This window comes from Balaenoptera acutorostrata, chromosome 16 (genome assembly GCF_949987535.1).
Source record: "Balaenoptera acutorostrata chromosome 16, mBalAcu1.1, whole genome shotgun sequence".
Lineage (NCBI taxonomy): Eukaryota > Metazoa > Chordata > Mammalia > Artiodactyla > Balaenopteridae > Balaenoptera > Balaenoptera acutorostrata.
The window spans coordinates 37,842,210-38,130,567 of NC_080079.1; the positions used below are offsets into that span (position 1 = coordinate 37,842,210).

A 288,358-nucleotide genomic window follows, 5' to 3' on the forward strand; every position below is an offset into this window, starting at 1 on the left:
CTAGGTCCATCTAACAATAAGAAAGAGCGTTTTAAACACTTTGGGGGCCTCAGTTCCCTGTGCTGTGAAATGGGACGGGTTGTATGGCAGAGTCCAGATCCCTGCCAGATACACCTAAGGGAGTCCTTGGATTCCTCTTGCAGAGCTTTGTGCTCTTTGAGCCTGCAGGGGAAAGTTCTTTTTGAGAACACCCGGCCCCCTCTGCTTGCCTAGGTCAGGGGCACGCACTGCAGTTGCCGGGGAGGGTCGGGCCGTCCCAGAGCGAGCTGGCTCGGGTCACGGCGGGCCGATCCATTACATAACCGCGAGGCGGCCCTCCTCCCGCGCGCCCCTCACCCCTCTCCAAGCCGCGGCACGTAGAGCGGATCTCGGGGATAAATCCCATTCACCCGCCGGCCAGAGAGTCCACGGCAGAGCTCGGGACGCTGAACTTGCTGGTGCCTTTCGGAGGCCGAGCGCTGGGATTTTCCCCGCCACGCTCTCCGCCTCCCGCGCTGCCCGCGGGGCACCCGCCGCAGCACCGCCGGCGCCTCCGCCCCGTCCGCTCCCCGCGCCTCAGACGCGCGGACCGCGGCGCCTGGGGCCCCGGAAGGGGCCACCGCGCGGGGACGCGGCACCGTGGGCGCGCCCCGGGGGTATGTCCGCGCGCGCGGCCGTCCGGGCTGCAGAGGTCCACGCGAGGTGAGCACGCAGCGGGGCCCGGCGGGGGCAGGCGGAGAGCGGGGTCTGGGCGGGCTGCGGAGGGCTGGAGGCTGGCCCGCCGGGCTGCCGGGGCGCAGTCTCCCGCCGGTCGCTCTGGCGCCGGGATCCCCAGCGCTCGGGCCCGGGAACCACCTGGCTCACCTTCTGTCCTATCTCCCGCTCGGCCGTGCTGAGGACGCGGCGGCTCAGGTGACCCGGGCATCCTTCGCGGCGGGGCGGCGGGCTCTAGGGCTGGGCTGGGCGGAGGTGGCGGAGGGCTCTCCCTTGGCTCCCCGCCGCCCCAGCGCCTGGTGAGACGCGCGGGGAGCCCGCCGCCGTAACCCGGTCCCTCGGAGCGCCCGTTGGTTTAGAGGAGAGACACGTGCCCACTTGCCCCGACGGTGCTGGGCCGGCGCTCGGGCAGTTTCTGGGCAGGTGGCTGGAGAGGGAGCGGCTTTGATCCCCACCTCCTGTGTTTTCCAAATGCAGACTTCTCGTGCAAGAGAGACCGCCTTTCTTCTGGATTCTGTTTCCAGTGTATCTTATTTATTTCTTTATTTTGAATCTCCCCTCACCCTCAGGTAATAATACTCACAGCCTTCAATTGACTTAATTTCTTAGTTGCCTCTTGTCCTCACAGAAAATCAGTGATACCTGTAGTGCAGATTCAGGGGAAAGTGTTTGAAGCAAAATTTAAAAGCACGATTCCAGTAAGTCCTGGGGCTCTTTGGTTAGCCTTCGGCTTTCACAACTCAGCATTCGGAATCTCTTGTAACTATTGTTTTTCTTTTTTTTCTTTTTTTTTTTTTAGTGTTGAGTTGGATGGGACCTGCTAGGGCACTGGTTCAACCGTTATATTCTTTTTCTTTTTTTTTTTTTTAACATCTTTATTGGAGTATAATTGCTTCACAATGGTGTGTTAGTTCCTGCTGTATAACAAAGTGAATCACAGCTAGGACCACTGCCCTGGGGTCAGGCTCACCACTGGTGTCCCTTGATCACTAGGCCACCTTCTTTGGCTCAAACCTCAGGTGCTAGGCTTGCCCACCTGATCTCACGGGCCTGGCTTGTCTCGTCACTTCCTACCTAACATATTTCCAGGCCTGACATCCATGACCCCCACTTCCAGAAAACACACACACACACATACACACAGTCTTCTATTTATGTCTTTTATGCTCTTGTACGAAATAAATCTTCTCTGCATTTGGAAAAAAAAAAAAAGTGAATCAGCTATACATATACATACATCCCCATATCTCCTCCCTCTTGTCTCCCTACCCAACGCCTCTAGGTGGACACAAAGCACGGAGCTGATCTCCCTGTGCTATGCGGCTGCTTCCCACTAGCTATCTGTTTTACCCTTGGTAGTGTATATATGTCCATGCCACTCTCTCATACTTCGTCCCAGCTTACCCTTCCCACTCCCTGTGTCCTCAAGTCCATTCTCTACATCTGCGTCATTATTCCTGTCCTGCCCCTATGTTCTTCAGAACCTTTTTTTTTTTTTAGATTCCATATATATGTGTTAGCATATGGTATTTGTTTTTCTCTTTCTGACTTACTTCACTCTGTATGATAGACTCTAGGTCCATCCACCTCACTACAAATAACTCAATTTCGTTCCTTTTTATGGCTGAGTAATATTCCGTTGTATATATGTGCCACATCTTCTTTATCCATTCATCTGTCGATGGACACTTAGGTTGCTTCCATGTCCTGGCTATTGTAAATAGAGCTACAATGAACACTGTGGTACATGACTCTTTTTGAATTATGGTTTTCTCAGGGTATATGCCCAGGAGTGCAACTCTTCCATTCTTGAAGGGACTCTAATTAGTTTATCTTACCTTTTCTTTGCCGAGAGCTGGGCACTCTGGTGGCCCAGTCAGCTTAACCCTGGAGGAAAGTCTTCAGATCCTCCAAATTTAGAAACACATTATGTCCAAGGGTATCGGAGATCACTAGCTTTTTTTTTTTGGCCGTGTTGGGTCTTCATTGCTGGCTGGCGTGAGCGGGGCCTACTCTTTGCGGTGCGTGGGCTTCTTGCGGTGGCTTCTCTTGTTGCGGAGCACGGGCTCTAGGCACACTCGGGCTTCAGTAGTTGTGGCACACGGGCTCAGTAGTTGTGGTGCACAGACTTTGTTGCTCCGCAGCATGTGGGATCTTACCGGACCAGGGCTTGAACCCGTGTCCCCTGCATTGGCAGGTGGATTCTTAACCACTGCGCCACCAGGGAAGTCCCCCGAGATCACTAGCTTTTAAAATCAACTGCCCCTGCATAGTTTGCTCCCCTCTCCCCCTATAAATGTCATGTCAAACTAAGCCAATGGTGTCTGACCCTCCCAAGGAATAGTAATTAAGTGACTGGATTTGGTCACTTATAATCACAGGATCTTGGAAACTGTACAGTTTTTTAGAGGTCATCTTGTCAAACTCTTCACCTTACAGCCTGGGAAGCTCAGTTTCCTGTTAGCAAGGATTGGTTAAGCTCTTTGGTGATGGAACCAGCACCGGAATCCAGGCCCTCTCCTTCCAACTCCGTTCAATTTTCAAAGCATATTGCTTCCAGGCATTTTGAGCAAAAATGATGACTAGAATCACCTAATCATGTCATTTTCCTGTTCTTATTTTTTATTTATTTATTTATTTATTTTAACTGGTGGGATTCTGAAATAGGTGAGAGGCTGATTTAGTCAAACCACCTTTGTAGTATAATTTTAAAAAATACAAACCCTTAATTTTAAATAACACATTTTTTTTTTCCACACACACACACTGTATTTTATTTTTACAAGAGATAAATAGACTGACACCAAGCATTGTACATGGATGACCACAACAAAAGCAACAATGATTGCAATTACCAAACATGAAACACACTCATACTATGTCATAATATTGACATTCAGTCCAGTAATCCTCCACTGTAACAGCTCCTTTACTTTGCAGTAAATAACACATTCTTAAATACATGTCTTCAAATAATAATACAAAGATGAATATGCAGATACATCCCAGATGAACTTCCAGGAGAAGAAAAGTAATAAATCAAAACATATGGATGAAATTTACCCTCATCTCTCTTTGGAGTCTTTTCCGATTCTTACCTCCCTGTGGTGGTGATTGGTTAGAGTTAAAGTGTGATTTGTGACTTTGGAGCCAGCTTGAGAAAAGTGGCTTATATGAGGACAATTTGTGTGTTATGATTAACACCATAACCTATAACAGAGCTGAGAAAGGAATTTTAAACAGACTTATTTAGCATTTTAGCATTACATTGCACATTTTTTATGTCTTTCAATTTACTTTCATTTAATAGGTATTTATTGAGTGCCTACTATGTGCCCGGTGCTGTTCTGGGCACTTGAGGTATGTCAGTGAACAAAACAGAGAACTTTGATCCTGTGGACCTCAAGTTACAATTAATTCATTAGAATTTTTCCAGGATTTTGTTTGGCAGATAGAAGAGAATTTCAATTTTGCCTAAAGTTGGGAAATGAATGTAAATATTCCAAATTATCTTCCTTCTAATACTGTGATTCTGCTGATTTTATAATCAGTGAAAAACAAACACAGAAATAAATTCAGTTAAAGTTACTTTAACTTTTATGAACTGACATACGTGAACTCTATGTGAATAGAAATTCCCGCACTTGGTTATTTTATGTATGTTCATTCGGAGTCCCTGAAATTACACTTCCTTTAATGCAAGGACATCATTGTGGTGACGTTGAACTTAATGAAGCAGGGGAGGATTAGTTTTCTCAATCGTGTTGGTGCCCCTGTGTCAGTGTTGCGGACTGTAATTGTATTAGTTTTAAAATGTAGCTTCTTATTTATTTATGAAGATGGTGTTCTGCTTTTATTTTGTCTCACTTTACATTTTGTCCCCTGCTCCATATTAATAGGAGACACAGTGTTGTGACTTATTGGTAAATCCGTTACCACAGAGGTTTTTCTTTTTAATCAGACATAGCAGTTTTAAGCATTTTCTAATTTCCTCAATTGCTTTTTCTTCAAAACGGCATGGTTTGCAAGCTCAGGCATGTTTATTGTTTTTAACAAAGGCTTATCAAAATGAACTTGGCAGTTTTTCAGTCGTATACGGCCAAAAAAAAGTATTCAGTGCCGCTTCGGGGGTTGTTTATGCATTCCTTACCTAACCCATGGCTTTGCTTTTAAAAATCGCCAATTTGGAAGCTATGTTCTTATGAGTACGTTTCTAGGATATCTAAAAACCCATTCACGTGGTATAATAATTTAATTGAGAAAAACCAAATCCACACTTGAAGACAATGGGATGTTTTGAGTACACAGAGTTTTCTCTGTTTTTAATTTGTTCTACATCAAAGGACATCAGGAAGTGTCATTATCTAACAGTGTCCTATTTACAAGTGATTTCTGTTAAACACTTGGAGGAGAGTCATGATTTCTGATAGCTGCTAGGCACCCAGAGGAGTTGATTTTCTTCCTTTGCCTACCACTCTGCCCCATCAGATTCTCATCCCCCTTCCTTACTGCACATTGAAGAAAGAGGTGCATTGCTCTATAGCCAGGTAGGAAGCTACACACCTTTACTTAATTATTTAATCAATGTGCTCATTCATTATTTACTTAATAAATATTTCTTGAACTTCTTATTACAGATTTGTGCAAAGATTGTGTCCCGAGCCCCTCTTTTCCTGTGCTGGTGGCTGTAGGAGATATAAAAACACAAGCAGCCTACGGCCTCATATGGAAGAAAATACATTGTGTAACTAGCTATATAATACCAGTTATAACCACTGTAAGAGATAGATAAGTATGTTGGAAATTGAAGGAGAGAGAGCATGTAGGCACTCTGAGGAGTCAAGGCTTAGGGAAGAATTTATAGAGCAGGACACATTTGAGCTGATTCTCAAAAGATGAGTAGGACGATAAAGCTTTTATAAAGGCAGGAGGGTATACCTATCTTTATGGGAACACATCCTTGCCTCTTTTGAAGTAGACATATAGAAGACTTCTTTTTGGGGACAGTTGAGGTTGTGTTGGGTTGTCTAATAGACACTTATCACCTCTACACCCTCTGCATGCATACCACTCCGTCCTAGGTAATGGAGTATCTACCAACACTAAAACGGCTCATGGGCTTAACCGGTGCTCTCCTTTCCCTCTGAAACACGAACCTGTTGTTGCTCAGAGCTCAGAGACCACTGTGGTAAATAACTGTCATCATAATAAATGGGTGTACTTTGCTTTTATCAACTCAGGTGCACGCTTACTGTGGTGTTTGGTCACAGTCTTGTTTATTTTATTAATACTTGCTCTTGTAATTTCGCAATTTAATTAAATATTACATAAACTGATATAATGGGAGTGCCAAAAAGGAATGCTATTTCTATGAAAACAAAGTTGATTGCCATATAGACTCATAAAAATAAGCCATATTAAAAAACAATATCAACAGCTACAACCTGGATGAACCATGAACACATGTTAAGTGAAAGAAACCAGACACAAAAGACCACACATTGTGATTCCATTTATATGAAATATCCACAATAGGCAAACACATAGAGACAAAATGTAGATTTGTGGTTGCCAGGGTATGGGGTAGGGGGAATTGAGAGTGAATGGCAGTAGGTACAGGGTTTTTTTTGAGGTGATGGCTGGGTTCTGGAATTAGACAGTAGTCTTGGTTTTACAACATTGTGACGGTACTAAAAACCACTGAATTATATATTTTAAAAGGCTAAATTTTAAAAAAATCAACAAACTACTGCTTCCCAGGTATGGAATACAGAGCTATAAAAGATTGGAAACTATAGTAAAAAAAAACTAGGGAGATTTTGCCCTTAGGTTTTTACACAAGTGCCTTTAAGGTACAAGTGCATTTAAGAAATGGAAGGAGGAAATCTGGGCGAGGTTTAACCAATAAAGGCAACACAGAACTGCAGTCATGACCTGGCACCCAAAGATTAGTGAATGATTTTACTTTTATTTATGTGACTAAAATTGAAATAAAATGTTTGAAACATGATGTATCAACTTTTTGATTCTCTGCTTTTACTGACTTCTGATTGCTTCAGTTAAGAGAGCTTTTAATGTTTCAACTTCTTTGGGTACCCAGCATATCTTGAAAATAGCTCATTTCTCTGGCTCTGGAGAGAAATTCCATGTTTATGAGCCTCTCTTATGGATTTAATATTAGTCCCTTATGATTATAGAGGAGGCCGGAACCTAGTTTTCAGTCTTCTAAATTGCCATTAAAAATCACAACCCATTTTTCCCCAAACTGTCCTTTGGCTCCCTGGTTCATATATGTAAACAAAGTAGCAACATAAAATCTTAACTCTACCAATACGTAAACACTTGTAGACTTTATAAATTTCAAAATATTTCTGAGCACTATTCACCATTTTCTGGTTTACTTAACATATTACAGATTTAAGGCCACAATTACTTATTTTGTAATTCTACTTTTTTTTGATGAAATACTTTCCATGGAAGTAAGCTCATATTTATCTACCAAAACCAGTTGTATTTCTTGAAATAGCAATTTCAGTTCTCTAAACCTGTATCAAAACAGTGACATTCACAGCCCATGAAGGAACGACCAAAAAAAGAAAAAAACCCCAAACACACACTCACAACAAAGTTAGATCTGCTTTAAAGGAGAAGAGAGTGCAGCCTCTTCGGTCAGATATGGGTCAACCAGACAACTAGCAGAAAGCAGCCTCACCCATCATTATTAACTAGTCACGAGCCAGGGGAGCCCAATTCACAGGCATCACTGCCATCAAAAAGGAATGGTGGGCTTCCCTGGTGGCGCAGTGGTTGAGAGTCTGCCTGCCAATGCAGGGGACACGGGTTCGAGCCCTGATCTGGGAAGATCCCACATGCCACGGAGCAACTGGGCCCGTGAGCCACAATTGCTGAGCCTGCGCGTCTGGAGCCTGTGCTCCGCTGCAGGAGGGGCCGCGATAATGAGAGGCCCGCGCATCGCGGTGAAGAGTGGCCCCCACTTGCCACAGCTAGAGAAAGCCCTAGCACAGAGACGAAGACCCAACACAGCCATAAGTAAATAAATAAACCCAAAAAAAGTTAAAAAACAAAAAACAAAAAACTGCAGTCATGCCAGACTGTTTCTTCAAGTGATATATATATATATATATAAAAAAAAAGAATGGTTTGTTCGTGTTGATGTTTGACAACTGAGTTGATCAGTTGATGCAAGACTATATCAATGGCTCTCAAGCCTGGTGACACATTAGAATAACCTGGGGAAGGAAAAGAAACTATTGGTGCCAAAAGCCACCCTCAGAAATTCTGATTCAGTAGCTCTGGGACGGATCCAGGGCATCAGGAATTTTGAAAGCTCCCCTGGTGAATCTCATGTGCAGCCAGGGTTGAGGGCCACCAATCTATACAATACTTAATCATTTTATGCTTTTTCAGAATAAATGTTATTGAAACAAATCGCTGTTATAGTGTCTTTTTATGATGGAAAAATTAAACATGATATTGGATTTTTGTAATTTCTCTATACAGTGTCCACTAAGTAAATGGGAAGCTTTTCTAATGGTTAAGTGAATTTCCACTGATTTTTCCCCCCTGTGAGATTCACTGAGCTTATGTGTGTACAGTGTCAAAGTAACCAAAGCAACCAAATTTGGTATCATGACAGTCAACCAACCAATCAGTTGCCCACCTTGTTTCATGGTTTTGGTGATTGTGGTGTCATATAGGTCTGTTTCTTGAGGACAGTAAGTTGGGGTTTTCCTGTACAACAATGTGTTTCCTCTATAATAACTTACAGATATGTCCTTATTTATTATGTGTTTCCTTAAGTTGACTGAGTTGTTAATCCTAATGCTCAACTTTGCCTCTTAAATAAAATAAATCCTTAAATAAAAGGATACTTTTCCTTTAAATTGTACCAAATTGATTTTGAAAATATAGGACTTTATATAAGAAAGATATTATAAGAAAGATAGCAGTTTAAACTTGGCCTTGTGTGACTTAAACAAAATATGACTAATTTTAGGTTTTTCCTTGTCATTGGGATTTACTGTCTCTGAGAAAATGTGGTGAGGTGGTTGACATAGGACCTGAAAAAGACCGAGCTAGGTCTCACTACTTAGAACCAACTTTATTTTTAGTGACATTTGTTCTTTTATTTATTTATTCATTCATTTATTTATTATTGAAGTATAGTTAATTTACAATGTTGTGTTGTTGAATCAGCAAAGTGATTCAGTTATATATATATATACATACACACACACACGCACACACACACACACACACACACACACACACACACACACACATTCTTTTTCAGATTCTTTTCCCTTATAGGTTATTACAAAATAGTGAGTATAGTTCCCTGTGCTGTACTGTAGGTCCTTGTTGGTTATCTATTTTATATGTAGTGTGCATCTGTTAATACTCATGGAAATTCTCATGCATGGTTACCAGTTAGCTTTCCCAAACTGTGCTTAAGCTGTTAATTTTTGTATTAAAAATAGCACCTTCACGGATCTTGACCAGTAGTTTTTGAACTATGTTTTGCAGATTTCTGAGAGTTTAAGGAGCCTCGGGGGCTGTTCTGGGGTATGGGGACAATGTGGGCGGGAAGAGTCCAGCGTCCAGCGTCCAGCTTAGGGTTCCTTTTGGTGGTTTTTTTCTGCAACCCGAGCAGGTGGGCTATTCTTGATTTCACATTTTGGGTTTCCAAATAAGATTTTATTTGAACAAAGGATTTCTTGGCAAAAACAAGTTTGTAAATGCCTAGGCCACATGTTTCTAAGTTTCTGCTTTTCTTTCCCTGCCAAATTTGGTTTATGTGGTTCTGGTAGCTCCTAATTATTTCTAGCTGCTACTGTGCATCTGTGTTGAAAAAAGCATGGGAAGACTTGGGTCTTACTAACTTTATATCCTTCATGCTTGTGGGGAGAGAGAACCAAATGAGCAGGTAGATATTCTGGGCAAGAAGTATAGACTGGGAGTCATCAGCATAGAGACTCAGTTTAAGTTGTGCGTGTGTGTGTGTGTGTGTGTGTGTGTGTGTGTGTGTGTGTGTGTGTGTGTAAGTGTAATTACCCATGGGGAGTGTTTATACAGAGTGTAATGGGTCAAAGATAAAATGCCGAGGAGTAGCTGTGCTAGGTCAGGTACCCTTTTCTGTACTCACATTAACCCAATACACATTGGTTAGTGATGTTTCCTTTTTATATTTTAATTTGCTGTTTCCCCTCATATGCTCGTGCATAACTGTTGGAAGAGTTGGAACACGAGTGTATATGTGGGTGGGTGAGGTAGCCTGGTAGGGTCAGAGCACAGGCTGTGGGAACCAGCCAAGGAAGTTCTCCCACTCTTCAAAAATCCTATATCCTGCACAAAACTATAGGGCTTCTTCCATACGCGTATTGAGGTGCAGAATGAGAAGATAAACTTGAGTGGTTAGCTAGTGGATTTGGCAGTGTAGACAGCCATTGTGGTATTTCTGGCATAAAATGATTTAAGAAGTAGTGTGGTTTCTTGACTTTTAAAAGCCAGGTATCTCCCCCATGTCTTTGTTCTCTCTTTTGTAATCAGAGCAGTGACTGCCAGGTTCTAGTTGTAATCCCAATGAACCCAAGGGTAAGGTCCATTCCACCTGGGTCCAAGCTTCCTTTCGTTTCATTGACACAGACCCTTCCCTCCATGCTGGCTAGCTGTTTGGCAACTTTAGTTACAAGGCTCACCAGGCAACAGTGATAACTTAATTAAAAAACTCATAAACATTCTTAGAAAAAGTCAAAGTACGTGGGTAAAGAATAAATAAATGATTATAAATAAGATACTGTCAAAAATATTTTACTTAATAGTAAGGGTGTTCCAATGATAAAGGGACTGGTCATTGTATCAAAAATTAAGCCCCACACATTTTCCTCTTCTCTTTACTTCTTTTTAAAAATTTTTTCTTGAAATATAGTTGATTTACAATGTTGTATTAGTTTCAGATGTACAGCAAAGTGATTCAGTTATACATATTCATATAAATGTATATATTCTTTTTACATTATCTTCTACTATGGGTTATTCCTTTTTACTTCTTTAGCTTGACTTCTTTGATTATCTTCCACATTCAAATAAAATAAAATATAGCCAACCATATATTCTAATTTTTAAAAAAATATTTATTTGGCTGCACCAGGTCTTGTTGTGGCACGAGGGATCTTTAGTTGCGGCATGTGGGATCTAGTTCCCTGACCAGGGATCAAACCCAGGCCCCATTGGGAGTGCAGAGTCTTAACCACTAGACCACCAGGGAAGTCCCATATATTCTAATTTTATTAGAAATGAAGGTCTAACTAAAATTTCAAATGACATTGAGTCATTTGATCCCCCAAATTGTCATCTCAGAAGTGTCCTGAAGTGTCCTGGCCCATTCTGCTTTCTTTATAAATTCTTGCATAATAGTATACCTATTTGGTTCCAAAGACAGGTTACTGTATATTAAGGTAAAATTTCAGTTTAGCCTTTTATAGATGTAATAATCTTAAGTAGTCTCTTCTGGGGAAGAGACATTTGATGAAACAGAATTAATTACCTTTAAAGTCCCTAATTAAAAAATACTGTGATTAAACAATGTTAAAATAACTCAGTGAGTTTACCTCTTCACCAGGCTGAGTACCCAGCACATGCTAGTTGCTGCCCCCGATGCTGAAGGCCCACAGAGAATAGGCAGGGTCCTTACTCAAAGGCTTACACTATCCTAGGGGAGACAGGTGTATCAATAAAGAATCACTGCACTGTGATAAGTCCCAGTAGTGACTGCTTTCTATGGGAGTTTAGAGCCAGAGGCACTTAACTCTGCCTAGGTTGGTCAAACAATTAAATGTAGAAATTCATGAGGTGAGCAACCAGAGGAAGGGCATTCTAGGCAGCAGGAACAATAGGTACAAAGGCAATGAGGTGCGAAAGGACACTGTGGATTGAAAGAACCACGTGGTTTTCCAGGGTGGTTTGGGGTGTCTGACGTGCAGGGTACGTATGTGGCTGTGTAGGTGCCAGAAGAGGAGGCAGGAACTAGATCATTTAGCGTCTTGTGTATCACACTAAGGTAGAAGGAGTTTCAATTTTGCTTTGGCTGCTAAGAGTAATCCTTGAAAGCTTTTACACAGGGGATTTGGGTAGGACTGGGGGTTTGGTGATAAAATTAACTTGTGTTTCAAACAGATAACTCTTAATGGGGCTTGAAGAAAAGTCCAAGAGGGTGATTAACCAGGAGGTTTGCTGAAGTGGTACAGATGGGAAATGATTAATGCCTCATGGTAAGACTTTTGCTTTATTTATATTTTTGGTGCTTGGTGCCCTCTAGGGCATGTGGTAGAGATGTTTGGTAGGCAATATGATATTCTGTGCAAATAATACAAAACTTGGGCATCATCGGCTACTAGGTTCAGTTAAAATCACATGATGGGATGTAATTACCTGGGGAGTGTGTGAAGAGTGAAGTGTGAAATGGATCAAAAAATTGTGGAGAGTAACTAGGGTGTGTTCACATTCTACCGTGGTCACTGGACCTTTCTTTTTGTCCTCTGATTGTCTAGTTACATGTTCTTTTTCACCATACCAAGTGTGAGGGCAGGGCCCGAGCCGTGTCACTGCCACACACGACTTCAGAAAGGACCACTCAGATGTCTGAGTCGTCGTGTCTCACCATGAGTAGTGCCCTCTGGAGTTGTGTTTCAGCTGCCCATGCTTAGCTGGTTCCAGCAGCTGTCATGGTACCTGCCCTTCGGTAAGTGTTCAGTACATGTGTTGAATGAAGGAATAAATGACACAGTATCTAATGAGTGGTCCGAGGAAGAAGGATCTAGCCAGAGAAGTAAGAAGCACAGGTCTCAGGGGAGGAAAGCTCAACAGGAGAGCCTCCTGTCATGGAAATTCAGGGGAGAATAGTTCAGTAATGAGAGAGAAGTCAGCAGTGCCAGATGCTACGGAGAGGTCAGTTAATTAAGGATGACAGAGCTACCACTGGCAATTAGGAGCCATTGGTGATAATGTCAAAAATAGCTTGCGTGGTGTGTATGGAGGGCAGGTGGCAAATTCCATTCCATGGTGGTGGGAATGAGGACAGGGGTGAGGAGACAGGTTCTTAAGAGGCTGGGAGTGCGAAGGGAAGAAAGTAATTGGTGGTAGTTGGAAAGGGTGGCAAGGCTGAAGGGTAGTTTTCGCCCCTTCTCTCTCCTTATGTCCCCTTCTTTCTTTTCTCCCATTCTTCCTTTCTGCTTTCAGGATGAGAGACACTTGAGTAGATTTATAGGCTAAAGAAGACCCAGTGTAAAGGTCTAGGTTCAAAATATAGAAAAGAGGAGGGGGATATTAACTAGAAAAATTAAATATAAGTGGACACATCTTTCTTTGAGAAAGGCAGAAAGAAATAAGGATGCACATGGATGTGAATAAACTGGAAGAATAACTGAAGGAAAGGAAATAAAGGGAAATCCTATCCAGCGGCCCCAATTCTCTCTAAAATAGTAACTGGCACCAATAGTTTTGGACACTTTTATGTTCTAAGCATTGTTAAAATCACATATATTAACTCACTAATTTCTTGCAACAACTCTGTAAAGATGGAATTATTATCCTAACTTTACAAATGAGACAACTAAAGCACAGAGGGTTAAGCAACTTGCCTGAGGTTGTACAGCTACTAAGAGGCAGAACCAGGAACCAATGTGTGGGTGGAATTGGTGCAACAAATTGGTGCTGAGTCACTCCACGCATTTAGCCTGTGTTAGAAATCATGATTGCGTCGCACCATTAATCTGCAAGGTTGAAAGATTTGCTCTAACAAAACTTGCCTTACCATTTATAGGAGTGGAAATGTTTGGATATTTGGATTGATGTGGAATTGGGGACTGGTGGCTTGGAAGGATTGGGGATGCCAGAAAGAGAGCAATTGATGTGATGGATCATGAGCTCTAGCCTCTAAGGAGAAAGATACGAGAGCAGGACAGGCTGATGGAATGGGAGAAAAGGGAGGAACCAGGGGCCTGAGGGTTCAAGGAGGTTGAAAACCAGGTGCAATAGAAGTTGAGGAGCTGGAGACTTGGGGAGGTTGGAAAGTTGGGGTTAGAGAGGGATACTTAATTCTCACAACAACCCTGCATTTCAGAAGTGAGGGTAGGCACAGGTGGTGATAGGTTTGATGGTGTGGCTTTGGGAGGACATGACTTAAGTGGATTGGAGGTAAATCGCACAAGGTCAAGGTCAAGGCTGAGATCTGCAGAGATGTTGGGTAGATGTTGACTAGACCCTGCTTCTCCTGGGAGGATGGTGCCGAGAAGCCCCAAGGACTGGTCTAGACTTAAGAAAGCTGCAACTCAAGTGTGTTATGGTTTTAGGGAAAGATACAGAAGGTTAGCTGATACCTAGCATGCAATAAACATCACTCAATGGTCTCAGTAGAACATTGTCAAAGAACAGTTGAATAGCTTCTATTTTGCACTGTAATTTTTGAAAAAAGAATTTGAGGTGTTAATTGACAAGATGGTACATTTCACAAGCAATTTTGGGTGTTTTAGCCAAATTGCCATTATCACCCTGGAAAGAAAAGACTACGTGCTCTGATGAAATCTCCTCTTCCCCTTCCTTCTCCCTCCTCTTTTTTTCTCCTGGTCGTGTGCAGTACAACACTCTCTGGGCAGAGAGAGGCAGCTGAAGATCATCAGGCTTCCAGATGTCGAGCTTTGTTGTGATATATGGGGGTGGGGGTCATGGGAGAGGGGCCAGAAGCTTCAGTGAGACTCTTCAGTGGGACTCACTGTGGTGTCCTCTGCTTCTATAGTTAGCCAAGTGATGGGAACCAGCAGTATGTGTTCCCTTTGTACAGCTGTGCATACCGCTGTCTCCCTTTTTCTTCTGCCCATTTAGGATTTCAGGAAATCAAAATTACATCTGATGGAAGCTTAGAAATCCCCACATGTGGGGCTTCCCTGGTGGCGCAGTGGTTGAGAATCTGCCTGCTAATGCAGGGGACACGGGTTCGGGCCCTGGTCTGGGAGGATCCCACATGCCGCGGAGCGGCTGGGCCCGTGAGCCACAATTACTGAGCCTGCGCGTCTGGAGCCTGTGCTCCGCAACAAGAGAGGCCGTGACAGTGAGAGGCCCGCGCACCGTGATGAAGAGTGGCCCCCGCTTGCCGCAACTAGAGAAAGCCCTAGCACAGAAACGAAGACCTAACATAGCAATCAATCAATCAATCAATCAATAAAAAAATAAATCTTTAAAAAAAAAAAAAAAAAAAAAGAAATCCCCACATGTGAAGTTATGGAGCTACCGCATAGGGAAAACAAATATGTGAGCTGGGTCTGATACATAAGTGGCACATGTAGATAATGTATCAGGTAGGATGTTTTGGGGTGTAAGGAACAGAAACCCTAACCTGGACTGACTTTACTAGTAAGGAAAAGAATTCCTTTGTGTAGTAGAAAGTCCAGGAGCAGAATGTCTGGCTCTGAGTTTGTTTCTTTGTGATTCTTTTGGTTTTGTTCCTGCCCTGTGTTGGTTTCGTTCTCAGCCTGACTCCCCTCATGGTCCCGAGATGGGTAATAGTTTGAAGGGTCATATCGAGATAGGAGACATCCAGTGGAAGGGGAGAAGCCGTGTCTTCATATCTCCTTGGTAATGAGGAAACCTTTCCCAGAATCTCCCTAAAGACTTTTCCTCAAGTCATTGGCAAGGGTTGGGTCACTGCCCTTTCCTCGGGCTTTGTGACTGAGTAGTGGCAGCTGGCGGTGAGGCCCCTGACAATTTCTCTGTTATCTGCCACTGATTGTCTTAAGCTCACTAGTTCAGGGCTCACTGCTCTGGAGATTTGCAAAACACTTGTGTGTGTGTGTGTGTACTTTTAGAACACGTGATGCTTTTCTTTCCACCGTTCCTTTCTTTCCCCAGGTATAAGCTTTTTGCATATTTATGCTTTGGAAATAGTAAAGGGATTTACAAATGTTTCTCAGGTTCTTGTATGTTTTGTGTCATCTGAGCCTCATGAAGAGGTCAAGACTGAATTTGTATTGTATTGAGGCTTTGCGGTCCAGAGACCTATCAGGTAATGAAGTCAGTTAAGTGTGGGGCATCATTTTATTGATGTTGCACGTTGCCCTGCTTTGAACATCATTGTGGAGTGAACTTTTTCTGTATTTTGGTTTATATCCTTATGGTAGTTTCTTTGAAGGAGAATAGCTGGGTGAGAGTTTGAAATTTTTACATGAGTTGCCTGATCAGTTCATGGAAGGCTTTTGAGTGGTGAAAATGCCACACGTGTAATGTTTTTGGGGATTATGTGTTTTTTCATTCTGCTGTTTTATATGCCTGGGATCATAAAATATTTCCAGAAAATCTGAACTGTTCTGTCTGATACCACATAACTTACTTTTTCCCAGGCCCCCTTTGCAATTATAATAAAAATAGTGTTTGAATTGCTTAGCCTACACTGGATTTTGAGGAGATCCAGCCTACGTCAATTCTTCCCCATTAGTTGTCAAGTTCAGGGGAGAAACTCAACTTGTGCATCTTGGTTTATCCTCCCTTAGTGTGAGTTACTGCTCATGAGGCCTCTTGATCTGCTTGCAGATCGACTCCCTGAAGGCCTGTTTTTCAGACACATCTGCTTTTTATTCATGGTTCTGGCCCTCATGCTGGGACCTCTGCTATACTCTTAGACATTCTGTGAGTAAATTGATGGGAAAGATGAAGTGAGAGATACTGTTTTTTTTGTTGATGCAGTATGAACGTGGAGTATTTGTTATCGGTTTTGAGGAGGAAGTAGAAAGACTCCTTCGTATGACCCAGTGTAATTCTCTCAACAGTTCCTAAAATACTTCTCCCCAGGTCTTGCCACCGCCCACAAGATACATTGATGAATGAAGCTATGTAGCAACAGAAAGTCAGAGGAAGGAACTGCCACTATTCTTAAACAGATTTTTAAAAGTCATAGTTGCGAGTAGAGCGTATATGATATAAATCGTGTTCTCTGCCTATATGTTTCCCCAGGTAATTTGAAACACTAATGTGTCATGTATGATATTAGGAAAAAGGAAAGAGTGGGACCCCCCCACCGCGCCCTGGAAGAACCCATTAACAGACTGACCACACAGTGTGACCAGGACTGTGGAGGTGGGGATGGGGAGAGAGTCCAGCGGCAGCAACTAAATCGTTTGGAACAACGCTGTGAAGTGGGGAGACAGTGGAGACATGGTTACACAGCAAGTCAATGGGAGAGCCTGGATTTCAACCCAAACCTTTCTATGTCCAAATTGTACATTTTAGATTTGCTTTTCTTGGTTTCTTTTTCCAGATTTGCATTTTCAAAATCACCTCTGAAATAATTTAGACTTTACAGAAGGGAATAAAGGGCATACTGCTTCCCCACCGCACCCCCTCTTCTCCCATGCTCCAGGTTTACACTGCTAACAGCTTGGTGGGTGTGCTCCCTGGCCACCTCCTCTGCGTGTACAGATCACCTAAAGGAGCCAGGCATGCCTGTCTCCAGCCAGACAGAACTGCTGAGAGGGCAGAGGTGGGGCTCAGGAACGCATTGTCCTCTCCGGGACCTACCTGGGTGAGGCTGCTGGAGGGCTGGGCTCTGGGAACCAAGATACTCCCAGGTTTAGCAGCAACGGAGTGTCCTGGCAGCCAACTCTTTTGAGAAAGGAGGGCTCTCTGTGCTGCTCTGGCTTTCTGCCTTGCTCTGTCCTGCCTTGCCCAAGCAGAGAGCAGAGCCCCTGACAGTAAGAGGTGGGGAGGACGGCCCGAGCTGCCTCTGCTCATCTCTGTTTTTCCAGCGCCTGCATGTATTGGTGCTCAGCTACTGTTGCATGAAAGAAAGGAAGATGCCCTAGCCCTGGTCCTGTAGGCAAATCATCGAGTGACTTTGGGCAAGTCACTTGAAGATCAGAAGATTCTAGTCTCAGTTACCCCGAGTCTAAGGTACACTACTTTTCCTTCTCATTTTAATGTTTCTGAAATAAGATGTGATCGGCAGTAGATGCATATATTTAATATCCTGGAGTTTCTTAATTTTTCCTTTTTCCTGAAAAGTTGTTTCTAAGTCCATGAGGTAACTTACAATCTCTGTTATTTTAGGGTTGTGGGAATGTGGTAATCAATCCCTTGAGGAGTGGTTTGGAGAATGGCTAATGCCTAATAACTCACTTTGTGAATGGTAGAGTTCTGTATAAATATGAAAGATCAGAAAACTGCCCAACTACCTCTGCAGGGTTATTTCTTAGAGATGCTCAGACAGGGAAGTGCGAGTCTTCTGTTCAATAAAGTTGGTGTTCTAGGTTATGAGAATGTACATTTCTAATCTCCCCATTCTCCCAATAGAACTCAATAAGCTATTTTCATTTTGAATTAAAAAACAAAGAACATGGCTCTTACACATTTGAATTTTTCTTGAATTAGGCCTCGGCAAGAACTGTTGGCCTGTCATGGATTTAGTGGATTCCTGGCCATTATTGGAAATATCACATTGGCCACAGAACTGTTGTAACTTGAACAGAATGTTAATCCAAAAAAGTGCTGTTTCAAATGGGAAATTACAATGCCACTTAGTTCCTATGATATGTCGGGTAATGAGGGGATTAAAAACAATTACTCACACTGTTGACCTAAAACAAATAGACTGCCAGATATTTCTCTAGCAAAGATGGGTTTATTCAGGATCAGCAGAGAATTGCAGTTTGGGGTCTGCAACCATGGTGAGCCACGTGCAAGTCCCCTCACAGCCAGGGAAGGAGAACTCTTTTATAGAGAGGAAAAGGAAGTTGGCAGGGCTCTAGTAAACAGAGTCCATGGCCTTTCACTGGCTGAGCTGTTGCCAGGAAAGGAGTCTTCCTTCTTCGTGTTGAGCTCTGTTACCATCACAGGGCATAAGTGCTCCCCTTTCTGGTCTCCTGAATCTTTAATTGAGGTTTCTGTTTATCAGTTTTTTACAAGACTCTATTCTTCTCCAGGTGGAGTTCAGTTTGGAGAGCCTTCAAATGGTTAAGGTTAGGCACTGAGCTAAAATTTCCCTTTCCAGCTCAATTCAGCCAATTTGCCCCAATAACTAGTGTGAAGGAGTTTACGATCTAGTAGGAAACAAGGTGGACATTTGTTTTGGTAAAAACAAGGTGCTAAGCAAATAACCAGTGGAAACAAGATCACAGAGGGAATATTTTTATTCATACAAGAAATTGTATCAGTTGCTTAGAATATCCATTTACAAGCCAATGGTCTGTCATAGCACTTAAACCAGGGGTTGCAAAATCAAAGGTCTTGGGGGCTCAAGTGTGAAGTAGCTGAGTTGTGACATAATAAGATGGGTCTGGGCTATAAAATTGAGGAGAACATGTAAAGGTTCATTCTCTCACCATCCATCAGATACTTGAGTTCTGTTCTCCGTGTCAGGGATATATCAGTGAACAAAACAAACAAAAATCCCTGCCCTGGAGTTTACATTCTAATTTGTTGCTGCCTTGAAAAACAAATAATTAGGCCAGTTAGAATTATCTCTAGAGTATAAGTAAATGAATCAGATTCATTGATGTGTTCCTGTGAATAAATTGCACAGATTTCAGTTTTGTTAGCTTTTAGCCCTTTGTCACATAGCTAGCTAATATGTCTGGATAAGCGAGATTGTTGTAATTATAAGTCAAGGTAGCTTCTTTCTGGCATTCTGCTTGGGCTTTTGCCTTAATTTGCCAGATAATCACAATTATAAAATATTATTGGCTCTACAAGGCAGCACCTGGTTTATTTAATTTTAATTTTAATTGAAAGTAAAGCATTGTGGAAAATCCCATCTCTCATTGTATTGATTGTGATGACTTTCCGAGGTTAACTAATGATGGCTGAGTGCAGTTTATGACCGCCCTAGTCAGTGGATCCCATGGCCAGGGCCAGAGAGCTGTGAGCTGAGCTGGGAACTCCCCCAGGAAGCCATTCTATGGGGAGCAGGGCTCTTGCAGGCCTGGTTTTCTGCAGGGCTTTCTGCAGAGTGACTGATGAGGTCACTAGAATAACAAGCCTGGGAGCTTGGAGCTGGGAAACCATGTGCCTTTTCTTTGAGCTTCTTGTGGGAATATGGGGATAAGAAGCATTTGTGACTGCGCTTATTTTCAATTTCCACAAATAGAACTTCTGCTGGGCCTGTAAAGTGAAGCAAAATTGATAGCTTCAGAGAGAGAGAATGCAGGCTGCCGGCAGGGATTCGAGCCCTCTGACTCTGACTGTTCTGTGAAGTCTGTAGTGCCCGGGGGGACTGTTTTTAGCAAATTAATAGGTGTTAGAAATGTGAATGTTTGTGGCCTAGACTCCTGTTTCAGGAGCTTCCTGGCATGTGCACCCAGGAGCTCCTGCCTTCTCCTCTATGTCGAGGGTGCTGCACTGAGCCGGGACACAGCAATTCTGCCGAGCCGGGGGCTCAGCATTCTCAACCTGGGGGAGCCTGAGAGCGCTGACAGGTCATGAGTATTACAGAAGTGGTCTTGGGTTGTCATAATGAATCAGTGTACCCTCAAGTAGTCACATCATCCAATGAACTTGCTGCCAAACACCTACTGGGTATCTTTACATTTACACAAAGTCCAGTGGGCACTTTTAGGGATGCAATGTTTGTGTGCCCCCCCCAATTCATATGTTGAAGCCCTAACCCCCAGTGTGATAGTATTAGAAGGTAGGGCCGGGACTTCCCTGGTGGCACAGTGGTTAAGAATCCGCCTGCCAATGCAGGGGACACAGGTTCGAGCCCTGGTCCGGGAAGATCCCACACGCCGTGGAGCAACTAAGCCCACGCTCCGCAGCTGCTGAACCTGCGCTCTAGAGCCCACGAGCCACAACTACTGAGCCCGCGAGCCACAACTACTGAGCCCACGTGCCACAACTACTGAAGTCCGCGAGCCTAGAGCTCGTGCTCTGCAACAAGAGAAGCCACAACAATGAGAAGCCCGCGCACCACAACGAAGAGTTGCCCCCGCTCGTCGCGACTAGAGAAAGCCCGCGCGCAGCAACAAAGACCCAACGCAGCCAAAAATAAATAAATTAATAAATTAATTTAAAAAAAAAAAAGAAGGTAGGGCCTTTGGGAGGTATTAAGTTTAGATGAGGTCATGAGGGTGGAGCCCCGTGACAGGATTAGTTTCCCTAGAAGAAGAGAGAGAAATACCTCTCTCTCCATATACACACCAAGGAGAGGCCATGTGAGCACATAGCAAGAAGGCAGCTCTCTGCAAGCCAGGCAGAGAGCTCTCACCAGAAACCGACCAGGCTGGCACCCTGATCTGGGACTTCCAGACTCCAGAACTGTGGGAGAATAAATGTTTGCTGTTTCAGCCCTCCAGTCTGTGATATTTTGTTGTGACAACCCGAGTGGACTGAGACAGGCTCAGTACCTCTTCAGCAGGGTTGCAGTATTGTTCCTTTCTTCTTTGACTTCAGTGACCCCAGGCTCTCTTGGACTTCTTTTTACCTTTCTCAATTTTGTTGCAGCCTCCTCTTCTTATCCTCTCCTAAAGATCAGGGTTCTTCAAAGTCCCCCTCTCTCTCCTTTTCTACCCACCCTCAGGACACCTTGTTTCTCATTTCGTAGTCTGGGGACCAGCATAGGCCTCACTCACCAACTTATCAGAAATGCAAATCTCAGTCTCCCTCCAGACCTGCTGAATTGACTCTGCCATTAACAGGGACACCCACAGAAGTCTGAAAGTCCTGCTTTTAAAGATCTCTGTGACCAACTGTGTGCTCTGACCTCCAAGTGTATATTTGATCTGCACACCAGATCTCTCTCCTAGGCTCTAGACCAGTTTATCCGACAGAACCTCTGGACTGTGCACTTCGAGGTCCCATAGGGGTATTGAACTTTACCAGTCCAGAGTCTGGCTCCTCTTTTCCCAATTATGCTTTCTCCTTTGGGCAACCAACAAAAGATAGGGTCTGTTCAGAAACTTTTGCTTTAGAACTCCCGTATTACTCCATACACCTGGTTAAATGGTTTCTTTGGGGTTAGTCAGGGCTAACTGGTCTGGCTGACCCATTGTTCAGCTGGCCTCTCCTCTGAGCGATTGGCGCCTTTATCCACCTCTTGTTAAGTATTTTGAATCTTGCCCATGGTGTCATGTTCAGTTAGTAACACTTCTAACTTTTTTCCTCCATAGTAAGTTTGAAAGTGTACAAGTACTGGGACTTCCCTGGCAGTCCAGTGGTTAGGACTCCGCACTTCCACTGCAGGGGCCATGGGTTCAATCCCTGGTCGGGGAACTAAGATCCCGTGTGCCGTGCGATGCGGCCAAAAAAAAAAAAAAAACGTGTACAAGTACTGAATAAATATTTAAAATTAAGTATTAATCATTATCTTTGTTATTAATTATTAATATATTACAGGGACAAGTAGTTAATAAATATTTTTTAATGGTGTGGAAATTTTGCTGACTGAAGTGCAAGATTTTCAGAATATTTGTGAATGACCTTAATGAGTCCAAAAGAAAGATCATCAGGAATGTAGTGTGACCTGGTATGTCACATGATTGAATCATACAGCGTCTTTTGTGGAGAGAAAAATCAGAGGCGGCCTAACTGTCCAACAATAGAGGATTGGTGAACTCAATTATGATACATTCATACAGTCAAATACTTTGCAATCATGTCTAAATGATCAGACAGAGTACCTTTATTAACAGCCATGGTATCAAATGAAGTAAAAACAGCAAATTAACAGATAGGATCATCATGGTGTTTTTTTTTTTAATTTTGGCAAAAAATACAAAATGTAAAATTTACCATTTTAGCCATTTTTAAGAGTATAGTCCTAAAGACTCTGAAAAAGAATATATATATATATGTGTGTGCGTGTGTGTGTGTGTATAACTGAATCACTTTGCTGTACACCCAAAACTAACACAACTTTGTAAATTAACTATACTTCAATAAACAAAGAAGAGTATAGTTCTGTGATTAAAGTACATTCACACTGTTATGCAACTATCATCACCATCTATCTCCAGGACATTTTTAAAAATTAATTAATTTATTTATTTTTGGCTCCATTGGGTCTTCGTTGCAGTGCGTGGGCTTCTCACTGCCATGGCTTCTCTTATTGCGGAGCACGGGCTCTAGGCATGTGGGCTTCAGCAGTTGTGGCATGCGGGCTCAGTAGTTGTGGCACACAGGCTTAGTTGCTCCATGGCATGTGGGATCTTCCGGGACCAGGGCTTGAACCCATGTGCCCTGCATTGACAGGTGGACTCTTAACCACTGCGCCACCAGGAAAGTCCCTCCAGAACATTTTTTATCATCTCAAACTGAAACTCCATACCCATTAAACAATAACTCTCCATTCTCCCTCCCCCAGCCCTTGGCAACCACCATTCTCATTTTGTCTCTATGAGTTTGACCACTCTAGGTGCCTCACATAAGTGGAATCACACAGTATTTATACCTCTGTGACTGGCTTATTTCACTTCATATAATGTCTTCAAGGTTCATCTGAGATGTACCATGGGTCAGAATTTCCTCTTTAAGGCTGAATAGTATTTCACTGTGTACATATGCCACATTTTGTTTATCCATTCATCTGGACACTTGGGTTGCTTCTATCTTTTGGCTATTGTGAATAATACTGCTATGAAGGTGGTTGTACAAATATCTGTTCAAGTCCCTGTTTTCATTTATTTGGGGTATATACCCAGAAGTGGAATTGCTGGATCATATGGTAATTCTATATATTTTTAATTTTTTGAGGAACCATCATCCTGTTTTCCATAGTTGCTGCGCTCTTGTACATTCCCACCAGCAATACACAAGGGTTCCAATTTCCCCACATCCTTACTAACACTTGCTAACTTTTTTGTTTTTGTTTTTAATAATAGCCATGGTAATGAGTGTGAATTCTCAGTTTTGTTTTTTAAAAATGTATTTACATACATATATAATATAAAAAAACTCAAAGGATTTATTCCAAATAAAAACAGTGCCTATTAGTTGGCAGGATGTAGCTGATTTTTATTATTGTCTTCTTGCTCTATTCTCTCCTTTATCTGCATTAAGCGTGTGTAATATGTGTGATTAAAAATGCTTGAAACTCAGAATCAAGCTGTATGAATTCAGAGGTTGACAGTACCTCGCGTTTGCCCTTGACTGTGAAGCCTTCACGTGAGTCCTCCTACTTGCTGACTTTGGACTTGATGCTGCCCCTGTCGCATTGCCACTGTCCATGGGTGGAGGCCGTCCACAGATGCTCCAGTGCTGGAGGCCCGGCTGCCACACATTCCTCTGCCCAGTGAAGCAGAAACAGGGCTTCTTGGCAGTGGATTAGACTACAGATATTGTTATAACCAGGCCTCAGCATGTGGCTTTCTGGTGCCCAAGTGCATCTTCTTCCCTCATTTTGATTTTTAGCACAAAGAAATCTCCTTTTTAGGTATGTTGACTCAGCAAGGTTTTGACTGGTCATCTTGGTTGATTACAAATGAAAGGGGAGGCTGCTTTCTTCCTATTCTGTGAAATTATATATTTTGTAATTTTCCAAAGAGTTTTATGGCTTATAGCAAGTGCCTATGTCAGCTTAAACAGCAGTAAAGATTGCATATGTACCAATTCAGAAAGAATTGAAAGGAATCCTTTCATGGAGCAAATTACTACTACCTTTATGAAAATCAGGCTTATCCAGTTTACAATAATATAATTTATTTCTTTTTTTTTCCAGTTACTATATTTGATCACCTACAGGGCAAAAGGGTGGGTTACAAAGTATGTTTTTGTTTTTTTGGTTTTGGGGGGGTTTTTTTTAGGGATAGAGAGAGTGATGAACCAGGGGACAGGTGATAAGGAAAGGCACTAGTTAAGGGCCTCTTTACACGTGAATGACTGTTTTAATCAATTATCAGTGACCTCTTCTGGGAGATTTTTTTATTTTTGGTTTGTTTTCTCTTGACAAGATGATTTCTGGCTGCCTAGTCTGAGGGCCAAGAATTTGCAGCAAAGTCAGAGAGACTGTTGGAATGGTCCCAACTTGAGCTGTTAGGACTTGTGCTGGTTTTGTGTGGGTATAAGAAACAGTGGTAAGTTGTGATGACTAAATTCGGTGCCTCATAGAGCTGGAAGCAGGTGATGCGGAGGACAGATTGTGTATCTGGGAGGCCCAAGAGTGATTCCACTTCTTAATCACACTACATCTGGATAAGACATCGCTGTTCATTTCATCTCAACATTTCTTGTGCTCAGTTTTCTCCCAAACTTCTCAAAAGAGAAGCAGTCAATGACTTTGGAGTTTGGCTTTCTGTCGCCTTCCTGCCTCCTTTCCATCCTTTTGGCACGTGGCCTCGTCTTCCTCCAAAGCCTCTTCCAAGGGCTGCCGTTCGCTTCCATCACTGAAGCCCCGGCCCAGCACAGGCCTTAGTGGTCCAAATCATATGAGGACAATTGCAAACTCCCCTGCAAGCCCCTTTCCATCTGACCCGGGGCTTGTCTTCTCCAGTGACTCTGCAGTGACACCTCCTCCAGCCCACATGGCCCCGTGGCCTTTACGGGTCACTGCCCATGACTCATCTATTCGTGTCTCTACTTTCTTTACACACATTTAGAAATCCATGTGCTCCAAGCACTTCCGGACGCGCCCTTCTCTGTCTACCCTCTGGGTGTGAAATCACTTCATGTTTCATCTACTTAATCACTCTGTGCTTCCACTTGGAGAAGGCACAGAGCCATGAAGAGAGGTCCTTCTCAGGTTAATGGGATTTTACAGGGACCTTTTATAATTCTAAGTAGGAATGGCATAACAACCATGGATTAGATGGCACTACATTAATTGTTTGTGAGTTTTCTTTTATGCTGAAGCACATTTTGACCACCTTATTTTAAAATCTTTCTCAAATAAAACAAGGTTATGTTTATGTAATGAGGTTAGTCAAGGACCTACCACTTTAGTGAGGTATATTTAATGTCAAGGGAAAATAATGTAAAAAAAAAAAAAAAAAAAAGGTAGAAGTCAGTTATGTGAGAAACAAATCATTTGATAGGTTATCATTTATTAAGATTTGTTATAGAAAGAGAGTGTTGCTTCATCCTTCTTCATGCCTGCTGTTTTGAATGACATGGGGCTGCTTTTGAGAACGTTCATCAGAGAGAAATGAACTAAGCACGTGTCTGGTTTGACAGGGTCCTTAGTACCAAATAGGAACCCCCTGACCTGACCTCCGCTTGTGGTTTTGACCTTGGGTAGAGCACATGTTTCCTGCAAGTTTTGCCCGTCACTGTCGCTCCTCATCTTTTCAATCATTGATGAAGGGATAAGAGAAAGCTGACTGCTGGCTTCTTTGGACAGATGGAGGCCTAAGTGATACAAAGTCAGGGACTTCTTTGTCCTCTGCCAAATTAATACTTACAAGCGTTGTGTTGGTCTCCGTCTGTGGCAGCCAGTGTGATTTGACAGCTGGAAACTTAAATGCATACTCCTTATGGAAGTGATATCAACTATATCGATGCCCGGCGGATGTATGGCCAAGATGACTGATGTTTATTTGCTTCTCTAATCCCAAGGGCTCCAGGCACTTGGCACATTTTGGATAGCTCTCCAGTGTGAGGTTCTGCAATGCTGCAGACTCCTGGGCAAGCGGCTTAATTCTGCTCAGGAGTGTTGCCCACCAGCTGGTGAATGCCAGTGGCCTCTAGTTCGCAGCTGGACCAGGAATATTTCTGGGGGCGTCACTCTGGCCCGAATTCCAGCCTCAAATGGTGGTTGTGCAGGCTGTGTACTCCCTACACCGCCCTAACTGAAGCAGGGCTTTCAAGCAGTTGAGGGTCTGGGCCGTGTGAGTAGCCAGCCTAAGTAACTGAAATGCAAAGCAACACGGTAAGGATCACGTTGTCTTCAATTAATTTTTCAATTTCAATAAATGTTTGTTTACTCAGGACCTGTTATATGTTAGGTATGTTCTAGGTGCTGGGAATCCAGCAGTAAATAAGATAGGCAAGATTGCCTCCCTCCGGTGCTTTGTGACCACCTAGAGGGGTGGGATAGGGAGGGTGGGAGGAAGAAGCAAGAGGGAAGAGATATGGGGACATATGTATATGTATAGCTGATTCACTTTGTTATACAGCAGAAACTAACACACCATTGTAAAACAATTATACTCCAATAGAGATGTTAAAAAAAAAAAGATTCCCTCCCTCATAGAGCTTATGGTTTTGTAGTGAAGACAAACAGTAAACAAATTAATGAATGAGACAGCTTCAAATAGTGATAACTGTGCTACGAAGAAAATGAAACAGTCTAATTTAGAGGTTGTGGGGACAGGGGGTATCATGCATTGTTATGGTGGGGAAGGGTTCTCTTAGAAAGAGACATTTGACCTCAGGTCTGAATGACAAGAAAGAGCCATTTTTGTAAAGACCATGGGGGTAGAGGGGTATTCCAGGGAAGCAAGAGCAAGTGCAAAGGCCCTGAGGCAGAAATGAGTTTAGCATGTTCAGAGAACAGACAGAAGACGTGGGAAGCTGCTTCAGCATGACTGAGGGGAAGAGTGGTAAGAGGTGACATTTGAAGGTACGAAGATGGTCCTTCAAGGCCTTGTATGTTATAAGGAGGATAGGTGGTATTCTCAGGGCAATGGAGAAACCACTGGAGTGTTTTAAGGAGGGGAGTGAGGTGGTCCGATAAATAGTGCCACCTTCCATCCAACTGGACATTTATGGTCCAATCTAAAAAGCCCTCCAAACTGTGGCACTGTGCCTGCTGTAAGAATGCTCTTGAGGGTGTTAGTCTTACATCACACTGTTTTCCCTATGAGGGATTGAGGAGAGATACTGTAGCGGCTAAAAGTCACTCTGTCTGAATTCCAGCCTCAAATGGAATTTGTGGGGACTCTGGAGCCAGCACTCGAGGCAGGGTTTAAACACCTGTGTGACCTTTGGTGAGTCACTCATTAATTTCTGTGTACCTCCATTTCCCCGTCTTTACAATGGCACTAGCAGTTTTAGCACTCACTTGGGTCATCGTAGAAAAGATTAAATGAATGGTGCCCCGGCATAGGGTAGGCACTATGTAAGCACACTATTATTACTGTTAGGAAAAATTGTCTGGCTTTAGTCCAGCTGGTTTGTCATTACCTTATAGACATTACAAATCATGTGTCTGGCTGGGTTTTCCTTTATTGGCTATATCTAGAAATTTTAAGGCCAACTTTTGTGGCCTCCCCATAGGAAGTGGATTGATTTTACCTGAATTAACATTCTCCTTTGTTCCATTTTATACAATGTTCCAGATGTTTTGTAGATATTTTACGTATTATGTGTATTTGATAAAAATGTGGTAGATCATACATAGTTTTACAAATTATTTTGTTCACATAACTGTAACTATATATCTGGAACAACTCCCCTTGTCAGGAATTACACTTCAGCCAGTCGTATGTAAATGAGAGCTCATAGCTAATGTCATTAATCTCAGTCAGTTGAACTAGAAATATCACTATATTTTTACTGGGTGTAACAGTAGTACTTGTTTCTTATTAAATTTTCAAATAGTACAGAAGTAGATAAAATAAAAATTGTACTTACTTTTAGCTTTATCTTATGTAGCCTGTGTGCCCGTATAATTTACAATTTGGGGGGAATAAATATGTAGTTCACATGCATACATAAAATATAATTCTGACCTCAATAGGAAAATGTTAGTTTATATCTTACTAGAAAGGGTCTTCTTTTTTATTTTAATAAATTTATTTTATTTATTTATTTATTTATTTTGGCTGCGTTGGGTCTTCATTGCTGCGCACAGGCTTTCTCTAGTTGCAGCAAGCGGGGGCTACTCCTTGTTGCAGTGTGCAGGCTTCTCATTGCGGTGGCTTCTCTTTGTTGCAGAGCACGGGCTCTAGGCACACGGGCTTCAGTAGCTGTGGCACGTGGGCTCAGTAGTTGTGGCTCGTGGGCTCTAGAGCGCAGGCTCAGTAGTTGTGGCGCACAGGCTTTGTTGCTCCACGGCATGTGGGATCTTCCCGGACCAGGGCTCGTACCCGTGTCCCCTGCATTGGCAGGTGGATTCTTAACCACTGTGACACCAGGGAAGTCCCGAAAGGGTCTTCAGAGAAACATGCTCTTAATGAAATCATTTTGGGTTTTCTTTCTCTTTCTCTCTCTGTTCTTTTTTTTTTTTTAAAATTGGGGTACAGTTGTTTTACAGTGCTGTGTTAGTTTCTACTGTGCAGTGAAGTGGAGTTCCCTGTGCTATACAGCAGGTTCTCATCAGTTATCTATTTTATACATATTAGTTAGTGTATATACGTCAACCCCAATCTCCCAATTCATCCCATCCCTCCTTCCCCCCTTGGTGTCCATACGTTTGTTCTCTACGTCTACGTCTCTATTTCTGCCTTGCAAACGGGTTCATCTGTACCATTTTTCTAGATTCCACATATATGCATTAATATACGATATTGGTTTTTCTCTTTCTGACTTACTTCACTCTGTATGACAGTCTCTAGGTCCATCCACGTCTCTACAAATGACCCAGTTTCATTCCGTTTTATGGCTGAGTAATAATCCATTGTATATATGTACCACATCTTTATCCATGCGTCTGTCAATGGGTCTTTCTCTTTCCGATGCCTACACACTTCTAATCCTTCAATCAGTAGCTGTACACAGGGTAGCAATAGCATGTAATAGGATGTGTGCTAGATGAGGAGTCAGGAGATCCAAATTTAACTCCATTCTGCCTCTAACCAGCTGTGTGCATGTAGGGAAACTTTGGTTCCTGAGACCCTAATTCAGCGCTCTTTTCCCTGCACCATGTGGAATTTTCCCCCTGTGCTTTCCAGTTACCCCTATTCACCATTATACTTTTCTACCTCCGCTGAAAAGACCTGGTCTTTGAGTTTTCAGAAAAAATTTTTTAAATATTTATTTATTTATTTTCCTTATTTTTTTTGGCTGCGTCAGGTCTTAGTTGTGGCACACGGGATCTTTGTTGAGGCATGCAGGATCTTTTCGTTACAGCACGCGGTCTGCTCGGGTTTCTCTGTAGTTGCAGCATGCGGGCGTCTCTCTAGTTGTGGCTTGTGGGTTTTCTTTCTCTAGTCGTGGCACATGGGCTCCAGAGTGTGTGGGCTCTGTAGTTTGTGGCACGCGGGCCCTCTCGTCGAGGCACGCAAGCTCAGTAGTTGTGGTGCGTGGGCTTAGTTGCCCTGTGGCATGTGGGATCTTAGTTCCCCGACCAGGGGTCCAGCCTGCGTCCCCTGCGTTGGAAGGCAGATTCTTTACCACTGGACCACCAAGGAAGCCCCAGAGTTTTCAGAAATTTGATACAAAAAAATGCAATATACTGTAGTTCGATTTAAGAACAATATACATTTCTTATTGCTATGAATACTATATGTTAACTTCTGAATTTCCTGTTTCTACCTGTATTCTTTAAGAATAAATAAATAAAACCAAAGAAGCTTGATATTTTCCTTGACCCATGGGGAAAGTGTTTATCAACAGGGCGCATGACCAAACACATTAATTCTGAGCAGACACAGCGCGTGGATGTTCTTTAACTAAAGTGCAGATTGGAGGTAGAGGCACGCAAGCCTCCTCTCCCTTAGTTTCGCTCCCTCCCCAGCTCACAAAGTGTCAGAACTTCCTGAGGATTCAGTGCTCAACCTCCCTGACATGCAGCTGCAACCATAAAAGGAGTTTACTTCCTGTCCAGCAGGTAGAAGGGAGTTGTAAGCTTTAGAACCATGCTTTTCTCAGCTCTTTCTGAATCCCTGGGCTCCATGCAGGTGGGTCAGGCTGTAATTTATACTTTTTTTTTTGTTTCAGAACACTTTTTTCATTGTAATGGATTGATCATAACCCCTAGTTTCCAGTTCAGTATCAAAGTGGACCTATGCACAGTCCCTGTTCTCTTGTATTTTATGTTATTTACTTATTTATATTATTTATTTATAATATTTTATTCCTTTTGCCCATTTATCCATGCTCAATCCCACTCTTTTTTTCTGTATATACATTTTTTTCTTTCAGATAGCTTAATGCCACCAATCAGGTTAAAGACAGTTCCTAAATTTCTTGCCACTCGCATAATAAATCCTGAAATCACTAAGAAAACTTTTGCTTAGAGTTGATCATATCCTTTTGCTTTTAACTGTCAGAGTCTTGTTGGTGTCAGAGTGCTGTTGGTGCCCTCATCATTGCCAGCTACCCTCACTTTACAAAGTTGGTTCAACCAGAGAGCTCTCTGAAGGACCCTTCATGAAGGCGGAGGGAGAATAGAACAGTTCACAGAGTTCTGTGAAAGTATTTGAGAGAGCTAGTCCCTTCTGGCCCTAGAACGTTGCTTACTGATGTTCTGACTTGGCTGCTGTAAGAATGACTGATCTGGAGACCACAAGTTAAAAAACCAGAGGGGCTAGTTACCTTTTCAAAGTGTTTTGCTCTTTTTTTTCTTCTATGTAACTCCACCTAGATTAAGAAATAGAACATTGCCAATATCTTAGAAGACACTCCGCCTCCAACCCCACTTCTTGTGCGCTGGATCTCTTTGAGTACGTTTCCTTCCCCCAACCTGGTAACCACTGTCCTGTTTTGTGGACTTCGCTTTTGTATGTCTCTAAATAATACAATTTAGTTTTATAAAATTTTATAAAATTTTTGACGATGGAATACCACTGTTCATATTACTTTGGGACTTGTTCCTTTCACTTATTATTAGGTTTCTGAGATTCACCTTTATAGGTGCATGTAGCTGTGGTTCTTTCATTTTAATCGCAACATGGTATTCCTTTGTTCGAATTACTAATATTGATAGACATTTGGGCTTTTCCAGTTTGGGGTTTTTATCAGAGATGCCTGCATAAACACTCTCATACATGTGCTCTCATACATTTGTATATGCATTTCTGTTGGTATACACTTAGGAGCGGTCATGTGGAAATCCTGTCTTTAACTTTATTAGATAATGCCAAGTGGTTTTCCACAATATTTGTACCAATTTACACTTCCGCCAATAGTGTACGAGAGTTCTCATTGCTCTGCATCCTTGCCAACGCTTGGTATCGCCAAACTTTTAACATTTTTTGTTAGTGTGATGCATGTATGGTGATATCTCATTGTGTGTGTGTGTGTGTCTGTGTTTAATTAATAGACTTTTATTTCTTAGAGCAGTTTTAGGTTTACAGAAAAATTGAAGAGAAAGTATAGAGTTTCCATATATTCTTTCTCTGCCCCTCCATGATTTCCCCTATTATTAACATCTTGCATTGGTGTGGAATATTTGATACAATTGATGAACCAGTACTGATACATTATTATTATGATTATGATTAACTAAAGTTCATAGCTTACGTTAGGGCTCACACCTACCTTGTGTGATAGGTATATCTGATTGCAAATAAAGTTGAGCATCTTTTCATGTACTCATTGGCCATTGGATTTCCATTTGTGTGGATTGCCTGTCCAGGTCCTTTTTCTATTGGATTGTCCTATTAATCATATTGATTAATAGGGGTGTCTTTTATATTCTTGATAGGAACCCTTTGTCGGTTATATATGTTGTAGATACATTCTTCCACTTTCTGTCTTGTCTTTTTACTCTTTTAATCATATCTTTTGATGAACACAAGTTATTAATTTTAATGCAGTCAAATATATCAGGGTTCTTCCCATCATGATTAAGGGCTTTTTGAGCTCTGTTTTAGAATTCTTTCCCTACGTCCAGCTCATGAAGACATTATATTCTTAAAGCTTAATCATTTTGTTTTTCATATTTTGTTGTATAATACACCTGAAATTGATTTTTGTAAATGGTGTGAGATTGGGAGCTATGGGGTTTTTCATTAATTTTGTTGGACACTCAAATGTGAAACATGTTTCTGTAGTGTTTCTTTCATCATGTATTTTTTCCTGTTTCCTCTGTTTTGGGGATACCTATTACTTGAATGTTTGATATTCTGAACCAATGCAGTAACTTTCTTATTCTTTCTCTCTAATATTCTATATTTTTGTGGTTTTGTCTCCTTTCTGGGGTATTTCTTAAACATTGTCTTCCAATCCTTCCATTAAATTTTAAATTTCCACTATCATGTTTTTAATTCCAAGAGTTCTTTTTTGGTTCCTGAATGTTTCTTTTTTATAGCCTCCATTTCTTGTTTCATTTGTGCACTGTCTTTTCTCTATCTTTTTGAAGATATCAACTAAAGTTTAAAAAAAATTTTTTTTCTTTCCTGACCTTGTCCTTCTCTTTCATGCCCTGAATTGTCATTGTCCTTGTTTCCTCTGAGTTCATTTCCCCCGCCGTTCCCCTCCTGATTCCCTCTATCCGAGCTTTTATATTAGAGGCTTTTAATTATCTGGTGGTCTGTGGTTGTCTATTCATTTAAGAGCGAGATGCTAAAACGCTGATTGGATGGAAGAATTGGTGAATTGGCAAGCTGCATTATGAATGAGGAGCTCTGGATCCAGCAGTTTTGTTGGATGTAGTTCCTGCATCTCCCAAGGGTTAGCACCTTTTGCTCTCAGTTTGGTCGGTTTCTCCAAAGATACATCTCAGTCGTTTGCCCTGAGGTCAGAAGCTTGGCTGCTAGTGTTCTGGGAGTCCAATGAGACCTGGGTGTGGGGACAGGGTATCTCACCTTTCAGTATGGTTTTCATTTAATCCCCTGTTTTCATATGGCGCCTCACCTTCCCCCTGCACCCCAACTGTATCTGCTGTTCCCAATAACATAGTGTGTAGCATTTCCACAGAGTAAACACCATTCTCCCCCCAGTGGAGATGGGGAGGCTAATTGTCTCAGGGTGTGGGGGGCGAATTTTTAAAAAAATTTTATTGACGTATGGTTGATTTACGTTGTGTTAATTTCTGCTATACTGCAAAGTGATTCAGTTACATATGTGTGTGTGTGTATACATATATATTCTTTTTCATATTCTTTTCCATTATGGTTTATCACAGGATATTGAATATAGTTCCCTGTGCTCTACAGTAGGACCTTGTTGTTTATCCATTCTATATATAAAATAGTTGGCATCTGCTCATCCCAAACTCCCAATCCACCCCCCACCTCCCCCTTGGCAACCACAAGTCTGTCCTCTATGTCTGTGGGTCTGTTTCTGTTTCGTAGATAAGTTCGTTTGTGTCATATTTTAGATTCCACATGTAAGTGATATCATATGGTGTTTGTCTTTCTCTTTCTGACCTACTTCACTTAGTATGATCATCTCTAGGTCCATCCATGTTGCTACAAATGGCATTATTTGATTCTGGGGCAGGCGCAGTGGGGAGGAGAACTTTTAAAGACTTTCCATCAATACTATTTTTAACCACATTCGCCGCCTCTAGAAGTCCTCTGTTCCTCCATCCCTGAGTCTTTCTGTGATTCTACAGTCAGCTTACTCCTTATTGTATTCCTTCCCTGTTGGCTTAGGTTTCAGCGTTCTCTGTTTGGCTAAGTCCTATACCATCTGTTCATTTACTTCCCAGCTTCCAATATTTGGTTCACATTTCTTACCTGCTATCATCATCTTTCCTGCTCTCTTTATCTTTGTGGCTTATTTCTTTTTTAATTTTTATTTATTTATTTATTTATGGCTGTTTTGGGTCTTCGTTTCTGTGCGAGGGCTTTTCTCTAGTTGTGGCAAGTGGGGGCCACTCTTCATCGCGCTGCGCGTGCCTCTCATTATCGCAGCCTCTCTTGTTGCGGAGCACAGGCTCCAGACGTGCAGGCTCAGTAATTGTGGCTCACGGGCCTAGTTGCTCCACGGCATGTGGGATCTTCCCAGACCAGGGCTCGAACCCGTGTCCCCTGCATTGGCAGGCAGATTCTCAACCACTGCGCCACCAGGGAAGCCCCTTATTTCTTTTTTATTCCTTTACCATCAGTGGCATTTTAGGAGACAGCAGAGATAAACGTGTGTGTTCAATCTATAATAAATCGGAGTCTGAATGTACCACAATTTATCCAGCTGATTCCCTGCAAATAGGAACTTATTTCAATGTGTTTGCAGTTATAAATAATGCTAATGCACCCTTATCCAAACATATCTGAGCATATATGACAGATTCCTAAATAAATGTAGAAGTATTGGGTCAGAAGTTAAGTTCATTTAAACTTTTGATAGATGTTGCAAAATATCACTCCAGAAAATTGAACCAATTAATACTCCTATCAACAGTGTGAGATAGAACATATGTCTTTGTTAATGAACTAGCTATATATCCTCTTTGATCCTTGGCTGATTGATTTCTTTGTTGGATTTAAAACATTTGCTTTATTTAATAATCCTGGCAGACTTTCATATAAGATAACTGAAAAACTTGATCCTAAATATCGCTGTATCACAGTTCTTCAAGAAAAGAAAAAATAGTGTGTGGGTGATTGAATTAGTCTACCAACAGGAATGGAGCCAGGATGGTTACTTGGATTTTCTTTATTTCTACTGTGTTCCTGTGGCTCACAATACTTCAATTTCCTAGGCTTCCAGAACTTTTAGCATTAGAGGAACTGAAGATTGATTTGGTACTAGTCTGCTTTGACAAAATTACTTTAGTGAGAACCCTTCATTTATCTGCTGTGTGTTATAAACTCATTCTCCCGACCCTCCTGCTTCTGATTACTGCTGGCTCATCTGATTATTTGAGCGTCTGGGCAAAAAGAGATAAAAATGTGTTTGTTTAGGCCTATAAAACACTGGTAGGATAACTTTGAGGGATGGGGAGCCAAGCTGAGGAGCTGAAAAGAGCTACGGATGGAGGATTTGACAGCTTTGAGTTTGCATCCTGGTTTAGCCACATATTACTGCATGATCTGGGACAATAACATAAGCTCTGAGCCATATGTATAAGACCAGAATAACAATGCTTCAAAAAATTAGTCAGCAGCTTGGGTGCAAGTGACAGAAATCAAATTCAGCTTGACTAAAAGCAAAAAGCTAATTCATTTATTCACTGAACAGAGAGTTCCAAGGGTAGGATTTAGTTATAGCTGATTCAGATGTTGATACAATTTCAGAACTATGTATTTCTCTCACTCCTTCTCTTTCCTGGGTTGACTTCATTTTAGGTGGGGTCTCTCCCAGTGGAGACAAAAATGGCCACCAGCAGCTCTATGTATCCATTCTATGACTTGGAATCCCATGCAAAGAAGGCACTTCTTCTCAGTTGTTCCAGCAAATGCTGCAAGGCTGACTCTTACTGGTCTAGTTTGGTTCATAAGTCTCTGAATGAATCACTGTGCCTCTAACTGGCCAGGCCTTTCCAGGAGCACGTAGGTTTCCAAAGCACATGATCTGAGAATGGGTAAGATGCCCAATGGAAAACTGACATGCTGCTGCCTCAACGATATGGCCTGGATGCTGGGCAGAAAAAAAAAAAAAAAAAAAGCAAGAGATGACCATTACTTTCTCTGTTTTGCTCCCTAGATCATCTGTGGCTTAAATACGGTAATATTTGTGGATAGAAAGTCCATTGCACTATACAACAAATGTAAGTTATTCTTTTTCTTTTATTTTATGGATACTCAACCATTACTAAGTAGTGCAGACTTACTAAAATAAATTATTTATAGATAATTTTTGCAAATTCTTTTAGGCATGCCTGGGTTGTTCCCATTCTTGTGCCTAAACTGCTCTTGTCTCAGGCCATGGAAGATAAAGGATAACTTCAAGGGTAGATCAATAATAACCTTTAGTGGATAATCTATATACATTTATCATCATCTTTATAGAGTCTTATTTAAAGTGCCTTGGTCAATGAAGTAATAATCATGATGGATGATTCTATCTTAGTATATGATGGTTATGGTCAATTAAGATATGTGTAGCTTTAAAACATTAAAATTGACCTTTTGTTTGTTTGTAAGTGTGACACCATGAACAGATGAAGCCAGTAGGAGGACATGGATATCATGTTAGCTCCAAACTGTGATGGCATCTTCCAAATATTTCCTCTTTCTCTGGGTAACCTATTTTGATATTATCCATGAATTGGTCTAAACTTCTCTTGACTCCATTCATACTTCAATTGGTATTGCCTCTGGAGATGAGTTCCATAAAATGTTTATAGGTCACAGTGATATACTTCCTCTTGTGTGTATGATGTTGAACAGGCATCCCCTGTGGGATGTAATAAAACTGCAACTTTTTTTTTTTCCATCTCTCATTTCCTCTTTAAGACTTGTTCAGTGGAGAATAGCCCACCGCTATCTCTGGGTGAAAACGTGTTCAGGTCCTATGGCTTTCTAGTCATTCTTGGTCACTTCAAGTCACACAGTCTCAATTCAGAAATTAGAATATCTAACCCATGCACATAATAAAAATGTAGAATGTAACCTAATGTCAAGTCTTACCTTCTCCCCAGGTAGCACCGCTATGAAGTTGGCTGTTTCTAGAGGGAGAGGCAGGCATCATCCTTCCTTCTTTTCCAGCCTCAAGTTTCCTTTCTCCCAACTTGTTGTAAAAAAAATTTTTAACTCCTCTAGGGCTTGGCTCAGTAGGAGAGGAGATTAGGAAACTAGGGTACAATCTTACTTGGAATGTACACTCTTTATCTAGGGGATGATTTCATCTTTATTCTATTCTATTCTATTCTATTCTATTCTATTCTATTCTATTCTGTTCTGTTCTATTCTATTCTATTACTTTATTTTTTCATTCATACTTTCTAGGCCCAGCCCCTGTGAGGCATATAACACTTCTCCTCTGGCTGGTTCCGTCCCCCTCAGCTCTTGGTCCTCTGGTGGTTATGGACCCTTGCCGTTCCTTAGAGAACCATTTCCCCTGCCCGGAGGCCCTCTTGGGTGGGACTATAATGGCTCCAGGCAACTTTTTCCATGGCAAAGTCTGTAACTGGCCTGTGGGAAATTTTCCTGCATCCCTGGAGTCTCCATGGGGGAGGGGGCGTGCAGTTACTATTCCCGGGAGGGTGCAATTCTCCTTTGTGCCAGGGTCAACGCCATTTGCCAGCCTTTCTTCTGATCCCCTGGGCCTGGAGTCCCCTCCACTGAGTTTTCAAACAGAGTCCCAACTAGGCCCTGATTTCCTCCTTTTTCTAAGCTTGAGGTGGGGTGGGGGCATCCCCCATCTCTAAAGAAATTGTCTTAAAATAATCCTCTTTTTAACTCCATTCTCCCAGCCCTTTTCTATTTTCAAAGCTAGGCGAGGAGCCCAAGAGCTGTGAAATGAGATTTTTTGGTGTAAATTCTGAAGATGGTCATCTGGCCTATCACAATAGAATTTCATATTCATTTTATCTCATTATTTCAGTTGAAAGTTGAACTGAACATTCTTGAGTTATAGTAAAAATATATATATATTTGATCTTTGTCTATGGCTACTGGCAAGGCACCCTGAAAACCCTTGGGATTTCCTCAGTGACTGGAGTGTCTTTTGTTATTCATAAGCAGCACCTTTGGAGCACACCTGAGTTTATGCTAATGAAGTACTGGGGGGCGGGGCTTGATAGCCTCAGGGCAGGGCTGGTCTCCAGAAGGACTAAGTGATTAGAGGGGTGGAGCTTTCAGCCCTACTCCCTGATCTCCTGGGAGAGGAAAGAAGTGGGGCTGGAGATTTAGCTCTATAAAGGGGCTGCCACAACTAAGACCCGGTGCAACCAGATAAATAAATATTAATAAAAATAAAAACATAAAAGACAAACATTTAAAAAAAAAACGGTCTTGAACAAGAGCTTCAGAAACCTTCTAGGTTGGTGAACTTGACATCCACTTGCTGGGAGGGTGGCACACACTAACTCCACTGGCAGAAGCTCCCAACTCAGGACCCTTCCGGACCTCACCCCACGTACCTTTCTATCTGGCTGTTCCTTTGTATCTTTTATAATAAACCAGTAAATGTAACTAAAATGTTTTCTGGAGTTCTGTGAGCCATTCTAGCAAATTTTATAACCTGAGGAGGGGCTGGTGGAAACCCCAGTTTCTAATTGGTCAGCCAGAGGTACAGGTGCCCTAGGACCTGAGACTGGCGGGGGCAGTCTTGTGGGCTGAGCCCTGTAACTTGTGGGATTCGATGCCAACTCCAGGATGATAGTGTCAGAAATGAACTGAATTGTTGGACATGCAGGTGGTAGAGGATTGTTGGAATATTTGAGAATCAGAGAATACTGTTTTACATGTAAGTCAACCCCATCTTTTCCAGACTTCAGGTGTTGCCAGCAAGTTCTGAGATTTGTTGCTAGTCTAGGTTCACCAGATTTACTCATCAGGATTTTGTAATCTTCAAGCCCATCGCCCTTTGATCTACTTCTCTGCCTATTGAAGAAACACCCTACTTTTTAATTCCTTTTCATATGAAGACACTTCATATCTTGAGACACATTAGTCATCTATCTCTGACTCTTCTGAGATTGTTATATATGTATTTTTTATTTGCAAGTGAACAGAATTATATGTAGCATTATGGATACTGATGTTTGGTACAAGGGGAATTATATTTTTCAGTTTATTCCACTTTCTCTTTGATGACGACCAGCAATTATATTGAGTTTTATGATTATAGAAGGACATTGGACTGATATCTTTAGGGATGAGTCAACAATAACTTTTACACCTTTTTTTTCATCATATCTGAAATAACAGACCTTATTATATATTCACAGGTGTAAATACATGTAGTAGAATATTGTTTCAAAAGTATAGTGTGAAATAGATATCCAAATGATATTATCCTCTTAAAAGTATCCTTAGGAATTTTTAAGGTCAAGCTATCATTCTTTATGATATTTTAGAGTCTCATTTTCTGAAACTACTTTAAACTTTTAGCTTATTCTTTTGAATATCCTCAATAATGGCTGATCTCCAGGAAGGTGAATATAATTTTTGGAAACATCAAAGGTCATTGGGAACCAAGTCTGGTGTGCATTATTGATTATCAAATTAAGCAGTACTGTTAGGGTCAAACTACTACATCTACAAAATGGTGAGCATGGATTCCTTATTTAAATAACCTGGCTTTGAAAGCAATACCAGGAGTAATTTCAAAGGCTTTTTCACTATATAATGCCATTATAATATACCCACATTTTCTAGAGATTATTATTTAAAAGTAAAGAGTTCAATCACCCTTTCTTTCTTCTCAAAAGACACCTTTCAAGAGGCCATACGATAGCTTGTGCTAACAGGGATGTAAGCCACTCCCTAGTCACTTTCCTGACACGTCAGTTCCCATTTTGACTCTTGTTGTATCAAAGCGTCTACTTATCCTAATATTGTGCAGAGTAAGCTCAACCAGCTCTTGATATCTCTGGGTATAGTTTGTATCTTAGTTCACTGTGAGCTTTCTGCATCCTGGTCATCATTCCTCCCAACTTCTTTTACAGAGGGAGGTGGTCCTTTGAAAATCCCCCAAACTGCTGAGGGAAAAAGCATCTTCAGATGTCTAAAGCATCCTTTGGTGGGGAACTGTCCCTGTTGTTGGTTTGTTGCTACTGCTGCTATCCCAGGCACAGGCATTGCAATGACCCAACTAATGAAAGCCAGCTTATTTTCAAAGCCTAACTGAACCCATCCCATAGCCTGCCAATTTGGGGGTGAAGGTTTGGTTCCCAAGCCCTTATAAGCACTTTTATAGACATAGCATTAATTCAGAAAGGAAAGTGAAATTCTGCTGTGCAAAATTGTGGTACCATGGTGCCGAGCTGCACCGATGCTGAAGAACAGGTACCCAGATCCCTTTCTGAATGACTGTAATTAACGTATGTAACTCCCTGAGCACAAGGCCTGGCCCACAGGTAAATGCTGGAAAAGTGACTGCTGTTGTGATGATGATATTCATCTATGGAATTAAAATGTTGAGTAGTCATTTTGCCACACCATCCTGGGCATTGCCTTTAAACACCCAATTGGTTAGTCAGATGTTATTTCCCATTAGAGGAGCCTTGTTGCCTTTCCCCAGGATGGCTGTGCTCGCTCAGAGGAATCTGACCCTTTGTACAGATCCCACAGAGCCCAGGCCTCCTTCCCAGCCAGCTGTGAAAAGGTTCCTGGTGGCCATCCACCAGTGTCTGAAGCACTTCCCGTTGGCAGTGAAAGGGTATGCGTTTCATCCCATAGATCCAAATTTCATCTCTGAGTGTCTCTTGACCTGCAGGGGTCGATTCAGTACCAGGAAGCCACACACACCTCTTCTGGAACATTGTGTATCCACTGTTTTCAGATCTAAGACCTTTGACCTGCTGACTACAAAAGCAGCTTTTCCTCAGGGAATCACATTATCCATGTTAGAAAGCAAGGGAGAAAAAAGAGAAACAAGGCATTGAGGAGGCCTCAGTTTTAATAACATTCATTTCCTTTTCTCTTTTTGTTTCTAGACTTATTTCTCTTACATGTCACCGTTGCATAATTGACATGTGTGTTCGACTCTCTTGTTTATTTTTTCTTCCCCAGAAAGATTTAGTGGTGCTTTTTATGAATCCTAAATCTCCTTCCTTGACTGAGGTGAAGGGGAAGGCCATTTCTCAGTCTTTGTGGACTTCAAAAAAAAATTTTTTTTTGAAATAAGTAAGCCATATGAGGCTTTTACATACAACCTCAGACCCTTCTCAGTGCCAAGCAGTGAGATCGCTGCCCACCCACCCTGCATCTTCCCTGGAGTACAGAATGGGGAACCAAGGAGCTTATTGATTAAAAACTCTTTTGGCTGATTGCCATGAATGCTAGAGATTTCTGTCTCTGCTTTAGTTTATTTCACATATTGGGAAAATGCTGTTTGTTGCTTTTTTTTTTTTTTCTTTTTCTTTACTGAGAAGGCAATGTTTTTACCAAGGAGAGATGGCTTGCTAAGGGAGTATACATTCCCAAACGTCCTTTTCTTCTTTTATCCATTCAAAGGATGAATTAGGCCTAGAACAGTCACCGATATGCAGGCGTGTATTACAGTTGTATAGTCTGATGCCTCTTTCAAAGCTGTTTCCACTGAGATTAATTTCTTTCATTTCCCCCGCACACACCTGCTGATCTAGTCAGACCACTCTCCTTTCTGCACGGAAACACACCATGCTTATGGCTGCTTCTGTGCCCTGACTCATGTTTTTTCCTCTCACCTGCATTGTTCTTCATTTTTCCCTCTGTGTTTCTCCACCTGCCTTCTCAATCTCTGTGCCTTTACATACACTGTTCCTTCTGCCTGAAACACTGTTCCCACTGTCCTGAGTTGCTCTCCCCCAAACCTGTCTCTGGTATCTTTGGTTGCAGGTAACATCAACTCATTACACTGTTGTAAGGTAGAGGGGAACTTTTATGGAATGTTACACGGACAGGAAGAACACGGGCCATAAAGCAGTTCAGAGGAACTTGGGGCAGGAAGAGCCGTTAGGTTTTCTGAGCAGCTGCAGTCAGGGCCTGGGGAGCCACTGGACCTAAAGCAATTAACTCCTCTACCTCACCCTCTCCGTGTGCCACATGGTTGCTTGCTCTGAGTCTGTACCAGGGTTTTGCAGCCTTGTCATGATCGACGCTTTGGGCCAGATAGTACTCTTTTTTTTTTTTTTTTTTGTAGAGCTGTCCTTTGCACTGTAGGGTGAAGCAGCATCCTTGACCTTTGTCCACCAGATGCTTAAAAAAGCACTCTGGCTGCGACAGCAAAATATGTGTCTAGACATTGCCGAATGTCCCCTGGGGGACCAAACTGTCCCTGGTTGAGAACCAGTGGTCTGCGCGGAACTGCTACCTTCCTCTGCTGGTCCTCAGATCCTGTGGGTATGTACGTGGCAGAGAATGGCTCCCCAGCTTGCCTCCTAGCACCTCCCAGCTCCAGCCTGACTCAAGTCACTTCATTTTCCCATTCCCAGTTCCGAAGACGTAGAATCTCAGAGTTTGGTTCAGCCTGTGGTTGGCTCCTTGGGATCAGGTGTGGACTCCTGTTCGGTGAGCTGGGCCAGGGAGGTGCAGATCTTACAGAACTGACATGGCTGCAGGCCCCCTCCCCCAGGGTCTGCTCTTGGATCATTCTGAATGATGGAGCTGAATTCCCTTGAAGCTGAGCTGGATAAAATTTCTAAAAATATTTTATTAAAACATTGACTTTTAAAAAATTTTATTTCATATTGGAGTATAGTTGATTTACAATGTCGTGTTAGTTTCAGGCATACAGCACAGTGATTCAGTTATACATATACATATATCTATCTTTTTTCAGATTCTTTTCCCATTTAATATTGGGTATACTTCCCTGTGCTATGAAGTAGGTCCTTGCTGATTATCTATTTTATATATAGTAGTGTGTATCTGTTAATCCCAAACTCCTAATTTATCCCTCCCTCCCACCTTCCCCCTTTGGTAACCCTAAGTTTGTTTTCTAAGTCTGTGGGTCTGTTTCTGTTTTATACGTAAGTTTATTTATATCACTTTTTTAGATTCCACATATGTGATATCATATGATATTTGTCTTTCTCTGTCTGACTTACTTCACTTGGTATGATAATCTCTAGGTCCATCCATGTTGCTGCAAATGGCATTATTTCATTCTTTTTTATGGCTGAGTGATACTTCTTAAACATGGAACATTGAACATGACTGAACAGAAATGAAACGTATGTAATTTGTAGAGAGGGTATAGTGCAGTGGTTAAGACCACAGTCTTTGGAGCCAGATTGTCTGGGTTCACTTTCAGCTGTGCCACATGCTGGCTGTGGCTTGGACAGACTGCTTGATCTCTCTCTGCCCCAGTTTCTTCATCTAGAGAATGGCAGTAATAATAATAACACGAACAACAGCAATAATAATTAATACTAGTATATCACTTACCACATGTGCCAGGCACTGTTCTAAGTATGTTAGTTAACTAAATTCTCACAGCTGTGAGTTGAAACCTTTTCAGAAATCCTTAGGACCAAGTGTTTTGTTGTGGTATGTAGAACATATATATGTAACCCCCCAACACGGCCCTGGGGAACACCCTGTGATCAACCAACCACAAATGATTCTGCACTAAAACATAAGAATAGCCCACTCGGAAAGATAGATAAAAACTATGAGTGTTTGGGTCTAGCCACAAAATGAGTACGCTGCCAACCTATGGAAAAATTTTGGAAAAAATTTTCAGAACTTTTTGGAATTGTACACTTGTATATTCATCCCCATTTTATAGAAGAGGAAACAGGTTCAGAGAGAGTTAGTAACCTGACCAAGGTTACAGAGCTAAAAGTGCAGAAGCTGAGATGTGGACTCAGGCAGTCTGATGACAAAGGACTTTCTCTCGAGCCTGGTGTTATAATACTTCATATATCAGAGGGTTGTTGTGTTAAATGAGTTAATATGTGTAAAGAAACACTGAGAGCAGGTGTGGCACATAGTGAATGTTATTTAAGCATTAATTATTATTGTAATTTTTCTTCATTCTAAGGGGTCACTGAGATTTATTGTCATAGTGGTCGACAGTGCAGTGATGCATTCAGGGTCCATTAAAAGCAGTGCTTCCCAACCTCTCTCATGGAGCCAGACCTCAAAAATCATGATCTTTCTCAGCCAAATTGGGGTAAACTACGAGACTGTTCCTGGCCTGGGCTCTGGCCAACTCAAGGTTCTGCCCAGCTGAGGGATCCTGTTATGGGCTGAATGCTTGTGTCCCCCCTCAAATTCATATATGGAAGCCCTGACCACCAGTGTGGCTGTTACCCATTTGAAGATGGGGCTTCTAAGGAAGTGATTAAGGTTAAATGAAGTCATAAAGGTGGGGCCCTTTCTGATAGGATTAGTGTCCTTATGAGAAGAGATACCAGAGAGCTCCCCCCACCTCTCTCTATTTCTGGCCAAACACACCCCCCAGCCCCAATACACACACGTGGCAAGGAAAGGCCGTGTGAGGACACAGCAAGAAGGTAGCCATTTACAAGCCAGGAAGAAAGCTCTTACCAGAAACCAAATTTGTCAGAACCTTGATCATGGGCTTCTAGCCACCAGAACTATGAGAAATAAATGTCTGTTGTTTAAGCCACCCAGTCAGTGGTATTTTGTTATGCAGCCCAAGCTGACTAATACAGACCCATATCACACCTGTAGCACAGTTCAGCAGTTGGGAAGCTCTGAATTAAGACATGTTGATGTATTTCCTTGTATACAAAATGACTCCAAGCCATTGAATTTTCTGGGTCTTTTCTTTTTCTCTTTTCTTATTTTTCTTGGTCAATTCTATTGCCATTAGACTCTTAACAATGATCTCCTCACACTTGGTTACAGATTTGTCTGTGATACCTTTTTGCACTGCACTGTGATTATAGCTTATCATTGGTGGGCTTGAAACCCATAAAAACAACCTTGTTAGCATAGAATACACAGTAAAAATACACTGGCCTTTGGAATGTAGACTTCAGCCATTCATCAGCCTTTTTTGCGTGTTCTTAATCGATTGCATTCTTGAGAAACAAGAAATCAAATAAATTAAATTTGTATTATTTGACATTCTCTTTTAAGTGAGGAGTATGGATTTAAGACTTGAACGGTTAATTACAGATGAAACTGTACTTTTCAATCTTATAGGCAATTAATCATTTTGTAGAAATCAAAATGTTTATTTTCTATTCTCATTCTAAGATCCTAAAATTATTTCAATATAAATCAAGCATTTATTTATTTTTACCCTGAAAATATTAAGGAACTCATTCTTCTACTAGCCCCCAGCCAAGACAGTTTTGTCATTGTCAGCATTCTCTCAAGAAGTTTATCAAAGAAAAGGGAATGATATCCTTACGTGGGCCTAAAATGCCACGAGAAAGAACATCACATTCTCATTCTGTCTAGTACAGTTGCCCTAAAGTGGACTTTTTCATTCCCTATTAGTTACTCATCAAATATTTCATCACTTTTTAAGAGAAAAACAATTTTGAAAATTATAGTGAAAGAGCATGCTGGAATAAATTTCTTTATTTTACACACACACAACACACACATTCACTTTTTTGGGAAAATAACCCAGAACTAAACTCTGCTAATTGGATTGTTTCCTTAGACAGCCTTAAAAAATGATTGTAAATTTTCTCTTTCCACAGATAGATTCTTGTTTTCAGCCTGTTAGGAAGAAAAGAAGTGAGGGGTGACCTTTAATGCAAGTATAAGAGAGTGGTCCCAAAGTAAAGCCCGCCTAAGTATTCCAAGAGGATAAAATCTTGACAAGTTTAAAAGAAGAGGGCAAACCCAACCATGGTACAGATATAAAATGTCAAATGTCAACTCTGTCAAATATGCAAAAAAGCATATATGAATCGATGTTGAATGGGAAAGAAAGCAGTAAGAATACACTTAGATACAACTATGTAAAAGTGGTTTTATTACTTTTTATAAGAAGGGTATAAGATTATTCCAAGAAGTTCGGAAAATACAGGAGACCATTCATAATCTTACTTTCCTCACACAACTATTTTCTTTCTCTCTGCATTCCCTTCTCATTTTGTCCTTGTGCACATGTATTTTCTGTAGTTGTACTCATAGCTTGTACATTTTGTGTTCTGACTATGAGTCAGCCCAACACAGGCATTTTTTGGGTGCTGCTACAGTCCTCATAACCATCATTCGTAAAGGCTTTATAATGATCCATGGTTGGAACATGCACTACTTAGGAAAAGTCACTAAAAAGGGAAGAGAACATGGACACAAATATTCGATATACAGATATTTGCCTGCAAAGAATTTCAGTGTGCAATTCAAAAGAAAGAACCAACTAAATACTGCAAAGAAGTAAAAATTAGTTTAAATGTTCAAAGAGCATAGTATTTCTTGGATTTATTGTTTTCCCCATCATTTTCTCTTTGCCACTCTCCCTCATTCAATTATTTAGCTCTTTTGCCTTGTCCCAATATCATAAGGGAAAATTGACATAGAAAAAGTCTCTGGGTCTCTCCCTTTTTTCCTTTGGATACTCTAAGACAAGAAATATGGGTGCTTTCAGCTATGATAAAAATACTTATTTACTAATAATTTGCTAACCATGTCACTATTTGAACTAGTAACTGGTATATGTTTAAATTAGATAAGTATTTTTTGAGTGCCTACTGTATGCTACTATATAGGTTGTATAATTGCTTTTTTTTTTGCTTCACTTTTTAATTTGGAAAATTATTGAAAGATACAAAAGAAGATGAAAAATGTATCAGCTGGTATAATAGGGAAGGGAATTAGTGTATGTTATTATGTGAATATTTTAATAGGTGTTAGGAGCTTTTACACATATTTGCCCTTTAATCCTCATTAAAGCCCTAATAAAGAGGAACGATTAACTTCAATATACAGAGCAGGAGACAGACTCAGGAAACTAAGTCCCATGTCAGGTTCATACAGCTATTAGTTGTCAGCACTGGGTTTCAAAGCCAGGCATGGCTGACCCCAGGCCAGGTACACTGGTTTATGTGCTTCAAAATGCAATGCAGCATCCATATTTGTAGCAATCTTAAAGGCCTCAAAGAGCAGTAGTATAACTGAAGGTAGGGGAAACCTCTGGAACTCTTTAGAGAGGAGTATCCTGTCAGAGGAATGTGGGTTTCTTTTTTCTTCTTAAAACTTTTTTTTTCTGAGCTGTGTTATGTTACTATTTACAGCTGCATCGTGGCCTAAGGGCCTCTTGTAAGCCTCATCAGAGAAATGTGCTTTCAGAACAGCTTTCACACCCAGCCTCAGAACACATGTGAATGCCTCCATGTGAAGTCTTTGGAGAGGAAATGGTGATAGATTTTTCTTCTGCCCTTTAGAAGGTTCTGCTTTATAACTTTTATTTTACAAATTAAAGTTATATAACAGCTTTATAGCTGTTATTCTCCACACTATCTTGATATAAAGTATTATGATAATCATAGGATATTGAAATTTTAAATTCCTGTCCCTTTCCTAAGACTCATGGAAGCAGTCTATAACAACAATAGCCACGACAGTGAGAAGAGCTAACATTTATTTGAATGCGTACTACGGGCAGATCCTATGCTTTGTGATATAATATGGATTACCTCATTTCATTTTCTTAAGAACTCCATGAGGTAGGAATTGGGATCAAAAGGATCAATAAAAACCACCTGTCTTCTCACAAGTTCAAAACCAATTTAGAGGTAGAAACAGGAATCAAAGATTAAAATGCTGCCTTATGTGCTAATAATGCTGATAAGAGGGGGATGAGGCTTAGGACTACCAGCCAGGAAGGACTGCAGTACTCTGGGTACATCAAAGATGGACTTACCCAGTCACCACCCTTGGAAGGCCTCAAACAACCACAGGCCTCCTTTGAAGGGTGCGTACCCCTGTTTCATGTACAGGGTGGAAGAGCTGAGAAGGTTGAGTGCCCTCTACTCACAGGCAGATCCCAAGTGGAAAAAAAAAAAAAGAAAAACAAAAAGCTGAGCACATGCATCTGTTTCTCCCAAACCCATGAATTAGATAACCAACTTCTCCTCCTGCAGAGAAAAGTAGGTGAGTAGGTAAACACCAGGGGTGCGAGCTCCACTGGAGTTTCTGCCCCATGGAATCAATGGAAAGGAGGGCTTTGTCCCTAGTTGTAGGTACTGTGCATGGCTCTACCCTACAGATGAGGAAACTGAGTCCCTGAGACACTATATACGAGTCATAATTAGTAAGCGCAGGAAAATCTAAACAGACTCACTCTCTAAGTGGTGGAGTCAGGATTAGCGAGGCCAGCCGGGACAGGCTCTGACTTCGTTCAGGTACAAGGTCATGGGAAACTAAAAAGGGAGGGCAGGTGTGAGAGGGATACCAGCGGAAGTGGTACGAGTTGGACTCACTTATTCTGAGGGTTGGGGAGGAGAGTCAAAAGACTCAGAGTGTTCTAGCATACCTAGTTGGAAAATGGTGAAAGCATGAAAATAAAATGTGTCTCCAGGAGAGACCAGCCAGTGCTTTGAAGGCATGTGACTTTGAGGTAACTTATAGGCTGTTGGAAATCGGAGTTTTCAACTCAGGAGGAAGATCGGCAGCAGAGATGCAGATTTTTGAGTTGTCCTTTTAAAGGTGATCGCTGGCTGAAACTAAGGGAGCGTTTTAGTATGAGCAGCAAAAGAGGAGGTTGGTTCCACAATTGAGTTTTGTGTTTGAAATACACGAAAAGATTTGAATCGGTAACCTTGAGGGGCTTGATCTAATTTAAAGGCAAAGCCCAGCAATGATTGGCTCAGGAGTTGATCTCGTTTTTCACCATAGCCCTAGTGCACTACAGGGCAAGCTTACAGGTTACCCTGGTGTGCAGGACAGTTTCCATTTGCACCTCCAAGTTCACTGTTCATCCCATTTCCACCCACTTCTCTGCCCTGGAAGGCTGACACTTATAGGCTACATCAACTGGGTTCCTGTTCGGTTCAGCCACTGATGGGACTTGGAAGGCAGGAAGAGGGTGAGGTTGGTGTATTTTTTTCCTTGGTTCTTTTACTGTCAGATCCTTATGGACTGGCTGCTTTCCTTTACCCAGTGACTCTGCAGAAGGTTCCAGTAACTACTCCCTCCCTTTGTCTCTCAGGCCTAGAAGTGCTAGTGTTACTGGCCCCAGAGGACTCTACTGACCTTTGTTAGATTTTATGAACACTTGTTCACACCTTTATAAATAATATCTTTGTTGAAGTCTCCCCAGTTTCCCAGTTCCTACTGGGACCTTGAATAAATAATATGCCTCGTAAACCAGAAGGAATTGATGTTCTTCAAGGCACTAGGCTTACCCTTAATAAACAGAGAGGGGCTTCTAATCTGGGGGTCTCAGACCTGGGAGGAGACGACAGACTTAGTACAAGGTGTGCAAATCCACACGTACATGACGGCATCCTGTCAGTGGACAGAAAAATATCTTACACAGTTACCACAATTTCTCAAATGTTTGTAAATGTCTGAGTGATTCATCAAATAAAACAAAATGTATTTGAAAATGCCATGAAATTCATTTTAACTGTTGCCTTTACATATTTTATTGATCAACAGATAACTTATTCTAAAAACATAACTATGGCCTTGCTTGGCTAAGGAAATACTTTACGATGTATAGAGGGACCTCACACGCAAAAGGGTTGGGAACTACTTCCAAGGCCTTTGTTCATCAGACTTTTCTGTGGGTCCAAATCTAGAAGGAAGTGGGATGAACTGGTTCATTCCTAACTGTTTCAATAAAGACAGAGACAAAGACAACCACCTACCTGTTGAAGGAACTTTTGTAGAAAGCGCTCCTAACTCTTTCATTTCCGGGAAGAAGTTCAGGTCCTGGGTCTTGCACTAAGGAGCTCCCGCATTCTCAGCTTGGCAACACCTTGTCCTTCGTGTGACCTGCCGTGGTTCCAGCGGCGAGCAGAGTCTACAGAGTGCAAAAATAAACATCTCTAAGGGCCTGTGGAATTTGATGGCCTGTGCAGTATGGGGCAGACATGGGCCGAGGGCCAGGCCCTGTAGGTGAGCCTCTCAGCAGCCCACGTTCGTTTTTAGCCACTCGGCCAAAGCCAGAAGAGACAGCCAGCCTGGCAGTGAAGTTCTGTTTCCAGGTTTGGCCCTGTCTGGTGTCAGGACCTGGCCCTGCCCCCGTGTTCTCAGTGTATCTCATTGAGATATATTCACTTAGGCCTCTGTTACCCAGATAATGGGAAGGCTAGTAAATCTGGTTTGACAGTGGCTAAAAAGAACAAAGAAAGAATGGGTAATTTCTTGCCCCCATTCCTCAAGCTCCCTGGGCCTCCTCCCCACGTGACTTGAGAAAACATCCAGAACTCAAGAATTGGGGGTGTTCGTTTACTAAATATTTACTGAGTGCTGTTTTCTTCCAGGAACCATCCTAGGCACTGAAGCATTAAGGGTCCCTGCTCTCAGGGAGCTCACACTCTGAGTACAGACCTGAGTTCTTCTGCTTGCACTCTCTTTTTTATATCTTTATTTATTATTTATTTATTTATTTATTATCTTTGGCCGCCCCATGCAGCTTGTGGGATCTTAGTTCCCAGAGCAGGGATTGAGCCCATGCCCCCAGCAGTGGAAGCACAGTCCTAACCATTGGACTGCCAGGGAATTCCCTGCCTGCACTCTTTTTGAAACACAAGTTCTCCACAACACTCCGTGAGACTTGAGGGGTTAACTTCCAGCCAACTGAGATATTTCACTCGGCTCCCCTTCCATGTCAACAACATGGCGAGAGCAGTGATTACAGAGTAAGGAAAATGCTGTAGAGACAGGCAGCACTGTTCTTCAATAAAAGGTTCTCTGTCAACTAACAAAACGACTCTGTGAAATGCATCTCAAGCTCCAAGTTTCTCCTCTGTAGCCAACAAGCCTCTGACATAACGTAATCTGATTTAATGATTCTATATGCTGTTGAGTGTAAAATTAGAATTTAAGAGTTCTGCAAGGTCACTGAGTTAGACACAAAAATTTCTTCCTTGAACCCCACAAATATTATTTTTTATAAATAATATTTATATATTATAAATATATAAATATTTTATATTGGATTGGTTTTATACCAGACGTTGTGCTAAGTGCTGGAATCTTCAACTACGTGTTGTATTTTTTATCAAAGAGGGCTAGCTGCAGCTCAGGCCTATCACTGCTTTTACTTGTATTTCCAGATAGGAGAGAAAAGAACTGTATTTTTGCAGAAAATCGTTACTGGGGGCAAGCTCCTTGTTTTGAATTGCACTGTCAACAAACTATTGGACTCAGGAGTAAGCATTTTTCTGATGTTGCCTAGAATCAGCGACTCTGGATTAGGAACTGACAGGGTGGGAAAGAAGCTTGCTTTCTACTCTCTGCCTCTTGTGAATCACCAATTGTACCTTTTTCACCTTTTCTGTAGACCAAATACCATATAAATCACCCTGCTGCTTATTCTATGTCTTATGTAAAGTATTCCTATCCTCAGAGTCTCATGGACAATGTAGAAACATTGGCAGCTTTATTAGCAAAGGTTAGTGTTTCAGTTTAGTGCCAAAAGGTCCTGACAGACATCCAGAAATTTCTGGTTGAAGTCAGTAATTATTTACTCCCCCATTACCAGAATCTGAGGACTAAGCAGAGAGAAGCAGAAAGGAAAAGAAAAGCACACACACACAAAAAAAGCAGTCTTTCTGCGTTTAAGAACAATATATTTTTAAATTAAAAAAAAATTTTTTTTTTTTAAATTTTGGCTGCATTGGGTCTTCGTTGCTGCGCGTGGGCTTTCTCTAGTTGCAGCGAGCGGGGACTACTCTTCGTTGCGGTGCGCGGGCTTCTCATTGCGGTGGCTCCTCTTGTGGAGCACCAGCTTTAGGCACACAGGCTCAGTAGTTGTGGCGCACGAGCTTAGTTGCTCCGCAGCATGTGGGATCTTCCCAGACCAGGGATTGAACCCATGTCCCCGGCATTGGCAGGCGGATTCTTAACCACTGCGCCACCAGGGAAGTCCCAAGAACAACATATTTTTTTCACAACCTATGTGTAATATCATTGGGCAACAAAAATAAATAAATCCATATGCATTAGAAGGCGTCCCTAATACCCAGAGACTTCAAGTGGGAAAAAAAGTTGGGTCCCTGAGCCAGAGACTTATCTAAACCCAAGCAGAGAGAGAAGGGGTTTCTTTAACTTCTCCCCGACTTTCAGTTGTTTTGGGGGCTTGAGTTTGCCCCTGGATAGAAGTCTGTAAGGCTCAACTGGAATACTTTTCTACACTGTTAAAAAGGCCGTGCAGAAAATGTTGGAATTCCCTTACGGCAGACCTGGAAGATGGCCCTTCAATGCACATCCCCTAGGCCAGGGTGTTCAGTGGGCCCTTGAGTCCCGGGGTGGGTAGAACCAGACATCTAATCATTGGTAAGAGGGTATAATAGAATATCCAGGGGCTGGGAGGCAAGATATCTTTCTCTTTCCGAAGAGGTTTGTATTTCACCATAGCATTTAGCAAATATATGCCAGGCACTGTTCTCGGTGCTGGAGACACAAGATCGAACATAATCGTGCTGGCTTCCACCAGGAGGGAGCTTGGAGGCCAGTGGAGAGCAACAGGATGCAGAGATTAAGACCACAAGCTTTGAACTCAGGCCGAGGCTAAATCTTGGATAGTTAGAGCATTCTTTATCTGTAAAACGGAAATTATAATACCTCCTTCACAGGGCTGGGATAAAGATAACATGAGAAGAGGAAGCGGAAGAAGATGGTGCTCACCAGCTTTTTACCTGCACCTACTCAGCTATCCCAGGACCAGCTTGAGGCTGAAGAAAAGGCAAGATCCCAGAGATCACGACAGACCTCACTGGTCTCCTCCCAAAGAGAACATCCCCCATGCGGGTACCGGAAGGGCTGGATACCTCAGTTATTACAGGATTTTGGAGATGGAGGTGCTTTTCCAGCAATCCACGTGGCCCAGTATCCCCTGAATCTGGGACAAGAGAAAAAAATGTCAAATGCACTGGCCATTCGGGTGGATGCTAAAGGAAAAATTAAGTATGATGCAATTGTTCGACAGGGACAGTCAAAAGACAAGGTCATTTATAGCAAGTACACTGACATGGTTCCCGAAGAAGTCATGAATGCAGATGACCCAGACCTGCAAAGACCTGATGAAGAAGCCATTAAAGAGAGAACAGAAAAGACAAGGGTAACTTTAGAAAAATCCGTTATCACAGAAGGTTGCTGCGGCCATGCCAGTCCAAGCAGCAGCTGATAAACTGGCTCCTGCCCAGTATATGCGATACACATCATCCCAACAAGGAGTGGCTTTCAACTCTAGAGCTAAACAGAGAGTTATTCGAATGGTGGAAATGCAGAAAGATCCAATGGAGCCTCCAAGGTTCAAGATTAATAAGAAAATTCCCCGGGGACCACCTTCTCCTCCTGCACCTGTCATGCATTCTCCTAGCCGAAAGATGACTGTGAAGGAACAAGAGTGGAAGATTCCTCCCTGTATTTCAAACAGGAAAAATGCAAAGCGTTATACAGTTCCATTAGATAAACGTCTGGCGGCTGATGGAAGAGGACTGCAGACAGTTCACATCAATGAAAATTTTGCAAAACTGGCCGAAACCCTCTATATTGCTGATCGGAAGGCTCGTGAAGCTGTGGAAACGCATGCTCAAGAGAGAAAGAGAGAGAAAGATGGCTCAAAAAGAAAAGGAGAAACATGAAGAGAAACTTAGAGAAATGGCCCAGAAAGCCAGGGGGAGAGAAGAGCTGGGATCAAAACCCATGTGGAAAAAGAGGATGGGGATGCACGTGAGAGGGATGAAATCCGGCATGACAGGCGAAAAGAGAGACGGCATGACCGGAATCTTTCCAGGGCAGCTCCAGATAAGAGGTTGAAACTGCAGAGAAATGAAAATCGAGATATCAGTGAAGTCATTGTTCTTGGTGTGCCCAATCCTTGGACTTCCAGTGAAGTTCAGTATGACCAAAGGCTCTTCAACCAATCCAAGGGTATGGACAGTGGTTTTGCAGGTGGAGAAGATGAAATTTACAATGTTTATGATCAAGCCTGGAGAGGTGGTAAAGATATGGCCCAGAATATTTACAGGCCCAGTAAAAATCTGGACAAGGACATGTATAATGTTGACCTAGAAACCAGAATGAAGACTAACAGATTTGTTCCCAATAAGGAGTTTTCTGGTTCAAACCATAGACAAAGAGCCTGAGAAGGACCAGTTCAGTTTGAGGAGGATCCTTTTGGTTTGGACAAATTTTTGGAAGAAGCCAAACAGCACAGTGGCTCTAAAAGGCCCTCAGATAGCAGCCGCCCCAAGGAACACGAGCATGAAGGCAAGAAGAGGAGAAAGGAGTAGATACTTTCTTCAGAGTGAATGAACTATTATTCATAGCCCTAATGATGCAAGTCATATGGGGGAACACTTTGTAAATGGCCAGGATAAAAACCAAATCTGGGTGTCAGAGCCCAGCACTACTTTTTATTACAGGAGAAAGGGGGGGATGGAAAAATTCTACTTTGAATTATTTAGTTTTTTTAAAGGGTGTATTGTGTTTGTGCTTCTCCCACCTTTTGGCATCTATAGAACATACTGCCCCACACATGAAATTAAGGCCACTTCCTTTCGAGTGACATTAGCACTTTGGGGTTACTATTTTGTCTAAGAGTGACTGCTTACGAATAAAGTTACCCCAACCACAGTGAGTAGAAAGAAGGATGTCCACATATCGGAACTGTCCTGCCAAATGATGTTTGCCCCTATTGTGCTCTGTTTTAATTTGGAGTGGGCAAAGTAAGCTCTTGCTTGGTGCAACTATTTGTTTCCAATAAAAACATTTAGACAAAAAAAAAAAAAAGATAAAATGAGATAACATATGTATAATAGTGAATTCAGAGCCTGGTGGATTAAGTGCCCCCAAATAGTAACTGTTGTTACTGTTATGGCTGTGTGGCTTACTCACTGGCCCAGGAGTCAGAGACTTGAGCTCCAAGTACTGGCTGGTTCCTCTGTGACAAGACTGCTTTGCTCCTGGGTGAGCGTCCTTTAGAGAGAAGCCAGTTGTGCTGAATATTCTTCATTTTCTAGTTAGAGTGGTTGATTTTCTTGCCTGATGTCTGAAGATTAGACCTTTCTGGCGAAGATGAAGTGCGTTTCCCGTTTCTTTCAATTGAATTACCACGTTAAAACTCTTGACTGTTATTTATGCTTTTAATTTATTTTTTATGACTTGCTGGGGTCCTCTCTGGTGAAGGCAGAACTTATTTCATTCATTTATTAGACACTGATAGAGCTCTTACTCTGCATCAGACATTGTGTGTGTGTGTGTGTTGGGGTTTGGAGGTGGTGGAGAGAATTGGGGGAAGAGACAAGGATGACTTAAGATTGTTTCTGTTCCGTGGAGTTAAACAGGCCAGTGGTAGAGAGAGACGTTAAATAGATAACAACAGTGCATCTGATAAGGGCCAGGAGGGGTATGTACAGAGAGCTCCAAGAGTCTGTAAAAGCGAGATAACTACTTTGAGGATGGGGATGGGGTGGAAGCAGTTGAAGCAGAAATGATAAGTCAGGGGGGGAAGTGGCGAAGGAAGGAATTTGAAGGTAAAGAAAACAGCATGTAAGAAGATACTAAAGCTTGATTTTTTTCAGTGGGTTGCAAGAAACATATAGTATCATGGGATAGGTGGGAGTGGGATGATGGGCTGGGAATGAGGCTGATATTTGGCAACGGATATGGACATATATATGGGCTGAATACGGGACCAGATGGTCCTCAGCCAACAGGTCGTGGCTGAGGACACTGAGTTTCCATTATCAGAAATAGTATCTCTCAGTTTCCCTCTTGTTTCTACAGAGACAGGGCTGAGTATCTCAATAAAGAGCTTCAAATGGGACACCCTAAGGGGTACAAACGATGTATCATTAAAGAGTACTTTCCCACTGTAGAGGCAATAGTAGAGTCCATTTGGAAATCTTCTCTAGTAAGTTGTGGTAGGGTTGAGATTTGCTCATATGATGACACAGATGTGAAAAAAATAACAGCTTCTTTGTTGCTATAATAAATCTAAACCTCTTCAAAACCTCTATGAAGGCAAGAGTGGGGAGTTCATTTTGCTTTTTATGTCCTGTCTAAAAAACCTTTACCTATCCCCCAATTATGAAGATTTTCTCCTATGTTTTCTTCTAGAAGTTTTTTTTTTTTTTTTATAGTTTTTGCGTTTATGTTTAGATATGCTATTTCAAGTTAGGTTTTGTGTATGGTGTGAGGTAACACTAGAGAGTCATTTTTTCCCCATATGAATAAATGTGTGGGTCTATTTCTAAACTCTCTATTCTGTTCCACCAATCTAATATACCTATATCACTCTTGATTACTTTGGTTTTAGAACAAGTCTTTGAAATCAGTTAGTTTAAGCCTTCAACTTTTGTTCTATGTTTTGAAAATTATTTTGGATTTTCTAGGTTCTTTGCATTTCCATATGAGTTTTAGAATCAGCTTGTCAGTTTCTATTTTTAAAAAAAGGCTGCTGGACTTTTGTTTGGGGTTTCATTGAAACAATCAACTTGCGTAGATATGACATCTCAGTCTTCCATGGAATGAACATGCTCACTCGCTCTCTCTCCCTCTCTCTCAAGCCTTTATAAATTTCTCTCAGCACTGTTTGGTAGTTTTGAATGTACAAATAATGCACATATTATATTAAAATTATTCCTAAGCATCTCATGGCTTTTGATGAAATGCCTAATGTAAAGTAGTATTTTTAAATTCCAATTTCTATTTGTTCACTATGAAATTGTGTACAAGCCCCTGTGTCCTTGTCTTTTGAAGTAAAAGTCTGACTCAGGAGTTAATGATTGGGAAATGTGAAGATGTAGAAACAAAGAATAGCTGTTGGGCTGGGGAACTGGTAACAATTTAGACTATAAATCTGCCACATAGCAGAATCACCGAACTCCCAGTTCCCTGAAAGCTACAGATAAAGGCCTGACACACATTGCTAAGGTGTTTTTATAGGAAGCAGACCCCCACCATATGAAAACTGCTGACCGCAAGAACATAGACCCTAGACTGGTTGAAACCAAAAGGTTGATGATGCTTGAAACTTCATCTTGACGCCAACCAATCCAAGAATTATCCACGAGCTGATCACGCCCTGCTCCTTGAACACTATAAGACTCCTCACTACCTCCTCTAGGGCGGGACACCCAGTTTTGAGGGCACTAGCGCACTGTGGCCCCCTTTGCCTGGCAAAGCAATAAAAGCTATTCTTTTCTGCTTCACCCAAAACTCTGTCTCCGCATTTCTATTCGGCACCGGTGAACAGAGGCTGAGTTTCAGCAACAACTACTAATATATAGAAATACAATTGACTAAAAAGAAAAAGTAATAAATTTCAGTTCACCAAAATTAATAGTTTCTGCTTTTCAAGATGCACCATTGGGAAATGAATGGGCAAACCACAGAATAGGAGAAAATATTTGCAATACATATATCTACAAAAGACTTGTATCGAGAATATACAAAGAATTCTTGTATCTCAATAATAAGATAAACAACCGAATTAAAAATGGGCATGATATTTGAACAGAGGCTTCACAAAAGAAGATATATTAATAGCTAATAAAACATGAAAAAATGGTTAACATCATTAGTAGTAAGGAAAGTACAAATTAAAATTACAGTGAGACTCCATTACACACTGGAGCTCTAATATGTTACGGTAATATCATACAGCCATGTTGAAAAACAGTTTGGCAGTTTCTTCTAAAGTTAAATATACACTTACAATATGACTCAGTAATTTCATTCCTAGGTATTTACTCAAGAAAATGAAAACATATGTCCATAAAAGACTTGTATACAGATGTTCACAGAAGCTTTATTCATAATGGTCAAAAATCGGAAACAATCCTAATGTCCATCAACCGATAAATAAATTGTAATATATCCATAAAACAGATTACTATTTAGCAGTAAAAAGGAATCAAGTACAGGTATGCACAGCAACCTGGATGAATCTCAAAACATTATCATAGGGACTTCCCTGGTGGCGCAGTGGTTGAGAATCTGCCTGCTAATGCAGGGGACACGGGTTCGAGCCCTGGTCTGGGAAGATCCCACATGCCATGGAGCAGCTGGGCCCGTGAGCCACAATTGCTGAGCCTGCGCGTCTGGAGCCTGTGCCCCGCGACGGGAGGGGCCGAGATAGAGAAAGGCCCGCGCACCGCGATGAAGGGCGGTCCCCGCACCGCGATGAAGAGTGGCCCCCGCTTGCCGCAACTGGAGAAAGCCCTCGCACGAACCGAAGACCCAACACAGCCAAAAATAAATAAATAAATAAATAAAATAAATAAGAAAATCCTTTAAAAAAAAAAAAAAAAAAAAAAAAAAAAAAGAATCTGCCTGCCAATGCAGGGGACACGGGTTCAAGCCCTGGTCCGGGAAGATCCCATGTGCTGCGGAACAACTAAGCCTGTGTGCTACAACTACTGAGCCTGCGTGCCACAACTACTGAGCCTGCACACCTAGAGCCCGTGCCACAACTAGTGAGTCCGTGTGCCACAACTACTGAAGCCACCGCAGTGAGAAGCCCGAGCACTGCAACGAAGAGTAGCCCCTGCTCGCTGCAACTAGAGAAAGCCCGCGCACAGCAGCGAAGACCCAGTGCAGCCAAAAATAAATAAATAAATTTATTTTAAAAAAATTATCATAAGTGAAAGAAGCCAGAAGCAAAATAGTCCATATTGTGTGATTCTATATTTATGAAATCCTTGACCGGCAAAACTCATCTACATCAACAGAAAGCAAACCAGTGGTAACGTTATGCTGAGGTTGGTGGAGATTAACTGCAAAGGAGCGTGAGGGAATGTTTGGGGTGATGAAAATGTTCTATATCTTGATTGTGGTGGTTTTACATGAGTGTGTACATTTGTCAAAAGTCATCAGAATGTAGACTTAAAATGGGTGTGTTTTATTGTATGTAAATTATACCTCAATGTAAAAACGTTTCTAGCAGGTTTTGCAAGTTTAAAGTAATGTCTTTCATTTAGCTCAGTCTTTTTTGAGTCAATAAGCAGCCAAATTGAAGGTTGATTTCTGTATAAAGGTCATTTCTCCCCTGTATCGTGTTCATCCCTCCCTCTCCTGTACGAGTGGTTGGTTTAGGGGAGAATTCATGTGACCTCATGGTAACGGTGGTTGGCATGCAGATCCGTGAATTCTCATTGGCCTAAGCAGAACTGTCCCTAGTATTGGTCACTGGGCATCCTGCTGATGAAACTCATCTTGGTGGTCTCTAGGTAGTGGCTTCTCTCCTCATTGTGTACTGTGATGACATATCTGCTGCTGGTGGAACTTGTAGTTTGTACTCTCTGACTGTCCAGCACGTGGGGAAATTCCTCCCCTTTTTTGCTGTAGTTCTTGAGGATCAGCCACGATTTCCATTTGGCTCAGGTTATTGGTCACGGAGTCACTTTCCCCTTGGCCCCAGCCCTGCCTCTCCTCTCTTAGCTGTCTTCTACTGAGAACATGAGAGAGCCTCAGATCACTCCTGCACCGGATTGGCGGTGAGGGACAGTCGGTGGACACTGTCTCTGGCTTTCTCTCTGCCCAGACACATCACAGGCCAAAGGCACCCAGTGAAGCAGTGTCTTCCCATTGTTACCCATGGGACACACAGCACAGGCCTTCTTACTGCAGCTTCCCCCTCAACTGCTCAGGTTCCTATGTCTTCTCTCTATCACATACCTACCCCTGGTCAAGGCTCTAGTGGGTGGGAGACATGGTCCCTGAGATATCTGGGCAGCTTGTCATTCTTCCTTTAAAAAAAAAATGTCCCCTTCCTCTCTTGGTGTAGGCTTCTGCTCTCCCTTTCTGTGTGATGAGAACTTCCTCTACAACACAATACTGTGACTTCTTACTTATAAATGGATTTATTCTGGATGGGACCCATTTCCTTGTTCCACACAGCAATAAACAATGAGCATCGTCTACCAGGTATCTTAGATATTGGGGAAGAGATACTTAGCAATCAGCCAACTGGGTTAAAGTTTAGGCATCAGTAATTTGACGCCCTGTTTTTACAGATTAGGAAATAGTGGCAGAGAGGAAGTGATTCACTCAGGATCATACGACTAAATAGTGTCACTTGGACCCAGCAGTCTTGAATCCCACTCTTGGTATCTTTCTGCCACACACCTCTACCTCTCTTATGTCTGCAAACCAATTTAAAAAGTAAGGATACTGCTAAAGGTTAAGGCACTGGAAAGAAGCAGAAAGGATCGAGGAAGGAAAGAACAATGGAAAGACAGTGTTGGGAGCCTACCCAAAAAGTGCCTTTTCTCCAACTGCATACTAACTGTAAGAAATGTGTAGATTTTCTACTGATAGAAGGGATCACTTCAGAAAACTATACTGAGGGCAATGTGAAAGATTTGCCCTACAAATGGAGTGCTTCACTGGAAGGTGATCGACTGTTAGCAAGAATTCTTTGCACATGATTAGATTTTTGAAAGCAAAGAGGACAAAGTGAAATTGAAAATATATCCCAACCTGCACTGTTTAAGGAGTAACCTTAGAGGAACATCATAATATAGAGCCTCTTTTGTTTCAAAAATTATTTTTCTGAAGCCAAAATGAGAAGCAGAATGCAATTATAGTTTAGTGGTTGGATGTCAAAATAAAATAAACAGAAGGCTGCTTAGTAAAATGAAGAATTGCACGATGGAAATGTACTTTCTTTGCTTATAGTTGTAGGTATTCTCTTAGTGAAGACTTTTCCATTATATTTGTGTCATATCGGGTGGGTTAATTATTTACAAGAGGCTCAGGCTGATATTCTAAGGGAACCACAGGCTGCTCCAAAGTCTCCAGGAAACTAGGTTAGCCTTGTTTAACCTGTGCATCTCTTCTGAATACATATAAATCTATTACATGACCTGTTTTGAAAGAAACTCACATGTTGTTTTGTGAGCAGCAGTATACCCCTGAGTTAACCTCGGGGTTAACCTCCCCTCCTACACCCCCACCCGCTGCTTCCTTTGGTCATGGTCACTCACATGAATGAGTGCTTAAGCTTTACCATGGCTTGTTGACAGAAATGCCCAATAACAATTTTGAAATCTGGAGGGCAGATGGGCAAATGCACTGTCCAAAATCCACCAGAGCTACTCATCCCTGTTTTGACTCAGATACAGTGTTGTCAGGCAAGTCCCTTTACTTCTGAGAGCTTCAGCTTCATCATCGTGGAAGGGGGGAAATCGTGCCCATCTCTGAGGCTTGTGAGGCTCAAGGGCGACTATTCATGAGGAATTATTAGTAACAGTCTCGCATGCTTATGCTTTCAGAAAAGTCCTTTCTCCCCACCCTGGAACCGTGTGAGGATGTTCCCTGTTCTGTGGTTTACCCAGCTTGACTCTCACTTACAACATACCTTTGCTCACTATGCTGTTACTTACATTTTTTATTTGGATTTATGCAATTATCTTTTTATGAGAGACCCTCACCAACATTCTTAACTTATAAGTTGTGGGAATGCCAACGGAGGTTGTCTAACTGAAACAAATAAAAATGGAATCATCTGGGGATAGCAGAGGCAAGGTAAAAATTAATGATGTTAAATATCTTTTAAAGAAACAGAACATTTTATTTTGCCAAGGGCTTGTTACCTTCCCTGTGTCTTCTATGGGATAATCACCTAATTTTCAATGTGCAGCATCAATAAATAATATGGTTATTTTTAGTCCTGGAGAAACCATACAAAAGAGATTTTTGTGCTCATATTTACACTGCAGGAGTAACCTGAAATATTTATTTCAGAAAATTATATATAAAATGGTATTGAATGCAATTTTATTTTATTTTATCTTATTTTATTTTAATTAATGGACTTTATTTTTTAAAGAAATTTTAGGTTTACAGAAAAATTGAGCAGAAAGTACAAAGAGTTCCTGTGTACCCTTTCTCCTTCCCCCACCAATTTCCTCTGTCATTAACATCTTAGCTTAGTGTGGTACATTTGTTACAATTGATGAACAAATATTGATACATTATTAACTAAAGTCCATAGTTTGCATTTGGGTTCACTCTTTGTGTTCTACAGTTCTGAGCTTTGACAAATGTGTAATGTCATGTATCCACCATTATAGTATTCCACAGAATAGAATGCAATTTTGAAAATAAATCTTAATTATACCATCCCACCTAAATTTCTTTTTTCATATTCTTCCCATTCTCTGTGAGTTACAAGTATACAACTTTTACAGAAGTTTTACATAGCTTCCCTCACATTGTACACACAATTTTAGAGTCCTCTTTTTGCTTTAGCATTGCATCATAAATGTTTTCCCATATTTACAGTATTTTCTTCTTCTTTATAATTTTAAAGGATTGTCTATTATCCCATTTGTTTGACGTATCATAATTCTCTAGACATTTCCCAGTTGTTGAGCATTTAGGTTGTTTCGGTTTTACGTTATTCATAGCACAGCTATTATTTTTTGCTGGAAGTGTTCAGCTTCTCTTAAATTATTTTCTTAGGATAACTTCCCAGAACTGAGATTACTCTTCAAAGAATATGAATAACTTTCTAATCCTTGATCCGTTGCCCTATGTTGCTTTCCAAAGGGCTGTTGCATAGCACTGCCTGTCTCAGAATTTTTCAACAGCACTGGGCAGCACAGACCGAGGATGGTCTCACACTGGCCATTTATGGGTAGATGGCTTTATAATCTTACATTAAAGACAGTTTAACCTTGGGGACTATTTTAACAGAAAAACCTCTGAAGAGGCTAGGACTATAGTAAGCTTTCTAAGCTTTGGCTTTTTCACTTGTACAACCGATCCTATCATTTCGTGACACATATTTGTGTCCAATCGGTGAGTTATTACATTGTGTGTGTTTGTCCGCGGGTGCTGGTAGAATCGCCGGTGCTAGTCCTACTGAAATTGCCAGAGTGCTAGACGTCAAGCATGCCATACACATGACTCACATATGGCTGTTCAAGAAACTTTGATTTATGGCAACACAGTATAGGCAGAAGTGGAAGATCTTATTGCCTAAAGGAGTCAGGCAGGTGTTGTACATGAGTGAAATAGCACAGGGATTGGACAATACAGGAGGTCAGGGGCAGGCTGAAGGGGCTGTACAGGCGTTATCCAAAGGAAGGGTGCGTCATACTTGACTCCAGCTGATGGCTGCCAGGAAGGAATGCCAGACCAGTATCTTTAGCGCTGTTAGTTTTTCAAGACGACTTGGAAATCTGGATTTTTAGATATCTTAGCTGGTACAGGCTGCTATAACAAAAATCTTACAGCCTGGGTGGCTTAAACAACAGACCTTTAGTTCTCATAGTTCTAGAGGCTGGGAAGTCCAAGATCAAGGAGCTGGCACTTTCAGTGTCTGGTGAGAACCCACAGCCTGGTTCATAGATGCCATGCTTTTACTGTGACATCATATGGCAGAAGGGGCAAAGTAGCTCTCTGGGGTCTCTTTTATTTTTTTTATTTTTTAAACTTTGCATCCCTTGTTGGATTTCTAATATTTATTTATTTATTCATTCATTCATTCATGTTGCGCCGGGTCTTAGTTGCAGCACACAGGATCTTAGTTGCGGCATGCGGACTTCTTATTTGTGGCGTGCGTGCGGGATCTAGTTCCCCCACCAGGGATCGAACCTGGGCCCCCTGCATTGGGAGCACAGAGCCTTACCCACTGGACCACCAGGGAAATCCCCTGGGATCTCTTTTAAACGGGCATTAATCCCATTCTTTATGCGCAGGGCCCTCATGACCTAATCACTTTCCAAAGGCCCCCACCGCCAAATACCATCACATTGGAGATTAGGTTTCAACATATGCATTTTAGGGGAACAAATTCAGTCTATAGCATTAGGAAAATCTCATATTTACATGTGGCAACCAAAGTAAACATTTTAAAAACACTATAGGCCTAACAAAAATGTCCTGAAGTTTGATTTGCTCATTGCTGCCAGTTTGTGACTGTTCTCATCTGAATCTAACTACGGTCCCACAAAGTACGTAGAGGGGATTTTTTTTTTTTTTTTGTACAAACAAAGAAGCTAAGGCTCAGAAATTATTGTTCAACAGATTATTGACTGCTTGTCCCGCTAGGATGTAAGCTCCCTGAAGGCAGGGCCATTGTTTATTTTCTTCACTGCTCTAAGCCCTGTTCCTAGAATAGTACCGGATGCATACTGGACACACAATAAATATTTACTGAATTAATAAGTGATGAATAAATGAAAACAGGTTAAGTCACATGGCAAATAATATCTATGTTTTTGTACCAGATACTCCTCATGATTGATTGATTGATTGATTGATTTATACTGAAGTATAGCTGATTTACAATATTATATTAGTTTTAGGTGTACAACATAGCGATTCGATGTTTTTTATAGATTATGCTCCATTTAAAGTTATCATAAAATATTTGCTATATTCCCTGTGCTGTACGTTACATGCTTGTATCTTATTTATTTTACACCTGGTACTTTGTACCTCTTAATCCCCTTCCCCTAATTGCCGCTTCCCCCATCCCTCTCCCTGCTGGTAACCATTAGTTTATTCTCTGTGAGTCTGTTTCTGTTTTTTTATATTCATTCCTTTGTTTTATTTTTTAGAGTCCACATATAAGTGAAAACATACAGTATTTGTCTTTCTCTGTCTGACTTGCTTACTAAGCATAATACCCTCCAGGTCTATCCTTGTTTTTGCAAATGGCAAAATTTCATTCTTTTTTATGGCTCAGTGTATTCCAGTGTATATATATTATATACCACATCTTCTTTATCCATTCATCGGGGTTTTTTTCAATTACTTTTTTTTAATTGAAGTATAGTTGATTTACAATGTTGTGTTAGTTTCAGGTGTACAGCAAAGTGATTCAGTTATACATACATATATATATATATATTCTTTTTCAGATTCTTTTCCATTATAGGTTATTACAAGATATTGAATATAGTCTCCTGTGCTATACAATAGGTCCTTATTGTCTATCTTTTTTATATATAGTAGTGTGCAGGTACTCCTCATATTTTATCTCATTTTAATCCATACAACATTCTGTGAGGATAATATTAGCCCCATTTTATGGATGAGAAAACTGAGGCTCAGAGAGTTAAAGTAGGTTGCCTGAGTTCATATAACTCATAAGATAGAGAATCAGGACCAGGAAGGACCCGGATCTTCCTCTGACTGCTAGTTCTTTTTGTTCTTCTACCCTGCACTCTGCCACCATAGCCATAAATATCGATTCTCTCCCACCCCATCCTCCCAGATATTGGCATTTTATTCTGCAGATCAATGCATCACATCTCCCTAGAACAGGGGTCTGCCCACTTTCTCTGTAAAAGGCCAGATAGTAATTATTGTAAGTTTTGCTAGACTAAATACTTTTACTTAGTTGCAACTACTCCATTGCCATTGTAGCATGAAAGCAAAGACAAAATGCAAATAAATGGGTATGGTTGTGTTCCAGTAAAATTTTATTTACTAAAAGAGGCAGCAGGCCAAATTTTGCTTGAGGGCTGTAGTTGGCTGATTTCTGCCCAATGAGACAGAAAAATTATCTTATTTAAAAGGTGACAAGCTAGCTAAGTGGCTAGCTCACTGTATAGATATTTAAATTCTTTTCTGGTTCTTTGGCTTGACTTCATAGTTCATAGAAAATATTTACTGTATACACCTTAAATTACCCCAACATTGCAGTGGTGTGCTAGTTAAGTGTTTAACAACTGGTTGTCTCAGAGGATACAAAAAGTTTGGATGTGTAGTTTACCAATGTATGGTTTCTGTGGTAGAGGCACGCCTCACATGGCCAGTTTCAAGCCACCAGTATGACATCACTGAACGTGGCATGGGGATGAGAGGCAGCAGATGCTGACTTCGACATACCACTGTCTGCAGGCATGTATCCATTTGTATCCTCTTGGCCGAAGTAACAGAAATCTCAACTAGTTCCCACGATAAGTCAAATGGGGTTTCCCTGGTGGCGCAGTGGTTGAGAATCCGCCTGCCAGTGCGGGGGACACGGGTTCATGCCCTGGTCCGGGAAGATCCCACATGCCGCGGAGCAACTAAGCCCGTGAGCCACAACTACTGAGCCCGCGCTCTGCAGTAAGAGAAGCCACCGCAATGAGAAGCCCGCGCACCACAACAAAGAGTAGCCCCGGCTCGCTGCAGCTAGAGAAAGCCCGTGCACAGCAACAAAGACCCAACACAGCCAAAAATAATAAATAAGTAAAAATAAGTAAATTTATTAAAATAAATAAATAAATAAAATAAGTTAAATGTGTTATGTTACCTAACAAGCTAGATAGGATGGCTCCAGAATTGGTTAGTTTAGTGGCTCAGTGACATCATTAAGGTTCCAGGTTCTTTTCATCTTTCTGCTGTGCCTGCAAGATGGCTTACTGACTTTGTCTTCAGGCCAGCTTCCTTCATGGTGAAGAAGTGACGGCTGTAGTTCCAGGCGTCATATCCAGATTCAAAATGTCTATAGGAAGAAGCAGGGCTTGTTTCTTTCCTGCGTCTCTTCTTAAGAGCAAGAAAATCTTTTCCAGAGGACTTTCCCTCATACTTCATTGGCTGGAATTGCTTCACCTCCTAGTCCCTAAGCACTTACTGCGAAGGGAAAGGGAGACCAATCAAAAGCCATTCCCTGAAACAATGGATTGGGCCACCCTTCCCTGAAGCAAATGGCTGCTGGAGAGAGAGCAGATAGAGTAGATCCCTGAACCAAGCCAGGGCTATGATAGAATGGAGGAGAGGTGGGCTGTGGATTGGGCGTAGGCAACCAGCTCTGTCTGCTGCAGTAGGCTGTGTATATTAAAGTGAAAATACAAGTATGGTAGATCTTTTAAATGAGTTTTTCTTTGAGTGTTTAATATTGGGGAGGAAAGTAGTTGACTATTAAAAGTAACCTACCCATGACTGCCCTCGCAGTCCAGTGGCTAAGACTCCACGCTTCTACTGCAGGGGGCGCAGGTTGGATCCCTGGTCAAGGAACAAAGATCCCGCATGCTGCATGGTGCAGCCAAAAAAAAAAAAAAGTAACTTACCCGTGACACAAAGTTATGTTTTGTAGGGACTGACCCTGAAGCTCCAGAGTGCTGGAGACTCCTCTGGTTGTTTTGAAATCAGGGAGAGTTCCCTAGCTGATCAAGTCAGTGACCTTAGGCATGTTTCAGGGAAATGCCAATGGTACCATTTAAAGAACTGTATTTCTAGCTGCATCAGGCTGCAATTAATGTCCTACATTAATTGTAGGACATTAAGGCACACACACATTAAGGTGTGCCTTCAACGAGAATTATATGCGTATGATTAGGTTAAAATGTATATGAACTTACATCAAGGAATAAGGAAAAGTAGTGGAAGTAGTGTAGGGCATTGGTTAGGAAAAGTAAGACTAGGGTTCATATCCCATTTCTGCTCCTTGGTAATGATAATAATAATTAGGAAAATTACTGCATCTCTCTAGTCTGAGTTACAGTATCTGTAAAATAGGGATAATAATACCTACCGTCTATGGTTGTTGTAAGGATTAAATGAGATACTGTCTATATAACGCTGCTTCATAGCAATGTGGCCTATGGATGGTCTGAAAAGCTACCTCCATATTGTTGTTTTCACTTAGCCCAGTGTTTTGGCTATGACTCTGTCCCTAGGCCAGTGATTAGCAATATTACCATTTCAAATAATAATTTTGACTTTCTGTCAATCAGTAGGCTTAATATTTGTGTCAGTACTGCTCTTCTAATACTTCTGATGGATTTATACTCTCCAGCCATTCACTCCATCTCCTTTGTCAGTCTCCTCACATTCACAGGATGGCCAATTAAGATGAAGAGGGATGCACTTCCAGGTCTTGAAAGTGAGCAAACCTAAGTGGTCTACGTGGACTCACTCTTGTTGCCTTTGGCTCACTATCTTTGCTCCGCATTTGTTCTCTGAACTCACAGGCTGCCAATTTGTTCCTGTGGCTTCAAAGATGAACGCTTGCAAGATTTTACTGTGAGCCATTTTCTTGAGAAAGTCATGGTTTTAAAGTAAATTTTTCTTCATTAGACAGTTTGGTTTGTCCATAATTTACCAGGTGGTGTGTGGTCTATGGTCACCAAACAATGCATGCTTAGTCATATTTGAAATGATGTTTTATTTATTTATTTATAAAGAGCAGTTTTTTTAAAAATATTCATTTAATTTATTTATTTATTTGGCTGTGCTGGGTCTTAGTTGCAGCACTTGGGTTCTTTTAGTTGCGGCATGCAGGATCTTTAGTTGCAGCATGCAAACTCTTAGTTGCAGCATGCGGGATCTAGTTCCCTGACCAGGGATCAAACCTGGGCCCCCTGCATTGGGAGTGCAGAGTCTTAGCCACTGGACCACCAGGGAAGTCCCTGATGTTTCATTTAATTAATATTATTTAAAATTTGTTCTGGTGATCATTATAAAATTGTACCCCAAACTGGGTGATTGGCTCAATCCAGTGGAAAAATCATCTGTTAAAACTCTGATTTAGTCTCTTAAAAAATTCATCCCTAACTGTAATTAAGAAGCTTGATTGACATGCCAAAGTATACCATAAGAAACACTTGATCTCACAGTTCTTGTGGGACCACATTCAGGCCTCGCTTAGTTGGGCCTGGCTGGCTTGGCTCAGGGTCTCACAAAGCTGCAATCAAAGTGTCAGCCAGAGTGTGTTCTCAACTGGAGGCTCAACTAGGGAAAAAATCTGCTTCCAAGCTCACTTGGCATGTTGGCAGAATTCATTTCCTTTTGTTGTAGGACTGAGAGCTTTAGCTTTTTGCTGTCACTTTAGCTTTTTGAGGCTGTCCTCGGCTCCTACTGGCTACCCACAGTTCCCTGCCACGTGGCCTTCCCCATGGCAGTGTGCACCACGGCAGCCTGCTTCTTCAGGGCCAGCAGGAGAGTGAGAGTGAGTCGGCTGGCAAGGCTGAGTCTTATTCAGCATGACCTAGTCATGGGAGCCATGTGCCGTCACCAGTGCCATATTCTGGTTAGAAGCAAGTCACAGGCCCCACCCATGCTCAATGGAAGGGATTCACAAAGACAAGAACAGCAGGATGTGAGACCGTAGGGGCAGCTTAGACTCTGTCTACAAGGAGCTGTGTGTGTCTTGCTTATCGCTGAATCCTCAGTGTCTGGCATAATGCCTAACACATATTAGATACTCCATAAGTGTTGGTAGTTGAATGAATTAATGTTGCAGATATTACTTCTTTGAATCACGTGTTGCTTTTTTTTCCCCCCAAGTCTGTGGTTTACCTTTTGGTCTTATTTATGACATGTTTTGGTGTATAGAAATGTTAAATTTTAATTTAGACAAATCAACAAAATTTCCCCTTGGTTTGTTAACATTACTTTACATCTCAGGGAGTCCTTTTCCCGTCTAGAGGTTAGATAATTATTTGCATATGTTTTCTCCTAGATTTTAAATGACTTCTTTTTTACATTTAACTCTGATCTATCTAGAAGGTTAAGAACTAAATGGAGGGACTTCCCTGGTGGCACAGTGGTTGAGAGTCCGCCTGCCAATGCAGGGGACACGGGTTCGAGCCCTGGTCCGGGAAGATCCCGCATGCCATGGAGCAACTAAGCCCATGCGCCACAACTACTGAGCCTGCGCTCTAGAGCCCGCGAGCCACAACTACTGAGCCCGTGCACCACAACTACTGAAGCTCACGTGCCCTGGAGCCCGTGCTCCGCAACAAGAGAAGCCACTGCAATGAGAAGCACACGCACCGCAATGAAGAGTAGCCCCTGCTCGCCGCAACTAGAGAAAGCCCGCGCACAGCCACGAAGACCCAGTGCAACCAAAAATAAATAAAATAAATAAATTTATTTTTAAAAAAAGGAATTAAATGGAGAGTTGTAACGGGAGGTAGCAAATAATCCTTTTTTTCCCCATCCCTCTTTGCTACCTTAAATAAGGTTGTACTGAATTATTATGTGCTAGCTTCTGGGCTTTCTATTCTTTCACTTATTTTTCATTCTCTTCTTGCTTCCATTTTTTCCATCTAAGAATTATAGCATTCTTGGTCAGAAAGGCCAATGCAGTTACCATCAGAATCATTCAGTATAGTAATTAAGACATAGCCTAAGCTGTTGTAACAGAAAGACTCCAGAATAGAGAGCCTCAAATAAAGCTGAGGCTTATTTACCTTTGGTGTAACAGTGAGGGGTGTGTGAAGTCGGGAGCTGGAGAGGCACCTCTTCCCCACAGAGTCATTTGAGGGCCCAGGCTCCTTCCATCCTGTAGCTCTGCCAGCCCCTAGGGCGATGTCTGGCCCTGTGTGGTTGGAACTGTTTCATCCCCACATCCACATTCCAGTCTATGGGAAAGGAGGTGGTGGAAGTCTTAAGAAAGTGCCTTTGCCTTTGAGCTGAGGAACACGAAGTGGCATGTATTATTTTGCTCATATCCCTTTAGTCTAGACTAAACCACGTTGCCACATCTACCTTCAAGGCATGGTATCCAAACTGTCGTCATGGATTTGGCTAAAAGTTGAAAAGATCTGTTATTTAAAAAAAAGAAGAAGGGGGAGAGGTTGCAAGGACAACTAATGGTCTTTGCACCAGGCCAGTATTCATAGTTAATGAAGAATCATATTTAAGAGGAAAGTAATGATCATTTTCACCAAGTGAAAAACTATCTTTGGATATGGCAATAAAATACAACTATGTCCTGATTTTTGGTTTTAGATGGCCAGTAACCCATGTGCCAGGTAGCACTCTATGCCAGTCTTGAATGCCAACAGGAAATCACTGGACAGCAGACCTTTCCAAGATCATAACTGTGCTGTTGGAGTAACTTGGAAAAGAAGAAAAAAGAACTGAAGCCATGGCAAAAGTAAATAGAGCTCGGTCCACCTCCCCACCGGATGGAGGATGGGGCTGGATGGTTGTGGCTGGCTGTTTCCTTGTTACCATCTGCACCCGGGCAGTAACCAGGTAGGTGGGACTTCCTTCTCGATTTATTATCAGATGACCTGGCTTGTCTTTTTTTCTAAGTCGGCTTCATTCTAGTTCTGAACCTGTCATTGTGAAAATATATGTTTTGTGCGCGTGTGTGTATTTCCTTTGACTGCTCGGATATCTTTTTCTTTGCAAGGAGTGTGATTTTCTGACACTTAAAAGTCCTGGATAGTGGTCTCTTATAATCTCTGGCACATAAACCTGGAGTGTTAGGACATTTTTCAGCTAAATATTATGGCTGTGCCAGACATTTATTTTCATAAGCAGTTCATCCCACAAAGGACAAATATATAAGCTCAAAATAGTCCTTGAAAACCTCTCAGCTCACCAGGAGACTGAGCCGCTGGAAGCTTAAAGCCTAGAATTTAAATTCTTTTGCTTCATTTTGCACTTGGCTGTGGTAGCGGAGGCTGGTTTCTAGGTTGAAGGAGAGAAAGAGCATAAATACAGGGATTCTCTCATCTCATTTGGTCATGTTTCCTCTTTTCCTTTTGCCCAAGGGCATAGCCTTGACTATACTTAAATTAAACGTGCGTACACTGAGATGCGTTCATCTCATTTACATTTGGAATAAAGCCACACTTGAAATCTGCATGTGCTAGCTCTCTCCTCTAGAGGTGCCTTCATTCAAATTGAACTGTGTTGCTCTTCTCTGGCAACACTCCCTTGGCAGCCAAAGAAACTGATTTGCACTACATAACTTCACTTGATGGCATCATCAATAAAAGCATCGATGTTCCCCCCATAACAAATAGATAACGCAGGAAAGAAGCAGGATGTTTGTGTTTGCTACAATAAGGATTCGTTGATTATGTGTCAAAATAAACTGTAGATCTTTTTAAAATAATATGATGGTTGAGTCTGATTTTTCTCCTGTCTAGATTATGGATCTTGTGTTCTGGGAGTGAGGAGGTCATAGAGTTAAAAGGAATCTCTTTCATCTTGGTTCTTACATGTGGAAGCTTTCATCATTCCCATGAGAGGAAAGTTCTGGAAGTGAGCTTAGTGCTTCTATAAGAAGGGCAGCTGGAAACCAGAAAAGAGGATTGTGGCTGGCAGCAAAGGCCTGTTTTCAGAGGTTCCTGGGAGAGGCTGAGAGGAGGATACCTGAGCACAATAGGCTCAGAGGAGGAAAGGGTGACACACCAGGAAGCAGCCAAGAGAACTGGAGACAGAGACTAGGAAAGCAGCCTGCACGGTGATTTGTCAATTCAGAGGATCAGTGCCTATTGGGCAGTTAATTCTTTTTCCAGTTTTATTGAGAACTAATTGACATTCATCGCTATATAATTTTAAGGCATGAAGCATGATTTTTTTAATTGAAGTATAGTTGATTTACAATGTTGTGTTAGTTTCTGGTGTACAGCAAAGTGATTCAATTTTTTATATGTGTGTGTGTGTATATATATATATATAACTGAATATATATATTCTTTTCCATTATGGTTTATTACAGAATATTGAATTTAGTTCCATGTGCTATACATTAGGACCTTGTTGTCTATCTATTTTATATATAATAGTTTGTAAGCATGATGATTTGATTTACATTTACTTTAGGTTCAGCTAACATCCGTCTTCTCGTATAACTACAATAAAAAGGAAAGAAAAGAAAAAAGAAAAAGACTTTTCTCTTCATGATGAGAACTCTTAGGATTTATTCTCTTAACAACTTTCCTATCTATCATACAACAGTGTTAGCTGTAGTCATCATATTGTTCATGACATCCCTAGTACTTATTTATCTTATAACTGGAAGTTTGTATTTTTTGACCACCTTCCTCCAATTCCCTTCCCCTCCCCCCCACCCCCACCCCCACCCCCCGCCTTGGTAACCATAAGTCTGATCTCTTTTTATATGCACTTGGTTGTTGCTTTAGATTCCACATATATTTAAGATTATACAGTATTTGTCTTTCTCGCTCTAACTTATTTCACTTAGCAGAATGCCTTCAAAGTCCATTCATATTGTTGCAAATGGTAGGATTTTCTCATTTTTTTCTGGCTGAATAATATTCCATTGTATATATATACCACACCTTCTTTATCCATTCATCCATCCATGTCTTGGCTATTAAAAATCATGCTGCTATGGGCATGGGGGTGCAGATATCTTTTCTAGTTAGTGCTTTCATTTTCTTTGGATCTATTCCCAACAGTGGAATTTCTGGATCACATGGTAGTTCTATTTTTATCCCTACTGTTTTCTATGGTGGCTGTACCAATTTACAATCCCATCAACAGTGCACAAGGGTTCCCTTTTCTCTGCATCCACACCAGCATTTGTTATCTCTTATCTTTTTGATGATGACTATTTTAACAGGTGTGAGGTAATAGCTCATTGTGGTTTTAACTTGCATTTCCCTAATGACTAGTGATGTTGAGCATCTTTTCATGTACCTGTTGGTCTTTAGTATATCTTCTTTGAAGAAATGTCTATTTAGGTCCTTTGCTCATTTTCTAAATTGGGTTATTTGCTTTTTTACTCTTGAGTGGTGTGCATTCTTTGTATGTTTTGGATATTAACCCTTTATCAGATATGTGGTTTGCAAATATTTTTTCCCATTCTTTTCACTTTGTTGATGGTTTCTTTTGCTGTGCAGAAGCTTTTTAGTTTGATATAGTCCTGCTTGTTTATTTTTTATTTTGTCGCTTGTGTTTTAGGTGACATATCCAAAAAATCATTACCAAGATCCATGTTGAGGAACTTTATTCATATGTTTTCTTCTAGTAGTTTCATAGTTTCATGTCTTATATTTAATCCTTAAATCCATTTCAAGGTAATTTTTGTGAGTGGTCTAAAATGTGGGTCTAGTTTTATTCTTTTACATGTGAATATCCAATTATCTCAGCACTATTTACTGAAGAGACTGTCTTTTCTCCATTGAATATTCTTGGCTCCCTTTTCAAACATTAGTTGATGCTTAGGTTTATTTCTGGGTTCTCAGTTCTGTTCCACTGGTTTATTTGTCTGTTTTTAGGCCAGTACCAAACTGTTTTGATGACTACAGCTTTATATTATAGTTAGAAATCAGGAAGTGTGATACCTCTTTCTTAGGATTTCTTTGGCTATTTAGGGTCATTTGTGGTTCCATATAAATTTTAAGAGTGTTTTATCTACGTCTGTAAAATATGCCATTGGGTTCTTGATAGGAATTGCATTGAATATATAGATGGCTTTTGATAGTGTTGACATTTTAATAATGTTAATTCTTCCAGTCCACAAACATGGGATATCTTTCCATTTATTTGTGTCTTCTTCAGTTTCTTTCACTGATGTCTTGTAGTTTTCAGCATAGAGATCTTTCATGCTCTTAGTTAAATTTACTGTATTTGAGCTATTGTAAATGGGATCAATTTCTTTATTTCTTTTTTGGAAATTTTATTGTTAGTGTATACAAACACTACTGATTTTTGTATGTTAATTTTATATCCAGCAACTTACTGAGTTCATTGATTAGATCTAAGAGCCTTTTGGTTGCGTCTTTAGGATTTTCTATATATAAAATCATATCATCTGCAAATAGAGACAATTTTACTTCTTCCTTTCCAATTCTAATACCTTTTATTAATTTTTCTTGCCTGATTGCCAAGGCTAGGACTTCTAGGACTATGTTGAATAGGAGTGATGAGAGTGGACACCCTTGTCTTGTTCCTCATTTTAGAAGAAAAGCTTTCAGCCTTTTACCGTTGAGCATGATATTAGCTGTGGGCTGGTGACTTATGGCTTTATTATGCTGAGATATGTTCCTTCTATGCCTAATTTGTTAAGAGTTTTTATCATAAATGGATGTTGAATTTTGTCAAATGCTTTTTCTGTGTCTATTGAGAGGATCATACAATTCATTTCTTTCATTCTATTAATATGATGTGTCACATTGATTGATTTGTGTATGTTGAACCATCCTTGCATCCCAGGAATAAATTCCACTTGAACCTGGTGAATGATCCTCTTAATATGCTGCCGATTCAGTTTGCTAGTATTTTATTGAGAATTTTTGCCTCTATACTCATCAGGAATATTTGGCCTGTAGTTTTCTTTTCTAGTAGTGTCCTTTTCTGGTTTGGTATTAGGATAATGCTGGTCTTATAAAATGAGTTTGGTAGTGTTCCCTCCTCTTTGATTTAAATAATATGCTTAAAAGTTAAACCATACATCTGGAAGGTAAAAATTCAAACAATACAGAAACATAAGGTAAAGCCTTTTTCTCCTCACTTCCTGAATCCCTGTTTCACTGCCTAAAGTTAATCTCATAAATAGTTTCTTGAGATCTGTCCAGAAATTTTTTTAAAAACCTTATGTCCATATATAAAGCATGTTCTTTTCATTTACACCAATGGGATCATATTATACACACTGTTTTGAACTTTTTTTTTTTTGCTTAATAATATCTTTTGGAAATATTTCCATATCAGCACATATGGCTCTACCTCACTGAAAGATAGGTGCTTAAAATTTCACCATATGGATGTTTCCATAATTTATTTAAGACATTTTTATTGATGGACATTTATATCGCTTGCTGGTTTTTGCTTTACAGACAATGCTACCATTTATAATCCAGGGCATTTAAAAATCATATTTCACTCTTACCTTGTAACTGATGATGCTTCCTTACACATAAAATTTATATAAGCTTAAAGTTATGCAGGCTATTAAAGTTGTCATTCTCATTTATTTACTCCCTCTGTTTGTTAATGTGCATTGATTACATACTTTTTCTTCGAGACATCTTGTTACCAAACACATTATCTATGTTAAGAGTCATATTTCAGGACTTCCCTGGTGGCACTGTGGTTAAGAATCGGCCTGCCAATGCAGGAGACACGGGTTCGAGCCCTGAGCCCTGGTCCGGGACGATCCGACATGCCGCGGAGCAACTAAGCACATGAGCCACAACTACTGAGCCCATGTGCCACAACTACTGCAGCCCGTGTGCCTAGAGCCTGTGCTCTGCAACAAGAGAAGCCACCTCAATGAGAAGCCCTCGCACCTCAACGAAGAGTAGCCCCTGCTCACCACAGCTAGAGAAAGCCCGCGCACAGCAGCGAAGACCCAATGCAGCCAAAAATAAATAAATAAATTTATATAAAAGAATCATATTTCATAGTGTAATTACATGGCATTCTATTAATAAATTGACAAATTGAATTGAAGTTGATACTTGCAAAACAACACTTGTTTTAAATGTTTAAAGAAAACCCCCAGCTCTGAGACCTACTTTTTTCTCAGTCTTCTGGGTCTAAATTAACTTAATTACAATAGATGTCTAGAGTCCTGTGGAACTGTGGAGCTCTTTTAACAACAGCTGAATTCCTGTAAATAATTGCTAATGTTAGCTGAGCACTTACTCTGTGCTTGTTGGCATTATTCCAAGCACTTTTCATTGATTAAGTCATTTAATCCTTATAATAACACACAGAGGTTGAATAATATGTCCAAAGTCACATGGTGAGTAACTGGCAGTGCTTTTACCCACTGGGCTACACTGCCCAGTGGGATACTTACTGCATTGACTTAGTGGATAACTTCATCAACCAGAAAAAAGTCTTTACCAAATATCAGATGTTGTCAGCCTCCAACTCTACCAGAGAAGAATTTTATAGCAGAGTGACAAGATAGAGACAGCAAGTATGTTGACTCTTGAGAGAAAGCATCTTTGAGAACATTGTAACAAACAACACTTGGGTGATATTATGAACAAAACCTGTCAACCCCTGAAGGATGTTCAGAGTTGTTCGCTATTGCAGCATGATCTAATCCACTCTGACTGATGCAGTCATGCTTCCCCAAATGCTTAATTTATAGATGAGGAAACCAAGACCGTGAGGGATTAAGAAGCTTCATCAAAACTCTCAGTTATTCAGCACGGGAATCAGAGATCAGAACCGAGTCCTCCTGACATCTGTCAGATGCACAAATATTCCAAGGGACACAAAAATAATTTGTAAAGTGAGAAGATCATGTGCTCCCAATAAGATTTGTTTTCTTTAAGGTCATGCCTGTGTTTAGAAGGCATAACTCATGAAACTTTACCATTTGAAAACTTCCACGGTCCTTTCCTTTTGGAGAACAAATTAAAATACAATAATTCTTCCCATATTTCATAAAAGTCACAGTCATTCAGAAGCATGTGGGACTTCCCTGGTGGCACAGTGGTTAAGAATCCGCCTGCCAGTGCAAGGGATACGGGTTCAAGCCCTGGTCCGGGACGATCCCACATGCCGTGGAGCAACTAAGCCCATGCGCCACAACTAGTGAGCCTTTGCTCTACAGCCCATGAGCCACAACTACTGAGCCCGCATGCCACAACTACTGAAGCCCGCGCGCCTAGCTCCACAACAAGAGAAGCCACTGCAATGAGAAGCCCGCGCACCGCAACGAAGAGTAGCCCCTGCTCACCGCAACTAGAGAAAGCATACACGCAGCAACGAAGACCCAACATGGCCAAAAATAAATAAATAAATAAATTTATATATTAAAAAAAGAAGCATATGTATGTGGTTATTAAATTTTACCTCTGACAAGCCTACTCACATGTTTGGACAAGAATCTCAGGTGTTACTTCTGAATTTTACATAACTACAGTTTGATATGACTTGTCAAATCAGTTGGAAAAAACCCATCAAACAGAAAACAAAACAACAGAACAAGATAAAAAAAGTCACAAGAAATAAACATAGTCCCACAAATATTAAATCCCCCAAAACAATTTAGTGGAGAGAAGAGATTATGATTTACAACACCAAAATATCTTATTATCGTTTGGGGTGCTTTCCTCTTAGTTGTCCTATGTTCTTCCACATTTCCAGCTTCTGCATCTCTCTTTTACTAATTCTTTCTCTCAGCTTATAAGCTCAGATTCTCCACACCTCTACTGTACCGTATCTAGCCACGTGTTCCTACATAGCTGCCATCCGTTCTTCCTCTTCCTTTCTCATTCACGTTCTTGAAGTTGCTACTCAACCATTTCACTTCTTTATCTTCCAGTCACTTCTCTACCAGCTCTCAGCCTGCCTTCCCTCCTAATTTCCTTCCTTTCGTACCTTGAACCTTGAACAATGTTTAATGAGCACCCCATACATGGAAGCTATGGTACTAGATATTTGGGATTCAATGCAAGATAAGACAGACATGGTCTTTGCTGTCACAGAGCAAGAGTCTAGTGGAGAATACAAACAAATGCAAAGAACATCGCCACACAGTGTGGTAAGGGTCCAGCATGTAGTGGAAATACTTAAGAATGGTATCAAGCCCAGACTCAGGTAGTCAAGGAAGCCTTCCTGGAGAAGTTGACTATTATCTTGAGACTAAAAGAATGAGGGAGGCTGGGAGAGCATCCTAGAAAAAAAAAATGCTCAGAGGTGTGAAAAAGCATGTGTGGTACGTCAAAAGTTGTAGAAAGAAGTTCAGTCTCTCTGAAGTGAGGAATGCACCAGATGGGAAGAAAGGAGAGATGCTAAGAAGGACCAACTTACGCAGGGTCTCTTAAGTCATGTTAAAAAGTTTGAAGCATCAGGATCTGATTTGTGTTCTAGTGAGGACACTTGGACAATGGAGTGTAGAATATACTGAAGGTAGCCAAGTGTGAATTCAGGAAAATCAGTTAGGAGGGTTTTGGCTGCAGTCCAGGAGAGAGGTGTTGTCATGAATGATAAATGATAAAGGCAATGGAGCTCCATGGCAGCATTTGAAAGATATGTATAAGGTAGAATAAGCAGGATTTGATAGTTGATTAGATCAGTGGTCCTGAACAGGCTGATTTTGATCTCCGGGGGGACCTTTGGCAGTGTCTGGGGACATTCTGAGCAGAGGCCAGTGACGCTGTTAAACATCCTGCAACGCACAGGACAACCCCCAGGACAAAGAATTCTCACGTCCGAAATGTCAATAGTGCTTAGATTGAGAAACCCTGGGCTGAGGATAACTTAACTATTTTGATACTGAGCTATAGCCAAGAAATCATTATTCACTTAAATCGAAGGCCTAAGTGGTTAGGAGAAAATAATAGACTTTTTGTACTAGCCTAGCAATCTTTAGGATGTTAAGAAACATCGTAGAGTTTCCTGTTATTATTGTACCGAATTAAAACTAGTATAAGGCTCTTGCAGTTAGCTCATGCTTTAGAAAAAGTTCTGCAATATTTTAATTAAATTTAAATTTATATACTCAGCCAGGTAGTTTACGTTATCATTCTCTGCGTTTTCGTTGTGACTATGTTTCAGTCCTCCAAACTCTGATATAATTATTAACCTAGCATCGGATCTACTATAGCACGTTGTCTGGTTTCTTAAATCAGTGGAAGGGGAAGGACACCTTTCGATGTCCCTTTGATAGATATCATCACATACTGTGCTCAGTGCGGAGGACAAGAGCGGGACTCTGGTGAATACGGAGGTCTGCCATCCAGAGGGCCTCAGCTGCAGGCTGAACGTCAGCAGGCAGCTTGCAGCTGTCAGTGTCCGCAGGGTCCCCCTCACCTGCGCAGAGCTGCCTCTCCCGAGAGCTCGCCCTTCCAGCGGTGCCCACGTCCAGTGATTGACGGAGGGAGGTGCGTAAAGGCCCGCCCATTTCCCTGGGGATTGGCTGAGGCCCGTCAGGCCTGCGTCTGTTTGCCCAGCTCTCTCTACCCAATCCTGCTCCCGTCCTCTTCCTTCCACAAGTGTCGATCCCTATCTGTACTCTGCACATCAAACTCCATCCCAGTACCTTCTGGGACTTAGCATTTAGCACCCTATACCAGGGGTCTCCAAGCCCCGGGCTGCGGACAGATACCAGCCCGCGGCCTGTTAGGACCAGGGCCGCACAGCAGGAGGTGAGCAGGGCGAGAGTGAGCGAAGCTTCCTCTGCCTCTCCCCATCGCCCGCATTACCTCCTGAACCATCCCCACCCCACCGCACCACGCCCCGCTTCGTGGAAAAATTGTCTTCACGAAACCGGTCCCTTGGTCCCTGGTGCCGAGAAGGTTGGGGATCGCTGCCCTATACCGTCCCTTTTCTCTTTCCTATCACCAGGACTGACAACATAATTACAGGGCCTGGTGCAAGATGAAAATGCAGGACCCCTTGTTCAAAAGGCAGGGAAAAAAAGGGCCGGTAAACGTACTAAAATGGGAAGCTTTTCCTTTTTTTCAGTGGTCTCGGTTTTTCACGGTGTTTTAAATTTACTATTTACTGTTGTTCTGAGTAAAGAAAATGGAAATGTTAAATTAGTAGCACAAATCTGCCATTCGTCTTTATATTACCGGTAGCCCTACCTTTTACTTTCCTTCTGTGTCATCATTTTCAGCATAAGCGATCCAGAGAAGCAACACGAGTAAGAAAGGATCTGATAGGAATCCTCGGCCCTTTGCCTTTCTTTAAACACCATTGCCTTCTTCTGCATTTGAAGCAAGTTTTGGTTTGAAAGGAAAGCATGGTCTCTCTCACTCCCCTGTACACAGGCTCACTCAGTTGTAGGTGTAACACACTTACCTGGTACTCAGTCTGAGTCTTACTGGACTCCCACACAAGAGTCTACTGGAATTCTGCGCCCTGGGGCATCTCTAAGACTATGTGCAAATGGAAAAGCACAGAATTGCAGACTGAAGAATCCGTGGCTCTCTGCTCACATGCATGCTTCGTTGTCCCATTGGACTTCACTTACAAAATGCAAATTCAAAGATAAAATTATTAGGAATTTTAAGGCAGTGACAGCTGAGTTAAGCCAAGTTTAATGCTTCTGAGTGCCAGATTCTGTGCGACTGTATAGGTTGTATGCCCATGAAGCTGGACCTTCATAACAGCAGTCCTGATTCACCCTGATTCTCTTCCCCCTTCTTTAACTTTTCCATCACTCACTTTTACATCCAGCAGCAACTGGAGAGGAAAGAGAGAGTAAAATAACAGGTTATTAGGGGCTGCTGAAGCATAATGAGTTGGAATGTGGTCCTATCCAAGGAGACAGATAACCTCCTATCTCATCCCCAAGCTGCAAGGCCTGATTTCTTTCCCTGCTATCACGGAGCTCTAAAAGCTTCCTGTCCTGAATTATCTGTGTGTGGTTCATTCCAAACTATTGCTTCTGGATCACTTATGTCTTGTTTTTCCTAAGTAATTAGCTATTTTTCAGCATAAAAATTTCTCTGTCTCTGTCTCTGTTTCTGTCTCTGTCTCTGTATATACACCCCCATACATATGTATACACACACACACACATAAATTTCTGATTGTATAAGAAATCAGGTTCACTGTAAAATAATTCAAAATGCAGAATAAAGACAAAAAAATCATTTATAACCTCACCAAGCACATATAATGACCGGATACATTTTCGTTTATATGCTTTCAGGCTTTTTCTAGTTACATGAACTACATTTTTATAAAAATAAGCCCTTACTATATGAGCTATTTTGTAACTTACTTTTTTACTTAACATTATATTGTGAATTTATTTCCAAGTCAATAAATACAAGTCAAATCATTTTTAATACCTAATAATATTTCATTTTATTGATATGCTATAAGTTACTTAACCAGTCCCTTACTGACGGACATATATGCTGTTTACAATATTTGGCTATTATAAATAGTTCTCCAGAATATATCCTTTTATGTGTATCTATTATTATTATCATCACCATCTGTTTATTAACTTTGCTTAAAACCTAGAAGTGAAATTGCTGGGTGATGTATAACACTTTATTGTCAAGTCTTAACTTGTATAACAACCTCTTAGAAGTTTCAGATGTTAGTGAAACAGTATGATGCATAACAATCTATGTGTCTGACCTGTCATCTATTCCATAAGACCTTCCCTGCAGCAGTGATCTTCACATCCACTTGGTTTCAGCAGCTGCTCTAGTGGGTGAACACTTGTTTCTTTTTTTTCTTTAATTAATTAATTAATTTATTTATTTTTGGCTGCGCTGGGTCTTCGTTGCTGTGCACGGGCTTTCTCTAGTTGCGGCAAGCAGGGGCTACTCTTGGTTGCAGTGCGTGGGCTTCTCACTGCAGTGACTTCTCTTGTTGCAGAGCACAGGCTCTAGGCGCGTGGGCTTCAGTAGTTGTGGCACACAGGCTCAGTAGTTGTGGCTCAAGGGCTCTAGAGCACAGGCTCAGTAGTTGTGGCTCACGCGCTTAGTTGCTCCTCGGCATGGTGGATCTTCCTGGACCAGGGCTCGAACCCGTGCCCCCTGCATTGGCAGGTGGATTCTTAACCACTGTGCCACCAGGGAAGTCCTAAACACTTGTTCTTATCCCTTAGAACATCCCAGTGGTTGGCTTCTGATTTCCCACTTATTACAGGCCAGCAACGTACCATTGAAAATCAATTAAAACCCCTGGAGACTGGAACAGATGATTGAACCAAAACTTGAAACTCTCAATCAAATACATGTTCATTCTTTTTTTTTTTTTTTTGGTATAAAATGCTTACACTTTTTATTTTTCAGATGTATTTCAATTTTTTTTGTGGACTTCCAGACATACTTCTCTCAGGATTATGCACAGACAGCCTGGATCCATTCCATTGTAGACTGTGTGACCATGCTCTGTGGTGAGTATCTCCAGGGATAGATAATTACTGGCTACCCTTGAACTATACATGACAGTGACCTTCCACTGCCTTTGATGACCAGTTTTTCTGAGTAGAAGGGCTATGATTAAAAATTGGCTAAAACCATATAAAAAGAAAAGTATGATCCTGCCTTTAGCCAAACCCACCCAGATGTGCTTTTGCAGTTAACATTCTTGGCTGATGTCAGATGGACCAGGTAGTGAACACAGTCAATTGGACACATACCTATAGAGATAGGGAACTGGGCAATCACAGGACTTGTCCTGATTTTGGACGCAGTTAACCGTACAGTATATGCCCTTGCTTTCTTCTGAATGCTGTGGTCCCCTCATTCTCCAGCCACATAAACAGCCATTGGAAAGCACCATGAGCCATTTCAATGTGATCTCCTTAAATGAGTGCCAACAATATGTGCGTCACATCTCAAGTCTTGTTTTCATTCTCGTCCCTTCCCAGAGGGCTCAAAGTTTGGCTCGTTTTTCATGCATCAATCTTCATTCTTAGAGAAGTATTGTAGAAGGATAGAATGGTGCAATCATGAGATAAGCACATTCACTACGGCTGTAGTTTTCATCAAGAGCCACACAGGTGCTATGTACAGTGTACAGAGTGTTCTCAAGACTCATGGAATCTCTCATCGATCTGTATAGTAAGGAAAAACTAACCTTGAGATTTTTCTTTTTAAAAATTTCCAACCAAAGTTATTAAATGAGTGCCATAGAAATTTTCTGTAATTGGGTCAAATCAAAATGATCTATTTGCAGACTAGACCCATTTAATCCTTTCATTTAGATGACTCCTGAGTATTTTAGAAAACTGTTATATCTTCAGGCCATGTCTTTTTTTTTTTTTTTTTTTTTATCTTTGCCCTTTTATTTAGAGGGTAGAAGAGGGAAGAAATTTGAAAAACATACTTATACTACCGTCTCTTTTCTCATACCCTTTTCCTTACCATAAATTAAATCACCATGCACTGAATTTCAAGACCAATGCCCTATCACTAAAGCTGTCAAGTTTTGCAAATTTACACGATGACAGTTCAGTGCTCCTTGACTGGCAAACTTCTCTCTGGGTGTGGGTGTCCTGAAGCCTCCCAGATCCCTGCAGTCATACTGCTTCTCAACCACACAGTAGCTAGGTTCAGGCCATGTCTTAATGGCAAAAGAGAAATACTATATTATTTGGTATCATAAATCATGTCATCTATTCCATTCTAGGTACTGATTCATATTTATTTTTAGAAAAATGTACATAATCAGGAATTGGTTGATTTGTGCTGAAATGTATTTCCTTGGTTGGGAGGAATTTGAGTGCAATTCTAGGTTTCACGAGACGGCTAAGTTGACACTACTGATAACGCTGGAAGGTCATAAGGGATCAAAAAATCATATTTTCAGGTTTTCTTTCTAGCCTTTTTTTTTTTTAACCAGTAAGATGATCACTTGGGTTTCAGGGTCAGATGATTAGTCACAGCCTTTGTGTGGGCATGCCAAGACAGCCATGTTTATCTTTCATGGAGGATACAGGTGACTCATATCTCTCACTATTATCCTTTGGAGAATATTTATAATCCCTCAAAGAGGAATAAATGACCTTCAGTGACCACAATGGTCACAATGACCATGTGAGGCATTGAGCTAAAAGCAGCGTCATGTTAGGTGCAGAATATTTAAATTCTGCAGAATCACATCTGGGACACCCATTGGGGTCATATCTGCCCTATGATGAACAGAGAAGTGAACATTTTTCATTGAGTTTAGTATACATTTTGTCACTTTCCAATAGCCATAGCAGCATCAGTCTGGAGAATTAGATATATTTTCAGGAGATTTGCTCATTCCTATTCCCCAGAGGTTATATATGCAGCCAGCCACTATTCTAACTAGATGGGATATTAAGCTGATGACTGATTCTATCATGTACATTTGTGTCACACCCAATTTTAACCTGATTGATATAAAAATTATACTCCACAGATATCTAGAGAATTGGCTCTTCTGATCTTGTTACTAGGAGTACTGGTGTCAGCATGAATTATTCTTCAGAAAGAAATTCACATACATTCCTCACCCATCGTCTCTGCCATCAGTCTGAGAGACCCAAGGAGCCAGAATAACAGGGTGAAATAACCCTGCACTCGGTGTCAGGTTCCCTGAACTGTATAGTTCTTGGTGATCTTGGGTATGTCATATTCCCCTGAACTTCAATTTCTTTTTGGCCTCTTCCAGCTTTAGTTATTAGTCTATAAGCCTGGAAGTTGGCACAATTCTGACACATTGTTAAACCACAAATAGAGTGAGGCCAACCAAAATGTCATCATCTCATTTCCTAGATTTTCTGGGCTTTGATTTCTCATCCACAGGGTTTCCAAAAGCCCGGACACAGTGCCAGATTGTGAAATTTGTCTATGATCTCTCTCCCTGGCCTTTTCCTGCATAACACTGCTGGCCATGCCGTGTTGCCCACTTTCCTTCTCTACCATTGACCTGTCATAATTATTGTTAATTGTGTATGATCACTACTACATGAAACATACAAGGCACATCGCTGTGCAAGTGACATGTAGTTTAAAGGAGCTGCTTCGCTGTTTAAGAAACACCACATAATCCTGGGATTATGGCTGTCATAGAATGGAGATGTGCAATGAGCCGTCAAATGCCAGTCAGGAGATGTGATCCTAATTCCAGCTTTGCTACTTATTCTCTGTGGGACTATGGACAAGCCACTTCCTCTCTCCTTGGTTTCCAAATCTGTAGAATGAGTGGGGCGGGCTCGAGGCTTTGAAGATGGATCGTTCTCTGCTCTGCCAATGCAGCACCCACAGCCTTTCCACAGTGCCCTCAAGGCCTTTGTGTTGAACCTATTTATTATTGTTTTTGAAGCTCCACTTGGGAGTGTTGTCAGTAACCATTTTTCCTGTCAAGTGGGAATCATGCTGGGTGGCTTGCTTGCATCTACTGGTCTCATCCTGGGCTCATTTGCCACCAGTCTGAAGCATCTCTACCTCACTCTGGGAGTTCTTACAGGTAAGGGCACTTTGTACCACCCTTCTCACCCCACCCTATCTGGGGGTTGCCAAGCCCACCAACAGAGCAGTAATTCATAAAATATTCATTTTGTAAAATGCATAATTTATCTTAATGTCTGCCTACCTAGCAGTTAACCAAAAGGGCTAGAAATGCAATGGACTGTCGTACTGTAGTGAAAATGTATCACCACTTTAATTCAGCCACTTGACAACAGTGACTGCTGGCTTTCCCTTGGGCAGCCGTGTATGGCTGAGATTCTCCACTCAGAAGCAATATGACATTAGCCAGAGCAACATAAATTTTCGGCAATGATCATTCTCCCAACATCTTTGCCAAGACATTGAAATACTGTCTGTGGTTGACCTGAGTTGCCCCTACTTTATAGTGAATACCATTGTCCAATAAATGGGGGTGTACCATTTTAAAAAGAAAGCCCCTTGTGAATATTCTTACGTTGCACATTTTCTTTCGATGTTATGGAAGTATCTTTAGAGAATGAAGCCCATAGAAAGAGAAGCAACTGATGTGCATTCCATAAATCACACTTACAGGGACTGCATAGGATCAAGGTGGGCTTGGTTGGTGGGACTAGAGCAGCAGTTTTCTGCCCCATCACTCAGAGTGGAGGGTAACACTAAACTCTTGTCTGGGCCACAGGGGTAGCATGATCAGGCCAATAAAGGATATAATCTCATAGTAAGGTTATAAATCTAGCTCTGTCAGCTAAAAAAGGTATCTGTCCCCTGTCATCCAAAGGGCCTGACTGCTAGGGTGTCCCATCATCCCAGTTTACCAGGAACTATCCTGGTCTTGGTGCTGAAAGCCTCACATCTGGGAAACCCCTCAGTCCAGGCAAATTGGGATCATTGCTCACCCTGCTCTGCAGATGGGAACAGGAGCTGAAGGTAGTTCTCCTTTTCCTTCCTTGACATTTAAATTCCGAGTTTAAAGCCCTTCAGATTTTCTTGACTTAAAAGGAATAGAAGTGGAAAATCTTGAAGAGGCTTTCTGCTGACTTTAAGGGATATTTTCAGGTGGCTATGTGTACATGATATGTTCATGTATCAAATTGGCACAGTGTTTCCTAATATGTGAGATTACTCTGGAGCTTTCACAGGGTCACAAATGCTATTTAAACCCAAATTCTAGTGTGGTCCAGACTATCAGAGTTGTGTCTTCAGGGGCAGTGAAGAGTTGAAGTAATTCTCTGGACAATTTAAAAATACTTAAATTTTCCAGAGATAATTTAAAAATACTTAAATTATCCAGAGATAATTTAATTTATTAAAATTAATTTTAATTTATTAAAAAAGAAGTGTTGGTGGGGAGAATAAATTTCTTAGGTCAGTGTTATCCTGATTTTCTAGTTAATTCAAATTGAGCTTGTGTAATAGTTTTTAAGTTCTTCATTTTATTTTGCTTAAGTCATATTCCCTTAAGGCTTTTCTTCCCAAGAAGAAAGTCATATATATGCTATACTTTCCAAATTGTGGATGACTGGTGAGGGGAGACCCATTTTCAGCTTGGTGTAGAAAGCAGTTTTAAAGGGGTTTATTTGAAGGTCAGATTCTCTTTATTCCAAATAGTATGATTCTGAGAAATGTTCTTTCCGTAGCTGTTCATGCCGTGCCACCAGCACTCACAGAGTTCTCTTTATCCCCAGGTCTTGGATTTGCACTTTGTTACTCTCCAGCTATTGCCATGGTTGGAAAGTATTTCAGCAGACGGAAAGCCCTTGCTTATGGGATCTCCATGTCGGGAAGTGGCATTGGCATCTTCATCCTGGCTCCTGTGGTTCAGCTCCTTATTGAACAATTTTCCTGGAGGGGAGCATTACTTATCCTTGGGGGTTTCGTTTTGAATCTCTGTGTTTGCGGTGCCTTGATGCGGCCAATTACTCTTAAAGATGACCAAACAACTTCAGAGCAGAACCATGTCTGTAGAACTGAGACACAAGGCTTTCAGCGGGCGTCTCCCTCTTCGACTTGGACTAAAGAATGGGTGCAGACCTGCCTCTGTGGCTCTTTGCAGCAGGAATACAATTTTTTACTGATGTCAGACTTTGTTGTGTTGGCCATCTCTGTTCTATTTATGGCTTACGGCTGCAGCCCTCTCTTTGTGTACTTGGTGCCTTATGCTTTGAGTATCGGAGTGAGTCACCAGCAAGCTGCTTTTCTTATGTCCATACTTGGGGTGATTGACATTATTGGCAATATCACGTTCGGATGGCTAACCGACAGAAGGTAAAATCCATGAAACCGCCATTGGCTCCCCACTAGGGACTTTAAACTTTGAGTTTCCCCTCATCACCTTACCCTCTAGAATACCTAGGTCTGAATAATGTTAACAGGTTTTCGATATCTGAAGGCAACTCCCTTGTTGGTTCTTCTAGTCAGAGGTCAGCAAACTTTTCTGTAAAGGGACAGACATTAAACAGACAAAGTCACATTGGCTTTGTGGGTCGTATGATCCCAACTATCCAACTCTGCTGTTGTAACACAAAAGCAGCCATAGACAATATGTGACCAAGAGAGAGTGGCCATTTCCAATAAGACTTTATTTAATTTTAAATTAAAATTTTAATTTCTTATACAATTTTTCCCTTACAACATTTTATTGTTCTTTTGATTTTTTCCAATCATTCAAAATTGGAAAAACCATTCTCAGTTCACAGTCCAAAAAACAAGTGGTGGGCTGGATTTGGCCATAGTTTGCTGACACCTGTTCTAGATTGTTTCGGATGGTGGGTATGTATAAATGGCAGAAGCGAAGTTCTGGTGACAGATTTAATTCCATTCTAAGTCAAGTCATTCCTCCAGTGAGACAACTTTTGTTTTAGTTTCTTTTGAAACACCCCAGAGAGTGGCTGGCAATAGAGAGAAGAGCCGACTCCAGTCCAGGCAGGAGAATCAGGTCAATAATAACATGTTATCTGTAGCCACGTATTTATATTTGACAGTGCAAATAGCAAATAGTTTCATTAGGCTTCTAGGCTTAGAAACCAAAGTTATAAGAAATCTACTGAGTAGTTTCTTCAGCTAATGCTAATCTGTTTGGATTGAAGAGAGCAAACTACTCATATTCTCCTAAATGATGGACTCTTCACACTTGAGCTATGACCTGGAAGAGCTATCATCCTATGGCTTCTCACACGTTATGTCTTTGGGAACTAATCAGGATCCAACTGCCATTATCCAGCATCATGAATATAATATTTAGGATTAAATCCACATTTTTAATGGTTAAGGAGTTGGTGGGAGAGCAAAGGGTAACCATCTTTACAATCAAATCACTCAACAAGAAGCAGCCTGGTATAAGTCTGAGAGAGGGATCTCTAGTCTGAGATATACAAGACCTAAGTTCTTGTGCTGGCTCTGCCCCATATTATCCCTGTGACCTAGAGAAAATCACCTAACCCTCAGATCCTCAATGGTCTTCATCTGTAAAATGGATCAGTTCAATATTTGCCTATGGACATTATAGCATTTTGTGAGGCTTAAATGAGATTGTGGGCAGAAAAACATTTGTAAAGCATAAATTGCTGGTGCTGATGTTATACAGAGTCTTTAAAATAATAGGTATCATAGATGGGTTTGGATCTACAAAGGGAAGTGTTCATGGAAGTACCACTGGGGAGGTCTTGAAATAAGACTTAGTCCTAATACGAGACCTTCATAATCTCTGGCAAATCACCTTCATTTCTTCATATTATGGCTTCCTCTTTGTATAACCACTTGGGTTATTGAGCATATATGATGTGCTGGAGACTAACGGATGACACATCTGAAAGCATCTAACATGGTAGACTTCTAGACAATATTAGTCTCCTGACACTCTATGTGTTATTTCACAACTATCCTTGAATAACACTATGAGATAGACAGCCTCCCCATTTTATAGCTAAAGGAATTGAGGTTAGAGTTAGGCAGTTAGTAGGTGGTAGAATTGGATTCAAACTTCTATCTTTCTAATTTTAGAGCACAGGTTATTTTCTACCATACCATGCTTCCTGGGAAGATACATTCTTGCATTTGCATATACCAAAAGAAAGACAGGAAGACAACATAGAAAACACACAATGGGGAGGCCATCTCTATAAATAATTGTAGTGCTTACTGCTACCTGGGCATGGTTCTAGAGCTCTTTGATAGAACCTGTGCATACTGCACTCATTCTTGGTCTTCACATCCACAGGTGTCTGAAGAATTACCAGTATATTTGCTACCTCTTTGCCATCGGAATGGATGGGCTCTGCTACCTCTGCCTCCCAATGCTTCAAAGTCTCCCACTGCTCGTGCCTTTCGCTTGTACTTTTGGCTACTTTGATGGTGCCTATGTGACTCTGATCCCAGTAGTGACTGCAGAAATCGTGGGGACCACCTCTTTGTCATCAGCGCTTGGCGTGGTGTACTTCCTCCATGCAGTGCCGTATTTGGTGAGCCCACCCATTGCAGGTAAGTTTGCAGAGAGAACCCCCAATCACCTCTTCTCTGTCATATTGATGTAAAAACAGTGAACTCTCACACACCCATGAGGATTGGAAGTAAGTTGGGAAGGGTGAAAGAGAAAGGGATGCCAGAGCCACCAAAACATCATGGTCTAACCTACATCCTTGTTTTATAATCTTCTTCCAACTAACTGGGGGACCTTAGCATACTTGGAAAGAAAAAGTCCCAAATTAGGATCTTGATTCCATTCCACACTAATGATAGAAGCAATGGAATGAAGCAGCTGTTCAGACTTATAAATAAGTTGGGCACATTCAGAGGGAAGGCTGGCAGGAGAACAGGATTCCAGTAGGGGGGGGCGGTAGGCAGTGAGGCTGAAATGATAAAGTGCGGGTGTCATAGTGGAATGTCTTGAGTGCCAGCCGAAGGAGTGGGGCCCTATATGCTTCAGAGAATACGGCTAGTATTACAGCTTTTGGGCAAAGGGGTAGTAAAGTAAAGAGTATATTTTAGAAAACATGATCTAGCAATTGATCTGGTAACTTAGGGGAGAAACAGGATTTCATCCTAATAGTTCAAGAGCCATCTGATAAAGGCCTGAACTAGGGCTGCTGCGGCAGAAATGAGAATGAGCTCTGGGACAAGGGGGAAATTTGGGGGGAAAAAATCAACTGAATTTAGCATGTGGGGATGAAGGAGGGAAAGAAGTCCAAGATAACTTAGGAGATAATGGCATGGCTGAAAGAAATAAGGAAGTTGGAGAGAGTAGCTTTGCCAGAAAAATACTAAAAATTTAATGTTTAGACATATTCAGATATCTGAAATACCCAATAAAATGCTCAATAGCGCTGTTTAAGGATGAAATCTGAGCATTTGAGGAAGGCCAGATTTGGATATACAGATTTGGGATTCAAGATAAAGCTTCTAGAATGTTTTATAAACTGTAAAATGATATAAAAATTAAAAACATAATTAAATAAGTAATTCAACAAATATTCATTGCATGCATTAAATAATTCAACAAATATTTATTGCATGCATTAAACAAGTAATTCAACAAATCTTTATTGCCTGTGTACACCAGCACTGTGTTTGGCGCTGTCAGTTTAGCAGCAAACAGGTCAGAACCCATGCCTTCTTGCTGGGGTGTGTGGTCTAGACCAGTGTCTCTCAGAATGAGGTCTTGGGACCACCTGCATCAGAATCCCCTGGGGCCCTTGTTAGAATGCAGACTCCTTGACCCTCCCTCTGTGATCTGGACCTTTGGGGGTGAGTTCCAGGAATCTACACTCTCAGCCAGTTTTCTTGTGATGCTCCTGTACACTAAAGATTGAGAATAATTGGTCCAGATTATTACCTGCCTAAATTAAAAACGAGAGTGAAGAAATTCTCTGAAGATAGGCAGAAGAGAAATGAGCCAAACATTTGCTTAGAAGGAAGGGAGGGAATTTTTTGAAGAAGGCAGGATTTCTGCTTTAGCTGCTATTATGAATAGACAGTTTGGGTTATTTCTAAACTCCAGCAATTGCTAAAGCATCAAACCAAGGGAAACTGACTGCTTGATAGCTGCTGATGAAAATTCCTCGTCAGTTTAAACTCCATGACAAAGGACTACATGTTTACTGCTTCATTTTTGGAAAATGCCCCCAAAATGTTCCCACATCCTCCCTCCATAGCCACTTTTTTGTGTTTACCAACCTTTAGGGACAGTATAGCTCTGTTAAAAAGTCATAGGACATAAATTGGGATTCCTGGATCCTTTTTTCAAACCCTGGCCTTCATTTGGCAAATCAGACATTATACTCATTGCCAGGTACTAGAGGATTAGCGTGTGAGTTCCTTTTTAATACTTCTCTTATTTAATTACTTTTAAGATAACTCTCTACTCAATCTCTTCTGTTTTCTGCTACAAAAATGTACAAGCAAATCACATGATAACTAAAATATTGGAGAGTAGTTTGGATTGCAGGAAACTTTTTGGGGGCTTCTAACAATTTTTGCATGCCATTTTTGACTAATGGTTTTGAAGTAGGTGAGAGGAGAAATCATACACTTCTCTGGTGGATTTTCTTGGCATATAAGTAAAGTTTGGAGGAATTTTAAAAAAACCTTTTTAGAATTTGAAAAAGAACAGATACATGTATATGTATAACTGAATCACTTTGCTGTACACCTGAAATTAACACAACATTGTTAATCAACCATACTCCAATATAAAATAAAAATTTAAAAAACCTTTTTAATCACAAAATAATTTCCTGCCAAGGTCTAATTTTACCCCACTGAGTCTCTGATTATTGTGACCTATATTTTGCATATCATATACTCTGGTGCTCCTCAAAATTTAGAGCTGGAATAGATATTGTGGCTGATTTGTTGCAATAAGAGATAAAGAAAAAAAGCTGTGATTACAGAATTCTGCTTTCTGAAGTTTGCATTTTAAACTGTAAGATGGTCCAACGATCTGATTTTCAAACTGGATGGGGTACGATGACTGGATCCAACAGAAAATTTGGATTCTGCTTTATCTAGAAGCATGTTCTATTACTCAGGATAGTCAGTATATGGCTGCTGGGAATACTACTACTAGCATTCTGTACAATTACATTCTCTTAACACCCTAGATAAAGAAAGAATCCCATCATCAGTAATTTGAATGATGCTATTTTTATCTTTTCTACCGTATTTCATGGGATTAATAATAAGAATAACTAATATTTATTGTGTGAATACTAAGAGTGTGACACTTCCAAGCACTTTACATAATAACAACAATCCATTTTAGAAGTTTCCCTAGAAAATAGAATGCATTTTTCAGTTGCTGCACAATACTCTTAGGACATCTGCTTTTTGTGTCAAAATTAGAGCAGCGGTGCTAGCAATCTACTGTTATTATCCTCACAAGCTATTAGATTTGAGAGTGGGTAAATAATTGAATTTTCAACTCAACAGTATCATTTTGCTGTTGCTTGTTACAGGATGGCTTGTAGACACGACTGGCAGCTACACTGCAGCGTTTCTTCTCTGTGGATTCTCAATGATATTTAGTTCTGTGTTGCTTGGCTTTGCTAGACTTGTAAAGAAGATGAGAAAAACCCAGCTGCAGTTCCTTGCCAAAGAATCAGATCCCAAGCTGCAGCTATGGACCAATGGATCGGTGGCTTATTCTGTAGCAAGAGAATTAGATCAGAAAGATGGGGAGTCTGTGGCTATAGCAATGCTTGGTTCCAACCCCACATGATCAATGGCCTTGAGCCTGAATCTTCAGGGCTGAAAGAGGTGGGACCACTGTATTGTACATGTTTCTGAAGGATTTTATTTTGGCAGAAGTATTGCCTTCCAAGGAAATGTATCGTTTTATTAATATGTTGGTAGTGGAAAAATGGCAAATAACAAAGCAAGCTGGACTGGCTCAGAGTTTCCCCATGTGGGATTTGTACTCACAATTGAACTCACATCTTTTGGGCAATGAGCATCAGACCATGGAGAATGTTAGGACATAGCTGATATAATTCGCTGTAAATAGAGGTAATTTCAAGGCATGACCAAAGCAGATGACACTGGGCGCAGCTTTGTTTCAAATTCTCTGCCCCTCCATCTTCCCTCCTCAGTTAGAAGGTAAACAGAAACGTTGACATGTAGGTTTCTTTATGCTGTTTAGAGAAGGGGCTTCTGTATTAATCATTGCCTTTTGAAGAATCTAAAGTACTCTTCAACAACCTGTTTCAAATGCTAATGAGAAACTCCACTAGGAAGAAGGTTTGGCATCCTCACCTTCCACCACCACTGAAAGCTCTTTTCCTAAGACGAGGCACTTAACCTCCAACCAGACGCTCACCTCTGTTGCTATCACATATAATACTTACTCTAAATTGAGTAGAACACACCAAGACACATGGGCGATTTCTAAATCCTACCAGAAATGTTAACACTAATGCTTCCCTTTTTTTTTTCCTTTAGAAATAAAGCATTTATTTAAACTGTAGACAATTCCTGTTAGGAACGGAAAAATGTTGGCAGCATTCCAACTGGGCAGGAATTGAATTCTTGAATCAGCAGGTCTCTGGTGAAAGTTTTCTTTTCAGAGCAGATATTTAGGTTCGTTACCCAAAACAGGACTTGGGAGTTTTGCCTGAAAAATATTATTCTAGAGATACTCTGAAGCTGAGATTCCTTTCTCCCTGTGTTAATTTTTGTTCCAGTGTCCACTGCTATTCATCTCTTTATAGATAATCATTAGTGGACCTTTTCAGCTGAATGAGAAGACGTCAGGGGTTAACCTCAGCACCATAGCCCTCCCACAAATTGTAGCTTTGGTCAGGGGAGAGGGAGGACAAAGTTAAGAAGGCTAGTGGTGTGTTGTTTTTACAGTTGATAATCACATACCTTAACTCATTGGATTATAGCTTGCTCATTCCCAAGTACCCTACTTTCCTGTGGTGTGGGATAAAGTCTTCAGATTGAAGAGGGAGGGCATGGGGAGAGAAGAGAAAGGCCAGATCCCCCAGCCTGTCTCCGACCATTTTAAGTCCTCTGAATTATAATCCTGAATCCCAAATCATGTTGCACCTGTAACATAGGGGCAAGTTATACAATTGAAAGCGGATTTTAATTATTCAAAAATTAAAATCTGAACCTCAGGGAACTATTTTGACCCTGAAGGCCATTCAATCCACTATCCCCCAACAGATCTCACAAATGCCTTGCCAGGGATGCTGAGAGAAAAAACACAGCCATGAGGAAGATCCAGGGTTGACTAAGCACATTCAGCAAGAGTCTTTGCCTATAACTGGATTATAAATATATATATAAAATTATATATTAATACATTGCTTTCCGAATGAAATGCTGACTTGGTTTGATGGCAGAAAACTTAATATCTCATAGGTGTTTTCCAAAGAGAAAACAGGAATGTTTCCTGTTATCTTTATACTTAGTTTGAGAATTTAGTTGTGAAACCACTTCCTTTGTCATTTGCAATTTAAAAACAATATTTGGAAAATATCTGTAAACAGTCAAAGTTAAAATGAAGTTTTATGTGTTTGGAATAGCACTTTACACTAAATGTCATTTCTTGAATCTTCAAGCCTAAAGATTTTTTGAAATATAAAGAGTTATAAATATTCTTATACATATTTTTTCCTAGTGATGATCAGAGTAAAATTTTGTTTATCTGGTTCTGTGATGTAATTTCTCTAAAGTATGATAAGTATTCATGAAAAATGAGCATAGAGATCAGAGCTTTTTAAAATTTGTATAAAATATTTGTGATATTCTGCCTTTATACATGCATACATTTGTATTTTACTTTTCTTTTTGGAGTGGCATTTTTAGGAAGCCAGTAAGGAAAATGTAGATCTTAGAGGTTACCATTGTCATCGACACAAAATTTTACTGTTACGTTCCATTTGTCTATACTGTTTATTTCAGAATGGAGCAATTCATGGGAATGATGTGTTTGTTTTGTAGAATCAAGAACAAAATTGTGGTGGGATGATTTTACATCTTAAATATTTCTTTATATCACTGCAAGTTCTACTTTGAAATTGACTGAGTAGAAAAGCAAACAAAATGTGTAACTTCTGTAGATACCATTTGGCCTTTTGTTCAGATTGTGATTTCACTAATAGATTGGATATTTATGATAATATTTTCTTATTTCAAAAGCATAATAAAATGAGTTTATAGTCATGTTTGGAAAAACATTTTTCCCCTGCACAAAGGGTTTGGATTGTATTGTGAGTGGCTCTGTCTGGATTATGCCAAGATGTAACTGGCATATAAAGATGTGGTAAGTAATCAAATAATTTACGAAAAGCATAACCATTTATTGAGAACTTCCAATGTGTTAGCTACCGTGTTAAGCGCTTCCTGTGCATTGTCTTATTTAATCCCCATAATAGTCTATATTATCACCGTTTAATAGACATGGAAACTGAGGCATTAGGTCCCACGGCTTCTGACTCTGTAGTCACTGCACTCTAGTGCCTGTAGTGAATTCCTGTAAAACTAGGAAGCTGTCTGATGCTGGAGTCTGCCTCCCTCCCTTTGTACCTGCTCAGATCATCTTCTCATGTGGGTTCAAGAAACCATTTGGAAATAAGCCCTTCCTTGGGGAGATGAAACCCTTTGGGTTATGCTTCAGTCTTCCAATCAGTATAGATGGGAAGATCCTGGATTGGAAATTTCCAAGAATCTTCCCAAGAGTCTGGTTCTATCAAGACCACTACTTCCAGGCTAAGTGGCTTAATATGCTGTCTGTTGATCCAGGCTCTTCTTTGGGAGCATTTGTCAAGGGCGGGGGTGGGAGGGGCGGAATGTGGAGAACGTTGGGCAGCACGCTTTGTCCCACCTTCCGCATTACCAAAGTCACGCTTTCTCAGTCAAGAGGTGAGTTCTTTCTGAAGTGCCTATACCATTGCCCAGTGATGATGAAGATGGTAATATCTATTTGGCACTCACCTTCCTGGTCCTAATAGGTCTAATTTGGAAATTGTTTATTGAAATGAAATAGTGTGAATCCAAGGTAGATATCTGAGTTTTTCTTCTCATACTTCAAAGTTTGTCTTTTTTTTTTTTTTTAACTCCGCTGAACAATACATTTTTATACATGTTGCCAGAGCAGCTACCAGTAAGAGATGACTGAGATTTTGTCCCATTAGCACAGAGCAATATTTGGTGGGAGGAGTGGGGAAAATATTAAATAATGATAAAAAGATTGATGTTTAAAACATTTTATTATGAAACTTTCCAAACATATACAAAACCAGAAAGAAAAGTACAATGAACTTGACGTACCCATCCCCCAGCATTTATCTACCCCTTTCCCTACACCCCTGATGAAGCCAGTTGAAATATGTTGACAACACATGTCTTCCATCAGTTGTCAAGGAATAACTAAACTTGGCAAGAACATGCTAGCGGAGGTTATGGGTGGTCAGTATCACCTATCAAAGAGCCACATCATTACCTACAAAGCTGATGGGGACCCCTTGCTTGCCGCGGTCTTCCTTTGGGTGTCTGAATTGCAGGCTAAATCTCTTTCTCCTTCTTTCCCAGCCCCGATGTGGTCTATCTACCTGAAGCTTAAGGAGGTGTCAAATAAGTGAAAAGTGCTTCTGAATTCTGGGAGAGAGTGATCACTGTTACTTTCATTATTACTCTTAATTATTTAAGTGTCAGAGCCCTCTTTGAGGGGTCCAGGACCTAGGATTGGGCTAAAATTAAATACAAAGCACTTTATTGTTGAGCAGTTAATGTATGTTCCACTTAAGATTTGCACTGGCATTAAAATTAGCATTTAAAATGCAGCCCTTTTAAAGTTTTCCCATAAAACTGCTTCCATTGTGATGGCAAGTTAGGTCTTTTCCCACTGACACGGGTAAAGATGGAAGAGTTAGTGGTCCCAGTCCTAGGAAAAGTGAAGACATATCTCAGTCCCTGTTTTTTCAACGGGGCCCTGAGCAGAGTCTGAGTATGTTTCCGTGGGGAAGAAGGTCTTCATGGGGGAAAGGGATGTGGGGCTACCTGAGGTTCCCGTGGACACTGAAGGCCTCTGGATCTCTAAGTGTGTCATTCCCTGCCCAAGCAGAGGTGGAAGAATTTGGACATCAGACTCTAGTTTCTAAAGTTCAAACAGAAAGGGGAAAGCCTTTTTTAGAATCGCTGAAGTTACACACTGGAATATGGCCCATGATGTCCTGCAGGGTGTGCTCTTGCCTAACTTCCAAACCTCCTATTGGGCTACATTCTTCCCACTCACCACACTGCAGTGCCCTGTTCTATCTGTTTCCCAGGTCATTTTGCATATATGGATCCCTCGGGATACTCACTTCTCATCTTTTGGGCCACAGTTTAAATGTCACTTCCCTAGAGAGTCTGTCCTTAACCATTGCCTCCTTCTAAATCACCTATCCCACCATCACCATCCACATGACTCGTTCTCATAGCACCCTGCTCTTTCCCATCAAAGAATGTATTTTAATTACAATTGCATGTTCATGTGTGTGTTTATTTTTAAATGTCACCTCCTCCACAAAACCACAGCTTTCTGAGGATAGCGATCGTACTGACTGACTTACCACTGAGTCCAGTGCCTAATCCACAGTCACTCAATAAATACTTGGTGAATGAATGAATGAGTGAAAACAATAAGTGAGCAAATGAGAAAAAGAACGAAGGAAGTAACTGCTAAACAGAATTATAATGCAGCAAGGGTAGGGCTGACTGAAGGTCAGGTTTGCTTGAAGTCGCTCTTGCACCCGGAACGCATAGGAAATGTTAGATGTTCCCAATTCAGTGGGCCTAAATAGGACACCTGGTAAGAAGTGTCACGTAAATAGCAGGTGCTCCAGAGCACTGAGTATCATGGGGCAGGTGTGGGAAAGGGAATAAAGGTGGCAAAGAGAAGAGTTGGTAGAAATATATTAATTAAAACTCTAGATTGAGGCCTGAATGTAAAAATGATACAACTGGGTTGAACCCAGACAGACGTAATTAAATAGCTCTGTTGTGCTCAAATGGAGTGGGAGGCCTGGGCAGGAAGCACTGCCCATGCAAGGGAGCCCTGGAATATTGGGAAAAGGTGGACACAGGAGCCTTATCGTGAAAAGATGGGGTTTCAGTTACAGGGACCACACAAGCTGCTCTTACTTTACGTGAAAACCCTGCTCCAGGGTTTGGCCAGGAGCAGTAGCCCCTGGCTGGAGTCTTGCCCGGGCCTGTGGCTGGCCTCTAACTCACAGGGCATGACTGAAAATCAGACGGCATACGGGCAAACTTGTTTAAGAGTTGGTGAGAGGAGTTCATCAACCACAACTAGTTATTAAGCACCTCCCTGGAACCTGGCATCATGTTATATATGGTGGGGAATTTAAAATACACCTACCACCGCTTCCGTGATCTCAGGTGTACTTCCTAATTGGTAAATTGAAACTAGCTCAGGTGAGAACAATCCCAAGAGGTTCTTAAATGCTGACTGCTGACTGAGGCTAAGGGCGTTGCGTACTCTGGGCGTTAAGAGAGGAAGAATTCGTGATGGGCCAGAGAAATCTGAGATGATGCCAAGGAACTCAGGTATGGAATTGAGTGGGTTGGAAACAGCCTCTCCTCTTTTCAGGGGAAGAAGCTGGGGAGTAAGGGAAAAGGATGTGGGGAAGCCGCTTTATGTGGCTACCTGAAGCTCTAGTAGATTCCTAAGGCCAATGCAAAATCAAACACAAGCTGACACTAATAAATGTTCTGGTGAGGGGATCCACAAAGGTGTCTGGGACTTTTGGGACTGCTGGGATTTGGGGCTGCATTTCGCTTCTCTAAATTAAAAACAGGGATTTTTCAGGGCCTGGGGTCATACTTTAATAATTACCTCTCAACTCTAAAAAGGAATCATTTGTAAGTTTTTTCTTCTTAAATAGTCCAGAGATTCAAGAAAGTTTTTTGTTTTGGTTTGTTTTGTTGTTTTTCAAATAACTACATGTTATGCAGCACTGCCATCTGCTGGAATTAGGGAGACCACTTCCCAAAGTTGGTGATGCCTCCAATTACAGTTTAATTGGACAAGGCCAGCCTTAGAACAAAGTTTGTTGTTTCCTTCTCTTCCCTCCCCTAGTCTCTACTCACTACCCATCCCACATTTATCCTCTTCCTCTTGCAAGTACAAATATAGGGATAAAGATGCTGTGTTGTATTTTTCAGTATATATTTTGATTGCCTAGTTCACGTCTCTATGTAGAATATCAAAGTTAATATGAGTGATGATTTTAATTGACTTAACTAGGGCTAACCATGGGTAAAATTTAATGCGAAAAAAAAAATACTTTGAGCCCTCTGTGGCCTTCTTTGGGAATTCAGATTGCCATCCTGGGTCCCATTCTTTGTCCCGTACTATTGTGTTAATTGATTTGATATGAGTTGATAAAGGATTAAGTTAAAGTGTAAGATGAAATCTCAAACACATACCAGAAGTCAAATTTTGAGAAATGTTGAAACCAAATGATATAGGGGAGTGTATTCTGTATAATTTGGAAACATAAAATGTCATGCTTGTTATACTGTATACCAATTATGACAGATTTAGTGATTGAATTTACTTCTAAATGTGTAGTTCCCATGAAATTGTGAAGGGATGCTATTTATTTATAGCAACAATTGCCTTCAAAGAGAGTGTATCATGTTAAAATGAAAGACTCTTTTGTTGAACTAAGCAGCTTAATGAACTTGGTTATGCATAAGTGGGTCTGTGGCTGTATATGAGGATAAGAGAAAACTGAATTACTCTGTTTCAGGAAAACAGTGGAATTGGTATTTTTTTCAGGGGAAGAGTAGAGATAGGGAAGGAGATAAGGCCCGGAATCATGGCAAGAGGCAGGAATATCAAGAAATGGTTAAGGGTGTTTCCTTCTTTCTTTCTCTTTTCCCCTCAATCCATCTCTCTCTTTTCTTTCTTTCCTTCTTTCTTTCTCCCCATCTCCTCTCCCTCCTTCCTTCTATGCTTTCTCCTGCTCTCTTCCTTAAAAAAGTGATTATATAATATTAAATTATTAAGTTGTGGATTCCTCTCTCCTAAACTTTATCAATAAAGGGTTTTTATATACAAATGGCCTGTAAATGGCTTTCATTTTTGGTGTTTGTTTGGTTTTTATGTTTGTTGTTTGTTTTGGTGAGATTGAGGTGTAAGGTTACTGGAGTTAAGGTGGTATGGAAAAGGGAAAGCATGTGAAGAGGTGAAGTGCCTCTTAAACTAAATTAGTATTCAGTGGAATTAGGGGCTCAGAGCTACTTTCTAAAGTCCATGGCTTGGAGGCTCAAGGCAAACTCAGGGGATATTAAGGGGCAGGTGATCCCAGCCTACTTCTTGTCGTTACATGAGTTATAGCACCCTCCTTCCTTGCCTACTTGTGTTGTTCTCCACACTGGGTAAAGTTCTGATTCTGGTTGGTATGTGCATGGGAGATGTATCCTTCTTCCCAAGGGCAAAGGACAGGATATTCTGGCTTCTAATTGTTTACTGGTTTTCCAGCCTTCCAAAGTAGGTTTGCTCCCTTTTTCGAGGAATTTATTCCAAATCTCTGATTTCTAACATCCAACTCTTAAGCCCCTCCCTTAGACTGAGTCCCTTGATTTCTCAGGCCATTCTCTCCAGGGGTTTCAGAGCAGCTTTTAATCCCTTTCACAATTCCTTCCAGGGAGTTCTGGGACTCTATGTGGAAGTGTTGGGTGACCTATGATTGTAGAATGTCTGTGCTTTGTGTGATTCTCTGTAGCATTCTCCTACAGTTTCTGTAAAGATTGGTCCTATCTTCCTATATCCTTCATTCCAAATTTTAAAACTATTTAGAAAATATTTATTAGTGGTTAAATGCTAGATTCTAGAACCAGATACCCAGGGTTTGAATCTTTTTCTACCTCTTATTAGCTACGTGACCTTGGGCTTACTTAATCTCTCTCAATTTCAGTGTACTCATATGCAAAAGGAAATAACAAAAATGCTTATCTATAGAGATTTTGTGAGGATTTTATAAGTTTAATACATGTAATGCACTTAAAACAGCACCTAGTACATATTATATTCTATGTAGCTATGAGTTAGCTATGGCTATTCACGTGACACTATAGTCTATATATGTTGCTGAACTAGCATTCCCTCCTTCCTAGGGCTTTGCTCCAATCTGGTGGTGAGTTAGGGACATGTTTGGAGGAAGTTGACCTATAGGCTCACTTTTGAACTCTTGGGTATTCATCTCTTCCTTTCTTCCTCACCCCATTCTACCCTTTGATATTGGAATGGAAGAAGTTTCAACAGGAATGGCTTTTCCTGAAGGATAGGAAAGGCCAGTGTGTTCAGTGTCTTTGGTGTTCAATCCAAGTGACATCAATCCATGCTTGTCCTTCAGAGTTTATCCACGAGGCATCTGTGTGCTCCCATGAGATTTGGCTGTCCCAAAGCTTACACATCTCACCTTCATTATTTTGTTTTCTCTTCCTAGAGCCCATCATGAAAGGAGATATTGAGAATTCTAGTTCATCACTTACAGAGGGCCCCTAGGTTCCGAGCAGATAGGAGAATATATACATGGCATTTCTGTGCATGTTTCTAGTAATTAGATCTGTTTTTTAATTCACTTAAAGTGAAGTACAACAAAACGCTTAATGAACAAATTTATCTTAGTAAATAAGACACTGCCAGAGAAGGTGGGAGTTTTGTTTGGGGTGGGATAGGTACGTGTGGCTTGATACAGGAAAAGAGGAAGCTAAGGCAGAAAAGAAACCACATCTCAGTGATCCAGAGAACTTTGACTAAGAAGAGAATTGCAGAGGAATGGGAGGCTGTGGTCCTGGGAGAGAAGTGGGAGAGAGGAGTGGAAAGGTAAGATCCTCCCCAAACCTCTGATTCTACATTATTCTTGCTTATTCTTTCTTTTATTTCCCCTAACCTTTTTATTCAGAGAGCTTCCACATAACAGGGTAAAAGTTGTATCTAAACTTGGGCTGTTGTTAACTTTAACCTAACATATATAGTTTCCCTTAGGATTTCTACTTACAAATGGAATGCATAGGATGTAGAACAGACAAGGCCATCCCCCCAAAGTTATTATAGTTGTTTCCTTACCTAGATGATCCTCAGAATCACTTTGGGTGCTTTACAAATATATAGGTCCCACCCCTGGAGGTTCTGGTTTAGTAGGTCTTTCACGGGACCTGGGAATTTGATTTTTAAAAAACTTCACCAGTGGTTCTGATTCAGGGTTAGGTTTATGAACCACTGACGCAATGGAGAGAGAGTGGACTGTAAATGAGGTCAGATCTGGTTTTAAATCCTAGTCCTACCACTTAGTAACTAAGTAGCTTGTGTGATTCTGATAATGTTACTTAACTAACTTCTGAGCGTTGCTCTATTTATTTGCAGTGTTGAAATAGTTAAATAAGGTATAATATTAAAGTACCTTATAATTAATGCAAAGCAGATATTTTTATATGGGCCTTTACCATTACAGATATATATATATATATATATATATATATATATATATATATACATATATATATATATATATATATATATCTACACACACACAGATATAGCTGTACATATATATGTACAAGCTGACCACATGGGTAATCTGGTTGTCCTTTGATGTCTAGGTCATCCCATACTCACTTTTATCATCTACCTTTGTCACTTTGAATTTGGACAAGTCCAGTTCAAGGCCTGTAGACCTCACAGCAGCTGTGAATAAGCTGGTGATGGCTTCTGCAGGGTCTGCTCAGCTTTATTGGATATAAGTCATTATTTCAGTCAACACAGCCATCTTTGGTACTTCAGATACATTCCCAGCCATAATTCTACCTATTTTTTTAAATTTATTTATTTATTTATTTATAGCTGCGTTGGGTCTTCGTTGCTGTGCGCAGGCTTTCTCTAGTTGCGGCGAGCGGGGGCTACACTTCGTTGCGGTGCGTGGACTTCTCATTGCGGTGGCTTCTCTTGTTGCGGAGTACGGGCTCTAGGCACATGGGCTTCAGTAGTTGTGGCATGCAGGCTTCAGCAGTTTTGGCTCGTGGGCTCTAGAGCGCAGGCTCAGTAGTTGTGGCGCACAGGCTTAGTTGCTCTGCGGCATGTAGGATCTTCCTGGACCAGGGCTCAAACCCGTGTCCCCTGCATTGGCAGGTGGGTTCTTAACCACTGCGCCACCAGGGAAGCCCATAATTCTACCTATTTTTTGAAGTTGTCTGAATTACAGTTGGTAGCAGTTGCTACAATGTGAGTATAACTTCTTCCCTTGCTCCACCTTCCATACACCACTCCCCCTACCCATGATGCTGAGAACAGATCTGTAGGAATAAAGAGAAATAAGAGAACCAGACTGAAAGCTTAACAGAAGAAGTTTACTCGGGGCTTCAGTAATGACTAGAGCTAGAATGACTACCTCCTTTTTGAAATACTTCACTTGCTATAGAGACGTGTATGGAATGGGGAAGAAGACACAATTGGAATCTACATGACTTTGGTATTTTTGGCTGCCAGTATCCAATCCCGATTTTCTCGATAATTCCATCCCTGCACCTTGCAGTCCATGCTTCTAAGGAAGTCAACTTTCTCCTTATTCCTGTCTTTCTGTGCCAGCTATGTCTCAGGCCTAATGAACATGGTCTCTTCAACTCTGGCCATGATGACTTATTTGAAAATGGTTCCATAACCTAAGACGGTCCTATCGCACTGCAAACCTGGACTTCTCAGATGGTTCGGGGAGGAGATGCGCTCTTTTCCACTGCATAGAGACAAGAGTGCGTGTGGCAGCCATCTTAGGATCACACAGGTAGTTTTCTCAGAATGGAGCCAAATTTGATAAATGAGTGCTGAGAAGTAGAGAGAGTGATTGTGTCTTGGTCACAGTACTTTGAAAAGATTAAGCCTTGTTTGAAAACACGATTTACTTTTGTTTCTTACTGGTTTAAAGACAGCTTATGCCAGGTTTTCTATTTTGTCATTTGCAATGGATAGCATCTTATATGCAAATATTTATATAATTTCTTTAAGAGATACGAGTCATCTGAATTGAAGTGCTGAATGCTACCAAGTAACATAAAACACTTTCAAAAGCCAAATGGTCAGGTACAGGATATGAAAGCCATGCCTTAAAATGGCATGTGTGGAAAAACCTACACATAAGTAGATAGGAAGTGGATATTATTATTTTGGCTACATTAATATACATATAGTTCATAGAAAAGATAAGGGATCATTCTACCAGAGTCCTAAAACCTCACTTTAGGTATGAAGTTAAACCCTGTGCACAAACCATTGCCAAAGGATAAAGACAATTTGGAGAAAATTCAAAATAACCATGATGGGGAGGAGACTTCAATATGTCGTATGGCGGTGGGTGAAAGGAAATGGAATGTTTAACTTAAGTTTCAGGGGACATAGGGCAATTGTCTTCAATTACTTTAAGATATGTGTAGTAGACATTTGGTATTTGGCTACTCAGTGTCACTTGACTTCACGTAACAGCCATATGTATTTGGTGATTCATTTGTTCCTTCAAATTTATCGGAAATTAGTGCTACCCCTGGACTATTAAATTACATCAGTCATTATATTTTCATTTTTGCTTAGGTCAGTTTAGCTGAGTTTTTTGATTTGCAATTAAGAGATTTAACTAATACAAAATGTCATCTCTAAAAAGCATTAGATCATTGAAGTCCCTAAGGATAGACCAAAATGTGTAAACTACACGGTAGAAGTCTTCAGTTAAATGGCAGAAACAAATTTTATTTTTTAAATAAATTTATTTATTTTTGGCTGCATTGGGTCTTCATCACTGCGCACTGGTTGTGGCGAGCGGGGGCTACTCTTCGTTGTGGTACGCGGGCTTCTCATTGTGGTGGCATCTCTTGTTGTGGAGCACGGGCTCTAGGCGTGCGGGCTTCAGTAGTTGTGGCTCGCGGGCTCTAGAGTACAGGCTCAGTAGTCATGGCGCACGGGATTAGTTGCTCTGCTGCATGTGGGATCTTCCTGGACCAAGGATCTAACCTGTGTCCCCTGCATTGGCAGGCGGATTCTTAACCACTGCACCACCAGGGAAGTCCCAAATTTCTAAGAATAAGGACTATCTGAAGACAAAATTATCATTTAGGAAGATAATTCAACCTTCAAATTTTGATGGTTAATTAATAAAGGTGAATTTTGAGGTCTTTTTTAAACCGAAGAGTCTATGAAAGTATCTCTAAATAGTTATAAAGTTTAGGAAGGCAAGCACAATACTGACAAAATTTAAAGTTATTATAAATATTAATTTTAGTTCAACTTATACAGTTGTATTATTCATATGCTGATTTTATACTTTCTTAGTATGTTACGCTTCTTATATATTTCAATATTTTAATATCTAGTGGATTTTTAAATCACTTAATAGACCTTAAAGTCTAATGTTTAAATAGAGAGGCTTGTATAGTTGTATCTTTGTTTTGATATCACAACTGTAATTTTATTGCGTATGAAGTCTCTACTTGGGAACATAACCTTAATCGTAACATTATTCCCAATGGCAGAAAATGACTTGCTGCAAAATAAGCTATTTGCTGCAAAACAGGACAAATGCTTCTACTGATAGGTTAGGACTTCGGTCCTGAATTACTGAAATACTTAAAGATCATTCCCTTGCCTGTCCTTAATTCTTGAATAAACAAGTGAAATCAGTGAAATAAATAAAACCAGCAGGGAGATAAGTAAAACAAACATTTAAAAAAATTTAATTCATGAGATACACTGCAGTATTTATGTATGTTTGAATATGCTGAGAAAAAAATATCTGGAGGGATACCTATCAAGTTATTAGCAGTTTACCTTGGGCATGTGGAATTGGGGTAGGGTGAAGGAAGTGCTCTTTTAAATTCATATACTTCTGTATTGTTTTAAATTTTACAATGAGAATTCATTACTTCTATAATAATCAAAACTATAATAGAAATTTAAAAAATAAAAATAGTAACAAAAAGTAAAAAACACACAGTAGTTTTAGGAGGTACAGAGAATATATACAGTATATATTACAGTAGTTTTAAGAGCTACATTGAAGGAAGGTACGGAGAATTAAATCATATGGCATATTTTTCCACTAACACTGTGGTGGTAAACATAATTGTGTAGTCTATAATCAAGGAAACAACATTAAAGAAGCCACTTTTAGCAACATCCCGATTTAAAAAGTCCTCTGGGATAAAAGCCCTTAAGCAGTGACCCTTCAAAGTGGATATTAAAACTGAAAATAGGGCTTAACTATTCCTAGAGGATCTACAGGAAAACATGTCAATCTGAAAACTTCAGACAAAAGGAAAAGCTTCATAGAAGTAACTTTGGAATACTAAAACAGTTAACCAAAGGCCAGAAATTGTGTAGGTGAGAATTCCAACCAGTCCAGACCCAAAACTAAATCACTGAAATCTTGATAATCTAGGGATGTAGGTTAGGGGCATCTACTTTACCATTTGTTTATCATTTCTCCCAATTTCTCAATTGGTCCGCTTTTTATCTCAATGATTTTAACCTAAAAATACTGCAATTTTAATTGGAAGGAATAAAATTAATTCCATCTAGATTAACTTTAGGTTTATTCTTCTAATTAAAAGAACTAGAAAAATTTGAAACTGATGATTTTCCATTATTCATTTTTTTCCTCATCACTATTTCTAGCTACTTAATGAATATTCTGGGAGGTAATACTTTGGATTTCTCATGGGTCCCTGAAGTTCTGTATATGGGGAAATCTTTTTTTCTCATGTTCTAGTGTTTTCTCCTTTTACTGAAGTCATCAGGGATGACAAACTTCTATTATAAACTTTTTTCTTCCAACAAAGAGGATTCTTTAGGTAACTATCATGTTGATGGTTAAATATCCTCAAAGTCAGAACATCTGTAACTTGAAGTTTCCATCTTTTGCAAGCTACATAGTTAAGTGCTTAAACTAATATAATTTTGCACTCCTAAAAGACTGTTCCTGACTTAGGTGTCAAAGGCTTGTGTAGGATTATACTCGCAGCATAAGGAAGTAATGTGGAAAACTTCACAAAATCTAATCAGAAAATTATTATAAATAGCAGAGATAAAGAATATAAAGTCAGAAGAATATAAAGTCAGAATGACCATACTTTTTAAAGTTACAACAGCCGGAATTTTGCTGTTTCTCAATGGATTATTGTATTTTAATTAAAAAAAAAAAAGATTCATCATAACGTATATAAAGTATTTAGCATGATGCCAGGTACAAAATAACAATTCAATAAAAATTAGCTCTATAATGAACAATGGATTAAAACAATGAACAAAAATATAAGAAACCAAAATGGAGAAAAAAAGCTTAGAACTAATTTCCTGGAGTATGTATTTAAATGGAAAGTCGAAGCTCACAGAGAGCAGTAAGAAATTCTGCATTTTCTGGATCTATCTTTTGGGCCCTTTCATAGTACTCAGCAGCTTGCCTCTTTTCTCCCTCCAGCTTGTAAACAAACCCTAGGGCACTTAAACTCTGCACATCTGAAGCATTGTGACCAAGTCTCTTGGTAGCCAATTTCTTTAGAGCACTTGTCAGTTTAGTACGCAGAGATGACCTGTCTTTGACCTTTAAGGCTTCTAAATAATGGTGGATGGCAGTATTTTCTGATTTACAGTGAAATTCCTGAAAGCGGCCATAGTGGTAGTGGATCTGATGTTTGTGATCATCAGTTATGTTCTCCAGACGAAGAGCTTTCTGAAAAATGTCTTCAGCATTGCTATACTGGCCTCCCTCAGCATACATGTTGGCCAGGTCCGTGTAGGCAAATGCAAACATAGAATCTCGCTCCACAGCTTCTTTGAAATGAAATATAGCTGATGTAATCAGCTCATCAACTTTCAGTTTATCCTTTCCTTTAGGTCTGTTGCGAGTGGCCTTCTTGATTTGGATCATTTGTGCCCTATAGCAAAGTCCCATTTGGTGATGCAGGAAAGAAGAGGTTGGTGTTGCCTCTAAGGCCTTTTTCAAAAGTTCAAGAGCTTTGTCCCAGGAATTTTTTCTCCTATAGAATTTGGCTGCATAACGAAGAACGTAAGGTTGGGATGATATTTGGTCCAGGATTTCTTCAATATACTTTTCCCCTTCAGCTTCCGCATGTACATCTTGAAGCTTCAGCGCCAGAAAAACCTTAATATAGGAATTATCTGGGTTTAGGGTAACAGCTTTCCGCAGGGGGCCCAGAGAAAAGCTCTTTATAGGCCCTTCTCTGTCAGAATCATCCAGCCGATACACTGTGATGGCATAACCGATGTTAAATTCTGGATTGTCTGGTTCTGCTTCCAGAGCCTTCTCAAAAGCTGCTTTAGCCTTTTGGTAATACTTTCCTCCAAATTTCAAGAGTGCCCACCCTTTCTCACAGTCGATCTCTGGACGCTCCAACTTGTAGTCAGAAGGACTGGAAAATTTCTTGCAGACGTTCCCTACCTTGTCTATATACTTCTGAGCTTCTTTAAGCTCGTCCATGTGATAATAAACCCAGGCGTAGTTTCCCCAAGTGACCAGACTTCGTACTTCTTCTTTGTCCGAGTGTTCTCGCTGTATTATTTCTTCTGCTTGTTTCAAGCACTCTAGAGCATCTTTATTTTGGCCCTTTAGGTGTTTCACATAGGCCAACAGGTTATAAAGAGTAAGTCTGGATTTTGTGGTAAGAAATTCAAGCTGTTGCCCAATTGTATCTTCTACATCAAACAGATCAATGTCTTCCTTAAGTAAATTCCATGTGAAGTGACATTCTAACTCCAACAGAATGGCCTTCAATGAGTCCTTAGGAATTTCACTGTCAAAGATAAAATCCTTTTTAATTTTTGAAGAAATAAAGTAAATAATAAATTTTTAAATCTTAAACAGGTTGTTAAGCAAAGAACTATATTTTATCTATTTGATCTTACAGTTAAAGCACTAGGTTTCTATAACTCTATACACAGAGGAAACTAGTATAGTTATGTCCTAGAAATATTTCATTAAATTCACATTATTTATTGAAAAACCATTTCTGGAGAGATGACAGCATTTTCTATGTTATAGGGTATCTATTTACTTTTGGCAGTCACTAACCCACAAGGACCACCTATTTTTAGAGAGTGGAATTTAAAATATTGTATTTACTAGTTCTGAAAATTAATAATAATAGATATATACACAGTTAATAAACAACATAAAAATTTCTTTTCTGTATTATGAGTAGTGAAGGGAAATAGGAGAAGGTGAGCAATAAGAAAAAGAAGTACACTGAAGGAGACAGAAGCCACGTGAATATATAATTTTTGCAGAGAAATAAAGAAACAAACAAAGGAAACCCCACAGAGAAAACAAGACACAGAGTCAGACAGGAACAGGAATACCAAGAGACGGGAAAAAGTATAAGTTTGAGATATAACAAAGATTTAGAGAAAATGGGGAAAAAGCAAAAGGAGGGTTAGTAGGTTTTGATGTTAAGTGCTATATCCTTCTGACCTTTAGGATTGTGGGCAACAATAAAGGTTACCACCTATTATTAACTTAACATTACCCTTAATGTTCACTTCACAAATATTTGTTGAATTCCCTCTGTGTGAAGCACAGTGTTATCTCTGCAGGGCCTAGTTTCATCTCTGAAACTAGGAAGATGAAGGGGAAAGGAAGGGACAGGAAGTATTTATTCATTACCGAAAGGCTTTTATGTGCAAGATCTTCTGAATAACCCTGGGGATGTAACTGAATAAGACACAGCCCCGCTTATACAGAGCTTGTAAGTACACTAAGTACACAGTCAATTACAACTCAGCATTCCAATAAAGTTCCACGGAAGTGACTCAGGAAGGGCACATAGTCCAGTGTTGTGGACATCTGGGGCCTTCATTTGGTGGAACATCTCCCCCTACTCTCAGTCCATGTGATTTGAGACAGGCTGTCTACACTTTCCTCCAGTCTGTAGGAAAGCACACATATTCCAGCCATTCCTCGGACCCAGTGATATATTCAGAGATAATCCAATTAAAATATAATTTTGCTGAAATGGGGCTTTGCTGGAACTCTCTTCCAAAAATTTTAAGCTTGTAGAATATAAGCTGGAGTTACTGGTGGCCATCTTTCCAAACTCTTGGGGACAGCCTGCCTGAGAAAGAATCAAACATAGAGGAAAGCAGGGCTTAGACAGGAATAAAGACAGATTGCCTGTGGTACTGACTAAATACCTAGATCACCCTGTCCATCCCTGGACTTCTACTTTTTTAAGGAAATAATCTCTCTTTTTGCTTAAGCCAGTTTGAACTGGGTTTCTCCTGTCTGCAACTGACAAAATCCTGATTCATATACCTAGTTTTGTTTGTTTTGCTGATGGTAGTGGTGAGGCAGTCAGGAAAGACTTTCTAAATCTACAATTGGCCACAATTAAGGGTTGAAAGAAATTTACAGAAAAAAAAAAAGCTACTTAAGGCTCCTCTCAAAGAGGGAAATATTCTAATTATCGGATGAATAATGTACAGTGTGTATTTCCCTTTATGCTGTGCACAGGACTCTCCTCCTTACATGTATGTATGCATATTTGTATCAATGTTTATGGAACTGTAGTATTTCTATCAAGAAACATTTATTGGGGACTTCCCTGGTGGTCCAGTGGTTAATAATCCGCCTTCCAATGCAGAGGACGCGGGTTCGATCCCTGGTTGGGGAACTAATATCTCACATGCTGCGGGGCAACTAAGCCCGCATGCCGCAACTACTGAGCCCGCACACTCTGGAGCCCACGCACCACAACTAGAGAGAAACCCGCATGCCACAATAAAGAGCCCGCGTGCCCCAACGAAAGATCCCGCATGCTGCAACTAAGACCCAATGCAGCCAAATAAATTTAAAAAAAAAAGGAAACATTTATTGATCACCTCATGTCATACATGCCAGGCAATATGCTGGTTGTAGTGAATACAGTAATGAGCAAGATAGAAAAAGGCCTTTTCTTCATGGTAATTCTATTACAGGAGAGGAGGGAACAAAAGGGGTTGACAGAAAATAAACATGTAAACAAATCAATGGACAACATAATTCCAGACAGTAATAAGTGTTAAGAAAAAAAAATCAGAGTAATGGGATTATGTGGTGGTGGTGGTGGTGGTGGTGGTGGTGTACTTTAGTTATGATTGTCAAGGAATTCTTTTTGTTGGGGCTGACCTGTGCATTGCAGGATATTTAGTAGCATCCCTGGCCTTGACCCAGTAGATGTAACTAGCATTCCTCCAGTGGTGACAACCAAAACTGTCTCCAGATATCACCAAATGTCCCCTGGGGGGGGGGGCAAAAATCACCCTGGTTGAGAAGCACTGGCTTAGACCATTCTGCCCTCAGATCCTTTATGACTTCCTCCTTTTCACTGTTGAGATCTTACTTCAACTCAATTGCCCCTTTCTAATCTTAATAATCAGTAGGGGAGCAGATAAACCAAGAAATCTGGTGTCATGAAAGCCTAAGGAAGAAAATGTTGATTTTGAAAAAAGAGAGATAAATGTTTAATGTGCACAAATGATCCTAAGAGGTTGAGAAAATGAGGACAGAGATCACTGTTTTGGGAGAAGTAAAGTTGTGGGGGAACTTGATGTTTTAACAGAGCGGTAGGGATGAAAATATTACTGAAGTTGGTTGAGGGGATAATGGGAAGAGGAGAAGAAGTGGATATGGGGAATACAGGTCACTCCTTCAAGGAATTTTACTATGAAGGGAGTAGAGAAACAGAGGCAAATCTGAGGAAATGGTCAAAAATTTTTTCAATCGTATTTTTAATGACTTAATGATATGTCAAAGGGAAATGATCCAGTATTAAGGGAGAAAATGATGCTTGTGGGAGAGACGGGGATAATTGTGAGAAGGATGGAATATGAAGCGGAGTGAAACTATACATTGTTAATACTACTCAAATCTTTATCTCCAGCCCCAAACTCCTAACCATGGTTACTATGCCCTTTACCATCTGGCCCACGTCTACTTCTCTAACCTCATTTTGTACCACTTTCCTCATGCTCACTGCACTCCAGTCATACAAGCCTTTACAAAAGTTTATTGTTTATTATTTCTTATGCCAAGTACGCACCTACGTCAGGGCATTTGTACCTGCTTTTTATTCCCTCACTCTGTGAATTCTTCCTAAGAGAGTACTAGGGTTTACTTATTCTCATAATTCTGGTCTTGGCTCAAATCTCAGCTCTTCAAAGAAGGCTACCCCTGACCACTTTAGCTGAAGCTGCGTCTCCACCTTGCCTGCCATCCTAAAGCCTAGTCTATCACATTTTCCTATTCTTCACAGCACCTTTATCAATATTTTCTGGGAGTTGGGAAGGAAGAGAAGAGTGCTTTGAATCAAATATGAGATTGAGGTTTTAAAATGAATTGGGCTGAGTCCTTAGGAACTGGAAAGAGGCTGTCCTAATAGCCAAAAGTGGCAGAAGAGTCAGAGAACTGGATTAATTACACAATTAGTAGTAGTGATTAGAAAAATAAAACCACTTCATATTTATAATCTAATCATATACTTCATGAAATGTTTTCTAATTTTTATAAATACTAAATTTAAACATTAATAGCTAACTTAATATTATATTTAGTAGATATTTATGTTCACTTATAATTACTAATTTTAATTTTATAATATTTTCATATTTATTCTCTTTCTCCTGTGGTCCGTATATACATATAAACACATATATACAGGTCCCACATTTTAGTGATTGCAGGTTCTAGACCAGAGCTTTCTAATAGAACTTCCTGCCACGATGGGAATGTTCTTACCTGTGCTGCACAATGTGATAGACACTAGCCACACGTGACCACTGATCACTTGAAATGTGGCTAGGATGACCAATGAACTGCTTTTTATATTTTATTTACTTTTAATTAATTTGAATAGTCACGTATGACTAGTGGTTACTGCATGGGACAGGACAGTTAAAGACACTGGGCCTATAGAGCTTAATATAAAATATAATATATAAAAAAGCCTCAAGCCCAACAGGCTAGACCTCTACTCTAACTTGAAATTTTCCCTATTTTATTCACAGTGAGGGCTAAATTAAATGGCAAACAAGGATATATTTGAGAAAACAACTTTATGCATAAGACCTAGGTTCACTACAGATTCAGCTCAACAGTATAAATGTTACACTTGTACAATATATTTCTAGAATCAGATGAGAGGTCGAACAAAAACACCCCCCAAAACCATTCACTTGCCACACTGCACATGTCAGGCAGTGTGCCAAGTACTTCACACAAATTACATTTAATTTTTATAACAATGTCTTATTATTTTCACAACAATGTCTTATTATTTTCACAATTTTATGGATGAGGACTGGGAAACAGAGTTTAAATTACATGTCCAAGGTTACACAGCTATAAAGTGTCCAAGCACAGATTCAAACCTAGTTCTGCCTGACTTAAACAAAAGGTTATGCCTTTTAACCATAATGTTATACTACCTCTTTCACATAAAAATTGGAGTTTTTTTTTTTTTAAAGAATAGTTTGCTTTAAAATATAGGATATGTCTAATGTATGTATAATTCACTTTGCCTGGGAAGGACTTAAAAGAAAACAAGAGATTTTAGAGCAGCTTAAAGAGCAGGTAAGAGGTTGTGTAACTGCCCGTTGGAAAAGACATGTCAGACAGTTAAAGGTCTCAGGATAAGAAAACAATGGTTTCAAATACGAGCCCTCAGTCTAAAGTCATAGCATTCTGCATTGTTGGAGTTGTTCTGAGATGGAGCTGCTTGTCACTAGACACGGTGTGGAGCGGCAGAGAGGGTGATTAATGATTCTTTCAAATAACAAAAGAGCTGGGTGGAAATGTATTAAAAGTGATCTGAAGGAAGGACAAAAATCTTAGTTATCAAAGATATAATTATCATCATTATTAATGTAAGGGAATTAAAATACCTTTTTTTCCATAATCCAAAGATGTATATGCTGATGATCTTCCAAGGTATTTCTTCTATCTCTGATCTCTCCCCTGAATTCCAGACTTATCTAATTTTTAGTTTACATCTTCAATTAGAAGTTCAGTTGGCATCTCAGGTAAATATAGAAATTATAGAAATCTGGGTTCCTTGAGCCTGTTCCTCCCTTAGTTTTCCCCACCTTGTTTGGCACCTCTTAGTCCCACAGGCCAAATAACCTAGGAGTAATCTTTGATTCCTATTCTTCTTTCAACCTCTCATCCAATCCAATAGGAAGTCCTGTTAATTCTATCACCCAAATACATCTCAAATCCATCCACTTTTTTCCATTTCCACTGCTATTCTGCTAGTCTAGGAAAATAGGAAAGACTATTACCTTTCCTTTGAGCTGTGGCAAAAATCTGCTCTCTGTTTCCACTCTTGGTCCCCATACAGTATTAGTAAACTTTTGAAAATGTAAACCAGATTACATCAGTCTCCTGGTTTAAAATCTCCCAATAGCTTCCCAACACCCTTAGATTTTAATCTAGCCTTTGCCATGTCTTCCTAGTCCCTAAAGGAGCTGGACTTGTCTACCCACCCAACCTTGTCTTCTCCTACTCTCCTCCTCATTATCTGTGTTTTAGACATACTGACCTTCTTCCTATCTTGAACATATCAAGTTCAAGGACTTTTACACTTGTTGTTTTTACTCTACTTAAAAAGCTCTGCTCCTAAATCTTTGTATGACTAGCTCCTTCCTTTAACTCAGCTCAAATATTCCTTACCCAAGAGGCCGCCTGTGGTAGAGCTATCTAAAATAACCCCCTCCATTCTAGGTCACTCTCTTAGCCCTATTTTATTTTCCTTATAGCTCTTATCACTTTCTGAATTATGTTGATTATTTACTCATTTACTCTTGGTTGTCTATTTCCCCCATTTAAATGAGAATAAGGACCTTACTCCAGTTTTATGTTTTTCACCTCTGTGTCCCCAGAATCTATGATTTCAGGCATATAAGAGAAACTCAATAATAAATATTTGTTGAGTGAATGCAGTTAGATACTGGTAGCTTCTGGCATTTCCAGCCCAGAGGCATGAGCCTAGCATTAAAAAAAAAAAAAAAGCACCTGAATTTCAGATGAGGGAATTCCTGTTAGTTCTTCCCATCCAAACTTTCTGCCACTTCAGTCTTCCCTATCCAACATGGGCTTACCAGCCCTCCGCCCAACCACAGAGTAAAGTGAACATCTGCCTCTGCGCAAGGACGATGAGGAGGGAGGGCTGCCCCAGGCGTTATGATGCAGCTGCGAGATCTCCAAGGGACATTCCGTTAGCCATGTGAGTGCTTTGCCCACACTCTATGGGATTTATGCACAACTGGACACTATGACAAGTTTTACTTTTTCAACTATGTCTACTTAATTTTTAAACTTTGTTTCTGGGAAGCTGGCAGAGAGAGGCTATTGTGTCTGAAGAGGCAACATCTATCTTCAGGTAATTTTGTGTGTGTTTTGGGGGGGGGGTGTTTTTTTTGTTTTTCTTTTTTGCCAGGAAGGAGTAGTCTTTCATTTTCCTTGGGAGACAGTTAGCGCCCAATGGGGTCCACCCCTCTTCCACACCAACCTGCATCCACATACAGCGCACCCGCCTTACCTTCCCTATTTCTTCAGGCCCCTTCCTGATACTTCCCACCTCCCTCCCTTCTTACAAACGGTAGAAGTGAGGCATTTATTAAATCTTTTTATAGTCAACATTTGCAAATATTAAGTGCCAGGCATCAGTCAACAAGCCCTTCTACAGTCCTAAGAGAAGGACGCTATCAATTTTTACAGATAAGAAACAGATTCACCGAACTGAAGAAACTTTGCTTTGGGTCACCCAACTCGTAGGTGGTCAAAGTCAGGATTTAGAACAAAGGGCTCTACGGGCTTCAGGGGCCCAAGATCGGAATCTCCCACTCCTTAGCTTCCCAATGGAGACTGTTAACTACCCACGTGCAGGGCAGGGGACCGCATTACATGGGTCAGCCAAGGACCACCCACCACACGCCAGTCAAGGAGACGGAGAGAGAAAGCCTCATAAAACGGAGGATGGCGTGGAACAAGAACCATCTGTCCACGGTACAAAGGAGGGGGAGAAGTCAGACCCAGGAATCAGAAGGCAAAATGGCAGGAGCGGACGCGTGTGACGCCGGGGGCTGCGGCCTGCGGGGACCGGCCACGCAGAAGCCGCCCGCACCGGCCCCGGGGCGGCGACGACCGGAGCCGCGGGGATGTGACAGGCCCGCGGGACGCATCGCCCGGCACCCCCAGCCCCGCCGCCCCCTGGCCCGACAGTCCCGACCGCGGACGCCCGGGGCTCGAAAGAAGGGTCCGCTCGGCCACCCTCCCCAGCAGGCCCGCCTTCAGCCGTCCCGGGCCCGGACGGGGCTCCCGGGGAGCGTCCCCAACGCAGACGCCCGGCGGCCGGGCTCGGCCCCTTCAAAGGCCGCAGCGCTGCGCTGGAAGCGGAATACGCGAGAAACGCGGGTGTGCCACAAAAGCCCCACGGAGTTGGGGAGAAGAAGCGGGCAGAAGCCCTCACCTCATGGTGGCTGGGCTCTGCGGCCGTCTCGGGAGGCGCCGGTCCTCTCCGCTTCTCTGCTCAGCGCTCGGCTGCTGCGCGGACTGAGCGGCCGCGTGCGTGTGCGCGCGCGCGCGCGAGCAAGATGACCGCAGCGCTAGTCCGCGCGCGCGGGCGGCCGCTTTGTTCAAGGCAGGACCCGAGCGGGAAGAGGAAACTAGAAAGTGAATCTGATCCCCGACTAGGCGGAGTCCAGCTCCGGGAAACAGAAACTTCTGGAAGAGCTAGTTGAGTGGGCCCCGGAGCCGGCTGAGGAATCGCAGTGAGAGGTTTGCGCAGCGCGGGGTCGTTCGGGGTGGAATTTACAGCTGGGCCTCGAGACTTCGGTGTTGGCTCTCACCTGCCTCGCTGAGTCCACTTGCCTCTAGATTAGCTTTCTTGGGGGTTGTTGTTTGTTGTTGTTGTTTCAACTAAAATGACAGGAGATTGCTCAGCGTTATTTTGGTTGGGTGGAGGCGATGCTCTTTCCAGCTTTCTGCGTCCTAGGCTGGAACTCAAGTCTTGATTCAGCCAACACAGGTGCAGTGCCGTGCACTTGTGCCATGATTTCCATTGGGTAAATCTGGAGAAATTTGGGGGCCAAAATGTGTATACATTCAACATTTTGGTAGCTATTGCCGAATAGCTTTGCAAAGATGTTTATACACTCCCCCCACCCACAATTGTATGAAAGTTCCCTTGCCTTCCATGCCCTTGCCAACAGAGCTTCCTATAATAAGGTCCCAATAAAGATAAGGTGGTATTAGGAATCTAAGCGGAAAATAGCGAATGCCGATACACTAAAAATTTTGTCCCCTTCGAATTCAATCATTCATTCCTTCAACAAGTTTTATTAAATAACTGCTAAGAGCCAGACATTGCTGAAGGCCCTGTCAATATAGCTGGGAATAAAAGAGACAAGGGGCAAGCCCTACCCCATTCACCGTCTTCTGCATTTTGTTTCTGGTTGTGCACAGAGAGTGGAGATAATTCTCAAACTTTGAGAAAACGTGTTCATCATCGAAACGTTTAAAAAGCACCAGCTTATCACTTTTATACCATCCTAGTCACTTTGCTTTCAAATGAACAGACAGTGATGTAGTTTCTACTATGTGGTCACTAGTTTTAAAAGTGCTGACTTTTTCATTCGGTTTTGCTGGGAAAAGGGGCCTGTAGATAAAGTCAGTTCTTGCTTCCCCAGAATCACGTTAAACATGGCTAACAGTGTAGGTACAGAAGTGTAGTTAGTTGTGCGTTTGTGATTTTATTACTCTCCTGTTTGTTTGGAGTTAATTTCTAGTGTGAGAGGTAAAGATAAAGAACGTATAAAACATTTTTTGTTACGTGGTGCTATGGAGAAAAAGCAGAGAGAAGGTTGGAGTGCAAGGTGTTTTGCTGTTATAAATATCTTGGTGAGGGAAGGTTTCACTGAGAACGTGACAGTTGAGCAAAGATCTGAAGCGGGTGAACGAGTGAGCACTGTAGATATGGGACTAAGGAAGAGCATTCCAGGCTGGGGGAACGGTTAAGTGCAAAGGCCTAGAGATGCAAGCATACTTGGCAAGCGCAGATGGTGTGGTTGGAGTGCAGAGAGCAGGGAAAACGTCCTAAGAAGTGAGGCCGGAGCGGTAATGTGGATGCGGTGGGCGTGTAGGCTGTTGTAATGTTTAAGTGGGAAGCCACATTTTAGAAAAAGTACTGAATGGTTTATTTGGAGGTAGAAAAATAAGCCCAGAATTTCCTCCTTCCTAAGGATGTAGAACATTTAATAGAGCTCTGTTTGAAAAAAATTTCCAGTGCGTAGGTAGTGTTTTTGCTTCCTTGTTCCTACTCCTTTCCTTTCCTTTCTTTTAGCTGTATCTGGGCCAGGAGATAGTCTTTGCTTATTAAGGTTTGCGTGGACAGCAACTAAACAATCAATGATAAAAATCAAAAGGGAAAAAAAGATCCTGGTTATCAACTTATATTGTTTAGGAATTCAAATTCAGAAAGACAAAAACCGTCTATAAAAATTTTAAAGGAATATACACTTTCAGGATTGAGAAGAAGCGAAGACCCGACTGTTGAGTAGGTGTTGAACATGGTGAAAGTACTGGATGGAATTTGAGTATCAGTCTTTTTTTCACAGACTGTTGGATTGGGTGGATTCTTGGGAAAATTAATCATGTATTACCTTCTGAATTTATTCTCATCAACCTGTGAAACACAGAAACTAGAGAAAAAGAGAAATAGAACATGAAACATGGCAACTGGTCAAAAATCTGCTTGGGAAACTGAAACTTAAGTAATAACTCTTCCAAGGAATAGATATAAGCCAGAGTTTCTCAACCTTGGCACTATTGACAGTTTAGGATGTTTAAGCAGCAATCTTGCATCTCTCCACTAGATGTCAGTAGCACCCTGCAGTTGTGACAAATGAAACTGTCTCCATATAATGCCAAATCCAACTTTTGTTGTTGTTGTTTTTTGGTCCCGAGGGGCAAAATCCTCCTCTTCCCTCTTCCCCACAGTTGAGAACCATGTAAGTAATACCTTCATGTATATACCTAATTTATTTGAATTAGTCTTCCCAGCACAGCCCGAAAGAGAGAGGAGGTGGACTTTAGGTAGGAGAGGGAAAGTGGATACAGATCAAGGGAAGTTGGGGGTGGTACTGGAGTTCAACAGATGGCCTGGGTGAAAAGATTGATATCCAGGGCAATGGCAGTGAAGGCCTACTCCTTTCAGCATGGGCTTCAAAGTGGAGGTGGCTGTATCACATTTGGTCTGGCTGGGGACAAGATACAGAGCTATGGAGACAGACTGAGGGTGGGCAGTTCAAGCTGGGGCAGGCTGTAGGGTAGAGGCTTTTAGTCCCAGTGCAGTTCCAGCTCTAGCAGCATCGTGGGAATGGAGACATTGGTGGGCAGGATGATCCTCAAGGAGGTAGAGCCTGTGGTGGTGTGTAGACAGCAATTAGCAAAGACTTGGGCTGGGGCACCTATAATAGTAGTGAACGGCAGGAGCTATGGCTTGGCTTGATTTAGGGTACATGAGAGACCCCCGCTGGGCACTTGGGGGGACCTCTAAATAAGGACACCGACTGAGGTTCTGTCAGTCATTTCCATGGGAGTAACAAGCTCCTGAAATTCAGCTGTCAGTTTAAAGAGACCTCTTGGTAATCCCTGGGTATATTCATTTGTAAGTTTGGCAGTAGTATCTTTAGTACCAAAGAGCATCTGTTTTCCTGGATTTGCTGCTTGTTGTTTTCCTCTGCAGACATCCAGGCTGTCACACATTTTAGTTTTACTGAGCTCCGGGAAGTGCAGAGATCTCTTCCAGAGTTGGGAAGGATGGAAGAGAGAGGTGGTATTAGGTTATAAGATACACTAAGTAAATGTGATCTCTGGAGATTGTCAAACACATCTCACACAAACACATTACATAATCCAGAGATTTATTTTACATTAATGAGCTCTGCTTTCTGGGTACAAACGTTGTATAACAATACCTGGGAAAAACTGCCTAGTTGAGAATTGACCACTTATCCAATAATTATTTACTTTTAATATTTCTGACTCAGGGGAGTTGGCAGTGGTTACACTTATTTTAGTACCTTACAGCCTCCTCCCACCAACACAAGCACTTTAAGTTATGTTTTTGTTACTCTAATAAATCTCTTGTTTCAGGGATAAGGAAATTGTGAAGATTGCTTCTGTGTAACTCTGATGCCTGCCCCTCAATGATATAAATTTTGCTCACTTAATTTCCTATAGAATTTCAGTAGAAATCCAAAGCCTTGCCCAATATTTCTGGGAATTCCCTGGGGACTTGTATTTTCTGTGGATTAGGGGTCCGTACCTGGAAATACAGGCAGCCTCCAGAATCTGGAAAAGGTACCAAAAGAATTGTCCCCTAGAGCCTCTGGAGGGAATTTGGCTGTGCCAACACCTTGATTTCAGGCCAATGAAACCAATTTCAGACTTCTCATCTCTAGAACCGTAAGATAATAAATTAGTGTGGTTTTAAGCCACCAAGTTTGTGGTAATTTATTAGAGCCACAATAGGAAATTAATACATCCTCCCCCCAGACACACACAAGAATGAAAAAACAATAACATTGGTTCCTTAATTTTCCTTTTAAAAACATTATTTGTTGTGCATTGTCTATTAATAAAATGTCATAATCAAAGATGATTGCTACAGGCGGTCTCTCAGATCCTTTAGCATTCTTTTAATATTTCTTTTTTCTTTTTTTTTTAACATCTTTATTGGAGTATAATTGCTTTACGATGGTGTGTTAGGTTCTGCTTGATAACAAGGTGAATCAGCTATACATATACATATATCCCCATATCTCTTCCCTCTTGTGTCTCCCTCCCTCCCACCCTCCCTATCCCACCCCTCTAGGTGGTCACAAAACACCGAGCTAATCTCCCTGTGCTATGCGACTGCTTCCCACTAGCTATCTATTTTACATTTGGTAGTGTATATATGTCAATGCTACTCTCTCACTTCGTCCCAGCTTCCCCCTTCCCCCTCCCTGTGTCCTCAAGTCCATTCTCTACATGTGCGTCTTTATTCCTGTCCTGCCCCTAGGCTCTTCATAACCATTTTTTTTTTTAGATTCCATATATATGTGTTAGCGTATGGTATTTGTTTTTCTCTTTCTGACTTACTTCACTTTGTATGACAGACTCTAGGTCCATCCACCTCACTACAAATAACTCAATTTCGTTTCTTTTTATGGCTGAGTAATATTCCATTGTATATATGTGCCACATCTTCTTTATCCATTCATCTGTCGATGGACACTTAGGTTGCTTCCATGTCCTGGCTATTGTAAATAGAGCTGCAATGAACATTGTGGTACATGACTCTTTTTGAATTATGGCTTTCTCAGGGTATATGCCTAGTAGTGGGATTGCTGGGTCATATGGCAGTTCTACTTATAGTTTTTTAAGGAACCTCCATACTGTTCTCCATAGTGGCTGTATCAATTTACATTCCCATCAACAGTGCAAGAGGGTTCCCCTTTCTCCACACCCTCTCCAGCATTTAATGTTTGTAGATTTTTTGATGATGGCCATTCTGACTGGTGTGAGGTGATACCTTACTGCAGTTTTGATTTGCATTTCTCTAATGATTAGTGATGTTGAGCATCCTTTCATGTGTTTGTTGGCAATCTGTATATCTTCTTTGGAGAAGTGTCAATACCAGCAAATGACTGAATCAATAGTACTTCAAACAAAATGGCATAAAACAAGAGAAACTACTTGGCACAGTTTGACAATGAATTAAATTTCAAACATCTTCATGGGGAAAGCTGACCTTTAATTGACTGTGTATTTGTTTTACTGTCTTTCTCACTAGATTGTAAGCTGCATGAGGTTTGGGGAAAATGTCTGCTTTGTTTCACTGAAGGGTAGCAGAATATGCCACCCCCAAATATGCCACCTTGCCATAGAACTATTTTGAGCTAAAGGCAGTTGAAAAGAAGCAGATATAAGGAAAGCTCTCTGCTCTCCCCCATCTGCCTGAAAAAAATGCCTCTCCTCCTCTACCAGGAAGGACAGAAGTTACTCACCTGAGACAACTCTAGTCCCTAATCAGCCCAGAGACACAAACAGAAAAATATACTTAAAAAACCTTATAAGCAGGCTATTATCTTCCATTAGTTTCCCTCATATATTTGCCTTCCTATAATTTGCCACTTAGAAACTAAAGTTCTTTGCCTTTACCTTATCACTTCTCTAAAAATGTCCTGTTTGTTTGTTAGGATGCTATATAAACCCACCCCTTTGAATTACTCATCACTGGGTACTCCCCTGTGTATGCCCGATGCATGTGTTAATAAACTTGTTTGTTTTTCTCTTGTTAATCTGTCTTTTTTCAGTTTAATTTAAGGCCCAAGCCAATGAACCTAAGATGGGTAGAGGAAAAAGAATTTTCCCTCCCCTATATCACCATAGTATTTTTGGTATCTAGCACTGAAAACTATTTATTGATAAAATGAATGAGTTGAACATTTTATTTTACGTAAGTCCAGTGGTTTTTTTTTTTTAATAGACCTTTATTGGAGTATAACTGCTTCACAATACTGTGTTAGCTTCTGTTGTACACCAAAGTGAATCAGCCATATGCATACATATGTCCCCATATCCCCTCCCTCTTGAGCCTCCCTCCCATCCTCTCTATCCCACCCCTCTGGGTCATCGCAAAGCACCAAGCTGATCTCCCTGTGCTATGCTGCTGCTTCCCACTAGCTATTTTACATTCAGTAGTGTATATATGTCGATGCTACTCTCACTTTACCCCAGCTTCCCCCTCCCACCCCGTGTCCTCAAGTCCATTCTCTATGTCTGCATCTTTATTCCTGCCCTGCAACTAGGTTCATCAGTATCATTTTTTTTTTTTTTAGATTCCATATATAGTTCGAATACAGTACTTGTTTTTCTCTTTCTTACTTACTTCACTCTGTATGACAGACTCTAGGTCCATCCACCTCACTACAGATAACTCAATTTCGTTTCTTTTTATGGCTGAGTAATATTCCATTGTATATATGTGCCACATCTTCTTTATCCATTCATCTGTCGATGGACATTTAGGTTGGTTCCATGTCAAGTCCAGTGTTTTATTTGCTACAAATCTACTCAACAAACTTTTTTTTTTCTACTGTATAACATTCACAGAGAAGTGGTTCTTCTCTCTCTCTCACACACACGGAGACCTGTATAGTCTGTTTCACTATTTTCTCAGTGCAACCAATGTTTTATCAGGTTTGAGTAATTGTTCAAAGATTACATCATTGTAGTGAATTACATAATATGTTTCTGAAAGCAGCAAGCAGAAAAGATGATTAGTATATGTTGACGTAAAATCAAATGATATGTAAGAGTGGTCCATATTTCAATGCCTACAGGTCACAAGCATAGAGTTCTCCAAGACAGGAACCAGCCTCAGGGCCTGCTCGTAATACTCCAGGGCTTCATTCATTTCTCCTTTTACTTTGTGGATGAACCCAAGGATGCACAAGCTTTCTATATCTGATGCATCTCTCTGAAGTTTCCTTAAAGCCAATTTCTTCAAAGAATTGATACTTTTATCCCTTCCTAATGATGCGTTTTCTATTTTTACTGCTTTTAAATAATGGCTGATTGCATCAACTTCAGATTTTTTTTGAAATTCCAGAAATCGGCCGTAATAGAAATGTACCTGTTGCAGCATAGACGTGTCGAGTGATTCCATGCATAACACCTTTTGATAAGCATCTTCAGCTTTTTTGTGGTCACCTGCTTCTGTGTACATTTCTGCCAGGTCTATGTAAGCTACCTCAAATGTGGGCTTTTTTTGCACAGCAAATTCAAAATGAGGTATGGCTGATTGTATTATTCTGTTGATGTTTTCTTTATCCTGTCCTTTAGGCTGCCAGTTTGTAGCTCTCTTTATTTGGGTCACTTGTGACTTGTAGCAAAGCCCCATCTGGTGATGCAGGAAGACAGAGGAGGGTGTTGCTTTCAAGGCCAGTTTTAAGAACTGAAGAGCTTCATCCAGAGAGCCTTTTCTTCGGTAGAACTTGGCAGCATATCGAAGGATATAGATCTTCGAGGACGCATTGGTCAGTGCTTCTTTAATGTATTTTTCTCCTTCAGATTCTTGTGCTACATCTTGAAGCTTCAGGGCAAGGAGAGCCTTAATATATGCATCGTTTGGATTTAGCCTGACAGCCTGTTTTAGGGTATTCAGACAAAATGCCCCAGTATCCTGTGCTGCTTTGTGAAAGCCCTCCAGGCGATAGACGGTGATTGCATACCCAGTGCTGAATTCAGGGTTTTCAGGGTCCACTTCCAGAGCCTTTTCAAAGCAGACCTTGGCCCGCTCATAATTCTTTCCTCCACATTTCAGCAAGGCCCATCCTTCCTCACAGTCCATATGAGGACACTCCATTCTATAGCTGGAGGAATTTGCAAGCTTCCTGCAAGCATTCTTCACCTCGTCCAGGTAAATCTGGGCTTCTGCATGTCGGCCCATGTGGTAATGCAGCCAGGCATAGTTGCCCCAGGTAACCAGACTTCTCACGTCTAATTGGTTGGCATGTTCTTGCTGGGTTAAGTCTTCAGCTTCTTTCAAACTCTTCAGGGCTTCCTCATTCTGGCCTCTCAGGTGTTTCACATAGGCCAGTAAGTTGTGTATTCCCACGTTGTATTTGGTGTCTAGGAACTCAATCTGCTCCAAGACCCTGTTTTCTAAATCAGGTATTTCAGTGTCGTCAATGACCAACTCCCATGTAAAGTGACATCTCAACTGTTGCAGCTTATCCTTGATCTGATCCTCATCAGCATTATTACTATAAAAACAAAAGCAGATTTTCTTTGTTAGGTGACAAACAGCCAACAGAAATAAGCCAGGCAAAACAACGCATATTTAGAGCTTAGCCTTGAAAAGGGCACGCCTGCTTTGATCTTCCTTTGAGTTCCTGTATTTCTAAGATCCATGTGGCCTTTGAATGCACTTTGCTTGGCTTCATACACTGGGCCCAGCACTTTCTAGCCATGCAACCTCTCTGTGCTTCAGAGTCTCCTTTGTAAAGTGGGGAAAATAATAGACTTATCACACTGGATTTGGTGAGAATTAATAAGCTTATCTACGTAAAGCACTTAGAGCATACATATTTCATGCTATGTAGGAGTTTCCTAGGAGATTGGTTCAAGATGGCAGAGTAGAAGGACGTGCGCTCACTCCCTCTTGCGAGAACACTGGAATCACAACTAACTGCTGAACAATCATTGACAGGAAGACACTGGAACTCACGAAGAAAGATACCGCACATCCAAAGACAAAGGAGAAGCCACAGTGAGACGGTAGGAGGGCCGCAATCACAATGAAATCAAATCCCATAACCGCTGGGTGGGTGACTCACAAACTGGAGAACACTTATACCACAAAAGTCCAACCACTGGAGTGAAGGTTCTGAGCCCCATGTCAGGCTTCCCAACCTGGGGGTCCGACAAGGGAGGAGGAATTCCCAAAGAATCAAACTTTGAAAGCTAGCGGGATTTGATTGCAGGACTTTGACAGGACTGGGGGAAACAGAGACTCCACTCTTGGAGGGCACACACAAAGTAGTGTGCCCATCAGGACCCAGGGGGAAGGAGCACTGACCCCATAGGAGACTGAACCAGACCTACCTGCTAGTGTTGGAGGGTCTCCTGCAGAGCCCAGGGGCAGCTGTGGCTCACCGCGGGGACAAGAACACTGGCAGCAGAAACTCTGGGAAGTACTCCTTGGCGTGCGCCCTCCCAGAGTCTGCCATTAGCCCCACCAAAGAGCCTGTAGGCTCCAGTGCTGGGTCACCTCAGGCCAAACAACCAACAGGGAGGGAACTCAGCCCCACCCATCAGTAGATTAAAGTTTTACTGAGCTCTGCCCACCAGAGCAACACCCAGCTCTACCCACCACCAGTCTCTCCCATCAGGAAACTTGCACAAGCCTCTTAGATAGCCTCATACACCAGAGGGCAGACAGCAGAAGCAAGAAGAACTACAGTCCTGCAACCTGAGGAAGGAAAACCACATTCACAGAAAGATAGACAAAATGAAAGGCAGAGGACTATGTACCAGATGAAGGAACAAGATAAAATCCCAGAAAAACAACTAAATGAAGTGGAGATAGGCAACCTTCCAGAAAAAGAATTCGGAATAATGATAGTGAAGGTGATCCAGGACCTTGGAAAAAGAATGGAGGCGAAGATCGAGAAGATGCAAGAAATGTTTAACAAAGACCTAGACAAATTAAAGAACAAACCCCTAGAAGAATTAAAGAACAAACAAACAGAGATGAACAATACAATAACTGAAATGAAATATACACTAGAAGGAGTCAGTAGCATAATAACTGACGCAGAAGAACGGATAAGTGACCTGGAAGACAGAACGGTGGAATTCACTGCCATGGAAGAGAATAAAGAAAAAAAAATGAAATAAATGAAGACAGCCTAAGAGACCTCTGGGACAACATTAAATGCACCAACATTCACATTATAGGGGTCGCAGAAGGAGAAGAGAGAGAGAAAGGACCCAAGAAAATATTTGAAGAGATTATAGTCAAAAACTTCCCTAACATGGGAAAGGAAATAGCCACCCAAGTCCAGGAAGTGCAGAGAGTCCCAGGCAGGATAAACCCAAGGAGAAACACGCCGAGACACATAGGAATCAAATTGACAAAAATTAAAGACAAAGAAAAATTATTGAAAGCAGCAAGGGAAAAACGACAAATAACATACAAGGGAACTCCCATAAGGTTAACAGCTGATTTCTCAGCAGAAACTCTACAGGCCAGAAGGGAGTGGCACAATATATTTAAAGTGATGAAAGGGAGGAACCCACAACCAAGATTACTCTACCTGGCAAGGATCTCATTCAGATTCAACAGAAAAATCAAAAGCTTTAAAGACAAGCAAAAGCTAAGAGAATTCAGCACCACCAAACCAGCTCTACAACAAATGCTAAAGGAACTTCTCTAAGTGGGAAACACAGGAGAAGAAAAGGACCTACAAAAACAAACCCAAAAGAATTAAGAAAATGGTCATAGGAACATATATATCGATAATTACCTTAAATGTGAACAGATTAAATGCTCCAACCAAAAGACACAGGCTTGCGGAATGGATACAAAAACAAGACTCATATATGTGCTGTCTACAAGAGACCCACTTCAGACCTACGGACACATACAGACTGAGAGTGAGGGGATGGAAAAAGATATTCCATGCAAATGGAAATCAAAAGAAGGCTGGAGTAGCAATACTCATATCAGATTAAATCGACTTTAAAATAAAGAATGTTACAAGAGGCAAGGAAGGACACTACATAATGATCAAGGGATCAATCCAAGAGGAAGATATAACTATTAGAAATATATATGCACCCAACATAGGAGCACCTCAATACATAAGGCAAATGCTAACAGCTATAAAAGAGGAAATCGACAGTAACACAATAATAATGGGGGACTTTAACACCTCATTTACACCAATGGACAGATCATCCAGATAGAAAATTAATAAGGAAACAGAAGCTTTAAATGACACAATAGACCAGATAGATATAATTGATATTTATAGGATATTCCATCCAAAAACAGCAGATTACACTTTGTTCTCAAGTGCACATGGAACATTCTTCAGGATAGATCACATCCTGGGTCACAAATCAAGCCTTAGTAAATTTAAGGAAATTGAAATCATATCAAGCAATTTTTCCGACCACAACGCTATGAGATTAGAAATCAATTACAGTGGAAAAAAACGTAAAAACCACAAATACATGGAGGCTAAACAATATGTTACTAAATAACCAAGAGATCACTGAAGACATCAAAGAGGAAATCAAAAAATACCTAGAGACAAATGACAACGAGAACACGATGATCCAAAACCTATGGGATGCAGCAAAAGCAGTTCTAAGAGGGAAGCTTACAGCAATACAGTCCTACCTGAAGAAACAACAAACATCTCAAATAAACAATTTAACCTTACACCTAAAGGAACTAGAGAAAGAAGAACAAACAAAACCCAAAGTTAGTAGAAGGAAAGAAATCATAAAGATCAGAGCAGAAATAAATGAAATAGAAACAAAGAAAACAACAGCAAAGATCAATAAAACTAAAAGCTGGTTCTTTGAGAAGCTAAACAAAATTGATAAACCATTAGCCAGACTCATCAAGAAAAAGAGGGAGAGGACTCAAATCAATAAAATTAGAAATGAAAAAGGAGAAGTTACAGTGGACACCGCAGAAACAAAAAGCATCCTAAGAGACTACTACAAGCAACTCTGTGCCAATAAAACGGACAACCTGGAAGAAACGGACAAATTCTTAGAAAGGTATAAACTTCCAAGACTAAACCAGGAGGAAATAGAGAATATGAACAGATCAATCACAAGTAATGAAATTGAAACTGTGATTAAAAATCTTCCAACAAAAGTCCAGGACCAGATGGCTTCACAGGTGAATTTTATCAAACATTTAGAGAAGAGCTAACACCCACCCTTCTCAAACTCTTCCAAAAAATTGCAAAGGAACATTCCCAAACTCATTCTATGAGGCCCCCATCACCCTGATACCAAAACCAGACAAAGATACTACAAAAAAAGAAAATTACAGACCAATATCATTGATGAATATAGATGCAAAAATCCTCAACAAAATACGAGCAAACAGAATCCAACAGCACATTAAAAGGATCATACACCGTAATCAAGTGGGATTTATCCCAGGGATGCAAGGATTCTTCAATATATGCAAGTCAATCAATGTGATACACCATATTAACAAACTGAAGAAAAAAAACCATATCATCATCTCAATAGATGCATGAAAACTTTTGACAAAATTCAACACCCATTTATGATAAAAACTCTCCAGAAAATGGGCATAGAGGGAACCTATCTCAACATAATAAAGGCCATATATGACAAACCCACAGCAAACATCATTCTCAATGGTGAAAAACTGAAAGCATTTCCTCAAAGATCAGGAACAAGACAAGGATGTCCACTCTCACCACTATTATTCAACACAGTTTTGGAAGTCCTAGTCATGGCAATTGGAGAAGAAAAAGAAATGAAAGGAATACAAATTGGAAAAGAAGAAGTAAAACTGTCACTATTTGCAGATGACATGATACTATACGTAGAGAATCCTAAAGATGCCACCAGAAGACTACTAGAGCTAATCAATGAATTTGGTAAAGTTGCAGGATACAAAATTAATGCACAGAAATTTCTTGCATTCCTGTACACTAACAACAAAAGATCAGAAAGAGAAATTAAGGTAACAATCCCATTCACCATTGCAACAAAAAGAAAAAAATACCTAGGAATAAACCTACCTAAGGAGGTGAAAGACCTGTACTCAGGAAACTGTAAGACACTGATGAAAGAAATCAGAGATGACACAACAGATGGAGAGATATACCATGTTCTTGGACTGGAAGAATCAATATTGTGAAAATGACTATACTACCCAAAGCAATCTACAGATTCAATGCAATCCCTATCAAACTACTGATGGCATTTTTTACAGAACCAGAAAAAAAATCTTAAAATTTGTATGGAGACACAGAAGACCCCAAATAGGCAAAGCAATCTCGAGGGAAAAAAATGGAGCTGGAGGAATCAGACTCCCTGACTTCAGACTATACTACAAAGCTACAGTAATCAAGATAATATGGTACTGGCACAAAAACAGAAATATAGATCAATGGAACAGGATAGAAAGCCCAGAGATAAACCCACGCACCTATGGTCAACTAATCTATGATGAAGGGGGCAAAGATATACAATGGTGGAAAGACAGTCTCTTCAATAAGTGGTGCTGGGAAAACTGGACAGCTACATGTAAAAGAATAAAATTAGAACGTTCCCTAACACTATACACAAAAATAAACTCAAAATGGATTAAAAACCTAAATGTAAGACTGGACACTATAAAACTCTTAGAGGAAAACATAGGAAGAATACTCTTTGACATAAATCACAGCAAGATCTTTTTTGATCCACCTTCTAGAGTAATGGAAAGAAAAACAAAAATAAACAAATGGGACCTAATGAAACTTAAAAGCTTTTGCACAGCAGAGGAAACTACAAATAGGACAAAAAGACAACCCTCAGAATTGGAGAAAATATTTGCAAATGAATCAACGGACAAAGGATTAATCTCTAAAATATATAAACAGCTCATGCAGCTCAATATCAAAAAGTAAACAACCCAATCCAAAAATGGGCAGAAGACCTAAATAGATATTTCTCCACAGAAGACATACAGATGGCCAAGAGGCACATGAAAAGCTGCTCAACATCACTAATTATCAGAGAAATGCAAATTAAAACTACAATGAGGTATCACCTTACACCAGTTAGAATGGGCATCATCAGAAAATCTACAAATGACAAATGCTGGAGAGGGTGTGGAGAAAAGGGACCCCTCTTGCACTGTTGGTGGGAATGTAAATTGATACAGCCACTATGGAGAACAGTATGGAGGTTCCTTTAAAAACTAAAAATAGAATTACCATATGACCCAGCAATCCCACTACTGGGCATATACCCAGAGGAAACCATAATTCAAAAAGTCACATGCACCCCCATGTTCATTGCAGCACTATTTACAATAACCAGGTCATGGAAGCAACCTAAATGCCCATCGACAGACGAATGGATAAAGAAGATGTGGTACATATATACAATGGAGTATTACTCAGCCATAGAAAGGAACGAAATTGGGTCATTTGTAGAGACGTGAATGGACCTAGAGATTGTCATACAGAGTGAAGTAAGTCAGAAGGAGAAAAACAAATATCGTATATTAACGCATATATGTGGAATCTAGAAAAATGGTACAGATGAACCGGTTTGCAAGGCAGAAATAGAGACACAGATCTAGAGAACAAATGTATGGACACCAAGGGGGGAAAGTGTGTGTGTGGGGGGTGGTGGTGGGATGAATTGGGAGATTGGGATTGACATACATATACTAATATGTATAAAATAGGTAACTAATAAGAACCTTCTGTATAAAAAATAAATAAATAAAGTCAAAGCACAGGTTCCTGAGATCACACAGCTACATGAGTGGCAAAATCAGGACTCAGGCCGTTTTAAAAAGAAAAAAAAGTTTCCTATTTTTGTAATTAGGATAGAGACCAGTAAGAAATACAGAGCCTTAGGAAACATTATTGACCTTAGGAACTTAGTCTGCAGATTATGCAACAAATTAAGACCACCTAAAAGCAATAATATTTGACCCATTTATTTGGAAATAATAATGGATTCACAGAAATTTGCAAAGATAGTACATAGGTCCATTGTATCCTTCACCCAGTTTCTCCCAAAGATTATATCTTATCTAACTATGTCAAAACTAGAAAATTGGCAGTGGTACAATATGCATACAGTTCTGTCATTCTATCACATGAGTAAATCCATGGAACCATCACCTTGATCAAGTTAGAGAACTACTCCATCATCACAAACATCTCTCTCATGCTGTTTCTTTAGAGTCAAAACTGTTGCCTCCCTCCATTTCCAAACATTTCTAGCCTCTGATAACTACTAACATGTTTTTCATCTCTATAATTTTGTCATTTCACGAATGTCATATACATGGAGTCATATATTATGTAATCTTTGGAGATTGCCTTTTTCACTCATCATAATGCCCTTGACATACATCCAAGTTGTTGAGTTTTATCAACAGTTCATTCCTTTCTACTGGGGGGTCATTTGCCATGGTATGGGAGTATCACAGTTAACTATTCATCTATTGTAGGACATTTCAATTGTTTCTGGTTTTGGCTTATTAAAAATAAAAGTGCTATGAACAGTTGTATACAGACCTTTACATGGACATAAATTTTCATTTCTCTGGGATAAATGTTGAGGAGTGCAATTGCTAGGTCATATGGTAAGTGTATGCTTATGTTTTTAAGAAACCGCCAAACTGTTTTCCAGATGAATAGTATCATTTTTCATTCCTACTAGTAATGTATGAATGATCTAGTTCTTTGCATTCTTACCAGAATTTGGTATTTTCACTTTTTTTTTAATGTTAGCCCTTTTAATAGACATGTAGTGGTATCTCCTTGTGGTCTTAATTTGCATTTCCCTAATGGCTAGTGGTGTTGAACATATTTTTATGTGCTTATTTGCCATTTACGTATCCTCTTCATGAAATATCTCTTCATTTCCTTTGCCTATTTTCTAATTAGGTGTTTTTTTTATTGTTGGGTTTCAGTAACTCTTTATAGATTCTAGATATGAGTCCTTTGTGATGTTTTCAAATATTTTCTCTCAGTGTGTGGCTTGTCTTTTTATCCTTTAATAAGGTCTTTTGAAGAGCAAAATTTTTTACTTTTGATGAAGTATAATTTATTGATTTTTTTTCTCTTATGGGTCATGTGTTTGGTATCATGTCCAGGAACTCTTCACCAGGCCCTAAGTCCTTAAGATTTTCTCCTGTGTTTTCTTCTACAAGTTTTATAATTTTACATTTAAATCTGTGATCCATTTTGAGTTAATTTTTGCATAATGTATGAAGATTAGGTCAGTGTCTCATTTTTCAGCCTATGGATATCCAGTTGCACCAGCAGCATTTGTTGAAGACTGTTCATTCTCCATTGAATTGCTTTTGAACCTTTGTCAGAAATCAGTTGGCTGTGCTTGTGTGGGATTATTTCTGGGTTCCTTATTCTGTTCCACTGATCTATGTGTTTATCCTTCCACCAATACCATACGATCTTGTTTACTGTGTGTAATCAATCTTAAAATTGGGTAGGGTGACTCCCCTCTATTTTTCTTTTTCAAAATTGTTATTCTAGTTCCTTTGCTTTTCCATATAAATTTTAGATTAATATTTTCTATATCTATAAAAAATCTTGCTGGAGTTTTGATAGGAATTTTATATCAATTGGGGGAGAATTGACATTTTTGCTATGTTGAGTCTTCTAATCCATGAACATTCTGTATCTGTTTATTTAGATATTCTTTAATTTCTTTCATTAGCATTTTAATAGTTTATAGGCATTCAAGTCCTGTGCATGTTATGTTAGATTTACACTTAAGTACACTTATGTGTTTCTTTTTGTGCAATTTAAAATTATATTGTGTTTTTAACTTAATTTTCACATGTTCATTGCTAATATATAGAAATACAATTGACTTTTGTATGTAAATCTTGTATTCTGCAACCTCGATGAACCCACTTGTTAGTTCTAGGAGTTGGTTTATAGATACCTTGGGATTTTCTATGTAGACCATCATGGCATCTATAAATAGGGACAGTTTTATTTTTTCTTTCTGATCTGTATACCTTTTATTTCCTTTTTTGCTCACTGGAAAAATTTCTTTAGCTATTCCTTAAGGGTAGGTCTGTTGGTGCCAAATTCTCTTAGCTTTCCTTCATTTGAGAATGTCTTAATTTCCTATTTATTCCAGAAGGATATTTTTTGCTGGATATAGGATTCTAGGTTGAAAATTCTTTTCTTTCAGCACTTGAAAAATGTTATGCCCCTTTCTTCTAGACTCCATGGTTTCTAATGAGAAATAAGCTGCCATTAGACTTGTGTGTATGTTTTTCCCTTCCTTATAGCTGAGGTGTCATTTCTCTCTACTACTTTCATGGGTTTTCTTTTTGTCTTTAGTCTTCAGAATTTTAACTGTGACGTGTCTTGGATTTCTTTGGGTTTATCATCTTTGGACTTTGGTCAGCTACTTGAAATTAGAATCACATTGGATAATTTCTATCATTCTGTCTTCAAGTTCATGAATTCTTTCCTCTGTCCTCTCCATCCTGTTTTTGAGCCCACCCACTGAGTTTTCATTTTGGTTATTGTACTTTTCAGTTCTAAAATTCCCATTTGGTTCTTCTTTATATCTCCTTTTCTTTGCTGAGACTTTCTATATGTTCATTTGTTTCAAGTGTGTTTATAATTGGCCATTGAACCATTTTTATGATGGCAGTTTTAAAATCCTAGTTAGACAATGCTAATATTTGTGTCATTTCAGTGTTGTTGTCTGATGATTATTCTTTCTCATTCAAGTTGAGATTTTCCTGGTTCTTGGCATGATAAGCAATTTTTAATGGAAACCTGGACATTTGGGTATTATTATGTATTATAGGACTCTGAGTTACATATAAATCTGTTTTATCAGGCCTCCTCTAATACTGTTGTTCTAGGGAAAGGAGAAGGACACCTCATTCCGCACTGCCAGCGCAAGGTGGAATCCTGTTTACTCACTTGTCTTTCATTAACACTTTATGGGGAGCCGGGGCTCCTCATTACTGCTGGATGGGGGTGGGAGTTCAGGATCCCCCAGGCCTCTGCTGATACCACCCTGGCTTGAAGGGGTAGGTGTGCCTTGTTACTCTTCTCCATGTGGCCTTTACTGATGCTGGGAAGAGAGGTGAGTGGGGAAGAGTGACCTTATTACCTCTGGATGGTGGTGAAAGTCCTGAACTCCACTAGGCCTCTCTGGTACCACCTCAGTGGGGAGTGGGAGGCTACCTCATTACCACTAGGTGGAGGCTGATGTCCACACTCCCTTTGTGGTCTTCACTCCCTCACTGCAGAGAGAGGGACCCTTGTTACCACCCTGGTGGGGATGAAAGTCTTTGCATTCCACTTGCCCTTCTCTGGCATCATCCATGGAGGTAGGGGAAGGGAGAGAGTTGGGATGCCTAGCTATAGCCTGGTGAGGGTAGAAGTCTAGGCTACCCACTCAGCCTTTGCTGGCAAAGTTCGGAATGGGGCTTTAGTTTTTATTTGATTTTTTCCTGTGGTATTTGGCTGGAGTAGAATGATTGTTCATAAATTTTTTGTCTTGCTAGGCTGTCCCCTCCTTGGTGCTTTGGCTAGAGATAGCAGGCTTTTCATGGGACTTTTCTGTCTATGCCTGCTGGCATTTCTAGGTTGCTGGCTTCTCCAGCGCTCAGTCTGGGATATATGCAGAAAAGAGGAATATCCATATACAAAAGAATGAAGTTGGACCCCTACCTTATACCATATACAAAAAATGAAATCAAAATGTATCAAAGATATAAATGTAAGACCTAAAACTATAAAAATCTTGAAAGAAACAGGGAAAAAACTCCATGACATTGGATTTGGCAACAATTTCTTGGACGTGACACCGAAAGCACAAGTAACAAAAGTAAAAATAAATAAGTTGAACTTCATCAAAATTAAAAACTTTTGTGCCTCAAAGGGCACTATCAATAGAATAAAAAGACAACCCACAGAATGGGAGAAAATATTTGCAAATCATGTACCCGATAAGGGATTAATATCTAGACTATATAAGCAACTCCTACAACTCAACAACAACAACAAAACAACTGATTAAAAAATGGGCAAAGGACTTGAATAGATATTTCCCTAAAAAAAATATACAAATGGCCAGTAAGCAGATGAAAAGATGTTCAACATCACCAATCATTAGTGAAATGCAAATCAAAACCATAAGATATCTCTTCACACCAATTGCGATGGCTGTTATCAAAAACACAGAAAATAACAAGTGTTGTCGAGGATGTGGAGAAATTAGAACCCTTGTGCACTTCTAGTGAGAATGTCAAATGGGGCAGCTGCTGAGGAAAATGGTGGTGATTCCTCAAAAAATTAAACACAGAATTACCATATTATTCTGCAATTCCACTTTTGGGTATATACCTAAAATAAATGAAAGCAGAGACTTGAGTAGATATTTGTATACTTATATTCATAGCAGCATTATTCACAATAGTCAAAAGGTGGAAGCAACCCAAGTGTCCACCAATGGAAGAATGGATAAACAAAATGTGATCTATACATACAATGATATATTATTCAGCCTTAAAATGGAAGGACATTCTGACACATGCTTCAAAATGAATGAACCTTGAAGACATTATGATAAGTGAAATAAGCCAGTCACAAAAGGCCATGTGTTGTATGCTTCCATTTATATGAAATATCAATGATAGGCAAATCCATAGAGACAAAAAGCAGATTAATGGTTGCCAGGCCTGGAGTGAAGGATGAGTGGGGAATGGCTGCTCAGAGTGACAAAAATGTTCTTGAAGTAGATAGTGGTGGTGGTTGCACAGCATTGTGGTTGTATTAAATACCACAAAATTGTATACTTAAAAATAGTTAAAATGGTAAATTTTGTCTTACGTGTATTTTCTCACAAAAAAATCATATTACTGACTTGAATAGAAATTCTACAAATTATATATGTGTGTGTGTGTGTGTGTGTATATACATATATTTCTAGTACATGTTGAAATAAACACAAAAGCATTAAAACATAAAAGCTAATTACTATGCCATCTGAAATGAGCTCATGAACCTCCACTGGTACCCTTTAAGAAACATTTGTTTAAAGGTTAAATAAGGTATCATTGAATAGAGACTCTGGTTCATGTCTCAGCTCTATCACTTATTATCTGTGTAGCCTTAACATTTCTTAATTTAAAATTTGTTATTGCGAAATAAGTATAATAGGAGTACCTGCCTCATAGGTTTCCTTTGTAAATGTAATAATTTATGTAATACTTTGGAAGCCAGGTTGGCGCTTGATAAGCATTCAGGAAGTGATATCTACTTTATCATTATTATTACTATTTTCATAATTATCAGTGATAGTCCACTCTTATCTGTCTGTGGACCAAAGGAGGGGAGAAAGGTTGATAATAGGCCCATAATTATGCATTTTCTGAAGCTGTTGCCCGTTCAAAATTTTGCCCACTGGACCACTGAGGGGGAACTTGCAGGTTGATACTAATTAATGTTTTTTTTATCTGCTGATATCAAGAGTTATTTGAATCAAGATTCAGTTTGGGTAATATAGAAATGTTCGCATTAGGCCCTTTCCCTAAGGAAGATGAGGGAGTTCCCAAGCACAGAACTCTAGCCAAGCCAGGAGGCTGTCAAGCGTCTGGCTTCCCCAGAGGACAGGTAATCTGCTAATCTTTTTATTTATTTATTTTTTTCAGTCTTTTGCTCAACATTTAATCTTTTATTTATTTATTTATTTATTTTTAACATCTTTATTGGAGTATAATTGCTTTACAGTGGTGTATTAGTTTCTTCTTTATAACAAAGTGAATCAGCTATACATATACATATATCCCCATATCTCCTCCCTCTTGCATCTCCCTCCATCCCACCCTCCCTATCCCACCCCTCTAGGTGGTCACAAAGCACCGAGCTGATCTCCCTGTGCTATGCAGCTGCTTCTCACTCGCTATCTATTTTACATTTGGTAGTGTATATATGTCCATGCCACTCTCTCACTTTGTCCCAGCTTACCCTTCCCCCTCCCCATATCCTCAAGTCCATTCTCTAGTAGGTCTGCATCTTTATTCCCATCTTGCCCCAGGTTCCTCATAACCATTTTTTTTTTAGATTCCATATATATGTGTTAGCATATGGTATTTGTTTTTCTCTTTCTGACTTACTTCACTCTGTATGACAGACTCTAGGTCCAATCACCTCACTACAAATAACTCAATTTCATTTCTTTTTATGGCTGAGTAATATTCCATTGTATATATGTGCCACATCTTCTTTATCCATTCATCTGTTGATGGACACTTAGGTTGCTTCCATGTCCTGGCTCTTGTAAATAGAGCTGCAATGAACATTGTGGTACATGACTCTTTTTGAATTATGGTTTTCTCAGGGTATATGCCCAGTAGTGGGATTGCTGGGTCATATGGTGGTTCTATTTTTAGTTTTTTAAGGTATCTCATATGTTTTTGAAAGTTGCTTTAAATACTCTCTCTCTCTCTATATATATATACAGACATATATACTCTATATATACACATATAGTGTATAAAATTTAATAAATTGCTGAATAATAATTAAATTCAGATATTTAAGGGAACAAGGAAGCAGGTAGGATGCTGGCTGAAGTAAAGAGAATGTCTAAGTTCAGGTGAAATGTGGAGAGTTGAGTTCCCTTCCTACCTGGAGATTTGGTATCTCATAGAAAGAATTGGAGAGGTAAGAGTCCTTTGGGCCCAGGAAGAGATTTCTCATGGCCTCAAGCTGCAGCCGTGACCAAAGCAGATAAAACCAGCATTGCTAGTCCTTAGGAAATATCCAGAATCAACCCATTTTACAGTCTTTCCTCCTTCTCCTTTCTGCTGACCCGCCTGGATGGTGGCACTGCCCACACACCCCATGGTAGTTGCCACATCTCCTTCCAGGACCTTGTCAAAGCCATGACTAGGGTAGAGTCTTGAAATTTGCAGAAAGAGGCCCTGTTTAAATGGTAAAAGTAGGAGTTTCAAGGGAAATCTCTGAGGCAGCTTGACCACGGATATTCTGGTTATGCTTCTGTGGAGCATATGACTCTGTGAAGGGACAGGCAGACCTCATGCCCAGTTAGTTGTTCAGAACAGGGACAACCCAAGGAGCCCATCACTTCAAAAAGTGAGCCAAGGAACTCTCCAGAGCAGTGCTTCTCACACTTCAGTGTGCACAAGGACCAAATCACCTGAAGATCTTGTTAGAATGCTGATCTGGATTCAGTAGGTCTGGGATGCTGCCTTTGTAGCAACCTCCCAGGGGGTGTTAGGTTTGAACCACACTGAATAGCAAGGTTCTGGGAAGATTTCACTTTTTTTTTTTTTTTTACATTTCACTTTTTGGCAGTGAATTCCAATCCCCAGTTTCTCATCCCTAAAACATCCCTTAAAGAGGCAAGCCTTGCTTTATGTCAACATCCCACCCCTCCCACTCCCTACCCACTTTGGACTTCCTCCACTCACATTTATCCATGTACAATGCAGGAAGCATTTAGCGTGTGAATGAAGTACCTGCTGTCCCCTTTAAATACATATTTCTTTCCTAGGCCTTATTTCTGATCTGTTCAATCAGGATTTCTGAATGCAGGGCCCAGTAATTTGCGTTCTAATAGAGCACTCAGGTCGGGTGTAGTACAGGGAATCTGCTACGCAGTTTGAGAGACTCTGTGACACTTACTCCCTGTTTATAGTTCACACGGGAGGTCTAGCAGGTCGGTAAGAAGATGGTTCACGTAGACATATTCCCCAATCCTGTCAGAGCACATTTCAAGGCAAAAGCGACTTCATTATGAAGTTTCATAGTGCTGAACTAATCCTTAGCACATTTGCCGAGAAGTAAGCATGCTTTTAAAATAACCACAGCAACCATAACAAAACACACAAAGCTCTGATTTTGTCCTTTCAAATATAAGAAACAAAAGGGGGACCAGGACCTGCAGCAACTTTCCTACAGGCCCCAGCTCTCATTGACCAGATTTTGCCTGAAAGGATCTGAGCATGCCCTCGTAGGCTCTCTCAACATCCCTTCTCAGCTGCCAGCTCTGCTGGGAGCACATCCCTCAGCTCCTGACTCTGTAAATCAGGAAAAGCCACAGAAATAAAAGTGCATGAATTGGTAAGATAGATTAGATAGATGTTAGATGATTAGTGAAATGCATATTTAATCTACTAGCAAAAACTGAATCAGCATAATTCAGGAAGTTGCACTCAAGAACAAGATTTGGGAGAGATTCTCAACTTCCTGTCAGAGAACCAGAGAATATTTACCTCATGATGGCTGTTTCCCTGCAATTCTGGAAAGCTGAGGTTCAGGCCGATTTTATTTTCTGCGGTGGGTTGCAAGCAAATGCAGAGGAGGTTTCCACTCAGGATGCTAGCTGTTAGGTCTGTGCTTTTATAGAGTAGAAAAGGAAAGCAAAACTGAGGCAATGCTATCAAGATTCCTGCTGAGGAGAAACTGAAACTGAACATGCAGAGCTGAGCTCAGTTCTCCACTGGGAGTACCATTCTACGCAGATTCTGCAACTGTGCTTGAGAGTTTGAAAGAAGGCATTGTCGATGCCATACACATTATAGGCCCTCCTCCCAGAGATTCAGATGCAACCTAGGGGTGGGATTGGGCTCCGGACTCTGCATTTTAACAAGCACCCTGGAAATCCTGTTGCAGAAGTCCCTGTATGTGTTTTGAGAAGCATAGTCCTGGAGGTGTTTTGTTTTGTTTTGTTTTGCTTTGGCAGTACGGAATGCGGGATCTTAGTTCCCCCACCAGGGGGATGGGACGCATGCCCCCTGCAATGGAAGTGAAGAGTATTAACCACTGGACTGCCAGGGAAGTCCCTGGAGGTATTTTGAAAAGCAGTTTCCCATTTACTTGTGGGAGATCATGTAATGTATCAAACAGTGAGTCAGACATCTAGAAGAAAGGAAAATAACCACAGAAAGCCTGGACTTTGGTTTTCTCTTTGACCAGCTCTGGGGTATTTCTTGAATCACATCACAGCCTCATTTCCTCACTTCTAAAATAGCCTGGAATAAATTTCCTTTTTTCTTCCATCCAAATGATAGGAAACTGTGCCGTAGGGAGATCCACTTTTACCTTCGTCTCAGGTGTGGCTCTGGGCACTCTAAGGACTGATCCTCCCTCTCCAAATAGGGACCCGAGGGTCCAGACCTCCCGGTCCCTGCCCCTCCTCTCTAATGTGAGCATAATTAAAAGCATTAATACATTTCACCCGTTTGGCCTTTGTACCCAGAAGAAGCTCAGCCCTGGAGTTTGGCACCTTAGTAATGACCCTGCTCTGACACACTTTCTATATGACTTCTTGGCCAAGTAATTTGCCCTCTGAGGCCCATTTTTCTCATCTAGAAAATGAGGCTAATAAAAAAAGAATAGCGTTCCCTTCCTAGGGCTACCGGGAGGATGATAATAGATAATGCGTGTAGAGCCCTGGACAGAGTGCACTTCTAACTACTGATCACAAGGAAACTGTTACTGCCATGATCACTGGCATACCAGTGTTATAATTTTAAGTGAATTCTGAGTGTGCAAAGGGGCCAACAGAGTTCCTCAACGGATGGGGCAGAGGAGGGCACTCCTTAGCCAGCTAGCAGGTATGAGGTGTTTCCCCAGGTGGCTTCCCCGTTTGGAAATTTTTAGCACAGCTGAGAAGGAACGGCCTAACTTGCCCCTGTCCCTACAGCCTCTGGGAACAGGGCACCTTGATGTGGGCTTCAGTCCAGCATAGTCCAGAGAGCCTCCCTCAGACTTCCTCAGGTCCGTGGCTCTGGACACACCCAAGCACAGATCACTGCCCAACTTCTTAGGCAGACTGGCTACCAAGGCACTGGGCGGGGCTAGGTTTTTCTTGTCAACTCATTCATGCAGACATGATTCACATCACTCATGACTGGGAGCCCATCATATAGGGAAAGTGACCTGAGGCATTTAGCAGTGAATTCCTCTTATCCACCCCATCCCCAGATACAAGCCTGCAGAGCATTCGGGAGCCCTTGGATGGCCCTGTCCTCATTCCCTGAAGGGTCACTAGGTTGCTCCCTCCCCAGCCAGTCAGCCCCTCAATCCCTTCCCATAGGTGTTTGATGGGGAAGTTTTCCTTTTCTCTCAGCTGTATTTTTCCTGAGGCTCTAACTGATGTTAGAACTCAAGCAGGTCTATATGCATCTTTGAAAATCAAGTTTACTAAGATTATACTTTACATATAATAAAATGTACCCATTTAAAGTGTAGTTTGATGAATTTTGACAAATGTATATACCCATGTAACCACCACCACTATCTCCCTATAGACTATTTGCATCATCCCCTGTGTACCCTCCTAGTCAAGCCCAGTCTCACCCTCCACCATACCCAGGCAACCATTGCTCTGCTTTCCTTCATTAGAAATTAGATCAGTATTAGGAAAGAGATTAGGTCATTATGTTTTGAAGAGAAATTATTTTCTGCTGCTCACAAGTTCTCATTACAGCAATAAAAATAAACTCTCAGCTTCCAGTTTGTTTTCATATAAGAAATGGAAAAAATGTCCATCTGTAAGGATTGTTTTCTCCACTTCCCACCTTGAAGTGATCAAACTTTCAGGGCAAAATTCCCAACATGAGTTGCCTTTTTACTACCAATTTCATCTTTAATAACATCTGCTTAAAAGAAATGCTTCCTTTTAAAATGACAAGAAGAAAGCCTCTTAGTTCTTTCAAAGAAAACAACAGAAAAGCCTCAAAAGAGCAATTTGCTTAGATCTGACTTTGAACCAGCAAACTTTGTACCTGATTGGACCTAACCACTCCTGCCAAGCCTCCCTCACATCCAGCTCCTGGCTCCCAGCTCCACCGGTGAAGCTTAGGGAGTCTGAGTGCACACACCAGAAAAAGTCACAGAAATAAAAAGTACCCATATTGGTAAAGGCATGTTTAGTCCACAAGCAACAGGGCAACTCTGGAACTTGCCTGCACCCAAGAAGCTCAGCTTACAATTTGGTTTCAAGATCGAGGGTGCTTGCGAGGTATCTCGCTGACCTCATGATGGTGATCTGTTCTCTGCTGTTCTGAAAAGCTGGGGTCCAAGCTGATTTGCTCTTCAGAAATCTTTCACGTCTACCTCAAGTAAATACTGAAGGAGCTATATAAGAGGGACGTCGGGTAGGGAGAATGCATCAACTGATGCTTTCTCCCAGTCTCTGAGTGACTGCCTTTATGAAAGAGAAGAGGATTTGGAAAGTGAAACTGATTTAAAATCAAGAGGAGGAAAAGGAAATTTAAGGTTATGTCATGACTCAGTAGAAGTAAATTGTTTAAAAATCATGACTGCGGACTTCCCTGGCGGTCCCGTGGTTAAGACTCTGTGCTTCCACTTCAGGGGGCATGGGTTCCATCCCTGGTGGGGGAACTAAGATCCCACAAGCCTCGGGGCGCAGCAAAAAAAAAAAAAAAAAAAAAAAAAATCACACTCCCAGGAATCTGACCCTAACTCTAGGGTGGGTCCCAGGAAATTGCATTTTTAATAAAGTCTGTAGGAGATTCTGATGTAGGGGTTTTTGGGAGCACATATTGTGAAAGACTGCTCCAGAAATATGTTGTAAAAAGTAACTTCGTCAAGTCAATTTACTTGTGGGAGACAATTTGCACCTTGAGACCTGGATTTAATTCTGTGTGTTATTTACTAGCTCTGGGATTATCCATGAGTCAAATCACCGAGCCTGATTTTTTTTTTTTCCCCCCATGCTAAATTTAAGAAGACAAGCCCTGAAGTAAACCCTGAGCACTTTCAATCTCTGAGGTCTAAGGCAATCGTTCAGTTTTTCCAGCTATAAAATGGGAAATAGTAACACATATAATATTGTTGGCTAGCTGCCTAGCTGATAAATTTACATATTTATGCTTTAAGCTCTGAAGGAGTGACAATACCCTGAGAGATTTTTTTTTTCACACACACACACTGTATTTTATTTTTACAAGAGATAAATAGACTGACACCAAGCATTGTACATGGATGACCACAACAAAAGCAACAATGATTGCAATTACCAAACATTAAACACACTCATACTATGTCATAATATTGACATTCAGTCCAGTAATCCTCCACTGTAACAGCTCCTTTACTTTGCAGTGAAAATTGATTTGTATATTCTTTGCCTCTGAGTCCTTGTTGGATTTTTTTTTTTTTAATTCAGACAGAAAGACACAAAAATTATACTCATCCTCATCAGTTCACTCAGTCCCATGTAATTAAATTTTTTTTTTCATCTTGATCTTTTGTTAGCACTTTTATGAGTTCATCAGTTTTTCATTAGAGTTCTGAAAATGCTTATTCATTCAGTTCAGCAGTACAGTCAGTTACCAGAAACCTGTACTTGTCAGAGTCTTTTCCATGAATTTCTTAAAGATGAAACCCTTTTATAGGAACATATTTGCAAAAGCATCAGAGTACACACAGAACTGTCTGTAAATGACAAAAGACTTAAAAATGACCACAGTTAAAAATTTGATGAAAGTTCATAATAATGCAGTTGACAAGAAAATTAGTTATTTCTGAGATATACATTTTAAGGTAATAACTAGGATTATGACTTATAACATTATACCAGAACATATAAGATTTTTAGAAATTTCATGTAATGTCTGAAACATTTATATTAACATATTTCCATACAAATAACCCAATGAAAGTTTAGTATTAGTTGTTTGTTTGTTTGTTTTATACTGCAGGTTCTTATTAGGCATCAATTTTATACACATCAGTGTATACATGTCAATCCCAATCGCCCAATTCAGCACAACACCATACCCACCCCATCGCAGTTTTCCCCCCTTGGTGTCCATATGTCCGTTCTCTACGTCTGTGTCTCAACCTCTGCCCTGCAAACTGGCTCATCTGTACCATTTTTCTAGGTTCCACATACATGCGTTAATATACGATATTTGTTTTTCTCTTTCTGACTTACTTCACTCTGTATGACAGTCTCTAGATCCATCCACGTCTCAACAAATGCCTCAATTTCGTTCCTTTTTATGGCTGAGTAATATTCCATTGTATATATGTACCACATCTTCTTTATCCATTCGTCTGTTGATGGGCATTTAGGTTGCTTCCATGACCTGGCTATTGTAAATAGTGCTGCAATGAACATTCGGGTACATGTGTCTTTTTGAATTACAGTTTACTCTGGGTATATGCCCAGTAGTGGGATTGCTGGGTCATATGGTAATTCTATTTTTAGTTTTTTAAGGAACCTCCATATTGTTCTCCATAGTGGCTGTATCAATTTACATTCCCACCAACAGTGCAAGAGGGTTCCCTTTTCTCCACACCCTCTCCAGCATTTGTTGTTTGTAGATTTTCTGATGATGCCCATTCTAACTGGTGTGAGGTGATACCTCATTGTAGTTTTTTTTTTTTTTTTTTTTTTTTTTAATTAATTAATTAATTTATTTATTTATTTTTGGCTGTGTTGGGTCTTCGTTTCTGTGCGAGGGCTTTCTCTAGTTGTGGCAAGTGGGGGCCACTCTTCATCGCGCTGCGCAGGCCTCTCACCATCGCGGCCTCTCCCGCTGCGGAGCACAGGCTCCAGACGCGCAGGCTCAGCAACTGTGGCTCACGGGCCCAGCCGCTCCGCGGCATGTGGGATCTTCCCAGGCCAGGGCCCGAACCTGCGTCTCCTGCATTAGCAGGCAGGTTCTCAACCACTGCGCCACCAGGGAAGCCCCTCATTGTAGTTTTGATTTGCATTTCTCTAATGATTAGTGATGTTGAGCATCTTTTCATGTGCTTCGTGGCCGTCTGTATGTCTTCTTTGGAGAAATGTCTATTTAGGTCTTCTGCCCATTTTTGGATTGAGGTGTTTGTTTCTTTAATATTGAGCTGAATGAGCTCTTTATATATTTTGGAGATTAATCCTTTGTCCGTTGATTCGTTTGCAAATATTTTCTCCCATTCTGAGGGTTGTCTTTTCGTCTTGTTTATGGTTTCCTTTGCTGTGCAAAAGCTTTGAAGTTTCATTAGGTCCCATTTGTTTATTTTTGTTTTTATTTCCATTACTCTAGGAGGTGGATCAAAAAAGATCTTGCTGTGATTTATGTCAAAGAGTGTTCTTCCTATGTTTTCCTCTAAGAGTTTTATAGTGTCCAGTCTTACATTTAGGTTTTTAATCCATTTTGAGTTTATTTTTGTGTATGGTGTTAGGGAGCGTTCTAATTTTATTCTTTTACATGTAGCTGTCCAGCTGTCCAGTTGTCCAGCTGACAATACCCTGAGAGATTTTTTTTAAAATAAAATTTTCTATGATGTAAATATCCGTGAAAATATAGGGAGTATAGTTCTCACGGCTGATTTGAAGATGAAGGAATTGTCAGTTGTGTAGGAGAAAGGCTCCCTCCATTCTGAAGCTGCAGAAGGTAGAGATGCTTGTGTAACAAAACTCACACCTGTTTGTTTTTTCCCAACAATGGGAGTACCATAAGATACTTTGAATTCAGAGACTGTGTTATGTCCAGCCAAAGTAACCTGCAACTGGGAAAGGCTGTAATTCTGTTGGTTGTCTGACTTAACAATTTGTTATCCTGGTGGTGATAAAGTGACATCCCTTTATACCTTTTATAGTGTCACCCAGGTAAGAGGGGCCCCTGCTTTTGGCCCTGTGCTTTAGAGGGCCCACGTACCACAGACACACAAAATGTAAATTTGTTAAGGAACACATGGCGTCTCTGTTACTGAGCATCCGGTGCTTAATCCTGGGATAGCGAGGCTTGAAGCCTTAAACGTCCCACATACCACAGATACACAAAATGTAAATTGGTTAAGGAACACATGGCATATCTGTTACTGAGAAACTGGTGCTTAATCCTGGCATAGCGAGACTTGAAACCTTAAACATCCAGCCCAGGGAAACTGTGTCTCTATCTCTTGCCTTCTTTGCTCAAAGAAAAAGGAAATTGTGTCATGAAAATTTCTGTGTTGTGAGGGTGCTGATTTTAGGGATAGACACTACTTTGAAGTGCAGAAATGATCGGAAGTGGTGAGATCAGAGAAAAGGCAAATTTACTGAACTGGCCAAAGCCTTCCTCTCAGCCTGAATGCAATAGATCTTACATTATGAAGTTATTTTCCAGTACAGTTGCACCAGCTGCCCATTTCTTGCTGCTTTTCTTGCTCTAATTCCTGGCTTACGCAGCACTCATGAATTAGCGTGGTATTTGCAACAGCTGCATATGGTTGTTGAATAACATTCTGTGTGTTAAGAAATTCGTAGTGTGCTTAAATTTGTACACATGTACATTGAGACTTACACAGTGAATCACATTTTCTTCTGCTTTTAAACTCTTCCTCTGTGCCAATTTGCTGATGAATGGTTCCTGAGAATGGGTATTTAAAAATAAAACAAGTGCGACCAGATTTTCATACCCACACCTTACTCAGAAAATAGAATATAGAATTTCTCCAACATGTCTCTTGAGTGCAAAAGTAATGATGGTACTTAAAATGTTAGTAATAAGAAGGGCACAACACAGTGCCAACAAACTTAGAGGTTAAAAATAGAAGGTGATGAAAGGAAAGCTTGCTTTCTTTGTATACATTTATAACAAGAGTACTCATTCTTTTTTTAAATAGCCATATTGAAATATAATCCACATACCGTACAATTCAGCCATTTAAACTATACAATTCAATAGTTTCAGCATTTCACAGAGCTGTGCAACCGTCACCACAGTCAATTTTAGAATATTCTCATTACCCGAAAAAGAAGCCCTACCCCCCTTTGCTGTCACCTCCAGTTCTCCCATCCCTCCCAGGCCTAGGCAACCACTAATCTACTTTCTGTCTCTTATAGATTTGCCTACTTTGGACATTTCGTATAAATAGAATCATACAATATGTGACCTTTTGTGACTGGCTTCTTTCATTTAGCATAATACTTTCAAATTTCATCTATGTTGTAGCATGTATCAGTAAGTACTTTATTTTTATTGCTGAATACTATTCCACTGTATGGAGACACTTTATTTAATACATCAGTTCGTCAGCTGATGGATCCGCCCTTTGGCTATTGTGAATACTACTATAAACATTCATGTACAAATTTATGTGAATGTGTGTTTCCCTTTCTCTTGGGTATATACCTAGGAATAAAATGGCTGGGTCATGTGGTAATTCTGTGTTTAACCATTTGAGGAACTGCCAAACTGTTTTTCCAAAGGCACTGTACCATTTTTACAGAAAAGATTTTAGTCAGTTTCCCTCTTTGTGGCCTCCCAAGAAGGTGTAGATTACCAGTAATGAGGCAACTATGCTGTAAATCATAAGGAAATTTTGTAATTAGTCAAATCAAGTTACTTCCTTCCCCCAAAAGAGATGATGGGGGAAATGGTGGAGGAAGGGAGGAAACAGGAGTACGTGGTCTCTCGTTGGAACCCACATTTTCCACATTGGCATCCAGGGTTGACGCTGCACATGGTAGGGATCCCAACACGGTCCTATCTGTGTTCATCTTCAGGATTCTCGCACTTGCATGCTTCCAGTCGCACTGCACACACATTGTGCAAGTCAGCTGACCTGAAGTGGAAAGAAAGATGAAAGTTCTGTGGAAAAGGGGGCTGGGGGCAGAGGCTAATGAGTCTTTTGCTGAGGATTCTGAGGCTGAGGAATAGTTAGTATCACTTAGAGCCCAGGCAGGATGAGAGAAATTCTCCTCACTCCTTCATGGGCATCAACACACTTGAGAACGTCTTTGGCAGGGATATCAGCACTCTCCAGGTGACAATCAAATACAGGGAATGACGAGCTGTATTGGGGCAGTTTTGTGGGCAGAAGACACTGTGGGTGCTGGAGCCATGCAAGAGGCAGATGTTATCAGATAAGTCTGACAGACTTGTTCATCCACACTTAGGAGACACCTGTTGGGGGCTTGCTATTTATCTGGTGAGTATCTGAGGGGAGGGAAATGCACTGAGAGACATGGTTAAGAGCCAGGGAATCACACGTCATTCCAGTTAATGTGGCTGCATTTGTTATTTCTGGACAGTGAGATTTCAGGAAACAAGAGCTATGTACATAGTTGTTTTGATTGTTTTCCAATCATTTCTCTTAGCTTTAAGTCCCCGAATAAATATTAAGTGTAATATGACATACATCTCTTCCCTACCCTTTCTACCTTTTTTCCTTTTGGGCTCCTGTTCCAGCAAGGGTTTTGGTGGCATGACATGCAAGGACAAGGTCACATACACCTGGGGTACCGTCTTTAGCACTCCGCAGGTGCCGACGGTCCTCTCTCAAGGTCAGCATGCCTGCCCATCTTACCCTCCACTCAGAACACTCCCAGTTTTTCTCCCCAGGCACCAGATCCGATAATAAGTTACTCAGGCCAAGTGAGCTAAATCTTGCCCTGCAATGGACACTTGTCCAAGTTAGTGCAATAGAATAAGTTTACCTTTGCGGCTGGTGTGAATTGTATTTTCCACCAGAGGCCTCTTGAGAAACAAGAGAGACTTCATGGCTTCCTGTCTCTCTCCGTTCTTTACTTAACAGAAAAAATCCTCCCACGTGTGTGTAGATTGCCTCCAGGATGGGGCCTAAAACGGAATTGGAGATATTCCTCATTTCTCCTAACGGACATCAGAAGAGGAGAGAGAATGTGGGTGGAAGCACAAGATGTTAACAAGATCCAGCAGAGAGAAGGGCAGCAGCTCACCTGCTTCCCTATGGGGGCAGGATGTTTATGTACACGGGGTGCTTGGTGGTGGTGTCAGGGTGTAAGCTGAAGCCCTGGACTCTTAAAGCTGTAGAAGAAATGGTTGTTCTATCCGGCGGTCATGAAGTTAGACCAGTCTGTGTTACATGGAACCAATTCATGCTCAGTGTAGCGTTGTATTTATCAGTAGTTGAGTCTGGAAGATTTAAGGTACAGCAACATTTCAGAAAAACCAGAACACGCCCTTATGTACCATCACATCTAAGTTATTTATTAATTAAATCGATGACTTTTTCAGGCATCCGCACTATGTATACTGATGATCTCAAGTGCACACCACGCTCTTTTTAAAACAAAAAATATTCACTATACTGTGCATTAAACCTCCAGGTCGTATTTATCTGCCGGTTGGAAGTTTATACCCTTAAACTACATCTCTCCTATTTCCCCCACACCCCAGCCCCTGATAACCACCATTTACATTTAAATTAATTCCAACAGGCAATCATTTTGCAACCCAGAGGGTGACTGGTGGTCTCATGCTGGGTCAGCTGACTGTTTTGATTCACACCAACCTTGATGTCTGTCCCTGGTCATTCAGTATTTACCTAGAGAATCCCAATTGCCCCAGGCATACCATGACTTTTGTGGTTTCCCTCAAGATTTTCAGGGTTAAATGAAGTTTTATATCACCTAATATACAATATTTCTAATGGGTGAAAAAAACCTCCATTATTATTTCCTAAGACCTTTCACTAGGTCCTTAACCACCAAATAATTCCTCTGTCCAGCCGCTTTCCTATCATCTTGAACCTGGGCTCATCAAAGCATTTTTGAATAAAGCAAGTCTTCATGTTATAAAGAAATTTTCCCAACAGTGGCTAAGAAAATGAAATTTTCTCCATATGATTATAATCTACAATGACAAACCAGCATTCTCCTCGCCTTCTCTTTTGCCTACTCTTTCCCCATTCCTACTGGTAAGACATTTTTCCATATAAGTTTTAAAGAAAAGTATTATTTTGGTTTCTAGCGTATTGTACAGAATCTACTTTTTAATCCTTCACATGCTGTGTTATGATTACAGGGGGGGCAGAAAGGAGGCGAAATCTCCCCACATGCCTCCTGGAACTCTTGTATTGTGGTTGCCTGACCCCATTTCTTCTAGATATGTTCCTTCTAGATTTGACCTGTTCTCTGCTCTCTTTTTCTAAAAACTCTCTTCCCCCTTCAGTTAATGGGACAGTTGGACTCATGTTGTTTGTAGAGTTTGTAGAGACAATCCTAGATGGAGGCTTTTCTGAGGAGGAGGGGGAAAAAGGCAGAAGGGAGAGAGAGGACACCCAGCCCTCTCTAGGCTTTGGTCCCCCAGCCTTTGGATGGACACAGCACATTAGTGTCTATGCAGGGTGTCAGGGAGGGGAAATTTCCCCTTACCCTTTGGGGTTCCTCTGGCTGATCTAATAATTAAATTGACACAAGACAAATGAACAGGAGAAAATCTAAGGTAATTTCATACATATGGAGGTCTCATAGATACAGCCTAAGAAGTGACCAAAGCAAGCAGCTTTTATACCTTTTAGACAAAGAAATAATAAATTTGTGAGGAATTGACAAGGCAAAGAAACTTGGGCTTGGGTACTAATTAGTGGAGAATCTAAGCAGACCTGGTTTACATAGCCTTCTCAGCCCTCAATTCCCTATCTCTGGCGACAAGGATGTCTCGCTACCTCCTGCTACAGTGAGGGTACCTTTCACATGGGAGATTTATTTCCTGCTTTCAGAGGAGGGTCAGAGTGTTCTTGCACTGGCTGTTTTCTCAAACAACAAATTCAAAATAATCAATATGCCACTGGCATATTTTGGGGCAGCCTGCATTGAACTGTATCACAGGGCCAATCTGTACAGGATCTAAAATGACTCCAAGGATGGAAAATCATTGCTAAAAAGGACCACAGTGTTACAGGTGTGAGGTATCTGACTGCTTTATAGAAACATACAAACAAACCCAAGACATCACCCAACAGAGGGAATGTCACAGTGCCAACTGCTCCCAAGAGGTCAATCGGGAAATAGCCCCTTTACTGAGCCCCAGGACCTGCCCCCAATCTAGTCCCCCTCCCAGAACTCCCTGAGCAATTCAAGTGTTAACACTTGCCCAGCAGAGTTTCTCCTTAACCCTGATCCAGTACTGTTGCCAGGGTCTAAGTCCATGCCTATGCCATACCAGTTGTTAAATATTTTGAATACCAACTTGGTGGAAGGGTTTCAGCTCCCTTGCAGCAGTAGCCCTATGGGTACCACATTCCGATTCCTTATTCCTCAGCTAAATATGCTAAAGGGATGAGGTTTCCAGAGTCCAAACCCCTCTCAGTGTTTTTCTCTGCTAGCTGCATTTCTCCATTCAGTCCCTGAAGAAACGCCAAGAGATGCAAAGCCTTAGGATCTGCTCCGTTTTTTGAGAGCTTGATTTTGGCAAATCTTTGCAGTCTGTTTCCATTTTTTTCTCTCTCCTTTGACTCCTGGTTTATTTTCACACCCATCATAAAATGGTGGATGGCATTGTCTTCACACTTCATTTGATACAGCTGAGAGTTGCCATATCGCAGATGGAGCACTTGTTTGGCTACAGGAGGAAGCTCTTTGCTGAATTCTTTTTGAAAGTAATACTCGCATAGGGAACTCTACCTAATGCACTGTGGTAACCTAAATGGGAGGGAAGTCCAAAAGGGAGGAGATATCTGTATGTGTCTGGCTGATTCATTTTGTTGTGCAGTAGAGGCTAACACAACATTGTAAAACAACCATACTCCAAAAAAAATTAATTAAAAAAAATTTTTTTGAAGAATATCCTTTCCTTTTATTTTGTTCTTTCTATGTTTTGGCATATGTGTTAATTAAATACACAGGGAAGCAGAAATTGGGTGACTGTGGGCAGCAGAAGAACTAGGGAGAGGGTAGTGGGCAGGTCTCTGAGCCTGAGGCTCAGTTTCTCTGAATCAGGCAGTTTTTGTTAGGGATGCTGGCCCTCAGGTTTCTGCTTGTGAGGGCCTCTGCAGGGGCAGCCAAATCCATGGGAACTGATTTCAGTGGAGGTTTGATCTTATGTAGTTTTAAAGAAGTAATTGTTAAAATAGAAAAGTTCAGAAAAAAATGAGAATATAGACTGTCAAAATAACCAAAGGACCAAACAAAACCAATCTGATAAAAGCTCCAAAAGTTTGGATAGACAAAATCAATTAAGGATTTATGACGAGTTCAAATAATTTAGACAGGAAAATAGGAAGTAATAAAGATAAATTAAGGAGAACTAAGGAATTTAAAACATAGATGATAAAATGGAGTTGAAGTTCAGACAGACAATGAGGAGATTAAAATCATGATGGCAAAACAATAAAAGAGTAGGAAATTATAAAGCTGAAATTTCAAAATACAAAAGCAAAATGCTAGGTAAGAAGGAAGAATAGAAATGAAGAGCAATGCAATGTCTTACTTCTTTGGCAATTTCTGTTCTTAACATCTCACTGAGTTGATCTATAAATAATTTTGTACTTGTTGTTTTCATTTTCCTTTGAAATTTAACTTTTACCCTCCTATGGTGTGCTTTTGAAGGAGTTCAGAACAAGTCTTCCCAAAATGTGCCACTTGGGCAAGTGGACTGTTTTGAGCGGAAAGCAATCAAGACCCAGTCAATTCAAGAAAAACTCTGACGTCTCCCTTAATTGCCTAAAAGAATTTGGATAGAGGACCTAGTCCAGGAAGAGAATTATCACGAGAGATAACTGTGAAGAATATGGGCTAGGGGTGATAAGCTGGGGAGACCTGGGCTGAGCCTGGAGATCAAATTCCTCTCTGTGTCCCATTGTCTCTGATGGCATGGCAAACACTTGTTTGCCAAATATTTGCTCTTCCCATCTTCCTGTGAATTGTCTTCCACGCTTTGCAGTCCCTGACCCTTACCCCCTTCTCCTCGGCTCAGAATGGCACGTAAGCCTCAATTGCCTGACTGCCTGTGGGTCTCATATTCTTGTGGGACCCCCGTATGTCCATAATTAAATTTGTTTTCCTCCTGCTAATCTGTTTTATGTTAATTTGATTATTAGACCAACCAAAGAACCAAGAAGCGTACAGGAAAAAAATTTTCCTCCCCTACACTTTCATAAAAGGGGGCAAGAAGTGCGGCTAGAGAAGGAGGCTTACAAGGCAGCTAGCATTTTCCTTATGGGAAGTGCTCTTTTTCCTTGAGGGTGCCTTTGCAACTCTTCTGGAAAGATTTTTCATTCCTTTGTGTTGGTCCACTAAATAAATAAATAAACAAATAAGCAAAAACCAATGGAAACAGCAAATAAATAAAACCCCTATCTTGAATAAATTTGGAAATAAAAATCATTCATTGCCCTACATTGTTTTTCAACATTGCCTATGTATTAAGTCCCTGAAATGTTGTTTATTCTTAAACAAGTTAAATTTTTTTTTCATGGTATATATTAATCAGCTGTCTTATCAGGGGCCGATATTCTATATATTATGGATTCTGACATAGACAACCAATAGAAAACTGGGCAGTCTTGTGATATGGCAAGGATCACTCTTGAAATACTTCTCTAAATGGAAGATTATAGTCCCTCATTTTCTTCCTACCCCCTATCTTTCACTTTTTATACCTCCCCTCAATTTGATTAGACCAAGACTGGGCACCCGAACTCGAGTGGAAGCTGGAAATGGAACTGAGAAGGAGGGAGTGAGTGAGTCTTCCCTAGTCTTTATATGTTAAGAAGAGTGCTGTGCACGCTGGGATCTGATGGTGGCCCTATTCTGTATTATATGCTGCAGAGAGAGTGACCCAGATGCACACGGAGAAGACCCAGTGAATAGGTCCCCCAAGCTCCGCAGTGTCCCGTTCTAGTCCTCCTGGGGTCATTCTTGTCCTGTGCATGGATTCTAGGAACTTTAAATCAGTTTCTGCTCATTTCTGTTACTTGTAACAAATGGAGATGTAATTACCCCAAGTAGAATAAACAAAAAAACAGAAGGGAAAAACTCTCTGTCTTTTCAAAGCCCCAGACAGGTCTTAGTGAAGAGCCAGGTTGTCTGAGCCTCTTGATGTAACATGGCAGATGTGGGCCAGGAGAGTGCCTCACTTGGTATCTGACTTTGTAATGACAGCAGTCTCCCCTTGAAAAGTTCATGTCCAATCTGGTCTCTCTTCCTTCTCAGTAAGGTTACAGGAAGATTCCCTTAGCACATGAGCTCTTTAGCTCCTTTCTCATTGTATACAGGGAACAGAGAGAGTGAATACAGTTGAGATTATCTCTAACATACAAAACATATAGTCAATTATGCATTTGCAAGATAGAGACATTTAATATATACACGTATGTGAAATTCTTTTGAGTAGGCATTCAAAAGGCATCCAATTTCACTGTGTGGTTTTGAGTTTTTATTTCTATTGGTAAATCAGAAGCTGCTCCCAGATACTTGCTTCCTGGACTCAGACTTGTGAGATTTGTGCCCTAGATACCCCTAGAAATTCCAAATATTTACACAGCAAACGATTTCTTCCCTTGCTTCTTGTCTGGATGAAAGCCACAGTCACACCATCTACCAGGCATAGAGCCAGTGCTGACACCACATTGTCTTAGAGCAGTACCAGCACCACTGGGGTGGGAGGGGCCTACTGGAAATGCACATCTTTGGATCCCAAACCAGTCCTACCAAATCAGAGTCTCGGGGTTTGGGGGGAAGTATTTAAGCTCAAGTATCAGTATTTAATAAGCTCTCTGTGGATCTTATACATGCTCGAGCTTGAGAACTACTGTCTTAGACCACAGGAGTGATGCCTGATGACAATCGCTATAGCTAAAGAATCAAAGGAAATGAGAAGAAGGACTGATAGGTCTGTATTCTTATGGGAAAGATTCTAAGAGAAGACCATGCTAAAATTCTACGAAATAGGAACAAGGTTTCTAAAGATTCTGAGTTACTATAGAAACAGACATCTGAAAGTGTCTCAAATTATTATTTTTTTCCTATCAGGCAGACATGCTGACTAGTAGTGAAAATATCATACTTCCTCTAGGAAGTAAGTACTGGGGCTGGTACTCCTGGATTCTGGAGCTTCCAGTACTGAGGCTTGGGCATCCAGTCTGACTACCCCACCCTCAATCTGGAGAAAATAGAATAGAAAGCTCCCTTCCTACTCAGAGCTAACACTTTCTCCCCAGGGAAATCTGATGTTTCTGGGGTATGAGGGGATTTTAGAGGTGGGGACTATTTTCTTCAAGCAGTCCATCTCCAATTCATACTTCAGGTAGGAGGACGCTAGCCAATCAGTAGAATTTTGGGGTAAAACATATTTCTGTTATTTTGCCAGCCCTAATGCAAATCTGAGATGAATGAGCACATTAAAAGTAAAATCCACCTTAGCATGAAGTGGGATTGCTACCCTGAGTACACTTTTAACAATATCTGCTAAAAAGAGATCTTTTGTTAAATAAGAATCTTATTAAAAGCCCCTCACTTATTCCTTTCAAATAGGAAACATAGGACTGTCTACAGGAGCAATTCCCCCAGATCCATCTTTAAATGAAGCACCTGCTTAATTTAATCTCTCTCTCTCTCTCTCTGCCACCTACCTTTCTGCTTCGCTCTTCTCTGACCTCAGTTCTCCGCTTCCCTGTGAGAGATGACTGTAGGAAGCTTGACAGTGTGAGGCAGAAATAACTTAGGAGTACACAAGCCAGCATCCTAAAGACAAATATATGACCTACAGAGTTAGATGAGTAGTAAGGCTATAAACAAACACTAAAGCTAAACAATTCAGGAAATTGCCTTTTAGGAGCATGGCTATTTAAGATTCGCTTTCCACAACAAAAATGAGTAGACATTTTCAACACAGTCAGAGAAGAGAGGGTCTTTGCCTCATGATTGCCATGCACTTCTCAGCTGTTCTGAAAGGCTGCAATTCAGGCTACTGTGCTCTTCAGAGGTCTTCCTCCTCTGCTTCAACTGAATGTTAGGGACCTCTATAGGGAAGCATCACCAGGTTCATTTGCCTAAATAGACTTTAGGAAAGAGAAATTGAAACTGTGAAGGGAAATTGGCAGGGCTCTAAGAGGAAATGAATCTTAAGTGTTGGGTAAGAGCCAAGCCCATGGGGTACCCTCCTTCCCCACCCCCTGCAGTGAGTCAGAACTTCTTTGTGAATTGTTTTGATGTCTTACATCAGCTGCCATCAAGGGAGCCCAACTCAGGGAAGGATACATTTCCCAAACACTCTGCCTCGTTATTGGAATGTTAACCCATCTTCACTCTGTCCACCCTTATCACCAGGATGACCTGCTGGCCCCTGTAAGGAGCAGTTATGTAACTTCCACAGGGCAGGGGAGTTTCATCTGTTTCACTTACTGCTGAATCTCTAGTTCCTGCAGTAATACCTGGCACATGGCAGGCATTCAAAAAGTAGTAGTTGAATGAGTGAATACATGATTAGAACCATGGGCTCTGATGTCAGTCTATCTAGATTTGAAAGCAGGCTCCATTTATATGCTGGAAATTACTGAATGTCTCTGTGCTTTAGTTTCTTTCCCTGTGAAATGGGGATACTACCACTACCCTATGGTGTTTGTTGTGAGGATCAAATAGCTTAATACATGAAATGCCATTAGAATAATGCCTGGAACATAATAAGTGAATATCAGTTTTTATTATAATTAGTAACTAAAATCATGAACCAAAGAGACCAGAAGGGAAACTTCTAATGTTTGCCTTTTCCAGAGCTTTAGCTGACATTCCGCGATCCATCATGATCACTAACCTAAGCCAAACAATTCCTAACATCTCTACACATTCTTGGCTTCCCTGAGCTCCACACTTTGAATCCCCGTGGGTCACCTTAGTATTTAGCATCTGCACATCTCAATTTGCAGCCAGAGTGGTTTGTTATGATAGAGGAAATGTGCTTTATCCTTATTCATATCCTTAATCATAAAGGGATTACAGTGTACATAGACTCAAGAGGGAAAAGGTAACCACACCAGGTGTCTTTGAGGTCAGGAAATTGCACAGAGTGTAGGTGAAACATTCCCAGTAAAACTGAGGTTGCTGATGCAGGTTATCCGGTTTTGGGGAAAGCATTATTTATCGTGGATTTTTCTGCGCAGGGCAGGGTGGAAGCAGAAGCTATGCTTCGTGACAATTCCCTACCCTTTTATTAGGCCACACAGCTAAGCCTATCCCAGTTGGTAACGCTTACTCGTAGGTCTCACTCAAGAGTTACAAGTTCTAGTTCTATTTACAAGTTGTATGATGTATTTATAGAAATGCAGGCTAGATGTACAAGAAATGCTGAAATGGGAAACTAGAACACTGTGGCTTTTGTTTTGGTTTTTGGAATTTGCATTCAAGAAGACTATTGGATAGAAATGTTTAAATCTTGTCAATAAAGGTCCTGGCTGGGGAGAAGCACAGAGAAGGCACATGGCCACTGTGTTTTGAAGTGCGTAGAGGTACTGATTTATTCTTCAGAAATCTGTGTGGCCAGTGCCTGTGTATGATGCTTTCGCAATAGGAATGCATCAGCAGATGAGGCTGCTGGGTTAGTTTGAGAGTACATGGTGTGATTGCAAAATAGAAACCGGAAAGGAAAATCAACTCACTCCTAGCAGTATTTCTGTTTAGAGGAAAATAAAACTTAGTGAGAGTTCTGATTACTCAGCTTGTTAGCAATATTTATGTGTCTGTGTCCTAAAATATAGGCCTAGGGCTGCCCCGTCTCAGTCTAGACTAAGAGAGAGTCCTTATTTGCTGTTCCCCAGAATGAGGAAAGCCACCTTGAGGGGCTGCATCAGCTACAAAGTGGTATAATGCCTTAGTTCTCACATTGTCATCAACCCCCAGCAGTACCAGCGTCACCTGGGAACCTGCTATAAGGGCAAATTCTCAGGCTCCATTCCAGACCACGGGAACCAGAAATTCTAGGGGTGGGGTCAAGCAACTCATGGACCAATTAGATGTAAGAGAAGGTTGGGAAATGTAGTCCAAACTGGAAAGCCCCCTTCCCAATGACAGCATCATGCTATGGAGGTGGGAGCACTAATTTGGGTGGGCCATGAGTATCCTACTCTGGCCTTAAATACCCACACTGTACCCTTCTTCCCAAACACGGAACCTTCCCAAGGAAGTCAGCCCTTGGGAATCAAGGCAATCATTGCACCCAGCTCGTGATCAGAGATCTCTGGGTGATTCACTGTCCTCCCCAGTGATCTGGGTGTGACTCCTTGTGGTCTGGTGATTAAAAAAACTAAAAGACTAGATAAGGCTAGATAACTCGTGTGTACCACATGCAATGGTGGGGTGTGATAACTGTAATAAACACTCTCAGTTGAAAAAGAAGGGAACTTGGAGGAATCTCAGAGGTCACAAGTTCGTAGCAATGATGAAATTCTGCTAGATAAGCATTTTGAAGATCCTCTATCCTGGCAATGGTGGAAGTTTCTTAGTTAGACCCTGATTTTGCTCTCTGATGGGAACTATTTTGCCATTGTTCTCCATATCCCTGACTCCAACCTCTGGGAGTTCTTTTTTTGACATTTACTCTCTTATTCTCACCTCTTCTGCCCGGGCTAGGGGTTCTGTTTTTACCTTTTTGGTCTCAGAGACTCCTATACTCACATAGAAACTTTGTTGGTAGCATCCCTAAGGAGAGCATTTATTCAAACATTAATACCCTCAAAGAATGCCTCAAGTATTTGTCAGTGTTTGGTTCTGAGAATAAAAAGAGTATGAAAAGTAGATTATCATGGCAGCGTTGGTAGGTAAAAGAGAGATGAAAAAGGCCACCTAAAAAGGTAAAAGGGATAGCAAGAGTAGTCAGGAAACGTGTGGATTAAGTGTTCTCAGCATGGATATGAATTCCTGAAAAAAAACTTGAAATTAGCAGTAGGAACATTTCCACCTCTCTCATCAGCTGCCTCCCCAGGTCTCTGGCAAAGCTTCTAGGGTACTTCACGGTTTCCAACCAATCTTTGCATCTGCCTTTAGACCCTTTTGTACTAACTATAGTGCTGCAGGCAGAGACCCCCCAGACTCATGCAAGGCCAAGCAACACCAGCTAAAATTGCCCCTCAAAGTCAGGGAAGGTAAGTATCACTATGAAATAAAAACCCTGGTCCCTGCCTTTCTAGAGTTTACAATCTGATTTCAAGATTAAACTTTCACACATCTGAAGACAGAGAGCCAAGCCCTTCAAAACTGAAAAGCACATGGAATGGACGAAGCTAATATTGGGAAGTGAGACAGCTGAAGGCTGTGTGTGTTATCAACAGAAGCACAGTATTGTAGTGTGAACTGTTAAAGATGTGTGCTTTTCATTTTGGTACCCCTTCATTTATCATGTTACGTGATACCCATTGGGAGCCCAAGACAAGTTTGCTGCACAGAAAGTAAATTCCCTAATACTGATAGCAGAAAAGAGCAGAGTAGGTTAGAGCAAACTTCCCAGGAGATGATGAAATTTTTTAAAATGGGTTTTGGTAGATATAATTACGGGTTGGCGAAAAGAGAAGGCATTTTGTGTACGTTTGGGGAAGGGGGGAGTGAGCAGATGGGTGGTGGTGGTAGAGATTAAGGCATGGGAAAAGATCTGGAAATGGAAACTAGTTAATTATGTGCAGAGATTTCCAAACATTGACTTGGGTGGCCTGCGCACAGTTGAAACTCTTTGTAGAACGAACACTGATGAAGTAGTCACAGCATTCTGGTCTGATCAGCTTTGTTTTGAATATGTTTTGTTAGTTATGTTAGATGACTATGTAATATTTGCTTTGGACATCAAATTCAAAATTCAAAAAAATATACAGTTGAAAATAAGTCTCCCTTCTATTTGAACTCCCCAAGTTCCTTCTCTAGAAACTATTCCAGGAGGGAAAGGGGGGGTAGGAAGGGATAAACTGGAAGATTGGGACTGACACATATACACTACTTATATAAAATAGGTAACTAATAAGGACCTACTGTATAGCCCAGGGAACCCGACTCAGTACTCTGTAATGGCCTACATTTTGATTTTTAATGTTACATTCAAACCTGATTCGTTTTATAATGATTTTGAATTCTTTCACTTCCTAAAGGTACACAGTGTGCCCTCCTCTCACCAATAGCAGGTGGCATTTCAAGGATGTTTATTAAGCATGCAGAAGTGTGTTAATTGGGGCTTCCCTGGTGGCGCAGTGGTTGAGAATCTGCCTGCTAATGCAGGGGACACGGGTTCGAGCCCTGGTCTGGGAAGATCCCACATGCCGCGGAGCAGCTGGGCCCGTGAGCCACAATTGCTGAGCCTGCGCGTCTGGAGCCTGTGCCCCGCGACGGGAGGGGCCGCGATAGAGAAAGGCCCGCGCACCGCGATGAAGAGCGGTCCCCGCACCGCGATGAAGAGTGGCCCCCGCTTGCCGCAACTGGAGAAAGCCCTCGCACGAACCGAAGACCCAACACAGCCAAAAATAAATAAATAAATAAATAAATAAGAAAATCCTTAAAAAAAAAAAAAAAAAAAGAAGTGTGTTAATTGGTGTGAGGAAATGATCAAGCTCTATAGCTAAGACAAATGCAGGCTATCATGTGTTCTATCATATGTAAAATATAATAGAACCTTGAGAGAGAAGATAGATAATGATAATAAAAATAAGAGCTAACATCTATTGGGCACTAATTACATGCCAGGCACTGTTCTAGGGGCTTTACTTGCGTTAATTCACATAATCCTCACAACAACCCTGTAGGGCAGGAGCTATTATTTGCGGATGGGGCATTAAGTAACTTGTTCAAGGTCATATCGTTTATTAAGTGGTAGAGATAGAATTTGAACCCAGGCAGTCTAGCTTCAAAGCCTACACTCTTTTTTTTTGTTTGTTTTTATAATTATAGTTGATTTATAATATTGTGTTAGTTTCAGGTGTACAGCAAAGTGATTCAGTTATATATATATGTTTCAGATTATATATGTATTTCAGATTATTTTTCATTAATAGGTTATTACAAGATACTGAATGTAGTTCCCTGTGTTATCTGGTAAGTCCTTGTTGCTTATCTATTTTATGTATAATAGTAGAAAACAGCATGGAGTTTCCTTTAAAAACTAAAAATAGAGCTACCATATGATCCAGCAATTCCATTCCTAGGCATATATCCAAAAAAGATGAAACTCTAATTAGAGAAGATACATGCACCCCAGTGTTCATAGCAGCACTATGTACAGCCGCCAAGACATGGAAGCAACCTACGTGTTCATCAGCAGATGACTGGTTTAATCAAATGTGGTGTATATATATACATACACAATGGAATGTTACTCTGTGATAAAAAAGAATGAAACATTGCCATTTGCAGCAACATGGATGGACCTAGAGATTATCATACTAAGTGAAGTAAGTCAGACAGAGAATGACAAATATTGTATCACTTATATGTGGAATCTAAAATATAATACGAATGAATCTAGATACAAAACAGAAACAGACTCACAGACATAAGAAACAAACTTATGGTTACCAAAGGGGAAAGCGGGGGAGGGATAAATTAGGAGTACGGGATTAACAGATACAAACTACTGTACATAAAATAGATAAGCTTCAAAGCCTACACTTGCGACTACTAGTCTAAAATTATAGATAGCAGCTATGTAAATATAATTCATTTGTTAATCAAACATTTGATTTGAAATACACACACATAGTGTGTGTGTATGCATGTACGTATCCACAAATGTTTGTTGAACAAACGAATGAATTTATGTGTCTATCTATATGTCTGTTATGCCCTTGTTCAACAGTGAATATGGCCAGGTGCCATTTTAGGCACTAGAGACATGGCAGTGAAGAAGACACACAGGTCCTTACTCTCTCTCGGCTCACGTTCCATTGGGAGAAGATAGCAATAAACTACAATTACGGGACCATACAAGAAAATATCCTTGCACGCTACTATCCTGTCATGATTACTGCTGTCCTGGTAAAATTAAAATTGAGAGTATTGGTGGGTGCTAGGGGGGTGGAGTTATTTTAGGGAGAGTAGTTTGAAAAAGACTCTGTAAGGAAGATACATTTAAGCTGTGACCTAAATGACAAGAAAGAACTAGGTGTTCAAAGATCTGGGGGTTAGGGGAAACCTTTCTAGGCATAAAGAAGAGCAACTGCAAAGGCCCTAAGGCAAAGATGAACTTGGCGTGTTTAAGAAAAGAAGGCTGGTGTGGATGCTGCAAGGGAGGGAATCCTGTGAGGTGAGTCAGAGAAGCGGACAGGGACCAGATCACACGCGGACCTTGACCTGCCTGATGGGATAAGGAGCCTGGCTGTCGTTCTTAGTGACGTATGAAACCAAAGGGAGGGGTGTGTGTCGGGGGAGAGTTTAAGCAGAGGAGTGACTTGATATATATTTGAACAAGATCGTTCTGGCTGCTGGATGGATTTTAGGAAGTCAAGTATGCAAACTGCTAGACCAGTTAGGGAGCTGTTGCTGGGGTCCAGGCAAGGAGTGATGGTGGATAGCAGAAGAGACCGAGAAAAGTGAACGTATTTGGGGTATATTTTGAATGTCAGGTCACCAGGGCTTGCTGATGATTGCATCTGGAGTATAAAGTAAAGAGAGAAATTAGGATGATAGTGAGTTTTTGACTTGAGCAACTTGAGGGGCTCTGGTAACACTGAGATGCAGAAGACAACAGGAAAAGTAGGTTTATGGGAGAAACCAAGGTTTCTGTTTTGAAATTGTCAAATTGAGATGCCTATTGGATATCCAAGTGGAACTGTTAAGTCAATAGCTGGCTATTTGAGCCTAGAGTTCAAAGGTCAAGGCTGGAGTGGTAAATCTGAAAGTCCTGAGCATGTAGGTAGTTCTGAAAGCCTTGGGTCTGAAAGCCATTACCTATAGAAAGAGTGTAGAGGTAGAGGAGAGGGCTGGCCCGGACGGAGCCTTGGGGCACAGGGACGGTCAGGGATTGGATAAAGGACGAAAAGCAGCAGAAGAGGCTGAGGAGTGGCTGGCGAGGAGGGAAGAAGGCCAGAAGGTGATGCTGCCCTAAGAACAAGTTAAAAAAAAATTTTGAAGTTCCACAGAGGAAGTGGTGGAGTTAGTGTCGTGCTCCGAACGTGGGCTGGGAAAGAATTTCCAGACAGAGTATTTCAGAACAGTGAGTTTACTGAGAAACGAAGAGCAGATTTAGTGCGGGGCGCTGAAAATACAGCGGGCCGACTTCCTGACAGACGAAGGAGAGCCGACCCCTTTCGCGGGCTAGCAGCCAATTTTTATAGCCTCAAGAAAAAGAAAATTCCTGCTGGAAGGATGGAGTTAGGTGATTGGTCAGGATGCTATATGGTTAATATTTTACCTAATATGGAGTCGGGGAGCCGGCCGGTTTAGGTCAGAGCCCATGGCAACAGTTGCTATGGGGCTTGGTTAGTTCTGGAGATTTTTGTCCAGTGCCCTCGGTATAGGGGTCCACAGTTAATTCTTGAGAAAAAACTAGAACGGGGGCTTCCCTGGTGGCGCAGTGGTTGAGAGTCTGCCTACCAATGCAGGGGACATGGGTTCGAGCCCTGGGCTGGGAAGATCCCACATGCCGCAGAGCAACTGGGCCCGTGAGCCATAACTGCTGAGCCTGCGCGTCTGGAGCCTGTGCTCCGCAACAAGAGAGGCCGCGACAGTGAGAGGCCCGCGCACTGCGATGAAGAGTGGCCCCCGCTTGCCACAACTAGAGGAAGCCCTCGCACAGAAACGAAGACCCAACACAGCCAAATAAATAAATAAATAATAATTAAAGGTACTAATAATTAAAAAAAAAAAAAAGAACTAGAACGAAGACAGAAAGGTAACCACTGGATTTGGCAGCACACTGATCATTGGCAACTTAGTGTGTAAAGATGTGAGTCAAAAGTGATGAAGTAAATGCTCCTTTGGGATGAGTTGAGGAGAAAACAAGAAGTGAGGAGACAATTCTTCTGAGAAGTTTCACTGTAAAAGCAGGAACTTGGGTGGCTATAGCTGGAGATGGCTGAGGGGAGATTATTTTTGAAAGTGGGTGGTATTAATGAATGTTTATGTGCTGATGAGAGTGACACAGTAGGGATGGAAAAACTGTGATACCAAAGAGCTGATAATTGCTGGAGAGAAGTCTTTAAGGAGGTGAAATGGGATGTGAACTAGAACAAAATTATGATGCTCGACCTTCTTTTTTTAAACACTAGGAATAATTCATCCAAACTATGGAAGGGAAGGCAGGCTGAAGGCATAGATTTAGGCAGGTAGAAGATTTGGTAGTGACACGTGAGGGTGGTTCTCTAAGTTTGCTTCTTAGGGAAGGTATACACCAAAATGTTAGCAATACTTTTTATCTTTATTTATTTCTCTGTGTTTCCTTCTCCTCTACCTCTAAGTTTTTGCTTTTGAGCATGCATTTCTGTAAACCAAGAAATGTAGACATTATGACTCCATGGAATCAGGACTTGATAGTTTCCACTTGCCCCTTCAGATCCACTCTGCATCCTTCTCCACCAGACTGTCACCGTCAGAGAGGGAGCTCCATGGTCTCTGGCTTCCCAGTGGGTTTGGCCAAAGGGAAACACAAAAGCTCAGAGGGAGGGAGTGGTATCCTCGAGTATTCATTTCTGGGGCTTCCACCCTGCAGAACTTTCCTCTCCTGAAGCCCACAGGTGCTGTCAGTTGGCCTTCTGTTTACAATTCTTTTTTTAGGTTCCTATAACTTCTCCTTTCTCTTGCGGCTTGGGGACCTAGTGTGTTATTAGCCCCAGGGTATTACATCACCTCTTCTTATCTCTGAACCCAAACCACTTCCTTACTCAACTTTCTTTAATTACTCAGCTTGAGTTCAACATCAGTTTCCTGCTAGGAACCTGAGTTACACAGAAAAAGAAAGAAAACCTTAAAAACCAAGACTCAGGACCTGAGAACTAATTGGCAGATGAAATTAGCACATTCTTTTTGTGACCTTGTGCAAGTTGTTTAGCCTTTCTGAGCTTAGATTTCTTATATCTTTTGTGAGGATTAAATGAGATACATATAAAGTGCCTGTAACATCACCTGGCACATAGAACGCATCTGAAAATGTTATTTGTTAGTACTATTATCATTATGGGCAACAACAAGCTACATTAATCAAGTGAGGCCATTCACAGGGATTATCTTATTTGATATTCACAACAGCCCCAGGAGGTAGGTGGTCAATAACCTCATTTTCAGATGAGGAACTGAAAGAGCTAGTTTCTTACACAGTATCACACAGCAAATACATTGCCATTTCAGTCAACCAAATGTGTGTGTGTGTGTGTGTGTGTGTGTACAGGAAAAGAAACATCATTGTTGAGCAATGCATTCTTGATTTCTGGGATGATGACAGAAGTCATAGCACCAGAAGCCTCTGCTAAGAATAGCAGCAGCACCAACAAATGAAACCATTCTGCATCTATGTGGGTTCTGAGAGGAAGAAAACTCGAAGAATGTCGATCCTCAGGGAAGTCACCTCCCTTCCATCAGACAAAGAAATGACAGTTCTTGCTGGAAGCCCCAGTCCCCATCCTTACCCATAGTCTCTTGTCATGGTCCAAGGATCAGGGGAAATTTTCTTCATCTTGCCAGATTTCAGTAGCATAAACAGTATTGTTGTTTGAGTCAATGAATACAAGATCCAGGATGCTAAGGGACAGACATCAGTCAAAAATGTTTTTTTTTAAAAAAAATCCCTTTATTTTCTAATTAAAATACTGTGAAGACATGATCTGCCCTGGTTAGCTGTCCAACACAGAGGTCTCTCTTTTTAACTTGTGGGCTGCTTTTGGGGACTGAGCAGAGCAGAGACTTGAGCACCCCCCCCCCTTTTAAGAGGACCCACACCAAAGGCTGCCTGGAATCAGGCACCGTGGACATATCCTATGTCCATAGATATGGTCCTTTCCCTCAAGGTCATCTGTCTCCTTCTCTAATTATCCCCAAATGACTGACAATGACGACGTCCATATATGTTTCTCATTTTCATTTGGGTTTCCATTCTCTCTTCTCTAACAAAGACAATTCAAAGCAACAAGTGTGCAACTATTCTTACAGCAGAATGCAAGACCAGAGGCAATCCTTTGCTCTATTTTAGATTCTTGTTATTATTTAATTAAATTATGTCTCATAGGAAGCATTGCAACATTTCAAATAAGCAAAAAACACCCCAGAGGGTGTCTGTACTTTTGTCCAGGGGTCCCTGGCACACCATCAGCAGTTTCCACCATCTGGTGAGTCTCAAGGATCCCAGGAATGGGAATCACAGCTATAATAATGTTCTCTAGCAGAGATTGCTAACTTTTTTAAAGGGCCAGATAGTAACTATTTTCAGCATTGTGGGCAACAGAGTCTCTGTCTCAACTCCTTAACTCTGCTGTTACAGTGCAAAAGCAGTCATAGACAATACATGTTCCAGTAAGACGTATTTACGAAAGCAACTGGCAGACCGTACTATCGTCCACGAGCTGTAGGGCGTTAGTCCTTGCTCTATGGCCCAATACATTCTTCATATTCACAGAGCATCTTGAGGAAATGGCACCTAGTGTTATTCACTCTACCTCCTTTTACTTCAAATTTCTGTTATTTTTTAAAATTTTTTATTTATTATTATTTTTTTTTTTTGGTATTTTTCAGCTGTGCTGCACGACATACAGGATGGTTCCCTGACCAGGGATCGAACCTGGGCCTCTGCAGTGAAAGCGCCACATCCTAACCACTAGGCCACCAGGGAACTCCCAAATTATTGTAATTACAACAAATGACCTACAGGAATATCTCATTGAACATCCCAAACATACCATCTCCGTCTATACATTGGCTAAATCCTTTGACTAAGTGATCAATAAAGTCCTGACAATTGTGGCCTGATCCTCTCCTTGGCAGGCTCCTCGCTGCTCCCCACTTTACAGTATTTTTCCTAGCAGACTTCTTTCCTGGCTGTCAAAAATGCGATTTGATTGATACTTGGGTAAATTGGGGCAGACATGGTTTCTTAAACAGGAAACAAAAAGCATTAACCATGGAAGAAGTCTTGGTGGCAAAACACTTGCTAGGGTTTACTAGAAGGTGCAGAGTGCTGTGAAGATTTAAATGAAGAAGTGATCACATAAAATTCTCTGAGGCATAAATGGTTAGAAGACTTTGCTGCAGAAGCAGCTCTTGGATGCTCGCTGAAGGATGCTGGAATGTTACTGAGGTGGGAGCACTGCTGGAGACTTCCAAAGACTTACAAAGTAATACAAGAACAGTGAAGGCTTTATTGGGCACCAGAGAGCATTCCATTTGATGGCATGTCATTGTTTAGAGCTAGAGAGAAAAGTTGGAGGCAAATGTGGGAAGCCTTGAATCATCCATCAAAGGCATTATAAGAGGATTGTCCTCTCTAGAATGGGTATTATGGTTAAGCCAAGATGAGTAGAAAGTTTCTTCTTGAGTATCAGCTCCCATGAATTGGTACCTGATGTCTCTCGTGGTCACTCCAAGGAGTAGTGGTGTATTGATACATATATATATATATATATAATAACAGCATGATTCCAGTGGTATATTTTTAGCATGACACAATAACCCAGCCAGATGTTTTCCTTTCCCCAAATTTCCGGGTATAGCTGACTCACCCCTGTCAATCCACCACAGACTGTAGAAGTCCAGATGCCCGAAGTCCAAAGCTCCATATTTCTGCAGCTTCACGTGGGTTTCTGTGCTCATGGCCTCCTGAGTTCCCTCTTCCCAGACTCCATGTTTATGCTGCTTGTTTTGACCTAGATGTGAAATTAACACCTCCGCACAGCACCGCCAAAATACCCATTCACACAATGCAACAAACGATTTTGCATTTGTTGCCAAAAAGAAGCCAGGTCACCCAGCTTCCTCCCAGCTCTGAATCCCTTTTGTCAGAGGACACCCGGTCCCCACACCCCATTTCTCTCCTTCCTGTATCCAGGGACAAGAAGTCCTCCCACTCCGAACCCAGAAAATGTAGCAGTTTATTTTTCTCAAAAAAAGAAAAAGAAAAAAAACATGAAAAAAGAAAACAGAACCCCCCCACACAAAAGGAATTGAGACGCCAGTTACTACTTTAAAAAGGAAAAGTCAACTCATTCCACACTAAAATGCTAGTGGAATCCCAGTGTTCTAAGACTGTGGATAAATTTTCTTTGTGGTTTTCTGTATTTTCTTAATTTTCTGAGTAGTCCTTTTCAAGAACTACAAAAGAAAAGTGGTGGTGTTTTTCAAGTACTCACTTCTGAAGGGGCTGTGGAAACCTTTGTGGGGAAAGAAGATGGACAGGCCACCACCGCCCAGCTCACAAGGGGCCGGTGAGTCGGCCAAGCCCGCCCCCTAGTGGGGAATCCTGACAGCGCCCTCCACCCCTCCAGGGTCCGTTAAAATTGTCCTTGCAGAAAAAGCTCCTTGACATCCGTCTTGACAATGATTTTTTTGGATATGACACCAGAAGCACAAGCACTAAAAGCAAAAGTAAACAAATGAGACTACATCAGGACATGAACACTGCATGACACTGTCCTTCTGTTGCTTTCTTCTCTCTTCCTTTTCTAATTTCAGTGTGTGTTCACTCTCCCCAAACACTCCTAAGGGTGAAGGCGGTGTGTGGAGCCCTGCAGATTTCCCCACTCTGCCTAACACAGCGCCTTGCCCATGGTAACCACAGTACTTGATTGAAAAACAGAACACTTCCCCACAATTAAAGGTGACCCAGTGGGAGTCCCTGATCCCCAGGATTCCTAGCTGCTCTACAGGGAGAAGCTGCTGGGTGAGTGGAGGCCTGAGTGGAGATGCTGAGACGCTCCCAGATACTGGACACCTCCTGACTGACAGGCCTGAGCTGGCTGAGAGAGACTGAGGGGAGAGAGGAGGGCCATACGACCACAAGTTTATGGTGCAAATAGGGTATGATAGCCTTAATAGGTTCTAATCCTGGAGATTTTGTCATTTGTTTGTTACCCACATCTATGCAAAGTAAATTCTTTTTATTGATCAATTTCACAAAATTATAACAAGTCTTACAAGTTCTTTTCATTGGCTTTGTAAAATAGGCTTGTTTTCAGTGAGTTCCAGCAATGACAGGCTTTCAATAAATGTAACTGGTTTCATACCCCTACTGTCACCAGTGTTTACCAGGTCATTCCAGCCTGGAGTCAAAACCGGCATCTCCATGAGAGAAACAGAAGAGAGAAGTAAAACCCTGTTTCTCTGGCTCCATTTCCACCTACAAGATCAGAATCCAACCCTGCCCTAGTCTACCCCCCACTCCCAAATATGTCTGGGAGCTCCATGTTATCTCCATGGGGTTTCTCCTCCCTGCTCCACATGCCATGGTGACACTCCTGCCACTGCTCTCTCCAAAGCCCAAGCTGAGCCTGGTGTCCTTGGCCAGGCCACCTGTTCCCCAGTGAGCTGGCAGAAAGGTTTGCCTTCACTCCCTGCATGTAGCTGGGTTACCACATATGGAAACTGTAGTGACAGAAGAGCTTTAATGTACTTTTACCTACACAAGTGCCTAGGCCGGGCAGGAAGGGAAGGCAGATCTAGAATGAAAAATACTCCCGAAACCTCCCCTCCCTTTCACACTGAGACATGTTCCTCACACCAAATCTGTGTTCCCATTTTCTCTTCCTTTACCTTAAAATCTATCCCAAAACACTCCTAGTCATTTCTGCAAATGGCCCCCAGAAGGGCACCACCCCATACAGTGACACACCGGTAACAATTAACCCCTGAATGCCCCCAGTGGCATGGTGGGGTCACACTCAGCTTAGTACCACTTAAGTTTTTAAGCCACGATCCTGCTTCTCTTGCCTGGATGCACACACACTAATCATACACATCAGCCCACACACATACACACACAAGTGCATACACATGTACACACACTGATTTGTCTCCTATTTGAAATATTTCTATCTCCAATCACTTTTTTTTAATTTTTATTTTATGTTTTTATACAGCAGGTGCTTATTAGTTATCTATTTTATACATATTAGTGTATATATGTCAATCCCAATCTCCCAATTCATCACACCACCACTCACCCACCCACCCCCGCCGCTTTCCCCCCTTGGTGTCCAAACGTTTGTTCTTTGCCATCTGTGTCTCAATTTTTGCCCTGCACACCGGTTCATCTGTACTGTTTTCCTAGGTTCCACATATATGCGTTAATATACAGTATTTCTATTTCTCTTTCTGACTTATTTCACTCTGTATGACAGTCTCTAGATCCATCCACGTCTCTACAGATGACCCAATTTCGTTCCTTTTTATGGCTGAGTAATATTCCATTGTATATATGTACCATATCTTCTTTATCCATTTGTCTGTCGATGGGCATTTAGGTTGCTTCCATGACCTGGCTATTGTAAATAGAGCTGCAATGAACATGGGGTGCATGTGTCTTTTTGAATTATGGTTTTCTCTGGGTATATGCCCAGTAGTGGGATTGCTGGGTCACATGGTAATTCTATTTTTAGTTTTTTAAGGAACCTCCATACTGTTCTCCATAGTGGCTGTATCAACTTACATTCCCACCAACAGTGCAAGAGGGTTCCCCTTTCTCCACATCCTCTCCAGCATTTGTTGTTTGTAGATTTTCTGATGATGCCCATTCTAACTGGTGTGAGGTGATACCTCATTATAGTTTTGATTTGCATTTCTCTGATAATTAGTGATGTTGAGCAGCTTTTCATGTGCTTCTTGGCCATCTGTATGTCTTCTTTGGAGAAATGTCTATTTAGGTCTTCTGCCCATTTTTGGATTGGGTTGTTTGTTTTTTTGATATTGAGCTGCATGAGCTGTTTATATATTTTGGAAATAAATCCTTTGTCCATTGATTCGTTTCCAAATATTTTCTCCCATTCTGAGGGTTGTCTTTTTGTCTTATTTGTAGTTTCCTTTGCTGTGCAAAAAATTTTAAGTTTCGTTAGGTCCCATTTGTTTATTTTTGTTTTTATTTCCATTACTCTACAGGTGGATCAAAAAAGATCTTGCTGTGATTTATGTCAAAGAGTGTTCTTCCTATGTTTTCCTCTAAGAGTTTTATAGTGTCCGGTCTTACATTTAGGTTTTTAATCCATTTTGAGTTTATTTTTGTGTATGGTGTTAGGGAGCGTTCTAATTTCATTCTTTTACATGTAGCTGTCCAGTTTTCCCAGCACCACTTATTGAAGAGACTGTCTTTTCTCCATTGTATATCCTTGCCTCCTTTGTCATAGATTAGTTGACCATAGGTGCATGGGTTTATCTCTAGGCTTTCTATCCTGTTCCATTGATCTATATTTCTGTTTTTGTGCCAGTACCATATTCTCTTGATTACTGTAGCTTTGTAGTATAGTCTGAAGTCAGGGAGTCTGATTCCTCCAGCTCCGTTTTTTTCCCTCAAGACTGCTGTGGCTATTTCGGGTCTTTTGTGTCTCCAAACAAATTTGAAGATTTTTTTGTTCTAGTTCCATAAAAAAAGGCATTGGTAATTTGATAGGGATTACATTGAATCTGTAGATTGCTTTGGGTAGTATAGTCATTTTCACAATATTGATTCTTCCAATCCAAGAACATGGTATATCTCTCCATCTGTTTGTGTCATCTCTGATTTCTTTCATCAGTGTCTTATAGTTTTCTGCATACAGGTCTTTTGTCTCCCTAGGTAGGTTTATTCCTAGGTATTTTATTCTTTTTGTTGCAGTGGTAAATGGGAGTGTTTCCTTAATTTCTCTTTCAGATCTTTCATTGTTAGTGTTTAGGAATGCAAGAGATTTCTGTGCATTAATTTTGTATCCTGCAACTTTACCAAATTCATTGATTAGCTCTAGTAGTTTTCTGGTGGCATCTTTAGGATTCTCTATGTATAGTATCATGTCATCTGCAAACAGTGACAGTTTTACTTCTTCTTTTCCAATTTGTATTCCTTTTATTTCTTTTTCTTCTCTGATTGCCGTGGCTAGGAGTTCCAAAACTATGTTGAATAATAGTGGTGAGAGTGAACATCCTTGTCTTGTTCCTGATCTTAGGAATGCTTTCAGTTTTCCACCATTGAGAATGATGTTTGCTGTGGGTTTGTCATATATGGCCTTTATTATGTTGAGGTAGGTTCCCTTTATGCCCACTTTCTGGAAAGGTTTTATCATAAATCAGTGTTGAATTTTGTCAAAAGCTTTTTCTGCATCTATTGATGAGGATATGGTTTTTCTTCTTCAGTTTGTTAATATGGTGTATCACATTGATTGATTTGCGTATATTGAAGAATCCTTGCATCCCTGGGATAAATCCCACTTGATCGTGGTGTATGATCCTTTTAATGTGTTGTTGGATTCTGTTTGCTCGTATTTTGTTGAGGATTTTTGCATCTATATTCATCAGTGATATTGGTCTGTAATTTTCCTTTTTTGTAGTATCTTTGTCTGGTTTTGGTATAAGGATGATGGGGGCCTCATAGAATGAGTTTGGGAGTCCTTCCTTTGCAATTTTTTTGGAAGAGTTTGAGAAGGATGGGTATTAGCTCTTCTCTAAATGTTTGATAGAATTCACCTGTGAAGCCATCTGGTCCTGGACTTTTGTTTGTTGGAAGATTTTTAATCACAGTTTCAATTCCATTACTTGTGATTGGTCTGTTCATATTTTCTATTTCTTCCTGGTTCAGTCTTGGAAGGTCATACCTTTCTAAGAATTTGTCCATTTCTTCCAGGTTGTCCATTTTATTGGCATAGAGTTGCTTGTAGTAGTCTCTTAGGATGCTTTGTATTTCTGCGGTGTCTGTTGTAACTTCTCCTTTTTCATTTCTAATTTTATTGATTTGAGTCCTCTCCCTCTTTTTCTTGATGAGTCTGGCTAATGGTTTATCAATTTTGTTTATCTTCTCAAAGAACCAGCTTTTACTTTTATTGATCTTTGCTATTGTTTTCTTTGCTTCTATTTCTTTTATTTCTGCTCCGATCTTTACGATTTCTTTCCTTCTACTAACTTTAGGGGTTTTTTTGTTCTTCTTTCTCTAGTTCCTTTAGGTGTAAGGTTAGATTGTTTATTTGAGATGTTTGTTGTTTCTTGAGGTAGGATTGTATTGCTGTAAACTTCCCTCTTAGAACTGCTTTTGCTGCATCCCATAGGTTTTGGATCGTCGTGTTTTCATTGTCCTTTGTCTCTAGGTATTTTTTGATTTCCTCTTTGATTTCTTCAGTTATCTCTTGGTTATTTAGTAACATTTTGTTTAGCCTCCATGTGCTTGTGTTTTTTACATTTTTTTCCCTGTAATTGATTTCTAATCTCATAGCGTTGTGGTCAGAAAAGATGCTTGATATGATTTCAATTTTCTTAAATTTACTGAGGCTTGATTTGTGAACCAAGATGTGATCTATCCTGGAGAATATTCCGTGCGCACTTGAGAAGAAAATGTAATCTGCTGTTTTGGGATGGAATGTCCTATAAATATCAATTAAATCTATCTGGTCTATTGTGTCATTTAAAGCTTGTGTTTCCTTATTAATTTTCTGTTTGGATGATCTGTCCATTGGTGTAAGTGAGGTGTTAAAGTCCCCCACTATTATTGTGTTACTGTCGATTTCCTCTTTTATAGCTGTTAGCAGTTGCCTTATGTATTGAGCTGCTCCTATGTTGAGTGCATATATATTTACAATTGTTATATCTTCTTCTTGGATGGATCCCTTGATCATTATGTAGTGTCCTTCCTGTCTCTTGTAACATTCTTTGTTTTAAAGTCTATTTTATCTGATATGAGTATTGCTGCTCCAGCTTTCTTTTGATTTCCAGTTGCATGGAATATCTTTTTCCATCCCCTCACTTTCAGTCTGTATGTGTCCCTAGGTCTGAAGTGGGTCTCTTGTAGTCAATATATATATGGGTCTTGTTTTTGTATCCATTCAGTGAGCCTGTGTCTTTTGGTTGGAGCATTTAATTCATTCGCGTTTAAGGTAATTATAGATATGTATTATCCTATTACCATTTTCTTAATTGTTTTGGGTTTGTTTTTGTAGGTCCTTTTCTTCTCTTGTGTTTCCCACTTAGAGAAGTTCCTTTAGCGTTTATTGTAGAGCTGGTTTGGTAGTGCTGAATTCTTTTAGCTTTTGCTTGTCTGTAAAGCTTTTGATTTCTCCATCGAACCTGAATGAGATCCTTGCCAGGTAGAGTAATCTTGCTTGTAGGTTCTTCCCTTTCATCACTTTAAATATGTCATGCCACTCCCTTCTGGCTTATAGAGTTTCTGCTGAGAAATCAGCTGTTAACCTTATGGGGGTTCCCTTGTATGTTATTTGTCATTTTTCCCTTGCTGCTTTCAGTAATTTTTCTTTGTCTTTAATTGTTGCCAATGTGATTACTATGTGTCTGGGCGTGTTTCTCCTTGGGTTTATCCTGTATGCGACTCGCTGTGCTTCCTGGACTTGGGTGGCTAGTTCCTTTCCTCTGTTAGCGAAGTTTTCAACTATAATCTCTTCAAATATTTTCTCTGGTCCTTTTTCTCTCTCTTCTCCTTCTGGGACCCCTATAATGTGAATGTTGTTACATTTAATGTTGTCCCAGAGGTTTCTTAGGCTGTCCTCATTTCTTTTCATTCTTTTTTCTTTATTCTGTTCCATGGCAGTGAATTCCACCATTCTGTCTTCCAGGTCACTTATCCGTTCTTCTGCCTCAGTTATTCTGCTATTGATTCCTTCTAGTGTATTTTTCATTTCAGTTATTGTACTGTTCATCTCTGTTTGTTTGTTCTTTAATTCTTCTAGGTCTTTGTTAAATATTCCTTACGTCTTTTTGATCTTTGCCTCCATTCTTTTTCCAAGGTCCCTGATCATCTTCACTATCATTATTCTGAATTCTTTTTCTGGAAGGTTGTCTATCTCCACTTCATTTAGTTGTTTTTCTGGGGTTTTATCTTGTTTCTTCATCTGATAGATAGCCCTCTGCCTTTTCATCTTGTCTGTCTTTCTGTGAATGTGGTTTTTGTTCCACAGGCTGCACGATTGTAGTTCTTCTTGCTTCTGCTGTCTGCCCTTTCCTAATGCCTTTGTTAAATCATCCTCAAAACTCCAGAACTCCATACTCCAGAGGCCTTCCTTTCCACATGCTGCCTCTCCCGTTCTGCACAGGTCCTCTCCAATCACTCTTGATGTTTCTATTTGTCCCACCCTCCTGACCTTTCATAGGATGATGGAAAATGTATTTTACAGCATCAGATCACATAAGTAGAGACCCTCCAATTGATATTTGTCCCATTGTCACAACTCTCTGAACAAGCCAGAAAGAAATCATTAGATCTTTTGGTGCCTCTGACTCCACCATAAAAGTAGGAGAGTGGGGTGGGAGTTGGGGGAGATATATTGAGAATAGTGACAGAGAGAGAGAGAGAGATAAATGAAGACTGAGAACCAGTTTGGGCTGAACTTCAAATCCATTGAAAATAAGGTGAACATGCTCCAAACCATTGGATTGGTTGAGCCCAGGCATAGTAGTCTGTGCTGGGTCAGAGTGGAGGAAGGTATTTAGATTCCTGTGGCAGCTGTAACAGATTATCCCAAACTTGGTGTAAGACAGAAATCCCCAAACAACAGAAATTTGTTCTCCACTGTTCTGGAGGCTAGAAATCCAAAATCAACGTGTTGGCAGGGCCACACTCCCTCTGAAGGCTGTAGGGGAGAATCCATTCTTGCCTCTTCTAGCTTCTGATGGGTCCTGTGTTACTTGATTTGTGGCTGCATTACTCTAGTCTCTGCTTCTATCTTCACATGGTCTTCTTCCCTGTGTGTCCCTGTGTCTTCTCCTTTTCTGTCATAAGGACACTGTCATAGGATTCAGGGCTAATCCTAATCCAGGATGATCTCATCTCAAGATCTGCAACTTAATGAAAAATACAAATAGTAGCCTCACTGAGGGTGTACTACATGCCAGGCACTGTACGCATATTTTCTCTATTTCTCACAACAAGACTGCAGCCCTGCAATCAGTTCTGCAAAGTGGGTGTTATTAGTCCCGCTTTACAGATGGGAAAACCGAGGGTCAGAAAAGTTGCTCAAAGTTTTAGAGACAGAAACTAACAGATCTGACCAGGTTTAGACAGCATACCCCTTGATTGTCACATCCTTGTTGCTAATTCCATTCATTCATTCATTCATTCCAGAAACATTTATTGAATGCCTACTGCATGTAAAAGCCATTCTAGGTGCTGAAGATACCTAGAACATAGGACAAAACAAAAATCTCTGTTTGCTCAAAGTTGAAATTCTAATGGGAGATACAGACAGGAAGCAGATATGTAAAATATGTAGTATTTTAAGTAGTGATATAGCTATGGAAAAATTATAAAGCAATGTATGTACCTTGTCAAACATATCAACTGTAACAAGACATCTTTGAGATTAACAGGGATATTTGAATATATACTGGTATATGATAATGTTAGTTTCTTAGATTTGATAATGGCATGGTGGCAGTGTTTCTAAAATACATTTATTTAAAGATGCAGACTGAAGTGTTTATGTATAAACTAAGATTGCAAAAATGTTGCAAATTATTGATATTGGATGATAGATACATGAGGAAGATACTTTAAAAATTTTTTGTATGTTTAAAAAATTTCCATAATACATAGTTTGGAATAGGGGTGGCAGATAAGACATGCAAGGGGTTTTGTAAGACCAAATAGGTAAATCAGGGAAGGTTGCACTGAGAAGGTGACATTGGAGCAAAGACTTGAATGAGGTTGGGGAGGAAACCATATGGATCTCTGAGAATGTTCCAGGCAGATGTAGGAGTTAGTACAGAGACCTGAGGAAAGAGAGAAAGAGAGAAAGAGTGTGGAAAGAGAGAAATGTACTCCAAAGAAACTGGGCAGAACTGTGAATAAGAAATCGAACTATGATGCCTGCTAGCTTCCCTTCAGCTTTAGAGTTATTAATAATGTTCTTTACTGTGTCTTATGCAACAGAACATTTCAGACAGTATCATAATGCCAATTAAGTTGCGCCATTATTTTGAGCCGAATTATTCAGATTTTAAAGGATATTGAATATTTTAAGTGTAGACATTATGAGGTTTTCAAAAGCCAGAAATGATCACACCTTTCCAAACTAGAATAGGCCACTTTTCTAGCATACTAGAAGCATACTACAGGTTTCAATTTCTAATAAGGTAATGTCACTTGCTATAACCCATACATAAAGCTCTCTGAGGTCCTTAATATTTTTTTTAAAAGAGTAAGGGGGTTTTGAGATCAAAAAGTGAGAAAATCACAAAGGATTATCCCCAGCCTTGTTGGTAGATTCATTTCTTCCCATGACCTCATACAAAACTATTGCTTTGGAGTTCCTAGCACTTATCCAAGTCCCTGGCTGGGCCTAAATTGTCAGTCATTCTGGCTCAGGAAGCTGCTTTTCAGTCACCTGAGAGACTTTGACCAAAGGTACCCTGTTTCCTCTTTGGCATTTTTGTCTATTTCATTTGTTACTTTCTTTTTCTCACTTTTTTCTTTTTCTCGTTTTTACTTTTTATTCTCTCTTTTTCTTTTTTCTTTATTCTTTTTACTCACTCCATTTTCAGTTTTTCTTATTTGTTTAGTTTATTTTCATTTTTGTCTGGCATTGTGTTGTTTGTTTGTTTTTTAAATCATTTATTTATTTATTTTTGGCTGTGTTGGGTCTTCGTTTCTGTGCAAGGGCTTTCTCTAGTTGCGGCAAGTGGGGGCCCTTCCTCATCACGGTGCGCGGGCCTCTCACTATCGCAGCCTCTCTTGTTGCGGAGCACAGGCTCCAGACGCGCAGGCTCAGTAGTTGTGGCTCACGGGCCTAGTTGCTCCGTGGCATGTGGGATCTTCCCAGACCAGGGCTCGAACCCGTGTCCCCTGCATTGGCAGGCAGATTCTCAACCACTGTGCCACCAGGGAAGCCCTGGCATTGTGTTTTGATTCAGTCATAAAGACCAGTTCATGGGGTGAACTTTGAACTGGTTTTCTTTTGATTTGGACCAAGCTTCTCACCAGCTCTTCCCAGATGTAAGCCGACCTTAGGACGCCTCGACTCCAAGCGCAGCAGTGAGTCCAGCGTGCTGCGGGGCCTCGAACCGTCTCTGCTGAGGAGAGACCCAGATTCACATGGCCTCCTCCAGACCCTCGAGACCATCAGCAAGGGAGACTGGGCCACGGTGAAGCTGGCCGGCACATCCCGGCTGGGAAAGCGAGAGCCGTGAAGATCGTTGATGAGCCTCAGCGGAACTCCTCCAGCCTCCGGAGACTGTCCGCAAAGCAGGAATCATGAAGGCTTGGATCATCCCAACATAGTGAAGTATTTGAAGTGACGGAGGCTGAGGAAACTTTCCGCCTTTGTGGAGAGGAGGACGCTCGTGGAGGAGAGGTGTCTGAGCACCTCGTGGCTCATGGCAGTAGGAAAGCAAAGCCGCTGAAAGCAGAGTCCACCAGGAGGGTACTGTCCACAGAGACTTAAAGGCAGAAAACCTGCTCTTGCATGTGAACACGAACATCACACTTGGGCTTCAGCAACAAATGCACCTTTGACAACAAGCTGGACACCTTCTGGGGTGGTGCCCCTCAGGCTGCCCGGAACTCTTCCAGGGAAGAACCACAGGAAGTCATCCTGTCTACACTGGCCGATGGATTCCTGCCTTTTGAAGGACGGAAACTCAAGGAGCTGTGGGAGCGGGTTCTGAGCAGAATATATCACATTCCATTCTTGTCAATGGAATGCGAATATCTGCTAGAGAAATTTCTCATTCTCGATCCCAACAAGAGAGGCCCTTTAGAGCAAACTGTGAAGGGTCCGTGGATTACTGTGGGCCATGGCTATGAGGAACTAAAGCTCTACCTGGAGCCACTCGCTGACTTCCAGGACCCCGGGCAGACTGAATTCATGGCGTCCATGGTTACACGTGGAGACAGAGATCCAGGACTCACTGACAGGCCGGAAAGACAAGGTAATGTCCCAATATCTGCTCCTGGGTTATAAGAGATCTGAGCCAGAGGGCTACCCGGCCACCCTGAAGCCTCAGCCTTCAGCGGATCTAACAGCAGCACTCCTTCCCCCGCCCCCAGGAACGGCACAGGGCCCCCGCCAGCTGCAAGCAGCACATTCCCACCTCTAACTGTTTCTCTGAGAACACTCCGAGGAGGAACGCAGATGTGGAGGAGGATCAGGGCACAGGGCGGAGGGCCACAGCGCAGCCAGCGAGCCGGCAGGGGAAGAAGACCGCCGCTGCTGCCCACCCCCCAGCGCCCTCTCCACCGGCACAAATCAGAGCAGGAATCCCCCGCGTTGGGAGAGAGCCAGCCTCGGCCAGGCCTCCGTGCAGAACGGCCAAGGCAGCCTAACCGTGAGGGTCCGGGGCCCCCTTGGCTGGTGCTTCTGCCACAGTCTAACCCGGCCCCGCCTGCACCAGGAATCCAAGTGCAGCCCACGCCGGCCTCCGGCCCCGCCCCACGGAGAGTACTTGTGAGGAGCCCAAGCCCAGCACAGCCCCCAGCCTGTGCCCGAGTCCACCCGTCTACCTGCAGGGTCAGTAGGGAGTGGAGCCCCGGGTCTGTCCAAAGGGAGCTCCGCCCACAGGGGCAGCCCGACAGGTGCCAGACCCAGACATTCTGCCCTGAGGTGAGACCCCAGCCTCCGCCAGCGGCAAAAGCCACGATCGGCTCCACTGGGAGCTTCTTCAGGAAGTTCAAGTCCAAATCGACAGGAAGAAATCGAGGTTTGCCAGAGGAACCTGAATGAACCTGAAAGCAAAGACAGAGGGAAGACACTCCTCCCTCACGTGGTGAGCAGCCGAGGCAGTGATAAAACAGTGAGCCGCGCTCACTACACTTGAGATGGATGATGGAGACCACGAGCTCCGTGGAGCGGGAGGAGATGATGCAGAGACAGGAGAGGATGCGGGGGCAGGAGAGGGTGCGGGGACAGGAGAGGATGCGGGGGCAGGAGAGGATGCGGAGACAGGAGAGGATGCGGGGGCAGGAGAGGATGCAGGGGCAGGAGAGGGTGCGGGGACAGGAGAGGATGCGGGGGACAGGAGAGGATGCGGGGGCAGGAGAGGGTGCGGAGGTAGGAGAGGGTGCGGGGGCAGGAGAGGATGCGGGGGCAGGAGAGGATGCGGGGGCAGGAGAGGATGCGGGGGCAGGAGAGGGTGCAGGGGCAGGAGAGGATGCGGGGGACAGGAGAGTGTGCGGGGGCAGGAGAGGGTGCGGGGGCAGGAGAGGATGTGGGGGACAGGAGAGGATGCGGGGGACAGGAGAGGGTGCGGGGGACAGGAGAGGGTGCGGGGGCAGGAGAGGGTGCGGGGGCAGGAGAGGATGCGGTGACAGGAGAGGATGCGGTGACAGGAGAGGATGCGGGGGCAGGCAGTGCTCCACGCGAGCAGCTGCCGGTGCAGCAGAAGCAGGACCAGCCGCTGTGCGGGCAGCTGGGACTCGCGAGCAGGGAGGGCGGCCTCCCGACCTAGGGGATTGAAACGCGGACCCCCATTTCCACGCCTTCAGAAGCATCGTCTCCAGAACCGCCGCCCGGGGACCAGAGGAGGCGCTGTTCCAAGTTGAGGCCGCGCTCGCCCACCTGGAGCCAAACCGCAGCCAGGCCCGGCGCCTCCCTGGAACCCTGCTCTTCTTCTCTTCTACCTGCTGGGGAGGCGCGATGCCCTGTAAGATAAACACAGGCGACTCCAGTGAGAACACACAGCTGTTTACTCAGAGCCGGCCAGAGGAGTCGCCACCATCACTTGCATTTGGCGGGGACCCCAGGCAGACAGGGCAGTGGGAAGCTCCCAGGTGGAAAGGGAAGGCTCCAGGAGCCCAGAACTGGGGGCTGTTGGCACCGGGAAGCTGGAGGAGGACTAACTAGAGATGGACATCTTATGTGATTGGTTTAAGAAACGTATTTGGCTTTCTCTGGTTGGACCTGAGTTGGAAGGGGAGTGTAGATGTGGGGAGGAAAAAAAAAAAAAGAAGCTGGCAATCATTGACCCAAGTTCTGATGCCTGTTGCATTACTGGAATAAGGAGCCCAAAGTGGTGACTTAGCAATTTCAGCATCCAGGTTAAGGGAGCAACAGTCAATGTAGATCCATTAATTCTGGACATCTTTCCTTCTTGGAAAGATTAACATGCAGGTTAACTGTTCAAAGCTCTTCCACTGGAGGAAATTCCCATAACCACTGTCCTTCGGAACCACCCCTAAATGGGGCTAGAGTGCTACAGTTGTCTACTTTGGGGAGGTACCAAACATATCATGCAGAACCATGTATAAACTGGTCCAAATAATCTTTTCCTCAGTCAGCTAGTCACATGGAACTCCCCATGAGGCCATAGGTGAGGACTGAGAGAGAAAGGGCAATGTAGAAAGAATACAGGTCATGGGAATCTTGCTTGTGGGACTTCCTTGCGTCTTTAGGTCCTACATGGGCTCAGTTTCATCTACAGCACTTCTTGATGATGGAGAGCTCCTGTGCACACCCAACTTTATAGTTTGATTGGTCAGGCTACACCCAATTCATGATGGATAGTCAATCACATATAGCTTGATGGCCTACCATCAAGTATTCATTCAATCTCTACTAAGAGTCGTGAACAAGCCAGACACTGTTCCTCAAAGGAGAATAGTAATTTGCAGAGGATGACATAGCTATGCTCCAAGATCCTAAAGGTATGTTCTGTGATTCACCTGACAAAGGCTCCATAGAGCATCACTATCTGTCACAGACACTTTGGGCATCTCAAATCTGTTGGGTCATATTGCACAAGTAGCAGAGCAGCTTGCCTGCAGCTCAGACCTGTTGCAGACCCTTCTCTTGCTCTGTGGGCACTCAAAACTGGCAGCCTTTAGGGTAATTCAGAAAATGGGTCAAAGTAGCAGGCTCAAACGAGGTACACATTGTCTCAGACTCCAAGGAGGCCCACTAGGCTTGGTGCCTCTTTATCAGTAGTAGAAGGGAGCTGATGCAACAACTTGTATTTCACATTGGAAAGTACATGTCAACATGCCCCAGACACTGGACTCCTAGAAACGTCACTAAGGTGGCAGACCTCTGAAATGTTAAGGGGCTTATTTCCACCCACTGATATACATGAGTCTTACCAAGGTGTCTAGAATGGTTGCAACTTCCTGCTTACCATGTCCAAATCAGCAGCATACCATCAGCATCACAGTGGACCAGCATGATGTCTTGGGAAATGAAGAAATATCAGTCTCTGTGAAGGAAACAGTGACAGAGGGCTGTATCCCTGAGATAAGACAGGGAAGGTGAATTTCCGGTCTGGCCAGCTGGAAGCACACTGCTTCTATTTACTAACATGAATAGATAATACAGCATTTACCAGTTGCATAGCTGCATACCACCTGCCCCAGAATGGGTCAATTTGCTCCAACAATGAAAAGCTGGAACAGCAGCTAAACTGAAGTGACCATCTCATTAAGTTGACTAAAATCCACTGTCCCCAAGATCCATCTGCCCTTTGCATAGACATAGTTAAGCAATCCTTTAAAGAGAAAGAAATTGGCACTGAGACCACACAACTAACAAATGACAGACCAGAATTCTGACTCCAAAGTCTAAGCCCAGGTCCTCACATCTTAACACCTCAGCGACTCTGTAATCACATCCAGTTACCATCACAAATTGGACCTGCAGATTCATTACTAGGACTTAATCTCAATTTTTGGTAAAGAAATTTAAAAAAATTCGTCCTCTCTCAAATATGAAATAGATTGCAAAGTAGGCACCCAAAATGTGATCCAGTCCTTCAATAATTGATCTCTGATGGAAGTTTAAATCGTGACTGGCTTCCTAGATGGCGGTTTGGTAACGAATCAACATCCTTAACGGCCACGATGGCCGCATGCGGCAGGACTGCCGGGGTACCGAGTTGTCCGTCGCCCTCCAGCTTCGCGCCCGTGTCCCCGCGGCCACGCTTGGAGCCCCAGCTCCTGGGACTCGGGCCGCCGAGTCCGCCAGAGCTCCGGGAGGCGCTGAAGCGCTAGGCAAGGCTTTGACAACGACAAGGTCATTTGCAAATTGCCCACCGAGGATGAAAAGAGCTTCAACTCTGTGGCCAAACTGCACAACGTGAGGAGCTTGGAGGAAACGCGAACAGTTTCAGCCCGTAGACCGTGCACCAAGGCGAAAAGCCCTGCGGGAGAGGATGTGGACCCGGCTAAGGCCCAGAATTCTGACAGTGATTCGCGACATTTTATGACCCGTTCCTGGCTGTTCCTCTGCAGATAACAGCAGGTCATCTAAAGCAACCTCACACAAACAGCGACCACTCGTCCCCTTAACAAACGATGGAGAGACTTCAAAAGCGAGTCCGCCGCGGGAGAGAGCCGGCCTTCCAGCTGCAGAGCCCGGGCGCCTTCCTCTTCCGAAGCTAGTGAGTACCTCCCTCAGCATCGACACTCAAGTGAAGCAGAAGATACTCCAGCTCTGACAACCTGTTTATTGATAGGTTATAAAGGATCACAAGGTAAAAATCACTCAGAGGAAAACACAAGTACTGAACCTGGATAGGCCTTCATAGTGGAACTCAGAAGGAGCCTCATTCGTGGAAGTGCTAGGAATTTGGGCCAAAAACGCAGCACCCTGACCACATAAACTTAAAACAAATGTATTCCCTTTTGTCATTATGCAAGAAGAGGGCCTCCTGTTTCCTCTGAAGAAGGAGGCACAAGGATAAAAAGCATCTTAATGGCATCACAGCAGCTGGACTTCTACCACGTCACCGTACACCTACACAGCTGCTTTCCTAGAAGGATCTTTGGCACTTCAGAAAGAGTAGAAACAGTTGTGAGGAGATGCAAGCCAAGATCACAGGACAAAGATGCGCTGAAAGGTTGAATATTACAATGCATACCTATAATCCAGAGGGTAGACTTTGGGGGAAATACCAAGAAGTAAGGGATGAAGATGGTGATCAGTTCTCTGATGATGTATTCTGAAGACAGGCATTAGGATGATCTCCTAAAACTCTCACTGTTGAGATGTGGTTGTCTTATATCAGACTTTTTAACAAGTATCAAGATCAGTGCCAGACACTTTTGAAGGCAAGAATTTTATAAAGTTACACTAAGGAAACTATTGAAAAAAATGCCCAGTTCATCTGTCAGAAGATGACCTTCATGTGCTTGAATATTGTGTTTAACCACATTGTATTAAATTTTTGCACTGTATCATGCATTGGTCTGAGTACTGCTTATAATAGAGTACTTTCTTTTTTTTCTTTAAGCCAAATGAAAGCAAGTGAGTCCTTTTTGTCTTATTCTCATCTCTATTAGATATTACTTACTACCTGTCTTTCAGTGAGATACTTAGTTGTGCCAGTAGTCACCTAAAATGAATTAGAAAGACATAGCATCCTTCTTTTTTGGATAAAGAAGTGAGCAGTCTAGAGAATTTTATGCATATTTGCAAGGGGTTATTGAGATATTGGATGTGAAGTACTTAGGAAGACACTCATAGGAAATGCTTAACAAATGTGTTTCCTCCTTCTGCCTTCCCTTAGGAAGAATGTTATCTTTCATCTTGTTCAGAATAAGGAGTACTTTTAGTATGAGCTAGAGGTGAAGGGTCTTTCTAGGTGACCAGAATTTCCTGGAGCAGCCTGGGGTCTAAGAAAGGTCTAAGATGATGCATGGAGGTGAAGGGAGTACCCATGCTTGTGCTTTTCCTGTGTTGAGTTCTTTGATCTAACAGGGGATATGTTCATTTACCGGATGTTAACATTTGGAAAGGAAATATTTTCAAAAGCTACGGTTGAGGGACTTCCCTGGTGATCCAGTGGGTAAGACTCTGTGCTACCAATGCAGGGGGGCCGGGGTTCAGTCCCTGGTCAGGGAACTAGATCCACATGCATGCTGCAACTAAGAGTTCACATGCCGCAACTAAAGATCCCACGTGCTGCAACTGAGACCCAGCGCAGCCAAAATAAATAAATAAAGTGCTTACCCATTGGAAAAAAAAAAAGCTACAGTTGAATTATTGTCTTGCCAATATGTCACTTTAAATTTACCCCCAAAGAGAGGGAAACCTCTAGGCTGCAGAAACCTCAGTCTCACTTATATACACTTTCATGTCATCTTAAAGGATTGTATGGTTGTCTCCAGAGAAGTTAACACTTACATTACCAAAGATTTGTTTGTCTAATATGTTGGCATCTCTTCTTTTTTGAATTTATTTTTATTTATTTTTGGCTGCGTTGGGTCTTTGTTGCTGTGCGCGGGCTTTCTCTAGTTGCGGTGAGTGGGGGCTACTCTTCGTTGTAGTGCACGGGCTTCTCATTGTGGTGGCTTCTCTTGTTGCGGAGCACGGGCTCTAGGCGCGTGGGCTTCAGTAGTTGTGACACAGGGGCTCAGTAGTTGTGGCTCATAGGCTCTAGAGCGCAGGCTCAGTAGTTGTGGCACACGGGCTTAGTTGCTCCGTGGCATGTGGGATCTCCCTGGACCAGGGATCGAACCCGTGTCCCCGGCATTGGCAGGTGGATTCTTAACCACTGTGCCATCAGGGAAGTCCCTATGTTGGCATCTTTAAACAATGCTGAAAGAAGAATAAAATATTAATTAGAACAAATAAGAAAAATCCTTAAAGGAGAACCTTTGTTAGACCTATAAATTTTATTTCAAAGACTTTATCCTAATGGAATTACCATGCATAATAGCTGATATTGGTTTTTTATAAATTTATTTATTTATTTTGCTGCGTTGAGTCTTCGTTGCTGCGCATGGGCTTTCTGTAGTTGCGGCGAGCGGGGTCTACTCTTCGCTGCGGTGCACGGGCTTCTCATTGCGGTGGCTTCTCTTGTTGTGGAGGCTTCTCTTGTTGCAGAGCATGGGCTCTAGGCACGCGGGCTTCAGTAGTCGTGGCTCATGGGCTCTCTAGTGCAGGCTCAGTAGTTGTGGTGCACGGGCTTAGTTGCTCCGTGGCATGTGGGATCTTCCTGGACCAGGGATCGAACCTGTGTCCCTGGCATTGGCAGGCAGATTCTTAACCACTGTGCCACCAGGGAAGTCCCTGATATTGGTTTTTAAAAATGGAAATAACTTGGGCTTCCCTGGTGGCGCAGTGGTTGAGAATCTGCCTGCCAAAGCAGGGGACACGGGTTCGAGCCCTGGTCTGGGAAGATCCCACATGCCGTGGAGCAACTAGGCCCGTGAGCCACAACTACTGAGCCTGCGCGTCTGGAGCCTGTGCTCCGCAACAAGAGAGGCAGTGACAGTGAGAGGCCCGCGCACCGCGATGAAGAGTGGCCCCCGCTCGCCACAACTAGAGAAAGCCCTCGCACAGAAACGAAGACCCAACACAGCCAAAAATAAATAAATTAATTAATTAATTTTTTTAAAAAAAGGAAATAACTTAAACATCCAACAAAGGGGATTTGTTAGTAAATTATTGTACCTCCAAATGACAAAATCATACATGCAACCATTAAAAATGATTTTTAAAATGTTGAGTGACATAGAAAGATTTCCAATATTAAGTGGGAATAAAGTAGACAACTAAATAATATGTATAGTAAGAGCCCATTTTTGTAAAATTAGGTATGCAGAGGAGAATAGTGTTAGATACATACACACCAAAGTGGGAATTATATTGAACCTATATGATAACTAAAAGCCATTAATAATAAGCAAATAAATTGAATTTATAGAAAGGAATTTACTGTAAGGAAAAATGTTAAAAAAACACAAAAAATTAACCAACATTTATTGAGTGCTATATGCCAGACCTATTATAAGTGCTTTTTTTTTTTTTAACATCTTTATTGGAGTATAATTGCTTTACAATGGTGTGTTAGTTTTTGCTTTATAACAAAGTGAATCAGCTATACATATACATATATCCCCATATCTCTTCCATCTTGTGTCTCCCTCCCTACCACCCTCCCTATCCCACCCCTTTAGGTGGTCACAAATCACTGAGCTGATCTCCCTGTGCTATGGGGCTGCTTCCCACTAGCTATCGGTTTTACATTTGGTAGTGTATATATGTCCATGCCACTCTCTCACTTTGTCCCAGCTTACCCTTCCCCCTCCCCGTGTCCTCAAGTCCATTCTCTAGAAGGTCTGCGTCTTTATTCCCATCCTGCCCCTAGGTTCTTCATGACCAATTTTTTTTTTTTTTTAGATTCCATATATATGTGTTAGCATACGTTATTTGTTTTTCTCTTTCTGACTTACTTCACTTTGTATGACAGACTCTAGGTACATCCACCTCACTACAAGTAACTCATAAGGGCTTTTACACATTTTATCCTGTCTAAACTTTGAAATGGTCTTAGACACTACTAATTTTATTTTACAGATGAGGAAACAGGCAGAAAGAAGTTAAAAATCTTCCGCAAGTTTGCACAGTTAACAAGTTGTAGATACTGGCTTGAACTGGGGAGCTCTGATCCCTGAGTCTGCATTGTTAACCACAATTCTGGACTTCCACCTACTTCCCTCTGCCAGCATAGCATGTAGAAAGATCATGTGAACATTATCTTGAATTTCCCCAATCTAGCTCCATTTCTCATCCTTTTCCATCCTGCCCTGTGAAGTGGAAGGATTATGGAATAGACTATATTAACAGGTTCCTATGTCCTCCAGCTACTGATTGGGTTTTGTCAATGGGGAGCACCTTGCAGAAGAAAGAAGGGAGAGAGACAGTGATGGTTGAGAGTTTATTTCTCTGGTTCTCTCCCTGCTGAGAGGCTAAGTGCTGTGTCATTCTACTGAAGGGTACTGTTCCTTTCAAGGGGGCTTCTATGAGACTCTTTCCTTCCGTTTTCCAGTAGCCATCTCATCTCTTTGGGCCTAGGGATGGCTAACTGCTGTGCTGTCTTGTGATTCCCCTACCCAACAACTGTTAAATAGTCCCTTTGTAAATCAGCTCTCTCAATCATCCCATTTTAAGTGTCCTAGTTAGAATCCAAACTGATAGAAGTCATGATACCTGTTTTCAAAAAGCTGACATTGAGCATTTTGGGTATACACCACATAAACAGGAAAGTTGAAGCTAGTATAAGAATAGATCCTCTGTAGGAGTAAGGTTGATGGTTACAAACTAAGATATTTTAAGTTGCATGTTCATGGCCACCTGCACCTTATTCTATTCTCCATTCCTTATTTTCCTCTTTTAGACAGATTAGCTGTAGAGATATCTGCAAAGCATGCTGCATGGTGATCAAAATGCTCTCCGAAGTTTTGCAGTCTCACTGTCATAAGTAATTATATCAAAGCAATTCTCACAGCAGTTTTCAGAGCAATTTACAGACCTTGTGACACACATGGACATAGAATCATAGAGCATTTTATAGATAGCTCTTCATCTGGAACAGATTTATGAGGTCATTAGATAGGACCTCTATAGAAACTGAGAAATAGAAAATAGAAGCTTAGACAGACTTGAGTCAAAACATTTGTATAGACTCCTTATCTTCCACTCAAGATAACATAAAGCATAATATAATAACACAGTTCTTTCCCTGCTTTCTCAGTCCTCTAATGTTGAGGCCCTTCTCGTTAACTGTTGAACTATTTCACAAGTCTGAGCAGAACAGACATTTGAGGACTTGCAGAAAAGGTGTGTCTATAGTCAAGCATCACAAGTCATGACCTGGTCACTCTTCCACTCCCTTGAGGCAGCTGCCTTCTTCTTTTGTATCCAACATGACTGATGGTGATAACATATAAAAGCTTCATAAAAACAAAAAATAAATATATATTTTTCTAAATTTGAGGCAAGGAGAGAGGCTTTAATTTTCTGCTCTGACAGCTTAGTTCTGACACACACAGGAAGGGAAAGGGTTGGAGGAGGAGGTGGAGAATAAGGAGAAATTCTAGAAAGTTGCCTACACAAATAAGGAACAAGCCAGCAGATATAAAGGTACAGAACATCTTTTAAAGCTAATGCTGCATCTGCTAGTTCTGTCTATAGTTGCTTCCTTAACTACATTCAGATATGTGCTTTCTATAACATGCAAATAAATTCTGCAATACTTGGAAAGACTGATCTTATGAGAGTAATTGTGAGACTGGCCTGGTCGTCTATAATTGGTTGGCACTTAGTATTGACACTGATTTCCATATTCCCAGGGTTTACAGGGTAACCAGGATCTTGTGGGAGAACCCAGCACTGCTGACCACTGTGGCCTTTACTCAGGTCTCAGTCTGCTCCCTTTCACTGCCTTTACTGCCTTTACTCAGGTCTCAGTCTGCTCCCTTTCACTGCCTTCTTTTCTCCTAAAGATCCCAGGGATTTAGCCTGGTTCTTCTCTTCTTTGGAAGATTCCTTCTCTATAATGAAATGAATGGTACAGACAAAAAGTGTAATTGCCCTCTGTCTCTCTACTTTAATAGCTCCTCTGAGTTTGTTTGTTTGTTTTTTCATTTGTCTGGTTTTTGTTTTGTTTTGAACCATGAATCATTTTTAAAATGATAATATGTTATAGAACTCTAACAGAAATTTGTGGATTATAATGTTACAAGGGGTATAGAAGGCACTGCAAACAAATTGTTTAAAGACATAAGCACAATTTCATTGTTTTAAGATATCATGTAAGTGTATCACAGAACAACCACAAACTCAATAATAAGCAATATTAAAATAAAACAACAAAAGCATTTTCAAATCAGTAAAAGCCAAAGTTCTCGCAAGGATTTACGTGGCCATACATGATGGACTTCCCCATCCTTACCTCTACCCCTGCCACCCTCTGAATCTCCACCTGGAATGCTCCCCTGCCCCCATGTTGACAGGGCAAGCTCCCCCATTTCCTTCAGGACTCAATTGTCCCCTTCTTTGTGACAAAGTGAAAAATGGCCTGCTGGCAGTTAAACTATTAAGAGGGAATGGAATAGAGAGCCCAGAAATAAACCCACACACCTATGGCCAATTAATCTATGACAAAGGAAGCAAAAATATACAATGGAGAAAAGACATTTCAACAAGTGGTGCTGGGAAAACTGGACAGCTATATGCAACACAATGAGATTACAACATTTCCTCACACCATATACAAAAATAAACTCAAAATGGATTGAAGACCTAAATGTAAGACCTGAAACCATAAAACTCCTGGAAGAGAACATAGGCAGAACATTCTTTGACATAAATCATAGTAATATATACATATATTTTTAGATCTGTCTCCAAAGGCAAAGGAAACAAAAGCAAAAAAAGGCGGGGGGGGGGAACCTAGTTAAACTCAAAAGCTTTTGCACAGCAAAGGACATCATTGACAAAATAAAAAGACAACCTATGGAATGGGGAAAAATATTTACAAATGATATGACTGACAAGGTATTGTTGCCTTTCTCCTGAAAACCTTCCAATGGCTTCTTATCTTGGTCAGAAGAAATAGCAGAGTCGTTACAACTGGCCCCCAAGGCACCTCTAGGACTTCATGTTCTACCACTCTCCACCACGCGCATTCTGTTCCAGGCACGCTGACCGAATTTCATCGCTTACTAGAACCTACTAAGAATATTCCTGCCTCAGGACCTTTGCATTTGTTATTCTCTCATCTCAGAATACTCCTTCCCCAGTATCCACATGGCTCTGAGTCACCTCCTTTTTGTTTGTGCTCTGGTGTCACTTCATCAGAGAGTCCTTTCCTGATTACCTTGCACATAACATAGCACCCACCTTCATTATCCCTTTAGTTTTTTATTGCTCTTCATAGCACTTTCCATTACCTCATTTTTTATTTATTCATGGTGTTTCTTCCCATTAGAATGTAAGCAGGAGAAGAGGGCTCTTGTTTGGCTACTATACCCCTAGTGTCTTAATAATGCTAGGCATTTTAGCAATAAACATAAAATGTACAGCAAGATTGCTTTGCATCAGGCACACCGCTAAGCGCTTTATACGTGGCATATAATTTCTTTTCACCTGTAGAGCCCATGTTTTCCGTGCTAGGCGCAGAGAGTGCCGGCCCTGCAAGAGCCCCTGGGGCAGAGCCGGGGGCAGCCGCTAGGAGACCGGGCGGGCGCCAGCCTGCAGGTGGAGCTGGTAATCGACTCCGCCGGGGAGGAGGCCGCCCGGCGCCGCACCTCTTGGTCCATGGCGCATGCTCCGCTTGAGCGGAGGACCCTCTCGGAAGCGGCGGCGCCAGGCCTGGGCGGTGTCTCCGCGGCACTTCCCGGCGGCCGGCTGCTCTGATTGGGGGCGCTGATAGCCGGAGCCGGGGGCGGGCCCTGGCGTCCAGCCGTCTCCGCCCCGTCCAGGTCCCAGCCGGCGACCCAGCTCTGCGAGCTGGCCCTGCGGCTGTAGACAGCGGCCCGGGAGGACTGCTCCAGGTGAGTTCCGGCCCCGGTGCGCTGCCAGGTGCGGGTGCCGCAGCTTCGGCCTACCCCCACGGGCTCTGAGGCCAGGGCCCCGCACCGCTTCCGAGGCTCATTCCCGCCGGCCCTGAGCCTCTGCACGCCGGCAGGACCCCCTGCGCTGGTTTCCGGCGCGTCTTACCTGGAGCACCTGCGAGTGCCTCTTCTGCAGGCGGTCGCCCGAGGCATCTCGCGGTGACCCAGGAATTGAGGGCTGTCTTGAATTTGCCTGCCCTTTCCCAGGTGCCCTCGGGTTTCCTGGTCAGTCGCGGTCGCCGCTGGGCTGCAGTGACACCCAGGATTTCTGATTCCCAGCTTCCCTCACCTCCTTCCTCCTTGTCCTTTACTCCCATTAACTCCCCCAGGCAGCCTGCAGACCACTCTGACTTGTTAGTCAAGGTGTGGTCGAGAACGGTTTGACATCGGTTCTGGTGAATATCTTGGCGATACTATTTAACCAGTTGGCATTTTGCTTCCAGTACTTGGGTGAGGCTCAAGTTTCCTGGAAAAAGGACTTAACGGTACTGCAGAGAGTTGGCGGAGGCCTAATTAACATAGTAGGTCTGAAGCGCTGCCTGCGGAAGTCTGGAGCATAGCAGGAGCTTAAATGGGAGCGGAAATTATTAGTGGTGTTGTTATTATTAGAAAGCTGAATGACAAGCTGCTTTGGAGCTTTTCTTCAGCCACTGAGCTCTGGACCGCCCCAATCCCATTTTTCAAAATCTGTGTTGTGCATCTACACTTTGCTAGGTCCTGGGGGTTCAGAGTTGACTCAGATGCTGGCACTGCCCTCGGGCTGGGGTAAAATGAAGACAGACAAGTACTTAATTGGATTGTTACAGTATAAAAAGGATTGAGATAAAAGTTGCTAAGAGAGCCCAGCGAAGCACATTGAATGCATCCTGGAGGAGGCTTTTTCTCATTTGAACTTCTCAATCCTCATCCTTATGACAATTACTGGACTAGTAGGTTGAAAAACTTACTAGTGTTTTGTTGGAAGGAAAAATCAACTGGGTGACATTTCCAGTTGAGTGGCTTCAGCTGTTATCTTCTGGAGCTTCCACTGTGGACAGCTGGTCCAGGTCCCGGAGGATAGGCCTCAGTGGAAAGGCAGGAACTGCCAGAGGCTTCACTGTTTCAAATTGTGGTTACAGACTTTCACTTTTCCTTTCAATATACTCCTTATTCCCAAGTAATAATGGGTTTTGAAAGGTTATATTTATGATAAAAGGTAGCCCGGAACTGTAAAGCCCTTCCCAACCACTGTAAAGAAATACAAACTTGTGAGTAAGCACAGTGGGCTTGCTTTGCCAGTACAGACTCAAGATAACATCCCCTCCTGTCTAGAAGTTCCAGGTTCACCACTGCTGGGAGAAATCACTGTAGCACCATCAGGAGATGCATCGACAGAAGGGAGTCAGTTCACTTTTGCAAACTTCTGAGAAGCAATTTCTTAAGACTTGTGGAATACTCAGTTTAAGCCCAAGTCTTAAAAACAGCTGTATTGTTGTACTGACGTACAATAGCAGGGCATATTTAGAATGTACAATTTTATGTTTTGATATGTATACACATGTGAAACTGTGATACGTTCAATATCATTAACCTGTTCATCACCCCCAAAAGATTTCCCTTTGCAATGCTTAGCTCCTGGCCCTCGTCTCCCCAGGCAGCCATTGATCTCCTTTCCGTCAATAGAGATAAGGTTGCATTTTCTAGAGTTTTATAGAAATGAAATCATACATATTTATTTATATGGTCTGGCTTCTTTCACTCACCATAATTGTTTTGAGATTCATCCATGTTATTTTATGTGCATTCCTTTTTATTGCTGAGTAGTATGTATATATCACAATATGTTGACCCATTCACCCATTAGGGGCATTTGGGTTTTTCCAGTGTTTGGCTGTTGCACATAGAGCTGTTACAAACATTTTTATACAAGTTTTTGTATGGGTATACACTCATGCATCTTTTTGAATGATTATATTTATTTTAAAAAATGTGGGAGGTCTGGGCTGTTGTCCCAGCTTTTCCTCTAACCATCTGGGTGTCCTTGGAAGAGTCGCTTCCTTTTGCCTTTAACCTCCATCCCCAAGGTCTTTGCTACACTGTGATTTTGTGCCATCACTGCCAGAAACTAGATGGTCTTTGTTGATGGCTGGAGGGTCTCAGAAGCAAAGAGGGGTGGTCTTCTTTCCCTCTATTTCTCTTGCAAGCTCTCTTTTCTTTCATTACACTTTTTCCCTTGGGTGTAATTTTATGCAGGAAGGGAAGTGAATAGCTAGTGGGAGCAAGAGCTCATATCGGCTGAACTTAAAGGTGTTTAAATTACAATTAGAGAGGAAAAGGTGGGAGATTAACAGGCTCTGGAATTTTGGGGATCTTCCTTTTTCTCAACCTATTCTCTTCTGAGTCCTCCTTTCTGCTATTTCTCTGGGAACATTATGTTTAACCACCTGGTGAGGAGGTGAGTGGGTGGTCTGGGCTCCAAATGTCACATATTAACTGGGGGTGGCGGGTGGGAGGTTTCCCAGTACAAAAGAATTCCTCAATTTTTGCTTCGAGGTATGGCTTGAGTCATTTGTTCTATATTTGCCCTTTACCTAACTTTTATCTGACCTAAACCTGGTTCAGAACTTTTCATGGGAGCATTATTTACCAACATAATTTTGTGTAACAAAACTTTGTGTAGACAAGTAACAACAGACTGTCTTATACAGAATGAAAATGTGGCTCTGGTGTTTGGTGGTCTGTTTGGTCCTTGGGACCCTGCATTCCGAGGTATCCAGAGGGAAGCTGACACCTGTGGATCCTGAAACAAATATGAATGTGGTAAGTTTCTCAAAGTCATCTGTTTTTAAAAACGCATCTGTGATCAATGTTAATTATTTTCTGAAATCCAGTTATGTAGCCCCACGAAGCCACAAACTCTGTTCTCTTTATATCTCATTATGTTTTTCCTGTTCTCTGAATCTTAGATTCAGCTAGCTGGACTTTACCTACAAGGTAATGTGTATTTTACAAACCTCATTTACTGTTAAAACATACACTTCTTAGTAAGATAAGTGATATTTTTATACATTCATTTCATTTTTAAGTCTCACTGAATTTGTTTAAACAACAGTAAAAAAAAGTGTCAAAACTTTGGAAGAATGTTAATACTCAATGTGCTGAACAAGGACAGATTACCAATGTCCATAGTTCAATACAAAAATCAAAGTATCTGAAAAAAAATTTGTTAGAACAAATAAGCAAAAATAATCCCTCGAGTAATGGAAACATTTCAAAGTTATTAATCTTAAGTAAACAATTAAATCTGGAGATACCTTATTTAGGCATAAAATATGAGGAAAGTACATGTTGCTACAGAAAACAGCAGCTTTAAAACAGACGATGCAGTGACGCAACTGAAGAATCAGGTAACCTTGGAGATGGAGATAAATTTATAGTCAGCCAAGAGAGTATGACCTGATATCAGGGTCTTAAGGTTACATTTTATTTCTTGTCCCAGATCTTTTCTTTTTAAGTTTTTTTTAAATTAAAAGCATTTTTATTTTTTAATTTTTTTTCCTGTAAGAATGATAAACTTAAATCCTTTCAAGTGGTTGTGGTAGAGAGAATAATGAGTACTTATATACATTAAGTCTTCTGGATAATTGAGTTATCCATATGCCACTGAGCTCCCAATTAACAATTGCCCCATGGATTAATTGGTACAAACTGCTATGTATAAAATAAATAAACGAGGATATGTTGTACAACACAGGGAATGTAGCCAATATTTTATAATAACTATAAATAGAATTTAACCTTTAAAAATTGTGAATCACTGTGTTGCATACCTGAAACTTATATAATATTGTACATCAACTATACCTCAGTTTTAAAAAAAGAAAACAAAAAACAATTGCCCCATGGATCTTTCCTTATGGAGTAGTGAATTTGATCATAATTCCTTACTTTTCCTCTTTTCCCTCCAGTTTTATTGAAATATAATTGACATATAACATTGTTTTAGTTTAAGGTGTACAACATAATGATTTGCACTATGTATATATTGTAAAATGATTACCACAATCATTTTATTTATTTATTTATTTATTTAACGTCGTTATTGGAGTATAACTGCTTTACAATGGTGTGTTCGTTTCTGCTTTATAACAAAGTGAATCAGCTATACGTATACATATATCCCCATATCTCCTCCCTCTTGCGTCTCCCTCCCACCCTCCCTATCCCACCCCTATTTACAATAGCCAGGACATGGAAGCAACCTAAGCGTCCATTGACAGATGAATGGATAAAGAAGATGTGGCACATATATACAATGGACTATTACTCAGCCATAAAAAGAAACGCAATTGAGTTATTTGTAGTGAGGTGGATGGACCTAGAGTCTGTCATACAGAGTGAAGTAAGTCAGAAAGAGAAAAACAAATAGCGTATGCTACCACAATCATTTTATCTTTTCTTGTTCAACTCTACCTTGACATTCTAGTGTAGTTTTATTGGTCCATTGGTTAAAAACAGATTAATACTTTTTATGCTTCATTTCCCAGGATGGGGTCTCTTAAAACAAGGAAAATGGTAGATTACAGTATTACCTGACATATTTAGAAGAGAAAGAAAGAAGTGTTTATTTGTACCTGGGAACCAGGATGGAAACAAAGAAGCCCAAAGCTATGGTAAAATAAGACACACTTGGTGTAGAACATGTTAAAATGGTTTAGCTGAACATCTATGAGTAGAACACAGAGGTAAAACAAGTGGAGGATTTACTTTTGCAATGGGATGTTGGCTACTAGATTGAGCAGACTGAAATTTCAGTAACAATTCATTTCTTAAGTAAAACCTGGAGAATGTCATTGACACTTTGTCTTCTCCTTTGCTCCGCAGAGTGAAATTATCTCTCACTGGGGATTCCCTAGTGAGGAACACCTAGTTGTGACAGAAGATGGATATATTCTTTGCCTTAACCGAATCCCCCACGGGAGGAAGAACAGTTCTGACAGAGGTATGGGTGTTTTCTGTGGTGAGAAAGGAAAGCTCTGAAAATTTTACAGCATTGCTGGCATTTGGCTCTTTTTTTATGTCAGTAACCAAGTTCAGATTTAACTTGAAAACATTGAAATGGGATTATTTTTTAGACCAAAGTACTCAACATGTTACATTTATGCAAGGTATATAAAAAACACTTCTTCTTTTAAAGGAATAAGGACAAGAGTCATCTAATTTCATATTTCGCTTAAAGGTTCAAAGGTCAGGTTTGTTTGAGGATATGCTAAAATCTCTGCTTTCTTTGTTATAAGGAAGCATTTCATTTAATAAAATGGTTTGAGTATTAAGTAGATAGCTCTTGCTGTTTGAAAATTACTTAATTTTTTGAATAGGTAATGTATTCACATAGTTCAAAAATCAAAGAGAATAAAAAGATACACAGTGAAATACCTCCCTCCCATCTCATTCTCCACCTCCCCAGTTTTTTATGTATCTTTCCAAAATCTCTTTATTTTAAATTTCTTTATCTCTAAAAAAATCTCTTTAGAAACAAACATAAATTATTATTTTTCCCTGCTTCCCTTTTAATATAAAATGTGGCTTATAATGCACATTCTTTTGTTCCTTGAATTTTTTTTGTTGTTGTTGTTCCTTGAATTTTTTACTTAATATTTTGGAGATTTTTCCATACAATACAGAGAGCACTTCATCATTTATCTCTGCTGATACATAGTATTCCACTGTATAACTGTACCATGACTTATTTAGCAAGTGTCCTATTGGTGGGCATTTAGACTATTTCTAGTCTTCGATTAACAAATATTGCTGCTGTAAGTAACCTTGTGTGTGCAAGTTTATTTATAAGATACATTTTCAGAAATAGAATTTTTGGGTCAGAGGATATATGGATTTGTGATTTTGATAGATATTGTTAAATTGCTTTTCATGTGGTCTTGTTCTGGTAATTACTCTCATAAGCAATATATGAAAGTTCTTATAGTTTTGGCTTAAAATATATGCATATTTTTTTCTTTTTCTCATAACTCAAGCAAAACTGTGGTTTCCAATGCAGATTGAGGAATTTCTAGATAGATTACTTGAAATTGTTAGACATCAGAATAAGGATCTGATCCTTAGTCAATCATCTCTCCAGATGTAGCTTATTTTTTTTCTTTTAACATTTTCTGATTTTAGAAACTTTCCTTAGGAAATTAAGGTGAGATTAAGGTAATTGGATAACTATCTCTTCTTCAATTAAAATTTTATGTGAGTAGAAAATTTTTATTCAAAGCGAACTTAAAAGCCCTCTGTGTTAATGTGAGCTTTGTATCATTATCTGTTTTTCTCTTAATATAATCTGATTTATCCATGTTGTTCTGCCATAAATTCTAGCTATAATGAGCCTTTCAGTAATGTTACCTGGTCAAGACAGCCAATGCTGTCTTTGAAATTTAATTTCTAACTCTTGAGAGTTTTATTATTTACAGATCCTCTTAAAAGCATGTTACAAAATGAGCAATGAGTTACAGCAAGGGCTTCTATTTTTTCTTCTGCTCAAGACACACAAAACATATTTTATTTCAGAGTGAACATATGATCTTGATTTCCTTCCCTTTTTTTAAAAAAAGTAAACCCTGTATACAGATTTCGGATCCCATATAAAGAAAAATAGGTATTGATATTATTTCTCTTAAAAGTGGTTAGTTGACTAATAATTAGTAGTGTGAGCCATTGTTAAAAAATGCAGGGAACCACAGTAAAAACATGCTTAGAGAATGTGCCTCCTCTTCTTTTTCTATATCCACCTCCAGGCTTCTCTTTCCTACAGCAATTAAAGCAAGTAGTGCCAGATGCCCTATGGTATGTATCTCAACCACTGCAGGTGAAGGTGCTGTGCCCTGGGAAGTGAGCATCCTTTTTGATTTGCTCTCAGGTGGTAGGAAGAAGAATCAGGAGAATTCCACCTGGCCCTAAATACTTCTGTGCTTTCTCCTCTGTAGGCCTTGGATTCTTCATCTGTAAAAACAGTCGATTGGCTGGGATGATCTCAAAGTTCCCCATTAGTCTTTATCACTCTCTGGTTCTACGGGTTATATTCTATATTCATTCATTTATTGGCAGGGGTGTGTGGATTGGGGCAGTGGATACCCTTGGTTTTCAGAATGGGGAACAGACTGAACGAACTCTAAACTAAGTCTGGTGATAGCATTAAGTTCCCACCCTTTTCCTCTGTTCTGCCGAGGCCTCCCTGTAGAGGATCAGCGGTATGTGTATAACACCTGCTGTGAGCTAAGCTCAGAGGCGAGTTTTGGAGGAAATCTGTGACAGGTGACTTAGTTATCTAAAGGAATTTGTGATTCTCCTGAAAACTGCATCGGTACTTCTCTGATGGTTTGCATTTCCGTGGTCCAAGGCAGAGCACGGAGCTGAGGCTCTGCACTGTCCTTCACTCCCATTCAGGAGCAGTGTTGTCAGTGGTGCTGATTTGGCTTATTTAAGACAGATAGACAAAAAGAATACACACAGTCCTTCACACCCAACACGGAACCCAGCTCATCCATGCCACTTCCTCTCCTGACTTCCCCCCTCTATTAATAACACCCGCGTCCTCCTGGACCTAGACCAGAAACTGCATAGTCACTCTTGACTCCCATCCTGGAGGAGCTGTCAGGTCCTCTCTAGGCTCCCCTGTTACATGGCTTCAGTCCAGCCCTTTCTTCTCTTTGCCAGGCCACCATCATACCTTATCGTCTTGTGACCATTTACTTGGCCATCTGAAATAAGCTCAGAACCTGAGAGAGAGAAAGAATTTCAAAACAGGAATAGGGAAATTCAGTCTGCTTATCTTTTAAGAAATTAATGCTTTTAAGAAAATAATGCCATACATCTGTACTATTTATAAGTCATTACAAAATACATTAAAACATTATTCATTTATCAAGGATGAAGTGAAGCTATTCCTCTTACCCTTCTTAATGTAGTTTTTCTCAGTTTTTGTGTTCTTCTGTGATGCTGTAACCTTACCCCTGGGTTCAGGGATGCTAACAGAGGCATTCTTGTCTGCGGATAGTTGCTAAGTTGGCGTTTCTGTGAGGGGGCTAGGGCTGGGGATCTCCTATTCTGCCATCTTGCCGATGTCACCTCCGTTATTTGTTTATAGGTACCACATTCCTTGTGGAACCTTAGTTTAAAGCTGTGTGGTGAGCATCTTTCAGTCCTGTCTCAGTGACCCCCTCTGATTGTATGTAGAGCCTCACTTGGGGACCATTGGAAGTTTTTATGATCACAGGACTTGGCCACATGGCTCCTCTACCCATGCCAACTGCTCTCCTTGCTGCCAACCTCCCTGTTCTCATCCATCTTATGTAGTTTTGCAGGATTAAGCTTCGTAGAACCCAGGTGTAATTATATGATATTGCCACTCAGCAATCTTCATGAGCCTAATAAGTGAAGGTAACACCATTCCTTAATATTTTGTCCTAGCTGTTGTCTTTACTGTTCACCCTCATTTTATACAGCAGTGGACCTTTGAAGTTCACCATGGATATGTGCAAGAGCTTCATGATTCCTCAAACTAGTGATTACAGTTATAGGCTATGATGTCTACGGTGCCTTCCTCTGTAGAATGGGATAGAACACCTCTTTCACAAGGTTTATGAGGAGTGCTTGAGAACCACTGGTTGCCAGCTGTGTTTACCCATCATGTAAGAAACATTTATCATTTATCAACTGCACAGGTTTAAATTGGCACCATAGCCAAATTGCAAATGGTATAACTGAAGTTGTATCTGTGATAAGTATCAAAGAACTGCTCTCTCACATGCTGAAATCCAAATGAGTTATTTCCCTTTTGCTAAATTCTCCCTGGGCTTCAGCTGGCGACACAACCCTCTGGACTGGTGTTCACCCTGCCCACCATCTTTATTTCTATACATTCCTAAAAACATTTTTTTTTTTTTCTGTCCTTCCAGCCCCACCCAGCTTAACTGCCAACTCTCCATGTTGCTTGAGCATGAAGGAGACACACTTCCTCCGAACTCCCAGATGCCTTGCTAACACCCCTGCTGAGGTGCTTTTCTTCCTCTGCTTCGGGGTTAACTCACGTGTGTACTTCTCTCTCCCCACCATCCCTCCCTGCAGCCACTGTTTGAAGGCAGAGGCTGTGTCTTTGTCACCTCTGTGTTCCTCACAGCAACCAGCAGCACCACGTTGTCTGCGTGGGTGGCCTAGTTAAGAGGTATTTCGGGCAATCTTCAGAATTGGGATTCTGAAGTGCATGAAGGCAATGGATCCTCTCTCTAGCAAAATAAAGCAGACACTTGTGCACACACAAATTTTATGTTAAGATGCAGAGGGTGTGTGGACTCAGTAAAGAATCCCCTGATTTATTTTTATTTAAAAACATTGTCTTTATTGAAGTAGAGTTGATTTACAATGTTGTGCCAGTCTCTCCTGTACAGCACAGTGACTCAGTTATACACATACAGACATTCTTTTTTCATATTCTTTTCCATTATGGTTTATCACAGGATACTGAATATAGTTCCCTGTGCTCTACAGTAGGACCTTGTTGTTTATCCATCCTAAATGTAATAGTTTGCAGCTGCCAACCGCGAAGTCCCAGTTCATCCCTCTCCCTCCCCTTCTCCCCCTTGGCAACCACAAGTCTGTTCTCTGTGTCTGTGAGTCTGTTTCTGTTTTGTAGACAGGTTCATTTGTGCCATGTTTTAGATTCCACATATAAGTGATATCATACGGTATTTGTCTTTCTGACTTACTTCACTTAGTATGTTAATCTCTAGTTGCATCCATGTTGCTGCAAATGGCATTATTTCATTCTTTTTTATTCCATTGTATATATGTACCACATCTTCTTTATCCATTCATCTGTCGATGGACATTTAGGTTGTTTCCACGTTTTGGCTATTGTGAACAGTGCTGCTATGAACATAGGGGTGCATGTATCTTTTTGAATTATAGTTTTGTCCGGGTATATTCCCAGGAGTGGGATTGCTGGATCATATGGTAATTCTATTTTTAGTTTTCTGAGGAACCTCCATACTGTTTTCCGTGGTGGCTCTACCAATTTACATTCCCACCAAGAGTGTAGGAGGATTCCCTTTTCTCCACACCCTCTCCAGCGTTTGTTATTTGTAGACTTTTTAATGATGGCCATTCTGACCGGTGTGAGGTGGTACCTCACTGCGGTTTTGATTTGTATTTCTCTAATAATTAGTGATGTTGAGCATCTTTTCATGTGCCTACTGGCCATCTGTATGTCTTCTTTGGAGAAATGTCTTATTAAGGTCTTCTGCCCATTTTTCAGTTGGATTGTTTGTTTTTTTTGTTGTTGAGCTGTATGAGCTGTTTGTATATTTTGGAGATTAAGCCTTTGTCTATTGCATCATTTGCAAATATTCTCTCCCATTCTGTAGGTTGTCTTTTCATTTTTTTATGGTTTCCTCTGCTGTGCAAAAGCTTGTAAGTTTGATTAGGTCCCATTTGTTTATTTTTGTTTTTACTTCTATTGCCTTGGGAGACTGACCTAAGAAAACAATGTTACAATTTATGTCAGAGAATGTTTTGCCTATGCTCTCTTCTAGGAGTTTTATGGTGTCATGTCTTAAATGTTTAAGTCTTTAAGCCATTTTGAGTTTATTTTTGTGTATGGTGAGAAGGTGTGTTCTAACTTCATGGATTTACATGCAGCTGTCCAACTTTCCCAACACCACTTGCTGAAGAGACTGTCTTTTTCCCATTTTATAATCTTGCCTCCTTTGTCAAAGATTAATTGACCATAGGTGTGTGGGTTTATTTTTGGGCTCTCTGTTCTGTTCCATTGATCCATATGCCTGTTTTTTGTACCAATACCACACTGTTTTAAAGAATCCTCTGATTTAGGCAATCCTTTGTCTGTCTGGTCAGACCTCTACTAATTAGGAAGCTTGAAATGTGTATTTAGAAAGCTCTTAGTGACCTGTGGAAGTGCATGTGGGCTGTTTCTCATTGTTAAGCAAACTTCTCTATCAAAGTTTTGAGCTTACCCCTACTTTGCACCAACTCCAATAAGGGAATTGAAATTTGGAAATCCATCCTTTATAGGGAAGTGGTTATATTTTAATCTGCTCAGCCTTATTTCAGAAAGTCACGGGATGCTGACACTAGAAGGATCTCAGAGTCCTGCCTGGGCCGGCAGTTTGGAGAACTTGCATTTTTAACATAACTCCCTAGTGGATTCCAAGGGAAAATCCTTGGGTTTGGGAACCCAGGTTCTAGAGCAACACTCTCATTTTACTGGGCGTGACAGGTTCAAAGAGGGAAGGGGATTTGCTTTAGGTCAAAAGATAGTGGCCCAGCCAGTTTGACTCCGGGTTCAGTGTTCTTTGAAATGGAGTGCGCGGCCTTATGTAATAAGTATTGAGCAACTTGATCCTATGATAGCGTATTTATTTTAGTTGGTTAAAACAAAGAAATAGAGAAAGGCCTGGCCTAAAATACATAAAGTAGCAACAGTAACAGCGAGGCCAACTTACTTCTGCCTAACTGGGAAATAAACTGTAAAATAAAGCCATCATCAAAAAAGCGCCAACCGTGGAACATTTATATCTGAAAAGCAGTATGTGTCTGACGGCCTGGTGAGTGAAGTGCATTCTGGAGTGTGAGTAATTGCCTTTGTGCAGAAACGGTCTTTGAACTTTGCCTTGGGGTTTCCCATTGAACTTTTTGAGTCATAATTGAAAATTCACAACCTGGCTTGTGAGTTAGGTTTTGGGGGGAAAGACCATCAGGCTATGGTTTAAAAAAAAAAATTATTATTTTTTGATTATATGCTTTAGGTTTCTGACCAATTTCTGGGTTTTCTGTTCTTCCCTTGTACGTGGTTCCTAAGGAAACCATTTCCTAAACACAGTGCTCTAACAAGCTAAACAGAGGCCTTGATCAGCTGGGATGTAATTCCTCGCCTCCCAGTGGCACTGGACAGATGTAGGGCCATTAGTCAGTGCCCGGGCTTGTTGACTCTAGCTCCCTGAGCTCACGCCCAGGCTCGCTTGGACCTTGATGGCACGCTGGGTAGGGGGCTGTATCCAGACCCTCTGCGTAACTGAGCATCACAAGGCAGTGTCAGCTGCACAGCACAGTTTGTCTCGTATTGGCAGGTTGGAGCTGGGGCTCAGAGTCAGAGTGGAAAGGAAGCGAGTGCTCTGCTCGGCACCCCTCCCTCCTCCAGTGTTCCCTCCCTTCCTCCCGCTTAACCTCGATGTCACTGCAGGGAGGAATTCCCCAGCTGCTCACACCCGCTCAGGGTGGCCCCTGGCTACATAGCCTCATAGCTCTTTGTGTGTTTCCTTCATAGCAGTTAAGACATGTAAGACAATAAATAATAGCGTGTTATGTCAGTGATGATGCTTATAACCTCGGTCCTCCCCACTAGACCGTGAGCTCTTGGAGAGCCCAAACCTTTTCTCATTACTCGATAATCTCTCCGGCCCAAGGCTTCAGTCTACCCGCTTCTACAGTCCTGGTCCTCCTGGGGACCGGGTTGACCAAAGTGTCCGCACTTTATAATGTTCCTTGCCCAAGACCACATTGAATTAAGGATCCTCCTGAGCTCGGAAGCACCGTACCTCTGTTTGAAGGCAGGCTGTGGTAGCAGAGAAGGGCAGGGGAAGCAGAAAGGCAGTTTGGCATGGAGATAACAAGCACTTTGGTGTCACGTAATCACATGGTTCCCAGTTCCACCATATACTAATTGTATTTACATCCTTGGGCGAATTATTTCTTTTTTCTATGCCTCAGAGTCCCCATCTGTAACGTAGGAAGAATAACATAAATGGCATAGTGCCATCCTGGGTACGCAGTAAACTCTAATTAAGGCAGCGCCCTGGAAAGTGCACATGGTATATGTGGGGTGGGTATCTCTGTGTGTGTGAATATGCACTGTTTTTTTTTTTATTATTCCTTTCCTTCCTTTATTCCTTCCTTATTGCTTTTAGTCATCAAATTTGCCTGCAGCGAGCGCCACGGGACAGACTCAGCATTGGGTGCCACGGAGGCTGCAGTGAATGAGACAGACCGATTGCTGCCTTCTTGTTGCTTAGCGATCAAAGCGACCACCACTGCTGCTGGTGGGGCGAATGGCATCCTGAGGATGGGGTGTTTTTCTTCCCTGCTCTGTGATCCCGGCACTATTGTGTTTCCTTCTGCCGAGGGTCACCCGCTTTCCAGCAGGGTGACTGTGAAATGTGAGTGCAGTGATCTGGGCAGTGGCAAAGTCTGCATGCCTTTCTGAACGCTACCTGTGGTTGGGCCATGTGCTGCACTCTGTGTGAACTGTCACATGACTTGTCACACAGCTCTTGGATGTAAGGGCTCTTATTACCCCCTGTTACAGAGGAGGAAACCAAGGTTACAGAGGTTAATTAACTTGCTCATTATAAAGTAGCTGGTTGGTAGTAAAGGCAGGATTCCCACGGCTTGTGATGGCATGTCTGCCCCTTGGGCTCTTAGCACTGCAGCAATGTCTCTGATCAAGGGACAGTGTGCAAAGTGCTTGATTTAGATAACCTGCGTACCAGCTTCCATTGCTTAAGTTCCTGATGATGAGTGCTTTGGAGATAAGCCTCTCCTTAGTAATGATTTATTACATTTGTACATTTATTATTATTATTGTGAGTCACTATTATTTATCAGCCATTGTATCATCCCCACTTTAGAAAAGGACATCGATACTCCAGAGAGATTGAGTAAATTCTAAAGGGTTTCATATCCAGTAAGAACCAAAGGCTGTTTCATGCCAACGCGCTGATCTTTGTGATCGCCTCCTCCTCCTCCTTCTTTTGGTTCTTTGTTGGACCTCAGCTGATTTCTCACACCATTTTTGAGCATGGTGGAGGCCTGTCCAGACACTGCCCTGGTAGAGAAGGCCAGTGCTTGGGAGGCAGGAGGAACTTCCCTGTGCACCCGGTCATCTTCCTCTTGTGAGGCTGTGGGCTCAGCAGATTCATTTTTGGAGGCTGAGTAATCCCCTCCTGGCTTCCACCCACGTTTGGCCCCATCAGGCAGGCAGCGCCGTGGCAGCCCATCACCGGGATGCATCTCTTTGCTGGCTCTGTGCTAACTACGTAGGTGACTGTGATGAAGTCACTTGCCCTCTCTGGGCCAAGGTACTTTTAGGCCTTTCCCTCAGCCCCCGGCCCTCGTACAGCCAGTTTGGACAAGCTAATTGCAGGGCACAGCAGGAAAGGCAGCCCTTGTCCTGACCTGTTGGTTTGTTGCTCAAAGACAGGCCAGGCTGCAGGTGCTGGAGTGTGTGGGCTAGGCTGGTCCTTGGAAGAATTGCCTGAGCGGGCAAGGTTGCATATCGTGGCCTGGCCTCCTGTTCTCTGTCTCCTCCATCCATCTACTAGAGATTCCTTTCTTCCAAGCACTTGGTCCAACTCCCTCCAAAATAGCTTTCTCTCTTTGGCTTGTCATTCCCTGAGGGCCTCTGTATGTTGTAGAATGACTCTCTGTTGTTAGCCTTTCCCGTAGCAAAACCGCTAAGAGCGTGGACCCTGGCATTAGACTTATGTGGATTCGAATCCCAGCTCCCTCACTTACTAGCTCTTACCCAATCTTGTGCAAATTACTTGACTTCTCTTAGCCACAATTTCTTGTTCTGTTAAATGGAAATAGTACTAACTTCATAGGATTTTCAGCACAGTGCCTTAGAGCACAGGGATGCATAATAATATAGCTAGCTGTTAATTCAGTTAGCTTCTCTCAGCAGGATGAAAAGAAATCTGATTAAAGTAATTCACTGGAAGATTTGAATGGCAGTAGGTTTAACCCTTCTAGAGAGAAACTTCTTTTTCCAGCAAGTCCTTAAATCCTTGATTGGTGGTGGGATGGGAAAGATGACATCATGCCTTCCTTTCTCCCCACTCCCCCCCTCTTAGGAGCAGGTGGGAAAAGCTGGCAGACAGGTGGGTAGGCCCGTCACAGTGCCCTTGTCTATTCTGCTGCCCTTTTGCATTCACTAAATGCCAGAGGGAAGGGACAAGCAGTTTAGCACCCATTTTCCACCCCGGGACAGGATTTGTTAATATTTTCTCTTTGTTGGTGGCCCATCATGTCTAATGGAATCACGGGCATGGGAAGCCCAGTGGGTTGTATCCTCTGCAGCTTCCTCCTTACAGGCCCCTTTTGCTCTGGGAGGAAAGGGAGCTGGCCACACCTGCAAGGATGTGCACCCCTGAGGGAAGTCCTTCATATCCCCTCTATGCCCAGGTCAGACGAGGCACCACCGCCCTACAGCGGTTCCCCAAGCTGCCTTTGCATCCGACTCCTATAGGGAGCGTTTACATTTTATAGTACTCTCTGGGGTCCCATGTGGCTGAGGCCTGGGATGCAGTGTCAGTTCTCTGCCAATCCAGGCTGCCGTTTCTTCACCCGAACCCTTTGTGGGGCAGTCTGTCTCTTACTTAAGAACCGGCTCAAATATTCCTCCCCTGGCTGAGTACTTTTCTCTTTCCTCTGGGCTTTCCTGCGTGGTGGTCTGGCCTTTTCCACACAGGGCTAGAAGGTAATCGTGTGTCTGTCTCCTTCACTAGAATGGAGCTCCGTGGGGGAGGGAGCATGGCTTACCCACGTTCGTGTCCCTGAATCCAACACAGTGACTAACACAGAGTAGGTAGCAGGACAGGTTTATACAAAATGTAACGTGTGTTTTGAATCACTTGATTTTTTTTTAACTTCTAGTTCACTGCTTATTATACAGTAAAATTTTCAGTAAAAAACTCTTCAAATGAATGAGTAGGACACAGCTGAGAGGCCTGAGGTTGCTGAGGTGCCGTTTCTCAGCCATGTGCCTTTCCATGCCAGCCCCTTTCCTCCCCTGCTGGCATTTCCCACGGGAAAGCCGTGGGGTCTGCCACATGCTTTGCAGTTCTTGGCCCAGATCGTCCAGATTTGAAAACACCTGGCTTTTCAAGAACAGAGTCACTATTTTCTTCCTATCTGATGCCATCTTTTATATCTGTTCATTGAGCTTTCGTCTTCAGCTTGAAGTGAGGGATGGGGGAATCCCAACAAACAAAAAGAGAATTGGAAAAAAAAAGTGACTTCGATCCGTTCCCTTCCCCTGTGACGGGTGTCTTAACAAACCACTGAGTTTTCTCCACCACCCCCTCCCCCGACACACACTGGATGGCTTTGCTGTCACCCTGGGGTCTGCATGGTCGGTTTGTGCATGTGTGTGTGTGTGTAGCTGTGTTCTCTTTGTCCTTGTGCAGTTACTTTCATTTTGTAGGTACCCAGCTGATTGTGGCATAGAGTTAATGGATGTCCACAGATTACCCCTTAATGTAAACAGTTTATTTAAATTCCAAAGTAATTAAACATATTTTCTTTGTTTCTTTTTCTGTTAAACAGAGACTCTTTATAACCTGGATTGCAGTAGTGGTTGTTTTAGGCAAAGCCAAGTCCATGGAAATTCAATGTATGGGGCAAATATAGGAACTTTGGGAAACCCTTCTATGGAGTGTAGGGCGAGGGGTCTGGGAATGGTTTAAGCCTCGTGCAGGGGTGAATGGTAGGTACGGGGTGCAGGGGTGAATGGTAGGTACGGGCTGCGGTGGGGGTATTTGCAGGTATTGTTGGAAGCCCCTCAGCCACCATAATTGGCACACGTGCATGGTGGGCACACATGCGTGGTGGGCACATGCCTGAGTTGGCCGCCTGCGCTTTCCTGGGCTTCACGCTCACCTCCTGGGAAAGTGTCAGTGGCTCCTAATTGCCTGTGGGAATCCAGAAGTTATTTATTGGTGATGCTTAAAGAGTTTCCTGGTATATCTTCAACTTGCCAACTCCCAAATTTCTCCCTTGAAGCCTTCTGGGGGGTTAGGGAGGGAAGTGCAGAGAGATTTCAGGGGAATTTGAAACACTCCCCATCAAGAAAAGGTAGGCAGAGAAAAACAAATACCATATGCTAACACATATATATGGCATCAAAAAAAAAAAATGGTTCTGAAGAACCTAGGGGCAGGACAGGAATAAAGACGCAGACATAGAGGATGGACTTGAGGACATGGGCAGGGGGAAGGGTAAGCTGGGACGAAGTGAGAGAGTGGCATGGACATATACACACTACCAAATGTAAAATAGATAGCTAGTGGGAAGCAGCCGCATAGCACAGGGAGATCAGCTGGGTGCTTTGTGACCACCTAGAGGGGTGGGATAGGGAGGGTGGGAGGGAGACGCAAGAGGGAGAAGATATGGGGATATATGTATACGTATAGCTGAAACTAACTTTGTTATACAGCAGGAAGTAACACAACATTGTAAAGCAATTATACTCCAATAAAGATGTTAAAGAAAAAAAAAAAAAAGAAAAGGTAGGCAGCTGACGCCTGGTCCCTGAAAACTGGCACCTGACCCGCCATTCCAGCTCAGTCCTGGCCTGGCTGCCCCACTCTCTATCCTGCTTTCCCCTCCTCGGTTCTCCCACCCCCATTGAAACCCGTCCTCCTTTCTCAGGACTCTGCCCTGTGAAGTCGGCTGCACAGCCTCAGGTTTTCCACTAAGTGTCTGAAGAGGCACAGGTTGGAACCAGCAGCAAGGAATTTGGCCCCCAGCGTGCTCTCCTTCTGCCTCGCTCTAACTCTCCTTTCCCCAGCAGAGACCACCGCGGTGCCGACGCGCCTTCTCTCTTACTGATGACCAGCAGGAGCGCCTCTTGGAACAAGGCAGTCCTGCCCCACTGGTCCCCATATGTTGCCAAGGTCTTTTCTTGGTTAGCCTGACTTCCTGGTCTTTTAAGGTCAAGTCTTCTTCCTCATGGCCCAGCCCCAGAGCACCTTGGATGGCTGAGAAGTGTCTTCATGTGCCCAAGGAAAACATACAGCTCCCAGGCGCCCTTCACACAGTATCTATAGTACAGTTACCACTGAATGATAATGCTACCTCAGTCTTTTGTTTCTGTTTCATTTTTTGCTTTGTGATCTTTTGTGACTTTTCTGGTTAGCAGGATATCATGTTTGTTTTGAAGCTTGGTGCTGCTAACTCCTAAACATGATTGCTTTCCAGGTCCCAGACCAGTTGTGTTCCTGCAGCATGGCTTGCTGGCAGATTCCAGTAACTGGGTCACAAACCTGCCCAGCAGCAGCCTGGGCTTCATTCTGGCAGATGCGGGTTTTGATGTGTGGATGGGGAACAGCAGGGGAAACACCTGGTCTCAGAAACACAAGACTCTTTCAGTTTCTCAGGATGAATTCTGGGCCTTCAGGTATCTTTGAATTGATTATGACGGGGGTCTTTTTCCTTGGGACCCTCAACGTAGACACTGGGGAGGCAAATAGATGGGAAACTCAAGATCATATGATGGGAAACTAAGGGTTTATGAAAGGTTTTACACCTTGTTAGGAATTTAATAAATAGTAGTAAGGTAAATTATAAATAAATGATTATATTTATGGATTAGATTCAATAAGGGATTTTTAGTTATTTTGACATTCCTGGTGGTGTGGGTGTCACTGTGTAAATTGTGTACCATACCCTTCTCCCTTCCTCCATAAACACGTCCTCCAAATATTCAGTCTTCTTATTTCTAGAAGTTCTCCTCTTCTCTCTCTTACTTCTGGCTATACCAGTTGATCACTGCATGATATTAGGCATGTGGCATAAGCCCTGTGTCTGTTGCCTTTTTGTAAAATGGGGATAATAAATACCTTTCTCATAAGGTCCCTGGGGGCTTAAAGGAGAGGATACAGGGAAAGAGGCTGGCATGGAGCCTGGCACAGCACAAGTGGTGGTTACAGTCAGTACACATGCGCCCAGGTTCAGGGCTGTGTCTGTGTCCCAGGCATTAGAGAAAGTCAGCACCATGACTCCTTCAGGCTTGCTTCCCCATTTGTAAAACCAGAACCTACCCGAGGCCATGAAACACAGGAATGAGAGCTTGTACCAAAGGCATGTCCAAGAATATACTTGTTGTTACGCTATTTGTAATAGCGAAAAATTGGAAACTACCAAATGCCCATCAGCAGTGAGTGAACAAATAACGTGTCATGTATTTACACAGTGACCAGCCGACAGCTATATGTGACGGCAAAGATGAAGTCAGATGCAGGATGATACACGCTGTTTGATCCCATTCATAGAAAAGTTCCCAAATGGATCAAACTAATTTATGGTTTAAGAAAGGAGGATAGTGGTTATTTTGGGGAGGCATGGTTAGCAAGGAGCCCAGGGAGGCTTCTGCAGTGCTGGTAATGTTCAGTTCCCTGTGCTCAGGGCTGGTTTACCCAGCTGTGTTCAGTTTGTGATAACTCATCAAGCAGCACACTTGTATGCTGTCGTGTTTGTATGCAATGTCTCAATGAAAAATTTCCTTTTCTGGATTACAGTTACGATGAGATGGCAAATTATGACCTACCAGCTTCAATTAACTTCATTCTGAATAAAACTGGCCAAGAACAAGTGTATTATGTGGGTCATTCTCAAGGCACCACGATAGGTATGTATAAAATAAAGATGGGAGGTTGATATAATGTTTTATTACAGTTTGTGTTCATTCTTAAAAGTGAAATGTAAAAAAATAATGTTCAGATAGAGTTTTGTGTTTGTTTTTTAATGCCAGGCAGAAATAATGAATAGGGCAAAGAATTTTGGTAATGTCGAGTCTTCTCTGGATATTCAGACAAACATAAATAGATGAACATGGTGTATGGTTCCCTTGATTGAAGGAATCAATGTAAACCACAGCCTATTACATATTTTCCTAGTTAAGTGATACGGGAATGTGAGAGAGTATAAAGCAGGAAGTTGTGTAAGTGCAGAGACTTTTATAAAGAAAACAAGGAAATATACTGATTTTTTAAAGTGAAGTGGAATAAAGCTAGCTACAAGGATACCATAGTACACTTTATTTACAAATAATTTTTAAAAGTCATATATATTTTTAATTTATGCTGATGATAAAAGTATTGTGTATTCATTGTAAACAGAAACAAAATTTAGCAAAGTTTTAAAAAAATAAAAATTGCCAGGAGTTCTCTGGTGGCTTAGTGGTTAGGACTTTGAGCTTTCACTGCCTTGTCCTGGGTTCAACCCCTGGTCAGGGAACTGAGATCCTTCAAGCCACACGTTGTGGCCCCCCCCCCCAAAATGCTCATAATTCGAGCAAACAAGAGTTCCTCTGATTAGGGACTGGAGACCTGTCCCATAATTTATTTAATTCCCCCGTTAGTGTTTACTGTGACTAATATCTTTGTGCTCCTATCACACAATCTTCTTAGAATACATTCCTAGAAGAAAACTATGATATGAAAGGTATGAATGCTTTGAAGTGTCTGCATATACGTGGTTAAGTTGCCTTGCCCTCACTACCACTCCTCTTTGTCAGCTTGAGAGGCTTCAAGCAACAAGTAACATGGACGTAATTGCCCTTCTTATCAATGGACTTAAGCATTTTTTTCATCTATATTCGTTCTTCCATGACTTGTCCATTGGTGTCCTTTGCCCCACTGCTTTCAAAATTGACGTTCTGGGGCCAAGTTTAAGGCAAGAAGTGACCTGAGAGGAAGCTAAAAGATATTTTAAAGCTAGAGGATTCTAACTGTGTAAGTTCCTTTCGAGTCCTTGGCGACTGCTTTGAGTACCTTCGTACATCATTCTTAGTGATGGAGGCGGAGCAGTAGGGGATGGACACAGTGGGGTGGAGCTCTTAGGAATAGTCTTGGATTCCCTGGCCTACATCATTAAAGGAACGGGAAACATCTTCTGGTTCTAGCAACCTGGATTTCTTCCAGTGCATATGTAGGCTGAAGATCGAAACAAGCACTTAACAAAACTTGATTTACTGGTTTAATCAAACTCAGTGTTTGTGCGCATAGGAGTTCAGAGGCCCTCATTTCACGAGTTTTGCCTCCTGGCATTGCTTGCACAGTTCTCAGATTGCCACTAGAAGGCGACACGCATGCCTGCCCTTGCCTTTTCAGAGAAAAGTCCCAGAAGATGGAATTCTGTTATTTTCCTTTTGTTCCCACAGGTTTCATAGCATTTTCACGGATCCCGGAGCTGGCCAAAAAGATTAAAGTGTTTTTTGCCCTGGCTCCCGTGGCTTCAGCCAGGTTTGCTACTAGCCCTCTAGTTAAATTAGGACAATTTCCAGATCTTCTTATTAAGGTACTTGGATTACCCCCACCTCCACTCCCTTCCCTCACAGATTTCCTTTTTGGTTCTGAAGAATTGGCCTTTAGAGGAAGAAGGTGTGCCTTCCTCCCCTGTGTTTTGCTATCAATGGAACAGTGGGTTTTCTTCTCTCCGTGGTTTTTCTTTCCCCCTTCACCCCTACTTCCAGATCCTGGGGAGTCAGGGAAGGTATCCTTAACTCCACACTGGAGCTCCCTGTTCTCGTGGTTAACACGTCAGTGCAACTCCCCACCCACCTTACAAAGAGAGCACGAGGAAGGCCAGGAGAAAGCAGCTTCAACCTCCTTGAAGTTGCCCTTTATTCCATAGGGTGGGTCCGTGCCTAGGAGTAGGCAGGAGATGGGTGATAGGCGATGTGCTATTCCACGTGCCCGACCCTGACCACACGGAGGGTGATCTATTATATTTTATTATATGGCCCCTAAGCAGAGGCCAGTAACTTCATCGGACCTCAATGTGTGAACCCTCCAGGCTTCGCTCAAGGAGGAAGCAGTTTTTATGAGGAGTTGAGAGCCAGCTGAGGCCAGATGGTCCATTACGCATGCACTATCTATGTTTTATGTATGATACGTTTGTACACACACATATGAAATCCTATACAGAAATATATACTTAACTTATACTTATCTCTTGGCCATTTAAGAAATATGTTCACAGGACATATAGGCTATACTCTGACCTCAGAATCTGACTCTCACATAAGATGGGATTCTCTGTACCAGTGATCAGACAGGCAGGTAAGCTGTGGACCCCTCTAACCACATTTATTTTAAATACCTTGGATAACAGAACCTTCGATTTTCATTATAAACAATTCGGAGATTACAAATAAAGTACCCTTCAACTACCAAGGCTTCTCCTAGTGCCTTCCTCAGAATTAAGCACCATGCTCAGTCTGGGGTCTTTTCCTATAGACCTTGTGTGTGAATTTATATACCTATATAGGTCCAGAGAGAAATGTTTTGTTTTGTTTTAATGTAGACAGTATCCAACCATGTAACTTGAGTACCTTGATAAAGACCCTATTTCCAAATAATGTCACATGTTGAGATACAGGGAATTAGGACTTCAACATATCTTTTTCAGGAGGGACACAATTCAACCTGTAAAACTGCCTTTGTAGGCATTTGAATTTTTCACTCTGCTTGTCCCTCCAGAGGGTAGGCATCAGTGAAAGTGTAAATTGTAAGGAGACAAATTTGGGTTCACTCTAAAGAAGATCTTTTTCCTATTTCCTATTACACATGTACACGACGATCTGCCTTGAGGGCATAGTGATTGCCCCAGAAATACTTGAGCACAGGTCCAGGGGCCATTGGTCAGGCCTGATGTACACCAGGAGTCAGCAGGCGTTTTCTGTTAAAGGTCCAGATAATAAATATTTTTGGCTTTGTGGGTCATATGGTTTCTGTTTCAACTACTGAACTCTGCCTTTGTCTTTTTTTTTTTTTGGCTGCGTTGGGTCTTCGTTGCTGTGCGTGGGCTTTCTCTAGTTGCGGTGAGCGGGGGCTACTCTTCATTGCGGTGTGCGGGCTTCTCATCGCGGTGGCTTCTCTTGTTGTGGAGCACGGGCTCTAGGCACGTGGGCTTCAGTAGTTGTGGCACATGTGCTCAGTAGTTGTGGCTCGCGGGCCCTAGAACACATGGGCTTCAGTAGTTGTGGCGCACGGGCTTAGTTGCTCCACGGCATGTGGGATCTTCCTGGACCAGGGCTTGAACCCGTGTCCCCTGAATTGGCAGGTGGATTCTTAACCACTGTGCCACCAGGGAAGTCCTCTGCCTTTGTCTTGTGAAAACAGCCAGAGACAGTGTGTATAGAGAAAAGCATGGCTGTGTTCCAATAAACTTTATAAAAACAGGCAGTGCTGGCAGAGGAGGCATGGGGAGTTATTGTTTAAATGGGTACAGAGTTTCAATCTGAGATGTTGAAAGAGTTCTGGAGATGGATGGATAGTGGTGATGGTTGCACAACAATGTGAATGTACTAATGCTGCTGATCTGAACACTTAAAAATGGTTAAAATGGTAAATTTTGTATTAAGTATTAATAAACCCCAAAAGGCAGTGGGCAGGACTTGGCCCACTGGCCAATAGCATCGGATCAGATGTATGTGTCCTAAGCAGACACATTGCTGACCAACCACAGTTTCAACTCTTTCTCAGAAGTCGCTAGCAATCCATCAAAGTCAGATGAAACTTTGGGGGTGGCCCTGGGATGAGGGATCATTCAGGCCCTCTCCCACTGTAAAAGTCTTCTGTGGACCTATTTGATTTTTTGCCTTCTTTTTTTCATTTGAGACTTTAAATACACGTCTGTAACATCTGCTATTGCCTTAGTAGACGTATCACACAGGTGTCCTAGTTTGAATGCCCACTGGTTGCCATTTCTCTTCTGAGGCCATCCGTGGGCACGGTTGGCATGTGTCTGCTTGTGAGGTGGGACGTGGAGGCCATACACCAGAAGGAAATGCTGAGATATTCTTTTTATTTTGCAGGACTTATTTGGGGTTAAAGAATTTCTTCCCCAGAGTACATTTGTGAAATGGCTGAGTACACATGTTTGTACTCATGTCATTCTGAAGGAGCTTTGCGGAAATATCTTTTTTGTTCTGTGTGGATTTAATGAGAGAAATTTAAATATGGTATGTATGTTTACAATAACACTTGCTTTTAACTGTCAGTGATTTTATTTTATCTGTGAATGTGCTTCTTTGTGTTGGAGGATGTGGGAGAGGCAGGAATGACCTCATTAGAGCTCTAAAGGCTCTTTCATTTAAGGGGTATAAGAATCAACCTTGGCAGGTGCCTGGAACACCATTTGTGGCTAACCTCGGGCCAGCCATTGTCAGCTTCCTACATTGTACCTATGTGGAAACTATGGAATGAGGAGATTGGTCATCATTTAAATTGCAATATTTATATTTATTCTAGTGGTCTTTTTCTTCAAAATAATTACTATAAATGTGTTTAAATTTGGAATGGCCATTTACACACAGGCACATACCCACCCACGTATATATATTTATTTATTTATTTTATAAAATGTAAACCCTTGGCCAGCAATGTGCTGGTGTTTCTAAATACATTCGTAGTTTGTCATGTTGTATTTTGAAAACAGGCCTTAAAATTCTGGAATGAAGGCTCTAGGGAATTTTTAAGGGATGTTAATTTTTCTTGTTTCTGATGAATAAAAGCAAGGTACGATTGTTATGTAAAATTTTGGAAATTCAGAAAAACATGAAGAAGAAAATAGAAATGAGCAGTAATCTCAACCAATACAGCCCCACGGTTACCATGTTGCTGTATATCCTTCATGTGTATTCTGTGTGTGTATGTGTGGTTATTCATATTTTTACAGGACGTATTTGTAGTCAAAGAATTTTTTTTCCTGCTCTTAATCTCACGTATTTGAGATTGTGGCTCTGTAGTTTTTAATGCTTCAAGGTGCGAACTGTGTTTATTATCAGTGCCTCCTTCAGGCTGTTTTCATTCTTTATTTCCACGTGTTTATTTTGCAGTCTAGAGTGGCTGTGTATGCCACACACACTCCTGCCGGAACTTCTGTGCAAAATATGTTACACTGGAGCCAGGTACGCATTCCAGGAGTACAGTGGGGGGTTTGTGGAACATCGGCCTTAGAAAGTTTTGTGCATTCCATGAAGCAAATAGAAAGATAGTCTGCTTACACATCTGAGCTGCTTTCCTTCCTGAGTTATGTTTATATTGCTTGTGTTATCCTCCCTGGGGCAGACTGTACTACGGTGTGAGTTCACCAAACAGCTATTGGGGTTGACTTGCTTGTTCTTTTCTTCCCCTCCCCCTGTCAGTTTTTCACTGAGTCCCAGATTTATTTTATTTCTGTGTTGCTCCAGAAAGCAAGATTTTAGAGCAGCTTTGGAGATAGGAGCTGCTATTTCAGCATTATGAACACTGTATGCCTGAAACCTCAGTGGAGAAACAGAGCTAAATCAGTCAAGGATATAACTAAGAGACACTAAATTTTAAAGTAGAGTTTTGATTGTATGATCACACATCACAAAAGTATGCATGTTCATTCTAGAAAATTTATAAATTACATACGGGCATAATAATAAAAATTCTCATAAGGTGAAAAATAAAATTGTTCTGTAATCCCACACAGAGATAGAGAATGTGTACCAGGGATGTAAAATGTCTCTGTATTCTACTCCATATCTCTTGCTGCGTATCATTTCGGAAAGAAGTGGTTAAAGGTATAGATAGAAATCATAATTGTAGAAATAGATTGATTTCTTTTCTTCTTACTCTTCTATAGCTTTTTTTTTTTCACCTGACAGTATGTCAGGGACTTTTTCTACCTCAGGACATGTTTTTGTATAATTTTTCCCCCCAAATTCTTTTTAAATATGAAATAACTCACCATTTAAGCTTCAAACCAAGATGCAGTGAGTGCCTTGGATAGCAATTTTCAAACAACTGGCAGTCACTGCCTGCATCAGAATCATGTGAGTTGCCTTTAAAAGTACACTTTTTAATAAAATATTATTTTAAAAAAGTAAGGGATATTGGGTTTGTGGTAGAGCTGTTGGATTAGCTACAATCCAGGCTTTTAAACACAAAGACTCCTGTGTCCCATCCCTAGAGATTCTAATTCATTTGGACTGGAGTGTGTATACCTTTATTTTTTTTAAACATCTTTGTTGAGGTATAAGTGACATACGATATTTAAAGTGTACAATGTAGTATGTTTTGCCATAGATATACACCTGCAAAGCCATCACCATGATCAAAACAGTGAACATATCTGTCACCCCCAGAGGCCCCCTTTAATACCCCCTCCACCCTCTCCCATCTGCAGCGACCCATCTGCTTTCTGTCACTATAGGTTACTTTGAATTTTCCAAAGTTCTGTCTAAATATAATCATACAGTATATATTTGTTTTTGTCTGACTTCTCTCAGCATAATTATTTTGAGATTCACCCAAGTTGTCGTGTGCATCAGTACTTCATTTCTTTCTGGTGCTGAGTGGTGAGAATTTATATTTTAAAAAAATTCTGCCCATTAGATTCTTCTGCCCAACCGGATTTGGGAACCTCTGATCCGGGACATCACTGGCGCTTTGGTATCCTTCCTCAGTTGTCCCAGGAACGCTGTCAGTTGCGAGTGCTATCGGTTACCTCTCCTTGGCTCATCCCTATGGGACCAGGCGGGACCCGGCCTGAGGCTTTTAGCCCCATAGTGACTGTAAGGCCTAGTGTTAAGCGTCAGTGACTCAGTACCAGAGTTCGGCCTAGAAGAGGGGCATCTGGAAGGCAGGTAGCTCATGACATGCTGCAGAGCACACCCTTACCTCTGAAGGAATGTCCCGAAACCTTCAGAAGTCCTCAAATATTCACTCCCAAGTGTCCACTCCATCCCCTACCTTTCTCCTCGGGCACTTCTCCATCTAGAGCCGCTTGTTTTCTCTGTATACCCTGCCATCAGAAGAGCCTTATCTTTCTGAGCATTTTTACCCTCTCACCTAATGGACATTTTTCAGCAAGGTCCAGTTTCTGTCACCTCAGGAGTCAGTGCTCCCTTGTGTGGAGGACCACTGAGCTGAGCTGAAGGCAGATGCTGAGCGGCCCACGCGTGGTACCCCCCGTGCCTCAGCAGAGCGCAGATGACAGCCAGCCCTAGCCTTTCAGGTACCCTTGGGAATGTGGTGGCCGGAGCTGTCAGAGTGCCCTGTTGCATGTCACGGCACGGTAGTCCTCCAGCCTTTTGTGCTGCAGGCCCCCACTGGCGCTGGGTTTGCCTAGAGCTCTTGGCTTGGCTGCAGTCCAGGCCCCTGCTCTTGTTCCAGCCCTTTTGTCAAGCAGCTGACTGGGGCCGGAGGCTGCTGGCTGTGGATCAGAGCACCACCCTCGGGCCCAGTGGTGACCATGTGGTTTTAGGTCCTCGCCGCATCGCAATGTGTGCCGCGAACGTTTCTGACCCCAGATTCCCTGCAGAGGGCAGCCCTGCCCTTTGTTCTTCTGCTCTGTGTGTCATCCCTTTGTTAAGAAAATGGTTGCTTTGTGCAGCTGTTTCATAGGACCTTCTTGATTCTCCCTCCTCTGGGCTGTTGGCCAAGGGCTGCCAGCCAGGGACCGCCACTCTCTGCCTACCCAGGACGTGCTGGGACAGCAGCCCTGGTCCCTGCTGGGAGAGGCTTCTGCTGAGGGTGTGTGGGGCCTGGACGCCGGCAGGCTTGAGGGCTGCAATTCAGATGTGAAGTTGGGAGGTTTCCAGTGGCAGGAGTTTGGGGGTGCCCTTAAAGGCCATTCTATTCATAGTAAATTTTGAAATGGATCTTTTGTATAAGTAATTAGCATTCAGTTCTCGAAGTTCTAAAACCTAGTTCTTCACTGGGTTTTTTAAATTTAGCTTACAAATCTTCTTCTTCTCTTTATAAGCCTCCCACATTTCAGAGACCCTCCGGAATCTCTAGCCCCCTTGCCGGCTATGCCCAGAGCCCAGCTACTTGCTCTGTTTGAAGAAGGCCGGTCCTAACATATCTTTACAGTGCTGTTCAGAATTACTTAGGGTGCTATAAAAAAATACAGTTTCTTGGGTCTACCCAAGACTTGTTGAGAATCAGAATTCCTGAGGTTATGGCTCTGGGATCTGCATTTTAATAAGCACCTTGTAAGATCTGATGTTCTCTATTGTTTGAAACCTGCTGCTTAAAAAAATATATATGCAAAATATACATTAGCTAAGCTCTTCAAAACACTGTAAGAGACGTTTAGTAAAATTTTTGTTATACATATATGTTCATTATGAAATTTTTAAAATATGTGAGTACAAAGAAGAAAATACATTACCTGTATGCCTACCACCAGGGATAACTACGATTAGTATTTGCGTATTACAGGGGAGGTAAAGTTTTTCCTTTACCCTCTTTGGGTTTCTGATTGGGACCGCTATAGGACAAATTAACTGGAGAAAAGCATATGGATTTTATTTACGTGTACATAGGAGCCCTCACAAAAATGAAGACCCAAAGAAGTAACTAGGCCTAAGTGCTTATATACTAGGTTGAACAAAGAGTAGCAGTTGTGGAAAAGTAACTAAAATATATGGGGAGACTTACAAGACATGAGAGTTATTTTCACAAGGTCTTTTTGTATAGATTTCTCTCAGCCTCCTCTTTTACGCTTCTTCCTCCTGGTATAGGGAGGGCTTCTTTCACATGGGAGTTTTGTGTTCTCCTTTTAGAAAGAAAAAGGAAGGTCAGCGTCCTTTTCACATCTTCTGTTTCTCAAGTGCCTTTAACTCAAAATAATCATTATGCCAAAGCAGCATATTTTGGGGTGGCATGTCCTGAACTCTTACACTGTAATCTTATAATTTTTTGGTATAATTGTTTCCATTACAGAAGAAAGATTATGCTACATGCACTTTTTACTAATTTTAGTTTTTATTTGATTAAACAGCATTGTATTTCTGAGGTGCAGGCTCAGAAATTTTATTACTGAAAGGAAGAAGGCAAGAATGGGTACTGGGGGGCAAATAGCAGTCTCTGCCATAATCAAAAATGATTTTCCAGGTCAATAACTACACTGAGAAATATTTGTAACTGAGGACAACTTTTTATTGTTTGAATTTATAATTATTATTATTATTACTATGATAGGTTTTTTTGGCAATAAAACATTCTGGGATAAATATTCTTGAATTAGAGATCTGTCCTTATACATTAGGCAGATGACTTCCTTAGGATACAGTCTTAGACTTAGTGATCAGAGGGTAGGCATCTCTTTAAGACTTCCAAATATGTATGGTACTTTAGAAAGGTTGAACCTATTTACATTTTCATTACCAACAAGATGTTAAAATAATTTTTAAAATTATTTTACAATAGTTTAAAATTAATTTAAACTTAAAATATTCATATGTGGATAAAGGTGAGGTGGAAATGCTTATAATATTAGGAGAGACTTTAAAAACTGTCTCTCCCAGTATTATAAGCATTTTCACCTGACCTTTATCCACATAAGATTACCACTTAAGTATAGCCATAGTGCACGTTCAATTTTACTTTCTGACTTTTCTGCACTTAGTATTATTTATAAACAGTTTTTCTTTCTATTGTATTATATTTACGTACGACAGTGGCATACCATGTGTATATCGATGTAATATAATGTATTTAACCAAGTATCTGTCATTGGATGTTAGCTTATTAGCAGGTTTTTGTTACTATAAATAGTCTTCTTCACATTTCCCTCCTTCTGAGATGCCCTTTCAAGGGCGTAGTTTGAAGTCCTATGACGCTGAGCACAAAAGTCAAATCTGAAGTTCAGCCTGAACTCTCGGCACGTCTTTCCTTTGTTTCTACACTCACTCTGGGTGCTTTATATAAAAGCCAAAGACGTATGTGAGAAAGTGACAAGCTGATGTCTGTCTGTGGGGGCAGAACAGCTTGCATTGATATATTTTCACTGGCAATTAGAGCTAGGGAAGAGATGCACTAACAGGTGCTGTAAATTCATATCTTACTCTGCTTGTTAAATGTGCTGCAGGTATTAATATGTGTCATTTGCAATGGCAAAAGCAGATGCTAAACATTCCCACTGTAGTACCTCATCTCACACTGTTGTTTATTGTATAAAACAGTAGAATTTTATGCAATTGATAAGAACTGAAGCCAAAGGCAGTTCTGACAAAGAATGCCTAGGTTTGTCCTGTTTACCAGGCGCCACCCTCTGGCCAACGCTTAAACAGTTTCCAGTTCATTTGGTTCGCCAATTTTGGATTTCATTCTTGACATATTTTTAATTGGGGGATATAGAGGCGGTATGGATTTGCATTATTTAAAAATTTATGAATAAGTGACTTTTTGTTAATATTTTTATATCATGCTATCCTAAATAAGCATACATTTAAATTTCATATACAATATCATTTCATGGCTCTAGTATCCTCAACTGATTAGAATTGTTCGGTGTGCAGTACAATTTGGTGATTTTACTGGTACTGGTACGCAAGAAAAAGTGTTAAATAAATGAAATTAATAAAATATTAAATAATATAGTCAAATAGGATGGATATATAGGAAATATGGAGATTATATGTAATATAATTACATGTACAATTAATGTATTTACATACTAATATAAATATATTTATCCATATAAATACACATTAATATATTCATCCATGTGTTATATGTAATATGTATTTCTTTTATTTTTTAACGTTTATTGGAGTATAATTGCTTTACAGTGGTGTGTTAGTTTCTGCTTTATAACAAAGTGAATCAGTTATACATATACATATGTTCCCATATCTCTTCCCTCTTGCATCTCCCTCCCTCCCACCCTCCCTATCCCACCCCTCTAGGTGGTCACAAAGCACAGAGCTGAAATATATGTATTTCTTTCCCAAGTGAGATAGTTAACTCTTTGGAAAAGTTTAAGATTCAAATTCCAATAAAAAACATCAGCGTAAAGTTTATCCAACGGATGCAATGTTGATCCGGGATCATTTACAGCACATATGTGTAGCTGCTTTATTGTGTCATGTAATAGCTACTTTCCAATCACACAGTGAGAAATTGAGTCATTTAGGAAAGGAGAGCAAAATTATGCCATTTTATTTTAAATTGCAGTTTGGAAATTAAGAGTGAATCTGGGTATCGGTGTAAACTTGCTATCTGAGGGGGTGAACTCTTGCAACCGGTGATGCTATATCAGATTTCTGTGTTAGATAACTTTATTTCTCCCGCAATTATCTTCTGTCTAGCTTATTAAATTGCAGAAGTTTCAAGCCTTCGACTGGGGAAGTAGTGCCAAGAATTATTTTCATTACAACCAGGTAAAGTCTTCAGAGTCTTTAGAATTAAAATGGGCCCTGAAAACTCATCAAGGAAGCCAGCCTGAGTTATGAGGATTCTGGCTGGGCTCAGGTGCGGGGCGAAATGGTCGGGAGGGTTGACTAGGTAGCCTTTGTTTTTCCCCCAGTCAATTCTAGAACAACCTGAGCATCCTGGTTCGTGCTTTGGACTTTGTCCTTTCCCTGGCTCTGTATAAATAGTCACCTCTGTCATCGGTCATGAGTAGTGACCAGGCACACAGACGTTAAGAGTCAGACAAGCCTAGGGCTGTTACCTGGTGGCTGGGGGCCTTGGCCAAATTGCATTGCCTAAACCTTTTCTTCCATATACAAATGAATTGACCACTTTTTGGATGCTAAGGGCTCTAAAATGTGAGGCACTCTGCTCGTGTTTTTCTTATTTAATTCTCAGAATATCCCTGTGACATGGATGTGATGATGATGATGATTAAAGAGGAAGAAACAGAGGCTTAGAGAATTTCTATGACTTGTGTCACACCCCAGAGGGAAGGGAGGTGTGGGTATGACTCCAAAGCCCCTTCCCAACCACCTGGTTTAGTTTTACAGCTTGGCATCAACTACCTGGGAGAATGACGCCTTCCTCCCAGGGGATGAAACTCGTTACCTTGCCCAGCACAGGGTAACAACTCGATAGCTAGCAGTTGTAACGGCCAGTATTCTTTTCTTGCGGGTTAGGCTTCTTTTTGTTCTGGTAATAGCAACTTGAAAAGTAAACAGAGTGATTTTCAAAATTTAGTCTTTGATTCTCAGATCAGATTTACTAATCAGTGTTTACTGGGGATTGTATTTTTGTCAATTAAAACAACGAAGACAAAGCTTTCTATGGGTTTTCATTACAGAGTTACCCTCCCTCTTACAATGTGAGAGACATGCTGGTGCGGACCGCTGTCTGGAGCGGGGGTCAGGACTGGCTTGCGGACGTCAACGACGTCAATGTCTTACTGACCCAGATCTCCAACATGGTGTACCACGAGCACATTCCTGAGTGGGAGCATCTTGACTTCATCTGGGGCTTGGATGCCCCGTGGCGGCTCTATAATGAAATGATAAATCTAATGAGGAAGTATCAGTGAACGCCAGACTGGAGACATTTACTATCAAGTCATGTTAAATTTGTTTGCTTAATTTCTCTAAATATACTTGTTTTCCTTTCCCAGGCGTTTCGTATTTTTATATCCAAGAAAATTATGCCGTTGAAGATGCCCAGTTCTCTCCAGTTAGGATAAGAAATGCTTTCGCTTTTTTTGTCTAATCAAACAAACTGCCTGCAAACCTTTGATCCTCTCCCATGGGGAGGAGAGTGGTCTTAAACCTAAGGAGGGGTGGGTGATGGTTTGGAAATCTGCAGTTTCCACTGAGCGAGGCTGTGAGTGGAGAGTGAGCCCTGATTAACCCCATGTGCAGGTAGTGGCTGCAGGTGGGACCCTGGATTCAAGGACTGTCCATCAAATGCTCTCCTTGAACAAATGAAGCAACCAAAGCTGGCAGAGACAATGCCATAGGGCCCCCAAAACATAGATTTAGGGGTCTAATGTGATCTCTCCCACTACTCTGTAAGCTTGAAGATATATCTTACTTATCTCTGTATGCCCAGAATCTAACATAAAGCCTGGAATATTAGTGAGTTAATAAATATATGCGGACTGACAGAATGTGTGACAAACGATGGGTCATTTAGCCATATGAAATTAGATGCACAGGTAACATCTGGGGGGGGTCTGAAGTGTAATCTAATTTTTCGTGGCAACTAAAGTGAAATTGTAAAGAAAAGAGTAAAATTGTACTAGGTGCGAAGGATATACGTCCCCAGGAGGATGCCACTCTCCCCGCTGGCCTTATGTCCCCCTAAAGAAAGAACAGTTCTTTCTCCTTTGACCAAGGCAAACTGGTTTGGCCAACCAGGTCGGTACAAGATTCTTGGGTCAGGGCCAGAAAGAACAGGACAGTGAGTGGATATTTTTGTTGTTTTCCAGCAGTAGTGGGAGAGAGCTCGTCAGAGAATGGCTTCTGTGTCCTAGGTGGCTTGGTTTCCCTTCTTTGGTTGCTGCCATGGAGTCTCCTTCAGATGCCCTTGAGAACTTGTGGTCAGTAAATCTGCCACTCAGACCATGGGAATGAATGAGCAGGGGCTACATTCTATAGAGTCCACGTGTTATTGGAGTGTTTTTCACTTCACCTCCTTCCCAAACTTTTCTTTGGGGATTTTTCTTCAGTATGTGGGCCAGTCCAGAGGTGGAGATGTTGCATGGTGATTTTTGCTACAGTTGGGTTACACGGTGCATTTGCCTTTGTTGCTGGCCTCTTGCTCCTGATGCAGCTGTGTAGGCTCTTATATCCTTACAACCCTAGCTGCATTCATGTAGCTTTGTTTCACCGTTGGCTGACAGCGCAGAACAAGATTGGACCTTGTGCCTTGAGAAGTCCTGTAACAGGTTGGGAGGAGTTCTGACTCTGTTCTTTTCCACTGGGTTTGCTCTATATTCTTTGGAGCAGAGCACAAAGATCTCCACAGACCTCTAGGGCAAGGAGAAGACTAGTTAATATTCTGTCAACTTGGAACTCCAAGATCTTGTGTTTACTTGGGTAAAGCCACTACATGTAGTCACAATTGAGAATGAAGTCATTTTTTTCGTTCGCCATAAGGGGGCACTCTTGGCTCTGCTTCTTACCTTTTCTGGGCTAGGCAGAGAACTTTGTTGATTTAGGAGCCAACTCGTAATTTGAGGACTGGTAAGACCAACCATGTCTGTGGTCATTTCTGTCCAGGATTATAACTAATTCTTGCCTAATTTGTAATATCTGAAAAGTGTTCTCAAAGAATAACTGTGCCCCAAATGGGACATGAAAATAAAAACTTGCCTAATAGGTAAGAGTGGTCAGAACCTCAGACATGAGGAGGAAGTGGGGAATGCTTTAACCAAGGCTTCACACTTATTAAGACTGTTGATATTATCTCCAAACAATGATTATTTTGTGTTTGTGGGTATGAAATGTGTTAATTTGTTAAATGTAAACCTTTAAAGTATCCTATAATTTTAACTCGTCATTTTTTTTTTTGATATATGGAGAGATTTTCAAAATGTGACCCCTGAAAGACAACATCAGGTTATCATAATTCTGATTTTTAAAAAAGTTTGTCAGTGATTCATTCAAGAGTATTTATTGAGTATTTATTGTACTGTGCAAGGTACAGATTTCAAGATCAATTCCAAACTAAACAAGTAAAACCTTCTCTACCAACTTGGTTTAGTAGTACTAAAACAAATTAGTTTTACACTGTGTAAATGCGTGTAGTTTTACACGCATTTTTACACTGTGCCTTCCGGGGTTTTGAAGCCCTCTCATAAGGCTTTGATCTTTACAACACCCCTCTGACCAGTAAGGTGAGTATTTTCTCTGCTTTACAGGCAACGGTATGCCTTTTAATGGGGACGATTGTATATGCTTTAAATATTTTAAGCAGGTTGTTGAGAGTTCCAACAATGTCAGTAGAAGCACCCACTTACACGTGACACAGATGGATCAAAATATAAAGAGAACACTTTTAAAACCAAATATGTATCAGCATCTGTGTCAAATAAGGCCATCAAGGACTCTCTTGGGGGAGCTTATACCCTCCCCCCCATGTTCTTCATCAGCATCCCCTACTGTTTTGGTGTTGATAATTACTGTGTTCTGAGTCTTTTGTAAACTGCCCTATAAATGCAACTTCGATGCCCCACTCCAACACGAACCTCCTCCTGTAGAGGTACCTACCTTGAAATTGACACTGACCAAGTTCTGCTCTCAGTTTGGCTCTTACTTCCTATTGAACCCTAGCTAGTCTTGACTTTTCTGAGACTGAGTCTTCATTTTTACAGGGAGGGATTAGATTTTGATCTTTGAGTTTGCTCCACCCTCTATGAGTTTTACGTGTTACAGCTGTAAAATGTTACAACACTTCTCATCTCTGATATCCAGGAATAATCGTTTCGGTTAGATAGATGCCAACACAGTCTCACCTAATTATGGAAAGAAAAAATAATCGTAAAGGCCATGCAAAAAAAGAGATTGTGTCATTGGTAAAGGGTTTTTCCAACTACATCTTCTATTTTGGGGGGGGGGCATTACACGTTGTCTTTTTGTGAGTTGGTACCAAATAGCTTTGAGATTGTGTTAAATATGCACAGACCTGATTGGTGTACTCTCAGAAAAGTGATTGGATCTCTGTCAGAAAGACCATGCCAAGACAAAAATACACAGAAGTCAAAACCACCTGGAGAAGCACAAGAAACAGTGTGGCCAAAATCCTAATACCATCACAAGTCAGTAAACACCCCCTTCTGTGGAAAACCATCCCAGTAATCCCAGTAAGTAAATAGACTTAAATGATATCAACCAGTGCCCCAGAAAAAAATGATTCCTTTTTAAGCCTCTATTTAAAGCCAGTATCTTCTAAAATGAGCATTGAGTTCACAGATATCTTTTGAACATCATTATGTGCAAGGTATGATGCTTGACACTGGGGGAAAAAATCCTAGAAGGTAGACTCTGTGCCCTAAAAAGACCTATTCATCTAGCAAGCCATTAAGTAAATTTTGTGTAAGTTTAAAGTGTTTAAAGTGCATGTTTGCCAATGCAGGAAATGGTACCACTGAAGTCAAGGCTAAATAGGGCTCAGTTTTATTTGGGTCCATTAAGTGATGATGGTTTTGATCCGTCAAAATGTGCCTACTGTTTCAGCATCCTCCATGAGAGAGAGTGGACAACTGATGAGATTTTAACTGACCACTTGCCCCGAGACGATTGCATTTGTAGATAGGAGGACACAGACTTCTGTCCTGGGGGTGCTTCATGGGCTGGAAAGGCAGAGAAGCTGGTGGCTATTCTTCAAAGTGCTGCGAGTAAGAGGGCAGAGCCTGGGCCAAGCAGGCTGAAGCTGTGGCTTCAGGTCTTGCTGCTCAGGGTTTTCTGGAGCATATTCTAACAGGCTTAGGGATAGAGGATGGAAGAACCAAGTAAGGAAGAGAACGTGTTGGTTGAGGCTGGGACCTCAGAGGAGGCAGTCCTGATAGCAATCTATTAGCTAAATCCAAATTAAGCAAATGAAGCCACCCACTTAAATCTGAGAGAATCCAAAGCGTTCAAGCATGAGAGCTGAAACCAAAGAGAAGAACAGCATGTGCTGAACGGAAATTTGAAGGTTGACTTAATTTCTGTGGAGGGCAAATCTGAGTGATATTTTACTCCTGAGCAGAATTCATTTGTAAGTCTGAGAAAGTGAGCTTTGATGGTCCCTCTGGAGCACTGAGGGGCCCAAGAGTGAAGGCTTAGTAAATGGCATAAGAGACATTCAATAGTGTGGTGTAATTCTCAAATAAACTTCTTTTTAAAAATCACCCCACCCCCCCAACACCCCCCAAAAAAAGTAAAGGAGAAAAAGCCCTCCCCTTCTCTCTGAGATGCTGCTTGAGTTATACAGAATTCAAAGGTAGGGTGATGTCTACCAGGAATGGGAAAGAAGAAAGTGCCTGGGTTGTCCTAAAGGTGACCTGCAAAGAGCAGTGGAGGAGGGGGAAGACTGAAGAGAAGCCTAGAAAGGACAGGCTGTCTAAGTGGGAGAAACCCCCCAGCAGGGAGGCCAAGGGCCTGTATGGTACCTGTCTCTGCTACCATTCAGATATCCAAGCAACATTAGAAAATTCACCCCCTTTCCTATTTTGCATTGGCTGTCAAGAAGCTCAAAGCTGCTTCTGAACATTTATCTGATCAAGACACAAACAGAATATCATAATATTCTTACGACCAACTGAGTTTAAAAAAAATTAAAAAGGCTGCGGTAGGGCCAGAGGCTGGGGGTTCCAGAGAATGGGCATCTAAGGAATATCCATATTCCATTAGTGGCAGTTCAAGGAGGTTCTGAATTATGAATTGACCTAGTATAGGGGTGTGTGTGTATACATAAACATAAAACATCCTATATATATCATATATTAATATATATGTTATGAATTGGACTATTACATATCCTATATTTTAGGCCCATATATTGGTCTATATTTTTGTTGTACTTATTTCCTCATAGTATATGGCTTTATATCTTTTCTTTCTCTTTACATAACTTTATTTGATTTTAAATGCAAACTTCCTCAATTATTCTTTAGGTAAAATGTGGAGTACACATTTAAAATAATATGTCTCATTCTGTAACTCTGTTCCAGGCACTATACTTTTACTTCTGTAAGACCATGGCGATAATAATCTTGGCAGTGTGGCAAACCCTGCTCTTCTAAGGACTGGATGAAATCACTTCAAGTAAAACACTTAGTTAATGCCTGGCAGACGTTACATAGTAACTTTAACATTATTATTATTGTTTTCTCATTTAATGCTTGCAGTAGCCTCATGCGATGGCTACTATTGTTATTTCCCTTTGGAAAGGAAGGGGTGATAAGAATACGAAAAGCTTCATGGAGAGAGGCAAGAAGAGGCAGAGCTAGGGTTAGGAATGATCCCTGGCTTCAAAGTTTCCGTCCCAAACTTCTATCCTCTAGGCGCCCCTTGTGTCTGGCCCCCGGGTCAAACGCGGAGGTTGCTTTTCATGCAAGTCCTGGGGTCACCCCCTGCCCCCGCCCCGAGCCCCCGCAGAGCTCTCCTAGTACGACTTGCTCAGGCTCAGTCCAGGCCAGTCGACTCCTGCTGATGGTGGAGAAACGCTGAGGTGAGCGTGGCCTCGCCGGTGGGCTCTCTGAGCCTGGGATGGTTTGGGGGGATAGGCGTCAAGGACGTGGGGTAAGTTGGCGTCGCGAAGCCAGCAAGGGAAAAAGGTAGGGAGGGCGTGACATCATCTGTTCAATCAACAGACTCCCCTGAGGCTTCCAGAATGCAAAAATATTCCCTTGATTCCTCAAAGTGGGTGGTTTACTGATTTGACTGCTTCCACCCCAAATTGAGATGCAGCGGCTTTTAGCCAGATCTGGGCAGGCTCTGGATGTTAAATCCAGCCCTTGACTTTTTTTTTTTTTTTTAAGTGAAGGATAACAGTCGCGGTCCCCTCTCCTCCCTCCGTGCCTCCAGGTTCCCGTCGCTGGTCTGGACGACCCGCCCGCCAGGTTTTGGGGCTCCTCCAGGGGAGTCTGCGTGAGGTGGGATCTGCAGCACTCCCGAGCTGGCGGGCATAGCTCCTCACCGGAGACCCTGAAACTGGAGGAGGTTCCCATCCCGCCAGTCGGATTTCCTGCGCTGCTCGCCGCCGCGCGCCACCAAAGACCCGCGGTTAACTCTGCGAAAGGTTAGTTTGCTGATCACTGCTGGTTACATCAATACGGCGAGAGCAGAAAGAAAAGATCCGAAATACGAAAGGTACGTCGCTTTTAAAAGTTTTTTTGTTTTTTTAAATGCAGTTACACTTGTATCTTTATTAAAACACATAGACGCAATTTTATGTATGTATTAAAAAACACAAGTAATTCTGCATTGGTTGCAAAGGAGCTCTTTCCGGTGGTGATGGAAGTATTCTTCATCTTGTTTGGGAATGGTGAGGATCCATGAATTGAGTTGTCAAAACTCGTAGAAACGCTACACTGAAGACCTGTGCGTGGTATCGTGTGTCAATTGTACGTCAATTAAAAAATCAGAACGTAATCCTGCATGCATGGAAAGTATTGCGTGCCATTGCGTAACTGCATACATGAATGCCGATTAAATGCAGCCGTAGATGAGTATTTACAGCAACTAAGCGCAACTCGGTTGGATTATTTAATTATGCAAGCTCCCCGAAGCCGGGAAAGGGAGGAAAACGGCGGCTGACATCACTCGGGGGCGGGGCCGAAAGCCCTAAGAAAAGTCGGTAGGACCCGGGCGGCAGCCGCTGCTAGACACCACCTCATCATGAGCAGCCGCAACGGCTCCGAGCTCCACGTCCTCTGCAGCTCCGGCCAGCTGTTCTTGCAGCCCCTCTGGGACCGCCTGAGGACCTGGGAGGCCCTCATCCAGTCGCCCTTCTTCCCCGTCGTCTTCTCCATCACCACCTACCTGGGCTTCTGCCTGCCCTTCGTGGTGCTGGACGTCCTGTGCCCCTGGGTGCCCGCGCTACGGCGCTACAAGATCCACCCGGACTTCTCGCCGTCGGCTTGGCAGCTGCTGCGCTGTCTAGGGCAGACGCTCTACCAGCACGTGGTGTTCGTGTTCCCCATGACACTGCTGCACTGGGCGACCAGCCCCGCCCTCCTGCCCCCCGAAGCCCCCGAGCTGCTCCAGCTGGTCCGCCACGTCGTGCTCTGCCTGCTGCTCTTCGACACCGAGTTCTTCGTGTGGCACGTGCTGCACCACAAGGTGCCCTGGCTGTACCGGACCTTCCACAAGATGCACCACCAGAACTCGTCCCCGTTCGCGCTGGCCACGCAGTTCATGAGCGTCGGGGAGCTGCTTTCCTTGGGTTTCTTTGACATGATGAACGTCTTGCTGCTCCAGTGCCACCCGCTGACTGTCCTGACCTTCCACGTGGTCAACATCTGGCTGTCGGTGGAGGACCACTCGGGCTACGACTTCCCCTGGTCCACGCACAAACTGGTACCTTTCGGGTGGTACGGGGGCGTGGAGCACCACGACCTGCATCACTCCCAGTTTACCTGCAACTTCGCCCCTTACTTCACACACTGGGACAGAATACTGGGAACTCTGCGGTCTGCTCACGCCAAGTGACATGCAGGCACCCCTCCCGGCGTAGTAGTGTGTGCTGTGGTGAGGAGTGGGTGTACCTCAGACATTGTGCGTTTCACCCTTGAATCGGGAGAGACGTACTTGAGGTTGCTTTTTTTGTTTTATTTGCTGGAAACTTATAGAGAAAATCTGATGTATTTTTCACAATCCAGTAAAGTAATTTATGTGATGTTTGTATGTCAACAATTATATTCTTGATGTGGAATTCCAGCTCACTTCAATAGCTTTGATTTCTGGGTATAAAGTATCCAAAATCACTGGCGTATTTAAATAATCTCTAAAGGGGTTTGTTTGTAGAACAAGGAATTTCACTCTGTTTGAAGGTGTCCTAGAACTAGGCTAAAATAATATATTTTTATGGAGAATCTTATCTCTGACTCGGTAAACAATGAAACATGTTCCTGCTGGGCAGTGACTAAGATTATTGCGCCTTTTTTCTTTGTTTTCATAGAACTGTATATTTATATTGAAGGAAACGTTATTTATGCTTGAAAAAAAGTAAAAAAGAACATAAATCAAACAGGTACTGGCTTCTGGCATTTTCACTGGCGTTTTGACTGATAAAAACTGAAATGAGAGGAGGGAGCTGGGATGGCAGGTGCTCGACAGAGTCTGCATCAGCCCAGCTGTGGAAAGAGGAATCTGGCGGCGGCAGGTTTGAGGGAGGGGGAGCTTGTAGGAAAGGAGGTGGGAGAAGGGATCTGTTTGTTGGTTTTGGTCTAGAGATTTCACAGAGGGAAAAACAGTTGTTCTGGATGTGTTTTAGTTGATTTCTGTGTAACAGAAAACTGATAAAACTTACTCTGTAAAATTTTACGGTGAGATTAATGCTGGGCCACCATTGCATTATTTGGGGGGAAAGGGCTGTGTTGGGGGGATGAATAGAATTAGTGAAGTGCCTTGCTTTGCAAAACTGGTAAGTCAAGTGTGTGCTTTAAAGGGGCTGATAGGTAGGGGAGGGATTATGAGTGAGCCCCCCCTTTTCATAAAGCCATCTAATACAAATGACCATCACACATTGTCTCTGCAATCTGAGATTTTTGTATGTTCACTTTTCTTTATGAAGACGTACATGCAAACTGCATACTCCTTTCTCAAAGAAAGAAAAAGTGAAATTTGGCCCCAGATCCCTAGTTCCTCACCTGCAAAAGGAGATTGTGTCCCAGATGTTCTCATAGATTACTTGTGACAGTAAATGTGCCTATAACTGAGTGCACACCTGTCACCCATCATGTACCCCATTCTGCTGCTGCGTAATTGTTTTAATTTTATCTTTGGAACACAATTTAGATAGATAGGGTAAAGTTAAAAAATCAAGACAGTTTAGACAAAAGATCTAAAGAACGGCAGCTTTGCATGGAATTCTAGGCTCATAATATGTGCACCAAACTATCTTGTTTAAAGATGAAAAAAAATCCATCTAAAGACTTGATATCCATACTCTGCCAAATGAACCTCCCTAGAAATACGTTTCGGTGCTCCAGACCTTTGCAAGACGCAATCAGAGTGCCCCTCTGATTTTCTCACATTCCCTCCCAATGGGCGTGCCCTCTTGGCTTCTGCTGAAGTCACCTCCTCCTCTGTCCGCAGCAGGACCATGCTGGGACTTAAAGATTATATCATGAATAAAAAGTGAAATTCACAAGAGCAGGTAGTGAGGGGAAAATGCCTCACTGGAGGTAGTATGTTAGTATCATGAGCTAAACGGTGAGCAGAGAAAGAAAAGGGGGATGAACAAGCTGGTGTAGAATATATACTATTAGTTGCTTTGAGCAGCTTTAGGCATCCAAAAGCAGTCTGCAAATCTTGGATAATGACAATTTGTTACAGCTCACTCCCAGAGAATTTTTGAAACGGGTCATAATGCCTCACTGTGTAAGTGAATTTACCATTTAGGACAAATTGTACACATGGAAATTTCTTGGGTTCAGAAACACTTTCTCAGAGTTGGATGTCTTAGCAGTTTTTAATACCTTGGGGGGTGGAACTGGGGGAGTGGAGAGGATGAGCAATTTCTTGGATAGTTTTGAGAGAAGAAGAATAATGATAATAACGGAATAATGCACATTTGCATGAACTTTCTCACATTGTTTCACTTGTAACTTACAGTTACACTCTAAAGGATGTAGAATAGTTATTATTTTTTTAATTTTTATTTTTATTATCATTATTTTTCCATGTTATGGATGGAGAATTGGTATCTGCACCAGTTAAGTGACTCCGGTGACCGGTTAACATTGTTAACTGGTTAACATTGCTCCGGATGATAAAATACTAGGATTTGGAGCTGGTTCTTGAACTTAGGTCTTGTAGTGTATACTATACCTGTCTTTGGATGGTGCTTATGGTAATCTTCACAACTGCCAGTGAGCTACAAAGCCTGCAACACCAACAAATGGCCTCCCTCTGCTACTCCTCCCCTGTCAAACACAGCGTCCGCCGTGAATTCAAAGCCTCTGCTTGGCAGGGGAGAAAACCAGATTAATCTCAGCAGGACTTGGGAAAGCATGAAGCAGGTCAAAGGCTCTGTTTTGTGTACCCCTCATTGCACATCAGGGAAGAGTACACATGCTGAAGCCAGATTGCCCCGGGAGGAGTGTGGGGGGAAACTTGACTTGGGACTTAACTAGCTGAGTGACTCTGGACAAGTTACTTAACCTCTCTGTGCTTGGCTTCCTCATCTGTAAAATGTAGTTAATTATAGAACGTACCTCCTAGAGCTGTTGTGAGAGATTTTGAGCTACTCTGTGTGAGTGCTAGGTGGGTTGGAGGTCTGGACTGTATTTGTGTTTGCTACAAATGGTGCTTCACGATGTGAGCTCCAGGACTGTGCCAGGATCGTAAACTTCTGTCCACACACGTTTGAGCTCTCCTGTCTACAGGGAACCAAAAAAAGCCAAGTTTTTGATCCAGCTTTTACCAAAGCTGCTTCTTTCATCATCCTTTCAAAGCCAAAGTATTGGAAAGAGCCAGAAGTCTGTGTTTGTCTGATTCTGTTTCCTCACCTCTGAGTCATCCCACCCCCACCTCTTCTGGAGACTTTCACTCCCTATTCACTGCTATCTTCCTAACGATCAAATCCAACGATTCCCCCCCCCCCCTTGATTTTCCGTCTCCTTGGCTTTGTTTTTAAGGTATTTGTTTCTGCTCACCAGCCTCTTAGAATGTGGTTCTTGCTTGGTTTTATTGATGTTTCTCTATGTTGTTTTCCTTCCTAATTCTCCAGCTGTTTCTCCTTCCTTCAGTGGCTGCACGCTCTCCTCAGCAGGGAGGCCAGCCTCAAGGTGCTTCTCATTTTATTAAAAAATATCTATGTTGTGTGTAATGACGATCCTTCCTACCATCTTCTGGTGCGCCCTCTAAATCTCCGCTTGCATTGCATTCCAGTGCACACGTGGGCACCTCTATGTGCACAGGCCATGTGAATGTGCATAAATGCACGACATATGTATACACACTGTATATGTACCTACCACGTACAAACTGTATGTCCACACACTGTTATACGGACACAGACATGCATTTGCCCACTATATGTGTGTATGTGAACATACACAGTATATGTATGAACACTATATATGTACAAACATACTTTATACGCCCTATACATTTATATATGTACCCGTAATATATACACTATATATATACATGTTCAAACGTGACATATATGTGTACATATATAGAGACATTATATACGTACATCTACCATATATTATATATGCGTATGTAATATGCATATGTATATATACAGATATATGTGTATATATATGTATATGTATATATATATACATATGTATATACAGGTATATGTGTATATATACGGATATGTATATATATATACTCCTCTCTCTTTCTCTAACTACACACACACACTACCATTTCGGTCCTGTTTATCATTCATCTGTGCCCCTAGTACTATGCCTCGTTCTTGATAAATACTGGTTCAGTGTTGTGTGAATCCTGGAAGCATTAGAAACACAGATTTGCCATTAATCATGTTTTGCTTCATTCATTCCATCCTCCATCATTAGTCCATCCTAGCTTCCTAACTAAGGCCATGGCCACAACCCATAATCTCTGTTCTAGAGAAGTTCACAGTCTACTGGGAAAGAGAATCAGGCAAGCAAATGCATCTAATCTAATGTAGTTAGTGCTATAATGGGAGTGTGTTAACAGGTTGTTAAGGGAGCCCAAAGAAAAGACAGGTCCTTTGAACACTAGAAATCATGAAAAATTTGTATGCATTCACTGGGCGGGGTAAAGGGCATACCTGGAAGAAGAAACAGCACGTAAATCAGAGAGGGATGAAATAACAGGATATGCCAGAAACATGGTGGGAAGCTGCAAGCGCTGGGTGAACAAAGAAGGAACGTCAAGGCATGTTGTCTCACCACTTGACAAGCTATCGAAGCTGCTTCGAACCGCTTGCTCGTTTGCCTGTGTCACAGGGATCTGGGAGATTGTATGGGAAATTGCTTTGAAATGAACATTAGGCCTTGCTATTATTTGTTGATTTATAATGAGTACGTGGATGAATTGAAAACCGGACTTGGAAATGACATGCTAGTAAGCTTAGGTTGTATTCTTTAGGCAATGGTGGGGGACAGGGGTGAGAGTTCCACAGATCTTAAGCAAAGGGGTGATGTGATCAGATCTGGTGGAAGAAGATAACCGGCAGCAGAGAGTGGTAGTGGTGATTCCAGTTAGGACCGTTGCAGGTTCTGCCTGGATTCCAATCCTGCCTCCACCGTTTATGAACTTTGTGTGTTTGAGCAGATTACTTCATCTAAGGCTCAGATTCCTCATCTGGAAAAAGAGGGTGGTAATACCTACTTGTAGAATTATGGTGAGGAATAAGGAGGATATTTAGAGAATTTAGCACCCTGCCCCACACAGAGCAAAAACTGTAAATAGTAGCTCTTTTGTTAGAAGTTGTTACAAAAGGGTTGTAATTGCGGGTGTGAGATGATAAGCCTGCAGCAAAACAAGCCGAGAGAGGTGGAGACTAAGGCATAGATTTCTCTTTTAACATAAAAGTAACACATGGTCATGGAAAAATTTCAAACCTAGAGAACAGTGTAAGGTAAAAAGTAACAACCATCCCCATTCAATGAACTTACTTCCACCACAGATATAATCAAAGTTAACCCTTTTTTGGATGCCAAACCGAAAGACAGTCATTCAGTGTCTTTTTCTCTCTCTTTCTCCCTTTCAGCTGGGATGCCTTAAGTGGTTTGCATTGAATGAATGCATTAAAATAAAAGGAAGTTAGTGTGAACAGAAGTTCTTTGGACAAAGGCCCAAGAGCATTTCCTCCTTCTAAATATCTTTTGCTTATTTCTTTTTTCTATTCCTTTTGATCACTACTCAAAACAAGAAGAGAAACTCAAGCTGTCTCTCTTCCACAGCTCACAGAACTGCCCGGGGCCAGAGGAAAAGCGAGGTTTTCTTTGCTTCCCTTTCTCACGCCTAGAGCATTTCTTTGGTGCCTCTTACAGTGACTTTACCTTCTGCCTTCCAGCAAAGCAATTGCCTTCTCTGCCGGGGAGAAAGGTCTCTGAAAGAAGAGGTCATGTCTTACAGATCTTTGATTCCTTCAAGGATCTTACACTTGAAAAATGCTCAATAAATGTCTCTGGAGGGGAGGCTCCAGGGCTTGGAGTCTGAAGAGCCTGAGGTTGAGCTGCCTGATTTTCTGTTTGGGGAGAAATCGTTGAATCACGCTGAACATCAGTTTCTCTCTCTGTGAAATGGGTGGAGGTTGGGGTAATAATAACTGGCATTGCCTACTTCCTCAGGCTGCTGGGATGCTCCAGGGAGATAGAGCAGCAAGTTGCTGAGTGGGTGTGGGACGATGTGGACCTTTGGCAGCTGGGAGGCACCAAGGTGCTACGGCTGCCATCTCCCTCCATCTCTGCCACGACCACACTCCTCCGTGGGTGGAGGGCTTCCTCCATCCAGCCCCTGCCTCTTGGACTCCATACCTTCCGTTACTTGTGTTCCTCTCCTCTGCATGCCCTGGCTCGTGCTGCCCTGCTGAATCTCAGGAGAATATAGGAGGAGAGGCGAGCTTTAGAGGGACCAGAAGTGGAGGAAGCTGGCCCCAGGGTAGCGCAGTTTGCAAAAGTAGCCGGAGCGGTAGTATTTGTGCCAGAGTCAGAAGTCGTGTCAATCTGAGACACGCCAGGAGAGGGCTCTTCTTTCTGTACCAAGGACGGGCTCCAAGCCAGGAGCTGCAGCCTGCTGGATAAGTGGAATTTGGCCGCAAAAGGCTTTTGAAAGGAGAAGCCTCTTGGAGTTGGACAGGAACTGAAAAGAGGTCACCCTTCACTCGGCAGTTTGAGTTCCTTGTCATGAGGTGAAAAGGAAGAGTGACCCATGCTTGGCAGTGGGTTTGATCTGCCTGAGATCCAGCATCGCCGAGGGAAGATAGCTCACATGCTGACACTGTCAAGCTCGGAGATTCTACAAATGCTAAGGCTGAGACACCACCATCCAGTTTCCCTATTTTATGAATAAGGAAACTGAGGCTCAGAGATGGGAAGTAACTTTCCCGGGGTCACACAGCTGGGTTAGAACTCAAAGACCCGTGCTCTTCCTGCTTTTCCCTTCTGCTTCCCTCCCACCCTCTGGGTCCTCAGAGCCACTGGGGGCCGTCTCCTGCTGAGTAGCAAAAATGCAGTTACGGGGACACTGCTTAGGAATTGTTGTGATCCATATTCTTCATTAATCATTTGGATAAACATAGCATAAACAGCTCTGCTGATTTGTAGGAACTTGAGTGAAGCGTTTATTTCAAATTTTGCTGAGGTCTATTTTGCATACCTTCATGCATAGCTGGTGTGAACTTTTCTTTTATTCCTGTGAACTCTGAAAATCCTGTTTTAGAAAATGTTTAAGAAAGCCTCCATGCAATGGAATACAACTCAGCAATAAGCAAAAATGAACTCGATGCATACAACAACAAATATGAATCTTAAAATAATTATGCTGAGTAAAGGAAGCCAGGCCAAAAAACTGTGTACTATATGGTTCCATGTATATAAAATTCCAGAAAGTGTAAATGAATTCATATGACAGAAATTCATATGACTGAAGTTGTTTGGGGGAGGAAGAGTGGCTGCAAAGATGGATCACTAAGGGGCAAAGAGAAAACTTTTAGGCATGATGAATATGTTCAGTACCTTTGGTTGTGGGACTGGTTTCATAGGTGTATACATATGTCAAAATTTATTGAATTTTATACTTTAAATATGTGTAGTTCATTGGATATCAGTTATACTAGATGATGGCGATGATGGTGATGATAAATTAATCCAGGACCTCATGTTTTTAGTTTTAGCTTTGAAGCTAATTTAACATGAAAAAATACAGCAGGGTACTTAATGATAACATAATAGGCACACACATGTCCACGGACACACACGCAGTCTAAGACCCATCCTTTGCTTATCTGTATTCCTGACCTATCAGAGACAGCCTCAGGTGGAAAAAGACCTGTTTGAGAACCTGAAAAATCTAGACTGCTTTCTCTGAGGACCTCCCCTCCTCCCCACCCCACCCTACTCCACACACACAGAGTTCAGGAGCAGCCAGTTGTACTATCTGATCCCTCTATTGTGGCCACAGTTTTCTGGACCTGGGTTGGAATCTGATCCACATCGGAATAAAAAGATGATCTTCCAAGAATTTAGGATATTAAACAAGGGGTCAAGATAACCATTTGGGGGCTACCATCTTGTGCCATGTGAATGGAGATGCAGAGAAAGGTCATCCGCAGAACAAAGGGAGGATGAGTAGATTTCCAAGGAGGAGAGATGAGACACATGCAGCCCTGGAAGGAGGGTGGGGGAAGGAGAGTAGTAAGGGCAGTCAGCTGCTTTGGTTCCTGGGGGCTCCACAGGTTCCAGGCAGTAAGCCCTGCTGTACTTCCTGCCTTTGAGTTCCATGACTTTCTAATACATTCCTCTTCTTGGCTGTTTAAATGCCTTTCTGGTTCTTGTCAAAGAGAACGCTGATTAAAACATGGGAGTTCTGTGGTGTCCTTCTGCCTTGAGGTTGAAGGAGGAAACCTCTTTGGTGCAAGCAGTCTAGGAGTTAAGGGTGGTTGTCTTCAGTGGACAACAAATTGACACATCCTACGTGGTGGCCAGAGGCTGTGTTGCCCCACAGCCCAGGTGGGCAAACTGAGTATGTGTGGCTGTTAGCGACCAATGTGAAGTACAAAGTGAGCGCTCTGACATTACGTAGTAGCAATAAATCCCATCTTGACCTTCCGTTGCCCAAGGTGGGCAAGGACTGCTGGTTTATAACAGCAGAGTTTATTTTAAACTTGTGCTAAGACATCCCAAGTCCCAGCAAAGAGACTTTGAATCAAAGCCTACTTGGAAGCCCAAACCTTACCCAAGTCCCATTTTTCCCACAGAGGACATATCTCTATTTCCTAACAGATCTCCGACAGGTAATGGACCCAACAGTGGCACATTGGAGTCCTCATGGGTTTGGGGTCTCAGCTGATGCGAGCAGCTCTCTAACACATAGCCTGACCTCTGCTGGGCTAATTTCCCATGTGATACATCTTGGTATTTTCCTTGTCTCTGTCTGTCTGTCTCCAGCTGTCTCTTTTGTTGCCTTTTTCTTTTTTTTTGTTTTGTTTTGTTCTCCAGCTGATGTTTATCAGATGTTTACTATGTGCCAGCCTCTATTTGACTCATTTTACATCTAGTAACTCATTTAATTCCTCACAGCAAACCCAAGAGTGACAGAGAGGTTAAGAAACTTGCCCCATATCACTCAGCTAGTATGTGCAGAGTCGTGACACATACCAGACAGACTGGTTCCAGAACCTACACTTGTCAGCAGTATTCCTCAGTAGTTCACTTTTTCCTTTGTCATGTCAAATTCTCATGCCCTCATAGAAAAATGAGTCAAAGATTGCTTAGAAGAGTTTGTATTTGGCCTTTTCTTTATGACCCTGTTCCTCTTTCTGCAAGGAAAATATGAATTCCTATAAGCAGGGATTATACTGTCATCAAGGGAGGCTAGTTCATGAACTCATTCAGGGAGACATTTCCAGAGGCAGCTTTTCCCTATATTTCCCATAACTGGGCTTGCTCAGTGGGATGTTTTAAGACTGGATGGGAGGAACAGCAAAGCTAGTATTCAATGATGAAAGCTAGAAGGGGATCATAAATGAAAGAAGTTTGCAAAGAAAAGTTCTGTGTGCAACTCAGGTATGACATACACTCTTCTGGTGAGATGGGGTGGTGATCCCTCCTGAAGGGCAATGAAGAGGAACTGGTAAGGGACTGTAGAGGTGGGTCCCACGCGTGAGTCCTGACAGCTGAGCAGCCAGCCAGCTATGCAAACAGCCGGGAACTGAGGTCTGGGGCTCCAGGTATTGACCCTGGTTTGACCCTCATCAGTGGCCTGCTTCAGCCAGGGAGCTTCTTTGTGACCATGTCACCAGAGCACAGTCTAGCACATCAGCCCACTGTGGACCGCTCTGTGTGCCTCCCTGGCCTCGTGCCCAGCTCTTCAGTTCAATCAACACTTTCAGGAGCACTTACAGTGTGATAATAAATAATAATGATAGCAGTGATCACCATCATCACCATCATCATCATAATATAGCTCTTAGGTAACGATTGCTTACCTGGGCTTATGGCCCAGACATTTTGCACAAATGATTCTTTTCATCCTTACAAACAACCTTTTTGTTTTGTTTTGTTCTCCAGCTAACTATCTGCTTACTTAAGTAATGTCTTTATTAATTGATCTCAAAGCACCACCCCAGACAACAAACAAGTAAACGATTGAACAAATTAATTTCAGATTATGCTAATGCTTGAAGAAAATAAAGCAAGTTAATGTGATAGAGAGGACCTGAAAACTTGGGGGAGGGTTCCTGTATATAGGAGGTGAAGGAAGTTGTCTTTGAAGAAGTGGTATTTAAGTGATGTTGAATGACAAGAGAGAGCCAGCCAGGTGAAATACATTGTGTGCTTGCTCCTATTTCGCAGACAAGCCTGAAAGTTTTAGTAAATTGCCCCCAATTAAATAGCTTTATAGTGAGAGCTAGAGCAGGGACCCAGGCTGGTCGTATTGCATTGCTCACATCCTTTCCAATGTGTCCATTCCATACGTCATGGCCTGAAGTAGCTGCCACCATTTCACCTGACTGTAAGTTCTCCCTTGCTACTGGCTCTTGCAAGTCCTATCCCTTTCCTGTTACCCATATCTCTCTGACCTCCGGTTTTCCCAATTCAAGCTCATTAGCCAGGTCTTAAGGCAGGTTTTACCCTTAGATGAAGACCATCTTCTAAGATGTTATCTGACCTTGTCTTTGTAGTTACTATGAGATGGGGGTTGTGTATACATTGTCACTGCAGCCTGTATGCAGGATGTTGCATTTGAGAAATTCCACTCCATTCCTGATCCCAGCCTGCAGAATAAAGATGATAGTCAAACTCTGACAGGCTGGGATCTGAAATGCAGTGGAAATATGCAAAGAAGGTATGCATACAGATAAGGAAAAATTTTTCTTTTTCCTTTCCAGTCGGAATGCTTTTTATTCCTTACTGAACTGGCTTATTTATGCCTTATTACACTGGCTTATTTATGCCTTAGTGCACTGGCTAGAAGGCTAGACCCTCCAGTAAATTATTAAATAGAAATGATAATAGAGGACATCCTTGACTTATTTCTGATCTTAGAGGAAAAACATTCATTCTTTCATCATTAAGTATGATATTATCTCTAAGTTTTTTGTACTTGCCTTTTATCAGATTGAAGAATTATCTTTCTTCGTAGTTTTCTAAGTTTTCATGAGGAATGAATGTTGGAAAGCATTTTCACTAATTCTTTTACTGCATTTTTGAAATGATTATATGTTTTTTCTTTCTGGTCTGTTAATATGGTGAATTGGATTGATCGATTTTCAAATGTTAAACCAAACTTGCATTCCTGGTATAAATCCCACTTGGTCATGGTGTAATATCCTTTTATTATATTGATATATTAGATGGGCTAAAATTTTGTTAAGAATTTTTCTTGTATGGTTATGAGGAATATTGTTCTATATTTTCTTTTCCTATAATGTCTTTTTTTTCTGGTAATATATCAGTTTAATGCTGGCCTCATGGAATGAATTGTAAAATATTCTTTCCTTTTTGATGTTACAGAAGAGTTTACTTAGAACTGGTTCTATATTTTCCTCAAATATTGGCAAAATGAAGCCATGAGAACCTGGAGTGTTCCTGTGGGACGATTCCCTCCTTCCCGCCCCTCCCAACACCAAATTCAATGTTTTTAATAGATACAGGGCTATTTAGGTAATCTGTTTCTTTATAAGGTAGCCCAGAAACTTCTCCATTTCTTCCAATTTGTCAAATTTATTGGCATAAAACTTTTTATGATATTTACTTATTATCCTTCTAGTATCTGTAGGATGTGTATTTATGTCACCTCTCCCATATGTGATATTGATAACTTGTGTCTTCTTTTTTTTTTTCTCATCAGTGTAACTAGAGGTTTATCCATTTTATTGATCTTCTCAAAGAAACTGCTTTTGCTTTCATTTATTGTTGTGGTATTTTTCTGGTTTCTACTTCATTTATTTCTATTCCCATACTTACTTACTTAGGTTAATTTTACTCTTCTTTTTCTAGTTTCTTAAGGAGGAAACTGATGTCATTTATTTGATATCTTTTTTCTAATATAGATATATTAGTACTATAAATTTCCTATCAGCACTGTCTAGGCTATATCCCACAAATTTTGTTATGTTTTCATTTTAATACAATTCAAATAATGTTCTAATTTCACTTTTGACTTATTTTTTGACCCCTGGTTATGTCAAATTGTGTTATTTCATTTCTAATTTTTGACATTTTTCCATATTATCTCTTTGTTATTGATTTCAGATTTAATTCCATTTTGGTCAGAGAATGTACTTTGTATTTTTTTTAATTGAGATAAAACTTACAAAACATAGAATTTACCATTTAAACTATTTTTAAGTGTACAATTCAGTAGATTTTCAGATAGTCACAAAGTTTTTCAACCATCACCACTATCAAATTCCAGAGAATTTTCATCACCCATAAAGAAACTCATACCCATCAGTAGTCACTCCTCATTTCCCCTTTCTGTTAGCTCCTGGGAAACACTAATCTACTTTCTGTCTCTATGGATTTGCTTATTCTGCCATTTCATATAAACAGAATCATATAATATGTGACTTTTCCCTCTGACTTCTTTCAACTAGAATAATGTATTCTAGGTTCAGCCGTGTTATTGGAGGTATCAGTACCTCTTCTTTTTTTTTTTTTTTTTTTTGTCAGATAACATCCCTTTGTATGGATATACCACATTTTGTCTCTCAATCAGCTGATGGACATTTGGACTGTTTCTACCTTTTGGCTATTATGAATAATGCTGCTATAAACATTCATGTACGTTTCTTTGTGGGAACATATGTTATCATTTCTCTGGGGTATAATTAGGAGTGGAATTGCTGGGTCATACAGTAACACTGTGTTTAATTGTTGAGGAACTGCCAAGCTGTTTTCAAAGTGAATGTACCACTTTATATTCCCACCAGAAATACATGAGAGTTCCAGTTTCTTCATATCCTCCCAACACCTGTTATTTTCATTCAAAAAAATTATGGTGTTTTGTGTGCCAGTCTCAGCCCACCAACAACCAATGTTGAAATTGGATTGGCCTTTGCAGTTCTTATTATGATTACAAGATGCCCTTCAGCAATAGGGATCAGGAAACTTTGAAAAATAAATGTTTATTACTTACAGGAGCTGGGAATTATGCAGCACACCTGGAGCCATACAGCAAGGCTGGGGGCGGGGGGTGGGGGGAAAGAGAGAGAGCGAGAGAGCGTGAGAGAGTGAGTACACACAGACCTGGGGTTTGGCTTTTACTGGGGTCAAGGGTGGGAGCCTAGGGTTTTGTTGGTTCACTCTTTATTGATGAATTTACAAGCTAAGATGGTTGTGGGGGGAGACAAGTGGCCCAAATGGTCAGTTATTTAAATTAGCCAAGATCTCTAAAACGAAGACGCCTCAGTGGCGGAAGGCAGCCTGGCTCTTTATCTAGCCCATGTGACTGGCAATGTGCTTACTCGAGATAGTCATCTTTGAAGTGGATGCCTCGGCAGTCAAAATTTGTCAGGCACTTACATCACAGAAACACAAAAAAGACCCACTGTCAGGGTTTACACTACATATGGCCATTCTGGCAGGTGTGAAGTGATATCTCATGGTTTTTTGTTTTTTGTTTTTTTTTTTTTTAATTTTTTTCTGCCTTTATTTTTTTAATTTTTTTTTTTTAAATTTTTAAATTTATTTATTTATGGCTGTGTTGGGTCTTCATTTCTGTGCAAGGGCTTTCTCTAGTTGTGGCAAGCGGGGGCCACTCTTCATCGCGGTGCGCGGGCCTCTCACTGTCGCGGCCTCTCTTGTTGCGGAGCACAGGCTCCAGACGCGCAGGCTCAGTAGTTGTGGCTCACGGGCCCAGTTGCTCCACGGCATGTGGGATCTTCCCAGACCAGGGCTCGAACCCGTGTCCCCTGCATTGGCAGGCAGATTCTCAACCACTGCGCCACCAGGGAAGCCCCTATCTCATGGTTTTGATTTACATTTCCCTAATGACTAATGATGTTGAACTGGGAAGTGGGAGATTGGACCAAGGTAAGTTAGGATTCAGCCATTTTTTTCTTGATGAAGCACTTTCCTGCTTCCTAGAAGTTTTGGGTTCGTTTCCAGGGTTCCAAAAATGCTGTTTCTGAGAGTTTCTCCAATAAATTTTGGAGTTCTTTACCTTCCATTTTCATTGATGACATCCACTTTGTATGTTTTGAATGGTTTTAAATTCAGGGAGGCTTGTTTTGTGGCTCAGAATGTTGTCTATCTCGGCAAATGTTTCATGTGTACTCATATTAGTCAGCTGGTGCTACTGTAACACAATACCATCGACTGGGTGGCTTAAATAACAGCCATTTATTTCTCACAGTTCTGGAGGCTGAGAAGTCCAAGATCACTGGCAGATCAGTTCCTGGCAAGGGCCCCCTTCCTGGCTTGCAGATGGTCACCTTCTTTTTACGTTCTCAGGTGATGCAGAGCAAGCTCTGGACTCTATTCCTCTTCTTGTAAGGACATGAATCTCATTAGGGGAGCCCCACCCTCATGACCTCATTTAAGCCTAATTGCCTTCCTAAAGCCTCACCTCTAAATACCACTGCAGTGCGGGTTAGAACTTCAACATATGAATATAAGGGGTGGGGACACAAACATTCACTCCATAATAGTACTTGAAAAGAATGTTCTAGTGTGTTGAGTATTCTGTAATTGTCAATTACATCAAGTTGATTGAAGTGTTATCTACGTCTCCTATATATTTATTTTCTTTCTACTTGTTCTGTCAATTACTGAGTTTTTGAAGTCTTTGCTTACAATTGTAATTGTAATCAATTGTGATAGAAATATTTCTCATTTTAGTTCTATCAGTTTTTGCTTTGTGTACTTTGAGCTCTGTTATATGAGGTATGGAAACCTTTACAGTTATTATGCACTCCTAATTTATCGAGTACCTACAATGTGACAAGCGTTCTTTTACCTGTTTTCTATATATTAACTCCTTTATTGTTAAAAGTGAATCCAATAATCGGTATCTGACTTTTAGAGAGGAGAAGAAAACTGACACACAAAGAGGTGAAGAACCTTCACAAAGTTTTACATGGTAGGATAAAAACCCAACCAGTTAGATCCCAGAGTCCTCAGTTTTAACTACTATGCTATCTTCCGTGTGGAGTGGGGACTTGAACCTTGGGCGAGGTCAGGGTAAGGAATATGACTGGATTGTAAGTTCCCAAGACATTTGGCCTTTTGTTGTAGTTGTTGAGCTGGTTCAAATCTTGGCATATCATGCACACCTATTATCAGATGAGAAAACAAAACATTTCCTGACAAAACAGAAGTAATTTACGTTGGAGCCAACTTTCAAATCCCACGTGTTTCTGTTCCTCTTTCCTGGTTTGTCTGTGTGGCCAGAGAGCTGATCTCTCTCCTTGTCCCGGATTGTACAAAAGCAGTCTCAAGATGGCTGATGAGGGCTTCCCTGGTGGCACAGTGGATAAGAATCTGCCTGCCAATGCAGGGGACATGGGTTCGAGCCCTGGTCCGGGAAGATCTCACATGTCGCTGAGCAGCTAAGCCCGTGCGCCACAACTACTGAGCCTGTTCTCTAGAGCCCGCAAGCCACAACTACTGAAGCCTGCACGCCTAGAGCCCATGCTCCGCAACAAGAGAAGCCACCGCAATGAGAAGCCAGCGCACTACAACAAAGAGTAGCCCCCACTCGCCGCAAGTAGAGAAAGCCCGCGCACAGCAACGAAGACCCAACACAGCCAAAAATAAATAAATAAATAAATAAAATCTATATATAAAAAAAAGATGGCTGATGAAAAAAGATGGAGGCGCCTTAAAAAGACTTTGGCGAGTCCGTGAAACCTATTGCCAAAGAAGCTCAGCAGCCAACCCCACTTTGCCAGTAGAGCTTCGTTCAGGTGCTTCCCACAGCCCCCTTTTTTCTGCTTAAATCACTCTGAGATAAGGCATTGGACTTTTAAGGAAAAGAAGGGATTTGAGTCTTGGCTTTTCCACTTAATAACTTTGTGACTTTGGGAAAGTGACTTAATAATCTGTAAAATGGGTCTGCTAATAGTACCCACAAAAAAGGTTATTTTATTTATTTATTTATAATTTATTTATTTTTGGCCACACTGCCTGGCATGTGGGATCTTATTTCCCCGACCAGGGATGGAACCCGGGCCCCTGCAGTGGAAGTGCGGAGTCTTAACCACTGGACCGCCAGGGAAGTCCCAAGAAAGGTTATTTTAATATTAATATGTAAAACACTGCTTAACTATGGGGTATTATTATTATAATTATCTCTCTCTGTAAAGAAAGGAGGCCTGCTTCCTCCAGTATCTGCTTGGCAGTCTCAGTCAATACAAATAATTGTTAGTAACTGAGTCTCTTCCATGTATCAGGCACTTTTTTTTTTTTTTAAAGTTAAGATTCTTTTTTTTTTTTTTTTAATTTATTTATTTATTTTTGGGTGTGTTGGGTCTTCGTTTCTGTGCGAGGGCTTTCTCCAGTTGCGGCAAGCGGGGGCCACTCTTCATCGCGGTGCGCTGGCCTCTCACTATCGTGGCCTCTCTTGTTGCGGAGCACAGGCTCCAGACGCGCAGGCTCAGCAATTGTGGCTCACGGGCCCAGTTGCTCCGCGGCATGTGGGATCTTCCCAGACCAGGACTCGAACCCGTGTCCCCTGCATTGGCAGGCAGATTCTCAACCACTGCGCCACCAGGGAAGCCCTATCAGGCACTTTTATCTACATAATCTCATCTAGCCCTCATTTAACCCCACAACTTTGTAGAATCTTTCTTGTTATCAGATTTTACAGAGGAGGAAATCAAGACTCGGAGAGGTTACATTACTTGCCCATGATCATGCCCAGAGTGTATGTGGAAATAGGGATACACGTTCAATCTGTAAGTAAAGCCTCTTTCTTCCCCATGTCTCTCCCCTCCTCCCTCCCTCAAATGAGAGAGGGGCTCTCCACGCTTTTTTGATACTGAGCAAATGACCTGAAGGGACCTGACAGCACCACCTCTTACCACGTGGTGTGACTTTCTCAATACGATGGTGATGGATATGCCCGCATTCGTATCCTTTGGGTATTTACCTTCCACACACCCCTACATGCCTGTCACCTTCCAAAAAATTGCTGTGAAAGAAATTGCCTGGCTGGATGTGGCAGTATGGTGCTAAAACATAGGCAAGGGTCAGCTATTTTCTTCAAGTCCATCTTAGAAGATTTCCTTCATGTGTTATACTTGTGTGTGCTGACACTTCTAAAAATCTGAGAGGCAGTCTTACATGAAGTAAACCCTTTCATGTCTCATTTTCCAGAAAATTGCTCTGTTCTTTGGCTGTGAGCTATGCCTTTATCCATATATGAGTGAACGTCTGAGTTTAGGGATAAGTTAAAGGACAAGAATAGTTTTCATTTGGCATGTTTCCTTCTTCTCGACGCCAACTTCTTAAATGCTATGGTTCCCAGAGATGCTTTTCTATGAGCTAAACTTTAACACTAGTGTTTGTTTGCACTCAGGGGAGCTGGAGGCAGTGGAAACACTAACTCTCAGTGGATCTGAGAAGGGTCTGCGATCTGGGCTGGGCCCAGTGAATGATTTCATTTAATTACCTCAGTAATAGTTACAAAAATATTATACTACTTCCCTTACATTTATATAGGGTTTTACAGAATGCTTTCACAGTCAAAACCTGTGATCTATGTTATAACCTTGTGAAGCTGGAGAGATAATTTTATGTCTTACAAAAGAGGAATCAGGAATAAGAGGCTAGAGATGTCAAACAAAAGGTCCAAATTCACAAATCAAGTAAGAGTCTGAACCCTTTTTGAGCTTTCCTTTTAAGGATGGCCGTAGCAATCACTGAACCCATTTAAAGGTCACAGAGACGTAAATCCTTTGCTTTTCTCAATGCCTAAACCCAAAGATTCACTGCAACAATGTGGATAACATTAAAAACCTCCCCAAATTATAGTGATTTTAAACCAGAGAGAGTTGAGTGAGTATTCCAGTAGAATAAATCCATGTTTTTGTAAATTGCCTCATCCAGAAATAGCCCTTTATGTAATCCTTTATCTCATCTACAAGTGCCAGCATCAACAGTAAGGGGCAGAACTGCAGTCGTTGTCTATGAAGAATTGCTTCAACAAGAACTACCCCAAGACCAGGCAGTATTCATACCCCAATGTAAACTGTGGTCCCTGTTGGGCTACAGAGTCAGAGAGAGGTGGAGCGTGGACAGCCCAGCCAACTGATTGTCACTCAGCCAGATTATGATGCTTTCTTCTTCCTGGGGCTTGGAAATAACTTTATTCTCTCAGAAATCTGTGCTTACACTCCCCAAGTTGTTCCCTCTACTACTTCTGTCTTCACATAGGGTCTCCGAGGGGACAGGAGTCTTTTTTTCTGTTTTTGCCTGCACCCCGTGCAGCTCGTGGGATCTTAGTTCCCTGACCAGGGATTGAACCAGGGCTCTCAGCAGTGAAAGCGTGGAGTCCGAACCACTGGACCGCCAGGGAAGTCCTGGAACATGAGTCTTTTGTGTCTAAATGTGTATACTGACAGAACCATGTGCATTAATGTACATCACTAATTGATGACTGAAAAGGAGGCTCTTCTTGTTCTCATTCAACATCTGGGTTCTTGTGAACAGCTGAACAAACTTGATGGTAGGATCTGGATGTGAATGGCAAATATTATTTTGGAAATTGGAAATGTCTTTTGATTCAATGGAAGCCGGTGCTGATCCACAGCTCAGTGGGGAGTTTAGCCAAGAGGTCAGCCTAGACCAAGATTGGAGCAGGATGGAATGAGAGAGCAAATTCAGAAAATGGGAGAGTGAAGCTTTGAGGTTCCAAATCTCCTTGTGTGGCTTGACATGGTTCCAAAAGCTTTCTCTTCCAAGTGAAATACCAAAGCAGCAGTTCTGCTGAAAGTGAATGTTTCTAACTGCTTCCAGCTCCCTTGACGGCAAACACCTTTATCAAATCTTAGCTGGTGGGGAAAGAGTTTATGACATGTAACACAGGTAGACGCGTTCCCTCTGAGTAACCAGAAACACCACAAAAGACAAGGGGAGAGTGTGATATAGCGTTAGAAATAGAAGCTCTTTGTTGGAGATTAACACTTGACAATGCATCTATTCTAGGATAATATATTACAACTTCTCTTTCTTGTCTTAACTGAAATTTCCATGTAATACAAAATATGTAGAGAAAACTGGAGCTGTTATGGTTGAATGGGAGGTTGTTATATGGAGCCTATTTGATCTGCCACCCACACGTATACTCTGGGGAACATCTGAGGGACTTCAGCTCTCTAAGGAACACAGCGAAAAACCAGTGGACTAGGGAATTTCTAGAATTTCTTTGTGGGGAATGAAGTGGTTGTTCTGTAGTAATTGGTAGATGAGGCCAGGAAGAAAAGATTGGACTCTGAACTCTTTGATGGGAAGGACCCTAACTTATTCATTTCTGTATTGTTGATGACAAGCACAAGGTCTGGCTCATGGCAGGTGCTAATTAACTTTGTAATTTGTTAAGTAAATGACTCTGTTTTAAGAAATCTGTATTTGAGTGACCAAAGTACCTAAAATCAAGTGAGACCAGGAAAGTAAATACATTAAGGAGAATTATGTGCCTTGATGTCCTCATAATTGCCTACCTGGAGAAGTACCTCTTGCTATTTGGTCCTGATGAGGAGTACAATACATAACACCAATGAATCTCCCAATTTAATGAAGCTTGACACTGATATACTGTCAGATCTAGTTCATACACATCCTAGGAGTCAGATTTAAGAATCTGTAAAGCCATGGCTCTCAAATTTTAGAATGCATAAGAATCACTCCAGGAAACTAAAAAGAGATTCTTGTGTTGTGTTTATAGGAGAGCAAAACTTGCCCCCTCAAAATGTCTCTTTGGTATGTGGATTATTCCATACTGAAAACAATCAGGCCCAAAAGACTCAAGAAGAAATTTTAACCTTCCCTGTAAATGTCTAAAAAAATTTAGATAGAAGCCCTGTTATAGGGATAGAGCTATCACTAGAGATACCTGCAAGAATATGGGCTAGATTTCATGGGGGAACAGAGCCTAGAGATCAGAGTCTACTCTGTGTCCCATTGTCTCTGCAGGCCCAGCAAACATTTGTTTACCAAACATTTGCTTTTCCATCTCCAAGTAAATTGCCTTCCTCCCCTTTGATGTCTCAAACCACTATCCCAACAACCTCTTTCCTCTTCAACTGAAGATGATATTTAAGGTGACATGTGATATTTAAGGTGACATTTAAGGTGACAAACTTTTGGGAACATTTGTCTCCCTTTTAATTAACATTACAAATCTTCAAGTTTCTTCTTGCCTCCCTTCTTCCTTTGAGAATCACTCTTTTTCATAGATGGAATCTTCTGTTAATGGGGATCCTTAAAAATAATCTTCTGCAAATGGGGAATATAATGAAGCTATGTGATAAAGAGCTCTGGAATAGAAGTTAAAAACATGATGGGTTTTATTCATCCTATGGGGCCCGACTCCACCGTATATAGCCTTGTACAATGCACCTCCCTCTTTGGCCCTTTCCATTTTTCATTTATAAACCTCAACCTTCAACTTGCTTCCAGCTCTGATGTATTATAATATGCCATCAGAAATATGACAGAGTTATAAATTGTGATCATGACTGATAGGGCATGTAAAGTATCTGGCTAATTTCTTCAGCTGGGACTCTGGAGAGCAAGAACACTGCTTGGAAAAGAGGAGAGAAAGTATCATGTGTCATGATCAGTGAGGGCCTGTTATCTAGATAAGATCTAGTATGGAAAATATGGATGTAAGTGTCACAGAGGAAGAAATTTCCCTCTACCATTCTAGGGTCTTCTGGCTGGTCTAAGAATTAAATTGACAAGAGACAGATTAACAGGAGAAAACCAAATAAAAGTTTAATAACATGTACACATGGGAAAGACCCAGAAAAACTGAGTAAATCACTAAAATGGCTGAAACCCTCACCTTAAATATCATCTTCAGCTAAAGACAAAAGGGGATGTTGGGGCAGTGGTTTGGAACATCAAAGAGGAGGGGGTAGTTCACATGGAGATGGAAGAGCAGATGTTTGATACACAAATGTTTGCTGGACCAGGCAGAGACAATGGGACAGAGAGTGGACTCTAATCTCTAGGCCCTGCTGAGTTTCCCCCCAACACCTGGTCCGTATTCTTTGCAGATCTCTTTGGTGGTAGCTCTCTATTCCTGTAACAGGCCCTCTATCTAAATTTTTTTTTAGGCATTTAGGGGGGAAGGTTAAAGTTTCTTCCTGAGTCTTTTGGGCCTCGATTGTTTTCAGCTTGAAATAATTCACATGTCAGAGACATTTGGGGGGTGGCACGTTTTGATCCCCTATAGTCCGTCTGTGAAACTTCTGGTTTCACAGCCCAGAAGTTGAGTTGACAAATTGCTTTATATCTCCTTGAACCAGCCTTAGTCCTGACAATAGGTCAGTCCTGTTAAATTCATCTCAGGAGGCTGTGGTGCAGGTGGACTCTCAAAGTTAGGCCTATAAGGTGCAAGTAATCAGGTCTCCAGGCATTGCTATGGAGACAAAAGAAGAACAAAGGTTAATGATTAGAGCAAATTATAACGAAGATTTCCATCCTGCTAGGATGAGTCCTCTGACTCTTCCCTTCTGATTTCTCTTTATTCTTCCACTTTTCATATTTGCTTTATTTACTTTATTTCTTAATAACTTTTAAAAAAGTGTCCAGCTTCTTGGGAAGAGTCTCCTGACTTTCCCCTCGGCTACTTCCCATTTTCTTGTTGATTAATCTAATGTTTTTATTAGCATCCGTAAAACCCATTGAGGGGAAAGTGAGACCACAGATCCAGTAAGGCTTCCCAAACTTTTTTTTTTTTTAACGAAGGGATTTGTTAAGATTAGCCACTATATTTCTTTGTATCCACCTTTTATTTTGGCCTTTCCATAGGTACCAATAAAAGAGCTGTTTATGATGAGAGCTCTCTAAAAATTTCCCAGTTGAGAAGTTCTTCCAGTTTAAAGGCTCCATCCTCTGGCCATTGATGAGTAAGCTCTTAATAGCGACTCAAACCAATAACCCTATTTTTCGAAAGACCCGGAAGTAACTTTCCAGGCTTCGTACCACGGTTGCAAGAGGCGTTCCTGGTGAGGCACAAATGATGTAGCCCTCGTGATCCAAAGGCTCACTCCCAAAAATAGTCAAAGAAAGTTTGAGACGACAAAGGCCCCTTATGGTCTGAGACCCCTGAGAGCTGGCACAGCCGGACAAAGAGATGCTTGGAATCCCAGTCTATTCAACTGGTCCCCAAATGCACACCAGTGTGTGTGTACTTTCCTGATGGCAGAGACTAGAGAGAATATTCTCACTGATTAACAAGCCAAGCTCTGAAGACAGAATAAGACGAAAGGAAAATCTCATCAGACCAATGGTTTTCTTCCTTATGACAAATAACACAAAAGGCCATCAGACCAATGGTTTTCTTCCTTATGACAAATAACACAAAAGGCAGAAACAAAGAAAAACTGAACATCTCTGGGAGGAAAAGAATCAACAAGTCAAGAGTCCTCAATCAAATTTCAAACCAAGAGTTGCTGAGTCTGAGGAGCTAGCCCTACAAATATTTTCTCCTGTTAATCTAATTTTAGAAAAAAGAAAAACTCTTACCACTCTTGTTTCCAACAGACCCTGCAGGCAGAGATCCAGGAGAGTGACTGATGTGGTAGGAATTCTTACCTTCTGCTGGCTTCTGTCAGGTATCCCAGCATCTCTTAACTGCAACGGCTTTGGGGCAAGTAGTGTCCAGCTAGTAAAGTTGCATTGCATTCTCATCCCAGCTGTTGGGTAGGAAGAAATTGCCCTCTACCCTTCTAGGTTCTTCTGGCTGGTCTAAGAATTAAATTGACAAGAGACGGATTAACAGGAGAAAATCAAATAAAAGTTTAACAGCATGTCTACATGGGAGAGACTCAGAAAAACTAACTCACCAAAATGGCTGAGACTCTCACCTTAAATACCATCTTCTACTAAAAACAAGAGAGTGTTGGGGGTAATGGTTTGGGACTGCAAAGGGGAGGAAGGCAATTCACATGGAGATGGAAAAGCAAATATTTGGTAAACAAATGTTTGCTGGGCCATGCAGTACAATGGGCCACAGAGGGGATTCTGATCTCTAGGCCCTGCTGAGTTTCCCATACCACACCCAGTCTATATTCTTTGCAGATATCTCTGGTGGTAGTTCTATTCTGGGTACAGACCCTCTATCTAAAAATGTTTTTTAAGCAGTTAGGGGGAAAGTCAAAGTTTCTTCCTGAGTCTTTTGGGCCTTGATTATTTTCAGCTTGAAATCATTCACATGCCAGAGATATTTTGGGGTGGCACGTTTTGCTCCCCTACGTAAGCATATCTAGATGACTATAAATTAGTCCAAGAGGAGAACCACTATTCCCCTGCCTGGAAGACTCTGAGCTCTGCTCAAAGAACTGTTGCTAACAAATTCATCCATGATGGAGGAACCACTGTAATGGGAAGGGCCTGGAAGGGTTTTCTTTCCCTGGCACATAGGTTGTGGCAGTCGGCAGCAGTTTTCTGGCAGAAAATGGATGTGTGTGTATTATGACAAGGATTGAGCGGTCTTGCCCTTTTGGGAGTGCCAGCTGGGCTGTGATCCTACAGCTGTCTGATATGATAAATTGGAATTAGGTACTGGCAGGATAGGCTGAGACCCTGTGGGAACAGGAAAATGGCCAGAAGAGTCATAGGGCTAGAGGTTCCTTCTAGGTGTTGGTTGGCATTTGTATGAAATTTGGCCTTGACTGATACCTGCCTTCCAATTCTTATCATAAATACTCCACAGATAAACACCACTTAAAAAATTTTTTTACACTAGGAAGTCACTAGAAAACCAATTATTCTCCTCATCAAAGCATTGCATTATATGTTTTTACCATTAAAATTACATGCAAATGTCTATAACCTTTGTAGATACTTAAGAAAAAGCATACAGTTTGTAATATATTGTCTAAAAAATATACGCCAAATTTTTAAAAGATATAATCCCTGGGTGATAAGATTATAATTGCTTTTTTTCTTATGTTCTTTTCTTTCTTTTTAATTTTTTAAAACATAAGCGTGTATTATTTATACATTAAGAGAAATATAAATGTTATTCAAAATCAATGCAATGACAATTGCTGACAATTTTGGAGACTTTTCTAGGCCAGGCTCTGGGCTCAATACTCTGCATGTATTGTCTGCTTTAATTGCCCCAATACCCTCTGAGGGTGGAACTTGCATTTTCCACATTTAACCAATTCAGAAGCAGGCTTATCAAGGGTCAGTGACTTACCCAAGTTCATACAGGGTAAATCCATGGCAAAGCCAGGATTTAAACCCAGGAGGATAATGTTGCTATGATCTCTGAAATGGCAAACACTGAACCATTGCTCCTAAGGGGAATATGGGGTTAGGTTTCTGAGAGCCTCTGGTCACAACATTTTTGTCAGCTGACCCATAGATAACCTTGTTTTATGTGTGTTTCTGTTTCAAGACATGGTATTTAATATATACTGTTGATTCATTAACACTGAACTCCCGGTCAACATCACTATAACTCATGCCTGAACTAAGCTTACTTTCTCCATAAAGCACATCACAGCCTTTTTGTGCTTACGAACACTAGACTTCATTCAACACTATGCTTGGGAGCTATTGAAAACACCCACAAAAGCACAAAATGTGAAAAGCATAGCACTACACAGACCACGGAGGGGACACTCCTTTGCAGTATGAGAGCTGAAACAGGAAGACAGAGTGTCGCCTTGATCAACCTCAGCTGGGAACGTGTGTGTCAGTTGACTCAAATTATTTTGCTGCTCTGGGCATGTCCACAAATGACCGTGAAAATGCCATGTGAACTGATTTTGGGGTTACAAGTAAATTTTGGCAAGTAGGTAAATCTGCAAATATGGAATCTGTGAATAACAAGGATAGACTGTTATTTTAACACATTAATGGCTTGTAAGCCCATACTTGGGCATGGAGCTGAACAGCAACAGTGGCATAAAATTCCATGGCCTTGGGAGATGTCACCTTGCTCTGAGACTGACCTTCTCCCTCATACCTTCTTCTACCATCTGTGCCTCTGCTCTTGCTAGTTCTTCAGCTTCGGCAAATTACTCCCTCCTTTTTCCCATTGAAACTCATCCTGTAAGCCTGCCAAATATTCAACCTCCTCCATAAGATCACCCCTGATAACCTTAGGCAGTATTAGCCTTCCCAACTGCCTCCCCCCCTCATCATAAATACTACTCCTTGATGATATCTTGCTTCTTAATACTGGGTCTCTTTCTTTTACATCCACCTAAAGGTTGCTCAACAGAAAGTCTCCTTTGGGACAGTGGCCTGTCCTTTTCATGTCTCCCTCCCCCTTCCCCCTATCAACCTTCCTTTCACAGAGTTTAATAAGATTGATTTTCAGCTGGTCATAGAATGCAAAAAGCTCTTATAGACCACTGAATTAAAAGTTATACACATAGATTTAAGCTTAATTTACTTGATCTAGCCTAAAATTTTAACCCTTCAATCATTTTCTTAACAGATCCAATTCAGTTCTACTACAGACTGCATAGCAATTCAAGCTCTGAATTTTGAAGTTGTTCAGTGCTATACTTTTAGATGCTTGCATTGATATTTCCAGGCCAGGTTGAAGTCACTTTCTCTAAACTGGGTTATGAAGTTTATGTAGGGAAGGATAATGTCTGACATATTCACCACTGAATCTCCAGTGATTTGTATAGAGTAAATGAATATAGCCACTTGAGCTCCCATATAAAGATTCTGTTCTCCGATCAGTCTAACCCTGATTAATCAAATCCAAGCCTGCCTTCCTTGGCACACAAAGCGGCTGTTCATCACACGTTCTTAGCCTTCCCAACCTGCTTTGAAATTTCCATTTCCCCCTCTTCACCCTCTGTCATTGGCACTCATCACATATTGCCTTGTGTTATGGTGACTTGTGTGCATTTATCATCTCCTCTTTAGAACTAGGCAGGTATTGTGCTTCAGTGGACATTTGTTCAGAGGCAGGTATTGTGCTTCAGTGGACATTTGTTCCCACTCTAGTCCTCAATCTCTAGCAAGTGTGTAAGTATGTTTTCATTAATTTATTAATTCATTGACCAAATGAGCACCTATCATGTGTCAGAAACTTCTGAGCACTGGGAGATAGTTGTGAGTAAACAAGCATTCCAGCCCTCATGGAACTTACGTCATAGTGGGGGAGACAGATAATAGCCAGGATGCACAGTATGTTTGAGGTTTCTGAGGGCTTGGGGGACTAATAAAGAAAGGAAGGAATAGAGGCCATGTTGGCCAGGATGTTGGTGGGAGTTGTCACACAGTCTTATAGAGGGTGGCCAGGAAGGCTTTACAAAGAATGCGACACTTGAATAATAGCCTGGAAGAAATGAGGGGGTCATGGACCTAACTGGAGGGAACTCCAGTTAGAGGGATTCCCAAGGGTAATGGCTTGAGATGGACACATGCTTAGAGCTTGTGAGGAACACAAAGGCTAAAATGGAATGAGTGGCTGGGAGTTTACAGGAGAGGAGGTCAGAGGGGTCAGAGGTTAGAGAGGCCAGGTCACGTAGATCCTTGCAGGCTATTGTGAGGACTCTAGGCTCCATCCTCCCATGGGAAGCCAGGGGAAGAGTTTGTGCAGAGGAGTGACAGGTTCTGACTCCTTCGCATGCTTGCTCTGGCTGCTGTGGGGAGCGTAAACTCTGGAAGCAAGTTTGGAATTGAGCAGAGAATTAAAATTACTTCTATTTTCTCAGTGAATAGAAGTCAAAATTATCAGCTGAGAGAGAAGATGAGGGCCTGGAAGTTCGAGGAAAGAGGAGAGGGAATAAAATAACCATCTAAGAGACTGAAAAAGTGAATGGATTAGGGCGAAAATAATGTGATTTCCAAGCAACATTAAGTTCCCACTTGGGATTAATGGTCATGAATATAAAGCATGGCCATCAACAACCTAGAGATTATCATACTAAGTGAAGTAAGACAGAAAGAGAAAGTCAAATATCATACGATATCACGTATATGTGGAATCTAAAATATGACACAAATGAACTTATTTACAAAACAGAAAAAGACTCACAGACATAGAAAACAAACTTATGGTTACCAAAGGGGACAGGGGGCGGGGGAGGGCTAAATTAGGAGTTTGGTATTAGCAGATACAAACTACTATATAAAAAATAGATAAACAATAAGATCCTACTGTATAGCACAGGTAACTATATTCAATATCCTGTAATAAACCATAAAGGAAAATAATATGTAAAAGAATATATATGTTCTTTATGTATATATCTGAATCGCTTTTCTGTGCACCAGAAACTAACACAGCATTGTAAATCAACTATACTTCAATAAAGGAAGGAAGAAAGAAAGCAAGCAAGCATGGCCATCAGCATGATTGTGTCTTTTTCTCCAGTCCAAGTATTTGTGTGGGAGCAGGAGCAAAGTAGGTGGAGATCTGGATTGAACAAAGCTTGGGGCTTTGCCAAGCAACGACATCAAACAATAGAGTAAGGAAGATGAGGGAGAAAGCAAAGGAATGGTTATAATAACTGACCATGTCATTGAGCCTGGGGAAGGAAGACAGTGAGACTCCAACTGGGTGAGGCTAGTGAAAAGTGGGAAAAGCCTATGGATTATAGGTCTTGGTGAGGATCAAGTTAAAATAGAGCAGGACCCTATGGTCTATGCCTCCCATGTCCTCAGCCTGCCTTTTGTCTGTGAAAAAACTTTAGCCAAAAAAATAAGTTTAATCAGAGAAATGAGAAAATGCAGAAACAAAGGAAAACAGTCCAACAAGACTAAATAATAATAGTTTCGTCATTAAGCATAGTCAAGGACCTTTAGTTCCTTTTCAAGGGCTACAGATAATATTCTGAGCCGTATCCTGTGAGCTGTCTTGTAGATACTGAGTCCCCCACCAGGTGGAAGAAGTTAACTCCATCATGACCAGACTGTAGCCATGACATAAGCTGCCACAATTTCTAGAACTGGCCTCCAGAGAATGGGAGCAAACCGACCCTGGAACTGAAGATTAACTGTGCTTAAAACAATCAAGATGATGCTGTTTGGATCACCAATCACCACATGACCAATTTCAGGAGGACTGTCAGAGCTGACTGTGCTGTTTCTACGTGTAGCCCCCTCCCTCCGCCTTATAAAAGCTCTTGCCCACTGGTTGTCATGGGGTGGTGGGTGGGGGGAATCGGCCTTTGGACGGGAGTCTGCTCCTCCTGCCCCCTGCCCTGGTTGCCAGCATCCAAAATAAAGCAAACTTTCCTTTCCACCAATCTTGCCTCTTCATTGGCTTTTGAGTGGCAAGCAGCCAGATCCCACTTTCAGTAGCAAAATGACTGATGGGGCTGGGGCTTTAGGGAGAGTTAGGTGCAAAGGTAGGCAGTGGGGTAGCCAAAAAATGGGATGGTTGAAATTAGATTCTGGTGGGAAAGCAGTTATTGGTAATGACGATGTTTAGTTTATGACTACGGAAGTGAGTGACTAAGGTAGTGTGGTGGGCAAGATCGCTGAAGGACAGAAAGTTATGACATTCAGAAATCGGAGAATTGGAAGGATAATTTTTTTTGGGGTGGGAGAAATTTGGAGGGAATAATAGCAAGCCAGGAGCTAAAATCTTCAAGGAATGAGAAGGAGTGTCCAAGGGATCTTTAGATAACTGTAACGAAGTGTAATAATGCAGGATGGTATAATCTGATGACATAAGAATCAAAGTTAGGTGATTTTAGGGAGGACAGAGTGGGGGAGGATGGTTTCAAGTAGCATTAAAGAGTAAGAAAGGCATCTACTCACCCATCTTCAGATCCAATATATAGGGTTGGGAGGGTGGCATTTAAGAGGGCTGTGGGCTAAGCAGATTTCTCAGGGGAGAGCCAGGTTTCAGTTAGGACATGGAGGTGAATGGAATCCTTGTGAAAAAGGATACAGATAAAGGAGAGTTTGCTGATGATAGATGATAAATCCAAGAGCTGATTTTCATTTTTGGCTTTTAGGGAATGGGGAGGGATAGGAGATGGGGTCAGAATAGGTGGTAGAGATTAGAGCACAGCATCTGGAAGACATGAGCATCTTTGGGATTATCCCTAAAATTCTCCTTCTTGCAACAAACCATTTGGTCCTGTTTGGTTCGAAGTCTCCTGATCCCTATTCCGTACACAAAGCTAGAAGCTCAATCTTCACATTAATAATGTAGCCATCAGAAAAAGCATGAGGGATTCAAGATTCAGAGGCTCTATAATGAGTGGAGGGAAAAAGGAATTTATAGAGGTTGCATACATGTTCAATGACCACAATTTCCTCTGTAAAAATATGCATAAAATAATGACAAGACATTGAAATTTCTGGAAAATGATGCTCCTCCAAAAAGTAAATCATGCATTACAAACCAAGCTAAAGAAAAATGGATTTCTAGGGACTTCTCTGATGGTCCAGTGGTTAAGAATCCGCCTTCCAATGCAGGGGACACGGGTTCAATCCCTGGTCGGGGAGCTAAGATCCCACATGCCTCGTGGCCAAAAAAGCCAAAACATAGAACAGAAGCAGTATGGTAACAAATTCAATAAAGGCTTTAAAAATGGTCCACATCACAGAAACCTTAAAAACAATTAAAAACAAAAAAAGAAAAATGGATTTCTGACAGAGTTATGTCAGAATTATAGAAATGCCGGAGAAGATTGACCTGCTTCCAGATATTCTGCTATTTGTTTTGAAACATGACAAACGCTCTCAAAGCACGCCCGGTCTTGGGACATTGTGAGAATGGATTACAGACAGCTCCTAAGGACAAGTGAATAGCACAGTCTGGAGTGGGCAAGCCACGGTTGCCAGTGGCCAGACTTGCACTGTCTCCCTACTTTCTCCCTGTGTGGTCAGGGGCCTGGAGTAGACAATATCAGTATTTGGGTCCTCCCATCTCCTTAGGCATCCCCTCTCCTTTCTTCTTCCCACATACATTGTCACTGTGTGGGTGTTTCCTTATGGTCCTCCAGTGGGCACTGGCTCCCAAAAGAGTTTAGTTGGATGTGAACAAGGTTTTCCACCCCCCAACAACAGCACCCTCTAATTAGATATGTGCTCAGCAGAGGCAAGCTGCGGAAGGCATCATGAAGCCCTGCAAAGGATCACAATGTTAATTGCTCTCAGCAAACTTTCCTGTGCTCTGATTGGAAGTTCCTTCTCCCAGATTTGAGGTTCCTTCTCCTGGCTCTTCAGAGTGACTCTCTTGTTTGCTTGGCTACTACACCACCTTCCCCTCAACTGACCGTGGTTGGTGTGTGTGCTTGTGCGTGCGTTCTATCTGACCCAAAGCTTGGGAGTAAAGAGCTGAAAGCTTTCCCTATGTCCCCTTCATGTTCTTTCCCCTGGGGAAACAAATGGGACAAATCTGTAAATGAAGCCTGAACCAGGATTCTCTTGTGTCTCACTTTGAACAGGCAGTGTCTTACTCCATTCAAGCTGCTATAACTAAATACCACAATTGGGTGGCTTATAAAAAACAGAAATTTATCTCTCACAGTTCTGGAGGTTGGAGAGTCCAAGATCAGGGCAACAGCATGGTTGGATGAGAGCCCTGCTCCCGGTTCATAGCGCCTTCTCTTCGCGTCCTCACATGGTGGAAGGGGCCAGGGTTCTCTGGGGGGTCTTTTCTATGAGAACACTAATCTCATTCATGAGGGCTCATGACCTGAGAACCTCTCAAAGGCCCTGCCTCCTAATACCATCATCTTCAGAGGGTTAGGATTTCAACATATGCATTTGGGGAGGATACAAATATTCAGATCATAGCAGGCAGCATTTAACCTAAAGTTTTTTGGAAGGATATTCTGTTTGTCCTTGGAGTTGATCTGAGGTTTTGGGCAGAGACTAGTCTTCTTCCACCTTCCTCACCCTGAAGCATCAAGCCTTCTTAGGGGGATGAACAAATGAACTTGGAGTATCACGACGGTGGTGGTAATCCACTCATTTTGTGTGGCTTCTCAGAGTTGACTGCTGTTCAGTCAGGACGTTTATCCTGACCTTTCCAGCTGTTAATGGAAGAAATAGTGAAGGCAGTGGAGAGATTTATGAAAATCTGACCATCCTGAGTGGGAGAGCAAGATTCTTCTCATCCTAGTACTTCTCAACGAATAAAATCACAAGGCACACATCCCTCACAGAATATAGGAGGGCTTAGAATGAACTTAGCAGAATCAGCAAAATTGATTTGCTTTCTTTTAGCCCTATTTTTAAGGAAAGACATGTACAGAAAATAGTTCCAAACACATAGAAATGTAAGAGGGAATTTTGGCCTCAAAGTCTTCCTTGAATGTTGCTGAGAACATTTGACTGAGCGTAGTCCAGAGATACCCCATGAGGTTTTCATCCCTATGCCCCTTTTTAAAATTTGCTTAGTTGACTACTAATTTTATTAATAGCTCTGCAGTAATACAACTCTAGAATGTATTGGCCATGAATAAGGCACAAACCTCATTCATGATAAATGAACAAATGCCTGATTCCATCACACTTGGCATTCCTCAGGCTAATGCAAACATTTCATTACTTGTTGAAATAACTGACTTTTCTTCTTCCAGAAATTATTCCAGCTGGTTTCCACATGAGAGTCAGGGGTTGCATTGGCTGACTTTAAAGTGCCTGATATCTTTTGAGAACAAATAAAAATAGCTAACATTTATTCAGCACTCACTGTGTGCTAGGGAGGGTACCAAACACTTTAGTGAAGCACATTATAATATTTCATCCTGTCAACTGTTAGGGGAAGTTACTGTTAATATCGTCTTTGTTTTGGAAGTGGAGAAAACCAAAGCTTGAGAATATTACTCAGCTCACCTAATGCCACATGGCTAATAAGGGGTCAGAACCGTGATTCAAATCCACATATACTGCATTCCAGCCCACTTAACCTATATTCTCTACCGCTGTGACGTGGTTTGCCGTTTTCAACTGAGGTTACATTTAACGTAGTTCAGATGACTGGATTTGGGAGGCAAACCAGCTGTAAACCAGAGAAGGTATTACTTAATATTGGTCACACATAGAAAAAAAAAAAAAATCTCACCTTTAACTTCCAGAGTGGCAGCTGTTAGATTTCAACCCTTGCTGAGGAAAAACTATGCTCTAGCCAGTCATACATAATTGGGTGTCAGGAGGTCATAAAGATCAATGATGAATAAGACAGAGTACTTGTTGGATTATATATAATCTGCAAAAAATACTGAATCACCTACAGTGAATGCAGAGCATTCAAGTGAATGCGCTACACCTGAAACTAACACAATGTTGTAAATCAACTATATTTCAATAAAAAGACAGAGTACTTGCATTCTTTGTGTTTATAATCATGTGTGAGAGGAAGACACATAAACCATAAAAGGGAACTCTTTCTTGTGTATGTGTATGGTGTGGTGTGTGTGCATGTGCGTGGTGTGTGTGTGTGTGTGTGTGTGTGTGCGCGCGCTGTGCATGTGTGGATGTGTTCCTCTGTGTGAATGTTTCAGGTCTGTGTGTGGTGCCTGTAGGGTGTTGCACTTGCATTTGTGTATGATATGTGTGTGGTGTGTGGGGTGTGAGGGTGTGCTCGGGCACGTGGACATGCTCGTGTGAATTTGTGCAGGCTGGAGAGTTGTGCCGATGGTGGCAGAATGCAGTTATCCCACCGAACCATCTTGGACTCAGTTTCTTCTCAGCCTTCAGGCAAGGCTTAAATTTTTAACATGACATGTGCCTTCAATAATAGAGAAAACTGGAGATATTTTCAAGGAAACAATCACCATAAAAGAATTGAAGGACATGTGCGACTAAAACTCACCAGCCTTTCAGAGAATGCAGTGGTGGAGTCACATGGTTTACAAGGAAAGCTTAGCTCACAAGGAATGTTCTGGGGTCAAAAATTGTCTTTAGCTTTGGTGTATAATCAGAGAGGAGTCCGAAGTCATTTCTCTTACTGGTAAAGCACAAATGAAGTGACCTCTGCTGTCCCATTCAATTCATTTGGCTGTGTATTCAGTGACAGCTTCTCCCTGAATTTTGAGGGTGGTAAACTGGATTACGTAGAGGGATTACTTTGTGATAAATGGACTTCCCAAATCTTCTTCTCACAGACATCGGTAATCCATCACAACATTCCTTCCTGCCTATTCAGGAGCTGTGTGCCAATTTCTGAACATATGGCTCCTTGGCCTCAACTTCAGTTTCAGCCTCTGGACTTTCAGATTTGCTGCTCTTTTCTGTGTATCCTGGCATGTGGACACTGGCCATCTCTTATACTCTGTCTTTACCCTTTTGTCTAAGCATCTTCTATTTTCTCACGTGGGAATTTTGTGCTCCAATCCAGGAACTGAAAGGAGCATCATACATTTTTTGGTTGGGGTCAGTTTGGGTCAACCCTGGCTTGGGCAGTATTTGGAGACCCAGCTCATCACATATCTGTTCGGTTATGTCTTACCTGCCCATCTACATGGGTAAGTCTTGAAGGCTGGCATGAGGCTTCATGTTGCTTTGATTCCTCAAAGCGTTTAGCCAGCCTGGATCCTGTCTTACAGGTGTTTGTGTTCTTCACGGTGGCTGGCAGAGGGGTGGGCACACCTACTCCCCTGCAGAGACCTCTGTGCAGGTACTCAGCGGCTGCCCAAGAAAAGCTAGTTCATTTCTAGTTCCCTGGATGGGACCCTCACTACCCGGACTGGCTTTCCGTGTTCGAGAGCCCATTCGATGGCTGTTCCTTGGACATTCAGGGTTTGCTGTTTTAACACTCTCCCTCTAACCTGAATAATTGTTCTGTATTTCCCATCTGCAAGACCAGACTCCTGCCTTCTAATGTGATGAGATACTCATTCAGTTCAAAGATGTATTGAGTGCCACTGAGTATTAGGCTCTCAGCTAGACACCACATGCCAAAGACACTTTGTTTGCAACTCAGAAATTTACAGTCTAGTGGGTCAGTAAATTAAGTGTCTAAGCGGGACTTGGCAGGAGAGTGGGAACTAGGAATATGATGAAAATGGTGATGGAAACAATGACACTTAGCAGATGTGTGAATAAGATGCTACCTTTTGTGTAAAGGAAAATAAGGATATATATATGTATATATATACATATTCATATTTGCCTATATATGTATAAAGAGACTCTGAAAAGATTCACAAGAAAATTAGTAACAGTAATTATCTGTAGTGGAAGGGCAGTGGGAGGAAATAGTCTGATGGGGGCAGGAGTGGACAGGAGATTTTACTGTATTCATTATTAAATATTTTTGAACCATACAAATGTAATATTTACTCAGAAATTAAATTAGAAAACAAAAGCAATACATTTAATATAAACACTCTAAAGGTAATTTAGAATATGAAACAGAAAGAAAAGAAAACGTTTCCTAAACTCACCATTCTAATACAACCTATGTTAACCCTTTGGTCTATTTTCTCTCTCTCTCTTTACTAGTGATGAGATTTTGAACACGAATTCCCTTAAAATGAACTGTGAATGGATGGTAGTGGGTACGCCAGAAGAGATTTTTCCTATATCAACATTGGACTTATGGATATTCATTATTATAGAATCTCAGGACTGGAAGATAACTTTGGGGCATGTCACCCAATACCTACCCAATTTCCTTTGTAATTTTTTTTTCAAGTCTTCAGCACTTTCCACTTAGGATTTCATATAGCCTCTTAAATTCACATCAGTAAAAGTTAGCTAAAGATATAAATTCATTTTTTTCTTAGATACCTAAACAACTATTTTCTCAGTGTTATTAACAGAATGTTTCTTCTATTGATTTTAATCAGAAGTCAAGGTCCAGAGTCTGCCCAAGGCTAAGTGTATATCTCTGCATTTGTAATTTTGAAAAATCATGTCAATTGCTTTCCACAGTGGTGTATCACCTTGCACTTTCACAAGCAATGTGTAGAAATACTTGTTTCTTAACAAACTCATAGAAGAAGAGGTAAGATTTGTGGGAATTCCCTGGTGGTCCAGTGGGTAAGACTTTGTGCTTCCAATGCTGGGGGCATTGGTTCGATCTCTGGTCAGGGAGCTAAGATCCCACAAGCCATGTGGCATGGACAAAAAACAAAAATGTTGAAAAGAGATAAGATTTGTGGGTTACCAGAGATATGGGGGAGGGGGAGGGGGGCTGGGGGAGGGGGGAACTGGAGGAAGGCAGTCAAAAGGTACAAGTTTTCAGTTATAAGATAAATAAGTTCTAAGGATGTAATGTACAACATGATAAATATAATTAACACTGCTGTATGTTATATATGAAAGTTGTTAAGATAGTAAATCCTAAGAGTTCTCATTACAAGGAAAGAAAATTTTTTTTTCTTTTCCTCTTATTTTGTATCTTTATGAGATGACGGATGTTCACTAATTTATTGTGGTAATCATTTCATGATGTATATAAGTCAAATCATCATACTGTACACCTTATACAGTACATCAATTATATCTCAATAAAACTGGAAGAAAAAAAAAGAAAGAAATGAAACCGAGCCGGTTCCTGTGGGGTCCACGTGGGTGTGAAAGCCTTTCCGTATCCTCCATTTCTTGTTTGTAGGAAAAAGGCTTCAGCCTCCTAGATCTTCCCTGAGTTCCGACGGGCAGATTCAAACAGTTACTAATTAGGGAAATAAGGGAATGTAGAAACAGTGGAAAAGCAGTCAAGAAACAATGGAAAAGCAGTCAAGAAACAATAGTGCAGTGAAAAAGCAGAGTCCTAGCTCCTCCTCAAGGGATGTGTATGACCATCGGATACTAACCTCCGAGTTCATCTACAGGAATGAAGGCTCCCACCCAGATGAAGGATGGTAACTTCAGGCTGAGCCCAAGCACGTGGATCGCAGACTGGTTGGAACCAGAAGGCTGATGACTGAGATTCCTGGACCTGTTACCTCACCACCAACCAATCAGAAGAAAGTCACACACCCTGAAGCTCTCACCTCAAATCAGCCTATAAAAACTCTTCCCTGAAACCCCTCGGGGATTTTGGGTCTTTTGAACATGAGCCACCACTTTTCCTTGCTTGCCTTCAAAATACACGTTTCTTTGCTCCAAACTCCGATGTTTCAGTTTGGTTGGCCTCACTGTGCATCAGGCACACGAACTTGGGTTCAACAACAGAAATACCTGTATCCCCTATAGCTTTATGAACTTACTATACTTTTCTAGTCTGGTGGGTAAAAAATGGTATTTCAGTGTAGTTTTAATATACTATTCTTTTATTATGAGTGAGGTTAAGTATTCTTTCATAGGCTTGAAAGTTATTTGTATCTTTATTCCCATAAACTTTGTATTCTTTATCCATTTTCTCTTGTGTTGTTCTCTTCTTAAAAATTTCTGGGGATTATATATTTTAGAGTGATTAGTCTTTTGCTGGGATGAATTGTTAATAGTTTTCCCAGCTTGTTAATTTATTTTTTTGATTTGTTTATGGTGAGTTTTACCCAAGTAAAGTCATTAATTTTTTTTTTTAAAGAATTGAACTTAGTTTTTTAATGGTTTTTTGATTTTGAGTCAAATAATAAAGGCCTTCTCCACTACTCTAAGGTTATAAAGAATTCTTGTTTCTTGAGGCCATTTGTGGTTTAATATTTTATACATATATACATATAATATACACTGACACTTTGTGAGAGATGAAGCCAATTATAGTTTTTTCCCAATAGCAATGCAGTTATCTGGACTCCACTTATTGAATTCATTATTTCTTTTATTTGCCTGTCAGCCTATTTAGTACCTGTTAGTTATTGTAGCTTCATAATATGTTTTATTATCTGGTAGGGCTAGTCACCTCTCATTGCTACTTTTTTTTTTTTCCCAAAGAAGTTTTAACCAGTCTTGTTTGTTTATCTTTCTTTATAAACTTTCAAATGATTTGTTCTGGGTCCCTTCAGTCTCCCCTAAATGCCGTTGGTTTTATTTACTGCTACTACAATAAATTTATAAATTAGCTTAATTAGAACAGATATCTTTATTATGTTGAATCTTTCTATTAAGAACATGGTGTAGGGGGAAAAAATTTGCCACCCCAGAATGTCTCTTTGGCATGCGGATTATTTGAGCTGAAAACAATCAAGGCCCAAAAGACTCAGGAAGAAATTTCAGTCTTCTAGTTTACTCTATGTCCTACTGTCTCTGCAGGCCCAGCAAACATTTGTTTACCAAACTTTTGCTCTTCCCTCTCCATGTGAATTACCTTCCTCCTCTGTGATGACCCAAACCACTGCCCCCAAGGTCCCCTTTTGTCTTTAGCTGAAGATGGTATTTCAGGTGAGGATTTCAGCCATTTTGGTGAGTTACTCCATTTTTCTGGGTCTCTCCCATGTATACATGTTATTAAACTTTCGTTTGATTTTCTCCTATTAATCTGTCTCTCATCAGTTTAATTCTTAGACCAGCCAGAAGAACCTAGAAGGGCAGAGGAATGTTTCTTCCTGCCCAACAATGGTATGTCTTTCCAGTGTTTTACATCTCTCTTTACATAGAATTGATGAAATAAAAATTCACATTTTAAGGCAAGACAAGAAACATTTAAACATAAAGCTTTTTTCTCTGCCTTTTGGCCTCTTCCTTCCCCTCTAGTGTGCGTCGTGCATCTGCATTATGTGTTAACCAGACCTCCCCAATGGCAGAAATACCTACTCAACCATAAAGGTCAATTTTTCTTCTTCTGGCGCCGACCATGTAACTCCTTAGAAGACAACTTTCCTTTCTCAATCTTGTAAGGGGCAGGATGACCCAGTCCTCATCTAAATAAAGTTCACCAAAGATGTATGTGCAGATATCTTCAGTGAACTTTATGTACAATGCCAGTACATCATTCCCCTTAAAGATAGCTATTGGTGCAGAACAGATGGGTCAGACTACCAGGGAAGAAATTGTGCAGCACCTAATGGAAGTTCTTAGCTTAAATACTTACTTGTGACCTTATAAATGTACTCTGCCTATTTTATAAGATTATTGTTTCTTGCATTACCAAGTGTGTGACTGAGCCTCAGATAAAATCAGTGATGACTTGATACAATTGATCAAAAATATAGTTCTATAATATTAATGATTGTAATAGTGTAACTCTAAATATGGGAAGAAGCAACAAGAGGGAACCATTTCCTGGACCATAACAGACTAGTGAGACAGGTGGTCCAGAGGCATTTGGTTGCTGTTAACAGGGTCTAGACCAGAGTGCACAGTGAGTGGCCTATCAACGAAATCCTCACCTGACCTGTGAATGAGCATTCCTAGCTCCGTGGGACAAATTGGTTACAAAATGCCTCTCAAACTTTGGTTGAAATTAAGACAGAAAGAGAAGGGATCACAGAATAAAGAATGTTTGCCAATCTCCAGTTCTACAAGATGATTCATTAGCCACTGCAGTTGCTGACCTACAATATACCCTAACAGGAATTCAGGGCAAAGATCAGGATGAGGTACTTTGTTCTCTGGGAAAACTGACAGAACTGTTACTTAGGTAATTAGATATTTCTAGAAGAAGATTTTGTAAACCCAGTTTCTTGCATCTTCCCATGCTCAGAAAAGCACTAAAACCATTAACCAAGATATCTGTTCCTTGAGAATAGCAGTAACTTTCTACCGAGATGTGTGCTTGACTGCATGCACCCCTTCACTAAAATCACATATTTACTGGCCTGCCTTTTACCTCTTCAGAACAGTTCTCAGAGCTCTCTGAGAGACTGTCTCCTGGGTTATAATCCTCAGGCTGGCTCAAATCAAATTTTTCATTTCTTTCTTAGATTGACTACTGATGAATTATTTTGTTGACAGGATCATACACAATTTTTGTAATCTTATTCCTATTTTACTGTTTCTTTTGCTACTGTTAATGATTTTTACGCCTCTCTTTATATCTTTCTATGAGTCTTGTTTGTATTGGTGAAAGATACTGATTTTTTTTTTTTTTTTTTTTTTAGAAATTCACGTTCTTTTATTTATTTATTTATGACTGTGTTGAGTCTTCGTTTCTGTGCAAGGGCTTATCTCCAGTTGCGGTGAGTGGGGACCACTCTTCATCGCGGTGCGTGGGCCTCTCACTGTCGCGGCCTCTCTTGTTGCGGAGCACAGGCTCCAGATGCGCAGGCTCAGTAATTGTGGCTCACGGGCCCAGTTGCTCCGTAGCATGTGGGATCTTCCCAGACCGGGGCACGAACCCGTGTCCCCTGCTTTGGCAGGCAGATTCTCAACCACTGCGCCACCAGGGAAGCCCAAGATACTGATTTTTAAACAAATGCATACTCATCACTGTACCAAATTCTTATTTCTTATTCTTTTAGTTTTTTAATTTTTATTTATTTATTTACTTATTTATGGCTGCGTTGGGTCTTCGTTGCTGTGCGCGGGCTTTCTCTAGTTTTGGCAAGTGGAAGCTATTCTTCATTGCAGTGCGCAGGCTTCTCATTGTGGTGGCTTCTCTTGTTGCAAAGCACGGGCTCTAGGGGGCGCAGGCTTCAGTAGTTGTGGCACGCAAGCTCAGTAGTTGTGGCTTGCGGGCTCTAGAGCGCAGGCTCAATAGTTATGGCGCATGGGCTTAGTTGCTCCGTGGCATGTGGGATCTTCCGGGACCAGGGCTCGAACCTGTGTCCCCTGTATTGGCAGGCAGATTCTTAACCACTGCGCCACCAGGGAAGTCCCTTATTTCTTATTCTTAAGCATGCATTTGCTTTTCAATTTATTCTCTTAGGTTTTTAAAATATTTACAATGATATTATCTGCAAGTGACTATAGTTTTACCTCCTGCTTTCTAAATTGTCTGTAATTTTTCCTTGTATCATAGATTTACTGGTACCTCCAGTAAAATATTGAATAATAGTGGTGAAGGAAGACATTCTTGTCCACTTGCTGACTCTTGTAGGAACTTCTCCAGTGTTTTCCTTACAATAAGCATGATACTAGTTGGCCTGAGATAGATTTTCTTTTATCATATTGAGGAATGATTCATCTTTTCCCATTATTATTATTTTTGATAAAGAAAAGTTATTGAATTTGTCAAATGCCCTTTAGTGTCTACAGAGATGATATGACCCATTAATGCGATCTATTAAAAACCCTTCATTAGTGTGATCTCAGAGTCTGATAAATTAAATTAATAGATTTCATCATCAAACTATTCTTACATAGCTGGAATAAAAACTATTTGGTACTCTTGGTATTATTCTTGCAGTATGCTGCTGGATTTGCTTTGCCAATATTTTTTTTTTTAGAATTTTCCCCCAATGTTCATTACTGAGTTTGAATATTGTGGTGTGGATGTATGTCAGAATGGGGGAGTGGGGAGCAAGAGGAAAGAGAAAGAGACGGGAGGGAGAAAAGCAGAAGAAGGAGGAGACAGAGGAGGAGGTCAGTCAGGCGGTGTTTATCAAGTTTTTGTATTGAGGTTACATTCATTTCATAAAAAGAATATGAGAGCTTTCCTTCTCTCTCTGTGCTCTGAGACAAGTAACATTGAAATACCCTGCTCTTTAAAATCATTGTACCCTGTGAAATGTCTGATCCTGGTGTATTTTGGGATGGAAGGTAGAGCAGTTCCTCTCTGCTTGCTGTATGCATACCTATCAATTTCCTAAATTATATTTTAAATTATATTTAAATTAATATTTTCCTAGAAAAATACTCATTTCCGCCATGTTTGCAAATTTATTTATATTAAGTTCAGCAAAAATTTTTTTTCTATGATTGTCTTATTGTTTCCATACTTATTCTTTCTTATTTCGTATATCAAACATCCCTTCTTATTTGGAAGGAAAGTTTGAATGGGTATAAAAATTTTGGTTCCCATTTTCTTAAACATCTTGCCATCTTGCTCTACCCTCTTCTGGAGTTGAATGTTGCTATGGACAAATTTAAGGCCAAACTGATTTTTTTCTCTCTTAGGAACTTGATCTTCTTGGCTGGGATGTCTGAAGGAATGTTTATCTTTCAAGTACAATGACGTTATTAGGATATGTCTTCACATCCAAATAAATTCTGAGTCATTTTCCAGGGCATATGGTATTCTTTCAATATGAAGATTTGGAACTTCTTTTATTTCAGGAATTTTTAAAAAAATTATAATTTTTATAATATATCTTTGTAAATATTTGTTCTGTTCCATTGTTCCTGTCTTCTTTGGATTTCCTTTTCCTATTTCTATATCTATTTATCCCTCAAATCTTGTTGAAAACAAGGGATATAGCTTTTGCCTTTCAAAGTGAACTCTTCTCTTTTAGAAAATTTATTTGCTGGCACATTCTAAGATCTGCCACTGCTCAGCCTTCCTACAATTCTTTATGTTTCCTTTTGTGTGACTTCTTCCCAATCTCATCTATATTTCAAGACCCTACACATATGGAGTGTTTTAAAATCTCTTAGTTCTACTGAAAAGATACTTTTGTTGTTATTATTCTTGTTGCCCTTTCTCCTCCTCCTCCTCCTCCTCCTCTTTTCTCTGCGTGATTTCAGGAGTAGAAGAAAATGCTGCCTTAACAATTCATTTTCATGTGGCAAAATTATATTAATTAAAAAAACTATATACATACAATAATCTTCAAAACTGTCAAATATGGTTTTACTTTTCCATTTTAATCTTCTAGGGACACTTGTTGATAATGATATGTCTCATATTGTGGTCTCTAACTTCACAAATTTCTCTTTTCTCTGCCTTCCTCCTTCTCCTCTTTCTTCTTCTTCCTCTTCTTCTTCCTCCTCCTCCTTCTTCTTCTTCTTCTAAATCTTGTGTTCTGTTCACACCCTTCAGCCACATAGCCACTGGGATCTTGACTTTGGCGTAAGACAGACCTGGGTTCAAGGGCAAGTGCTTGCAGCCCTGGCCCCTTACTGTCTCTGATCTTCTTAGCCCCTTTCTCCTCTCTCCATCATCAAAGGCACCACAGTAGACATGCTACATGGTTACCACTGTTGTTTGGTCCGCCAACAGTCATTCCCATTCCTTTTGGTTCCATGCGTACCTCTTACTATGAGGTTAAAAAAATTCTAGATGCTCACCTCTCTCTCTCTTTCTCTCTCAGCTGCTGCAAGTTGTTTTTCTAATAAGCTGATCATGCCAGAGATGGGAACTCTCTGACCTTTCCAGTAGTTGTTTCAACTTACATCAAAATTTTAAGAAAATACACAACCCATGTATGATTTCAATTTGCCTTACTCTTTTGATCCTTGTTTTTTATTGGCAAATAATGGGTGTTATTCCTTTTCTTTTTGTGCAGTAATTACTCGAGAAACTCTGTTCTAGTCAGTGGTAAGTTCAAGGAGAGAAGGATATGAGCCCTAGGATTTAAAAAATCACAGTTAATCCATTTCCTTTGGAATCACCCACCAGCAACCCTTCAGTAACTCATCAATAACCATGAGGGCTTTGTTTTCAAACCCTCAAAGAGAAAGGGTGGGGAGAGGCGGGGTTTTAAAACACCAGAACTGGGTGCCTGCAGTGGGTATGGTGGATTCCTGAAGCCGTTTAGTTCCATCCGTTTTCTTCACCTTCTCACCCCAGATGGGCTTGTGCTCTGCTGTGATTTTATTTCCAAAGGCTCCTGCATCCATACTCTTGCCATTGTTGCAGATTTCTGCAGAGAGGAATCCCATAGGCAATGATTGTCCTAAGATAATGGAGGGGGAAAGGCAAGAGCAGAACTTACTCTGCTTTTCTCCAACTGATCTTTTCACTGTGCCAGCCACCCTCCACCGAGGCTGTAGCCATTACTCACTGCATTGGCCAAAACACACACACACACACACACACACACACACACACACATGCACACACACCAGTTCAAAATAGTCTTCCATCTCCCAAGGGGTTTCTTCTCTCCTGCTCTGCTCCTCCCCCTTTCTTCCCCTCCTCTGCCCCCCTTTCTTCCTCCTCTACTCCCCTCCCCTCTCTTCCTCCTTTTTCTTAATCTCCTCTTCCTTTTTAGCCTCCTTCTTTCTTCTCTTTAATTCCTAAAGTCTATATATTCTTCTATAGAAGAATATATAGTTTCTTTGGGTCTGACTTTGCTGAAGGAGCCAGCATCCTGTGAAAATTCACCATCTTTGCTGGCATCCTGCCGATTATGGTGACAGCAATAATTAGGCTGACTGGGCTTCCCTGGTGGCGCAGTGGTTGAGAATCTGCCTGCTAATGCAGGGGACACGGGTTCGAGCCCTGGTCTGGGAAGATCCCACATGCCACGGAGCAGCTGGGCCCGTGAGCCACAATTGCTGAGCCTGCGCGTCTGGAGCCTGTGCCCCGTGACGGGAGGGGCCGCGATAGAGAAAGGCCCGCGCACCGCGATGAAGAGCGGTCCCCGCACCGCGATGAAGAGTGGCCCCCGCTTGCCGCAACTGGAGAAAGCCCTCGCACGAACCGAAGACCCAACACAGCCAAAAATAAATAAATAAATAAATAAAAAAAAAAAAAAAAAAAAAATAATTAGGCTGACTGTTTTGAGTGTTGTTTACTTTAGTGAATATCACGCAATCAATCCTTTGAAGATCAGTAAAGTTTTGAGCAGTGTCTCTGCAAACAGTAAAAACATAACTTTTGTTCTGTTTCTTTTTTCTGGCTAACTTCACTTGTTAACATTTTACTGAAAAAGTCCCTGAGGTATACTTGACTTTGTTTGGAACTATTGCTGAAAAATGTAAAACAATAATTTGACCAAAGACTTCAGTTAAGTCACACAGAAAGCTCTGGCTACTTAAGAGGTTGTGATGGTTAATTTTATAAGCCAACTTGATTAGGCTATGGTGCCCAGTTGTTTGTTCGAGCTATTGCTGTCAAGGTGTTTCGCAGATGTGATTACTACCATCAGCTGACTTCAGGTAAAAGAGATTTCCCTCCATAATGTGGGTGGGCCTCGTCCAATCAGCTGAAAGTCTCAAGAGCAAAAACAGATTTCTCAGAGAAGGAATTCTGCCTCACGACCGTAACATAGAAATCTTGCCTGAGTTTCCAGACAGCCAGCTTGCCTTACAGATTTAAAACTTGGCAGTGTCTACAATCACATGAACCAATTCCTTAAAACAAAGCTCTCTCTATAAATACATACATATAGGTAGCTCCTGCTTTTCAAAAGTTTGCTTTATGCCACTTTGCTCTTGTGGAAGACCTACATTAGAACCTGTAGGTTCAAACGAAATCCAAAAATGTTTGCTTTTCAGAAAAAAGGCAAAAAATAAAAATAGTGTTCAGCGTTTGTTTTCCAGTTATTTTGGAGAGGCAGTGCACGAGCAGGGCAGTGGGAGTGGTGTCACCAAGCTCCTTTCCCAGGAACTACACTCAGCGTCTTGGCATACAGCCGCCATAGCTTTGAGCTCTGTCTGTGAACATCTGTGCTTTATCTCGATTTATTTTGTGCATCTGTTAACAAGATGTGTCCTAAGGTAATTGCTTCTTCACTGTCTGCCATTTTGACTCACGAAAAGTTTCATAGGAATGCTCTACTTTCAGAGAGCAGGGGAAACCTGTATCCTATTGGTTCTGTTTCTCCGGAGAACCCTGACTGATGCAGAGGTCATATCACATCTTTTCTTGAAAGTGAAAAAGGCTTTTAAATCAAAGTTGATTAGATAAATTTCTCAGGTGTCAGTTTACCGGGGGTAAGCAGAAGCAGGTGGTAACTGCTGCTTGATTAGACCTGCCCCATTAGACAGAGGCACGATAGAATAGCTTCCTTTGGAGCAGAACTCAAAACCAAATTTACCCGAGGTAAATGGACACTTAGATGAGAAATAATGAGGTAATCAAATGCTTTTTCCCAGAAATACACACACACACACACACATATATATATATATTTTTTTTTTTTTTTTTTTTTTTTTTTGCCGAAGTGCACATCTCTTGAACCAGAGCCAGCGGCCCTTTAGGCCCTGCACGTCTTTTGTATTCATTAATTGTTACATTCATTCATTCATGCTTGAAATATTTACTGAATAGGGCAGGGACTCTCTCTGTCCTGTTCACCACTGTATCGCCAGCATGTAACACAGAGCCTGGGATGTGGCAAACATTCATGGAGTTTTTGTTGACTGAATGATAGACATTTTTTTTTTAACATATTTACTGGAGTGTAATTGCTTTACATTGTTTTGTTAGTTTCTGCTGTATAACAGAGTGAATCAGCTATACATATACATACATCCCCATATCCCCTTCCTCTTGCATCTCCCTCCCATCCTCCCTATCCCACCCCTCTAGGTGGTCACAAAGCACCGAGCTGATCTCCCTGTGCTATGCAGCTGCTTCCCACTAGCTATCTATTTTACATTTGGTAGTGGATATTTATCCATGCCACTCTCTCACTTCGTCCCAGCTTACCCTTCCCCCTCCCCATGTCTTCAAGTCCATTCTCTACGTCTGCGTCTTTATTCCTGTCCTGCCCCTAGGTTACGTGTCAACTGAATGAATAATTAAGCTGGAATATCTGTAGAGGGTTTTCAGCTTCTTTGCTCCAAGTCACCTTCTGTTGTTAAGTATTCAGGATGACCTGCCTTGTTCCTTGCTCTCGCACTAGAAACCCTTCAAGTCGAAGGCCCTGGGGTCCCATCTGCTGCCTAATCCTGACTGCAGGTTTGGGTCCAGGTTTGAAAGGCAGTGCTTAAGAAGGTTTAATTCAGCAGCTTGCTTCTGTGCATGCCCTGCCCTTGGACTTCTGTGCCGCTAAGGGGGCATTTGAAGTCCACTTGGTTAGGGCATGCTTCCTCTCTTTACCACGGATGATTAAGGCCATGGTAGATCCCTCCACTCCGCAAAGGCAGGGGTGGTGCAGTATAATGTCCTGAAGCTTTGGGTTCCCTTGGATGTGGGTTCGAATTGAAGTCCTGCCTTGAGCCCTGGTTTCCTCATCTGAAGAAACGCATGTGATAAGACCCCTCTTGCAGAGTTGTTGTTCTAAGTGTGCTTTAACACTAAAAAGCACATAGAGGACACTCAGTACATGTTGATGCCTTCCTCATTCTGGGATCTAGGTCTATCTTGCTTTTCCTCGGGCTTACAGTGAATGCCATGACTTGGCAAGCCAGTGTACGTCTGCGGGGAAACATTTTCTCACTATCCAAGAAAATGTTGAAACTGGATATTATATTCCAAACATGAAACAAGAGATGTTGTTTCAACAATTTATTCACAAACACTTACTGAGTGTTAAATTTGTACCAGACACTTCAGGGCACTAGGGATTCAATGATGAACAGGAAGAAAATTTCATGCTTGCATGGAGCTTATGTAATAAAAGGAAAATTAAAATGTGTCATTAAAATATGATAGAGAGGGCTGATGGCTGGTTTAAATTTGGTGGTCAAGAAAGTTTCTCTGAAAAAGCTTCATTTAACCTGAAATCCTAGTAACAAGAAGGAGGCAGTCATGTGATGATTAGAAGGCAGAGGGTTCTAGGCAGAAGGAATCACTCCTTCAACATCCTGAGATATGCTGGTGTGGTTAAAGAACAGAACGAAGGCCATTGTGAGTCAGGTGTAGTAACTGAAGGAAGAGCCTTAATGTACTCATGTGAAATGTGAATGTTCAAAAGGGGTGATTTTGTTTGCAATATCTCTCAAGTTTATTGGACCAGAAAACCCTTTTTGCATAGGGTATCTATTAACATTTCTTGGCAAATAATGTTCCTACACCAGTTTCTGATTTACTCCTGCTTCTAGACTTCCCTGCCCTTGATCCAGTTACAATTCCGACTGAACATTATTTGGAGAGAAGTCATGCGATGCCAGGCGTTGAACAGATTTCTTGTCTCTCCCTATGGCGGGTGCTAGTCCCAGTTTTCCTAGCTGAGTGTTCTGAGGCTCTGGTCCGGTCCAATCAGGAGTCATTACAGGCTCCTTCCACAAGTGCACTGAGAAGGCATCTTTTCTTCAGTAACAGCAGCCTCTAAGGCTTTCTTTCCAAGTATAGAGTGCTGTTCATGTTTGACTCCTGTGATTCATTTGAGGGATGCGTGGGGACAGTTGAAAGAGTTGAGTTGAAAGAGTTTTGCTTGAGTCTCTGGCCATGGTAATCTACCTCCCTCCTTATCTCAACCCGATGCAACTGGCCAGACTCATTCTCACAGTAATTATCCTAACAGAGAAGAAGATTTACTGTTATTCTCGTGTAAGTAAAATGGCTACTTAAGTTTAAGTACAAGGTATTTGCAGATGAAGAAATACGTCCTCCACAAAAGCTATAATGCCACAGTTAATAATGTTGTACCTGGGCCTTAAGCCAGGACTTTCAATTCCAAAGTTTATTTCCCTTTACACGATACCCTGCTACTTTCCTAAAACTTAAGAGTTCTGTTACCAGTCAAACTCATGGTCTATCCCTAGTTTGCAAACTCTTTTTTTATGCCTCCACATTCTTTATATGTGCAATACATCCACAAGCAGTAACTTCTAGTTATTTTTATTTTACTATTTTCATTACACAAAATAAAGGATGAAGGCATGCTTTCATGCCGATTTTATTTGTGAAAATAAATGTTTATCTCGAGTATGAAAAGTAATGTTTAAACATTATCCAAAAATTCTCTTCAGTTTAACAAGTATAAAGCAAGACTTCTGACAAAAATTCTGATACACTCTCACCAGGAAAGCATGCCCGTCATCTTTTATTTTGTGTAAAATGTGAGTAAGCACCTATTGACAATCCCTGGTGTATCCAGTCCAATATTCCATTTCCCTGCATTAAGAGATGTGGCATGTGGGATATTAGTTCCCCAACCAGGGATCGAACCCACGCCCCCTGCAGTGGAAGCACAGAGTCTTAACCTCTGGACAGCCAGGGAAGTCCCAAGAGATGTTTAAAGAGAAGATACACTGTGTCTCTTGAAATCAACCACCAAAGGAAGTTGCTGTTTCTCCCTCATCCCCCATCCCACCCCACTGCAGGAGCTTCTTGTAGACTCATCAACTGGGATCAGGGCTAATATATTTATCTCCTCCAATCTCTTCTGGAAGTTTTCTTGTGCCGTGGCTTAGGGCTACAAAATATCATACACTTACCACCTGCCATATAAAAGAGCTCTCTGTGAAGCAGGAGAGTGCAATCTGGCTTCTTATGACTGGCCTCTGATGGGTTGTCAGTGCCCTGGGAATTTTAACCATGCTTAACGTTTTTGGGGGTCTGAAAGATGTTTGGTCTATCAAGGTTGTTTGGGGAGGCAACTGGCTGCCTATGAAGAAATCCTACAGGATAAAATTGAATTGCAGGCTCCATGAGAACAGGATCTTTGTCTTGTTCATCACTGTCCTCAGAACCTGGCATGATGCTGGAAATACAAGGCTCGATATTTGCCAAGTCAAAGTGAGTCACCATCGCATGGAACCCAATATGCAGCCCAGACTCTGCTCTTAAACTGTATACCCAGACCCTTAGCTTTACTGACAACCCCCATGGATTAAGTAGCCAACTTTTTATTTAACAAGCAGGGGACATCCCTTGCCCAGGATGCAGTTTCCAGTATTTTGGTATCTAGGGAGCTGACCTAGGTGCCAGGTGGTTGCTTGTTTAATTCTGAGCCCCCTTAGTTACATTGACCCTAATGAGCCTCCTTGCCTCACCTGTGCTTCTCCAAACTGCACTTCTCTAAATTATCCAGCCCATTAGTTGTTACATTCTTGCTTTACTTGAACTGTTATCCTTCCTTCATCAAGATAGCCATTCCCACCAAAGTAGTTATTTTTACAGGACTTAGAATATTTTTTTCCTCTTCATCTTAAAAGTGAAGTTCATCCTCAAAGGGTAACTTAATTTCCCTTATTTCCTAGTCCTTGGGGAGAATGGAATTTTTGCATTCATCTGTCTCTAAAGTCACCCTGAAGAAACTACCAATGTTCTTCATTTTTGGCATTAAGCAGAGACCTTTACTTACATGGTTTGTTTCTTGGCCCTATCATAGCAATGCTAATTGCTTCCTCATTATTATAATTGTTCTCAGATTTTTTTTTTCAAGATTTCAAGTCTTGATTCGTAGTGTCTTTCATGCTTATAAGAAAGCCTTTCTCAGGAATATGAGATTCACATAGGAGGATAGGACATGTTGCTCTATCCTCTGAGTCATGTTGGCCATGTTGTGTTAGAACAGCCTAAGGACATTTGGGGAAAATGAAAGAGACTATTTCATCTATCTGAGTCATTCAAGCACAGACTTTTTTCCCATAAATGTAAACTCAAGCTAAGGTGCCAAAGTTCATAGAGTTTCGCTTGCCTAAGGGTTCATGTTACATGCAAGTTAGTGTAAACCATATCAAAAATACAATTTTCAACTTAAATTCAGCAAACATGAATGTCAAGCTTTTTCTGTATGTAAACGAAGGACCAGAAAATGACCTTAGAAGTATATTCTCCTTAGGTGCAGAATAGAGTGATAGGTTAGTCTCTTCCATTGAAGTATGATGTTTGTCTTTACACAGTTGAGTTGTTGGAACCAAGTGTGGGAGCTTACACTTACTCTTCTATATTATATCCCTTAAATTTGACCTTTTCCTCCAGTAGACCAGGATTTTTTGGATTCTACTCAACTTGGCTTTTTGTCTCCTGACCATTTTGATAGGTAGGTTCTCTCTGACTGCATATTAGTCACTGGAGAAGAAGTGTAAAACAGGATAGCAAGGAGGACAGGTCCCAGTAATAGGACAAGTGTCAGTGTTAGGGCTCCTCAATTCTCCTACATCTGTACAGCAACTGTTCCCTCCCAGCTCGTTCTTCTTGAATCCCAACTGTCTGAAGAAAAAATTAAGAAAAATAAACCCTCTGTGCAACCAAGAGGGAGAAAGCGAACAGATATTTGTTGAGTGACTGCTACTTACTAGGAGCCTACTGGTCTGGAAGCTTTATGCTAATTGATGTTATCTAATATCATCTTCGTTACAGCCTAAAGAAAAATGTGTTATTATGGCCACTTTATAGGCAGGGAAACTGAGGCTACGGGAAATGCAATAATTTGCTAAAGCCCACTTGGCAAGTAAGTGAGGGAGCTAGGATTCCAACCTAGGTCACCAGGTACCATATTGGTCCTCTAACTCCTTTAGTTTCCTCCCTTCAAACCTCATTGTCCCTCAAAGTCTTCTGAGGGTGTGATCTACTCAATTTCAAATTCGACATTGAGTTTTTAGAATTTACCTTGTCCATCCTCCATTCTTGTAGCACTTCTTCCATTCTCCATAATTTCGCAACAGTGTATAAACACCAGTTCAATAATTACATCTATACTTTCTCTTAGCATCCTGGGACCTATTTCAACTCCGTTAGAAAACTTGGCTCATTTTGAATATTTATGTGCTTTCTAAAGGCCTTAAACCTCTCTTTAGCCATTTTTCTTCTATTTTCCTTGCCTAAAAATCCTTCTCCTTGAAAGAGATAAGTAAAATCAGTGTCAATAGTTCCATGGTCGCTTTATAATCTTTTCCCATTTACCATCTGTCTCCAGCTGAGAGGCTTACACCTTTTTAAAAAAAAAGTGAATCTTTTTTAAAAGAAATGTATCTTCTTGCTCTAAACACAACTTTAAAGGTTCATTTGAGGACAGAAACTTTCTGGAATATATTTTGGCACTTCAAGTGTGGTATACCCTTTGATCAAACAATATCACTTCAAATGTTGGTCAATGAGATAATCACACATGTGACAAGTTTTCACTTCAAGGATGTTCATTGCAGCGTTACATATAATATTAAAAAATTAGAAACAACTCAAAAGTTCAATAGTATGATATTTGTTAATTAATATGGTAAAGCCGTAACATAATAATGATCAGTAATTTAAATTCACTTTGATACTTGATGACAAAAGGTAAGATATACAATGTGTTACTGGATGAAAAAGAACTTGAAAAGCTATTTAGAATAAAATTACATTATTTGTAAAAACATACATAGAAAGAAAACTTGTAGGAGAGATATCAAAATGTTAACTGTGATTATTGATGGGCTATAGGAGTGTGAGATGATTTTGTTTTCCATTTTGCTCTTATGCATATTCAAAATTTTCTATGAAGAACTTGTATTACTTTACAATTAATAAAATTTGTTTTTAAATTTATTTTTAAAAAGAAATTTCTTTTTTTTCCCTGAGCTTTAGCTTTTTGAGACTCTTCTTAAGAAGTCCATTATATACCTTTGACATGCATTTTCCTTTCATATTTTCTACCTGCCCTCTAAAAATCAGAACATAGTAAAGAGCTTCCTATCTAACTCCAGAGCTTTCTTTAGCTGCCTTCTCCTTTATTTCTCACATGACTTTATTGTCTGAATTCCCTTCAGAATGTTCCGTCTTGCTAGACCAGCTTACATTTCAGATTCTCAGGTCATGAGATTTCCCTATCTTTCTTTCCCACTTTATTTTTTGGCTTTTTTTTAAAAAACACACTTTATCTTTTAGAACAGTTTTAGTTCACAGCACAATTGAGAGAAAAGTACAAGAGCATTCCCATATACTCCCTGCCCCCTCACTCAGTCTCCCCCTCCAACAACGTCCCACACCAGAGTGGTACATTTGTTACAATCAGTGATCTACGCTGACACATCATGATCACCCAAATTCCGTAGCTTGCATTATGTGCACTCTTGGTGTTGTACATTCTGTGGGTTTTGACAACTGTATAATGACATGCATCCACCATTACAGTATCATACAGAGTAGTTTCATCGGTCTAAAAATCCTCTCTGCTCTGCCTATTCATCCTTCCTTCCCCCAAAACCCCATGGTAATCCCTGATCCTTTAATGGTCTCCATAATTTTGGCTTTTCCAGAATGTAATACAGTTGGAATCATACAATATGTGGCCTTTCAGATTGGTTTCTCTCACTTAGAAATATGAAATTGAGGTTCCTCCATGTTTTTTCATGGCTTTCTAGCTCATTTCTTTTTGGTGCTGAATAATATTCTATTGTCTGAATGTACCACAGTTTATTTATCCATTCACTTACTGAAGGGTATCTTTGTGCTTCCAAGTTTTGGTAATTATGAATAAAGCTGCTGTAAACATCCAGTTCAGGTTTTTGTGTGGACATAAGTTTTCAGCTTATTTGGGTAAACATCAAGGGGCATGAGTATGTTGAGTTTTGTAAGAAACAGCCAATCTATCTTCCCAAGTGGCTGTACCATTTTGCATTCTCACTAGCAATTAGTTCTTTTTTTTAATTTAATTTTATTTATTTATTTATTTTTTGGCCATGTTGGGTCTTCGTTTCTGTGCGAGGGCTTTCTCAGTTGCGGCGAGCGGGGGCCACTCTTCATCGCGGTGCGCAGGCCTCTCACTGTCGCGGCCTCTTTTGTTGCGGAGCACAGGCTCCAGACACGCAGGCTCAGTAATTGTGACTCACGGGCCCAGTTGCTCTGCGGCATGTGGGATCTTCCCGGACCAGGGCTCGAACGTGTGTCCCCTGCATTGGCAGGCAGATTCTCAACCACTGTGCCACCAGGGAAGCCCTAGCAGTTAGTTCTTGTTGCTCTACATCCTCATCAGCATTTGGTGTTGTCAGTGTTTTGGATTTTGACCATTTTAAAAGGTGTGTAGTGGTATCTCATTATTATTTTATTTGCAATTCCTAATGAAATATGATGTTGAGCATCTTTTCATGTACTTAATTGCCATCTTTATAAACTCTTTGGTGGAGTGTCTATTCAGGTCTTTTGTTCATTCTTTAATCAGGTTGTTTGTTCTCTTATTGTTGAGTTTTATGAGTTTTTGGTATATTTAGTTAACAGTCCTTTATCAGATATGTCTTTTGCAAATATTTTCTTCCAGTGTCTATGACTTGTCCTCCCATTCTCTGGATAGTGTTTTTGCAGAGCAGAAGTTTTAAAATTTTAATGAAGTCCATCTTACCAATGATTTCTTTCATGGATTGTGCCTTTGGTGTTGTACTGAAATACCATCACCATCCCCAAGATTATCTAGATTTCTCCTCTAAAATCTAGGGGTTTTATAATTTTGCATTTGACATTTAGGTCTATGATCTATTTGGAATTAAAATTTGTGAAGGGTGTAAAGTCTGTATACCGATTCACTATTTTTTGCTAGGTGGATGTCCAATTGTTCTAGCACCAATTGTTGAAAAGACCATCTTTTCTTTATTGTATTACTTTTGTTCCCTTGTCAAAGGTTAGTTAACTATATTTATGTGGGTCTGTTTCCTCTCTGTGGATAATTCAACCTGGAAATAGCTTTCACTTTCTTTAGTTTTACTTTCTTTGAAGCTGAAACTAAGCTTCAAGACTAAGGTCACAAATGTATTCAATTCTCTAATTTTGGCTAATTTAATCAGATATCCAGATAGGAGAGGTTTTCTGTTGCTACTACATTTCATTCTGTGCTGATTCAGTTATCTTTGTCAGGAATACACTTTTATGTCCTCTGTCTTGTAAGTGGGAATTCTAGAACTTATTCACTAATCATTATTTCTATACTTTCCCATTTTCTCTAATTCCCCACTGTCAGATTTATGCATTTCTTCTAGGTATACAAACATTTATAATTTACCATCTTTGTATCAGCACCAACATCTTTCAGAGACTGAGAGAGGCCCAAGCCATTAAAGTTTTTTTGAAGTTAACAGATTATTTAAAAATGATAAAAAAGCAGAATACAGTGTTAAAAAGTCATGGTATATTTTAACTAACTATATATTTTTAAATACAGTTTTTATAGAGAAAAAACAATTCAATTTAATTACTAAATAATAATTATAAGATTTTATTTAAAATATTAATTCCTATCATGATACTCAGTTTGTCTGCCTAGTCACGAGGATTGTGGGATCTTAGTTCCCGGAGCAGGGATCCAACCCGGGCCCCCCGCAGTGGAAGCGCGGAGTCCTAACTGCTGGACTGCCAGGGAATTCCCCTCCTTATCCTCCTTTACTAAGATAATAATTTTTTTTTCAGCGCTGAAATGAGACCAGCTGAACATTTAGATTTCCTGGCAGTTAGGGGTGGTCTATGACAGTGCCCTGTTCAGTGGCGATAGCAACCAGCCCTGGGGGAAGGAGTCCCCTTCTAAATAAAACAAGCAGCAACCTTTGCAACTGGCCTGCAACAATCCTCATCAGACCGATGCTTTTGAAAAAGGAATATCCTTCTTCTATTTTCGCATTTTGGTTGTGAATTCCATTTAATAAAATAGTATTGATTATTGATATTTATCGTATTAGGCTTGCATCTTTATGTTAAGAACTCAAATGCACTGTCTTTATGTCCCTTGTTCTGTGCCTTAGCAGATGAACATCTGCAGCGGGAGGATGGTTCTAACTCTATTCATTTTCATTCGATAAATGCTTCCCAGTGATTTCTTTCTGTGGTGACTTCCTAGAGTTTCTTCCACTGATAACCTCCTTCTCCATGAGTGACCCTTAAAGTTCTCCACACCACCATCCTCAGCCTAGATTATATAGCCCCTTCTTTATCCTGTAACACAGAAGATATAATGACCAGAATCTTCTTTCTCTCCTTTTTTCCCCCTTCTCTCCTTTTCTTTTAAAACTCTTCTCTTGCATTTCCCTGTTAAAATTTTTTTTCCTTTCTTCTTCTATTTCTGGTATTCATTTATAGCAGTCACCATATCCCTGGCATAATCCAGGGAAAACTATCCTAAGCTCAGATGTCTCAACCCAGCACCCAACTCCCATCTGTTATGCGCTGGCTGCAATGGCTCTTACAGTTAGTTCTTCTTTCTCCACCAGGTTCTACTTGGCTGGTGCCCACACTCTGTCCTCTGCCTCCTGTACTTTCTGGGATGCCTCCTTGAGAGTCACTGGCAGCCCTCTGCCCCTTCTAATCACCTTGAGTAGCCATGATGCCTCCTTTCCACCATACCCTTCCCTCTCACATAGACAAAATTTATTTTTTCCTTAAACTCTCTTTAAGGTTGGCTTTGCAGACATATTATTCCCAGAGAAGTTGAAAGACTCTGAATACCACAACGTTACTGGAAAAACCACAAGTAGAATTTCCAATCTAGAACGTTTGAATAGATGACATGAAACCAAACTTAACATTGCTACTGATTCAAATTCATGTCTGTGCAAAGCTAGGCAATTATGTATGTTGGGAAGCTGACAGAGCAATGTTAGGACATGCTATCTGGTGAGTGGCCTCTCTTGTTTGGTTGCAAGTTTCCACTTCCTGACAAGTCTTGTTTTGCTGCCCAGCTGGTACAAATACACAGCAGGGAGCCAGGATAAGCAGAAAGCCAGCACATACAGGAAAATATAACTCATCTTGCAGGTGGTGTTAGTTTTTCAGACACCTACTCACTTTTTCCTTTTTGCAACTAGGTTAGAACCTATTTGTCAACCTATTGGAGAGTTGACCACCAGCCAGATTGCAATTCCGATCCAATTTGCAGAGAGTAAGTCTTGATTACTTGCACGTAGGGAAGATGTCTATTTTAGCTTCTCAAGGACACACATAGTTTGTTGTCTAATTTATGTAAAGGAAGTCACTAAGATTGGACTTAATAGAAAGCATCCTGGGTGGTTGCCCCTGAGTAGTGCCAAGCTGTGACCCACACTTACGACATATACCCCGCCCAGGGCCAGTCATGCATCTGCTACCAGCAATAAAGATATCAAGGCTCTGATTTAGGTAATGCATATCTTCAGTCTTCAGTTCATCAACTCTGGGCTCAGTTTCTTCATCTGTGAAATGAGAATATTACCACCTATCTTGCAAGATTGTGCTAAAAATTAAATTATTTCAAGGCATACGTTAGATGTACAACAGAAATTCTATTCATTATTTATGGAATATTTATTGAGCATCTACAAGGAGCCAGACACTATACTAGGGATGGAGTCTCCGCTCTTAGAATGCTCATAGTTAATCTAGTGGAGGAGACAAAAATTTTACAGATAATCTTACAAATAATGCCATAATTACAATAAAAATTAAGAAAATAAACAGGACACTATGTTAGTTCCTGCCATCACTTAACCCTACGTGTGGTACAATACTGGAAATCAGCAGTTTTTAATATAAGCAAGAAAGAAAACATTTTAGCATTCATTTCTTAGTAGAAAATTGGAGCTATTACATAATGGGTTTTATGATATACACTAGAAAAGTTGAAAGAGTTGTCCCATAGATAATAATTTGTTTTGCCTTAATCTTCTCAAAAAGGAAATGAAAATCAATCCAATTCAAACTAAACAAGCAAAGCAACTAACTCAACAGCAAATCAATCAACCAACAAACATAAAATAATTAAAAAGCAAGAGGTTTCTAACATTACAGAAATTGATTGCAGTGACACATTTCAAAATAAAATAATAATAATGAGAGTAGCTGATACTTATTCAGTTCTTCTCATGTCCTAGTCCTGTGCTAACAGCTTTCATGGATGCCCTCATTTATTCTTCATAACTCTTCCAGGTATGCAGTGGAATATTCACATTTTACAGATGAAGGAATTAAGAGTTAGAAAATAACCTGCCAGGAGTCTCACTGTACAAAAAAGACTGAGTTGGGTCTCCAGTAAAGATCCCTGTGACCAAAAAACCTTGTGCTATTAACCATCACACAATAAAGCATTTATCTAAAAATAAAATGATTGATGAACCAATTTTGGAAAGAATTAGACTCTCAGACCATCCATGAATAAATTCCAGGTAGGTAAAATATCTAAATAAAAAATACAAAACTCCATGAAAAGATAAAATGTAGAAAGTATTTTTATATTATTAAGGGTGGAAAAGCCTTTTCTAAGTATGGCATCAGCCCATAAATTATAAAAGAAAGTAAAGACTGATAGGACTAATTTAAAATGTTGTTAGGGCAAAAGAAAACACAAAGAAAGTTAAAAAGGA

At 41.3% G+C, this 288,358-nt stretch overlaps 5 protein-coding genes, 1 long non-coding RNA gene and 2 pseudogenes across 9 annotated transcripts; 5 read left to right on the forward strand and 3 right to left on the reverse strand.

Annotated features, from left to right (window-relative positions):
* Positions 1-394: 394 nt before the first annotated feature.
* Positions 395-95,779, forward strand: SLC16A12 (solute carrier family 16 member 12). Of its 3 annotated transcripts, none has more exons than XM_057530477.1 (8): positions 395-681; positions 36,097-36,160; positions 70,782-71,030; positions 82,487-82,590; positions 85,494-85,637; positions 87,304-87,883; positions 89,835-90,094; positions 93,067-95,779. In XM_057530477.1, the coding sequence occupies exons 3-8, from the start codon at positions 70,921-70,923 to the stop codon at positions 93,327-93,329; spliced, it is 1,461 nt and encodes a 486-aa protein (XP_057386460.1). In that variant the 5' UTR covers positions 395-681; positions 36,097-36,160; positions 70,782-70,920; the 3' UTR covers positions 93,330-95,779. The 3 variants fall into 3 exon arrangements, with proteins under 3 accessions (XP_057386460.1, XP_057386462.1, XP_057386463.1); XM_057530479.1 differs by having other exon boundaries at positions 85,536-85,637; XM_057530480.1 differs by lacking the exon at positions 85,494-85,637.
* On the forward strand, positions 52,767-54,527 carry LOC103016248 (SNW domain-containing protein 1-like; annotated as a pseudogene).
* A 10,537-nt stretch (positions 95,780-106,316) lies between the features above and the next one.
* LOC103019227 (interferon-induced protein with tetratricopeptide repeats 5) lies at positions 106,317-117,256 on the reverse strand. Its single transcript, XM_007179143.3, has 2 exons — positions 117,122-117,256; positions 106,317-109,414 (listed from the first exon to the last, which is right to left on the reverse strand). The coding sequence occupies exons 1-2, from the start codon at positions 117,124-117,126 to the stop codon at positions 107,971-107,973; spliced, it is 1,449 nt and encodes a 482-aa protein (XP_007179205.1). The 5' UTR covers positions 117,127-117,256; the 3' UTR covers positions 106,317-107,970.
* A 29-nt stretch (positions 117,257-117,285) lies between these two features.
* Positions 117,286-224,234, forward strand: LIPA (lipase A, lysosomal acid type). Of its 2 annotated transcripts, none has more exons than XM_057531584.1 (10): positions 117,286-117,429; positions 194,752-194,863; positions 196,928-197,045; positions 210,095-210,293; positions 211,414-211,523; positions 213,057-213,193; positions 215,715-215,861; positions 216,738-216,809; positions 222,972-223,043; positions 223,922-224,234. In XM_057531584.1, exons 2-10 carry the CDS (start codon positions 194,753-194,755, stop codon positions 224,153-224,155), a joined length of 1,200 nt encoding a protein of 399 aa, XP_057387567.1. In that variant the 5' UTR covers positions 117,286-117,429; position 194,752; the 3' UTR covers positions 224,156-224,234. The 2 variants fall into 2 exon arrangements, with proteins under 2 accessions (XP_057387567.1, XP_007179203.2); XM_007179141.3 differs by lacking the exon at positions 117,286-117,429 and adding an exon at positions 191,855-192,004.
* On the reverse strand, positions 123,442-140,472 carry LOC103018937 (interferon-induced protein with tetratricopeptide repeats 1). The gene is made up of 2 exons (XM_007179142.2): positions 140,243-140,472; positions 123,442-125,468 (listed from the first exon to the last, which is right to left on the reverse strand). The coding sequence occupies exons 1-2, from the start codon at positions 140,245-140,247 to the stop codon at positions 124,031-124,033; spliced, it is 1,443 nt and encodes a 480-aa protein (XP_007179204.1). The 5' UTR covers positions 140,248-140,472; the 3' UTR covers positions 123,442-124,030.
* LOC114238532 (serine/threonine-protein kinase MARK2-like) lies at positions 178,936-179,943 on the forward strand (annotated as a pseudogene).
* On the reverse strand, positions 181,061-191,726 carry LOC130705080 (uncharacterized). The gene is made up of 3 exons (XR_009005742.1): positions 191,598-191,726; positions 182,845-182,922; positions 181,061-181,375 (listed from the first exon to the last, which is right to left on the reverse strand). It is a non-coding gene; the product is annotated as an uncharacterized LOC130705080 (long non-coding RNA).
* Positions 224,235-224,372: 138 nt separating the features above from the next.
* On the forward strand, positions 224,373-232,302 carry CH25H (cholesterol 25-hydroxylase). The gene is made up of 2 exons (XM_007179144.3): positions 224,373-230,423; positions 230,550-232,302. The coding sequence occupies exon 2, from the start codon at positions 230,952-230,954 to the stop codon at positions 231,762-231,764; it is 813 nt and encodes a 270-aa protein (XP_007179206.2). The 5' UTR covers positions 224,373-230,423; positions 230,550-230,951; the 3' UTR covers positions 231,765-232,302.
* The last annotated feature ends 56,056 nt before the right edge of the window (positions 232,303-288,358 follow it).

What these genes read in the sequence shown, in the direction of transcription:
- SLC16A12 (XM_057530477.1), top strand. Translation starts at nt 70,921, where the DNA reads ATGGCAAAAGTAAATAGAGCTCGGTCCACCTCCCCACCGGATGGAGGA. An exon ending in CTGTGTGACCATGCTCTGTG is followed by an intron (nt 82,591 to 85,493) that starts GTGAGTATCTCC and finishes TTGTTTTTGAAG; the next exon opens with CTCCACTTGGGAGTGTTGTC. An exon ending in GGATGGCTAACCGACAGAAG is followed by an intron (nt 87,884 to 89,834) that starts GTAAAATCCATG and finishes TCACATCCACAG; the next exon opens with GTGTCTGAAGAATTACCAGT.
- CH25H (XM_007179144.3), top strand. Translation starts at nt 230,952, where the DNA reads ATGAGCAGCCGCAACGGCTCCGAGCTCCACGTCCTCTGCAGCTCCGGC.
- LIPA (XM_057531584.1), top strand. Translation starts at nt 194,753, where the DNA reads ATGAAAATGTGGCTCTGGTGTTTGGTGGTCTGTTTGGTCCTTGGGACC. An exon ending in CTGAAACAAATATGAATGTG is followed by an intron (nt 194,864 to 196,927) that starts GTAAGTTTCTCA and finishes TTTGCTCCGCAG; the next exon opens with AGTGAAATTATCTCTCACTG. An exon ending in ATATGTTACACTGGAGCCAG is followed by an intron (nt 216,810 to 222,971) that starts GTACGCATTCCA and finishes TCTTCTGTCTAG; the next exon opens with CTTATTAAATTGCAGAAGTT.